This window comes from Vulpes vulpes, chromosome 16 (genome assembly GCF_048418805.1).
Source record: "Vulpes vulpes isolate BD-2025 chromosome 16, VulVul3, whole genome shotgun sequence".
Classification (NCBI taxonomy): Eukaryota; Metazoa; Chordata; class Mammalia; order Carnivora; family Canidae; genus Vulpes; species Vulpes vulpes.
Window position 1 is genome coordinate 39883183 of NC_132795.1, and position 243793 is coordinate 40126975.

General features: G+C 42.5%; 1 protein-coding gene across 1 annotated transcript; it reads left to right on the plus strand.

Moving 5' to 3' along the window:
• Positions 1–100152: 100152 nt before the first annotated feature.
• HMGA2 (high mobility group AT-hook 2) lies at positions 100153–243590 on the plus strand. Its single transcript, XM_072743104.1, has 5 exons — positions 100153–100426; positions 102954–103040; positions 113128–113178; positions 228148–228180; positions 240508–243590. Exons 1-5 carry the CDS (start codon positions 100316–100318, stop codon positions 240553–240555), a joined length of 330 nt encoding a protein of 109 aa, XP_072599205.1. The 5' UTR covers positions 100153–100315; the 3' UTR covers positions 240556–243590.
• Positions 243591–243793: the final 203 nt, after the last annotated feature.

Consider the following 243793-nt stretch of genomic DNA (forward strand, 5'->3'; position numbering starts at 1 on the left):
AGGATGGAAGGATAAGTAGGTCTGATTTCTCCTCCCCTTCAACTCAACTATCGCATGATGGTTTCATGGCTTTCTCACTCGCTCCCATTTAAAGACATTTTTATTAAATGTAGGTAATAGTCTATATTACTTAAAACATAACATAATACTATATTTCAATATAAATTAAATTTAAAATTCTTCTTCATTTCAGCCTCTGCTGTGTAAATCAAATTGATGATGGGCTAAGTTAACTGAATGTTTGGAGGAAAAGAGACTTTGTGGAAAAGCCAGTAATTTCTTGCTGTTTGCAAGCTCTGCCTAAGAATGATTAAAAATAAACACTGATGCATACTCCATCAGTATAAATGTCATAGATCCTACCAACCACTCTTGAGTCATACGGGATTCAACTTTGGTCATTTTAATTTTATAAATCTCCAAGGGGAAAAATTAAATAGTCGTTACTATCCGACAAAAACGATGATAGGAGTTCTCATTATCTGAACTCTCTGGGTTAATAGAATGCAAAACAGACTCGCTGATCTTACAGCAGAAGACCTCTGAATTCCCTCCAAACTCTAAATCTTAGGCTTCTCTGCTTTTATGTTTGTTGACAAAAGAATAAGAAAAAAAAAAAAAAAAGCCAAGATCAGCGCACATTTCTCCTTTGTGTGTGAAACACTTGCCTTAGTTTTAGCCTGGAATGCCCACTCCTGGAGACAGCTGTTGCCTCCTGTGTCACATTCTTGCCACCCTCTCTACACTTGCAGTTGAGATCGTCACTGATATAGGGTGACACACCTGGGAGCCACAGCAGTTCCCAGAACCCTGATTCTAAATACCAACCCAGCACTCTCCGAATTGCAAGGGTTTCCTTGTAAGGTGAGACACCCTCTCTCCCGGAGGTTTGTTTATTTTGCAGTGAGCAAAGGTGAGGGACTCCTTTGTGAACCATTTGCCTGGAATTTAAGCGGATAGGGTTGCTGACAGAGTGCTGAAAATTCATCACAGGGTGGATTTAGCGTTTTCTTTCTCTAAGGGTGGCGTCCCCTCCCTTCTGCCCCCGGGCCAGCCTTGCCATGGGGACTGAGAGCTGAGGATCCCTGTGACAGCTCAGCCCAGGCCCTGCTGACCGCTGTTGCCATCCGGCCAGCTCACAAGGGTTCCCTCACCACGGGTTTGTTTGGAAGGCTCGCTTCCAAAACAAAGATTAAAATGCCTTTTCTCTTTAATAGTCTCACTGAACACTGTTGCTTGTTAATGTTCAGACACTAATAGCACTGGAAAGAGTCGTTGCTTGTGTCAACTCATCAAGTAGTCTAAACAAGCCTGCTGGAGGCTGGCCAGCTCTGGCCAGTCATTGACCACAGACACGATCTGGAAGGCTATTACAACTTGTGCAAGTGCGAGGTAGCTCTGCTTCCTGTCTAGCCCACTTCCCAGGGATTGTCCCCAGAAGCGCTGGACTGGGGCTGGGGGCTGGGGGGGGAGGGTGTGCAGCTATAGACTTAAGATGTGCCTTATTTTTTTTTCTAGCCCCCAAATTGAGATGTGTGTAAAAGCTTCAGAAAAGCCAGAAATGCGAGCATTATCTGAAGTGATGCCTGGCAGCTGGAAGTTTATAATTTAGTTTTGTGGTTAGAAGGTGCTGATAGCTTTTGTCCTGCTTGTGTTTTTGATGAGTGAGCGGATGGATATGTAGGGTTCCCTTCTTTGGAGGACTGCGGTGCCTTTTCAGAGATATCGCTAGTCTTCTTTGGATTAACCACATTTAGCCCAGCCACATGCTTCCTTTCTGCAAAAAAAGAGCTTTCCGATCATTGCACATCCTCGAATAAGATGTATGCAGGGAAACAACAGCACAAAAAGATGTATGGAGAAAAATCTTCAAGTATGCCCCTCAGGCAACCGCAAAAGACAAACTTAAAAAAGCTCAAACGATTATACTGAAAAGAAAAAAATGAATTAAAAAAAAAGATTACATTGAAAAGTTTTTTTGCAGGATTGTGCTTGCTTTCTAACTCTGGTACATTCCTCAGGAGGGGAAAAAAGTGGGTGTATCTGTTACACCGCATACAAGATCCAATTCTTGTCTCATTATTTATTTGAGAACATTTCATTAATCACTCAGTCTATGCCAGGAACCATGCTAGATATCAGGGATTCAGAGATGAAACAACACGGTCCTTGGCCCCAGGGAGCACATACATTTGAAATAATGTAATTGCTCTGATGGAAGGAGGTAGAAAGCACCCAGGAGAGGATGTGGGAGAAGCAGGGGAGACTTGATTAAAGAGATTGTATTTGAATGGAAACTGAAAGGACTGTGGGGATCTTTCAGATGAAAAAACCAGGATTGGAGGGAGGGGGGCTCAGCTGCAGCCAGACTTTCAGGGGCACGGAGCAGGAGCAGGGAGGGTTACCTGGGGAAATCCAGGTTGTCTCCCGCCATCACATCATGGCAGAAGATGAGGCTGGACAGAAGAGCTGGGACCAGGTCATTCAGTGCCTTGTAAGTCGATTTTAGAGTTCACTCTTCACATAATGGCAGGCGAAGAGTGAAAAGCTCTGAACACAACAATGACATGGTCAGATTTGTTGGTGGAATAAAAAAAATCACTTCCGAAAACTGAACGCATGTACAAGGGGTCTACTCACCACCCAGCATCTAGTCACTGAGGCTGGTCAGGACAGAGAGAAAAAGATACCCGTCTCCCTGTCCATCTGTCTATCTCTGTCACGAGCCATAGTGGGTTTCAGGAGCATTCCAAATCCTATCTCCAGGCTTTTGGAGATCGTTGGGAAATGTCCAGGTGTCCCCCCATTCTGTCACTATCTAGTCTCCGTCTCACTAATCCTTTATTTTCTCTTGCTGCTTTTCCCCAACATCTTATGATGCCTTACTATTTGAGCTCAGTGATCTGAAGGCTTTTCAAAACATATTCAAACCCAGAGGAAAGTCATGATAATTAAAACAAGATGATATTGGTACAAAATTGGAAAGATACATCAATGGAAGACATAATTGATTCAGAATCAGACTCTAGTATGTATAAAGTCTTGCTACATGAGACATGAATCATCATACATCTTTCATGAAATGGTGTGATTAACACAAATGATTAATAAACAACAGAGAAAGTTTAATTTCACAAGTAATCGAAAAGGCTAATGAAAACACATATCAGATAAAATACACTGTTAGACATGAAAATTCAAAGTAATGCCCATGAGGTGTAGATGAGAAAGGCAGTCTCTTACTCAATGAAAGATATAAACTTTTCGGGAAAGCCTTTTATGCTTTGAAACCCTTTTTAAAAATATTTATACCCTTGATCTTGTGATTTCATTGATAGGAGCACATTTTAAGAAAAAACCGAAGAATTAGACGAAGATTTATGTACAAAAGCGCTCATTGCAGCACTATTTATAATATCACACATTCTAAGGAGAAGTGATTTATAAAATCAATGATACCAATAGTCACTCGCTTCCCCAGAAGTAAATATTTACTGAGCTCCTACCACAACCCAGTGATCAATTTATGTCTTGTAGTCTTCCCATGCTACAGAGAAGGAAACTGGGCTCAGAGGGGTTTGATAACCTGCCCAAGACCATGTAATTTTGGCGCCTACCCAGATCTGACGTCAAAGTCACGTTCTTTCCATTACATCTCACTCCTTCTATTTATAAATATGTATCAATTGTTTGCTTAAAAAATATCTATAAGTAGCTTCATATCTCTCTCTGTTTTCCCAAACTTCCAGAAAACTAGGGAGTTCTGCCTTTGGATTCCTGGGTCAGCGGGGAGGGGAGGGCCAGTGCCTACAGTCTGAAGAGTCAATGAATTCATCTGCCGTTTAGATCATTCACTTCCCAGGAAAAAAGACTGAGCCATAAGAATGCAATGTTCCTCCTGAGAATCTTCTGTCTCTGGCTCCTGGAGCAAATCCAGGAGAGATGAGCACTTAAGACAGTGAGGACCTCCCAGATAGGATCCGTAGTAAATATTGACTGGTCCCTTTACGTTTAGTGTTTACAGTTATTTATAGGGCTACCTCTCTAGTGGCTAGCCAGTTTCTCAGAGTTAAGGACGCACAGTACTGTCAGTGCATTGAACATAGAGAGAGTACACTGTCTAGTGGCAGAAGTAGAGGACTACAGTTATTTCTCCACAGTGAAAGTCAGTGGCTTGACTCAGTCCTGAGAAGAGGCACTGGTTGGCTTCAGTTTTTGTAAAAATGGAAAGTGGAAGTAAAAATAAACGCCCAGCCCCACAGGATCAAACGTCCATTTGCCCATAGTTGCAAATTGCCAAGAAACACATTCCAGGAACACCAAGTGTGGATGGTCAACAGAGGGGTCAGAAGATAAATAACACTGTTGGCCTCCTACTTATATCTTCTGACTTTGAAGGTATTTGGCACGCTCATTTTCATTATTATTACAGAGCAATACGTGACTATGCTATCTTTAGATTCAACCATTGGCCAGTTGCAGCTTTGGTCTTCCACATGGCAGGAAGCAATAGAAAGACCCCATAAGAAAGTCACAGAGAACTCTCTTTCCCTGCCTTCTTTCTCTTTGTCCACGCCTCTCTTTTCCTTTCTTTCCACAAGGAACAGAACCGTATTGTGTTCCTTTAAATCCAAGTTAACACTGTTTATAAGACTAACCAACATGTCAGGTATAATTAAGAAAAAAAAAAAAGTACGGTCAATTAAATGACACAGAACTGTTTTAAAACAAAATTTCCATTTTGTTCTTATTAGAGTTCACTTAAGCTTCTTTAGACCTAGATGTTTCTTTATCATCTATTGTTGGCTCGCATACGTAAGAAAGGAAAATACACAGAAACTCGGTTGGTGAAGGTAATCCTAAAGCTGCTTCACTCGGTGTTAATTCTCCTTACTAATTCTGCAATTCAGAATTTTTCTCCACACACGATATTGTTCTCTGTGCTATCAAAAATGTTGTTTTTGCAGCACAAGTGTGCTCCACCATTATCTCTGGATTTTCTTTCAAGTCACAGACACCCATTTCTGCAAATACTGGTAATTGCTTGATCTCAAGAGATCAAAGGAAGGTTTTTAGACAACAGCCAGAATTCATATTTCTCTCTCAGATTATCTTGTAACAGTTTGTTGACTAAAATATGGAAGAGTTGCAATTATCCAGTCATGCTTCCAGAATGTCAACCAAGTTCAAGGTTAGGGGAACAAAGGCAAAAACAATTATGTTAGGACTTCCACCAGGCCAACCATGATTATTTGATACCATTATTGTAAGATTTCAAAGATGTTAAGCTGTAAGTAGGTAAAGTGAGGAGGTGGGGAAGTGTATCCTAGAACCGATGATGTAAAGTTTGTCTGCAATTCCCACTGCATACAGAGCACAGGGTATAGGTTTGGGGTTAGAATCAGGGAGTTGTCATCCCATCATTACTTACTCTGAGTTTTGGTGTCTTCTCATAGTGTGCTCTCACCACGTCCTGCGGAGGCCCTGGACAGTGCTTGTAGGCTGACCCAGTGTCTTTAAAGGGTGCTGCTAAACCACTTCTGGTCTCCAGGAGCTGCATCACATAACAAGAGCCTAACTTTACATCAACATAGTTTTCATGTTCTTCCTAACATTTCTAATTTATAGCAATTAATTTTTTAAAATTTTATTGAAGCTGGATTTGCCTACTAATGAACGATTAATTTTTAAAGAAATAGATCCATCTCAAAAGGAATCGAGTTTCTTTGTTCTTCTTTCCACTCTAAAGTTTGAACACATCAGACTGTATTAGTCTTCCGTGAACCCTAGCAGGGAATCTGAGCCAGTTACCTGAAAACAGATAGGTGGGAACCTGCTTCTACCTTTCAATTGAAGTGAGGCAATTCGTATGTTGACTTCATTGGGGTTACATTGGAGGCATTGTTTATCTGGTTATTCGTACAGGAGCATGAAAGGAAATCCAAAAGGTAGTAAGTGGCAGAGTGGCAAAGTGTTTTATAAAGGACAAGCGGTCCCCAAATTGGACAGATTTGTGTAAGATGAGGAGGTAAGGGAAGGACAGAAGAAGAGGAAGGAGGAGAAGGAAACCAGAAAGTGAAAATTATCTCCAAAGAGATAAAATATTTGAACAATGGGCATTCTCATGACTTTCAAACACACATTATATTTGGAATTGGCTTTATTTTTAAAAGCCCCTTAGTGGGGCACCTGGGTGGTTCAGTTGGTTGAGCGTCTGCCTTTGGCTCTGGTCATGATCCCAGGGTTCTGGGATCGAGTTCCACATAGGGCTCCCTGCTTAGCAGAGAACCCGCTTCTCCCTCTCCCTCTCCTGCTCCCCATGCTTGTGCTCTCTCTCTGTTTCATTCTCTCTCTCTCTCTCTCTTGCTATCAAATAAATAAGTAAAATCTTAAAAAAAAAAAAAAGACCCTTAATCTTTAGGAATAAGCTACTACATTGTGTTAAAACAATAACACTCAGGTCTGCTCCATAAATCAGAATGAATTTTGGTCCAGAAGCGTATGATATCTTATTGTGGTCAACTGTTGTTTCATTTTATTACAGAAGACTTCCAAGTTCAAGACTGAGCATCTGACCAAAGCCAGGAAGCAAAAATACAAACTTGACATGCTTCACGTAAGGAACAAAAACAACAGAAACATTAGACTCCTTATGTACAGATTATATCTTAAATAATCTATAAATAGTTTTGTGAATTCATTAAATTTTCAGCTAAAAAAATATGGAAATGCATCATCGTAGTCCAAACGTGTCAAAAGGGATGTTAATTATAGCCACATTTACCTCCACTTCACTTTGTATTGACTCCACATATGTCTCATGCATTAGAACTGAACATTTTTAAATGCAGCCAAGAGTTTCAGTTTTGCATTTAACAAAATTTCAAATCCAAAACCCATGGAGACGTTACCTCTTTTTTTTTTCACCTAGATAAACACGTAGGAAACAGGTTCTTTCTTCATTCCGTCCTTTTGTTGTTAGACACTGCTAAAAATACTAAATGACATTTTCATATTTCATATTATCTCCTCATAAGATAACATGAATCATTTCATACTACCTCGTGCTTGGTAGTAGTTTCTAGTCTAGCTGTCATTTTTCTGATTAATCTTTTTTTTTTTTTTTCAAAAAGACCCTTTGGACAATTACAAATAGAAAAGAATGTAATGAAATTAGCAAGCTATCTGTATTTCAGGAATATTTTTAATTTCCTTTCTCTAAAAAAAAAAAATTTCCCTTCTCTACAGTCTTATTATACAGTAATTCTTATATGAGCTAGATGAAGCTGAGATAACAGGTGGACATTGTGTCTGCCATGAGCCAACAACAATATATGATGAGCCTATTAAACTTAGACCAGGCTTTCTGGAATCACCCTGGAAGCATCAGAAAGATCTCAGAAGAACCACCTCCATTACCAAGGGCCATTCATTCTCCTTGGCACCCTCAGGTACTGACTCATAGCTGGAAAAGAGACCTTAGGATGCTTTGGGGGATCCAGAGTGGCCCTGGAATCCAGGCTGTTGGTCCTAGGAAGAAGAGGAATATCTTCTCTGAGGATTCCCATTTCATCATTCGGTTAAGCTCCAAGATTTTTTTTTTTTAAGATTTATTTATTTTAGAGACAGAGAGAAAGAGAGAGAGACGAGAGGAGGGGCAGAAGGAGAGGGAGAGAGAATCTCAAGCAGACTCCCCACTGAGCACATAGCCAGACTCGGGGCTGGATCCCAGGACCCTGAGATCCTGATCTGAGCTGAAATCAAGAGTTGGATGCTTAGCCCACTGAGCCACCCAGGTGCCCCAAACTCCAAGGTTTTAGACAACCAAGAGATGGCCTGAGGTTATGTGTGCCCCGGGGCTCCCGAACATGTGCCATCTGTGGCTGGTCCCTGCAGAGAACCCCCACATCACAGGAGAGCTTCTCCCTCTGAGGGGAAACTGTAACTTCCCTCTCCATTTGCTGACCAGCTCCTCATTTACCAGCCTTCTCTGAAAAGCTCAAGTGTTTCACAGGCCCAGTATAATTAACCCTCCCAGATTCTTCCTCTTTTTTTCTGCCTTTGTAGTACGGAATTGCCTTAATCTTTCCTTTCCATTCCTCCCTATCTGTTGACATTTTCATCTCTTTACTTTCCTCTTTTCTGTATTATTCTTTCTATCTGGATGCCATGACAGGAAGCCTGACCAGAGGAAGGCCAAAATTAACATATGAGGACCAGATTGAAAGGCTGAGAGACAAGGAGATGGTTGGAAAACTTATAGAGAGAGAGTTTAACAGACCTTTTGGGAATAGGTGTAATCTGCAGTTTGGGATAAAAAGAACAAAAAACAAAACAAAACAAAAAACCAGAGGAAGAACATTTGAATCTCAAAGTTACTTTGGAAAATATAAGGATTAGAGGGGTGTGTGTGTGTGTGTGTGTGACCACAAACTTTATCTTTCCTAAATTCTGAGAGCAGCCAAGGGATTAGGACTAAGCAACAGGAATCCAAGCGCTTATTTTGGATCACTCAGTGTCAGCAGCAGAGATGAGCCTAACACACAAAATCTGTGAGAACCATGTTCTGTAATTTTCTTTAAAGACCAAATAACCAAAGGGAGAATGTTCAGTGGGCTCTCACATTTAATCTTCATGAAATTTTTTGTTGATGCTGTCTTCTTACAATCATCTTCACATTTTCATATGCATATGTTTTTAATCCCTTGCTGCGCTTCACCGTCTTACAAGGTAAGCACGTTATTGCTTCTTTCTTTCATAAAACCACAAACTTCCTATTTCTGCAGACGAGAAAACTGAACTGCTTTTATTTGTAATCCATTTCTGAACTCTCACTAAAGCATGAACCCCTGCATATTATCACGACCCCAACCTCCTTGCAAATTACTTCTCTTGTCTGAAGAAATAAATGAAGAGTCTTAGAAAAAAAGGATTAGCATTTTTAGAACAGTGGCATGAACATTTCATATTATAAAACTTGAAGGTAATGCCGCTCTGGACATCACTGCATACACAAAATATTCACCGTTTTTACCAAGGTTTTCCATAAATTTGGCTTCGGGGCAAATTCTTGCCTTTTTCTAGGTGAAAGGGAATGATCAAGTTAAAACCATAAAAGAATTCCATAGTTTCAGCTTTCATATCTAGAATGATTGGAGTCTGAAATAATGAGTTCCAAAATGAAGGGTGCAAATTCTCAGAAAACCAAAACCAATCTAAAAATGGAAACAAAAGAAGAGGGTCATCGAACATTACAGCAAGTCAATTCTCCAGTTTTGCAATTTGCACTCCCTTGGAACTTTCAGATTTTACATAATGTCACATCCAGCAGAAGTGAAATCATTCATCTGATAAAGAATTGTACAACGTCCAGGAATGTGTAACAGGACCGTTGACTATCTTACTAAGCTTAAGTGTCAATGTTCAAAGTTTGATCAGATCTAATAAACCCATTCACTATCTATGAAAACTTTTCTAGGAAAGAAGCTTATATAGTAAAATATGTTTTTAAAAGACCAAGCAAAACACAACTCTGATCCTGGGAATTACCATGAAAAAGCAATCCAGATATTGATATAAGGTGAGAAACATACCTGAAAAAAATGTTTTTAATTATAGTTGACATACAATATTATATTAGTTTCAGGTGTACAACATAGTGATTCCGGATTTATATATGTTACCAAGTGATCGCCACGATAAATCTAGCTACTACCTGTCACCATGCAAAGTTGTTACTATATTTTTAACTAAACTCCCTGAGCTGTACATTGCATCTATACTGGGAATTCAATAATGTTTTACTTCTTTGCTTATCAGCTTCACTTACATTAACAAACGAATAAAACACACCCTGTCCTTTTCCTCAATTAACTTTCCATTCATTCACAAATACCGTGGGCCTTGCCCTGGAATTAGATCTTTCATTCTTTAAAAAGCCTGCTTGACCTGTGAAAGTTTTCTTCGACTAATCAAGGAAACAAAACAAAATGTGAAATAAGCTCCAAAGAATTAAGGCTCTTCCCGTAGGATAAATATGGTCTCTCATCACAGACAGTTCTACAAACCCCTGGGATTGTCCAAAAAGGGAAGATTTCCAAATTTAATTTCCCTCTTAACTGACAGTTAACGAATCCTATAAAAAAAGCTAACTGGTTACCATATGAGAAAGAGAACGGGCGGGTTGGGGGAGAGAAGCATGAGATTTGGACGGAGTTAGACCTCTCTGCTAGGCATCCCTATCTAGTTCTTCTGTTTATAAGGAAGGAACAGCTGTTAATGAATATCAGACCAAGTTAGAAGCCAAAAATCTCTGTTTCTAGGGTCAAACAACTCATGGGCCTTTAAATATTAAAAAAAAAAAAAAAAGAAAAGAAAAAGAGAAACACACACACACACAAAACCAAACAAGTTGCATGATCAATGTTATGCTTTAAATAATCTACTTAAATAATCTCAGAGTTGTTTCAGATTTCATTCCTCGAAGTAAAATGAAATCCAGAAACATACGTTTTCATCAAACAACTTGATATGTTTGTAACCTATATATACACTAACAAACAATAAGCGCATATACAGATGTCTGATCTCCAATGTTTTAATATTATATGCACCTGAATCATTAAATTAGAGGAAGTGCTATAGGTCTATTTTAATAGAACATGAAATAAAATCTTTATATACTTCAAGCGGTTGGGATTACCGGTATAGAAATTGATAAATAAAAGTTTAAATCGTCTCAAATCACACTATGTCATCATTTTACAGGCTCTACATGTTTTCCTTGGAGAGTTAGGAGAGCGGACGATAAGCCCCTCTAGGAACCGTGGGCGTCCCGGTATAATAAAGACAGAGCAACCTGAGTGGGAACTGTGCTTGGCTCTTTTAACCACGCTATTTATCACAATAATGAAACTCTGTCAAAAGCAGTGGTCAGGACGATGCATTACACAGCTGAATCATAAAGCATGGTTACCACCAGCACCCAAAGACCTCAAGACTTTGGCCACCTCACAGATAGGCTTGACGTTTGTCCTGCCTTGTTAGGGACGCCTCTGCACTCTCTCAACTATGTTTACAATATTGCAATGCTCCCTTGGGGGGCCTATGGGAAGCAGCTGGGCTGCATCCAAGGGGATGGTCCCAAGCAGAAGGAGAGCCAAACCAAGAGGGACCGGAACATGCCATTAAAAGTCCTAAGAGAAGGGAACCCAGAAAGGAGACCAGGAGACCATGTGTGGGGCATCTTTTGTGGCCCCCCCGGGGGCAGGGGGACAGGCAACACAGGGAAGGAAGTCGGACTCAGAGGTGGGTTTGATCACAAACTGGAAAGAATCTCCAGGATTAAGTTAAATGAAGACATTCAGCATGTGGGAGAGACTGAACGGTTCTTTTAAACCCTGGCTGGGCTAAGGCAACTAGACAACACGAAACTCTTGCATTAGCCCTTAGATATGGTTTGCATTACCAAACTCTCTGGACACACAAAAGTCCTACAAAGTCATTGTAAAATACGTTTTACAACATATACAAAACTGTGCAGAATTACATAAACTCTGGGGGCCCCTCGGTGGCTCAGCAGTTGAGCATCTGCCTTCAGCCCAGGGTGTGATCCTGGAGTCCCAGGATGGAGTCCCACGTCGGGCTCCCTGCATAGAGCCTGCTTCTCTCTCTGCCTGTGTCTCTGCCTCTCTCTCTCTCTGTTTCTCATGAATAAATAAATAAAATCTTAAAAAAAAAAAACTCTGGATATGAACTATAACATAAAAGTCCCACTTTTTCCCAATCCCATTACTTTTCCCAGAGGCATTCAGAGTTAATTGTTCTATGAGCACCACACACATACACACACACACACACACACACACACGCACAGTCCAGGATATCACAGTCTCCTCATCATGTTAATCCAGACAGATCTGCCTCCCCCTGCTAATGGTTGCACCTGATTTTGAAATATCAAATCCTGTACTGGTTTAACCATGCCCCCCCCACCCCTCCACCCCGACCCTTCACATGTCCTTCCCTCCCCAGGTGTTCATTCACTGGGTTTCCACCGTCCTCCTTCAATCCAGCCCCATATCAAACACATGGTTCCTGTGAAGATGGAAAACACCTCCTCTTTGTGCTCAGGGCTCAGGATCGAGTGAGGGAGGCTAAGACCGAGTTGTCCTATGCATCTCCTTGCACAATGTACGATAGTTGAAAGCCACCTTTAATCCTCTCTGCTCTGGGGCAGGGTGTTCACAGGAAGGGAGGAAATAAACACATAAATAACCGGTTGGCAGCCCCGGATGGCTACCCGGTGCCTGAGCAGGATAGACTAAAAGCCACAGGAGTTCAGCAGAGGGAGCGAGAGGGCCTCACGCCCCATCCCCTTCCTGCAGCACCAGCAGGTCAGTGTCCCTGCAGCAGTGATCCCTCCTCTGTTCTTCCCAGAGGCCTCCTGTGACCCCCCGCCCTTGCCTCTTTCCCCCTCCGCTGCAGAAATGCCTTCACCCACGTCCCTGTCCCACTAGACAAGGTCACTGGGGAAGGGGTGAGAACACCCTGGAGCTGCTGTCACAAGGCCTGAGTGTGAAGCCTGCTCCTGTCGCTTTCTTTTTTTTAAGATTTTCTTTTTAAATTCATTCATGAGACACACACAGAGAGAGAGAGAGAGGCAGAGACACAGGCAGAGGGAGAAGCAGGCTCCCTGCAGGGACCCCAATGGGGACTCGATCCCAGGACCCCAGGATCACGCCCTGGGCCGAAGGCAGGTGCCAAACCACTGAGCCACCCAGGAATCCCCTCCTGTCACTTTCTAGCTGGGAGTCATTGGGTCATCCCACCTGCCTCCCCACATTTAGCTTCTTCATCGCCAACGGTTGGAGGCTGCTCACCTCGGCCACGAGCTGGGTGTGGGAATTTGATGAGATAATACGGGTGGACGTCCTTTGCTAACAGCCAGGCCTTCCCCGAGCCACAGGTCCGCAAGCATCCGTGATGCCCACACTCACATGCTTGCCAACACATCCAGGGCTCCCCTGAGTGACATGCCTGTAAGGAAACTTCAGGATTTGTTTTTGACTCCGAAGGACTGCTAAAGTTTTGAGAGGAAAGTGGGGGAGAGGCATGAGATCATGTAAAGGGGTTGGAGGGCCGTTGGTGTGTTGGGGAACAGCAAGTCATCTGATGGGCTGCAGTGTGAGGCTGACCAAGAAGGAGCAGGAGCTCACAGTGTGGAGGGGGGTGGAGGGCTCAGCTCCTGTGAAGGCCTCCAAAGGCTGGGCCAGGAGGTGTGCCTTAGGGGCCACGGGAGGCGTGGGAGCAGAGGGCTGGTGGGATCACCAATTGACAAAGGAGGCTGGTTAAGGTGAATAGGCTCCCTGGGAGACCAGGCCTCGGCCAGGGGGCAAAAGATGAGTTCCCCAGGGAGCCAGCGCCTGCCAGGGGAAACAGAGAGGGATGGAGGTGGCTCAGGGAGATTGGCTGGGAAATCACTGGCTGGATTCCTCTGGGGAGGAGGAAAGAAAGACGGATGAGAAGGTTTGATGCTGGACAGTGACCTGGGATTGGGAGAGTGAGCCCACTGAGACCCAGAGAACAAGGGGGTTGAGGGAAAGTGCACTCTGGGATGTGATGGCAATAGAAGAGAACCCAGAGAATGTGGCGGGCCATGAACCAGCCAGCAAGGCAGCAGCCTACGGGATGGGTAGCGCCCCCACTTTCCCACAAGCCTCGCTGACTCAGAAGCTGGGTAGGAGCATGCGTTTACATTCCCTGTGAGCACAAAGTGTACCCAGAAAATTAATAGTGAAAAGTGCACTCGAGAAGAATCTCAAATCTTAAAGGAACAAACAGTTTTCAGGAGCCCACTTATTAGAAACAATTGACTTGCTGATTATAATTTATTCTCAGCTGTCTCTTCTACTCATGAAAGAGTTTCCTTCAAAGGATTTGGCTTAGAAACTTTATTAGCTATGTTTCAATGACCGTATATCCTTAAAAGGAATCCAGATGCATTTCTTTACAAATAATCTTCAATTCAGAATTTTACCAGTTCAAACTCACTTTGATTTCTGATATGTTTGAATAAATAAAGCTATGCTGCAAAGCTAATCTGTTTCCTGAGGATTGGAGAAATAACTTGGGAATCCATCGTAAAGCACTGGTCTCTGGAAAAACCCAATACTTTGCAGCCAGATGTCTCCCAAAGCTCCATCACTGAGAAAAATCCTTCATTTGCATTATTCACCAAAGGAAACGAGAATTTCTCCCTGTTGTCAAAACGAATAGAAATTTTTCTATTTTATGTGGGTTTGCTCCATTTCATCTTATGATCTGCTATTACCTATACTGAAAGCAGCAACAAAATATAGTTCACCATAAAAACGAGAGTCATTTAAGTATGAATGAGAGCTTGTAATGGAAATGGATTCTCACATTGGGACACTAACTAGCATAGGGAAAAGTCAACGGCTAAGCCCCAGACTTTAACATCTACAACTTTATGTTGCCTCCCTTGTTATAACTACCGCCACCATTCAGGAAAAGTATTTTCAAGGACTCACTAGAATTTTTGTGACTTTTATAATTGATATTACATAATGAACCTTCTTGCGAAGTTACCTACATAGTTGGAAATAATCGTATAAGATCTTAATACGGTATACAGTTGGGGTGTTTATTGGACTCAAGAGCAGCAAACATGTCTGTTGAGGGTGGTGAAAGCAAACACTTTGGAAGCAATCCTTCCACATATGTAATGGAGTGTCAAGAAATTGATGGTCTTTTTGACCAGTTTATTTCTAGCAGCCACTGAGACTAATATCTAATGTCCTTCTTCTTCTTCTTCTTCTTCTTCTTCTTCTTCTTCTTCTTCTTCTTCTTCTTCTCCTTCTCCTTCTTTTTTAAGAAAAAGAAAAAAGTGTTCCCTGTAGAAATCTAGTGAGGTCTGCTGAGGATAGAGGAACATTGGCACGAAGGTGTGCTGAGTGAGTGAGAGCCATAGAGGTCTCTGTCTTTACTCCATATGCTCTGAAGTGAGATGGGATTTCAGATCATGGCCCGAGATGGCCAAGGATCTCACAAAGCTCCCGAATGAAAACTCCAAACTTTTGCATCAAAACCTCAAATGCAGGCCCAGTTCACAGAGAGGTTTGCTGGAGCTCATAAAATTCCGAATGAACCTGCCTCAAGTCCTAAACTAGGTAAGGGCAATTTCAAGCGAACTTGAGGTGAATTATGGTTTCAGACGGCAATCAAGCAAAACTCAGTTTCAGCTGTGTTTCTGTGTAAAGTAAGGGTGAGAATCAACATAAGCCAGTAACGTGTGGCCCCTCTCAACTTCTCACGAACCTCATACCAACAGAAAACATGAAACCTCCAGCCTCTCAAGGTCACAACGTTTTCGTAACAGGTGGGGCTTTTGCCTCATACAGAAGTAGACACTAGCCGCCACTCTATTTCAGGGGCAGGGGGGCTTCAGGATTCCTGAAACAAAGAAGGAAGGCACTAATGTTCTGAACGTGTTTCATATGTGCTGGCAAAGTACCTCATCCTATCCTGAAATAACACTTTGTGCTGGTAGCTTGAACAGAAACTCAGCGCGCTGGGTAGACATTAGACATTATTCCGAATCCTCTAGCTATCAGGATACATACTTAGTCTCCCATTTCATGATTAGAGAAATCAAAAGGGCCAAAATTCTGGGTTATTGATTTTCAGGCCCAGAATTATGTGCCCACATGGGTCATTTGAGCATCAAACCTGGGGAGTTCCTTGACCCTTCCCATACTTGTCCTGCCTGGGCTGTCTCTTTAAAAGATGTAGACAATAAGATTTTGTAACTTCTTTTTTTGGAAATATTTTTATTTATTTATTCATGAGAGACACAGAGAGAGAGAGGCGGAGACACAGGCAGAGGGAGAAGCAGGCTCCATGCAGGGAGCCCGAGGCGGGACTCCATCCCTGGACCCCGGGATCATGACCTGAGCCAAAGGCAGATGCTCGACCACTGAACCACCCAGGTGCGCCAAGATTTTATAACCCCTAATGCTGTTGTGAGTCCCCCACAGAAGGCGGGACAGAATTTGGGGAGAGGATTGAGGAACTGGCTCTTAGAAACAGAATTGCTTCTGGGGAGGCAAGAGGAGTCTGTGTCCTGGCACAGAAGGGAAGCAGGATTGCCAGAGCAGGGAACGTTTATTGACTTGAAGGCACGTGTGTGTGCACGCTTGTGCATGCGTGTGCTTGCGCACATGTAATGCATGTACACACGCACAGGAAAGTTAAAGAAAGGAAAGCAATCACACTGCTGTGGCAGACATAGGGAGAGACTGAACTACAAGAGCCACCGTGATTTCCCTAAGGACAGTTCAGGAATCACCTGAGATCTTGTTATGGCCAGGGAGTGTGTTGAAGGATGCCGGGATCCCATTAGACACAAGGGTTGGTCCTTCCACGCCGCAAGACACCTTTCCTTTGTTGCCATCACGACTCATATTTTTTGCTTTCTCCCTCCCTTGGTCTAAGCGGCCCGGCCAACTCCAGCAGCGCAGATACAACACACATTCCCTCCCCTGCCCATCCCACCAGTGTGTTCTTCATTAAGAGTGGGTTTGGGAGAATTTGAACAAGCACAGGTCGAAGGACTAGCTTAAAATTTGAAAGTTTAGGCTCTGAGATCTCTAGGGGACCCCATGACCTACCAGCCTTTCTGAGTTTGAAGGAGCCCGAGACAGAACAGCTCACAAGTAACGGAGGACATGGGCTGTCTGCAATCTCCCTGAAGGTGGGGAGGTGCAGATGCCATTCACAAGCTAGATTAATTCTGTCATCTCAACATATAAGCACAACTAGCGTATCTGGCTACAGAAGGAAGGTAATACATTTAACTCTTGGGGCAAGGTTCTCAGATTTGGGGGCACGCATGTGATTTTGTGGAACTTTTCAAAACAAGGATCTCTGGATTCCACCCTTGGAGTTCTGACTCATTGGGTCTGTGTTGGATCAATGGGACCCACCGCTGGGAATTCTGATGTCCGCTTTCCATAGTGAATGTGTTCCTCCAGGCATGCTCAACAGAGGTAGGTCTCCACTAGTGTCTTCATTCCATTTCTCAAGAGGAAAAACAATTCACTTACAATTCTAAAACCGAGCAAGGAAAAAGCAAGCGTGCTCTTGATCTTTTAGCTACTTTGGAAAAAGGCAATCAAACATGGCAATAAAAATAGGGAGAGAGGAAGTCAGCACCCATAATATAAATTTGTAGGGAGTTTCTCTTAATAATTACCTTTTAAACACATGATTTACTTTCATCATCATAACTGTTGATCATGACAACTTGTGAGATAGGAACTATTATAAGAGTTGAAGAAAATGAGAAGCTCAGAAAGTTTATGTGGTCAGTCCAAACTAGTAGGTGACTAGTCTTACAAAAATGTGAATAAATTAAAAAAATAATAAAATAATAAATAAATTAATTAATTAATTAAAAATGTGAATAAATTATAAGAATACAGGTAAAAATGACAAAGGGAGAAAATAAAATAACATCTTAATGGAATGCACTTGCACGTGTTTAATTTGTATGAAGAACGTCACAGTGAACAACCAGAAGGACCCTCAAGTCCTGCTTTCTTCTCGAGCCAGTCAAGAAATTTCTAAACATTAAATGGGTATTCGAAATACAGTCTTGAAGGAATAATGCTTTGCTTGGTGACTTGTTACTATTCAGTAACATCGTGTTCAAGAAAGTCTTCAGATACTAATGTCCTCCATCCCTCCCATCGCCACTGAAATCTCATTTCTTCCTTCTAGATCTTTTAATATGTCCCAACTCTAGGGTTCCCAGGGTATCCCTTAAATCACAGAAAATGATTATTAGCAATCGTGAATTTCGCTTACCAGGGTCATTAAGTTACCTTCTTTAATACTTTCAGTTAATGTAACATTTCTAATTCTGGTGGTGCTCTCCTCTGAAATACCTCAAATTCTCATATTCTTCTTTAAAACAGAAAGACAAATTTGACTTTTGGTCTAATGTTAACAACCTCATGCCACAGCATCATCAAGGCTATTAATGCTACAGGTGCAAAGCTGTCCTCTCCAAAACAACACTGTTTCAGTGATGTCTCTGAATTTTCTTACATCTCTTACTAGGAAACATATTTTTAGTTAAATTAGTGCCAAGAAAAAGAATGCCAGGATGGTGTACATGGTGTTGCTTCAACATTTCCTCTGGTTGCAGGAAAATTAAACAAGTTTCAGTATTGTACTTTATTCGTTACAAGAAAAATGGGTCTACATCTTATTATCATATTTATGTGGTTCTTCATAAACTAAAATTTCTTTGATTTCTTTCCTCCTCTTTTCCAATTCTTCACCTGTTCCCCAAATCCAGTTCACCCTACAGGTAAGATTCCCGTTTCTGAGAGAAAGTGATAATGCCAGGTAAATTTCAAATTTCACTTTTCCCCTACTTCTGTGATATACAGCACCCCCCTTCAGTGCTTAACGACTTTCCTTTTTGAACAGTTTCCTCAACAATGAAGCTTTACTTGAAACCTAAAGGATTAAGTTGTCGTGTTTCTTTTTATCGGCAAAACGCTGATTAGCCATTTTTCATCTTACAGGTACAGGGCTCCATTAAAACTGGAAATCATTACCTTCAGTAAATCGCACAGAGCGTTCTTTGATAAAATGAAAAATTAATTACAATTTCCTTTTCTTTGTTCAGTGAAACATATTTTTCTATGTTTAAGATGATATCCCTTGTTGGGTTTTGGGTTTTTGTTTTTTGGTTTTGTTTTTTTTTTTTTTTTTTGTGAAATCATTAATCATAGGTAAGACTGCTTTTCAGAGATGGGACACCTGCAGTTTACATTCTCTGATGGTCTAAGGGATGCAACAACCCTCCACAAACCTCTAAACATCACAAAGTAGGACTCGAGTCCACCTTAAGTTAGCATATTCTCCTCTGTGGGTAACGTTTGCTACTGGAAAAAAAAAAAAAAAAAAAAACCCTGACCGGTAGAATTATCAATAATCGCGTTCATAATGTTAATGAGACCCTACAGTTAAATGACGGAGACAATTAGTTCACACCATTTTGGTTTATTTCTTTAGCAGGGAGCATTGTTGAACATGTCAGTCCCGAGAAACAGAAACAACCGTGAAGAGGCTTAACATTACTAATAAAACAATCAGTATCAAAATATTTTACGGAACAATTTGTCCGTGTTCATCCACTCATCTGTCAGCTCGATGATTTGCTTATTATGTGAATTAACTCCCTAATCGCTCTGAGATCGGATTCCCTGACACCGGCTAACTGCTCCCGAGCCGGGCTCCGTCCTGCGTCTGGGGGCGAGCGGCCCACCTGAGCGCGTCTGCCGGCAGCGCGCACCTGCCGCGGGGGCGGCTCGCGGGTTAGAGCTCCGGGCCGGCCGGGCCCCACGCCGCTTCCCCGCCCCCCTCCAGCCCTCCCCTCTTCGGAACGGCGGGGTTTCGTTTCTTTGTGTTTTTTGTTGGTGGTGGTGGTGGTGGTGGTTTTTATGGGTCTGAAAATATAGATATTCGTAAATTGCATTCATTGCATGTTGCATTCATTAAATGCAAATGTCAGTCCTCAGGTTGCGCGGGTTTGGTGAGGGTCCCACGGTCCCGCGCGCGGGCGCAGCGGGGCGCGCACAGGGCTCGGCAGCTGCAGCGGGACAGTTAGGGACCCTCGGCTCCGCCCCCGACGAGCCCGGGCGCCAACGCCGCCGCCGCCGCCGCCGCCGCCGCGGGGAGGGGCTCCCCTGGGGGCACAGCCTGCGGGGACACCCTGGGGGGGGGCCCGGGAGGCCGCTTCGGGGGCAGCCCCCACCCCCAGCCCCCAGCCCCCAGCCCCCAGCCCCCGGCTGCCCGCGCTGCGCTCCCCATGCCGCGAGGTCCGGTGTCCCGCGCGGTCGGCGGGGCCCGGGGTGGGGGGTGCGGGGCCGCTGGGCCTGCACCTCCAGGTGCCCGGGGGCGGGGGCGGCTGGGGGGAGGGAAGACACTCAAAAGCCATTTTATTTTTTATTATTATTTTTTAAATTTATTTTATTTATTTATTCATGAGAAACACACACAGGGAGAGAGGCAGATACCCAGGCAGAGGGAGAAGCAGGCTCGGTGCAGGGAGCCCGATGCTGGACTCGATCCCTGGTCTCCAGGGTCACGTCCCGGCCTGAAGGCGGGTGCTCAACCGCTGAGCCCCGCAGGCATCCCATACAAAAGGCATCTTAAGCACCGGAGCAACCAGTGGATCATTCGCGACACCGAAGGAATATTAAGGAGCCGCAGCCTCCACCTGCCCCCGCGGACGTAACATTATGTATTTGTGCTCGCAGGTCAGCTTGTCAGCCTTTCCTTTATAAATTCTGCACACATACACACCCTCCCCCATCTCCCCACCCTCATCCCCAAGGCCCAGGATTCAGCCAGTGGGTTAAACAACAACACACACCCCCCTTTAAAAAATGTACAGCAGATTTCTATTTGTAGGAAAATCACAAAGGGCACACACTCCTACAAATTGGTATTTAAACCGAATCTTCTAGGAATGTGCTCCAAAGTCTGTCCATGCCCATCATTCCAGATGAATAAGCCTAGCGATTCTGGAACATGAACTTCTCCAGGACGGAGATAATTTTGGAAAGGAACAGAGTGGACCTACTGAGACCCATCCATTTACTTATCAGAAACTTTATGGCTGATCATAATTGGAGAACAAAGCAATGCAAGGAATGTCACATGCTCCTTAGATCTTGGTATCCTGTCTGGGCAAATATCCAGGGTTTGACACTACAGAGAAAGGGACAGCAGATTCCCAAGAGTAAATAGCACATGCAAAAGAACCTTTGAAAGAACATCATTCAGTTAGTGGGTGAATAAGTGAACGAGTGAGTTATTTTTCATTCAATGAATATTTGAACCAACTTCTGGTAGAAAGGGCAGGAAAGAATCAGGCAAGGAATAGAATATGAATAAATTCAGGGCTCCCACCCTCACAGATCATCCAGTCTAGTGATTGGAGACTGGAAGAAAGTTTAAACAGTGCAAGAGGTAGAAAGTGTAAATGCCTGAAGATAGGAGCTAAATAAAATCTTGGGAGTTTGGGGAGGTGGGATCCCTCCCAGCTGAAGGACTGCCTTTTATTTATTAAGCTCACTCTGGCCAGACTTCAGCTCTGTCCTGGGCTCCAGGTTAAGTGAAGGAATTTGCTAAAGGTTGTTTCCCCATAAGACAGTCCTTGATATGGGTTTAGCATGCTGCCTCTTCTAGAACCTTCTGTATGTTCCCTTCATCACTCTCTTCTTTTTTAAGTTTCTTGAACACTCATTTTTGGGGTCAATTCCTATAAATTGAGGCTGAGCTGAGGAGACACAATCAAATGGAGTTAAAAGTTATGAGTTAAGTATGTTTTACTTATTACTTCTTTCCAAAAGGGATATGGGTGGTCCATGACTAAAAACACACCATTTCAAATAAATTGGTAAAACCAAAATAGAAAACCAGAAAAGAAAAGGGCGGAAACTTGAAATAAGGCAACCCCAAGAGTTAACATGATTAGAGAGATCAAGCTTCAGATTTGGCTCTGAGCTCCTTAGCAGCCAAGGTAAAGAAAGAAAAAAAAAAAAAAGAAAAGAAAAGAAAAGAAAAAAAACCTTAACTGACATCAATCTTGCTGTTGAAAAATGCAGAGAATGCCTATTTTCAAGTGAAACTAAGTTATAAAAGACACTTACCATGTGGTCTATCCTAAAGGGCACTGAGGAATGTAACAGGTAGTGTCCTAAGAGAAATATTATAGAAGAAAAAAAAAAAAAGACAGGGATATCACAGCCCTGTTTTCTGTAATAACCTCCCATAAAAATGAAGACTTGGGTAAAGATGAGTCTTTGTAGACTAAGCTCGTATAACTCAGTGTTTGGGGGTTCACCCTTGAACACTAAGTAACATACCCACTAGGCAGTCTTCTCTATATAACACTCCTCTCAGCTGGAGCCAAATAATTTAAAATTAAGATTATTCCCTTTGGCAGGAGCCCAGAGTGTTGGTATTACTTTGGACCATAGAGTACAGATTTACGGGCTTTGGATAACAACTGCGCAAATGCTAAGTTTGTCATCCTTCTACTAAAGAGGCAGAAGCAAATCAGTGTATTCACACCAATGAAGACCACCCGAGTTTTCCTCAGAGTAGGCTGCGGGGCATCTCGAGGGTGAGCCAAAATTTTCCTTAGGAAGTTGCTTTGAATGTGCTCCAGCACTTGAACAAATGTTTAATTGAGTCCCTAGAGCTCCACACTGTTTTGGCATGGAAAATATTTCAAAGCTGGTGTTTCCTAATCACCCACAGTGGCTGGAGGAAAACATCAGTGGGACGGCCCCAGCAGCCCTGACCAAGGGACTGAACTTTCTGATGGAACTCCATGGATGAGTTCCTTGCAAAATGAAGCTGAATGAATGGAGACTAGCTCCCGTAAACAATTGGCTTAATTTTACTAAAGTGAAACCATTATTTTTGACAGCTGTTAGATACCGACAGCGACTACTTTTTTTGAGGCCACTTCTGGTTCGTGATAATAAAACAATGTCATCAGACCAGAGGAAGATATTTATCTTTCTATTTACTATGGCAGGGGAGCTTTTAAGCCAGAAGGGAGATCATCCTGTTTTATACCCCTCAAAGGGTTGTTATCTGATCTGTTAGAAGACTGTTTCTGCTTGTCTTGATTCTTATGGGGGCCATTGGAATGGAGGGGAAAAAACATCTTTTTATTGTAGTAAAATATACTGCCCATAAAATTTACTATTTAACCACGTTTAAGTGTACAGCTCTGTGGCATGAAGTAGATTCACATTGTTGAATCTCCATCCATCTCCATCCATTTCCAGAAACTCTTCATCTTCCTTCATTGAAATTCTGTTTCATTAAACACTAACTTCCCATTCTTCCTCCCCCAGCCTCTGGCAACCTCCATCCTACTTTGTGTGTCTGTGAATTTGACTATTCTAGATAGCTCACATAAGTGGAATCAAACAGCATTTGACCTGCCATGACTGACTTTTTTTTTTTTCACTTAGCATGACGTCTTCAAGGAGAATTTTTTTTTAAAGAACATTTTTAATGAATAATCCACGTGGCAACCGTACATTGTGGTGCATAACCAGCTCCTATCCACGCAACAAAGAGTTGATGGAACCTGCAAACCGTCATCATTGTTCTAGGCGGGTTTCTCCCCAGAGAGATAGGCAATGTGTCCTTGCACGCTAAGAGAGAGCAGCTATGTCTGTAACCCACTTGCTCTGTAGATAAAACATCAGACTGAGAGGCTCAGAAATACAGAAAACTGGAAAAAACTTTCACAGAAATTAATAAGAAGTATTGTTGGATTTATAATGCAACAGATTTGCTGCAGCAATTTGCTGATAGATCATTATGAGTGCAAACAGGCAAGATCCTACCAGAGGGGTTGTATGAAAGGAATAATTTGGTGAAGACTGGCACACATCAATCAGGACGGGCCATAATCAGTTCTTTTTATTTATTTTTTCATTATCAGTTCTGATAGTGTTTCAGTGGTCTGTTGTTGTGAACAAATATCTCCCAAGCCCAAAAGTTTAAAACAATCCTTTTTACTTTGCTCGCTATTTTGTGGGGCAGGAATTAGGGGATGGATCACCTGGGCAGGTCTCTCACAGGGCTTCTTACATGGTTGTGCTGAGATGTCAGGTGGGACATCCAACACGACTGGACAGATGATATTGGCTTTTGGTCGGGAGCTTAGCCACTGCATGTGTCCTCTCCAGCATAGCAGTCTTAGGGTACTCAGGCTTCTTGCATAGCAACTGGCTTAACCTGGAGCACACATTCTGGGAGAGCCAGGGGGAAGCTTCATGATTTTTTTTTTATGATTTAGCTTTGGACATAGTAGAGTATCACTCTTGCCATCCCTTATTGGTCAAAATAAAGTCCAGATTTGCGTGGAGCAGATACACACTCCACCTCTCAATGGGAAGAGTAGCAAAGGATCTGTGGCTAATTTTAAAATAACCTCCACCTATAGCAAAATATTTTCACACAATTATAATCAGTGTTAATCAGCTGTGCTGTGGCAGGATGAGCTTGTAGGACCAAATCCAAGAGGTGTCAAGAATCTAGAAAATTTTATACAGCCGTTCTGCGACTTTAATGACCTTTTCTCTGTCTTCCTCACTTAAAAAAAAAAAAAAAATGTGATGACTGTAGCTCCAGCATCCATCACGGACCCTGAGGCAGTCTTGGGAATGGAAGCCACCTAATATGAATAGCGGAACAAAAGGTAAAAATGAGTCATTGATGGCTGTGGAGCCACCAAATCTGACCTGGACAGGCTTTGCCAAAAGGAAAAAAAAAAAAAAAGGTTCTGTCTTGTGTTAGCCAGTTATTTCTGGTCTCTGGGACCTGAAAACAATCCCTAAATGCTACCCCTTTCAAATGCTCTAAGTAGCTTATAGGTTAGGAGTCTAGAGAGACTTGGGAGAAGCTAAGTTGAAGATTAGGATGGTAAAGAAATGGACATTTGCCACGTGAAATTTATCCATTTCAAGCAGCAAAATGGACTCTTAAGTATCTAAAATATTATCCAATAGTTATCGATTGAGTGTGGAAGAAAGACAAGTAAATAGTCACAACCTTGAGCAATAAATGCACAAAAAAGGGAAATATGTGTAAATTACTGTGGTTGGACAGTTAATGGGGTGATTCATTTGGGCTGACGGAATAGTGAAGTCTCAAGAGGTAGTGACGTTTGGGTTGGGTCTTGAAAGATAAGTAGGAGTTTATAAGGTGAGTAAGAAAGTGGAAGAACATTCCCAGTAGATGAAACAGCATGTGCCAAAGCCTGGAGGTGTGAAATAGGTCCGTGCTTTGTAAGCCTGAATATAGTCCAGTGTTTCTGGAAAATATTATTTTGAAGAGTTTGGATCCTTGAAGGCAGTTAAAGCCAGATTGGAATCCCAGCTCTGCTACTTGGTAGCTGGAGGGCCTTGGGCAATGGCTAGTCAACACGAGACTGGACCTCATGGTAGAGAAGGAGGGGGCTGCTGAAAGGAGAAAAGCAGATGTGGGTTTTTGAAGATCACTCTGATGGTAGCCCAGAGGATGAATGAAGGAATGTGCCAGGGAGGTCAGAGACAGGTTAGGGCACAAGAGACAGAGTGCCTCTGATGTCTCCACACTGAGACACTGATGGCTCAGCAGTGAGCAAAAGCAAAGTCTCTGCCTTTGTGGAGTTGATTTCCCTGAAAACAGATAATAAACAAAAAAGCATATCACTCTATGAGGTAAGTGCAGAAAAAGTTGAGTAGAAAGGGAAGGGGTTGACTGCTTTATATAGGCTGATTGGGAAAGGCATCCTGAAAGGAGACATTCGATGCCTATTTTTTTTTTTAAATTAAAACTTGCATTTTGAAATAAAAATTCATAACAAAAGTTTACAAAATTGTCACACAGGAGCACATCTTAAGATACCATTACATGCTTTGTTTACTTAGAAAAAGTTCCACAGGTGGAACAAAGAGTGGTCATTTATAAATGTGAGTTTCCTTTGAGAAAAAGAGAGCTTATATGAAAGGTCAGACTGCAAAACCAGAGAGGCACTGGGATGGAGCACGGACTGAGGGCCTGCCCATTGGGGCCGTGCTGCTGCTTCCTGATGTGCTAAAGGAGCAGGGACACCAGCAATTTCCAAGGACCTGTGTGCCATGGGCCTTTCATTTCAGTGAACAGTACATCATTATAACAGTACCATTTCCTGTACCTTTGATTGTAAACTTCAACAGAAAATAACTTATCATGCTTAAAAATTGTACTACAAAATGTGCTGTGGTTGCTGTTGTGACTGAGAGATGAGAAAGAACAAATACACATCCTAAAGGGGGGGCAAGCTTCGCAGATTTGAGAAGGAGCAAGATCAATTCGCCCAGAATACGGACGCTTGGGTGGCTCAGCAGCTGAGCTTCTGCCTTCGGCTCAGGGTGTGATCCCGGGGTCCTGGGATCCAGTCCCACATCGGGCTCCCTGCAGGGAGCCTGCTTCTCCCTCTGCATGTGTCCCTGCCTCTCTCTCTGTCTCTCTCTCTCTCTCACACTCTCTCTCTCTGTCTCTCGTGACTAAATAAATAAAATCTTTTAAAAAAATTTGCCCAGACTAGAGCCATAGGGGCCCAATGTGGTAAAGCTGATGGGAAACTGGGAGGTCCTGACCAACTGGAAAGGAAGTGGGAAGGAGAAGAGGAGATGGAGCTTGCCATTTTTACAAGGCTTTATGACCAGTTGGATTCCGGCCGTGAGGAGAGGGAAGGAATCTCGTGTGATTGCCAGATTTCTGGATTGGGCAAATGCATCACAGCGTTAGTGATGGAAAGAGGAAATACAGGAAGGGCACCACACAATGAAGCTGGTTTTGGACCTTTTGAGCCTGCGTGCTGATGGAAATCCCAGTAGAGATGCCTTCTAGACCTGTGTGTGTGTGTGTGTGTGTGTGTGTGTGTGTGTACACTACATGTATTACAGGAGGGAAAACACTTTACTGAGCTATTCATCTGCAGAGTTTAGTCACTCATTCATTCAACTAATATTTTTTGAGAGCCAAATCCTCTGCTAGACCTTGAGCATATAAAACAGACACATGAAGCCTTCAGGTGGGCAGACAAAAAGCACATAAACAACAGAATAACAGTAATTACCACTTGAAACAGGGTTCATAGGAAACAAATACCATGTGGAGAGAGTATAGACTGTCCCAGGAGGAGGACCCTCAGAGGTTACATTCAAGTGGAAACCTAAAGGATAAAATAAAACCTATCCTGCACCTCCTGAGGAAGAGCCTGCACAAAGACTTGACAAAGAAGCCACAGAAGGTAAAGGTGAAAGGTACCTGCAATGAATTTGGCAAAGTAGGCAGAGGCTGGGTCATACAAGTCTGGTAGGTCATGGTACAAGAGTTTGAACACTTTTTTTTTTTTTGAGTTTGAACACTTGTAAGAATAGCAGTGACAGGATACAAAGCATGTTGGTTGTTCAACAAACCATCTTGTGTATTCCCAGGCATGGGAGAGGGGGAGGCAGCAAAGGAGAGAGGACAAGGAGAAGCCAGTACACGAGGCTGTTGCAGCAATCATGGGGGAAAATATGGCTTGGCTTAGGGTAGGTCGCAGAAGATAAAATTGGGATTTTTTTTTTAGATATATTTTGAAGGTAGAATGATTAGGATTTGGTGGTAGATTAGGGGAGGAGAGTAAAGAAGACAGAATTTTTAAAATTACTAATAGGTCTCTCCCTTGCCATTTAGGTGCTTAGCGGAATTATTTATTTTGATGGGAACACTGGTTGTATTTAACTAACAGTAAGCATTCGAGATAGCTGGTCAGGGTAAAGAAGATCTTACGACCCCATGGGAGTATTTTCCTGTACACCCTTTCTGCCTTGTACAGGCATATTTTTATTTCAAGTCACGTGCCCCATACAAAGGACAGGGATATTTGCCATTAACCCAATTGCCTACTGAAGAAAAGAAAGCAACCGCCCTCCTCTCTCCCAAGTGGTCTGTCCCTAAATTTACCAAATGATAAAAGGAATCTAAAAAAAAAAAAAGTGAAAGGCATCTGACCAATTAAGGAAATGAGTATGCAGTTTAATTTCAAATATTCAAGAAACTATCATTTCATAAACCCTGTTAACACATTCCCTTTTTAATTTCAATGCCCACTGGCTACAGTACAAGGAATTTGACAATTTTGTTAAGGTATGCTGAGTGCTGCAACGCAACCGTTTTTCATTAAATAAAGACATTCTGAAACAAACACCAAGAGGATTGACTGCCTTCAGGAGCAAAGAAAGGAAATGAGCTTCAAGTTCCCTGTAAAATAAAATAATGACTAGTACATACTGCTCCCAACCAAAAGGAGAAAAGCAATTTTTTTGGTTGTTGTTGGGTAGTCAGTATTTCCATCTCCCAGAGTTTAGAGGTAGATGGGTGACAGGGAAGAGGGGATTTAGTTCAGATTTGGAATTTGAACCGTCTCTAGTCCAAATTTGAAATTTTAAAAAAAGACCTAAAGGGAGGTGCCTCTCCACTACCACAAGCCTTGTAGCCAAAAGCACCTCATCGGGCTGTAATATGCAGTAATACAAAAAATTAAACACCTTACATGCAGCTCTAAGGACACAGATTTGAACTCTGACTCAGCGACAGAGACCAGAGGGCTCTAGAAATGCCTTTAATGTTTTTTTTTTTTAAGATCTTATTCGTTTATTTGTGTGTGTGTGTGAGAGAGAGAGAGAGCACACGGTGTGGAGAGGGAGAGGGAGAAGTAGGCTCCCCACTCAGCAGGGAGCCCCACTCTGGGCTCCATCCTAGGACCCTGTGACCATGACCTGAGCTGAAGGCACCCACCTGAGCCACTCAGGCGCCCCTAGAAATGCCTGTTGAGCTTGAAGAAAACGGCAGATAATTTCTAAGCGCCCTTCTGTCATCTGTTCTGTTCTCCTCCTTCCTTTCCATGTATCCACCTTTTTGTTTTTGCTGCTCAAAGCGTCTCGGTGCACTTTTTCCTCTATTTTAAAACTGTTCTGAGCCAGTGAATTTTAGGGATGTCAAACTACCTTGCAGCCCAAGGTTCTACCTTGAATATAGAGAACCTAACATGGAACTGGCTGTCCTTTAAAGGCCCTTTCACAGCCTCTGACTGTGTGTATTTTGCTGGCCGGGGTGGGGTGCCCTCTCCAACCCTACACATACACACACACACACACCCTCTCAAATGTAACTCTCACTTCTAGGTCAACCAATGTCTTAATAAGTCCCTTTGAGCAGACGTGACCTGCAGATTTATGCGATGACCCCATCAGAAATAATCTGGGGTTGGGCAAGAAGGCCGCCCCCTCTGCAGGAGCGCCTGTCCTGCGCACTCCAGTTAATGGGCCTCGCTCTGGGCTCCGACGGAGCGCGTCCCTATCCGTGCCCGCAAGGCTGGGGCGAGAGCGCTAAGGAGCGACCCCCGGGCGCCGGGGGCCCTCAGCACCAAGGCAGGGCCCGGAGACCCCGGCCGCCCCGCCCCCGCCCCGCCCCCGCCCGGCTGCCCCGGCTGCCCCGGCTGCCCCGGCTGGGCTGCGGCGGGAGCAGGTAATCGCTTCTGTCTGCGGCGGCGGCGCGCCTAACCCTCCCTGCGGCGATCCGCAGTCCGGCTGGAGCTCGCCAGCTTCCCATTGGCTCGGGGGCCGACGCCGCGCAGTCTGGGGGGGCGGGGCCGAGGTGTGGGGGGCGGGGCCGGAGCGGGGGGGCGGGGCCGGGGCGGGGCCCCAGGCTTTGAAAACTGAAGTCGGCGGCCCCGGCGCTCCGCTGGCTCTCCCTTCCTGCGGGTCCCTGGGCTCGCGGAGTCCAGAATGGGCGGAGGCCCTCGGTGCCCCGTCGGGTGAGCCGAGCCTCGTTCCTCCCCGGGGGCCCCTTCCGGGGCACAGACGCGCCACCCGCCGTGCCTGACGCCTTAGTGCCCCAGCCCGCGCCCGCGGTTACAGACCCCCCCGCACCCGCACCCGGTGTCCGCAGCCCCCGACCTCCCACCCCCCTGGGCGCGGGCTCTCGAAGGCCCGTTCCTCAGCCCACCCGCAGCCGGCGACCCCTTATCCACGCGCCCAGCTGGGCCATCGCCGCGCTCCAGCCTCCTCCCGCCAGCTCGGCCCCGCCCCCTCCGGCAACGCGCTCGCCCCGCCCCTCCCCCTGCAGACTCAGCCCCGCCCCTCCCGCACGCGCTCGCCCCGCCCCTTCCTCCCGCAGACTCAGCCCCGCCCCCTCCCGCAACGTGCTCGCCCCGCCCCTTCCCCCCCCGCAGACTCAGCCCCGCCCCCTCCCGCACGCGCTCGCCCCGCCCCTCCCCCTGCAGACTCAGCCCCAACCCTCCCGCACGCGCTCACCCCGCCCCTTCCTCCCGCCAGCTAGGCCCCGCCCCCTCCCGCAACGCGCTCACCCCGCCCCTCCCCCTGCGGACTCAGCCCCACCCCTCCCGCACGCGCTCGCCCCGCCCCTTCCCCCCCACAGACTCAGCCCCGCCCCCTCCCGCACGCGCTCGCCCCGCCCCTTCCCCCCGCAGACTCAGCCCCGCCCCCTCCCGCACGCTCTTCCCCCTCCCCGCCCCTCATGCTCAGCCCTGCCTCCTCCCTCCGCACACTCCTCCCCGGCTCCCCCCCCCCACCCCCCCCGGCCCGCACACTGAGCCCTGCCTTCTCCCTTCCCCACACACATCCGCCCACACTCCCCGCCCCGTCACGCGTGCACCCCGGCCCCTCGCCCTCGCCCCCGCCCTCCCCCCCGCACCTCTCCCTCACCGCGTTCCGCGCTCGGCCCCAGCCCGCGCCCGCCGTCTGCCCTCGCGCCGGCGATCGTGGGAACCGGGCGGGCCCCCCGCGGCCCGTCCCCCGCGGCCCGTCCCCCGCGGCCCGTCCCCCGCGGGCGTCCATCTCCCGGCGGCCGCCCCGACTTCCAAGGCGGCCTGGCAGCCGGGGGTGCCCCCCCTCGGGGCCGCGGGAAGCTTGCGGTGGACGCGGGTTCCTGGTGCCTGACCCTCTGCTCCAGCCAATGAGTCTCCCCTGGAGCTTAAGCCATATTTCCTTCCTCCTTCCTTCCTCCAGGTCGGACACCCCTCATTGACAGGCTCTAATCCTCGGATCGGAACTCCTTCTGCCTGGAAGATTTGGCCGGCTTTTCCTTTGCTCTCGGCGTTCCTGAAAAGCCGATTCGTTCTGAGCCGCGCTGACGGCGGGCGGGGGGAGGAGGCCGCGTCCAACCTCGGGCGCCACCTGGGTGGTCCCTACCGTGAGTCCCGGACGGCTATTATTCTCCCCGACTTTATAAAGGCCGTTTTGCATAGAATGGTTAAGGAAGCTTAAGTCGTTTATCTTGGCATTGATCTTGCAGGGATATAATGACGAGTTTATATTTATTTATGAGATTTTTTGAGAGCAAGGGGTGTGTTACTCAGTTCCATGGCTCGGATCCTAGCACGGGGCCTGGCAAATAAACAGCTGTGCATTCAATTAGGTTGCATTCAACTGAACCAGCTTTTTGCGTGGAGCTTTCCAAACACCATCAGAGACACTTAAAACGTCAATATAAAGAGGAGAAAAAAGGAAGGGAGAAAGAAAGGCAGGATGGGGGCAGGGACTCGCACAATAATTTCAGATCCTTTGAAAAAAAAAAAAAAAAGTTAGGGTTAGACCTTCAAAGCTAAACCCAGGTCCTACACAACTAAGTGAAAACACAGAAGCTCTAAAACCTCATTAAATACCTCAGGTTCATTTTGTTTCCCAAGCCAACCATGCCCACCCTCCTCAGTAGGTAACATTCTCTGGCGGTGCATTGTCTTTATTGCCTTTCTGACCCACCTTCAGACTCTGCATGTAAGTGCTGAGCTGCTAGCACAAGGCTACACTAGACACAGATTGTTCAAATCTAGAAAATGGTAACAACTACTTCTTCTTCTTCTTCTTCTTCTTCTTCTTCTTCTTCTTCTTCTTCTTCTTCTCCTTCTTCTCCTTCTTCTCCTTCTTCTTCTTGTTCAAATCTAGAAAATGGTAACAACTTCTTCTTCTTCTTCTTCTTCTTCTTCTTCTTCTTCTTGTTCAAATCTAGAAAATGGTAACAACTTCTTCTTCTTCTTCTTCTTCTTCTTCTTCTTCTTCTTCTTCTTCTTCTTCTTCTTCTCCTTGTTCAAATCTAGAAAATGGTAACAACTTCTTCTTCTTCTTCTTCTTCTTCTTCTTCTTCTTCTTGTTCAAATCTAGAAAATGGTAACTTCCTCTTCTTCTTCTTCTTCTTCTTCTTCTTCTTCTTCTTCTTCTTCTTCTTCTTCTTCTTTTCTCCTTCTCCTTCTCCTTCTCCTTCTTCTTCTTGTTCAAATCTAGAAAATGGTAACAACTTCTTCTTCTTCTTCTTCTTCTTCTTCTTCTTCTTCTTCTTCTTCTTCTTCTTCTTCTTCTTCTTCTTCTTCCTCCTCCTCCTCCTCCTCCTCCTCCAAATCTAGAAAATGGTAACAACTTCTTCTTCTTCTTCTTCTTCTTCTTCTTCTTCTTCTTCTTCTTCTTCTTCTTCTTCTTCTTCTTCTTCTTCTTCCTCCTCCTCCTCCTCCTCCTACAAATCTAGAAAATGGTAACAACTTCTTCTTCTTCTTCTTCTTCTTCTTCTTCTTCTTCTTCTTCTTCTTCTTCCTCCTCCTCCTCCTCCTCCTCCTCCTCCTCTTCCTCCTCCTTCTCCTTCTACTTCTCCTTTCTCCTTCCAGTTCCTGGGCTTTTATCCCACTTAAAGAAAGTGCAAAGGGTAACATGACCAGATTAGCTTTTTACAAAAAATGATGGCAGTGTGGAGACAGTTTGCACCTAAGTGCAGAAGAACCCTCTGCTGGAGCTTTAACAAACATAATATACCCTCCTGCTAGTGTTCACAAGATTGATCAATTTTTTTCATTCAACAATAAATTTGGAGCAACCCGGGTGGCTCAGCGGTTTAGCGTCGCCTTCGGCCCAGGGCGTCATCCTGGAGACCCCGGATCGAGTCCCATGTCGGGCTCCCTGCATGGAGCCTGCTTCTCCCTCTGCCTGTGTCTCTGCCTCTCTCTCTCTCTCTCTCTCTCTCTCTGTCTCTCTCCCTCTCTCTGTGTGTGTCTCTCATGAATAAATAAATAATAATAAAATCTTAAAAATTTTTTGAGATACAGCCATTTTGAGATATATCAGTCTTTATTTTAACTGCTATACACTATTCCATTAAATGGATAGATCAGAATTTATTTATTCATCTTCCCATATGGACATGCAGAGAACCTTTTTTTCTATTAAAAAGCGATGTAGAGATGTCCATTGTACTCATGATCTCCTTGTTTGCTCATGAGAGAGTCTCTCTTACTTTTGTCCCTAGAAACAAAATTGCTGGGTTGTGGGGTTATATATCTTCACCTTTAGTAGATTTGCCGAATTGTCTTTCAAACTGGTTATAATGGTCTGTGCTCATGTAGGTGTATCAGACACCTATTTCACACACCTTCAACAAAACTTGGTATTATCAGGCTTTTCCGTGTCCCCACCCAACAACCTCTTAGACATGAAATGGAATGTCTTTTAATTTACATTTCCCTTAGTACTCATTCAGGTCGTTTAAAATTATCTAAAACAGCATTGTCCACATTGTCCAAGAGACCTTTCTGTAATGGTGGAAATGTTCTCCCTTTCATGAGCTTCTCTCCAATTTTAGTTAGTTCCCTAAACGACATCAGTTTGCCTACAAAGGAAGTGTGTTCATGTCAACCCAACAGCTTTAAAATATGACAAAAGTTTACATTATTTACAGCTTGTTGCCTATGGGCCACACCAGATTATAAGCTTGCCAATCAAGGGTACTACACGTAGCCCTGCTCTGTATTTCAACTCCATTTCCAGCCCCTCGGTCCTAGCAGGTCTCTGCTAAACATTTCGCTCATCTCTAAACATACCATGTGCCAGCTCATCTCTGAGCCTTTGTCCATGCAGCTCTCTGGGGTTGCTATGCCTTTTCTTCCCTCCCCACCAGTCATGCCTCTTTGCTTGTGTGTCTCTCCTACCAGATTGAGCTTCATGAGAACAAAAGAGGTTTTTGGTTCATTTCATTGTTGCATCCTTAATACCTATCGTAATACAAGCCGAATAGCTGTGAGGCAATACCTGTTTTTTGAATGCATGGAGGAATTAATGATTGAATAAAATGTTCTGGAAAAATAATTGGCCCAAAGCAGAAAAATCTAAAATACAGTATCATAGCTTTTAAAAAAATATCCTCTGCCTTAGTCCTGTGGGGATGCTTTAGTAAAATACCATAGACTAGCCAGGCTATAAACAACAAATATTTATTTCTGACCATTCTGGAGGCTGGAAAGTTCAAGATCAAGGCACTGGAAGATTCAGTGTTGGGTGAAAGCTCACTTCCTCATAGATGGTGCCTATTTGCTGTGTCATCACATGGTAGATGGGGCAAGGGAGCAGTCGAGGGCCTTTTAATAAGGTCCCTAATCTAATTCATGAGCGATCCACCTTCATCAACTAATCATCTCCCAAAAGTCCCTTTTCTAATGTCATCATGCTGGGCAATAGGTCTCAACATGAGTTTCAGGAGAACACAAACAGGCAAACTGTATCCCCCTCCTGTCAACCATAAACTGTAGATATTTTGAAATAGTCACTTCTTACATCGATTTGTATTCTCTTCTACTGATCTTCTCACTTCTTTTGAAGATTAGTTTTGTTCCTATTAGCATAACAAAGAAAATAATCCCTCCCCCCAACCTATCAGTTAGGAATCATTCAGTCTCCAAGAAACAAAGAAACAAAAATAAAACAAACCAAACCTAATGACCAGGCAAATATTTTTTTTCAAGTTACAAGAAGCATAAGGGAAATGGGTACTGGCACAGATTTGGGGGCATCTCTGCTAATTTCTGACTTTTCCTCAGTGTCACAAAGTGGATGCTGCTCCTGGTACATGCACATTCGATGCAGGAAAGAAGAAGGAAGAGGCAAAGGCACTGTGACCACCCTTTTAGGAGAACTGCAAAGCTGTTCCCGCAACACCTCACCACAGCAGATCTCCTATGATCTCCTGGGCCAGAATTGGGGAAATGACCACTCCTAGCTGCAAAGGAGGTGAGGATCACCTTCACAATTATGAGCCAAAGCCTGCAACCAGACACACTGCCAGCAACACCTGGCAAGTACCATTCCGTTAGTGAGGAGGAAAGGAGGGTACTGGTTACTTAACTAAGCATCTTCCATAAAACATGATCCCGACATTTAAACAGAAAACCAAATGTCTGGTCTAACCTCATGTTCTAGGTGCTCCTATTTCACCTCCCAGAAGGCATAGAGGCCTGAAGGCTTAGAAGATTCCAAGTTGTATAGGACTTAATGGATTTGACCAAGGGCTCTGTTTGCTCTTAATAGGAAGGAAAAGTAGGAGCAGGGCAGGAGTAGGGGAGGAATGAAATGGGGATAGTGGGAAAGGAGAATTTTAAAATCAGACTCCATTAGGAAGCTGCCCGTAAACTAGGGCTGCTGTTTCAGATGTCCCTATGGTGACCCACTGCTCACAGAACTGGAAATTCAGCATTTTCCCTCATAGGATAGCAGACAGTCTACCCAAGTCAGAGAGGAGGACGGCAGAGCTGCAGTGGGGGAGGAGGAACACGGGAATTAACTATCAGGGTTCACCGCTTATCCATCTCTATTTCAAGTGCTGTGGCCAGCTCCCTGAAAACAAAAGATTTGGGTCAGATCCTGGAATAAAGCGATAATTGATGTCAGCTTAATGCACTAAGTGGCAAGAAACCCATGAGAGGAAATCTGTGAACATACTAGACTACACGACGCTATACTATATCCTTTCTGTAGCTTGCCAACAGGATCATGGAGAGAAATGAAATAAGAACACTATTTCTTGATAGTTTCAACAAGATATGGAACCTTCATTGTTGCATATATGACCTATATGCCTAGCGTGAACTTCGTGTCTTTCTAACTATCCAAGTTCTAATCTTCTCTCTGGAATTTACTTGTACAACTCATTTGTTCATTTTTCTTCGAAACAAGTAACTGGGAGGAAGTTCCATTTTTAGTTAAGTTTCCAGCACCATAAGGAAACCAGCCCTTGAGAGTTAGTTTGGAAAATGATGGTGGACACTGTGCTACATGAGTAATGATTTTTAAAATGGTTACATTTGCCCCATATGAATACATTGATAATTTCTTTTTTCCCTTCCTTTTTTTTTCTTTTTTAATGCTTATTTATTTATTTTAGAGAGAAAGAGAGGGAGTTAAAGTACAAGCGGGGAGAGGGGCAGTGGGATCTCTCCTTGAGATTCCCTGCGGAGCCCAATGCAGGGCTCCATCCCACAACCCTGAGATCATGCATGACCTAAGCCAAAATCAGGAGTCAGATGCTTCATCAACTGTGCTACACAGCCGCCCCTCTCTTTACTTTCAAAAGTACTTTAAAATAAGTATATAGACACCTTTTAAAAGAACGCAACCTATTCTAGTCTCCCTATAACTGATCATCAAAATTGTCCCGCTTGCAATTAAAAATTACTAAGTACTCAAAGGAAGGATGCAAAGAAGTGGGAAAATTTGACTCCTAGTCATGAAAAAAGCAGTCAGTGGAAATAGATGATGGAATTGTGTGGCAAGGACTTTAAAACATCCTTAGAAATGTATTCAAGGAGTCAGCAAATGACAGACATAAGTGAATCGATGGGAATTATCAGCAGAGAACTGGTAACAAAAAATGGAAATTCTAGAACTGAAAACTATAATATGTGTACTGAAAAAGTCAGTAAATGGGCTTAACAGCACATTGGCATCTGGAGAACAAAAGACCAGTGAATCTGAGTACAGATCAATGGAAATTATTTAAATCCACAGAACAAAAGAGATAAAACAAAATTTTAAAAATCTAAAAATGTATTAATTTTTTATTTTAAATTGGATTATAGTTAACATATAAGAGGAAAAAACAGTTTTTAAAAATGAACAGAGCTTCAGAGCATGCTAGCAAAATATCAAGCAGCCCAATATCTGTGTTAGAGTCTCAGAAAGAAAGAGAAAGAACAGGGTAAAGAAAAGTATTTGAAGAAATAATGGCCAAAACTTTTCCAAATTTGGTTTTTCAAAGGCATAAAAACAAGCAAAAAAGTGATCCACAATCCAGGAAGCTCTGCAAACACTAAAGGAGATAAATACAAGAAAAACCACATTTCAGCACATCATTGTCAAATTGCTGAAAACCGAAGACAAAGGAAAATCTTAAAAGCAGCCAGAGGAAAGAAAATAAATCAAATTATTATACAAAAGATGGCTTATCTCTCATCAGAAACAACAGAGACAGGGACGCCTGGGTGGCTCAGGGGTTGGGCATCTGCCTTCGGCTCAGGGTGTGATTTTGGGATCCAGAATCGAGTCCTGCATCAGGGTCCCTGCATGGAGCCTGCTTCTCCCTCTGCCTGTGTCTCTGCCTCTCTCTGTCTCTCTCTCTCTCTCATGAGTAAATAAAATCATTAAAAAACAACAACAACAACAAAGACATAAATGAGTGTATCTAACTTTTATAATATTGAGGGAGGAGGAAACGAATGAGGAGGAGGAAGAAATGAGTAATGGTATGGCAGCCAAACAAAAAGAAACTTCTGGATGTGCTCAGTGAATTTGAGAGTACTCTGTAGAAGCTGCTTGGTTGCTATAGCTAATTAGAGAATATAAAGGAAGTAACAGGAATGAAGCCCTCCTCTCAAGGAGCTAATAATGTGACTGAATCAGCTGAAAAAAAAAAAAAAAGAAAGAAAGAAAGAAAGAGAAAAAGAAAAAAGAAAAAAAAGAATAAAGACAAAGAAAAAATATCTGAGAAAGAAGAGTTGGAGGTGAGCTAGAGTGGCTGAGGAAGGCTAGGAGGACCAGGTTGGGGAGATGGTAATCTACGTGGAGAATACAGTCAGATGGGGAGAGAAAGGCGCTTAGCAGAGGAAGAGCACCAGCAAAGGTGGCGGAGTGAGCGTGGTACCCTCAGGAATCTGATGAATCAGACATCGATGGAAGTGGATAGTGAAGAAGAGTGCAAAGGCCAGGGATCACGAAGCTGTATTTTCCTCCCTATCTTCCATGATTACCTGTCTGGAGCTGCAGGTAGCCTGGGATAGGGATTACATGTTGAGGCTCTCAAGTCAGACTGCCTGGATTCAAATCCTTTCTTCAACACTTATTAGCCAGCTGCTGAAACAAGTTACATCACCTTTTGCGATTTTCTCTTTCTTCACTTGTTAATGGATTGTAAAATTGTGTCACAGGGATGTAGTGAGGATTGAATGCAAAGACAGGTGTAGAGCTCTTAGAACAGTGCCCAGAATACAGTCAACATTCGGTCGTGTTTGCCATTGTTATGAAATCAAGTTCTCAATAAATATTTGTTGACTTACTAGTAGAGGGATTGGTGGTATTAGCTGAAGCAAGAGTGGTTGTACCAAACAAAAGCTAAAATACACTTAAGCACTAGACAATCAACCCACAAAAACAGAAGCCACATATGAAGTGATCTTGTCACCTCTAAGTCACCAGTCGCATTCAGATGGTGTGAAAGAGATGAGCAAAGCAACAGCATCTCACTGGGGAAGAGAGGTTGAAGACACTGATGTCAAGAGAGAAACTCTTTAAATATGGGAGACCTTAAATCTATCTCGAGTCAAGTCATGTAATTTTTAAACATCACTTGGAAAACAACTATACAAACCTAGATTTATTGCTTACAGTCACCTCTGAGCAAGAAAATAAACGCTTTTCCCTTTGCAAGTGGAGACGTTAAAATGAAAATTGGCCAATTACTATAATTGGATCCTCCAATTACTATGAAAAGTTCCTTTATTTCCTAAAGTCATGACCAATACAGACACAGAAAATTGGCCATTTGTTACTTCATTCCCTTTTGTAGGAGACGAGTATCCCCCTTGAAAGAATACTTTCTAAACTGAGGCTGCATGAGAGAATTCAAAGGACTTTTTAAAACCACCCCTCCCCCCCACCCCCCACAGTGGCAGCATCTACTCACATTCAAGTTCTGTGTTGCTGATAGTTGTTGATAGGGCTGTCTCCCAAGCGAGTGTCCTGAAGCTTATTAACAGGTGTTTCCAGCAAAGAGCTCTAGCTCATGACATCCACCACCCAAATGAGAATTTAAACCAGGGTGGAGGACTTACTCAGGTTACCATCATCTTACCGAAGGACGAGCTTGTACTTTTGAGCTCTCATATGTCCAGCCAACTGATACCCATCTACCAATTAGATTTTACCTATTTTTCAAATATATTGCATTCTACAGAGGAATTCCTCGTTGAGAGACCCCAGAATTTGTGGGACTTTCTGGAAATACCACCATTGACTTAAGATGAAAAGTAAATTAAAAAGTGAGGTTCTGAGACTTTTTAAAAAAGATTTTATTTATTTATTCATGAGAGATACAGAGAGAGAGGCAGAGACACAGGCAGAGGGAGAAGCCGGCTCCATGCAGGGAGCCCAATGTGAGACTTGATCCCAGATCTCCAGGATCATGCCCTGGGCCAAAGGCAGGCACCAAACCGCCGAGCCACCCAGGCCTCCTGGTTCTGGGACTTCATAAAGTCTGGAGTGAATAAAAAATTTGGGTTCTAACAGTTTAACTTACTTCCCTCTCATCTTATGAACGAGCATGTAAGTCATCCCAAGGTTTCAAGAACTGATCCTATTTCTACACCGTAGGTAAGTCATTGATAAGCTTTATATTGAATCATAGTTTCAACTTATTTGTGGAAATGTTTGGAGATATAATAAGTGATCAAAACCAAAATCAAATCACCAATTTCCACAAGACTTTGAAGATAGAAAAGGTGTGTTGTAGAAATGAATATACTTCTCTCCTTGCAGTCCAGTCTAGGGGCAATCTTTTTTTTTTTTTTTCCATTTTTTAAGATTTTATTTATTCATGAGAGACACACAAAGAGAGGCAGAGACACAGGCAGAGGAAGAAGCAAGTTCCCCGTGGGGCCCCAATGTGGGACTCGATCCTAGGACCCCAGGATCATGCCCTGAGCTGAAGGCCGACCCTCAACCACTGAGCCACCTAGGTGTCCCAGGCTAGGGGCAATCTATTAGCAATGTCTCTCAAGCTTCTTCCACCAGAACTATGTAAGCTATGTGGAATTTTTATCAGGTACAGGAGAAAGAAAGTGACTGATAAGCAAACCCTTGGAATAGGCATATTGACTTTGGCAGGGGCTACTGCTTTGTTAGCCCTCAAGCTACATAGATTGACCAATTTTGACCCAAAAGCATCCATGTGAGCTAGAAAAAAAATGGCTAAAACTATCCAACGAGATTCTGCTGAAACACTAGCAGAAAAATTCTAAATTATCCACCATCTCATTGAGATGAGCCAGGCTGGTCTGGGCACCATACCTGTCTCCCCATCCTTTCTTTCATCTTCTTGCCCGACCACTTAACCACTTAAGACACTTGGCCATCTGACACTTGCTATAGTGTTCCCATAGGAGCCTTTCCCAACAGTGCTGTCCCAGGAATCCCAGCACCATTCTTCCAGGAATCAGGGCACAGAACCCAGCATGAGTGAGGGGAACGTATAGTGGTACAGTCACCAGGAAACCCAAACAGGCTTCAGCCATCAACCTAACGTCGGAGATGTCAATCGTAGGCTCGACCGTGAAAGCTGGTGGGCGTGGAACTTTTATTGTGCCACAAAATGTAATGCCCTCTTGGCATCCGGACTGCCTTATCTTTGGGAGCAGGGTCACAGCCTGTGATTTAGATATGGAAACCCTCATTTATGTCTAAACTCTTCATGCTTTTTTAAATAATTGCTTGAATCTGCCTAACAGCCAGATTCCCAGAGACAAGCTGTAGTAGGGTCCCCTCTTCTCTAATGCACGTGCAGTCTTTTCTTTATTTAAGGAGCCTAATCTCTACCTTCTTACACAGGCCAGCCTCTCACTTTCCGTGCTTGTGAAAAACACAGGGTATTTGTCTTTATGTAAAATGATGTCAGGCATCTGAGCCTTTAATGGATTTTGAGCCTCCACAATCCTTGGGCGGTGTGGTGAGGGGGGCAGAAGAAGGAGGGTTGTGTGCTGTGAAATCATGTTTTGAATCCTTCAGGTAAGAATTTTAATGAGAAACAACTGTCAAAGAAGCTCATTTTCTGAATTTGTACCACAATTTTATTTTGAAAAATGAGTTTTTGCTAAAACCGGCCAGCTTTGACCAGAGTGGGGGACGGGGGGGGGGGGGGGGGGGGGCTGCTTTGAATATCTGAGCAGAACTGAAAAATAAGGGAACACTCTTAAAGAGAAAAGACATGCTCCCTCTCTAGTGAAGAAACAGGAGAACTTTCAGCCACCCCACTAGGTCAGTGTTTTCCCGGCTCTGCAGCACTCTTGTAAATTTGTAAATTTGCCACAGCTCACTTGTAAATTTGCCAGGGTGGCAGGGACACATGACTCTTGGCTGGGAGGCCTGCCAGCTATCAGAAGCCCCCAACTCTCAGGAGGGAGAAGGGGGCGGGTGCCCAGAGACCACCCTGGGTTATATTTATTGGGGGGGGGGGCGATACTTGCTGGTCCTGATAGCAACTCCCGCTAGACAGATACAGCCCACGTTGGAATGTCTTGTTGAGAATTCCATCAACTCCCCAGTATCAGACCTCGCACCTTATAAAACAAATCCTTATATTATAACAAAGGTAAGTGCAGCCTTCCCTATCTGGCCCTATATGTCACCTGATCTTTCAGGTTTGTCCATGCCTGAATCCATCTCACCAGAAACCCCTTGTTTATTCTCAGTAGGCAGAAACCCATAATTCTTACTCATTTTATCGATTTTCCCTCTGTTCACAAATCCCCCTTCATTCCTCCTCGTTCCTGGTTACCTCATTGTCCCTTGGCCTCCAAAGAATCATCTCACACCCGCAAGCCAGACAGATTAATGTCCCTATTTCCCAAGATGTGTGTTTGGTCTGACTCCAGCTGACCACTGGGATTTTGAGCCATGACCCTATCCTGAGGGAAACTCCCTCTCTTTTTATCCTAAATTTATGCATATTCCTGATCCTCAGTCTGAGCCTGAAAAAAGAGTCTAAATTCCCAAACATTTCTAAGCGGAAACTTAACACTCTCTTATCATCCACAAACCTCCCTTGAACCTTTGAACCCTGAAAGGGAGTGCGGGCCCTCTTAGAAATTTGGAATGATTTACATTGTATTATTAGGGAATTTTAAATCAATATTTCTTGACCTGGGTGATTCATGCAGTGAGTTGACTGAACTCAGGTATAGACGGGATGAACTGGCCTCCTCTACCCCATTGTCACGCCCACTGAACAGGCCACCGAGGATCTGTTATGACAGAAACTCAGCAAAGGTGGCCAAAAGATGGGCATAGGGGGTACAGAGACATCAATAAGTATTTTATCCTCTTGAGGAAAGGAGGAGAGAGAGACAGAGAAGCAGTTCTAGAAGAGCCTACTAGCCTGACTTCTATATTAGAGATGCTCTTCTAGCCCTAATGGTTTTATTTGGCTTATTTCTCTAGTTTTTGAAGAAGCAATCAGAATTATATATTTCTTGCTTATAAAAAAAAAAAAGTTGTTGGCTTCTACAGTCTTAAAGAATCCAGGATAGTTTTCAGAGAAAAAGTTATATGAACATATCATGTGTTAGTTTTATTGACATTTGTGATGCTGCAGAATCATACTCATGTCATGAAATTCACCACACTCATGACTTTTATGCAAAGAAACACCGAGAATAAACAGGTGCGGTGTGTTCATATCCGGAGAATTCACTGTCAAAATACCTGGGGTGCTCTCCCATTTCCCTTCGTTCTCCCCTTCCCTCCTGTTTTCCCTCCTTACAGTCACTGCAACCAACCCAGTCATTGTTCAAAACTATGATGGGATTCAACACAATGTTTTGATGTTGTAAATAGATGTTATGTTCTTGGTTTGGTTTTCTCATTCCGTTGGCTGGGGAACTTAGGATGCAGCAGTGAAAGCAATGCAATGACTAGAAATGCTGGTCCCAGGGGTAGAAGGCTAAGTAACAAGTCTTTAGGGGACAAGAAGAGGTGGGAACAAACTGGGTCAGGATCTTCCTTTCTGGAATCCCCTGTACTGATTGACATGAAAGATGGTGGCACATTTGCTCTACTGAGGATGAGCACAGAGCATCAGCATATGCCCGACTGTCTCCACTCGTGGGAGAGAAGAGGTATTTTTTTACAAGACTGGTGTTGACAGCAATGTTATCATTTAATGTAGATGCAGCAAACTGTCCATCAAATTTATGTCTGCATATACCTTTCCTTAAATTCAGGTACCTATTTGCCTTCCTTGCATCTATTTAATAAAGCAGACTTGTCATCTCAAAAAAAAAAAAAAAAAACCAACCCCACAGATTTTTGAAACTATACATTCAAGGGTCACGTCAGCAGGAAGAGATGAAGCATATGAAATTTTTTCTAATATACTAGACAATGGGGAAAATCAAACTGAGCAGGTTTTGAGTATTTATTTATTTATTTATTTATTTATTTATTTATTTTTAGTCTTCTTGTTTTTAAATGAATCGTCCACTTCATGGCAGGTTGTACTTTCCAAGATGGCTGCAGTGAGGCCGCCCATGACAGCTTCGCTTCTTATGACCCGAGGTTGACACTCCTCCGACAGAGAGGTACAGTGTGTGTCCACTCCTTTCCAACATGAGAGGGCCTGTGACCATGATAGAAGTGACACGGTGTGACTTCTACAGGGGATCCAGTTTCTCCCTGATTCTCTTGAAACACTGCTCTTGGAACCTGCCACTGTGCTTTGAAGAAGCCAAGGAGCCACAGAGAGCCGCATGTGGGTGTTGTAGCTGACAACCCGGCTGTGGTCCCACCTGTCAGATGACACCACTCACCAGTTGTGTACATGAAGGAGCCTTCAGATGATTCCAGCTTGCAGTAGTCATCCCCAGCATTTGAGCTATCCCAGCTTACGCTTTGTGGAGCAGTTGCTCCTTGCTGACTCCCACCCAAATTGTAGGTTTGTGAGCAAATAAAAAAGATGATTGTTGTTTTAAGCCACTAAGTCTGGGGTGTTTTCTTATGTACCAATAGATCACTCCAACCATGAACTTTCCCCTCCCATTGGGAGTTTGCTGTTGGTCCTATAAATATCACACATATAAACATCCACATACAATGAAACCATCTAAGCCAGGATCTTGAGTCCCTAAGATTTAGCCTCAGGAAAAAGTGGAAGTTCCATGTAAAATGAGTACCATGGACTAAGAAAAAAAAGTGTAAGAACAAATGCAGCTATCATTAATAAAACAGCGATGGTTGCCATTCCTGATTCACCACCCACTGCTTCTGAGTAGAGATGACCTGGGAAATGCTTCTTGACGGAGATTGTTGGTCTCAAAAAAAAAAAAAAAATCAAAAAGGAATTTCAAGAAAGACAGATGGATGGGCTAGTAGAAGGTGACATGAGTTAAATCATGGACTTGGAATGAATCTGGTCTTTGTATCACAGAATTCCAGAACCTCAAGATTATATGAGGCCAATTAGACTTGGTCTAAATCACCACTCTCGTTGAATTTCTGAGCTCCATGTGCAGTGTACTTGAAAATTTATTGTCTGGTTTCTGCATAAACATCTTTGATGCCATGGGAAGCCCCCTTAACTTCCTAAAAAAGTGGCTACTAGAGCCTTCTTGCTGCAACTTTAACTTTTTGGTTTTATTGTGAAGTTGCATCCTTTACAGGAGGTTTGGTTCTAAAGCCAACATGAGGCCACAACTACATATGGCCAAAGTCAGTCTTGAAAGTTCCTCCGGAAAGCACCTCAAAAATCATTAGCCTATGATTCCTCAGCCAGTATTCCCTCCAGTGTCAGAACTAATCACTTCGGTTGAGAACCAAAGAAAGTAGTTGGCTCAAATATAAGAGGTATGTGGATTTTTAAAATCCATGTATTTTTCAAGGCTAGGGTTACAGTCGGACTGGGGAGATGTTTATGCTCTGGTACTGAGATGGGAGATTCACACCCTGTCTCCTGCTCATTTGGGGCCACACATATGCCCATTAACTGGAATAGCTGCAGGAGCCAGCACTATTTAGATCATATTATTTCCTTTAAAAATGTGATTATTTTTACAGAGCTCATGTAATTGAACTTCTGTCCATTAAACACGTATATGGGATGATATCACTGGTGAATCATAGTTACCAAAATCTTATTTATTCATGAGAGACACACACAGAGAGAGGCAGAGACACAGGCAGAGGGAGAAATAAGTTCCTTGCAGGGAGCCCGATGTGGGACTCGATCCCAGAACCCTGGGATCACGACCTGAGCCAAAGGCAGATGTTCAACTGCCGAGCCACCCAGGTGCCCCTATAGATACCAAAATCTTAAGTCTCTTTTATAATCATGAAATATTTAAAGATGTAGCAAATACAAAGCAGAGACCCACAAACTCATGACCACCAGCAATAGATGTTAGTTTGCCTTGTTTACCTCTTCTTTATACATGCTTTTCTTTTCCTAGGTCTCCCCCAGAGAGTATTTGTGCTCCCATATAAGCACACTGTCAAATTCCTGATTCAACAATTATTTATTGAATTCCTACTGTGTTCTATTTGCGGGTCTTAGTTTTGCAATTGTGTAATGTATCAGCTCAGCCTCACATTATTCACAACTTTGCTTAGAGGGCCTTCATACACAACATTCAGTACAATGAGTGGAATAGGGTTGATGAGAAGCCCAGTGACCCACCGTTATGACAAACTTCTCGATTGGCTGAGGCTCATTTCTGTGGTCCTTTGCCTTTGCTGATGCTGTCCCTTCTGCCTAGAATGGCTTCTTACCTCCTTCCATCTGACTTATATTAATTAACCGTTTGAGTCTCGGTGGCACCTGCTCCAGGAACACCTCCCCATTATTATTTGCAAAGATAGGTGCCCCCACCTTTGCACATTTCTCTGTCGTAGCACTTGTACTCTCATAATCATTCTCCTCCTTAAGTCCTTTAGTGGCAAAATGTCCTCATATTTATCTTTATGTTCTTTACTTTTATCAGCATTCCAGAACTTAAAAAGTCCCAATTAATATTAGGTGCTCCAGAATGCTTGCTAAGTAAACATGTAGGATTAAAACAATGGAGTCAAACCTTCTTTCCTCTCTTTAGAGGAAAGCTTCCCACAATACTACTAATTGGTCGTCTCTTCTCACCATGGAGATTTGCTATCCCGAAGGACAACCCATTCCTTGTTTGAACGGTTCTAGATTTCAAAATTCTTTTGTCATATTAAGCCCCAAGGCAGTTTCCTGTACCAACACTATAAGGTCTTGTTATAAATACATTCTTTTTTTTCTGAATGTCAAGGAGTCTTTAATGGTACTCATTTGGGTAACTAAATAGTTGTTAATGAATATGTCTTACACATAGTTAGCCCGCAGAACTGAAGAAATAATTTCAATGCTCAGAATTGACGCACTTTCTGAGGCATCCCATTAAGGATTTCTACCCCGAATTCTTTCCAGAAGCTAATTGGGGCTGGGAAGACCACAGGGCACAGGTGTTCCATGTTCCATACAGCTCACATTCCTACATAAACATGCCGCTGCTTTCTTGAGCATCTCAGGCTCTTGGGTGGTCTTAGGGCTGTGTTAAAAGGGAAACAAGTTGGACTTTTCTCTCCTTGCTAATCATCCGGGGACCTGGTTAGCATACAACTACACTGTACTCTGGAATCTTTATTTCTTGAGTCCCTGAGTTCACACATGAGGAGAAACCGAAGTGCCTAAACCTGGCCCCAAAACTTGATTGAATAACCAACAACCTGTCAGGAAAATAAAACTGGGAGAAACCAGTAACTTTCCTGCCAAGTTTGATGCCTTCCTATAAACTCTTTTATATATATGTGTGTGTGTGTTATATATATAATGTTGATCGTACTGTTGTTTAGTAAATGCAAGCCATTGACACTTTCCCCTCAAAATATGGAAGCCAAATGCTTTAAGTTTAGGCTTTGTCCCAGAGTTTGCAGATTTTCCTAAATGGTGGTCAGTTGATAAAGTTTTATAAGAGAGCATTCATTATTCCCTTGGTATAGAATGTCAGTGCTTCTTGTATGCCAGAGACTGTGCTAGAAACTTCACAGGCCGTACCTAATGTAACCCTATAACTATCCTGAAAATAAAATACTATTATTCCCATTTTATGGATGAGGCACCAGAGGCTCAAAAAAAAAAATGAAGATACATACCCAGTGTTTCAGAATTACTAAAGCTTCAGAGGCCATTCACATTCATATTGTTCTGAGTTCAAAGCCTGTGTGCTTTATAAAACCAGGCCATGCTTCCCATCCTTTTCAAAATCAACTTCACTGCATCATCTTCCACTTGGAGTTTAGCTCTGTCTGTACTTCGTCCTGTGTTCCTGCATCACCCCTTTCATCTGCCTGTGGTTGGGGAACATCCTCTCAGGACCAGGTTATAACATCCTTGCTGTATCAACCTTAGCTCATTTTGTTTTAAAATACTGTCACCCTTAAGAATACCTGGGATATAGAAAGATGATGGCAAATGCATGTCTGATAGCTTCTCTTTTTTACCTCCACCTTGAGTTGCCAAGATGGGAAGTGGGGGGTGGGGTGGGAGGAGGTGATCTCTACTTAACAGTGCCCAACAGAAGTGTTTAGTAAGAAAACCAATTGCTTTAGAAATTTTGAGTCATCTGGACCGACTTTAAATTTTTGAGTCATCGAGGATAGCTTTTAGTACCGTTATGAGCATTTCATTCATATTATCTTGGCTTTTTTTTTTTTTTCATCTCCAGGCCCCATAACACATTATTTAGTCCAGGGCTCGACCAAATCTGACCCACTGCCTATTTTTGTGAATAGAGTTTTAATGGCACACCAACCAAGCCTGCTCATTTACAGATCATCTGTGGCTATTTTCACACTACAAAGCCAGAGTGAAATAATTGCAACAGAGCCTGTATGGCCCACAAAAATCTAAAAATATGTACTTTCTGACCCTTTACAGAAACACTTTGCCAACCCCTGCTTTAGGCAGAGCAAAAACAAACAAACAAACAAAAAAAACAAAAACAAAAAAACAAAAACGTATGGAGGTTTCAGTCCAGCAATGAATCTCTATGTCTAGACTAGAATGTGGAGGAATTTGGACTTGGATGGCTGGACTGCATGCAACATCTTTAAAGACACTTGCAACCATGCACTTCAAGGTTTTAAAAAATCAGTGATAGATAGATAGATAGATAGATAGATAGATAGATGGACCAAGATAGCAGATGTGGACTTGGAATACAGTGGTTATGTTAAAAATAGGCCTTTCTGTTTTGCTAATTCCTGCTATGCTGTTGCTCAACTATAGCAAACTATGTATCCAACATGTTAGTGAAATCTCGAATAATCTCTAAAGACCATTAAGGCTGAATGCATGGAAGTGAGCCATATCTGATTATATTGACATCAACAAGTACCTGAGAGAAGTCTATCTACATAATTGTACCATTTTGCTTGTCGGGGTTTATAAAATATTATTCATATCTTCAATGAAAACTCCCTCCAGTCATGGAAGCTTGTAATTATGTGAACGTTTTATTAATGTATTGATTGACCATCAACCTTACGTGACCGCCGCATAGAACAATAGAGGAAATGTGGTCTCCGTCTTGGAAGATGGTGCCACTTGGTTCTTGGACGCTCTTCCTTTGCCTCGGGAACTGTTATAGTGTTCTGCTTATTTTTTAACCTATTTCCCAGTAATTAACATGCATGTCTGAAAAAATTATGTACAATGTCAGAGTCCCAAATCCTTGGCATCTAATGCCAACTAGTTTCCTTTTTTGCATCTGTGGGAACTTTGGTTTGCATTTTAGTTAGAAAACCCATCCTTTGAAATTACAGTATTTTTAAGTCTTTATTTTAATTCCAGTTAGTTCACTGAAATTACAGTATTTTTAAGCCTCCGAAATTCCCTGCAGATCTTCATTTGGCTCACTGGTTAGTCACCTGGTCTTTTAACTTGGGCCAGACTTTCTCTGAATACAAGAAGGATGTCGAAAGTAGATGTTTACAGGCATCTGATCCCTGTATTCCTTAAAATCATCATGTGCAAATATTTTAAAAATATTATCTTGGTATATTTTCAAGCACCTAGCCTAGGAGATATAAAGACTGGATTCAATTGTTTTCTGGTTGAATTAAAAAATCAAAGTATGAGTAAAATAATAAGAAGTGTAAAAACTCCTGTAGAGTGTAGAATGATTTGCAAAGGGAGATAAATATCTAATGATTTGAAAATTGGAAAGAGACCTTACCTTGGAAGGAAAAAAAGACATGATGCCAGAGGAGAAGAGATTTCTTTTCATGTGTGGACACAGGGAACGGACTATGACCCACCAGGAGGTCGGAGCTGTGTGCACAGGACGCTCGCAGAGTGCCATTGTGAACTCACTGATAGTGTGTTTCATAATTGTTCTCAAGTTGGCCAATGTATGAATGTTTTCTCTTCTGAGTCAGTAAGGAGCAGAATTTTCAGCACCTTTCGTTACCTCATCTATGAGCATCTAATAAAATATTTTTTGTTAGGTACTTAAAAAGTATTTATTGATGAATGACTTCTCTGTTTTAATTAGCTCATCAGTTTGTTTTCTGAAAATAAAAAAAATGAATTTAGACTTACGGGCAAGAAAATTCTGGGGAGGAAATTTGTAAGTTCTAGAATTGTTTAAAAGAGTATTTATGCAATGGTTCTAGATGAATCCATTACTGTTTATTTCACAGAATAATTTGTCAATAAATCAATTCGCCCAATGACTGCTTTGCCCATTTAATGATTCATAATTTTTTTGACAAGTAATAAAGTAACAGGACTTTGTGTTTTAGTCAGTCTACTCAATATACAGCTTTCTTGGGAGAGAGATCATTTCTTGGACTTTTAACCATTCTGGTATTAAGCATGTCACCAGTCTCCAGGATTTTTAAGTGGTATGGTTTTTATCTTCCAATATATTTTCAACCCAGTCTACTCCTTTCCTACTTCTCATAATTTATAGATTTTCTTTCTCGATGAGAAAGGAAGGAATTGGATTATAAGCAATTAACTGGGATTTTTTTTTACATGGATGGCAGGAGGACTTTGTGTGCATGTGATATAATGAGAGTGTGAAGATGCAAACATGCTCATGTCCAATAGTTTTAAGCTTGGAATTCTTTTCAAGTAATTGTGTTAATAACTATAAAACAGCAAGGCTTTAGGGAAACAATAATATTGAAAAATTGGTCTTTGGGCAAATTGGTTCTTTAACAAATTAGTACTCAATGTCTTATCATTTGGCTGATTTTCCACACTGGTCTACTTCTTGTAAAATCTCTTCCTTGTCCCAAGAGAAACCCTCTTGTATGGATTGCTGACAACCATTTCATCTAGAAGCAGGTGGATTAAGTTTCTGACGTATTGTTCAGCCCGATAGCTTTAAAGTAATAGATTGTCACACCCTATATAAAGGGAAAAATCTTTTAAAGTGTCTTTTTTCCCCAAGATTTTATTCATTTTTTTTTTTTTTTTGAGAGAGAGAGAATGAGTTGGGGAGAGAGAAGGAGAGGGAGAAGCCGACTTCAGGCTGAGCAGGGAGCCTAAAGCAGGGCTTCATCCCAGAACCCTGAGATCATGACCTGAGCTGAAGGCAGATCCTTACCTGACTGAGCCACCCAAGGGCCCCTTAAAGAGTCTTTTTAGAGAACGTAAGGAATCTTTTCAGTTATTAAACATTTTAATGTGATAGCATTAATAATAAGGCTTCATTTTATTGTAAGATTTATTTATTTACCTGAGATAGAGAGAGAAAAAGCATGAGTTGGGGAGGGGAGCAGAGGGAAAGGGAGAAGAAGTCTCCCCACTGAGTGTAGAGCCCAACGTGGGGCTGGATCCCAAGACCCCCCAAGATCAGATGTGGGGCTCGATCCTAGGACCCCCAGATCGCAATCTGCACTGAAATCAAGGATCAGCTGCTTATCTGACTGAGCCACCCAGGCATCCCAAGGTTTCATTTCAATCCCTAAAAGAGCTCATAACTCCTAGTAGGAGGTAAAAAAGAGGGAACGGCGCTATGTAGAACAAGAAGGAAGAGAGAAGAAGGGTATATGTAGGGAAATGAGACAAATAGCTTAAGGCCACAGGGACAGAAGAAATATGCCCAAGGTTGTAAAATGGCACATGGCTGCTAAAGTTTGATGGTGCTTCTGTGTATGTGGGTGTTTATCCTGGTATGAGACCAAGAACATCATGTGTGTTAAAGACAGAAGGCCCACCCTCCCAAAACACTCAACCATCCTAAAATATTCAGCAGCAAATACGTGATAATAGCTAGAAGCAATTGCCAGGCTTGCTTTGTTGCCCTCACCCTACCCAGATACCTTAGCAACTGAAATGGGGATCCGAAGACTATAAGGCCAAATGTAGGTTCTGACATTCCAGCCACTGGGCCAACTCTACTTCAACAGCGTTTTCAGTGGCAACAACCAGAGGCAGGTGGCAACAGTGCACTAGAATTGACTATCTGAATAATGGAAGGTACTAGACATCATCGCCAGAACATTGATCTACATTCTTTTCTGTTAATAGGACCCTAGCATCTGTGAAGAAAAGTCTGTAGGGAGAAAAATCTCCACTATTGCTCTACCAAGTTTCCTTTTGCATCTTGTACCAGGTGTCCAGGGTTTTAAATGGAGCTTTACATTCTTTAAATATTAAAGTGTTAGCTCTCTTAGTTTAAGTATTGATACTTAGTTTAAGTATTGCAGAGCATAGATTCCTCACCAATCTGCCTTCCCAACACAAAGCAACTAACTTGAAATCCTCGGAAGTTCTTCTTGGTGGGAGTCTTTGTCTTTCCATTTCTTTTTTCTTTTACCTCCTCATGTTTTCACTGGATTGAATTCATTCTTTCTTTCCTTGAAAAAGGGGCTGCATCAGGCATAGTGGATCAGGAAAAGGTTTTTTCACCTCCACAATATAGGTAGCAATACAGACATCTGGCAGCAAGGAGGTATAGAAAAACTCTTCATTCGTTTTGTTCCCCCTTTCTTAAGGGAGCCATTGCTTCAGGTAGAGGATATCAGCTGGCATATTTCTGCAGGCATTGGGCTCTTTCAAGAACTCCATTGGTGATCAAACCAAAATATTTAAAAGAACATTCCCATAAACAAAAGCATGGTCTGCATTCACAAACCATTTTCAATAAGATCTCTTTCTAGTCAAGATTCTGACCATCTGCTTGCCATCTTATATTTTTTAATATTATTCTGTCAAATATAAGCTCTGTCAATGCAGGTAAAGAAATACTTGAAAAATCTGAACATACACAAATCAGTGGGTCCAGATGACATGAATCCTCAAGTCTGGAGGGAATTAGCTAATGCAGCTTTGCAAATAAGGGCCCGAAACAGAGCAGCTTCACAATAATATTTTACCAAACCACTCTCCTTTCAGGAAGTACACAGGTAGTAAAACATACAATCAACATCCTCTCTGGCTCTCCTGGCACGCATCGTTACCTTGGACACGTTACCATTTATAAGGCCATACACATGAGCTTACTCCAAGATACAAAAAAGTCGACATATCAACAAGAGAGCGCAAAGCACAAACAAAAATGTTTTGCAGGATGGTGTTTTTCTAAAGACGATAGAGGAAATCTGTAATGTATTCTTTACTAAGGGCAGCTTTGCAAGACCTAGAGAAGGATAAACCATCTACAAGATGGAGCTGAGGAGTTCACACAGATATCTCAGGACCGTACGCCACAATGACCCCAAGTGTGGCCTTCTTTGTTATGTGGCTATGAGATCATGACCACAGGCCTCATACGAGCCAATGCTAAGGAATCTGGCTATTTCTTCTTGGATATTACGGTAAGTTATAAACGGCTTCAGGGATCCCTGGGTGGCGCAGCGGTTTGGCGCCTGCCTTTGGCCCAGGGCGCGATCCTGGAGACCTGGGATCGAATCTCACATCGGGCTCCCGGTGCATGGAGCCTGCTTCTCCCTCTGCCTGTGTCTCTGCCTCTCTCTCTCTCTCTCTGTGTGTGTGACTATCATAAAACAAAAAACAAAAAACAAACAAAAAAACGGCTTCAAATTCTTTGACACTCCTTCCATTGAGAGACCGGGCCTATTTCCTTTGCCTTTGGTTCTGGGCTGGCTTCTAACTGCTCTGACCACCGAGTCTGGGAAGAGTAATGCTATCCTAGTTCCAGGCCTAGCCTGTCAAAGGACTCCCACCCTGGCCTCTTAGAGCGAGCCACAGGGGAGCAACTACGCTAGGAGTGTCATGTTGTGTGGAAGCCCAAGCTCCTCTTGATCCACAGACTCACGAGCTTCATAAAACCCTGGTTTCACATCCCCAATTGAAGGTGGTTTGTCATGCAAAAAGAGAAAGAACTAGAGGCTCCCTTTCTACTTCGGGGGCCCTCACTCTTGCCCTTCTATGTTTCCCTACTGCCTTCTTCCTATTTTTTCCTTAACTCTCTCTATTCCTTGCTCTTCTCTCATATCCATTTCACTAAGATCCTTAGGCACACTTTTATGATTATTTTGTTTGCAAACGAAGTGGCATTTTAGTATTATTTCTCCCCTTGTTCATTGCGTTAGAAAAGGTGAGATGGGCTTAGAACTTTGTTTCAAAAAACAAAACTTGTCAATTATTATTTTAATGTAGCTGTCCACAAATTTTTGTCAGTGGCTCAGGACTCGTAAACAACTCAATTACAAATATGAAAAATTGGAAATAACTTGAGTGCATAACAAAGTGATTTAATACTGTGTGACTAATAAAAATATGCTCTCCTGACTATGTCAGTACTCTCCCTCCCTTGTCTCTGAATATGCTCCCCTCGCTAATGCTGGTCCATTAACAAAAGTCCTGGAAGTGTGCTTCACACGTACCACATAGTTCCCACGTCAGGGCCTTTGCACGTGCTATTCTCTCTGCCTGGAAAATTTCCAAAACTCCACACAACTTGCTCTCTTTCTTATTTCAGGCCTCTGCATATGGGTGAAATCTTTCTGACTATTGTGTGTATAACATAGGACTCCTTTCATTCCTGACACTTCCTAACTCATTCACTCCACTTTATGTTTCTCCTGCATGCTTTTCACCATCTGGTATGTTGTGTATTTACTCACACGTTTGTTCACCGCCTTCCCCTACCAGATTTATCAGCTCTACCAATGCTGAGACTTGGTGTGTTTTGTTCACTCTCCCCAGCATCTTCAATACTGCTTGGCATGTATTTGTAGAATGAATCAAGGGAGCAGGCTGGGCTGCTGAGACCCAGTTAATTTCTTCTGCTGCTGAGCTACTGGTAATAAATGATCCTAAGAGAAAAGAACAGTTTATGAAATGGTGTGGCATACTTATACACATGCTTTGCAAAGATGTGCTAGTCTCAACTGGATACATAACTAGAAAAGGAGGAGATTCTCATTTTGTCAGCCAGATGTAAAATTGGAGGAAGCCTTGGTGTGCCAACACTTGTGACGGAACAGCACAGGGGTTACTAAGAGGATGGCCTGGGTTACGGATGCCACGGGACCTAGGAAAGGAAATGAGGCAGGACATGGGCTGAGCCAGGCCTGGAAGAAACGCCAACTTTCCTATCCAGTAGCTATTTCTTCCTCTGCCTTACCAACAAAATCCTGATTTCATTTGGAGGAGTCATGGGCCCAGCCAAAAATACTCACTTTCTTGAATTTCCTTGCAGTTTGGAGTCCAGGTAAAAAATGCTGGCCAATGAAATCTGAAGTGAGGGTTTCTAAAAATAAAACAAAACAAAGCAGCTTTTACTTTTCTGATATAGGTACAGCCCTGCCTTAGAAGAGTGTGAGGCCTAGTGCTACAGCAGCCGTCTTGTAGCCATGAGGCACCAGACACAAGGCAAAGGCTTTCATGTAAGTATGGTAAAAGGGAAAGACAGAAAAGAGCCTGATTCCTGAAGGGATCATACAGCTGCTGTGCTATCTTCAAACGGCTTCATCTGGATCTCTCATTATTGCAGCCAAACATGATCCTAACAGGTACTTAGGGGGCTTAAAATTTTTTTCATTCTTCATTCAACTTACCATTTTTCTATAATGAGCGTACACAATTTGTATAATTTGAAAAAGCAATATGTGTATGGATGTGTGTGTATATATATACTTGAAGGTGATTGTGAGAAAAACATTTACTCTAAACCTGAGGCAGGTATTCTGTTTTTGTTTTGTTTTGTTTTGTTTTGTTTTTTGCCCCACTGGTCCACCTACCCAAAGAAGGGAGAACAAGATCCTGAATTCCTAGACCAGCCACGCTCCTTTCTGTCACCTCGTTTTATACACAGAGACTGTGCCAAATATTTGGTCAGTAGCATGCTGGGATATCAAATCCCTTTGTCATGGTCAGCTTTGGAGAACTGGCCCCTGCGTGACGCGGACAGATTCTGTGTTTTCTAGCTAAAACAAAGAGAATTTTCTTCTTCTTGGTCTTCTTGTAGCAGAATAACATGAATTTATTTATTTATTTATTTATTTATTTATTTATTTATTTATTTATTTTAAAAAGATTTTATTTAAAATGAATTTAAAAAGGAAAAAAAAAAAAACGGATCTCCTTAAGCTTAGAGCCAAACTCAGCTACTCCAAAAGCCCCCTCCTTCCTTTTTGCTTAGGCTGAGCCTGATTGCTACTTGGCTGAAGTTGGGGTGGTCCTACCTGCAGAAACACTCTGTCTCCAAAAGATAAGTTTGGGATGATACAGTCTGCACACCTCTCCACTCCTCCCACTGAACAGTCTCTTTGTAGCATCTCAGCTCAGTTGTGAGGGTCTGATTCTTCCTGTGGACGACGGTACCTACTTATATCCCCTGGGCTCTGCTTCTTCGTTCTATTTACCTGGTTGAAATTTGAGGAGGTCCAGTTAATAATATACCTGCTTTCCCTCGTCAAATTCTGGATGAAAGGGTAAGGCAGACAAGAAGACAAATTACATTCTTACTGATGAAGCAGGTAATGGTGACTGTTTTCTGCATCGCCATCGTTGGCTTCCAGAATGAAGACAGATCTACCAACCCAATGGCAGCTGTTTTTTGGCAACCATAACTCCTCCCCCAGGAGGGGACCTGCTCCTGTCAAACCTGTGATGTGAAGAAGCAATCAGCTGTCTTCTCACAGATCGGTAGAACCTCAAAATAAAAGGAAGAGGAAAGGTTGGTCAACGCATGCCCAGCTTTTCCTTCCAAACTCATCAGTCAGACTGAGGTACCCTCCGTCCTGTTCACACTCCTCCTAGGCCGAGGTGGGTCTCCCCGGCTTACCCTGCTGCATTGCTGGACAATATCTCCCACAGGCTCAGCTCCTGCTCTGGGCAGGAAGCTCACTCCAGGGTGGCATTCTGTTGGAGTAGCAGATGCTCCAACTTTCTTTCCCAGTCTTTCCTGGACAAAGGCTTTATCTCTTCCAACTCTGCCCATTCATCTCTATACCCTTTGCATCAGTCAGGTCTCACCTAAAGATCTCACTCTAGAGAAATACTCCTTGGATTAGGAACATATGAGAAGACATGTGGTGTCCCTCCAGCCAGCTCCAACTTCTAGAATTACGGAGGAGAAAGCAGTCTTTTTTCTATAGTTTTGGAAGTAGAAACTTTATTTTCAGTTCCTAATCTGGAACACAGAGTTCCTAATCTGGTTCTACCATTTTCTTACTCTGAGACTTTGACACATGGTTTGATCTAAGATTTGTTTTATTTATCCATAAGGAGGCAGTGTTATTCGTATCATGGCTACCTTGTGGAACATTTCTTGTCGGTTTTCCCAGTACAATGCCCAACACATAGGAGGTAATCAAGAAATATTGGTTTCCAGTTGCTATCTTTAATCCAGTATAAGGAAAGTAAAGGAAGTTTCTCTCGGAGAAACTGTACAAAGGTAGCCATTTTCAATTCCATAACTTCTTCCAACTTTGGGATAAGATCCTCCTCCTCTGTCTGTAGAAATCATGCATCCTAAGTAAAAAAAAAAAAAAAAAAAAAAAAAAAGCAAGCTGTTCCTTCTTATTCCTTTCCAGAGCCTCTATGGAAGCCAAGCATAATCCAAAGGCAATAGTTCTCCCAAAGTCAACAGTCAACAGGGCTGCTGGAGAACACAGTGAAAACCCTTAGGGACGGTGATCAGTCTTCCGAGTTCCACCTGCCCACCCTCGCGTACCCTGGTAGGAAGCAGTGCAGAGGACCAGGCATCAATTCACTCTACTCTCAAGGCAAAGGAGGTGGTCTAAGCCACAACTGCTCTTTGGAAAGCTTATTTCCAGGTTGGTAATAGTTTTTTTCCACACACCGTAACTATCCTGATTCCTCACCTGTGAATGAACAGCTTGTAGGTTCCTCCGTGACTTATGTTTTGGATGCTCGGCAGCTAGTCCAGCATGGAGGGCAGTGGGCTTTAAGTGATGCTTACTAAATGAATGGATGAATGAGTGATCTAGTACCAAATATCTGATCCAAGGGGCTCTTGTATCAAAAGCATCATAGAAAATGCTGTGCTGTGATTATTTTCTGTAAGTGCATTTTATTTAAAATAACATTTTCCCTCCAACATAACGGAGGGTGAACTCTCTCTGTACAACTCTCTCTGTACAATACTTCTGTCATAGATTTTTGTTTATTCCCAGACGCCAGAGCTATCTAACCACTTCTATTTGTCATGAACAACCTAATCACAGGCCGTCTCAAGTGCTTTTGTGTCCTTAAAATAGTATTTTCTTATTGGTCTGCCTCATAATTTCAGAGACGTTTTGATTTCATTCTAATGAAGTGGCTTTAGTTTCAATGTTTGTCTTTCTCCCAAGAAGTCACAGCTCGAATCTTCTTGTGATGTGAATTCTCACCCTTTAATGTATCCGTTGCAAGTTCGGGTGCTGGTATACTATATGTGACTTCTTAAAGTAGGGCACACCTGAATTAGTTTTGGGGATAAAAGGAATACAAAGAAAATTGTGAGCACAACATCTGATATAGTTTTACTTGCAAAGCTCAAATTTTCTGAATGGGATCAAGATGGCAGGGCTTGAAATGGGGCTGAAGGGAATAAGAGAAATATGGTAAATGTCTCCATATCTGAAAGCCTAGTGAGGAAGGCCTGATACCATATTTCCTGGTGTATTCCTCCTTAAAGATTTCCACATCCATACACACACATTGGAGAAAGCAAATGGAGAATTTCCCTGGCTCTTCCCTAGGATCATTACTGTCCCATACATTCTTCTGTTATGTGATAACGGTCACTTTTGCCAGCATTCGCTGTTGAAAGCGGATTTTGCTTTGACTTAACCAAACAAGAAAAGGGACCGAATTTAAAAAGCAATGAGATTGTGCTTGCTACTGGGGGCAGCTCTGTCCTCAAAGCTCAGGCCTCTGGTCCTGCAAACACAGCTCATTCCCCCTTCGAGCTCTGCTTTGTCCTTTTACCCACATACCACATTTTTATCCAGGACCTGCTGGAGGCCAGGACTGTGTTAAGTCTGTGTGTACAGTGGTTGGGTGGGATATGAGGGGTCCTCCCCCCACTTAGCTCATAGTCTGAGGAATGGTTTGATTCAGTTAATAAGTCCCATCAGATCACAGAGCCAGTGACAGTGTCCAGGCCAGACACTAACTACCACCCAAAGCGATGCACATAGTTGGTCCTATATTTTATCCATTATTTGTCTTCCTAGAATTTCTTCCTTAGAGCCACATGGAATAAGGCTTATCTCTCTTCTGCCATAAATTTCAGGTTTTTAAAACAGCCACCTGTTCCTCCGAGGGCTATCTCTTCCAGGCTAAGGAGACCCGGCCCCTTTAGCACTGTGACGTGATTGCAGTTCCCCAAGCCTCTGCAGTACTTAGGTTCTGCTGCGAAGTCACTGGAAACCTAACCAGTAATGGTTTAAACTAAGCCGGAGTCTATTTCCCTGTCTAAAAAGACTGCGGGTGAGTGATCTAGGAGGGGCTTCCAGAACACCACGGAGCCAGGCTCCACCTGGCTTGTTGACCTTCTGGACATGGCTTCCATTTCAAGATCTGAGTGGCAGCACCAAGTGTGAAGCAGCAGGACAGGGCAAGGGGGCAGGAGGACCTGTGTGTGCATGCGCACTGTCCCTGAGGAAAGGTGCCCAGAAACTGCCACTTCTCCTTATATCTCATTGACTCAGACTTAGTTAGGTGCCTGCACCTGTAAGGAAGAGAGACTGGGGAATGCGATGATTCTGGGGAACCATATGCCTGCTAAAATTTGGAGGCACTGTTGCTTTAGAAGAAGGGGTAACAAAATCTGGGGATAGCCAGCTGTACTTAGGACATCGTCACTCTTCAAATGTTGTGGCCAAAGCTGAGCAGAACTATCACTGCTCCTTTTTTTTTTTTTTTTAATGACACACCGTAAAAATAGGGATTTGATTTCATCACACACACATTCAAGTCCTTTTGCTTTTCTTTTTTTTTTTAATAAATTTTTATTTATAATAGTCACACAGAGAGAGAGAGAGAGAGGCAGAGACATAGGCAGAGGGAGAAGCAGGCTCCATGCACCGAGAGCCCGACGTGGGACTCGATCCAGAGTCTCCAGGATCGCGCCCTGGGCCAAAGGCAGGTGCTAAACCGCTGCGCCACCCAGGGATCCCTCCTTTTGCTTTTCTAAATCAAATTTGAGCCTTCCCTCACCATTCCGATGAAAAAATCACTCCTCGCCATCACTATTTATGCATTATTGTCTCTGTAGCGTCACGTAAGGGCAGGATTGAGAAGGTATCACCTGGGTCCTGGAGATTGAGGAATCTGCAGTTCATCTTCAGGGCATCAGGGGCCTCCAGCAGAGTTTCATTATCCGAGTCTGTTTGTGGTCCATGTAAAGACAGGAGGCTGTCCTCCTTGCACACCCGGCACGGGCATTAGGGTCTTTGCCAAAACTGGATTGAAGGCTTTGAGGCCTGGTGCCCAGCTGTCCTTGGTGCCCTGTGCAGACATTTGTTTCTGACTGTTAACTCCTCAGGGTACTGCAAGGTCCCCTCTACCCTCTTCCTGGCTTGCAGAACCTACCCTCCCCAGGGCCAGGCATTTCTACCTTTACCCTTCACGCGTATCTTTTGATTTCCTGAACTCTGCATCAATCAGTCCAGGATCATACTCCTGCAGGGCCCTTGAGGAAATTAATTTTTGCTTCTTTTTGGAAGCTCGTGGTGGAAGAAAACTCTGGCATCATTCAGTTTTTGTTACTGTCCCGTCTGTGTTGTCTTGTTTTGTGTAATCTTACTTGCCCGCGTACAAAATATTTATGAATGCCGTCTCCAATAATCTGAACCATTCTCGCATCACACTGTATTGCTGACCAGTATCAGGATTGGATTCCTCTGCTCGTAATGGATACCTCACTAGAGGGAGAGCTAGTTAAGAGTTTATTTTCTCACATAAAGGAGGCCCCAAGTAGAACAATTCCAAGATGGTTTAGAGGCTCCATGAGTCATCGGCAGCACAGTGTCCCCTTGATTTTCTTCTCTGCCAACCTTACTCATGTCCGTCATCAATGACACAGTGTGGCCGCTAGAGCTCCAGCTATTACATCAATGTTCCAGGAAGGAAAAGGGGAAGGGCAAGATAAAAAAGAGCTACCCCTCCTACATGAATCAATACCCTTTAAATAGGTCTCTTAAAACTATTTGCCAGGATTCCATTTATATCTCAATGGCCAAACCTTTCTTTACCGGAGGCTAAAAAATATAGTCTTAGCTCAGCGCATTGCTGTTCCAAATAAAATCCAGATTTTATTATTAATGAAGAAGGGAAGTGAAACTAATCTAATATTGTGTGTTCACTATACTTCGATAAAATTTTTTTTAATTAAACAAAGAAAGAAGGGAAAATGGAAATGGGTAGGCAAGACAACCTCTGCCTACAGCATATTATGGCTAACTCACGTATGTGACCTCTGTCTCATACTTACAGAGTTAGATATTTGTACCCAAGCAAAGGACTGTAACCTTTATCTTATTAGAAAGTCCTCATTTCAGCCTATAAACAGCTTTTTCTTTTTTAATGGTTTTGAAAATCTCTTTAGCTCCAACATACTCCTTATTCTTCAGAGCTAAATCCTCTATAAATAAAATTTAAGAGAGCCAGCTGCTGAAAAGCTCTTTCTAACTTTATACCAGTTGGTGAAATGATGAAGAAATGGTAATAATCTATCCCCAAATACTTTTCTCTGATGCCTTCAGCTTCAAAGATTTCCATCCCTTATTCTATACTTTGACATATTTTTGAACACTTTGCTTTTTCTCTTTACAGATACTTTTCATTCCTAGAAAGATGTAGCTTTTATTTCAAAGAAAACGTTGCTAGTTCATGTTCCCTTTCTTTCATTTTCTTAAGATAAGTGGCCACGTCATCAGAGTATTACCTGCATCCATTTTAATACTGCTACGTTCACATTCCCCTTGTTCAGAAAATCTTTAAACTGCAGTAAGAATTATTTTTGCAGCATAAATTATGCCTGGTCAATAGTCAAGTCTCCCCTCCTTTTTGAGAGCTTTGGAGTCATCTTTCTAAATGTATATCTTCTTTTCAATTAGAAATCATCATCCTCTGGGTAGGAATATTTGTTGAGCAAGGTTTTTTCTTGTTTTGTTTTGTTTTCATATTCTTGGGTTTTTGTGTTTTTTTTTAGCTGAGAGTAAAATAATTGTGTCACTGATCTTCATATTTCAAAGTTCTAAAAGACATGGAAATAATGGCATTACATCAATGACAACAAAAAGAATCTTTGGAACCTTAAAAAGAGCACTAAATAGAGACAGAAACAGATCACGATTGGTAATTCCAGTCCCCCTCTCTTGAGTCCTTAATTCACAAAATATTCTTTCAGTTCCTCTTCTCCCACAATAGGAATTGATGCGCCTTTGCAACATTTTAAAATCAGTGCACTCTCTGTTGAGGGTAAAGGGGCCCAGCCTTCTCCCTGAGGGGAGGGGAAATTCTTTGCATTCCTTCCTGATGAATCAGACACACACACACACACACACACACACACACACACACACACGTCTTGGTTTCTTAGTGGCTCTTTTGTGGGATACCCTGTTCCAGGCTGAGATCCACAGGCACGAACTCTGTCACTTATTCCCAGTGTGTGTTGGGCCTCAGTTTCCTAGCCTGTTAAATAGGGATAGTGGCATCTACTGCACAGGGTTCTTAGGGTTTAATGAGATAACACGAGAAACATCTCATACAGGAGATCCTCAGTAGGATGTGATAAGGATGATGAGCTAAAAATCTGCTTCAACTTTCTGTGTTCCGAAGTCAAATATCCTTGTTTGCAATGTGCTGCTTTGTAACTATTATAAGAAATCCTGAGCTAACCTGGCACACCTGCATGCAACAGGACACACATTAGTGTGCAGTGGAAGGGCTGGAGAAAGTATTTCTTGAATGAGTTTCCTGTGCCAAACATTGTCCAGATGCTAGCACTTCTTTTTCTCACAGTAATTCCACGAGTAGGATTGCCCTCTACTTTTGAGGAACACAAGGCCCAAAGTAGGTAATTTAAAAAGCTAGCAGGTGCAAGGTTGAAAGGGGGTGTTCTCTTTGTCCATCAGGGATTCATGCCACATGGTAACAGAATTCCAAGATGGACGCCAAGATTCCCACTGCTCTGAGGTTCTGCGTTTTAAGGGATCCCCCCCTCAAGTATGGATGGAACATGTGGATAGGCTGGTGTAGCCATTCTGTTGATGGCAATTCTGTTGTTGGAGACTCTATCTTGGCAGAAGTCAGAAAGAATTGGCTGCTGACTTTGAAGAAGTAAGCTATAGTGTTGTGAGTGGGTCACCTGAGTGAGGCAGCCAAGGCAGTCTTTAGTTGCTTGAGGCAACATCTGGGAAGAAACAGGGATCTCGGTCTTACAACCTCAAGGCACTGAATTCTGTCAACAATCTGAATGAGCTCGGAAGAGGATCTTGAGCTCTAGATGAGAACCACAGCATGGCCTGTATCTTGACCTCAGCCTTGCAGCAGGAAGCAGAGAATCCAGATTTGTCACATCATCGGGACTTCTGACCTGCAGAAACTGTGGGACAACAAATGAGCATTGGTTTAAGCTGAGATTTGTGGGAATTTGTTACACAGCATGGAAAACGAATACATACTCTCTCTGTTAGATTTTGCTGGACCCAGAGTCAAGAGATAGGAGCATCAGACTCTACTTGCTGTTCTATCCACTATTAGCCCAGAGGACTGGGCCAATTCTTTTATTTTTTTTTAAGATTTTATTTATTTATTCATGAAAGACACACACACACAGAGAGAGAGAGAGAGAGAGACAGAGAGAGAGAGGCAGAGAGAGAAGTAGGTTCCCTGCGGGGAGTCCGATGTGGGACTGTGACCCACAAGACTCTGGGATCACGCTCTGATCCAAAGGCAGTCGCTCAACCGATGAGCCACCCAGGCATCCCTGAGCCAATTCATTTTTAAAGAGGAGCCAATAAAACACAATTCAAAGAGATAGATGCATCCCTGTTTATTGCAACATTATTTACAATAGCCAGCTTATAGAAACGGCCAAGGGTCCAATGATAGATGAATGGATAAAGTTGTGACATACCTTATGTCATACATATCATATGTATACATACATATATATATTATAATACGTATCATATGTATAATTTTATATATGTATACATATACACACACACACATATATATAATTCTGCCATAAAAAAGAATGAAATCTTGCCATTTACAACAACATAGATGGACCTAGGGAGTATAACGCTACACAAAATAAGTCAGTCAGAGAAAGACAAATACCATATGATCTCACTCAAATATGGAATTTAAGAAATAAAACAAACCAGCAAAAGAAAAAAAAAAAGAGGGAGAGAGAGAAAACAAAATACAGACTCTTAACTACAGAGAACAAACTGATGGTGACCAGAGGGGAGGCGGGTGGGGGAGATGACGATTAAGGAGGGAACTTATCATGATGAAAAAAGTAAAATAAAATAAAGAAGAGCCGATAATACTTGTCTTTCCTACTTGAAAGAGTGGCTATGAAGCTTATCTGAAATGGTGAACATGAGTGTCCTCTCTGTCGGATATAAAGTACTATCCAAAGGTGATTTTTGAAAGGTGGTATTCAAAGGCAATATTTAACACCGAGTCCCCTGGAGGAGAACACCCAATCCGAAGGGAGAGTGGCCATAAGTCATAGTACCCCCTGGGAAATACTCCGTATAGGGCAGATGGAAAAGGTATTTCTAGCTTTGACTATCAACATGTGGGAGCTCAGAACAGTGTCAGGCAGGAGGAGGTCAAGTTCATAAAGGAGGTCCTTCCATTCAGCAACAATCCTCTTCTGTAGGTCTCATAACTTTGCTTTCACATTATCTTCTTTAAAGTCAACAACTATCATGTCAACAAGTTCCTTCTAAAATCTATGAAAAAGATCCCACTTTTAGAGAATGAGCACTCCTTCTCTTCTCTCACCAACTTCTCGGAAACAATGGTGTCGTTAGCTCTTCCTCTGGTCTGCCCAAGCAAAGTGAAATGAAGATTATTCAATGCTCAAATGTATACTATTGAATGAGAAATGAGAGGTTGTTTCTTTTATGGTGTCATTCACATTTATTCAGTTTGACTGCATAGATGCAAATTTTGACCTCCAAGTTCTATCTTTTGCTTGTAGGTATTTTGGTTTTTTTCCTGCAGGTATTTTTGTCTTATTTCCTAGGCTTTAGCTTCTCAAAGTGTCTCAGTTGCTTTAGTGGCCTAATTGTGCAGTGGCATATTTAAAAGTCATTATTTTCATCATCTATTAAATGTAGCCCAGAACAGTTTAAAAAATTGGGTGAGGCATTTTTGCAAAAGCATTTATGGTGTGGGCTGCCAAGGAATGTGCAGCTGCAGGAGCTTCTTTGTCTAATCTCAGACTTTTACTTGAAAATGTATTAAGGGTGGATACCTGTGAAGAGGAACCAATTTGATCTCCCAAGAACTGCAAGCATTGGCGAGAGAGACTCATGCTTTGTTTGAACATGCTGAATCTATTGATCCTGGGAAGTGTTAGCACTTACAGAGTAGCCCTTTTATATTGAAATGAGCTCTCTTAGCTTGGACTGCACCTGCTATCTTGCTGGTTTTTAACATCTTCAGCAGTGGTGTCTTGGCAAATGTTTAACAACAAAATGGGGATGGGAGGGTGGGGGGGAGGGGGTCACCTGATTTGTTACATTTGCCAATTTCCTTGGTGTAAATACTCCCACCATAGCTGATTTCTGGCTATCACAGTGATCACTGAATGCAGAGTTGGGAAGAATTGGGCAGTGGCACGCCATCGTATGTTATTTTTACTATATAGAAACAATAGACAAATAATCTCAAAAGCAGAGATAATAAAAAGAAGTGAAATAATTAGAAAGTAATGACCATTGAGTGTTTGTTACCTTTGAAAAATATCTCATTTATTTAATTGTAGGTTCATGTCATTTAAATTTTAATAATGACCATGGCTAACAATCAGCTCCAGCATACCACTGAGACTAAGTCAAGAGATTGACTATGTTACTAGATGATACAATTAGCATCGTTCTGTTTCAGTTTTGGTGGAAGTACGAAGTCAAAGAATAAGGCAATTGGTTCCAAGTACCCCATGTTAAAATATGAGTTAGTAGACCACCCATGGTGGGACTTGCAAATGGGCCGAACCCAAGTTGGCCAGCATTACCTCCTTCTAGATGGGCTGGAAGAGGTGGGGAGAGAATTTCCTTGAAAAAAGTTGTTGGATTGCACTTCAATGCACACAACAAGGACTTCAAGGGGATGTCTCAGGGGAGCTTACGAGCACCCATCCCCCGAAGTTTGGAAACATAAGGACTCGTATCTGACACCCACAAAGAACAGTAAGTGTAAGGGCTGTGGTTGTGGCCACACCACTGTGTCTGATCACAGAGTAAGGAGGACTATAATAGACCAAACTTTACTTCCACTGATGGTAGGGAAAGGTGAGGGGTTTTGGAGCTCAGATGTGGACAGTGTAAAAGGAAGCCAGCTTGGGGTTGCCTTAGAGGGGATCTTACTCAATAAGCACATGATGACCTAGAGGGGTGATGTGACCCTAACAGAGGAGTAGGTGCCTTCCAAGGGGGCAGTGTTACTCAGACAACTGTCTATGTCAAGGTGAAGGCAGTCAGAGGTCCCTGGTGAAGGATAACTGAGGAGCCCACGATAGCCTTGACTGAGAGAAAGAATCAGCTTGGAGCATCTATCTTCCTGGACCAGCAATGCCTTCTCGAAGCTCTTCCTGTCCTCTTCTCTATCCCCCGATCCAACCTTACAAAGGTCAGAAACAGCAGCGAGAGGGAAGAAAGTAAGTGAGGAAAAAGGTGTAAAACCAGCAGTGCCCATGCCCAACTAAAGTCTACATAGAAAGCTTTAAATTGGATTAAAATGATTTTTACAGTACACTAGGCTAGTAGGCATAGGATTATAGACTGAGTCTTTTTAAATGCCAAAATGAAGGACTATTTGTTTATTATCCAAGAGCAGTGAAATAGCTAGATAGTATTTCATCCTGGGGAGGGATGAGGAGGGAAGGGTTCCAGAAGTCAAATTTGAAGAGCAGTGGAAGAACAAAGCTAGAAGTTTGGTTTCTCCTTATAACCCATTGATGTGCAGTCAGTCAGTCAACCAATTACAAATTTTTTTTGGAAGATTTTCTGAATACGTTCAGATCTCCAATATTCCGACCAATTGCTACTTAGAAGAATGAAGTCACATTTGTTTGATATGAGGCCTTTCTGAGGACAAATAACAATAAAAAGCTTACAGCCCCTTTGGGATTAAATTTTGAAGTACTCCACAAAGAGTTGAGAGCCAAGCTTGTCATTCTCAATTCTAATGGGTAAATCTTTGTCCCCAGAAGAGATCAGGAAAAGGCCAGCTGACTTATAAAAGTCAGAGTGGCTATAATGTACTATAGTCTCTTTAATGCTAACATACTAAGGAATTAAAAAAGGAACATTAAAATACCTAATTATTTTCAGTTACAGAACCCTAGACAACCAGCTGATTCCTTCTGGGTTGCTGAAGTTATTTTGCTGTTGTTGTTTGGAACTGAACAGAATGCACAGCCATAGAATTCTTGCTAAAAGGAATTGTCACTTATACTCACTCAATTTCATGAATGTAAATGTAATTATAGAGTGGAGGGAGTTGTTCTGGGGGATGGGCTGGGAACAAGTGTAAAAGCTCCCAGGGTCCATGAAATAGCCTCACTAGCAGAAAGAAAACTATACTTGCAACAAGGACCAAGCCCAGAAAATCCTTGCAGATTACTGGGCACTGAGGCCACACACTCTCTTCCCAGGAGGGATGTGTTACCATGGTAAAGCCTCCCCTCGGATGGACCACTTTATCGAAAGGACACAGGTCGGTAGTAACAATTGTTGCAATGACAGAAGCAAGAAGAGGGTGGTGAAAAAGTGATATAACCTCACTGTAAGGTCCCTTTCAACTCACACATATTATACTTTTTGACAGATATTCAAAATGAAATGCCCATGGGGGCTCGAAACATTGAGGAAGAACAACAAGAAGAAAAGCAGGCAGTTATGAAAACAGGCTACAGCGCAAATACTACAGTAAATAGCTACTGACACCCTGCATCAGTGTGAGGAACAGTAGGAGATTAGGACATGGGGGAGGCATGTGGTGAAGGGACGCTAGCCCAAGCTGGTGCCTGATGACTACGCCATATGAGAAAATGGATCCAGCAGCCAAAACATTCAAGCTTTGGAATGCCCTGATTTTAAAATGTTACCAACTAATTTTATTTTTGTATTATTATTTTTTAAGAGATGGAGAGAGAGTGTTGGGGAGAGGGAGATTCTCTCACAGAGAGAACCTTAAGCAGGCTCCATGCCCAGCGTAAAACCAGACGCAGGGCTCGATCTCACACGCTGAGATCATGACCTGAGCCTGAATCAAGAGTCAATGCTTCTCTGACTGACCCACCCAGGTGCCCTCATTATCAGCTATTTTAGAAGTTGAAAACACTGTGTTGACCAAGTGAAACATGGATGCTCTATGATCCGGACTATGTGATCGAAATATCTTTTTGGTGATAGTAATAGCGACGATGGTAATAATTCAGTATCATTCAGATTTTTTTAGAGGTCTTTAGTAGCGTCTGGAACTAAGTGATTCACATATATTAACCATTTTATTATTTTATTAAAGTCTTCATTTATTTATTCACGAGAGACACAGAGAAAGAGAGAGGCAGAGACACAGGCAGAGAGAGAAGCAGGCCCCATGCAGAGAGCCCGATGCGGGACTCTATCCCAGGTCTCCAGGATCAGGCCCTGGGCCAAAGGCAACGCTAAACTGCTGAGCCACCCGGGCTGCCCTATTAACCATTTTAAATCAAACTTAAATATAGTATCACATTAACAACAAGAAGGGTCGAATTTCACAGCATTCTGTTTTTGTGTTTGAAGAACAAAAATAGTGGACATGTAAATAATTCTAAACAACTGTTCTCGGTTCCTTTTATATCTTCAACTATTTGAGAAGGTACTCAGAATGGAGACTAGGTCAATTAGGGCAGGGTCTTGTCTACCCTGCTAAGGTGAATATGGAGAACTCATGAACATTTATGGGAATACTTCAGAAATCGGAACTATTTATTAACTGCCAGAGCCCTGTGCTTTTCATTGCCTCTTGCCAAACAATGCATGAGTTGTGGGAAGTATGCAGGGATATGAGAAAGATACAATCTGTAATTTCTGAGAATCTTTGTAATGCACTATTGCATTTTGTAGTCTGAAGCAAAAACTCTAAAGAACCAAGTTCACTCTTTGAGAAAAGACCTATGAAGCGGGGCCCCTGGGTGGCTCAGTCGGCTAAGCGGTTGCCTTTGGCTCAGGTCATAATCCTGGGGTCCTGAGATCAAGTCCCAGCTGGGGCTCCTTCTCCTTCTCCCAGCATCACCCCCTCCACCCCCTCCTGGCTCAGGTCATAATCCTGGGGTCCTGAGATCAAGTCCCAGCTGGGGCTCCTTCTCCTTCTCCCAGCACCACCCCCTCCACCCCCTCCATCCCCACTGCTCGCGTTCTCTCTCTCACTCTCTCAAATAAATAAATAAATAAATAAATAAATAAATAAATAAAATTGTCAAAAAAGAAAAGAAAAGACCTATGAAGGCTGTTCCACTGAAATATCAACAAATGTTCCTCCAATGGTGACTGAAGTGTCCCATTAGGTCATGTTCTCCCTAAATTTTACCCATTTTAAACTCTTTTTTTAAACCACACAAAGTAAATTCTCTCTGAAAAGGATAACGTATCAAACGCAGAACACTATAATCTGCTCTTGTTTTCTGGATTTTCCAAAATAGTGCTTAACACATTCACATAAAGTTACTGGAGGAGCATTTGGTTGAGAAAAGACTGAAGAGATGAGGAAGAGGAAGGGAAGGACAAAGGGCTAATGTATGTATTTTACTATTTTCTGTAAGGTCAGCCTTGGATTTCCTATTTTAGGAACTGAGGTCGTTATGGGTCAAAAAATTAATAGAGCCATTCTAGCATCTACACATGTGCACACATACAGTGTGGACGAGTTTATTCTGGGAGCGGAATCCCATCTCCAGCTGGACCAACAGCAGGGAAACACGGGGACCTTTGGAATGTAGATGGTAGAAAAATCAGTCCTGGGAGCATGAGGACGAATCATTCCTCTTCATCATCCTCAGCCAAGCCCGGAGCAGTCATTGCTCACCGGATGGAGACCATGCTACTGAGCAAGGCGCAGCCCACCGTGGCTGACAGCACCCCCGGCATGGATCGGATCTGGTTCCAGCACCGGGATGGTTCCTTGTCAGTCTCTGGGCCCACTGGTGTCTGGCATGGAGGTGGCATTTCAGCTCCATCTCAGGGGAAGTAGACATTGAAGATGTGTGAGCAGTAGACACAGAGGTCGTGCGACTCTTGAAGGTGGGCCTGCAGCTTCCCATTGGGCAGCTTTACCTGCAGCAGTAGGCCAAGTAGCCAAAGGCAAAAGTGTCCAGAGAAGTGGGAGCATCTCGAAAACCAAGTAGCCAAAGGCAAAGAGCCTCTGCATACCACTTCCGGGTCACGTCTACCTGGTTCCCGGTGTCAATCCGAGTAGTATGTGTCAGCACAGGGAGTAGCTGCTCCTCCAGCAGAGACATGAAGGCCAAGGTGTCTGCCCCTGGCCTGGCTGACAGATCATAAACAGCGTTGTACTTGTCTTTTCAAAGGTGGGTGATGGTCCTTTGTGGCAGGTACCACGATGACCTCTCCTCGAGCGGGCTGAAGGACAGGCATGGCTCCAGAAGGCCCCTCCAGGGCTTGGTGATCATGTGCACCTTGTGGGGCGGGGGGGAGCAGCAAATCTGGCATAGGTCAGCACAGCCAGGCCATCCAGGTCCACTGACCATAGCCCCCCGACCAGCAGAGCAGGTCCCTGGCTGCCACCCTCTAGCCTGACTTCTGTCCGAAACAAAAATAGTTTTTTTTTTTAATGAAAAGCTTTTTTTTTTTTTTTTCTTTTAACCTAGCAAACAGTATTAGCACTCTTTGAACGTGTTTTTAGGGGCACCTGGGTGGCTCAGCGGTGAGCGTCTGCCTTCAGCTCAGGGCATGACCCCGGGGTTCCGGGATCGAGTCCCACATTGGGCTCCCCACAGAGAGCCCACTTCTCCCTCTGCCGGTGTCTCTGCCTCTCTCTGTGTCTCTCATGAATAAATAAATAAAATTAAAAAAAAAAAAGAATGTGTTTTTGAGAGTACCTGAGATAACACGTATAGGCAAAATCTTGTTTTAGAAGTTTTTGTGGATTTTTCAAATAGTTTCATCATCACAGAACTGAATAATAATGGCTATCATGAAATCTTCACTAGAAGTTATTTTTTCAGTTTGGAGGCCTCGGAGATGAGCTATAAATGAGATGTCCATCTCTGGGAAGCAATATTGTTGACTTGCTACTTTGGCTGAAGAGAGGGGGCAGTTTCAGAGACATCTGCTTGGCTATTCCTGGTCCCTTTGATAACTCTGACCTCCTTAGGCCCAGAGGCCGATGGAGGGGTCAACCAGCGACAAGGTGTAGCTATTTCAGTTACACATTTGGGGGCCAGGGAAATGACCACCGGGTTTGTCCACAGTCCCAGCGGGCTCACTGGGAGCCACACACAAGCCAGGATTCCACGTATTATTTGGCACCCACGTGATCACATGTGTATAGGTCACCAAGGCAATGCTTTGAGCCTCTGGGTGTCATTGTCCCTTTTCCCTAGTAAAATGGCCATAAGTTAGGGAAGGGCGGCGGAATCATCACTGGGTTCACTTGCTGCGCGATTGCAGGGTCTTTTCCTGGGGGCTGGGCCTCTTCTTTAGCCACTGGGTTACAGGTCCAACAATTGGCTCAGGCTCAGAAACATTTTATTGGGATGAGTGGCTTCAGCCTCCTAGTTATCCATCCTTAATCTCTTTTGGTTTAATGGATTAAGTCATACCCTCCCTGGCTGTCCATCTATTTTGGCCTTAGGGACCCTGTTCTACTAACAACGTCTATAGTTCTCTGAGCATAGACCCCCTCTGTCTGCCTTCATGCCTTTGCCTCCTGTTACCACAATTAGGTCCCCCCCCCAGCGCGGGGAGGGTCTTCTCCTGCCCACTGCTACCAGGGGTGGCCTCCCCTCCACCAGCCATGGCTTACAGAGGACAGCTACCCTGAACCTAAAGATGCAGGTGCCCCTCTTAGCGGCGTATCCCTGTCGCAGGCGAATGATGCTCCTCCCTTGTTTGAGCAGAAGGACCTCTGGTGTTGATCCCCCTTCAGCACAGGTATCCGCGGCCACATGCCCATTTCGCTCAGCTTTAAAGCCTCTCGCTGTCCGTTGCGGCCACCCTGGCATCATTGCCTCACTGAGTGTTCTCAAGCGCTTTTCTAGGAGCGTCTTGGTAGTGTGCTCGCGCCGGGTCCCAGGGTCCCTGCCAGGGTAGTTAGATCCTCTGTCTGGAGAGACTGAGCGTTATCCAGCCTTCCATTCCACTGTCCTTCATCAACCACTCACCCAATCCAGGCCAGAGCCCCTTAATCTTTCCCTGCCCATTTGCCAGCTCTTTGGGGACAGGAACCTTTCTCCCCTTACTGGGCCCATTTATGGCCTTGGCTGGGTTATACCGAGACTGAATCTGAGCTGTATTGACCTCCTAGCAAGCGAGGGAAAACGCTGGGCCTTACAGGAAGAGTGGGCCCCTTGTGCAGGCTCAGTGGGTTCAAAGGAGTCTGGGAATTCATGATTCTCATGCACATCAATCCAGATGTCCTCTCCATGTGCTGGGTTTAGTCTCCCCCTGCCCCCACCCCCCTCCTTCCAGGGCCCTGGATTGGCATAACAGATCTGTCTTGTTTGGGAGCTTAACCTTTTGAGCTCTGCTACTGTTATGATTAACTCCTGTCTGTCCTTCAGCTTTCTCTGCTCTCCTTCTTGGAGATGAGAGGCTCTTCATGCTACCAAGGAGGCTGTCTCTTGGGACGCCTGGGTGGCTCAGGGGTTGAGTGCCTGCCTTGGGCCCAGGGCGTGATCCTGGAGACCTGGGATCGAGTCCCACATTGGGCTCCCTGCATAGAGCCTGCTTCTCTCTGCCTCTCTCTCTCTCTCTCTCTCTCTCTCTGTGTGTGTGTGTGTCTCATGAATAAATAAATAAGATCTTTGAAAAAATCAAGGAGGCTGTCTCTGGCTTTCATGCTTACGTTTTCAACTTCAGTCACTCTTGGTTCTTTGTCATAATTGGCTTTTTCAGTGTCAATCGAGTGTGGGTATAGCCAACCAGTCCCACCACCCTCAGAGTTACTGTTTCCCACACATTTCTCTAACTCCTACTACACTGCACCAATCAGTGATTTCTGTTCCACTGGACACCGTTATGGCAGCCCAGTCCACCACTGGCAAGGGTGGTGAACACAATTGCACTACTACCTTGTACCAGAGGATACCTGAGCACCCCCACCCCAGCGATGGAATTCAGATTGCCAGCCAAGAACTCCAAAACTCCATTCCAGCATCCGATTTCTCAACCAGTCCTGACACTAACTGACACCGGTTGGGTGCTCCTTGAGGGAGACTCAGAGATGGAGTTCAAGCTCAAGAGTTTTATTATAGGATCTCTTGGGATCACTTCCCGTAGAAGAGGAGAGATGAAGGCAGAGGGAGAAGTCAAACTGTGAGGCAGCCTCAACCAGACGGGCAATTAAATTCTATCACTGAGGGAGGCGGTGCCCAGGTATCCTCTGCGGGGCCCTCCAAAGCCGGGATGGCCCTCCGTGCTTTCTTGAGTTGAGCGGAGAGAGTTGGGTCTTTGTACGCCAACACTGACCAGTCATTGGATGCCGTGTCCCAGGAAAGGCTGACCTCTGAGGGCTCTCTGCTGGCAGCACTCCCGGCAGCTGGGAGAGGAAGTCTTTCATCCCTGGAAGGGGTTCTGGGTGGTGCATCACAGTGTCTACCACACCCCGTATTCCAGGCCATCTCAGACAGCTCTTCTTGGCTCTGTGAATCTCTCTTTGCAAAGGTGAATATTAATATTAAACATTTTCAGATGTGAGCTAGATAACACTGCAGTTCTGATTTTTACCTCCCAGGTAATGGCCATTAGGTCTCCAGCTTCATCTCCCAGAAACTTCTAGCAATCACGGTGTTGTATACTCACACTGGCCTTCTCTAAACCCACAGTTCAGGAAGAGGACAGTGTCTTTGACGACACTGGGTCCTGAGGCTGGCTACCCTTGAAGGCCTGGCTCTGAGGTCACCTCCACTGTGACATTTTCCTCTAGTCCCCTGAGTCAGGGCTATTTGCAATCTTCTTTTCTGTCCTGTAAGTGTGTCTGCTAGCATAATACTCCAGCGGGCTAAGAGCTAAACCTGGGAGCTCTACTATGTGTTTCTTCTAGAAATAGATAGGAAATGAAAGGAAATGCAGCCTCTTCCTTCCTCTCTCTCTCTCTCAGGTCACTCGCTCTGGGAAAAGCTAGTCACTATCTGTCAAAGAAGCCCAAGCAGCAAAGAACAAAGACCTCCCTCCAACAACCTTCTTGGAAACAAGTCCTCCAGCCCCTGTCAAGCCTTTAGATGACTGCATCCTAACTGTAGCGTATGAACTACTTTGAGCCAGAACCACCCAGTGAAGCTGCTGAATTTTGGAAAAACTTATCATGTAGCAATAGATAAGTAATGAAGACTAAACCTGTTTAACATTGTATAATCCAATGTCTGACCCAGGACATTCATCCACATAATATTCATTAACACAACAGCCCACACTCTTGTTAGAATGTTAAAAATCACTGTACAATGTTATCAAGTTTCTCTAAAGCTCTGTCTTAAATCTTTAGAAACAACAGTTTTCTTTTTAAATTGTTCTACAATTGATTCCTTTTTTAATTTTTAAAAGTTATTTATTTATTTTTTTAGATTTTATTTATTTATTCATGAGAGACAGAGAGAGAGAGAGAGAGAGAGGCAGAGACACAGGCAGAGGGAGAAGCAGGCTCCATGCAGGGAGCCTGATGTGGGACTCGATCCTGGGTCTCCAGCATCATGCCCTGGGCTGAAGGCAGTGCTAAACTGCTGAGCCACCCGGGCTGCGCCCTGATTCCTTTTTTTAAATTTATTTTTTAATTTTAGTTCCAGTATAGTTAACATGCAGTGCTATATTAGCCTTAGGTGTACAATATAGTGATTCAACACTTCCATACATTATTGGGTGCTCATCAGGACAGGTACACTCCTTAATCCCCATCACCTACTTCTCCCATCCCCCACCCAACTCCCCTCTGGTGTCCATCAGTTTGTTCTCTGTAGTTAAGAGTCTGTTTCTTGGTTTGTCTCTCTCTTTTTTCCCTGTGCTCATTTGCTTTGTTTCTTAAATTTCACATATCATCTACAATTAATTCTCAAAAACAAACAAACCCACTGTCATAATATTACCTCTGGATTTTTCTGAAGTCAAGATTTAACATCCTTGCTTTGCTAAATGCCACCTTCTCTTCATTGTTAAGAATAGTTTACTTCGGGGATCCCTGGGTGGCGCAGCGGTTTGGCGCCTGCCTTTGGCCCAGGGCGCGATCCTGGAGACCCGGGATCGAATCCCACATCAGGCTCCCGGTGCATGGAGCCTGCTTCTCCCTCCGCCTGTGTCTCTGCCTCTCTCTCTCTCTCTCTGTGACTATCATAAATAAATAAAAAATTAAAAAAAAAAAAAAAAAAAAGAATAGTTTACTTCACTTTCATTAACCATAGATTCGTGCATGGCTTTAAAAACACTTTGCAGTATTTATTATTGAAATGCATTTCAATGGGCCTTATTTATTTTCTGTCAGATTCAAATCATTTATTCAATATTTTATCTAAAATAAAATAATTTGAGAAATTCCTAGAAGTGAGTTTTTTCTCAAAAAAATTTGCTTAATTTATGCCAGTTTTTTAGATGCTCACTAATAATAAATCAATACTTCTAAATAAAAGATAAAATCAGTAATGCAGGCTTTGTTTTAAAGACATATAGAGATCTATGCCTCATCATATTCAAAGCACGCTGAGGTTAATTAGTATTGTCCTTGGGTGGTTTATCAGAACTTTAGGTTATCCATAATAAACTTGCTTTCAAGTTCAATGCAGTTAGTGTGGAATCTGCTTAATTATAGCTTTTTAGACATTTCAATTTCCTCTACTTAGTTTGCATGAAGACAAGCCCTTTGAAGATCAAATACTTAGCTACCTCCCTACTTTAAGGAGGCTTTGAGAGAGCAAAGATTCTTTTTTTTTTTTTTTTTTTTTAGTTAAGAGAAAGCAGACATTTTCTATCATTGTGTTAAGAGAAGAGCTGGATGGAGAAACTGGATGGGGAAACCAGGCATCTTTCTCTTTGCCTGAACCATGTGTCCTCAGTATGTCTTCATCATTTTCTCTGAAGTGAATATTTAGACCACCAGACACCCAATTTTCAAATGTAAGAACCAAACACATTCCAAAGCCAATTGCAAAGAATTTTTAGTTTCATGGCTGTTTTACATTAACCTAATCTCTGATCTTCCCAAATACTTTGAATAATTGAGAAGACCTAACTGACAGTCAAAGAGTACAATTTCTTCATAGTTGGTTAACTTTCTTGAGTTACTTTTCTTCCATTCACAATGAAAATCAGTATCAAATAATACGTATTTCTATCATTTGTGGCTTTGGGCTTTGGCATTGCACAGATTCTAAGATAATGCTGATAATAGACAGCAAGAAGTCCATATTAGACTCTTTCCAGGTATCATCTGTCTTGATCCCCAAAACAGTCCTGTGAGATGAGAGGTATTTCTAACTCTGCTCCACAGAAAGAAAACTAAGGCTCAGAGAAGTAACTTGTATCAGAGCTTATGGTGGAAAATAGATTTGTCTTGGCATCAAAATCACAAATACTATAGGAACCATTGTAACCTTGTTACAATAATTTTTATCCCTTTTAAATTAAATTATTAAAATAATCTGTCTATAGGATGTCTTTTAATTGACAGAATTGTTATATATAACACTAAAACAAAGACAGAAAGTGCAGTTTGCATAAAAGATTGACTCTCCTTTCCTGTTATACCTTTACGCACATCAGAGATATCAGTTACACAATCAACTATGATAATTAGAGAAACAACAAATGCCCCAGGGGGAGCATTTTCTAGTGATTATATCATAGATACATAATAATATCTTTATAAGCTAAGCAGGAAAACATTCTCAGAAGCATATTGTTCAGGTCAGTGATTTTACAAGAATTCCATAGGATGAATAGCCCCTCTGTCAGAATAAAAGTTGTGGAGCAAATTCCATTATAATTCTCTTTTCTCAGTCACTTGGAACTTTCTCAAAAAGTCTCTTTCCAAGTGAAACTGTCCCTGGTGGCTGCCTCCCAAATGTGATTTTTTTTTTTTTAAGTTAAAGGAAAATTTGTTTTTCCATCCAAGAAGGAAATAGTTATTCAACCACTTTTTTCAAAGGCTTTTAAGTATAAATACCTCAAAACTCAAACTTTTAAGTACTTAGAATTTTATGTAAAGTTGGGTAGCACTCAATTACTCCTTTTGCTATATCATATGAGAAATTAGATACAAAATTCATCTGGAATTTTACAAAGTTCAATGAACTGCTTACTATATTCAGATCTGGGCTAAAAACAGGACTGGTTTTATAGAGCTGCAGTTGGATTGAACTTGACTAAACATTTGAGTCGAGTCTGATTCGCAGTGTTTTATCTACATAACCAGTCATGGATTCAAGATAAAGCATCACAGGCTCCCCTGTTCAGATGTCATTAAAGGCTGTGACAAAGCAGGCAAAACTGTCCCTTCAGTATTTGTCTCTGTGCTTTTAGTGACCTACCTCTACTAAGAGATGTTTTCCTTGAGGTAAGCTCAGCAGCTGCTTAGAACCTCAGACACCAACATCTCCTGGCCACTTTAAGACTGACCGAGGAAACATCTCCACCCCACTTAGCTACCTAACCTGAGAATGCAAAGTACTAGACTTGAGCATGCAAATTAATTCCCAGTGGTTCACACAAGTGTCCTTTCAGAAAATTTTATAAGGTGAGCAGACACAGGTATTTAACTCTTTCAAAGAGCATTTCACCCACAAGTATCTGTTGAACTGGACAGTGTTAGATATTAGTCATCACAACAACAACCACAAATCATTTTTTACCATGTACAAAAGGAAGGCAAGGCAGCCAGCAAATCCATAGGCGATGGAAACTCAGCAGTGTTCCGATCACCCACGCTGTTTGTTTATGCCTGTTACCAGAGCTCTAAAACTAACCTGTACTGCTCTTTGCTGTGGCATCCTATAAGCAACAAAGATCAAATGTGATAGTAAATTATATGTTGTTTTCGATATATTGGTTGGCTGCAAATTATTTTTAAAAACACGGATTAGCAAGCTAGAAATGTTTCTCTTATGTTCAAAAATCTGAAGGCAATTGATCTTGGTTGGAATAGCATTCCTGGGTGGCAGGGACCACCTCCTTCTAAGTGATTGCCTTGTTTTGAAGCCTCTGTTCCAAGATCACTTGTTTAGAGGTGGCTGCCAAAGCTTCAGACTTTATAAGAGAACACAAAGTAGGGGTCTGCATGGACTCCTTACTTGCATTTACATTTCCATGGGCTAGAATTTACCTGGCTGCAAGGGAAGCTAAGAAATGTAAAAAAATTCCTTTATTCTGGAAAGCCATGCATCCAGCTAAGACTCAGGACTTCCCTTTTTGACGAAGAAGGGGAAAATGGATATTTTAGGTGAAGCTAACCCTTGAAGCCACACATGTGATTGGTAAATAAAATAAAATAGTAAAGTTATAGCAATTGCAAAAAAAAAAAAAAAAAAAGAAAGAAAGAAAATAAGTAAGAGAGACTTGGCAAAGACTGAGTTATTTGAATTGGATGAAGGAAGAACATAAAAATTGATGATCCTGGACTATTTCCTTTTGTATTTTACTTTCACAGGGTCTTCTTGGGGGCTTGGAGGTTAAATACCTTGAAAGTTAATATCTAGCTTAAAGATCTACACATTCCAAAAAAAAAAAAAAAGATCTGCACATTCCAAAACAAAGAGGATTCCACATTGAATCAAGAATTGTCCTGGTTGCCACTTTATGGTATGTTCATGCTTAAATATTTATGATCTTCTGGAAAGATCTTATTCCTATGAAAATATGTATAATGTCATCCTTGCTATTTAATACTTGGCTTTACTGTACATTGCTCAAATAGTTTAACAACCTAAAATTCCCATTTTTTTCACTACATTTTCTATTTAAACAAGAGAGAAAATTATTCGTGCTTAATTTAACACAGAAAATAAAGTTTATAGTATGCAAGTGATTTCTTTAGGAAATATATGATGTGTAATTTGAATCATCTTTAAAAGGCTGTGGTTAAGAGTATAGATTCCACCATTAACTCAGGATGTGATGTTGGGAAATCCAACTTGTCTTGAGTTTCAGGGTTGTGTGTTTGAAATTTGGAAGATACCTATTTCTAAGGATTTCCATGAGGATTCATAAGCTTATATGTGTATACTTGGCATACACCAAGAAGTCAATAAAATTTAAGGACGTAGTACAGAGTAATGTTGTCTATTTCAATTCAACTACTCATAATTTGATACTTATGCTCAGCTTTTTCTACCATAAGTTTCAAAGAAATTGATTGATAAAGAGATTTCAAACTGAGCTTACCTTTTTAAAAACTTCTAATATTTATGAAACATTATACGGATAATTACATATAAAAACATGTATTAATATGCTCTAGTGACAAAGTAAACAGGTGGAGGTTAGAGATAGGTGATTTTGCTGACTGAGGTCTGTCATTCACTGAACCACTAAATTATAGAGTCAACTTTTCTTTTTCTTGTAAACTTCGTCTCATTTTTTTTTTTTTTTTAGAATTCTATGTTTCTAATTTTCTCTTTGCTGCCAAGGATATTCCTTCCAGAACATTGTAAGTTAGTGCAATGAAATATATCTAAGTCTATATCTTCATCTGCATCTATGTATTTGAAAAGTCTTGCCACTCACATGGAAATTTTGTCTTTTAATAACTCATCAGTGGCCTAAGACCTACCAAAAGAGCCTTGTTCAGGATATAATGAATGCATGTACAAAGACTGCTTTAGCTTCCAATTCTAAAGCCCAAGTTGCACTGCATTTGCTATTATGGAGCAATATATTATCTTGAAATGAACTGTGGAGGCACTTTGTTTTCGGTTGTGCTAATGTGAAATTTTAGAAAATGAATATATCACAGTGAAAAACTGGAAAATGTGAAACATTGCATCATTTGTTTGCATTTCATATAAACATCAATAGTGCCATTTCCAAAGAAAATATGAAAGAATATTAATTCTGATAAAAAAAATAAGTATTGTTAATGAGCCAAGCACATGAGATATTTGTCTTACAGTTTCATTAAATAAAAAAACCCCACCAATAGAAGAATATTGTGTTACCTTTGGGCTCTATTCTGCAATGTTTTACATAGGCAAAACCTCCTCTGCTTTTCTGGGAGTGTGTTTCAATTAAGCATGATGAACATATTTCAATTAAGATTTATATTTCATATGTATTTTTACAGGTGTTAGTGGTTTGATCCACAAATATACTCGAGTCACATAGCTGTATAGAGTCCCATTCGTGTTTCTGATAGTGCATACATTTAACTCCAAACGTCTACCTAGCCAACAGTTGTAGCTGACACGTTTTTTTTGTTGTTGTTGTTGAGGTCATGTCAACATAATGCCAAACTACTATATGTTCTTGTCAAAATGCTGCCAGTTTTTCCAGTCCAAAATCTGAGTGTTGTGTAGTCTTACAAGTCATCTTTTCATGGGAATTGACATTATAAGCATCAAAGTTAACCATTTTCTGGCCTATGGCTGCAGGTAGAGCTGTTTCTGGAGATAAGCACAACGGTAAAGTCAACTCTTTTTTATATTTTTTTAGTTTTTATTTTTTGGTAAAGTCAACTCTTGTTGACTCACACTGCTGGACGATCTCAGAGACATACGTCATCCCAAACGGCACATGATGTGAAAACCACTTCAGTGGCATGCATTGTTGCAGTCATATTTGAAGGTGTATTCTAAGAATTAAATTTCAAGGTACAGTCCTATCAATCCTATTTGCCTCAGGATCTTGAGTTAGTTACTCACTGTCTCCACCCTTCGGGCTGAGGACAAAATATGCCCACAGAGCCATCTTCCTGGCATACTTCCTTTTCAAAGGACTTCATCTAAAGTCAGTATTTGAGATATCAAAAAAACATATAGGGAAGTAGATGTGGGTTTTCACTTGAAAGTATCAAATGCATTCCCTTGAGTGGGTGTGCAGAAGTGTTAACAAAACAGAGGCGTCCCCAAAGACAGAGTTGTCAGCAATCATAAAAGCGTGCGGGCCAGTCTGCTCACAGAAAAGGTTAATCTATTAGAGCCACTGGCTTATACTTGTCCCCACTCTGAGGCAGGGGTATAACAATCATAATATTAGAAGCAAGAGAAATTTATGGTCTATCAAAGGCTTTCTGATGATTCAATGAAAGCTATCATTTGATTTTAGTTTAAGACCAAAAGAGTGAAGTTGACAGTTTTCTTTTTTCAAACTGACCGCTTGACTTTTATGTATTAAAACTGCTAAACTGATTTAATCAATACAACTTTTGACTTTTCTCTGAATTGTGTCTCCTGAGAGATCAAGCCTGAGCTAATAGAGCATGGTACTTAACCCCAAGGTAATCTTTAATGAAGCCATCCACATGGCTTTTCTCCTTGCAGTCATTTCTAATTTCTTAAGTAAAACATTTGGAAGCAACTCAGTGGCATTATTTTCCTCTACTGGGTTTCTGAAATGATTGTAAACAATGATTATTACTAGTGTTTAAGGAGAGCACCTTTTACAAAACTCAACAGAAACTATTCTAGACAAAAAATTTGTGGACAAAATGGGTTTGTTTTCTCTTTGGTTTAATGACAAGTCTCAGATTAATCCTGAAGCTCAAAGTTCCATTCCCACTGGCTTAATGTTGATTTAGTTTTGCAGTGGCTTTACAGAGTTTAATCTTTGATTTTGTTTGTTTGTTTGTTTGTTTCATTGGGTTGGACCATGCCCCCTAAAAGGATATGTCCAAGGGATGCCTGAGTGGCTCAGTGTTTGAGCGTCTGCCTTTGGCTCAGGTCCTGATCCCAGATTCCTGGTATCAAGTCCCAGACTGGGCTCCCCGCAAGGAGCCTGCTTCTACCTCTGCCTGTGTCTCTGCCTCTCTGTGTTTCTCATGAATAAATAAATAAAATCTTTTAAAAAATAAATAAAAAGATATGTCCAAGTCCTAACTGCTGGTACCTATCCATGTGACTTGATCTGCAAATGGGGTCCTTGTAGATATAATTAAGTTAGGATCTCAAAATAAGACCATCCTGGATTCATGGGGGGGCCCTAAATACAATGACGATTGTCTTTATAAGAGAAAGGAGAAGAGATTTGAGACCCAGACACATGGAAGGGAAAGTCATGTGAAGATGGGTGGCAAAGATTATAGGGCCATGAGTCTACAGGCCAAGGATTGCAGCAGTCACCAGAAGATGGGAGACAGAGAACAGCTTCTCTCTCAGAGCCTCTGGAAGAATCCAGCTTTACCAACATCTTGATTTCAGCCTTCTGGCCTCCAGAAAAAATGATTTTTCCTCTGCCTTCAGAGTACAGATTTCCCTGATCACAAAAGCCAACACCAACTACCTACAGTTATAAACCTGACTCAAGAGGAACCCCTGTGTCCTGTGACAACGTAAGTCAGATGACAACGATGGCAATACCTACCATTAACTGAAGGCAGTGTGTTGTTTCCCAATCACACTATGATTCCTCTTTCCATTTCTCTTGGCATGCATAAAGTAAAATGACTTACCTCCCCTTGAGAAAATGAAGAAAGGATGGAAGAAAGGAAGGAAGGAAGGAGGAAAGAGTGGTAGGGAGAGAGGGCGCCAAGCATGAGATGAGGGAGGAAAGAGAAGGAAGACTGAGACCAAGGGAAGAAAGGAGGAAGAGAAAGAGCCCCGTTGATAGATGGAACGTGGAATCTAGTATGAAAATCAGATAGCTTGGAATATAGGGTTAAGTCAGAGCTTGTCTATCTTCTCAGCTGACTACCAGGGGAATGGGCTCAGTTGCCAAACACAAGATGGACAGCACTGGGGGGGGGGGGGGCAGACGCAAGTCCTCAGGCGTTTAACTCCCACCCCTCCTGGGGTACCAAGACATAGGTGGGCCCCCTCCAGCAGCACCTTGGGTGGAGATTTAGTGCCATGACAAAGCCCTTCCATGTACTGTTGAAATCCCCACAGCCTACATCTCTCATTGAGGAGAGCAAGAGAACCAGCCTAAGCTACAACACCAAAAGCTTCTGGCTAATCAGAAATCTTGTTTGTGGTGGTATTTATGCTCACATTTTTCTTTTATTTTTGGGTGAGGTCTTTCCTAAAATGGAAGAGAAAGCTTCTTCTTCCACACAACCCTCTCCCTTCCCTCTTAGTTTCAGAGCTCTTATGGGGAGGGGGACCCCAGGCCAGGCTATCTGGCCCCATGCCACCATGTCCTGCAATGGAACAGTCAGCAGATGAGTACAACGATGGTATTTAAGAACAAACAAAAGGAAAACATAAATCCTGTAAGCAGCAGATATGTGTAATTTACTCTAGTTTTCTGCTTCAACTTTCAAAAGAGTGCAAGATCTTAGACAACAGTGAGTCAGAAATAGGCCAGTTACAGCACTAAATCGCCCTCAGACTCACAACAAAAACACTATTTACAAACATATGGTGCAGCGTGATGAGATTAAAAGAATGGTGGGTCTAATTTGGCCTCTCCATCCACGATGAACGTCCCAGGAGTGGGGGAAACCTTGTTCCTCGTAGACCCATCATCATAAGCAGTCTCAGCAGACGTTTCAGAAACCTTGGTGTTTACTCAACAGCTAGATTTTCAGCAGTTGACTTGGGCTTCCTCCTTCATCTCTTCATTCTCTGTCCATCCCAAAATTGATGTCAGTAAAAATGTCATTTTGTGACACAAATGTTAGTGAAACTGTGTCTGCCTGAGGAAAATTAAATATTTGGCACAATGTCATTCGTTATAATGCCTCCATTCTGTAACCATATTTGCATTCCATTCTGTAGGATTCTGACAGCCTGAAACCCCTAAAACCTTGATTTGATCTCTCAAGTCACTACAAATAACTTTCCACTTTTGTCAACCATGAAGTGTGTAGATTGGCCTTCGAGACCCTCCATGGTCCAGCCCAGCCTACTTCTCTGCCTTTATTTCTCACTGCTCCCTTTCATACATCCTTCTAAATGGGATCATTTCAGTCCCACATATGCCCCATGCTTTGCCACTTCTCTCTTGGATGAGCCATTTCTTGTTGGACCTCTACTTCTCTCTCCTTGCTGTCTACTGAGTACTTTTCCATTATGTTTTAGAGGTATTTGTGCATTGGGTCTTGCTCCTAATCAACTGGAGGCTCCATAGGGAAAGACAATCCACTTTTCTTTCCCTCTCTCCCCCTTATCAATACCTAGAACAGTGCTTTGCACATGGTAGGCACTCTAGAGCTCTTTGTTGACTGCATACAGGAGCAAATAAATAACAAGTAGATTAAAAGCCAGAAGGTCAACATTAAATTATGTAAGTCATGATTTGGGAAGACATAAACAGGGAAAGATAAATTTGAATCACGTGTAAGTTAGTGTTTCATGAGAAAAATACTGTCTTCTGAATCATTCTCCTTTTTAACTCAATATTATTTTAAGATTTTATTCATTTATTCATGAGACAGAGAGAGAGAGAGAAGCAGCGACACAGGCAGAGGGAGAAGCAGGCTCCATGCAGGGATCCCGACACGGGACTTGATCCCAGGACCCAGAATCACTCCCTGGGCCAAAGGCAGGTGCTAAACTGCTGAGCCACCCAGCGATCCCTTTTTTAACTCAATATTAAGATTTAAGCTGGAAAATTCCCAGTAAACCTCTATGTATCCTATAGGTTCCAAGGGAAGTCAGATTAGTAATCAAGACTGTATTGTATTCATAAAATATAAAATATTTTATCATATCAACAGTAATATAATTTTTACACTGTCTCCTAGTAATGACAGTTTAGAGAAGTGCACATTTTAGGCTAGGACTGCACCACAAAAGAAATTCTATCCTGCAGCTAGGTGGGAAAATTCAGAGTCCATACTGTGAAGCTTCCAAACACCTCAATAGAATTTCTTCCTTGTGCTACACAATTGCTCATCCGAACATAAAAGATACTTACACATAAATATTTGATTGAATGATTTCACTGGGAAAGAAAATACTGAAAAAAGTGGAAAATAATACAGAGCCCTTAAATCAAATGATTGACTCAAAAGGAAGAGCAATTTGCGTTTCCACTGGGTGCCTGTTTGGGGGAGGAGGTGTGTGTGTGACCAACTATATGCTTTCACAGTGTGCTAAGACATGATTTTTAACTGTTGATTATCATTTGTTCATTACCAATAGACACAGGCCTTGGAGTATTAGTAGCAAAAAGGAAGAGAGATAAATTAGTACAAGACAAACAGAAGATCTCCTTTAAATAGGCACGAAGCATATCGTCCTCACCTTCCAGAGTTTCTCTCCCAGTCTCTAAACTCTGCATCAGCATGCCACTCCAAGCTTTGCAAAGGGAATGAAGGTGAAGACGATGAAATGAATGGGGAGAGGACGAACAAATGGGAAGAAAGTGGGATGAGGTAGGAGTGGGGGTCCTCAGGATTGTTTAGAATCACAAAGACATGGGCAACGGATTAAGAGCTGCTTGAGCACCAGAGACAAAGAAGGCAATTGTAAGATTTTTGTATCTTGCATGCTGTGTTACGCCTCTTATTTCTACCATAATCTAGTAAATGCCAGGTGTAAGTGCAGTACTAAGCATTTTACATATATTAGATAATTTAACCTCATGATAAATCTTTTTATTTTTAAAGGATTTTTATTTATGTATTTATGTATTTATTTATTTATTCACGAGAGAGACACACAGAGAGGCAGAGACACAGGCAGAGGGAGATGCAGGCTCCCTGCGGGGAACCTGATGCAGGACTCCATCCCAGGGCCCCCGGGATCATGACTGGAGCCAAAGGCAGACACTCAACCACTGAGCCACCCAGGCGTCCCAACATTATGATAAATGGAAATATGTTGGGTCATACAAATTAATAGTCCTTCAGGCAAGGCTTTACCCAGGGCTCAAAAACATGTATTCCTCTCCATTTTTTGCTCTACCGCCACTCTCTTGACCCCAGGCCCTAGCAGGCAGCCCCCTCCTGGCCTCAAGATGACTGTCTACAACTTGGAGCTAAGTACACATTTCCTGTTTAATTGGGGGTTGAGGGCAGGAGAAGGTGGGGGGCAGTGTAGACAAAAGGCCCAGAATTTGTTGCCCTGATTTGTGAGATTTGGTCTTGTGATCAGCCTATGAACCAATCCCAGTTCTGAGAAATGTGGACTTACTGATTTTTTTAAAGCCAATTCTAGATTACTCCTAGGCTGGTGAGAAACTGAAGCAACCATTAGAAAGGGAGCACGAAGGAAATCTTTATAACAGTGGACGCTAACGATGATAAAAAAAATGGACATAAAAATAAATAAGTGGCTCTTAAAAAAGGAAAGACTCAGAATCTAAAACATTTTTATGATTCAACTCTTGTTAAAAGTTTATATCTTCACCTATATGTGTATACATGTATGCATATGTATGCCTATGTGTACCCATGTATCTCTACTGAATTGCAAATAAGAAAAACCATCCTAGGCTAATTTTGGCAGATAGGGGCTTTTTATTTGTTTGTTTTATTTTTTAAAGGAGAGTTTGGCCAGTTCAGAGTATCTGGCATCTTAGCTTTTATCCTGAGAAGCAAGATGTGTCCCATTAAGTATTAAGAGGGAATTCCCAAAGCATGGGTAGAGGAGTCTGATGTTGTGCGGCCAAAAAAATAAATAAGTCACTTCAAATTTAAAATGTTCCTTCTCTTCCACTCAGAAATGTAACTTTTAGAAACTGTCCTGCAGCAATACTTACACACCTGCCTGAAGATGTCCTTTATCATTGTTTTGTAATAGTGGTAAATGGAGGACAATTTAATATTGTTCAATAAAGGAAAAAAAATCAAGCTGTGTTATAATCATACTATAAAAAGACAAGAATCGCTTGTGTATATTATCAAAGGAAAGATTTTTTTTACAGAGTTTGAAAACCGCTGGGCAAGGTAGTGCCACATACAGATAATCTCCGTTTGTCAGATGAAGATTGCCCCGATAAAGGCCAGCCCACCTCCACAACCACATGTGCCATTTGTCACAGTCCCATCAAGTGAGAGGGGGTTTATTGCTCCCAGCTCCTGGCCTATGTCTTATTTGCAGGTTTGTGTCTTTGTCCTCTGTTCACTGTGGGAAACCACACCATACAATTCATCCATCGACAGTCACACAATTCCCTAGTGTTGAGTATATTCACAAAGTTGTGAAACCATCACCACAATCAAGTTTTAGCAAGTGTTCATCACCTCCAAGGGGAATCTCTTACGCCTTAGTGATCATTCATACCTCTCCCCATCTTCCACAAACCACAGATCTATTCTTTTTTTTTTTTTTTTTTTTTACAGATTTCCCTATTCTGGACATTTCATTTAAACAGAATCATACAACATGGGATCCTTGGTCTGGCTTCCTTCGGGTAACATGATGTTTCCAAGGGTCATCCAAGTTGTAGCATGTGACAGGACATCATTTCTTTTTATCACCGAGTAATATTCCACATTTTGTCTATCCACTCGTCAGTTGATGGACATTTGTGCTGCTTTCAGGTTTCGGCTATTGTGAACAATGCTGCTATCCACATTCACACACAAGCTTCGGTGTGGACCTGTGTTTTCATTGGTCTCAGCAAGACATCTAGGAGTAGGATTGCTGGGTCATACCGTCACTCTACCTTTAATATTTTGAGGAATCGCTGACAGTTTTCTAAGAAAGCTGTTCCACTTTACACGCACACCAGCAATGTCTAAGTGTCCTGATTTCTCCATATCTGTGTCCAAATTTGTTTTATCTGTCTTTTTGATCATAGTCATCCCAATGAGGGTGAAGTCTTTTCCATATGTTCTTGTGTCTCAGAGAATGACCCCTTATATTAGACTTCGGCTACAGTAGTCCTGCATGATAAAAAACAATCTCGCACTTCAGTGATGACTTGAACCACAATCACCTATTTCTCCCTTATGGGTTTGCATGTTGACTCTGGCTCTGCAGGGCTTGGCTGGGCATTCATTCTGATATATGCCATGAATATTTATCCTAGGGCCGGGGAGTGCTCTTGTCATACAGGAGCTTAGAATCTCAAGCAGCAAGCAGAAATATTCTGTGACCTAAAAATGATGCTTCACTTCTGCTCTCAAGTCATTGTTCAAAAAAATTCATGTTGCCAAACCCAACTTCAGTGGAGCTGGCAAGCAAACTTGGCCTGCAGTGGCCAAGGGCACGAGTGTGTAATTTTATTAAGTATGGAAGTAGAGAGTTGGGAACAATAATGCAATCTACTTTACCGTTCAATTCCCTGTCTCCAGTGCTTAACCCCTTTCCTGATTTCTAACCCATTATGCGTTCTTACCCATGATGGGTTACATGTCGCTGTTGCTCAAAATTCCGTGTATCTCAAATCTCAGACACCCTCTTCTTCAACTCTCCCAACTTCTCCATTTGGGCAATAGCACCCAAATTCGGAATTACTAGATGATCAAATAATTAAGGATTAGAGAGACCTTCTCCCATCAAGTTTTCTTTTCTTTTTTCTTTTTCTTTCTAGTATTTCCCCCCCTCTTCTTTCTTAAAAGACAAAACCAGCAAAACCCAACTGACTTTATTCAGAGTAGCAATGAATTCCTAGCTTCCTTCATTTACAGCTGAGGTTAACCCTGTGGTGAAAATCTGCTTCAGGAAAAGTTTGGTTTATTTGTCATTTTCTTCATCATTTTGTTGTCTAGGATATGGATGTGAGACTAGAGGCAAAGGAGACCATACAGATGAAAGCCATGTGCTAAGGATTGGAGTGCAGGGTGGAAGAAGGAACATGGGACACTGATACCATCCTGGAGTTCTCCCTACCTGGCCTGGCCAGTTCAGGGATTTTTGTTATCTCACTGTGTTGCTGGCATCAGTATCTCTACATTAACTACCAAATGATTGAGAAACTTTTTAAAGTGGTAATTAAGATTCTAGAGTCTGGGGCACCTAGGTGGCTCAGTGGTTGAGTGTCTGCCTTTGGCTCAGGTCGTGATCCCAGGGTCCCTGGATCAAAGTCCCCGATCAGACTCCCTACAGGGGAGCCTGCTTCTACCTTTGCCTCTGTCTCTGCCTCTCTCTCTCTCTCTCTCTGAGTAAATAAATAAATCTTTTTTAAAAAAGATGTTCTAGCATCTTCTCTAAACATCTAATCTTCCATCTCATGATTATTCTTTGTTCCCTCAACCAACTACCCACCCTAGATCTAGTTTTTGTCTCTCTCAACCCTGTTCTGTGCCCTGGCTGGAGGCGATACTGGTGGCCTATGTCCCCCAACCTATCTCGCTGGGGAGTTTGGCATAAGGAAGCAGAGCAGGAGGAGAAAGAGGCCAAGCATTTCTCTGGCAGTAGTAACAGCTTCTTGACCTTAGCTCCTAGCATATAGCCCACGCTCCAGGACTCCAACTCTCACTAGGGTCTTTATTTTTATTATGTTTTTAATTTGGATTTATTTATTTATTCATGAGAATTGGGGGGGGGGGAGGGGAGACACAGGCAGAGGGAGAAGCAGGCTCCCTGCCAGGATCTGGATGCGGGACTCAATCCCAGGATCTCTGGATCACAACCTGAGCCAAAGGCAGATGCTCAACCACTGAGCCACCCAGGTGCCCTCACTAGGGTCTTTAATACCACTTCTTTGCTTACTCCTTTAGGCCTAGGGTGGTAAAGGTTCCCCAGTATTGCTAGTACATGGGTGCCTCAGCATGCCTTGTTTGTACTTCTGACTCTGCCCAAGCTCTCTACGTGATCCTACGGTTAAGTGTCTTCACAAAACCATCTGCGGTGAATTGTTTCCAGCTGGCATTTAACTAATGCAGTAAAAACCTCTCTTAGTATAAGCATTTCAGGTTTGCATTTCAGTATCGTTTCTCATAATCCTCCCTTTACTTGAAATTCCTTTCCTCTCATTTCTGGGTCTAGCTGTCCTTCAAGGCTCTCTCAAGCAGCAGTGCTCCCAAGTACCCCCCTTAAATCCCCACACCATGGAAATCTCTTCTTTCCTTGAACTCACTCAGCACACACTTGAGAGTGATTATCTTTTTCTGCTTTAAATTATAGTGACTTATGTACATGTAACTCTGGCCATTTTTTAGATTCTTTGAAGTCTGAACCCACACCTAGGTCTGATTTGTTTTTATTTTTCTCTTTCCTTTATGTTTCTCCCTGAACTTTACCTCCCTCCTCAAAAGTACCTGAAACAAGACTTGATACCAAATGCTTTCTCATTCATTCTTATTATGATTTGTTATTGCTTCTTATTACTGTTATAACAGGTGACAGTTACTAATATATTACAATGTATACTTTACCAAAATTATGAAAATGAAGGGGCAGACTAAAATCTCCCTTTAGCAATAATGTAGTAGCTACATTTTAAATATGCAATAATCATATACCTATGATACAAATATAATAGGGAATTTTATTTTTATTTAGAAGTTTTCAGGTGATAAACTGGATCTTTTCTCAAAACTTTTCCTGGAGACCAAAGAAAAAAAATCATGTATGGGCAAATGTTGATCTGTAACTAAGGCTACCTAACATTATGAGTTGGAGTCAGAATCCTCAGCCTATCTTGTAATCCAGTCTTTTAAAGCTCTATTCTGGCAAGTTCTGGCAATTCTTTCTGGGAGTGGGGATAGATTGAGACATCTTCAGAATGACTTCCACTTGAAGAAAGGGTTCTGGCCTAATCTGCCCTCCTGCTCCAGACATTAACCACAGTGTTCCTCTCTTTTGTCACAAAGTCTCTGCTTAAACATCTCTACTAACTGGAAATCCACTTACTATGCAATAAGATTAAACAATATGTTTTCAAATGCCCCTACGTTTAAAAAGTTTTACCTCAGATCTGATTGAAATATGCCTACCCATTATTCTCCGCTTGAAACAATAAAGAATATGTCTAAATTTACTTCATCAAAATGGCAGTTCTTTAAGATGGTGATCATAGTGCCACAAGTCTCTCTTTGGGCTAAAAACCATTTGCTTTAAATTATCTTCATTTGACATATTTGGAAATCCCACTTGGATCACATGGTTTTTTGTTTTTGTGGTGTTTTTTTTTTTTTTTTGTCAAAATCCCTCTTAAAACATGATGCCTAGAATTGTAAATAATTTTCCTGATGTACATTGACAAGGGCAAAGTATAGTGATATTATAACCTTCTCTAGGTATTTAAGAGCCACTTGTGGGGACTTTTGGGTTCTAATCTGGGATATAAGAAACTTATAAATTACCCATCTGTCCACCAGGTAAAAAACTGAACAAACTGAAAAAACAATTCTTAGATGCATAAGAGAAGTGGGAGTACAGGATATATCACTGCCTCAAAAATTGAAGAGACAAATGAATATAGAGAATCACAACTTCCCAGAGCAGAAATCACTGTGGAGCCAGTACTAGGGTAGGGAAAACTGCACTGTAATTGAAGAATTGCCAATGCAATAAGACAAGAAAAGGAAATAAAAAGTATGTGGGTTGGGGAGGAAATAATAAAACTGTTTTTGTTCACAAAGAAAATTGCAAACATTTGACCAAAAAAAAAAAAATCCTGTAACTAATAAGTGATTATAACAAGATTGTAGATACAAAGTTAATATATAAAAGTCAGTTGTTTTCCTATGCACTGTAATGAACAAATGGAATTTGAAATTAAACTCACTTTAGTATTTACATTGGCACCCCCCAATATGAAATTCTTAGGTATAAAGCTAACAAAATATGTAGAAGATCTACATAAATTCAAAGCTACAAAACTCTGATGAAGTATATCAAAGAAGAACTAAATAAATGTAGAGGTATTCCATGTTCATGAATAAGAAGACTCAATATAGTCAAGATGCCAGTTTGACATTTGGCCTAATAGATTCAGCACAATCCCTATCAAAATCCTATCAAATCCCTTGTGGATATCAATAAACTGATTTTAAAGTTCATATGAATAGGTAAAAGAACCAGAATAGTCAACTCAATTTTGAAGAAGTACAACTGACACTGCTCAACTCCAAGCTTTACTTATAATGCTATAAATCAAGACAGTGTGTTATTTACAAAAAGATTGATAAATAGATTAATCAGAGTAATGAACACAGAAATAGACCCACACAAATACAGTCAACTGATCTTCGACAAAGGAGAAAAGGAAATACAATGAAGCAAAGCCAGTATTTTCAGTAAATGGTATTAGAACAACTGGTCATCCACACACAGACGGAGAAGACTCTCAGCTGAGTCAGTCCCATTTAAAGCACTGTCCCAGAACTACATCCTAAAGATTTGCGATTATATTTCATTGACTAATTTAAAGGGAGATTGTGAAATGCAGTTTTACGGTTAGGTATATTGCTACTCAACACTGTGGGTGTTCTTTTATCAAACTAGAAGGGCAAAATGGATATGAGCTGGAACCTAGCAATATTAGGTTGCTAGCTTAAGACTAATTTTTTAGTCTTGTATGCAACCCTAGCAATTGCTTTTAAGTCACTTTTTCTACCCTGTACAGGTATATTTTTTGCCCTTTTGAAACTGATTGCATACTTCATATTCATCTTCTGAAATTGTATTATGGCTTGTTGTGATCTTTTTGAATCTTAATCTGGGCATCAATAGTTAGCTCTCCCTTCTAGCTTTAGGATATATGAACATTTAAAATTTATGCCAGGATGCTGGTAAAGAAACTACCTTTGAAGTTGATGCCAGCCCAAAAAAAATGCATAACATTCAATCCATATTTCTTTATGTTTTTCACAAGGATGTCATAAAAATTTTAATCAAATGCTGACTTATTTCTAGGTGTTCTATTTTATCGTATACATAAGTACAGATGTTTATATTTACTGCAGAATAAGAGAAAGCCATTTGAATTGCTGTTATTGAATAACATTCATCAACATAAAAATATTCATGACATATTATTTGCATGAAAATTGACTCTGGACCAGAGTGTGCAGCATGAACCTATATTAGTTCATTTAAAGTCTAGAAGGGGTTGCCTGGGTGGCTCAGTCAGTTAAGCATCCATCCGACTCTTGGTTTTGGCTCAGGTCATGATCTCATGGGTTGTGGGATGGAGCCCCATGTCAGATTCCATGCTCAGTAAGGGAGTCTGCTTGAAAATTCTCTCCTTCTGCCACTTCTCCCCACCCCCCCTCTCTAAAATGAATAAACAAATCTTAAAAAAAAAAGGTCTAGAAGGACTATTGTATTTGTGATAAGAAAAAAAGGATAACTGATAAGAAGACATAGATTCTTCTAGAAGCATTGTGAAGAATGTGTAAGACTTAAGGCTAAGAGAGCAGAGAGAAAAGACGTTGGAGTTATCCAAATGAGAACTGGAGAGAGCTCTAACCAAGGTAGTGACACTGGAGGTGGAGAGTTGACAGATTCAAGAAATATTTAGAAGGCAGAACTGGAGGCGCTTGGTGATCACTTGAAGTGGAAAGAGAAAGAGGAGTTAAGAGTGATTCCTGGCTAAGAGTGATTTCTAGCTAAGTAAATCGCTTCTTTAAGATTATTAATTAGGATAAGGCTAGTTTTAGGGAAAACAAGATGGGTCAGCTTCTATTGTTATGCAACAAAGCACCCAAAAATTATGCCTTGAGAACAAAACACGGTATTTATTTTATTCATAAATCTGCAAGTGGGGCAGGGCCCAGCAGGGATCTCTCCTCCCTGATCTATTTACCTCATTTTGGGATGGGTTGGGTGGACCTGGAATTATCTAATTATGTAACCTCTCCCCATGTCCCTCCAGTATGAGGGCTTTAGGAGTTCTAAGATACGGAGACAAAGAGGAGAATGAGAAAGATGGAGGAAGGAAGGCAGAGAGGGAGAGGGAGAGAAGAGAGAGATTGAGGAGGATGGAAAGCAATGCAAGATGATGTGTTTCCATGGCTGCCTTTGCTTCAGTATAAGCCCAAAGAGACATAGCAGGTGGGTTGGTGGTTGTGGAGACATCTCCAAACAAACTACATGAGTCATTGTGTTTTGGGAGTTGTCCATAGGATAGAAAAAAGAGGGGAGGTTTATCTGACCAGATCCCTCTTACATCAGTTCTCTATTGTTGCACAGACTTAATGACTTTCAACGTCATTAAAACACCCATTTATTAGGTTACAGTTTTGTAGGTCAAAACCCTCTCTGCTGGGGGTATCACAAGGCTGAGATCAAGGTGATCACCTGAGTTCTCCTTGGGAGGTGTTAGGCAAGATCCTACTTCCAAGCTCATTCTCTTTAGCGGAATTCAGTTCCTTGTGGTTCTACTCAAGAGGTCCCTGTTTCCTGGCAGGCTGGTAGCCTGGGGCTGCCCTCACCAAATAGAGGCTACCCACATTCCTCGCTGTGTTCAAACCAACAATGGCAAGTCAGATCCTTCTTGAGCTCGAAATCTCTAACTTCCTCTCCTAAAATCAGCTAGAGATAACGTTCTGCTTTAAAAGCACACATATGATTAGGTCAGGCTCACCTGGATAATTTATCTTCAGGTAAACTGTACTATCTAACATTATCTAACATTATGTTACCATAGGAGTAAACTCCATCATAGATTATGCACGGTGCATACACCAGGAGCACAAGAAGTCTTGAGGGAGTCATTTTTAACATTCTGCAGGCCACGCTTTGTAGTCTTAAAGCTGATTTAAAAGTTCATATTCTTCCAGTTATCCAAAGCTACTTGATAGCATACCTAGACCAAGATGACAGTATAATGTCAATGAGTGAGGGATGGAAATAAAACAATTCCATTTCTGTTCTGCTTCCACGACTTTTGTCAAAACGAATATCCTGTGAATCCTGGCACATATTAGGTACTTAATAAGTATTTGTTGAATGAACTACGGATCAGATAAAGGAGAATAAATATTTGTAAGGGTAAGTGAAAGGCTTAACATAGTAGGTAAATAAGATTTTAAATGAGCAGTTGTTTCAAAAGAGATTTTCTCCAAGTCCAATATGAATTACCTTCCTGAGTCCTAAGAGGACAATAGGTGAGATTAGTGTAAAACCAACTCATGTTTGTTGATTGACCGAATGAGTAAACAAATTCATTTTGTTTGGTGATCTTTGTTTATGGGACTAGAAAGCCTGTCTGACCCCCATCAATAAAATGTTAACTCGCAGCATATATTCTTTCTTTTTTAAAAAAATTTTATTTATTCATGAGAAATAGAGGCACAGAGACACAGGCAGAGGGAGAGGGAGAAACAGGCTCCATGTAGGGAGCCTGATGTGGGACCCGATCCCGGGTCTCCAGGATCACGCCCTGGGCTGAAGGCGGCGCTAAACCGCTGAGCCACCTGGGCTGCCGGGTGAATGAATAAATATATATTCTTTCTTGGTGATAATGTAGGGAAACTTTTTAGAGATTTTTAGAGATTGTTTTTCCTACATTTCATGAACACTAAGCATTTTTTTTTTATTTTTTAAAAATTTTTTAATTTTTCAAAGCATCTTTTAAAAGACATAATTTCTGAAATGTGAGTGTAAGCAGTACAAATGAGTCCATATCAAAACCTTAGAAATATTTTTCAAAAATATGTGTTTACCTAGCACTATTATGGGCTTCAATATACTATATACGTATATGTGTATACTATGCATTCCTTTTTTAAAAATTTTTTAAAAACTTATTTATGATAAGCACACACTGAGAGAGAGAGAGAGGCAGAGACACAGGCAGAGGGTGAAGCAGGCCCCCCTGCACCGGGAGCCCGACGTGGGATTCGATCCCGGGTCTCTAGGATCGCGCCCTGGGCCAAAGGCAGGCGCCAAACCGCTGCGCCACCCAGGGATCCCTATACTATACATTCTGTTCACTAAGTATTAGTTATAATGTTTTTCTGTGATCCCAAATTGACTTCCAAAATATCTGGTTATAATAAATCTGCTTAATTACATACAGAATACACCCACGACTAAGTCAATCTGTTCTAATCTGAGAAAATCCTTAAATTATTCTGTAATTTATGGCTACACTAAAGCACAAACACGATGTGTTAAAGTGCAGTGTGAGAACCTCAGTCTCTTCATCACAGATGCATCTTCTTTATTGTCAAAAGAATTATTCAGATATTTTAATACATGTAATGCTTGTGTAGATTACATGTAATCTCATTAAGAGTAACTTTGGGGATGCCTGGGTGGCTCAGCGGTTGGGCATCTGCCTTCAGCCCAGGGTGTGATCCTGGAGACCCGGGATCGAGTCTCACATCGGCTCCCTGCATAAGAGCCTGCTTTTCCCTCTGCCTGTGTCTCTGCCTCTCTCTCTCTGTGTGTCTCTCATGAATGAATAAATAAAATCTTAAAAAAAAAAAAAAGAGTAACTTTGTCATAGCAATAAATTAGCAAGTACCAAAAGTCTATATTATGAACTGAACTCTACCTACACGTAACTGGTGCTAAAAAGAGGTGTTAGAAATACTACCTGAAAAAAAAAAAAAAAGAAATACTACCTGTCTCCATAAATCTACATATCATTTACATATAAACAAAACACAATTAGAGAACAAGACATCAGTTGTAAAGGAGTCCAGCTCTCCTAACTCTCTAGCCAGTGGCATTTAAATAGGTTACACTGCAGCCCACAGTTAAGAGAGAGACTTTAGTGCATATATTTCACTGATCTATATTACATATACCACTAAAATAGAAAAGATACTGGCTAAGATGTGATAAGGCGGTGCCAAGAGAGCCTGAACACTAAGAGAAACACCAATTTCTAAAATACTGAAGAGGTAGGGGGGAAAAAAAGCATCTGAATACAACTTTTACATGCATGTCCTATGCAACTAAAACAGAACTTGTACCTGTGAAATTATTTATTGTATTCTTTTTAAAAAATGACCTGTGAATCCACTGAATAGATTTTACTACCCACTCATGAGCTGACCTGATCCAAACACTGAATCACGTATCACACAGATAATTAGAACCCTTGTGAACATGTAAGAGGAAAGTGTTAATTGTTCAGTTTGATCGGAGGGGCAGAAGAAAAGAAATAGCCTCACTGGGATAGAAACCACCTTGGGAAGGTTTCAAATTAGAAATAAGAGTTTCTTATTTCTAATTCATTACCCTCCAATGGATGGGTAATACATGGTGAGATAAAGAAGTAAACAATAAAACAAAAAAAGAAGTAAACAATTGAGCAACTTAAACTGAGGGGCGGGGACCCCCCCCCCCATGTGGATGTAAAAAAACCTCTTCTTCAAAATATAACCATTTAACTTAATAGGGATCCCTGGGTGGCTCAGCGGTTTAGTGCCTGCCTTTGGCCCAGGGCATGATCCTGGAGTCCCGGAATCGAGTCCCGAGTTGGCTCCCTGCATGGCGCCTGCTTCTCCCTATGCCTGTGTGTCTGCCTCTCTCTTTCATGAATAAATAAATAAATCTTTAAAACACAGACACACACACACACACACAAACAAAACAAAAAACAAGGGAGACAAGGACTCTCTCCTCCAAGACTTTCACCCAACCCAGCTTATGCCCAATCTTAAAAAAAAAAAAACAAAAAAACAAAAAAACTTAATAAACAGTATAGCACACAGTTTTTTAAAGTCTTGCATATTTTCAAAGACGAAAACACATTGCAACATCTCTCCTACAGGAAATAAACAACAACAACAACAACAACAACAAACTTGAAGAAAAAAATTAAATATAGCTTCCCGTAATTAAAATCTATAAAACTGATTTAGATTGAAATTTGATGCAACATTTGTTTTATAGCCTTGTGATAAATTCCACAGGGGTCGAACAACCTGATGGCAAAGGGACCGTGGCCTGAAAGCAAGCGGCCGCACGTTCCCTCCCACTCCCCAATATTTCGTGTGTGTGCTTTACTTACGGCCAAGGATCAATGCAAATCTCACATTTTTTTTTGGCATCGCCTTCCTGCCAGCCTCTGTGCACGTGCAAGAAATACCCGAGGGTGCAACGTACCCACCACTCTTGAACCTGGCGGGCTGGAGCCCTCGGGGATTTCTCCTCCTACATCCATCCTCAGCACTTTCTCTCGAGTCTTTGCAAAAAAGCAAGCAAACAAAAACAGAGCGAGAGGCCCGTCTCGTGTGTGTGTAAGGACCACGCGCACGGCACAGCGCGACTGGGAGCACATTTTTTTTTTTTTTTAAAGTGCAAACTCTGCAGTTAGGAGGTGTCACCGCGGTGCTTGGTACATGGAGTTTCGATCCCTTTGGTGCAGATACCGTCTCCCGGCCGGGCCCGTTAGAGCCCTCCCTGCCTCCCGCCCCCGGGCAACTGCGGGGCTCCATCCGGAGGGAGGGAGGCGCTCCCCGTGCAGCGCGGCTAAGCGTTCCCAGACCCGGGAGAAGCTCCGGGTTCCCGCGGGGCACTCAACGTGCAGGGAAGGGTCCCGGCGCTGCACGGGGCAGCTGGAAACCGATTTAAAATGGCAACGCGGACCAATCAGCGCCGCCGCGCCCGGCACACATTTACACGCGCCTCCTGCACAGGCGCGGCGCCCCCGGCTGCGCCCCGCTCCCCGCGCGGGGCTGTAAAGCAGGCGTTTGTATTCCACGGTGGTCTGTATTCGGGGGGCGGGGGACCTTTCTTCCTCGGGTGAACGTTTTCATTTTGGAATTGCTCCAAAATAATTTGGGGCGTGATGTGTGAAAACCCGAACCTCATTTTTTCGGGCGTTGTTTTTTTTCTTCCCCCCCCTTTCTTATTCAAGGATGAAAAGAGGTCCCTTTTAAAAATGCACTCCACCTTTTTTTTTTTTAATAAAAAAAAAAACAACGGACTGTGGTCATTACAGTGCTCACATAACTCAGAAACAGCCCAAGCAATAAAATTAGGACTTGGCAGAGAGGGAGTTCCTAGGGAAGAGGTTAAAGCTAGGTAAAGCGCAGGGAGAGGTGGCCACTTGGCGCAGTTTTGGGGGGCAGGGGAGCGGCGGGGTTCTCGCGGGGGGCGACCCGTCTGCCCTGCGTTGGAGCGCCAGCCCGGAGTCGGGGAGACTTTGCGTCGCCTCTAGGGTTTCCCGGGCGGCGGCGGGGGAGGGCGGGCAGGAGGGACCGGGACCAACAAACCTCACCGAAAGGAGCCGGCGCGCTCCGTGTGCATGTGTGCACATTGTTTGCACGTGTGCATGTCTGCGAAGGTGCGTGCGTAGCTGCGTGCAAGCGCGCGTGTGCTTATGCATGCGTGCGGCTGTGCGAGTGTGGACCGGAGTTGCACGGCTGGGTCGTGCGGTGTGATGAGGGCTCTCTCGCGGGCCGAGCACGGCTGGCTGCCGGGGGCCGGTTGCTACGGCTCCCCGGGACCGCGACCTCCGCCGCTCCCCGCAGTGTGGAGGAGCAGGTAAAGGCCAAGCCCCGAAACGCGGCTCCGGGGCGGCCTCCTTGCGGTGCCTTCCTGGGACCGCCGCCCAGGGGCGACCTCGGGCAGCCGGCGGGGACCGCGGGCGGCGGCGGGCCGCCCCGGGATGCCCGGCCTGTCCCTTTAACCCCGCCGCCGGGCGGGAGCACGTGAGCGGGGCTTCGGGTGGCACCCGGGCGCCGCCGCCGCCGAGCAGTTGCATTTCGAACGCTGCCTCTGGCCCGCGGCCAGGCGCCTGGGCTCGGCGGTCCGCGGGGCCTCCCTCCTCCTCCTCCTTTCCCTCCTGCGCAGCCCCCTCCCATTTTTCCGCCCACGATTAGAGGTGGGCACTCCCTCCCCTGCACGCCAACCCCGCCGCCCCCTCCCCAAGCGCGCGCGCGCGCACACACACACACACACACACACACACACACACACTCACTCACTCATCCCGCTTGCATCCTGGGGCAGGAACTCAGAAAACTTCCAGCCCGGGCAGCGCGCGCTCGGTGCAGGACGCAGGAGCGAGCAGCCGTGCCCTCCGCCCGTGCGCCGCCGCCGCCGCCGCCGCCGCCCGCTCCCGCCCCCGCCCCCGAGGACGCGCGCTGCCCCCCGCGCTCCGTCCTCCGCCGCCGCGCCAGCCGCGTCCCCATCCCCATCCCGATCCCGATCCCGATCCCGATCCCGATCCCGGCAGGACCTCCCCATCCTCCTCTTGCCTTCTGACTGCTCTACGCGCTCTTTGCTTTCTCTCTCGCTCTTTCTCTTTCTTGCTCTGCGAGCGCCGAGCGCGGGGGAAGAGGAGGAGGCATTCTCTCCCCGCCTAACATTTCAAGGGACGCGATCCCCTCCAAGTCTCTTCCACTTGCAAGCCGCTTCCGAAGTTGCTACCGGTGACCGCAACTCCGGATCCCACGCCGAGAGGGGAGCCTCCCGGCTGCAGAGCCTCCTTCGCGCGCTCGCTTCCCCCTCCTCTCGCTACCTCCACCGCCACCTCCACCTCCACCTCCGCACCCACCCGCCGCCTGCAGCAGCGCCTCCTCTCCTCTCCTCCTCCTCCTCCTCCTCCTCCTCCTCCTCCTCCTCCTCCTCCTCCTCCCCTCTTCTCTCTGGCAGCCGCTGGACGTCCGGTGTGGATGGTGGCAGCGGCGGCAGCCTGAGCAGCAGCAGCCCTCGCAGCGCGCCGGCTCTCGCCCGCCCGCCTCGCCCTCCTCCTGCAGCCCTCGCGCCCGATCTCCCGAAAGGTGCGGGGCCCGCTCGGGGCGGCGGCGGCGGCGAAGCGGAGGCAGGATGAGCGCACGCGGCGAGGGCGCCGGGCAGCCGTCCACTTCAGCGCAGGGACAACCTGCCGCCCCGGCGCCGCCGAAGAGAGGACGCGGCCGCCCCAGGAAGCAGCAGCAAGTCAGTACGCGGGCGGGCCGGCGGCGGCAGCCCGGCTCGGCTCCCCGGGCGCGGGCTGCGGAGTCCTCGGCGCCGGCGCGCGGCGGAGCCCCGGGGCGCCCGCGCGGCTCGCGGCGGGGAGGCGGGGGCGGGCGGAGCGCGTCCGGCGACTTTCGCTATTGTGCACGAGACCCGGCGGCCGGGGGCGCACGACCCGGGGCTCGCCGGGCACCTCCGGAGCGCGCGGGGTCCCGCGGGGGGTGGGAGGGAGGTGCGGGCGGTGCGGGGGTGGAGGGGGCGCGGGCCGCGCGGGGCTGGGGGCGCGGGGCCGATTCTCCCGCCAAGCGGGGCGGCCGGCGGGCTGCAGACTGGCGCGCCGCCGCCGCCGCCGCCGCCCCCTTGGCGCCCTCCCCGAGCTCCCGGTGGCCCGAGACTCGCGCCCTCGCGACAAAGACCTCGTGGGCCCGCCCGGTGCCCTTCGGGCTCTTTAAACGCGGCGCGGCGGCCGCCGCGGGGTCCCCGGGAGGGCGCTGCGGGGGGCCGGGGCCCCGGCGGGACGGGACTCGCCGGCTCGGCCGGGGGCGCGGCGGCAAGCAGCGCCCGAGAGCGAGCGCACGGTAGCGGGGTCGCTGCCTCGGCCCCCCGGGGCCCCTGAGCGGGGGACGTGCGACGGGCTTCCCCGGGGCGAGCGGCTGGGGGGCTGGGAGGGGACGATCGCGGGGCGCCCGGGACCCCGCGGAGTGCACGGTTTTGTCTGTGGATGCAGCCAGTTAAGCTGCAGCGGGCGCTTGCAGAGCTGCGCGCAGCGCCCGGGCCGCGGGTTTTGTTCGCCGCGAGTTCCAAGCCTCGGCGGGCCGGGCTGCCGCGGGACTCGTCCGCGGAGAGCATTTAAACTCCGCTTCCGCGGGCTTTAAGACTTCCCCTGCGAGCCCGAGCCTTGGAGCGCTTCCTCCACGGCAAATAGGCCGATTAGAAAATAATCCTGGAGCCCCCCCCCCTCTCCGAGCTGCCCGAGCTGCCCGAGAGCAAGGTGGAGGGGGGTTGGGGGGGATCGAGCAACGTTTGCTTGGCCAGAGCGTTTTAGAAAAACTGAAAGGGTTGTACCTTTTTTGAAATCATCAAAGGAAACAAGCCAATCTGGAGGCCCCGGAGTTTTCCCGCTCTGCCCCAGCGACACTTTAAACCGCGCTGGGAGCCAGTTTTCCACCTCCCAGGAAGGCTCTGCGCCCCCCCACCCCCCACTCCCCACCCAGACCTGTTTCCCACCCGTCCCCCCCAGCCCACACTAACTCTAAATTGTCCCCCTCCTCACCTCCAAAAAAAAAAGAAAAAAAAAAGAATGCAAAAGAAATTGCAGCGGGAGCTGGAGGTGATTGGAGGTTTTACCTTGGAGTGAACGCAGAGTTCACAAAGAAAGAAAAATGTGTCTCCGGTGTGTTTGCCCCGGATGTGCCCACTGGCGCTTGGTGGTCCCAGAGAAGCTTGCAGGGAGTCTTCCTCAGGTTCTCTAAATATGAGGATGCGAATTTTCATTGAAGACTTCCATGCGTTTTAAGTTAGTTAGTCTCATTTAATCACCGAATCCGAATGAAACGTAAATTGGTGATTCACCGCATAAATATTTAAGATCTGGAATATTAATCATCGCATTCTCTTAACCACTTGAGTATTTACTACTTGGCATAGAAGTCATTTAAAGTCTTGCTAAACCTATTGATAGTTTCAATTTCTCCTTCCCAGACACTTCCATTCTGCCTCCTTCCCCGCCCCCCTCCCCTGTTAGTTTTCTCCAATCTACCCCCTTCCAGAAGAGTTTTCTCAAAAGCAGGTTTTGGAGGAAATGCTTGTTTTTATCAAAAGGCATTTAAATGTAGGCTAGAGACCATGCCTCCAACTCCAAAAGGAAGTGGAGAACTGAAGCAATTATCTAGATAATTCAAGCAAAACCTCCCACAACAGATTTATCATAATTATTTGGAAATTTTAGGGAGAACGGAGTTATTTTGAATTGAAGATCTTGGATAATTGCTCCAATACTTCACACAATGTGTTGATCGAGTCATAATTGACTTACAATGCAGATACACAGAGATGATTAAAAACTATCTTTTCAATAGGGAAGATTGTTGAAATATTTATGATGTTAGCTTCATATTTCTGTTGTTTGAAATGCTAGTACAATGAGTAGTAGCATTCCTCTAAAGTATTTATAAGTCGCCAAATGCATAACCACTCAAATTTTATACCTTTAAAATGTGTAATTCCTTCTAGAACCTGCAGCCTTGTCAGCCTTTGTTACCTTTGTGGAGTTGAAACAAGAATCTAGTTTTCAAATGCAAACTAGAATTTCCTATTGGAATCCTTGGATTAAAAGTATAGTTATCTCCTCTTTCTGTAAACTCAGTACCATCATCATTCCATGTATGCTCTTCCTGAATGTGTTCCAACAGTTCTTTTGAGCAGCACATGCAGAAAATATAACTGTAGAGTCAGGGTCCATTTCTTTCAGACACTCTTCCACAACAGCATTTTTTCCCCCCACACTTAGGAGCCAACCGGTGAGCCCTCTCCTAAGAGACCCAGGGGAAGACCCAAAGGCAGCAAAAACAAGAGTCCCTCCAAAGCAGCTCAAAAGGTGAGATTTCTCAAGCTAAGTCGTCCCCCCCTCAACTTTCTCTATGACCACAGGAACTTCCGTCCCTGTAATTTCCCATTCTAGATCCAAACCTAAGGATTTGTCCCAACTGGGTAACCCAAGACTCATTTCCTACCTCTGCTGTGTCTGAGCGAAGTAAGATTTCTAAGCAGTTGCTAGCTTAATGAAGATGCTTCCAGTGTTGTTCTTAAACAAACAATCACCAAATAATATGAAACTCAAAACCAGGGGTGGGAGGAATGGAGACAGACGCAGTTAAGATCTGGGCCAGTTGTGAAAGAGTTAAAAGTAAGTCAAAACTATAGGATTTGCTTGATGGTGATGTTTGCAATTTCCTTCAAAAATAATAAAGATTGATTTGCTTTGTGCTGATGTACATGATTATATGTAAAACCAAATCCTTCCATAAGGTTAAGTACTTTGCCAAATGATAATTAGAAGTAAATCCAATTATGGGATGCTGGAGAAGAAAAATTTCATGAATTCTACAGATTTAAATGTGATGATAAAGTATGTTGTTTGTTTACAGTAAACATGCAATATAACATAATCTTTCAAAATGCCTTTCCATCAGGTGATACAGCAGTGCTCTAAAATGGGGTGAGAAGCTTTTTAAACAAGTATTGGATTTCGTTTATTGTGTATTTTGGGGCAGGATAGAATCCAGTCCATTATAAGTTCTCGTGGTTTTATGTATAAATTTTAAAATGCAATTTGAAGCAACTTCATGTTGCTTGTATTTGAGCTAGCAAAGAGGAAATATCTCAGGGTCAAGGCATGTTCAGAGAAGCGAAGGTGAATATAAAACTCACTTCTTTTGGCTCTATAACGTAATCCAAAGAAGTTTCTGTATTTTATTTGCAGGGCTGTATATTAGTTGAAAACAGAGGTTCAAGATTGAGCAGTGAATTTTGGTAAATTTTGTGTATACCCTTTTAGTAGGCGTGAGTACATCACGTACAGTATTTGTTAGAAAGGGTTATAAGATCATCTTTGGGGACTGATGTTTTGTGTGGTTTTCTCTGTGACTGTGGGCACTAACCATGTTAGACGTGATAGTTTTCAGTGTTGTAAACTGCCATAGCAACCAGTGATACATATAAAGTTGTTTAGGGAGTAACTATGAGTTCTTGTCTGTTCTATTTTAATAATCCTGAACAGAGCTGAAGTGAAGGAGCAGATTCCTCATGTCTTTAAATACAGCTGCTTCACACAGGGAAGATTTAATTGTGACCCACATTTAATCAATAAACTTTCAAGTAGCTCTAAGTGACCTTGTCATTTAGAGCTGACTGTATATAATCTGGTATTTCTAATATGAATATTTCCCATTTGTTACATTTTTGCCTGCTTTATGAAATTAGCTGAAGGGGGCTAATTTAACAAAGGAGGTTTTAAATGTTGCACAAGTTTGTGGGGTTTACCTAACTTAATTTTACTCTAGTGAAATGGCAAAGGAATATCTTGGTAGGTAGCTAACAGACATTGAAACTCTGATGTAACTGCTCTGAAAAAATGCATCATCACAACATCTCCCAGGAAGAAATCTGTATATCTCATCATAAATAATTTATTTAAAATTTAAGACAAAAAGAAAAGAAAAATGAATCTTATCTTTCAGATTTCACTGTATTGCATTTTTTTGAATGAGTAAATTGATGCTTCCATCACCTTCTTTCTCTTCATTTTGAAAAATTTACTACTGGCTAACAAAATCTTTATTGATAAAAGGAAAACTGAGACTTGTGTCCAATTTACTACCTAAAGCAAAATAGCAAAAAAAAAAAAAAAAAAAATTGGTCTCCTCCCAAGGAAGGTTTGATTTATTTTTAGTTGCTTTAGTAATAGGCGTTTACAAGTGATTCTACTAGGCTACTCATCTTTCTGATAATTCTTCATGTAGATATGTACATTATTACAATTTCTAAAGCAGAGATAGATTTTCTTTTTCCCACAGAAATCTTTCCCTGAGATCTTTCATTCCTCCAGACAAAATTATTTCACACAATTCTGTTATAAAAGTGCCTTCTAATAAAAATGAGTAAATATATTTGCCATAACACGACTGTTACATTTCTTCAGTTTTATAGATTACGCTTCATTTGGAGAAGATAATACTTTGCAAAATAATGAATGACATTGATGAATTGTTCATGGCATGTGTAAACTTAAGGTATTTTCACTTTCAAATCAGTATTTATTAAGTTTGCTACTACTCTATGTAAACATGATTATCAAACATATTTGTTTATCAAACATATTGTATTCTGACAAAACATGGTTGTTAGGATTTTTGAGAAGCAATCTTTTTTACGAAAGATTATATTGTTCATAACATGTAAGATCAACATACCCTGCTAGACTGACCAGAGTAGATATGAGAAGTCTCCTATGATTAATAAATTGGATATTCTCGTGCAAACTGAGACTCATCCAGATGAAAAATATAAAACAAAACTGGTAAGTATATAGGAGAACAGAGCTCTAAAATTAGAAGAGATGCAGTGGACACTGGAATCCTGATGATATTGTGTGTTTAAAATTTCTTGCTCCTTGGAGTTTCTTTGCTTACAGAGTTTGTGTTTGGACTCAGTAACTGGCCTTGGGGCATTTGAAAACAAAAATGCTTGTTGGAAAATTAGCAATGTGAAACTTGACAATGCACGCTGCATGTTGCAAGACCAAGTGGAGGACTAGTGAATTAGCAATCACTTTAATTTCAGGCCATAGTCAATATAAAATTGACTTGTGTAATATATAAAACAAACATTTATGGAAGCACAATTTGTTGTGCTTGGAACTTTTGGAGGAGAAAGGTAATGGTTCTTCAATCTGCTTATATTCCAATAATATAATCCAACAGATTCCCACGGATGACCATTATGTGGCGATTCTAATCATTGCTGAGAAACCCAATCTCTGAGTGCTCAAAATCTGTCCCTGAACCAACTTCATATTGCAATCTTAATAGAAAAAAAAAAAAACAGAAGTTACTATTTTCCTGAATAAATAATTTGTGTGTGTGTGTGCATGTGTATATGCATGTGTGCCTATGTCTTGACCTTTTAATTTATGTTTTAGATTGAGATATACCTATGACCAGTGGTCTCTCAATTTCATTTTTGTTTTGCTTTGTTTTCCTCTCATGTTTGTGCTGGTTGGAAATACTTTGTATTTTTGCATTCTGCCCGTTTAGAGAAGAGAAAGATGTAATCTCCTGGTTGTGTGGCTTTATAATCATGAGAGAATCCTGGAAGGGCTGTCACTCATACTCCACTTTATGTATAAGGTCACAAGTCCAGTTCAGCTGTAAGCCTCAAGCTAATTCTTATTCAGGTACTTTCAAGGAAAGAAAAAAAAAAAACACCTCTTTTTTTCTGAGATTGAATTAAATTTTAATAGAAGGAAATTGCATATAAAAGGATCTCAGGTGTAAGATGGCCCTACTTCATAGGGTCATAGATTTGCTTGAACTTCCTTTTGACTTTAGGTGTAATGACCAGAGCTAGAGAGCAAGGTGCAGAACAAAAATACCGTGTAGGTAAAGTATGTGTACTTCAAGTAATCTCTTCAGGTGAATATTTAATCTGCATCTTCCATTTGCTTGTACAAAAAAGGCCTGGTATTGATTGGACACTATAAAGGCAGATTTGTGCTTTTTTCTAATTGCATTCTTAGAAACGTGGTTGATTTTTTTTTCATAAATGATGACTAATGCCAAGCACAGGTATTTTATGATAAGAAAATGTAGGTTTTATTCATCATTTCAGAAATGTTAGAGCGTAGATGCTGAGTGAGGATAAGATTTTTTTTTTTTTCCAGAATATAATAGGCCCAACTGAAAGAGTAACCAGAGGCATCATTATTAGGTAAGTCAGGGAAAGATGAGCATTGCAGTTACCATACAGTTCCAGCCTATGGTTTTAGTATTATTTCCTTTGATTCCTGTGTGTTTGAATGGCAGGCAATTTCCACTGGGATTCAGGGCACTATCTGAGCATTCACATGTATCCAGACAGATGGAGTTAAGGAAAACCTAAGTGTTATCTCCATTATCTTGATCTTTTATGCTGATTTACCTGAATAATTGACTTTTCTTTTTCTTCCCCACTTCACTTTGCCACGGAGGACCAAGCCTTGAATGCGTGCATCAGTAAATTCTATCTGGTAATGCCTTTGAATCATCATAGATTATGATCCAAATATGGATGATTCAAAAGTGTTTGAATTCTTTTATGAAGTAACTTTATATCAAGGGACCCCTAGTTGGATTTTTCTGGAAGCTGTCATTCTTCTGAACTTACCATCCAGAGCTCCTCATTGCTTTGACTGACCCAGCCACACTGGCTCATTTTTATCTCAAAGTCCCAACTAATCATTCTGCAAAGGAGATAGAGCATCCCCAATTGGGATTATGTTGTGTTTCAGTTCTTTCTTTAGAATGGGTGGAGACTGAAGAGCATTTTATGTCACTTAAGTCAGACCTCTCTTGTCAGCTCACCCTCTGCAGTTTTCAGAGCTCACCTTGGAACCCCCTTGGCACAGTGAATCTCACTCTCCTAGACTCTGAAACTCTCAGTTACGAATTTTTGTTCTTCTCCTCAGGAGAAAAAGATTGAAAAGTGATGATGTTTTAGGCTCCTGCTTTGTTCTCCTCTGTTCTCTGTTGTTTTTAAGACACTGGACAGTTTTGAATGGCATCTTCTGATCGATTTAGAGAGGAATGGTGCAGTCACTTTATTTTCTCCAGGGTGACATAGGGGGCAGTTTGCTGAGAAGATAACCCCTGTGAACTCTTGTATCGGAGCTATTGTTTTTTTTCTGATTCCAAAAAAAAAGTAGAGTGATGGTTTAAAGGAGGAGAATCTTAAACTTTGAAAATAGCTCTTCCTGTCATTGGCCTTGGCTTTGGTTTAGTGTTTGTATAGGTGAAGACAGGCATGTGTAAATAATGACATGAGAGTCGACAATAAAGGGCTTCCTTGGGTAAAATGAGCATGAACTACAGTGGACGATAGGATTTGCTTATATTTCCTATTGTAAAATATGCAGTGATGGCAACCCCTTTTAAAGACTAAAAATGATTGTACTTGAAATTTGGAAATCCACAGAACTGGATTGTCAGAAAGGTAAAGAGAAATCCTCAGTACTTAGTCTAATTGCTCAGTCCAGTTGATTTTTGACTCCCATGCACATTGATTTGCACTGTTTATATATTTAAACGAACAACTGGAAGAAATAAAATGTGGCTTTCTGGACTTGGGTGGCTTGCTCCATATGCTCTGAGCTCTGCAGACCTTAGTCTACAAATGTATATGCCAAGGTACATGAAAACAAAACAAGTGACTATGCCCAAATGTTTTTATAGCCTTTTTTTTAGGTTATTATTATTATGATTATTTTTGATCTGTGTGCGGAGGCGCTGATTGATTTGGGGTGAGAGAGTTTGTGCTTTCAAGCGTTATCACAGTACATATAAAATGTGATGAGAGCATTTAAAGTAACAAAATTTAATAGCTATCCAAATTTGACCCAAAAGTCAGCATTGGATAATTCTCCTGGTTTCCATTCTCAGCAATTGTCCATGTCCTTACAGGAGGCTTAGAAATGTTTTACTTTCAACGACTCATTTGATTTTCACCCTAGAAGTTTTTCTTTTCTTTCTTTTTTTTTTTTCTTTTTTAAATTTGCCCATGGCTCTTTTATTTTATATGAAATCTTTCCCAGAAGAACAGACCCTTTATTGGCCTTGAAATCACATTGGGCCTCAGTTTCACTGCTTGTGAATGTGGGCAGTTGGCTTAATCTCACATTTTGTGAAACGGGGCAAGTAATAGCTGTCCTATATAAAATATGGAGGGAGAAAAAAAAATTAGGTTTGAGCACCTACCATGTGCTGGAGCTTTTGTCCGGCACTTTACATAAATATTAGCTCCTTCATCCTCTGATGTAGATAGATAGAATGGTCTTCATTTCACCAGTGAGAAAACTGATCCCAAGATGTAAACTGTGACATATCTAACGTTCACCTCTAGAAAACGGTGGCACCTGGGCCTGAATTCAGATCTCACTCTAAAGCTTCTGATCTTTCTACTACTATGTGCTGTCGGATATGTTGTAAAATGCATATACATTTTTACAATAAGTCCTCTTATTGTGACAGCGTAGTTTATGTTATCTCCAGGAATGTCAAATGCAGGTTAGAAGTCAGGTGTCAGGAAACCCTTTGGAGAGAAGTTCTCTACAAGCTTATAAAGAGATTGGAAATGGGTACTTCCTGCAGCCAATACCCCCAGACTTCTGGCCCCCAGAACCCACAGGGCCATGTCTTGGAGGTCAGAACACATCCAGTTTTCTTATTTGTTCAATGAAGGGTCTAGATGAATTGCTTTCTGAAGTTCCTGCCAAGCTACAGAATTCTGATGGCAAGAGGGAAATAAGACACACGTGCTGTAAACACCAGTGTTTCTCTCTTTCCTTCCTTCTTCATCCAATAAATGTGTGAGCACATCTTACGTACCAGGCCCTGATGTAAGCACTGTTTCCAAGCTTAAGAGTTCTATTTGTTAGGTGGATTTCCTTTTTCAATTAATTTTTCTTTTTAATGTGGAGTACATCTGAGAGCCTGGGGTACCAGACTTCTTAGAAAAAAAGGGGAAAAAATTACATTTCCCACTTAACATTCTTCCCAACCCTCGTGAACTTGCTTCTAAGCATATCATAAAACTACATATACAGTTCTGAATCGAAACTTTTTTTTAAAAAGAGGCAAAAATATGAAAAGCAAGGAATAAATAACACTTCTAACAAGATATGTGGTAGTTGCAAATATTCGTATAATCATGTGTCCATAGTCTGAAATTTCAGTTCTTACAAATGCACAATTCCCAGCCTCTTTCCCCCACCCCTCACCCTGCCACCCCCATAAGCTGTAAATACTTAGAACAAGTTACTGTCTCAATTTTACACGGGTTTGTAGTATAGAACGACATTCCACTCTGGTGAAGGAAAACCAAATATATAACTCCACAGTATTGTATATGTTGATGTATTAAAAACAAAACAAGCCTCTGAAATGTTTTGTTTGTCTTCTATTGAAAAATAATATTCCGAAGAGCATTAAACACAAGGGGAAAAAAAAGTTAAAGCCAGTGTTTTCCTCTGTGTAAAAACCCTGGATCTCTGCTGGTTTACAAACTAAAATCCTAACTTGTTTTGCAGCCTTTGTGAAGTTTGATCAGAATGATTAAATAATGTGGGTTTTAAAGAACAATGAAAACCTCCCAGATCGACGCCACACAGCACAGCTAATGTGTTTCTTGTAGATGTGGACTCAGAAGAGGGTTTCAGTTTACATGTCACACTGGCCTGAAGACCAAGGAGCAAGTTTGCTTTTAACAAGTCCAAGTGATAATTGTGATATTTTGCCCTTTAGTTAATGGTGCGAATTTTATTTTTGAATAGGCTTTTTGTGAGTGCGATGCTCGTTTTCAAGTCCTCTTATTTGCAGGGCTTTCTCTCCCTCTGAGAGATTTGCTTTCTCTGACTTGGAAATGCAGTGAAACCCTTTTAGAAAACAACCTCCTCTTCAGCAGATTTTAGATACGCCCAGAGCACACCTGAAACAGGACAACTGTGCGGAGAGAGCCTGGTGTGGCTCTGCTGGCCTCCAGGGTCGATAGCCTCCTCCTCTTAAACCCACCCACCATCCCTGTGCCCACTAAGGGACTTCTATCTTCCACATTTGTGTCATGTACTACTGGATAAACCGTGCAGTCTCCCCGTTGATCCCAAAGATTAAATCAGACACTGCCTCTGTATTGGGGAATTTTGTACTCCTGGAACTCCCTATGTACTAGCCAGGGGGTCTCTTGAAAACGTCATCCTAAAGGTGACAGATGGGTGTGTAGTGGAATATTTGCATTGACTGACCCTTCTTTGAGATTGGACTAACTTGAAGGAAAACCTTCCCTTGAAGACTTCCATCTTGTTGGGAGTCAAGGAACTTGTAGCCAGCACCTCCTGTAGGGTGGGCCCTTGGCTCCTCCCGGGAGGCGCTATCTCCTTTTCACACATGAAACCGGATTAAGGTTTTCAGGGACCTGCCCAGAGTCAGAGCAGGGGTTTGAATCGAAGCTTTCCAAAGTAGAGTCTGTGTTCCTGTGAAGACAACTCCCTCTTGGGGAGACAACACTCAGGAGGCGGCTTGTGGTTCCCTGGGCACCCCTGGCTTTCCTTAACCTCATGCACGCCCTTATAGCTCAAGGGAGGACAGTGCCACTAACCCCTGACAGTAAGTGATTCTTTTGTGGAGTCATTCACCGTGCCCAAAGCTGACGGTTACACTGACTTCCTAAAAGCTACCCAGTTTCCTTCTATTGGGGGACTGAGCTGAGTCAGCGACCAATTTTAGTTGACTCAAATATCTCTATAAGGTAGCGCATGTATGTAGGCTAAGGGGTGGGGGGTACTATTCTTAGGAGGGGAGGAACCCAGTCTTTAGAGGCCAACAGAACTGGGTTAAAAAAAAAAAAAAGAACTGGGTTCAAATCCCAGGTGAGCCATTTATCGCCTTTGGGTGTGCCTTTCCTCAACTATGTAAGACTCAGTCGCTCATCTGCAAAATGAGAGAAATAATAATACCTACCTTATAAGGTTGTTGTAAAGATTAAAGATTAACACATGTGCTCAAGAAATGTGACCTAACAGTATTAAAGTTATACAGATTTTTGGTGAATTCCTAGGACCCGTTGGAGAGTAATGCCAGGTCAAGGAGGTACTATTTGTGAGAAATCTTGTGGCTTATTTTGTGTCTATCTATCTATCTATCTACTATCTATCTATCTATCTATCTATCTATCTATCTATCTATCATCTATCTACCTATCATCTATTTCCATCTATTTTTATAAGACAGATTGAAGAGAGAAAGTCTACTTGGCAGTGTAGACAGTCATAACAGGTAATTTTAGTATCACTGTACCAAGTACCTATTGGCTGCTAGCTTAGGTAACAAAAGCAAAATGCAAAACAAGTTATCCTGGCTCAGGTTACTTGTATTTTTGTGTTTATGTAGCCTTGGGACGATTCTCATATATGCAAGAGCACGTACTATTCTTTACCCTGAAAAGTGTAAACATATGTTTTTATAGAAGGATGTGTGTCTTGTGTGTGTATGTGTGTTTTGGTGTATTTGGGGAGTGGAGTAAGGTCCGTAAACATAGGGAAATTACTTTATAGATTATGTTAAAATTTGATTCAAAGGGCAAAAACCAACTTTGATACCAGAGAAATCTTCTATGAAACAAAACAAACGCTCAAGGTGGTTAAAAATATATTCATGTCATGCTTGTGTTGAGTGGGAGCTTCTTGATAGTAATATACATTTTTATTAATCATTATCTTTGGCACCCCTAGTTTTCACCACAGGGACAAACATTGATGATTTCTGCTAACTTTTTTTTCCCCTCTGCTTTCAATGAACTGATTGACATGTGATGGTTTTGGGCAAGGCCTAGGAAGTTAACTATGCAGAAGTGTGCAAACGTTTGGTTTTTTGAAATAGAAGCCTGTGTATTCTTACTTACTTTTGACTTCCATTTCATTAGCAATGTGGGTAAAAGCGCTTTGTACGTTGTAAAACAGCATAACAATATTAATTTTCGTAACTTTAGTTGTGAGGTGGAAAGAAAATCATTTAAAAGACCTTCCTTTGCTAAAACTATGATTATGGGTAAGTGGGTGTATTTTTTAAAATTGTGGCTAGAACTAAAAGCAAAATGGCTTATCAAAAGGATTTTCATGCATTTCAGAGGAGAGCATTCCAGGGGAGTGTTTGAGGGTGAGAGATGGGTAGATATCTCTGTGCTTCATGTAATGAAAAACCTGGAAGGAGGATCTACTCAAACATGGAGAAGATGAGCCTTCGTGGAGAAGGGGATTGTTAAAGCAATCTCGATACCTTGTCGTAGACCAGGACACTCCCACTTGGCATGTGTCCCTTGGTGCAGCACTTAATCAATAATGTCAGGTAGGAAACAATATGACTTCCTTTTTCATTTTGCAGAAAGCAGAAGCCACTGGAGAAAAACGGCCAAGAGGCAGACCTAGGAAATGGGTGAGTAATCAGAAGTAATTCCTGGGCTCTCTCTCTCTCTCTTTCTCTCTCTCTTTCTTTTTTGTGGTGACAATTTTCTGTATTTTAAGTGAAAATTACTTTTATTTGATCAATCACATGTATTTTGGACTTCTGGTTCAATGAGTCCTTGAAAGGGTTAAGGCAAGGAATGATTTATCACCGCCCTTTTGCCATTAGGCTCCAGGAGTTTACTCACAATGCTTTTCTTTCCTGGGAGTGACTCCTCTTTCTATCTCTTATCAACATGAAAAGAGTCTCCACTCTTCCTTCAAGCAGGGATAACAATGAGATGACTTGTTCAGTGGGTTAGTGACTAAGGTTAAAGGGTATTATGAAACCTTGGAAGTTGATTACAAATGGTGATAAAACGCAGATGAAATGTGTATGAGATAACTTTGTAACATTTTCTTTCTTTTCTTCTTCTTCTTCTCCTTTTTTTTCTGTTGTTTTTGTTTTGTCTCCTTCATGGCTTTGCTTTGGACACATCTCATTTTCAAGGTGGCTTGTGTTTTCCTTTTTATACTGGCTTTTTAGGAAACCAGGTTTTAAGTTTCCAGATGTGTTTGCTCCCCTTAGTGGGTCATTCCTGCGTACTGACGTTAGCCGGAATAGTGGCTTCTTGGCTTCTACGCAAGTGCTCTTGATACCACAGGCACACACTGTGGCTCCTTGAGGCCAGAAAGCCAGTGATCACTGAAGAGCTTCGTTAATTTTTCCACTTCCAACTTTGCTCCCGTTGCTGCTACATGTACACTTATGTTCTTCTGATCTTTCTTTCCCACTGATGGAGGAGCAAAGTCTTAAAAGTGAGTAAGGCCATTTCTCGAGAAAGATAAAGGCTTCCTCTACACGAGGTATCATCCACAATGGGATCTTTGGCTCTCCTTTTCGCTCTCCCCCATTTATTCTGTATGCTTAATCTTTTTTGAAGTGTCTTTGCTACTCTGCTGGATTATATATTCCTGTTGGTATGCCATTCCTTTCTCTAGAATTCGACATCGCTTTCTATTTATACTGTGGTATTGCCTTTCATTTAATTTATTCATCTTGTATTTTTTTTTCCTCTGCTCAACATGTGTTGGGATTAAATTTCTTAGCACAAGGAAATGGAGATGATCTTTAGATTAAAAACACCTCAGCATTGCAGTGTAACCTTAAAGTAGGAGCACTTCATTCAACCTTCTGGTCAATACGTGGGTTCTCTCCAAACCTCCCCACCAGGTGGTCATCATCTGGACTGATTGAGTTCCTTAGTGTTAGGGAACTCACTACCTCTTAAGGCTGCCTGGTCTTCCTTGGAAAGCTCTGAGCATCAGAAAATCCATCTATCTGCTTTCCTGTACCTTCTGCTCACTGTCCCTCGGCCTCCTTCCTGGGAGTATTCAGAGTAATTGTTTTCACTTTTTACTCATGATAGTCTTTCAAATATTTGAAGACGATTAACACATATCATTTGTTGTCTTTTGTAGTCTGGATGTCTTCAGTCCTTTCTCTTTTTTTCTCCCGAAAGGAACATTCTTGTTATTCTCTTCTGAGGATGTTTGTTTTTTAATCTTTTGAAATATGTCACCCAGATCTGAGTATCATGTGGGCTCTGCAATTGATGGGTTTATCACCTTTCTTGTTGTACAAATGGTTCCAGTTATCTCTGAGTGATTGATCAACCACCCCAAAACTTAATACTGTTTAAAGAAAAAAAACCATTTTTATTATGCTCATGGATTCTTTGGGTCAAGAATATGGACAGAGCACAGCAGAAAGGCTTGTCCCTGCTTCTGGTTGTCTGGGGGCTTCAGTGAGGGGACTCAAGCAGCTGGAAATGATTCTAGTACTAGGAGTCTACAGTCTGTAGGCTTCTCCACTCATGGACCTGGAGCTTTTGCAAGATGGGCTGGAAGTCTGGATGCATCGGGGAGTGTCCACTGGAGTACCCCCTGCCCCTCGTGGCCTTTCCAGTTTGTGGTCTCAGGGTGGATAGTTAGCCTTCTGACATACACTCAAGGCTCCCAGAGTGTTCTGGCAAGTGAAGATAAAGCTGCTTAAGTCAAAAAGTGCCGCCTGCATTCTACGCTAGTGAACATGCTGTTGACTAAGTTGGCATTGGTATGCGTGTCAGATCCAGGTCTACCAAGGTCTAAGCATCAGAACTTTGAGAGGACAGCCTATCCCCCTGAGCTAACCATTCAGAAAGACCTGTATAAACTTTCTAAAATGCAACGTAATAGAAAATGGTAAGTTCTTTGCAGTCATGAGATTAATGTTGCTAAAATGAAATAAATCGTAAGCAAAGACAATGAGAGTAAATGGGCACAACAGCTTCCATCAAGAGAGGCCTTTCTTTGGTCCCCCAGCTTCATTGAGAGATAACTGACATATCACATTGCGTAGCCCGAGGGAATACAAACCCTTGGTTTGGTACTTATGCATTCCAAGATGATTACTGTGGCAACATTTGTTAAGCCCCCATCACCTCACATCATTACCATTTCTTTTTGTGTGTGTGGTGAGACCATTTGAGATCTCTCTTAACAAACTTTCAAGCATTACACACTGTTGTTAACTATAATAAGCATGTTGGATCCCCAGACTTTATAACTGAGAGCTTGTGTCCTTTGACCAACATTTCCTTACTTCCCCCACCCTCCACTCCTGGCAACCACCATTCCACTCTCTGTTTCTGTAAGTTTAGGGGTTTTTTAGATTCCACCTATAAGTGATATCATACAGTATTTGTTTTTCTCTGTCTAACTTATTTCCCTTAGTGTGATGCCCTCAAGTTCCGTCCAAGCCAGTGGTGGCATTTTCTTCTTTCTTGGTTGAGCAATACCATCCAATATTCTTTCTCACGGTTGAGCGATATGACACACACACAGACCACATCTTCTTAAACACTCATCTGTAGGTGGACACTAAGATTGTTTCCATGGCTTGCCTCTTAGCTGGTCTTTCTACCTTTTATCTGTTCTACCTTTAGGGTACCCTATAATGTTCACTAGTCACATCTGTAGATTATAGTCATGTCACTGCTCTTAGAAACTCTCTGTGGCTGCACAGCTAACACTGAATTAATTACACACTGCCCTAGCTCTTTAAGGTCCCCACAGTTCACACTCACCTATCTTTATGGGTTTATTTCCCACCACTCATCTTTACACAGCCCATGTTTCAGCCAAGGACCTATGTGTTGTTGTTTGTTTTTTCCTATGGTTCTTACTTGTTTAAGGGAGATATGGATTCCAGGCATTGGATCATTTTGCTGAATAAGAATCCCGTGTGAGGCATCCACCATAAGAACTTGCTTTCTGGGACTAACTGGGTCATCCTCATTGACTATCGTGATTTCTAATTTTTACTGGCTGTGAGAATGGAAAATATTGTGTAGTCAATGTTACAACTCCCTGATTTGGTCTCCAAAGAAAAGTTGTTCTACTTAGTAGAGGAAATAAAAGGAAATTGTGTATTTTTTCTAGACAGTGCGTTTCCTCTTTGCTTGTATATATTCTGTTGGGTAAGTCTGCAGCCAGTCACAGCGAGGCATTCAGTACAGTGGCATTCTTTGCTGGAAAGCCCGTGCTAAGGAAATAAATTATTGCATTTTCCATAGGAAATGGGCTTGTACTTCATCGTAAGTTCAATTCTTTCCAATGTTGTCGTTCACCGATTTCTTTGTATTAGAGATATATTTTTGAACTGACTAGATTTACTAGGTATGTGGCCTAAAAGCCAAATTTCTCCCCCTTTATTCTTCTGAGCTGTTTCATTTTTAAAGTTCTTTTCACTTTTAAAAAGATGTCTTATAAATCTTAGTGTCATGTAACAGACCTGGAAAAAAATCTCTACTGTGTAACTGTCTCATCTGATGTGACTGGAACCAGCAGTTGGTAGGTTACTCAAGAGTTGATTAACCAAAAGTACATATGTAGATGTGGGGGAGAAACTTGCATCAGTCTTGCTTTGGTGAGAGAATGGACCATCGGCTAATCCAGTGAGTATATTAACTGGATTTTGATTAAAAGCACTTACTTCTGTTGTTTCCTTTATTCTCCTTTTAAACATATTTTGGGTGGAGGAGGCTAGAGGTGTAAAGGAAGGAGAAAGAAGTGGGACCTAAACTTTCTCCTTAGAGTTTTATAGGTGGGAGCTCAAGATCTGGATTCAGATGACTTGGGTTCAAATTCTGGCCCATTGATTGAATAACTGTTGAATCTTGTGCCAATTACATTTCCAGTTTCCTCATCTCTAAAAAGATAGTAAGAGAGGCACATTTTTCACAGTTGTTAGAGACATACATTTCTCATACAGAGAAGTATCATGCATGTGGGACGCCTGGGTAGCTCAGCCTTCGGCTCAGGTTGTGATCCCTGGGTCCTGGGATGGAGTCCCGCATCGGGCTCCCTTGGGGAGTCTGCTTCTTCCTCTGCCTATGTGTGTGTCTCTCCTAAATAAATAAATAAAATCTTAAAAAAAAGAAGATCATGCATACAAAGGGCTTAATAAAAGGCACAGCCCGTGCAAACGTTCAATAAATGTTAGGTACTATGATGAATTCCACTGTACATTTTCATGTAGTTACTACCGACCGCCTAAACCCTACTTACTTATCCAGTAGTCACACACATGGAGGGAGGTCACAGTCATGCATCAAACTGCCCAAGAACCCTTGTGGTATCATGTCTTTAACGTACTTGTGCTCAATATCATCAAGTTTAAGAACTGCTGATAAATAATACTAAGGTACATTTGAAATCTATTTTCAGTTAAGGAGGAAATTTTACATAGCAGCTTATAAGCCTTTCTTCTAATTGTAGAGATTTGGTGTCATGCGTTGTCCATCAGTTTGAAAAGTATGATTCCTCGTGTGTGTCTCTAAATGCACATACAGAGATGTGCTGGTTTCTTGGAACCTCCATAGAATCCAATTAGTCAGTCCTGCTAGTTGAAACAAGGCATTTAGTATTTGCCTTTCTCAGTTTTTGCCTAGGAAGGGAGCTCATCATGTAACAGACGTAGTGATGGAAAATAGTTGGAAAAAGGTCTAGACAATGGAGTGAAGGCTCCAGAAGATGTGAACCTGGAGGACAAAAGGCTCCATCCAGGTGTTACTTAGGGAAGCACCTAGTGCTTCTGGAGGAAAAGAAGCAAAGACATAATAATAATAAAGAATAAAGCAGTGGGAACAAAGATGTTTGTCGGGGTTTTGTTTTCAGAATATCTTTATGAGAAAAGAAATTGGCAACAGAAGAAGGGAAGTATACCCCCAATATGAATTAATGGTTTGTAAAGAGAGAAAAAAAACCCCTCTGGAGATACTGAGATTGACCTAGAAACTGAACCAACGACTAGTTGCTGAAGCTTAACTTCTGATTGGTCACTAATGAAGCCCCGCTGGGTTGTTTTTTTTGGGGGGGGGGACAGGGATTGCTCATTCTCTTTATTTGGTAATGGGTTGTGTGCAGTACCCAGATTTAAAAATTTTTAAATATGCATTTCCATCTTTTTTGAGGAGGCAGTTGTCTTTTAAGAGCTTGTGATGCACAGGAAAGTGATGTAATTTCAGCTGTTGGTCAGACATGTGAGCATTCTAGATAGGCAACAAAGGCTTTTTGTTTTTTCAAGTTTGAAGAAATCTAGAAACTTAAGTGATGATATGAAGATCAAGTACAGGAAATTAAATCAGCATAAAACCTATTACGAACTAGACTGATTAAAACTCTTTGGATTTCTTCTAAAGATCCCAAGCATTAATGCATTGAGGAACCTGGAAATCTGATGTTGAAGCTCAAACATTAGGTTTTCATTTCCATTACTTTTCCCCTCCAGATGTTTGTTCCTTTTTTTTTTTTAAACTTTTAGCCATTTGTAATTTAACACTTGCTTTGTTTAAACTGAAGTAGAACTTTGATGTTTAGAAAGAAATATCCAATAATGCATATTGCAGATAATTGTAACTTTTTATGGGAGTCGGAGGGGAAGAAATGACTTTGATATAACATCAAGAACTGCTAATGGAGTGTGTGGAGGCAAAACCATTTTCCCTTAGAAACTTGTAGTAATAACATGCACTAAAAAGTGGAGGTGTTCCCCCTGAAAGCACATGGTTCTTTGATATGTGCTCCGTAATTTAAATATGCGTCTTCCAATGCATGTAATGTATTTAAAATTGGTAAGCCGTGTTTTCTGAAATGGTCTCCTTTGCCATATTTTCTGATAAAAATGGAGTGCTTTGCAAAACTCTAGTAGAATTCTGTGGGAGAAAAGTGACTTAAGCTTTATTTTCTCTTTTAATTGCTTACTGCAAAATTTGCTAAAATGACTCTTTAAAAAATGCAAGATTAAATATAAAAGTACTAAGAAATAAATCACGCTCTGAAGGCAAGAATTGGATTTGATCGTTAATACTTTGATTCAAGATGGACCTCCTTTTTTGAGTATTGAAATGCTATTCTTAATTATTCTGTTAAATGACGTCTTTCAAAAAAGAGGTTGATCACCTGCCCTCTTTTGTCCTTCGGTTCAGTTGGGCAAGGCTAACCTCCTCCATCAGATCCTGACTGTTCAGGCCCAGACAGTCATTGGCCCCCAGGTCTACCGCTCAGGTGATGCCACCACACAAAAACCATGTGGTCTTATCAAACATAATCAAGGAAGAACATATTTTTGTCCTACTTGTGATTGAGGGACAAATTAAAGACAGGAGATAGTTCAGATAAATGTCCTGTTTCTCTACACAAAATAATCAGCTCAATAAAATCCTGTCTAAGGCAGTTATCCCAATTCCACTGTAAGCAAGTGTCAGGTGTTATGGAATTCACAGAATATGAAATTATATGACAGTAAAGGTATTTAATGGGATCAAGTCCTGCATCGGGGTCTCCGCAGAGAGCCTTGCTTCTCCCTCTGCCTATGTCTCTGCCTTTCTGTGTCTCTCCTGAATAAATAAATAAAATCTTATTTAAAAAAGGGGGGGGTATTTAAGACTTTATCCATACCACCATGTATGCATATTTACCTATGCCTCCCCAAAATTGAGTGCTTACGGATGGCAGTATATATTTCTAAAATATTAGAAATTCTCACGATGTATATAAATAAAATCAATATGTTATATATGTCTCTGTGTGTGTGCATGTGTGCATACATTTTTTTACTAGTCAGCATGGGTGAAACTAGTCCACACTTCAAGAAAACATGTTTGTTCTGTTTTTAACGGTGGTATCTGCCTTCAAGATTTTTTTTTTTAATCCAGGGCTTCCTTAGTCTAAACTCTTAATATTTGACACAACTATTTAACCACTTTGGGCAGAATTTCAATTTGATGGGATTTAATCAAGCCTACTGTCTCTACTTTGGGCTGAAATAAGGACTTCTGTGTTTTGATGAGCTGAATACCTTTGGGCAGGTTGCTTGGTTTACCCCTGCTTTTTCTCCTGTTTAAGTGCATGACAGGAACATTCTATCTGTAACTAATGGCTTTCTAGCATTTAGGGTTGTAAAACACAAGAACCTTTATTGCTGCAGCCAACTCTGTTACCCAGGGACTGATTATTGAGTTTGTAGATGATCCAGCCTCCTGTCTCCTTTGCTTTATTTTTCTTGCACCCCCTGCTGCCTGCCCTTTGGCCATTTCACTACTCATTTCACTACTCATTAGCACCTCCACCAGATGGGGGGCAGGGCCAGAAAGGGGGTCAGCGCCGGTAAAAGACTTGGTTGGGAAAGAGGCAGGGAGTAATGGCAGCCATAAGGTGTTCAGATTATCTGTCGATTTGATAGATCCAGGCTACCCAAACTCCATCCTCAGGGGTAATCCAACGTAGCCACGACACTGAAATTTGCTTTGCACTCATTATTTATTCTCGTAATAAATGTGATTTTGGAAGCATGATATCTTTTTTTAGGATGTTGTGGGAAGCCAAAGTCTCTTCTTAAATATTTCCTCAGTGAGTGGCTGCAAATCAGGCCTTTGCCCCCTTTTCGGATTCAGAAGAATTGCATTAAATCTACTCTTATATTAGACTAAGGTGGTGGAATGAGGGTTCTAACATTCAGGGAGAGGGAGATTGCTCTATGATGCCCAAAGAGTCCTGCCTGTATGTGAGAAGATCAAAAAGCTAACCCGCGCCCTATGGCCAAGGGCAGCCTGTCATTACTCTGTGCTCTGTGCTGTGGTTCCAATGCATTAACCCAGAAAATGCACTTTGAGTGTCTCCTTGAACATAGTGTCCTCCAGGAGGCTAAGCATGTAAGATGAACAACACAGACATGCAAGAAATTGCTTGGACCCTCTGTTTTTGGTTTTGTTTTTGAGAAAGAGAGAGAGAGAGAGAATGTGTGCATGCCTGCATGAGTGGGCAGGAGGGGCAGAAGGAGAGGAAGACAGAGTCATAAGCAGGTTCCACACTCAGCTCAGAGCCTGATCTTACCACCCTGAGATTATGACCGAAAATCAAGAGTGATCATGAGCCAAAAATCAAGAGTGAGACACTGACTGTTTTGGACACTGTTTTGTTGACTTAACTTGTTTGGTTACTTCTCTGTTACTTGACCAAACCACTTAAACCCCAAGGCTCCAATGGCAAGATGCTTTGATTCTTTAATTTTCCATGTTTCTAAATATTTTCCTAAAATCTTCTGACAGTGTCATGGATCAAGCCCTGTGGTAGGTCCTGGGGTTGTCAAGACCAACAATATAGATGGGAGCTGCTGCTACTTACAGTCTGGGGAACGAAAGAGGAAAACCCAATGCTAGCCCTTTCGATTCCTACTCTGTGCTTTGGATGCTGTGAGGCTAAATTAAATTCTCGTTTTCAAGTATTTGGAGCTCTTCAGGATCTAACAGTCCTTCCATAGAAGAGATTATGTTGCTTTCCAAATCCTAATGTCACTCTATTTCATTATTTGAAGATATCTTTACATATCATCTCTGAATTAATGGTACCCGTGGGCCCGGGGTGACATTCTCTCCTTATCAGCACAGGAACTATCCAAGCTAATATCGAATGAACACATATTTGATTTCTCAAAATAGTGGGTCCTATTTTATCTGGTTAGTATAGGTTTAAAAAGATAGGTGCTAAATTGTCAGAAATCAGATTTCTGATTCCATGTTCTCAAGAAGGAGAGGAGAAGGAACCAGAAAGATCAGGATAATTCTATTGGGCCACCACGTCAACATACATTGCTCTAATTTTTACTCTTTGTGCTGATGATTTACGTGTATCAAGCAACTTTCAAATCACTTGGTGTCAAAGCGATTAATTGTATATTTTAATATTTCTGGATCTTGCTACTCTCTGTATTTAAAAACGAGCTCTTGAAAGTGGAAAGCATATCATATTTATCCTTTTACCCTTAGCACCTGGGACCTAGGAGGGAATTCAGCGGAGTGATTAAAAGCTCAGACTGCCTGCATTCAGGTAGCAGCTGAATCAAGGTATCAAGGCAGGTGACCCACTGTCACCAGTTTCTTGTGTGTAAAACAGGGCAGTCGTAGTTTTCATTTCACAGGAGTATTTTGTAAGAATTCAATGAGAAGCCATCAAAAACCTTTGTTCACTATGTGGTAGGCATTCAGTAGCTCACAGTTGTTGGTGTTAGTACCATGTCAGGCCCATAGCAAGACTTCATCATAAATGTCGACTGAATGGGATGATGGTATTTCTTTACTGCGTATAAACCACGGGTTTTGAATGTTTGTTTTCCAGTATGAATGTGGATTTGAATTGCATTCTTTGTCTTTTTTAATCTGACGATTCGTATTTTCAAAGAAGCTACAAAGGGATTAACAGTACAAACAAGAGGCGTCAAGGCAGTGTTTGTACTAATTTCAAATTCCAGGTTATGCCTTCCCACTGAAGAAGTGAACCGTGAGTCTATCACCGAGGCCGATACAGACGTTGAATGCCTTTCCCTATATTAATCTTTCCATTTCCTCACTCCTGGAAATAGCATTCGACTTTCCAAAATAGAATCTAGTCCCGTACCTTAAAGAATTTCTGTCCCAGCTTTGGATCATCAGAAAAACAGAAGAAAAAAAAAAAGGAGAGAAAGAAAGAAAAACAGAAGAAAGCTTTGTTGGCAAAACCTCACAGAATAATTTTCTCAGGTGGCTTCTAATTTTTTTTTTCTACATAAACAACTTTAATCGCCTGTGTCCCATGTCCTTTGCTCCTAACTTTTAGTGTTGATGTGAAAGTAAGCAAAAGAGGAAAATCAGTTAATAACTGTTTGTTTCTTTGACTTCTTTTGGAGGCATTTTGAAGCACTTCTTTCCAGGGGGCATTCTGAAGGGGCGTTTTGAAGTACCCCACAGAAAGCTGAGGGGTTTACAGCTAAGGATTCATTGGTGGGTGGGGTTGCGGGGGATCTAATACCCTGGGTTTCACATCGCTAGGGGTAAGGACCCCACAGTCGGAATAACAAAGGTAGCAATGTCGCATAACTTAGAAGTTTAAGCATTAACATTACCAATAAAGGAAGTGCAGGCCTGCCGAGTTTCCAGACAATCCAAATATTTCCAATCTTGAGGGAGCACCTTCCCCTTGAGGGAACCTGTGCGGAGGAACAGGGAATCCTAAGGTGCTAGTCGATCGTGTTCTCTAAATTACCCTTTGCCTTGCAGTCTTTTATTTTATTCACTGTTCCAAGTGATGCTAATGTCCGAGGAGACGTGTACCGGTGGGTGTCAGAAGCTGATTCTACAAGATAATTCCCTTCTTACAGGATCTCAGGGCCTACATTTTCTTTCTTGCCTTTATTCTCGTAGATGGCCCAACCTCAGTGTCCTTTAACGTCCCTAATGGAAATGGATGAAGCCTGGCTGTCAGTTGATGGCGTGGAGGGGGTGCGTGTGACCATCTCTGTGCTTCTCCCCAGCCCCTGGCCCCTGCTCCCGAGGCTGGCCTTCGTGTGCTCCTTAGGACTTGGTCGGCAATAATTGGACGGGCCATGTGCCATAATACTGCCCATCCTGGAACATTTTCATTCTCCTGTGCTCTTAGTCCATTTCAAATTTTTTGCTCAGGAGTAAATAAAGTTTGACGTTTTATCCTTTATTCCCCTTTCTTATCTTTGGACCATATATTTCCTTTATGTGTTGGGTGAAAGTGAACTCATTCCCAGCCCTAAAACGCCCCCTTTGAATTCCTTGCATAGCAATGGGATAGAGTTTAATGACGTTCTGTTTGGATTTGCCATATACAGCATGCTCATCTCCAGGCTACCAAACCAAGGCAGTGGTGCATCTTGTGGTGTTTTTTTGTTTTTGTTCTGTTTTGTTTTGTAAGTAATGCTCTTCTTCCAGGGGTAGCTGACTTTTTTGTGGACATTAAAATTTATCCACGACCCAGTCAGGCTTAAGATTTTGTGTGTTGCTTTACCTTTACCTTGATGAGCTACACAAAAGCCGTTTAAAAATCTTTAATTTTCTTTTTCTTTTTTTTAAAAATAAATTTATTTTTTTATTGGTGTTCAATTTACCAACATACAGAATAACACCCAGTGCTCATCCCGTCAAGTGCCTCCCTCAGTGCCCGTCACCCATTCACCCCCAGCCCCCGCCCTCCTCCTCTTCCACCACCCCTAGTTCGTTTCCCAGAGTTAGGAGTCTTTATGGTCTGTCTCCCTTTCTGATATTTCCCACACATTTCTTCTCCTTTCCCTTCTATTCCCTTTCACTATTATTTATATTCCCCAAGTGAATGAGAACATATAATGTTTGTCCTTCTCCGATTGACTTACTTCACTCAGCTTAATACCCTCCAGTACCATCCACATTGAAGCAAATGGTGGGTATTTGTCGTTTCTAATGGCTGAGTAATATTCCATTGTATACATAAACCACATCTTCTTTATAAAATCTTTAATTTTCAAAAAAAATCTTTAATTTTCTAAACAATAAAACGGTGACTTGGTCTAATACACAGTCTTAATCTGCTTTGCCAAATTTTTGGCACCAATCTCACTTCATATCAACTAGGACTCTTTTCAGTTGTTAACACCTATGGGAACAAAACTGCTCTGTTATCTAACTTGCATTGTCAAAACCTCCTAGGGGTTCCTAAGTATTCACAGAGAACTGATTCATGCCCTGCAGTAAGTAAGTATCACGTTGTTTCCTGCTATGATGAAGCCAGTGAGCTTTTATGTTCAGTATGTACATTATGGGATTAATAGGATGTCCAATGTACCTAGATTATGTAGTTTGAGAAACTTTGGCCATATGTAATCACAAGTATGAAGAATTCCCTTGCCATTGATTTTTTTTTTTCCTTTGGCTCAAAAGGAGTTTTCTGCCCAGGATTGTTATGACGTGATATGTATCCATTATTGATATTTTCTATTATTTTAAGTAATTATGTTACAATAAAACTTCAGTGCCCCCAAATTGAGAAGCTGATGTTCTCTCCCCTTGAGGCAAACGCGACTTCGAAAATTTAGGTGTCTTATTTTGTGGTTTTATCTTTCTCTAGAATTTTTGAGACGGAAAAAATGTTTGTATTTATTTACTCTCAATCTCAAAACTATCTTTGGTAGAAACTCTCTTTATGTATGAGGAAAAGGTGTCTAGAAAGATGTCATGAGTACCCTTGGTAGTGGTGTGCAAATTTAAACACCCTGCCTGTCACAGGAGGGTCTTATATTCAACATGTATCTCCATATATATATATATTTGGATATAAAGTCATTGCTGTCTTTTTTTTAAGTTTAGGTTTATTTATTTATTCATGAAAGACACACAGAGAGAGAGGCAGAGACATAGGCAGAGGGAGAAGCAGCCTCCTTGCAAGGTACCTGATGTGGGACTTGATCCTGGATCCTGGGATCATGCTCTGAGCCAAAGGCAGACGCTCAACCACTGAGCCACTCAGGCGCCCCGTCTTTATTTTTTTAAATATTACAAGACAAAGATTTTTAACTTAACATGAAAAATTCACACTTTTATTTTGAGAAAAAAGTTAACTTTTCACACTAACAGAACAAGATTAAAAGTAAATTTCTTAAACATTATCCAGAAAAATAACAAGATTTATGGTACATTTCTGGCCCTAACATACACAACAGGCCATAGCCATGCCTATTCAGTAGGTGCAGCTTAGGTGCTCTCCTGTTCAGGGGCAGGCTCACTGCCTGCTTCTTTTCCTTTTGCTTCTCTTAGATTTTTTGTGCTTATGTCTCCTGTGACTGTCTCCTTCTTCACTTTCATGGCTGAAGTCTTCAGTCCTTCTCGTGTGTTGTTCTTAGTGGTGACAGAAAACATCTGGTATGTCCCTCTTCAGAATAATTCTTCTTACTTGGGGCGGTGTAAAGCATACACACTTCGGGTCCGAGCAGACCCGGGTTTGAGTCTGGTAACCAGCCTTAAGCCATCATTGCCTGACTCTCAGAGTCTTCGGTGAAACACAGCTGATAATCTTTCCCTTGCAGTTTTAGCTAAAGTGCCCAGTTCCTAGTAAATGCTCAAAATATGGTATCTTGTATCATTAGTGTCAAAATCTGCGAGAATTCATGGAGTCAGCTTTTTCTTTTCCCCATGGTAACATTCCCAGGTATTTCCGACTTTTTCCTGCTTTTCTAATCTAGTAATCTTGGTTCTATACAAAACTTCAGATGGTATCGTAGATGGAATGCTAGGTTTGCAATGGAAGGTCCAGCTGACCTGTTTTCTGAGTTAATGAATTTGTAACTGTATGTCCTTGGATAAGTCACTTAACACCCGTGAGCCTGTTTGCTCATATGTAAGATGGAAATGACAAGTATCGGAAGTCCTGTGGCTTCTTCTCTGGGTTTCAGTTAGGATAACGTAAGGAAGTAGTTTATGGTCACAAAGCACCATGCAGTCATAAGGTGATAGCAGTAAATATAATCAGCAGTTAAATGTAATACTTCATAATAGGGTGAATGAAATTGTTTGTTGTTCATAGAACTTTTAAAACTTAGGTCACCATCTTTAGCCTCACCCTTGTCCTACATAGCAATTAGGAGGCATTTGCTCTTTTTTTATTTCCATTTTCATCTGCTCTTACGGTGGGAAGGCTAAAGCGGGCAACCTTCAGATGTATAATGACACAAGTTAAAGCAGTTCAGACAGTAAACAATTAAACTTGTGTGCAGAGAAAGTGAGCCAATGAGCAGTGTTGGGTAAGGTGAAGAGGGGACCGGGTGATCAAAGTGTGAATAAAGGGGTGAAGCATCCCCGGAGGAGATGCACAGGAAAGATGTCCCATGTGATGGACATTAAAGGAGAGGATTCTAGACCCATGTCACCGCCAAGTTCCAAACAGAAGAACAGCAGAAAGTTCCCAAAGGGAACTTTGGGACCTGGAGGATTGCTCACGGTGGAAGTGACCTTGGAGCTTACAGTGAGCTTGGGCCGTAGAGGACAATCCATTTCTGCAGAGATCCAATCTAAGGAGGGAGGTTATCTGGTAGACTGACCTGTGGGGAGTTGAGGATGTGGTGTTGGGGGAAACCATTAGGAACGCCAAGCACCTCAGCTGTGAGGGCACAAGCCATGAGGACCGTCCAAGAGTGTTAAAATTGAGAGGAAAGAAAGTAGAGTGGACATAGTAATATTTAAATGAATATTTATGTGTTGTTTTCTTAAAAACAAATCTATTGAATATCCAGTTAGCATTTATAGAAGAAGCTTTCCTCCATATTTGTATCATACTGATTTTAGTTTTGTGGCGTCAGTTTGGCTTGGTTTTATGTTTAATTACGGGGATGAAAGAACTCAAGTTTGGGTGGTAGAGAATGGATTTTGGTGAACCATTCCTGTTGATTATGTTACGTGTTTCTATATTCCAGTAAAATTAGCCACAGTGATCCAGCTGTCCATTTGGGATTTGTAGATGCTGCTTTCCTAGGGCCCTTTCCTCCATGGCTGTCTGTGACCTTAGCCACTGAATCATGTAATCGTTTTTGGCCTCCTAAGTCAATGATTCTGAGTGGGCAGAGTGGTAGTGTGATGTCATGTCTGGGGCATGAGCCTGTACCCTCACCACACACAGGTCCCACCCTTCCTGGTCTAGGCAGCTCAATACACAGTGCTTGGCACATAGTGAGTGCTCAATAAATTTAGTTGCTTTTCCTGTCTCTCTCTGGACCTCAAATAGGAATATCCAAATTTGAGAACACCACCATGGCATTAGGTTCCCCAATTAAAATCCATAGTGAGAGCTGAGGCAGATGTGTGGGAATGCAGTTCCAGACTCCAGTTAATCTACAAAAGATGATTACGCTGGTTTGTAGCTAGGCTTCCCATGCTCATGAATCATAATAAAATCTCTTACGGGGTTAATGACTTTTAACTTCATGCAAAATTGGTAAACGGTGTGTAATATTGTGACGTTCGAAAGTGTTCAGTATGAAAAACAGCCAATGGGGGTACATGTGTTAGAGATACTTTGCGTTCTACCAACATTGTTTGGACTTTATTGACCTCCCTTCATCCCCCGTGAAAAAAGATCAGAAGGAAGGCCTTCCACATTGTTTCCAAATTCCTAAATAGGGAAAACATCAAACTAGAAAAGAACCTTTTGATAACCTTCCACAGCCATATTTTTTTTTTAAATAAAAACGTTTGTTTCTTGCCCTTTCCCTGGTAGAGAGAAAAATTTGACTCCCTTACTTTCTTCCTCTCTTCTTTACTCCCAGCTCCAGCAAATATAGCCTCATCTTTCTTTCCAATTCCTCTAATTATAAATTCCTTTGCAGGAATTTATATGGTAAGAAGTTATACAGAACAGTCCCTCTTATGCTTTGCCCAATTTCCCCTCAGTGGTGGTATTTTGTAAAGCTGTAGTAGAAAATCTAGAGTCTCAACTAGGATATTGCGTGAACACAGTCCACCTCTCATCCTCCCCTATTCCTGTTTGTGTGTACTCGTGTGTGTGTGTGTGTGTATCAAGTTCTCTACAGTTTTACCCCCTGTGTGGATTCACGTGTGACCACCAGACGTGTTCTCTTCTAAGACTGTAGGTTACTTGAGAGCGTTCGACACATCCTGTGATGACAGACATTACACATCTTCTCTTCTAAGCACGCACAACCTTTTTGTGGCTGTAGGAAGGTGGAGAGTGGAAATCTGGCCCCTGGTTCCTGTCTGTGGCTGTGTAGTTACTCTTTGACATTCCCTCATTAGAAAGGACTGCTGGCCCAGCCAAAATCATAGGTGGGCTTGGCACACAGCTAACTATTTGCCTGGAGTAACTTATGCTTTTGTACTATGTGAAGAGGTCTGCCAATTTCAGAGGCCAGGAAGCAAAGAGTTGGCCTCGTAGGGTAACACACCTGCTTTTCCTGAGGCCACATACAACAACAGGCTGATCTGAGTACCTGTTTGTCCTCCTGGGATATATTGAAACATGTCTCCAGAGTCCTGAAGTTGTGGATAAATACTTTTCTCCCTCTAGAAATCCATTTCACACAGACTTTGAATGTCCATGAGAACAGATCTTCATTGGGGAAATGTCCTGTTAATTGTGCTTTGGCTCTCTGGCCCAGTCTCTAGAATGAACTGCAGTAGAATCCTGTTATCCTGAGACCTATAGGAATATCCACGTTTGAGAATGCCGCAATACCATTAGGTTCCCCAACTTAAAAATAAAAAATTGCCACACACACACACACACACACAAAGTTGTGCTGAGGTGCAAACACTGGCAGATGGCTAAGCTGCCTCACCAGTCGAGTATCTCAGTCATGTACTCCAGTCTGAGAAACACTGGATTTACAAATAGTTCAAGCTATAAATATTAAAATTTGAGAATGACAAAGGTCCACTGCATTCTACTAGTCACTCTTGGAATCTGAGTGTTTGATTAGATGGTCACGTTCTGAGGATGATGATGATGGTGGTGATGATGATGATGTTTGAGCATAATACCCAGTGAGCTACAAGCTGTAAATCTGATCGCCCTGGATCCTTCTGGAGAACAGGTATCACATATTTGTTACCACTGTTCTGTTGAATCCTAAATCCCAACTCTGCTTTGGCATTTAAAGCACTTCTTTTCCTCTTTGGACTAAGATTTCCCCTATTGGCACTTCAAAACTTCATGATTCACAACTAACACTCTTTATTTCTGATGGTAACAATTATTTAAACTGAAATTACTTTTTTTTTTTAAAGATTTTATTTATTTATTCATGAGAGACACAGAGAGAGAGGCAGAGACACAGGCAGAGGGAGCAACAGGCACCCTCTGGGAGGGAGCCCGATGCAGGACTTGATCCCAGGACTCCAGGATCACTGCCTTGGGCTGAAGGCAGGCACTAAACCAGTGAGCCACACAGGGATTCCTCGTAAAATTACTTTTAAATCAGCTGGAGACATTTCGAGAATCCGGGAAGCTCAGAAAAACTATATATTAAAAAAATTGTAGAAGAATATCAGGACAGGCGGCTCTGAGTTCCATGGCAAACTTCCCTTCGGCCTTACTTGATCCAAATAAATGTGGTCAAGCTGCCAGTGTGGCCGTGGACGTGGCAAATGAAAGCCTGTCCTGTCGTCTGCCACTGATGCCTTGTCCAAGCTCGGCCAAAATAGTGATTTTTTTGTAGGTTCGAAAATGTTGGCCTATTTGGGGCTTTCTGTGCCCAATAGTAACCCTGGACCCAGATGGGAGATTATGCAGTTGAATTCCCTCATATTCTGCAGGTGACAAAATGAAAGTCGAGAACACTTAGGTGTCCAGTTCAAGGTCACACAACCTCATCAGCTACAAGACCCAGGTTTCCTGACTCCTAGTCCATGGCTTTTCCACTCTTGGGAGCAGTTTCCCTGTCACCCTACCAGTCTTTCTTGGTTTTTCATTTGTGATGTTGACAGTTCTTCTGATGAACCTCTTCCTTCAGAAGCTGGAATTGCTTCCTGGGGCTGCTGTAACCAAGTACCATAAACTTGGGTGCCTTAACCCAACAGAAATTTATCCCCTAACGGTTCTGGAAACCAGAAGTCTGAAATCAAGGTGTTGGCAGGGACGTGCTCTCTCTGAAGGCTTGAGGAGAATCTGTTCCATCCCTCTTCCTTGGCTTCTGCTAGTAGTTCTTGATGTTTCTTGGCTTGCAATCACTCTAATCTCTCCCTCTGTCATCAGATGATACTCTTCCTGTGTGTCTGGATGTCTCCTCTTCTGTAAAAAGGACTCCTCCTGAGGGCCTACCCGAACGACCTCATCTTAACTCAGTTGTAGCTGCAAAGACCCTATTTCCAAATAAGGCCACATTCATAGATACAGGGGTTAGGACTTCAGCATTTGGGGGCAGGAGCGGGGAGGAGGCCCTTAATTCTCAAATCATTTTTAGAACCAGGCAGGTATTCGTAACACACAATGAGAACCCGCAGTGAATTTCATTACATGTAAAAGCATCATATCCAACATTTGTAGTTTGTTACAATAACACATTGAAAAGATTTATAGACTGTTTTGGGTGTGATTTTTGGATTAATTCCCTACTTTGAAACCATTTGTTAGGCTCTGTTTATTTAAAGGAGGGAATGAATAGACCTGAAAACACCTAATTTTAATTTTCATCTCAGACTGGAAGCCAGTACATCTGTAGGGTTTGTTTTTTGGGTTTTGTTTTGTTTTGTTTTTTGGTTTTGTTTTGTTTTGTTTAGAATCGAAAACTAGATCACAGAACACCCAGTGCTGTATTTATCATTTTGATCATCGGTTATTAGATGCTTGTTTGCATGTGCTTAAGCCTCTAGCCAAGATAAAAAAAAAGAAATTTAAAAAAAACTATTGTGGTAATAGAGTCTAGAACAAATGTTTGCTGTGTAATATTTAATGGTATGTGTACAGTTTTCAAGTTGAAACTTAAAAAGAAAGAAATCCTATCCTCAACTGCATGCATTTGCCTACACTTCACTAGTCGAATATAATTATTTGCTTTCAGAAATGGGCTTCTTGACCTCATTCTCTTTGATCAGCTTGGGAGGAAATAAATGTCCATATAACCTTAATTTGTACCTTTTTTAAAAAAATATTTTTTACCCAAGTAATGGGAATGGATGTCGTGTCTTTTATTAACTTTTATGTACGTGATTCCAAATATCCTTTTAAATTAATGTCTTTTAGCTTCAAATATACTTCTTCCCATAAGGCTAGTCCCCATTTCCTATAATCTTACAGACCTAGGAGAACAATATTTTCCCTTCTGTCGTTTTGATAATTACGTCCTCTGTGCTCAGTGGTGGCCTATTAACTAACATGAATACTGTGGGCTTGCAAAATAGCCTCAAATTTCCATATATTGGAACTGTGAGAATTTTCTGTAATGGTGCTTTAGCAATAATGATGGAGGTGCAGGCATTTCCTGAGGATTAATGACCAGCTGGGAGGAACCAGTGGCCCTTGGCTCTGCCTCCCAGCCAGCCATTAATTCCAAGGAAATGTCTTTTGCTAAGATCGTTATTGCTATTACAAGCTTAAAATGGAAAAACATAATAGGCGTATGAGTTATTTTTATGGGTTGATGCAGTTTCCAATGGTATGTACTAATTCGAAAAAATGAATGTGTATACATACAATAGTAAGTCAGATTGTTTGAATCATCCCTCAGTATTCCATATGTTTTATGACTGACTTTACAGTTCTTGACCTTTACCACTCAAAAAAACAAAAATCTGATTCAGTAATTCCTACGTTGGCCCAAGGCTTAAAAGCGTTGTACTCAATGACATAGTTGGAAACACCAGTTTCTGTTATCAACTTCAAATGATATTCAGGTTTCATGTGTGTTCTGAAGTGAAAAAAGAATTTATTTCCCATTTTTGTGATAATAACTCTTCTGTTAGGATAAAGTGCCGCAAGAATATTGTTTTTAACCCTCTCATAATTTTGCTGCGCTTCTTTGATTTTTCTCTGTCACTTACATAACAGGCAGCCTTACATTTACACTTTTACATATTAAATCCATGAAAGAGCAATACACAGCTTAGTTATTCAACATTTCAGCGGGGTGTGTTATATATATTAAATATTGCAATAATGGGGAACCCTTTGACACAAAACACACATGCGCACAAAAGTCCCAGACATGAAGCCAAAGTGTCAAAACGTTGCCCATCATGTTCCTTTGTGATTTTTAAGAGAATAGTCCTTTTGCATTTCTGCTTCCAATATTAATCACCTAGCCTGTTCTATTGTGTTTTGTTTTGTTTTTTAAGATTTTATTTATTTATTCATGAGAGACACAGAGAGAGAGGTAGAGACACAGGCAGAGGGAGAAGCAGGCTCCCTGCAGGGAACCCGATGTGGGACTCGATCCCTGGACCTGGGGATCACGCCCTGAGCTGAAGGCAGGCTGAACTCTCAACCACTGAGCCACCCAAGTGCCTCTGTTCTATTGTTTTTATCTAAATTGTTAACACAAATTATGTAGAAACAGTCTTAAAAGTCACAAAAGGGAAATCTTGACAATCCTGGAATATTGCCATCCTTGACCGTGGGGGGAAATGTAGACTTTATCACCCAGGCATGATGCCCATGGGCCCTTTTTATCTATAATACCAGTTAGTGACCCCATGTTTACCAGCGTTCAGATATAGGCCATAGTTGGTGGAGGGTTTGAAAAATTATAGGACACAGGACGCCCGGGTGGCTCAGTGGTTGAGCATCTGCCTTCGGCTCAGGTCGTGACCCTGGGGTCCTGGGATCAAGTCCCACATCGGGCTCCCTGTGAAGAGTCTGCTTCTCCCTCTGCCTGTGTCTCTGCCTCTCTCTCTCTCTCTGTCTCTCATGAATAAATAAATAAAATGTTTAAAAAAATTATAGAACACAGATCTGTACCTAAAGAAATAGGAGTCAAGCTAAGAAGTCTTACTTTTCCAGCCTCATGTTCTTGTCTCACTTCTCTCCTCCTTCATCAGATTCACTTAGAGCCTCAAACAGGTGTTCACTTGTGTGAACGTGTTTGCAGTCAGACTTTCCTGCTTTGTCTGAGGTCTTCAGGTGTCCCCCAGCCTGCCTCGGCCTTTCCCTCTCCTCGGCTTTTGACATCCACGAAGAGCTTAGATGTGCCTTTGCCTCTCAGACCTACCTACCTGTCAGCTTTCTTTCTCTGCTGTTGAAGGGGCCGGATTCTTCTAGTTCTTCTAGAGCAACTGTCGAAAAGAACTTTCTGAGACGATGGAAATGTTCTGGATTTGTGCCACCCAATATGGTAGCCGCCAGCCCCATGTGTTTACTTGAATACTTGAAGGGTGGCTAGGGTGTTTGAGGAGCTGAATATTTGGCTTTATTTCACCTTAATGAATTTGAGCTTAAATAGCTAAGTGTGGCTACTGGCTACTGTCCTGGGTAGCACAGTCATCTTTGAATCCATTGTGTCCCTGCCTTCCCTCCTCTCTGTCCTTTTTACTGTTAAGTACCTTGTGTGATTCCATTCTAATTGCTACTTGCCCCTGGAGGAGACCTTAATGGCTTTCAACTCAGAAGTTTCCATATGCTGCCTTTGGTCTCTCACCTAATACAATATGGCAAAAATCAACTAGCTCTTATACGGAAGGCTGTGCTTGGACCTGGAGCAAGTTGCAAGATGAAGAAAACATATTGCTTGTCCTCAAAGAGCTTACAGAATAGAAGGAGCCTGAGTTTTCTGTGTGCCAGTGAGCAATTTGTGGTTCAGCAATAGCCCTGAGCAAGTCCTATGTGGGATTTTTTTTATGGTTTTGAGATGGGAGGTGTTATGAAAAAATACGTGATTTTATTTCTAAAGGGGTTAACTTTCAAACCATTTTTAAATAAGGTGCTTCATATAGTATCAACCGATTACCTCTCAAAATGTCACACTAGTGCCCCATGATCAGATGTCATGTTTTTTTAGGACAGTCCCAGCGTATGCCTGTGCTCCAGTGTAACTACCAGTAGCACCCTCTTTCACTCCCCAGAGTGCCTTATTTGGGGAGGGCAAATTCTGTGATTACCCTACTTACACTTGGCCTTGTGGTCTCACACACACACCTTGTACTTCCCCTAATCTTGTTACGTTTGTGTTCTTTGGCCACTTCTAGATTATTCTTTCAGGTCATTTCTCTCTCTGGTCATTCCTCTGTTCATAAACTGCCAGTGGCTCCTCAATTAGTGACCGAATAAATTACAAATTTTCCGGGTCACATAGATAGGACTAGCTCTCTGTTTACCATTTTCCTCACACACATGTAGCCAAGCAAGTAAACTTCCCACCCCATCAACAGGACATTTTCATACCTTTGCTTTTCCCTACAGTTTCTTTCTCCCACTTTCAACTACGTAACATCTTCTTTGACCTTCCAAGTCTGGTTTTGACACCAGCTCTTTTTACGTAGTAAGTAGCTCCCAACTCCCTGAGTCAGATGCAGGCTGGCTCACCCCTGGAACATGAACACGTATTATTAGTGCCTTGCCCGCAGCATCATCCATTTTCTCTTGTCCTGGTAATTTCTCAACACTTTGTATCTTTGTTTACCAGTTTTGTAAGCTCCTTGAGAAGAGATACCTATGTGTTTTGCATTTCCTTCAAAATTGAGGACAGTGGTATACAGTAGTTGCTTAATATACGTTTGTTGAATGAAGGGAAAAAAGCATATGGTTAGGCTACATAGGTCATTCCCACAAGATGATTTCTTAAAACTACATAATTGCAGGCCAAAAAAAAGCATTTGCACAGTATTATGTCATTAATTACTGTACCCTGAAGAGTTACTGTGGCTGCTAATCTCTTGGATCCAATACTTAGAGACATAAATATAAGTGACATTAGCACTGCTACTGCGTTCAATGAGATTACAAAAAAAGAAAGTACACTTAGAAGTAGATGTTGGAAAAATACCTTCAAAGATACCAAGTGTAGAAAGTCTTGCTAGGATTATTTCAGGGACGTGGGGTCCCTGGCTGGTTCAGTTGGTAGAATGTGCAACTCTTGATCTCGGGGTTGTAAGTTCGAGCCCCGTGCTGGGTGTACAGGTTACTTAAAAATAGAAAAATAAAAAAAAATCTAAAAAAAGGATTACTTCAGGGACACAGTCTAAGATGAAGCTGCCAGGCTGGTGTTGACAACATGGTGGCACGTTCTTTCCACAATTGGAAAGGGTTGTGCCTATTTTGGAGAAATTTCCTCCAAATAAAAAACCAAAATACATGTCTGTGATTGATTTTTTTTTAAAGATCACTTAGGGAAGCAGCGCTTGCTAATTAAAATGGACAAAACAGAGTTCCTTGGGGGGCAAAACTGTTACATGAATATGTTTTTCATTTTTTAATCTTCTTTTAATTTACGTGCGTCACTGTGGAAGACTGAGTTCAGAAAAGAAACTGGTTTTCTTTTTCTAGATATTGCATTGGTGGCTTCATCTCTTTTCAGGTTAGGTCAACTTCTCTTAAATTGTTAACGACTTTATATGTTTAATTGACTTTATATGTTTAATTTCAATATCATGTATGTCTGTGGTGAACAAAATGATAAACTCTTAACAGAAATTCGGTAAAGGAATATTGCAGCTGTTTTCTAAATAGACTGCACTTTAAAATTTAATATAGCACCATATGTGTTTGCAAAAATTGATTTATGCATGAACATGTGCCTCACTCCACAGTGTGACTTTAACATTTAAAGGCTGAAAACAAAAGAACAAGCATTGGATATGTTTACTTTTTTTCTCAGAATCCTGCAACAGATCTACCAAAACACACACACACCACGCAACCTCCAACAACAGAAAATGGCTCTTTCTCTACCTACTTCTCTCCCTGCTTCCCACCGCGACAACCAACAGGCTTAAATATTTTAAGCACTTTTACATATTTTAATTAAACAGGAATTGAGGAAGAGCTCAGTGTCTCTGAAAGTATATTTAAAATACTGTTTTAGAGCAATCAATCTGCTTGGTTGTACAAAATGAAAACCAGTTGTTAGTCTCTTGTACTCCAGACATTTAAAACGTGGGAAGTGTCAGGGATTACAAGTATGCCCCCCACCCTGCTGGTCCCCCACCTAAGGGAAAACCCCAGGAAGGAGAAGAATGGGTTTAGAGTTCCAAGTGGAGATGAAGCACTCACGTTCTTTATTGTGTATGTGTGAAGTTTGGGAGGGGGAGCTGAGCTGCAGATAAAGATATGGGGCCACTGGTGGTAGTAATTGAAGCCTTGGTCGTGGATAATGATCTCGAGAGAATGTGGAAAAAGAAAAGTGATCCAGAAAGCAGAGAAGGAAGGGAATCTGGGGACCACTGCACACAAAGGAGATAAAATAGGTTGTCAGCTAACAGCGATGGCATGTGGACCAGTGGTCCTCACTGCATGCTTCTGCGGGCGTCCCAGTAGACTCAGAACCCGGTGTGATTCCTTGCCCCTCTTCATCCATGCTCAGCTCATGAGAATTGGCATGTTCCTTGTTCCTCTGTTGGCTCACGGGACTAAGCTCACCATGGAGGCACACTGTGGACATCTGTCAACCCCAAATCCTGGCAATGCTTTCAGCAACTCAGAGAAAGCAGGGGAATGAAACCAAAGAGAATCCTTTGGGGGTCAGATCATGAACTCCCATCTGTGACACATCCTTTTCCATCTGGAAAGTTAAGGTTTTTGTTGTGCAATTAGCTTTACAGAAATGAAGTCTTTCTGTGGGTTTCCCGAAACCGTTTAGCCAAAGAGGGCACAAGTGCAAGTCCTGGTGCCAGCCAATGACTGCACCTTCCTTTCTGAGGTGTGAAGTCCACATCCGTACAGAAGAGTGAAATGACCCCAGTGTGTTTGTGCAGACAGCCTTACCTTCGAGGATTATTAGGTTTCAGAGACAAAAAATAAAGCAAGACGATATCCTTCACATGGAGCAGATGATGAGAAATTGAGTTGTAATTTGGGATTCTTTAACCAGGAAAGATCTAGAATGTTTTCACCCGAATAGGATGGTAAGAGTCAGGACCAGCCAGGCTCTGTGGCCAGCTGTGTCTCTGACCTACCTGCTAGAGGACTCTGTTGTTAGGCTACAGTAGTTGCAACCTCCACATCAAGCAGTACTTGACCCTTTTTGAAGGGGCCGGTGTTTCTGGGTAAGCCAGTGACTCTGCACAGGGTTTGTCCTTGCACCCGCTTTTGGCCAAGCAGTTTTAATAACCCAAGGACAAAAAAACAAAAAAACAAAAAACAAAAACAAAAAAACCCAACCTCTATTCTGTAAAGCTAATCACAAAACAAAACTTTAACTTCTCCAGATGGAAAATGGGATACGCAAATACACTGAAGGAAAGAACATATTGTTTCCTGTGTTGTGGCTCTGCAGCCTTAGAACAGTTGTATGAATATTATGTATGTGCAGTAAACATTTATGACCATATTTAGGTCCAAGCGGCATGTGGGATTTTGCGTTAGTAGTTGCTGATGAGTACCATAAATAGGAATCCTTTATATCTGCGGTATCCATAGTAACTAAGTAGGGCCCATTTCCATTGTGCTTATTAGCTTCCAATCTGCTGGCCATTGCTTAGACTCCGTGGGCTCCAGGAATCCTAATTCATATAACACCCCGGATAGGTGGGTAAGTGCTTTTCAGAAAAGCAAACTCGAGCAAGGGATTTTAGCAGCCACGATGATAATTTTTAACTCACCTGCTAATTTAATTGAAGAGTGTTCTAAAGGCAAAATTACATATTCAGAAGCAGAATTATGATTACTAAGAAAATAATAGCATTTTTCTTGCACCTCTTTGAAATCTTCTATTATGTTATTGGCTCCATTGTTGGCTGTTTTATAGGTGGCACCCATTAACCTTACCTCTGGAAGAGATTGCTGGATTTGCTGCTAGTGTTCATAGTTTTTTTTAACACAAGGAACTATTTAGCATGCTGGAAAAATTATCTAAATTAATGACAGTAACATTAATATGGTACTATTAAACATATCCTCTTTCTTTCTAGAGGATACACTACAAATGATTCTATAGTGTTTACCTTAAACAAACATAGCAGATTTTCTTTTAGTGTGCGTGTGCAATGGTCGCTTGAACACCAGACTAAAATTGTCAGTGGCCTGTATTTTGTGAATTGCAACTAGAAATATCATGACCCATTTTTATTCACATCTGCTCTTTTGCACATTAGTGTATTTTTGTTTGATTTCACAAGGGTGAACTTTTTATATTATAGGTTTTACAGGTGGATATGAGAGCACTCTCTAATATTTAAATCTATATGCCCTAAAAATATTACAGCTGTTGTTTTAAGGTAATTATTATTATATTAAATTTAAACCTAAATTAGTCCTCAGGCTTTCTAGAGTTTTCAATTTCTTTCAGAATTAAAAAATTTTTTTTTTCCTGAGTTTTCAAATTTGAATGGAACTACATTTGGCATGTGCTAGATGGGGATTTTTTTTTCCATTTCTCTGTTACCAAGATGGGAAGACATTCGTTCTTAGTCTCCGTGTCCTTGTCTATTTGTCACTAATATGGAAGCTTTCATTGCTGGCTGAAATGATGCAGGATCAAAACTCGTGAACTCCAGGGATCACACCAACTCTACAATTCCTCTGTGTCCAAGGAGGATAGGCCTGGATAGGCCCCTCTGTTGGAGAGGAAAACAGTTTACAAATGTAGGAGAAAGAATGGAAACTGAGACTTGCCCCTGAGGAGACTTGTGTCGTCACTCACTCGCTGATGTGCATCTCGTCTGTACTACTGCTGGGTGGGTGGGCACCGTGCTAGGTACTGAGATACACTGGTAAGCAGTTCAAAGCCCCTGCTCTCACGGATCGTACATTCTAGAGAGGTATTGTGAACAACCATCTAGTGACTCAAAGGTAAAGGTGGCGATTTCCAACAGTGGTTAAGAGTCGTGAGTAAAAGCGAACCAAGCTAACGTAATGGAGAATATTGGAACAGGGGAGGCTGCCTTCGATCGGACTGTTTGGGTAGGCGTCATGGAAGAGTTGAATTTACAGTTGGGAATGACAAGAAGGAGCCAGCCTTGCAGCTGGTAGATCTGTTGGCCAGCATCTAGAGCAGATGGGAGGAGGGGGTTAGGAGAGGCGAAGGGAGCATTCGACTTTATTTTTATCCCCTGGGTTCTGAAAAACCTGACAAAGCAGAACAGCCAAGGATGTGTTCCAAGTATCAGGAGAGGCAACTAAAAGGCAAGAGTGTTCATTATATCTCTTCTTGTGATACCTGTGTGACTACGTGTAGGCCTCAAGGGGAAATGAATATTACCTCTCCCACCTTAGCCCACCTTTTATTCTTTAGTTAAGAAAGCAGCCATTAATGAAAGTAGTCGTCCTTTTTAGTATTAGACCCTCGTGTCTAATCTTAGCTAACTCAGGGGAGAAAAATCACTTAGCTGAGATGTAGCCAACGTGTATCAACACTGCTTGGCCTTGTGCCCTCTTGACCCATCTGAGTCCAGTTGTTCCTTCTGCTGCTGCTTTCTCTGTAGAAATGGAGGGCGGAGGAGGGGAGGGATGGAGGAGGAGAAATCAGTTCCAGTTTTCTGGTTTCTAAATGCTGCAGAAGAACAGAGTAGAGGAGAAAGCAGAGAATTTCTGAGGAAAGAGGTAGAAGTAGGTGCATGAGACTCCTTAGTTGTGAGTTAAGTTACTGTCTCACGTAATAACTGAAAACGCTGACGCGCTGAGGGGAGGGCCTGCCCCTGTTACCTGGTGCTCCTGAAGGTAGTTCACGGCATGGCCTGTGTGACACAGGCACTTGCCCCTTTTTCCGTGACGGGCACAAGTCTAGGCCACCGAGGCACTGAATTCTCACTTTCACTCTGTTGAGAAGAGCTTTGCTTTTGGACACAAAGGCAGCATGAAAATCTGGAGACCTTGTCAAGAAGGGGAACCCCCGGAACTTAATCTGTGCTGGGGAGAGCCAGGACCCCGCACAGTTGGAGTGGCATCTGAGCAGGAGGCGTCGGAATTGGCCAACGGGCCCTGCCTGAGTGAGTGAGCATTCTGTGTAAGCAAAGAACTAATTTCTGTGAAAGGACACAAAGGAAAGAGAAAACCCAAACCCTCTCCTCATGATACTGACAAATCAGTTGGACTGAGCACACAGGAATCCACTAAGGAGTGCTTCTGCCAAGTTCCGAATGTGTAAAAGTGGAGGATATGAGTCTGGTGGGGCACCCGGAGTTGAGGCGGGAGCCATTGGTCAGGACCGTAAGGCCGCCTCCCACAGGGAGGGGTTTTGAAGGAAGTGAGGAAAAGCTTTGAATCCGTACGTGTAAAACATGTTACCTGAGCAAGACTGAAGGCAGCCGGAGGGCAAGGATGGAGCTTCTCTGCCTGACACACTCCCTGAAGTCCTGTCACCCCGCAGCCATATTTGCCAAAGGCCTGCGCCACAGGCCTTGGGCGCCATGTTGCTAAACCGATGACTCCCACTCCTCCACCAGCCACAGCGCAGAATGCCGACGGAGGTCACAGGCGCCTGCCCACCTGTCCCTTTGTCTTCTGATGTCCTTTCCCTTTCGAGCTCCTTCTCCCTCCACCGTGGCTCACAAAACAATCTCTGCGTCCCAGAAGGAACGAGTATCCAGTAAGCTCCTGCAGCTGGCCTCGGTGAAAGGGGAGAACCTGTTGACCGCCACTGGAAATGGAAGGATCTCTTGTGACAGTCAAGTCTCAGGAGGAAACTAGTAGTTAAATGGCTAAGTTCTTTGCATCTGAAGTGTTTTTTTTTTTTTTTCACTTACGGTGCAGATAAGTGCCTGATCTTGCAGTATCATGTTTCTGACGTCTTTGTTCTGGCTTCATTTCCTTCTTTTTTTCCCCCCTAAATGCCATTTTCATTTGTTCTTAGGGTTTAGAACATGTCAAAGAGCTTCTCTGAGCAGTAGGTGGTTTTACAGGGCGCTCGGAGAATGAAAACTAAATGTCATCCTGGAAGCAGTCCACTACGAGCGGGGAGGGGTCGGATTACTTTCCAGTCTTGGCTGCATTTGAACATGAGACAGGAAAGAGAGAACTGAGGCCATGAGTCACCTCATTTGGACCCACGTCACCATTTACCTTGAATATGGAGAAAAATCGAAGCCAGAGTTTCTTTGCTGTTTTCTCCCATGGTTCTCGTCCAGCTCAGTACATCTGAAATGAAGGTTCGTGGAATGGTGATAGGACAGCAAAACCCAGCTGCTTGTTCTCCCTTCTTTTATCACAATCCTCATTAGACCCTATGGAAATGCTAGCACCAATTTTAATAAGTCATCAACTAGGTGATCAGTGGTTTTTATTGGTTACTCTTGATAGAATAATGGAATCCTGGCATTTTGACATTGAAAAGTAAATTAAGAATTTGGGCCCAAACCCCAATTATAGACACTGTAGTGTCGAAAATACTCATGTTGCCCCAAACTGCTAATACATCCTGTACAAGTGAGTCCAATAGATTATCACTGATTTCCCATATCATATATTTTAAGGGATTGGCCTCGGTAAGTTGCTATACCTCTTGGTCAAAGATACACAAACCTTTGCAAAAATTTCAGCTGATGGAATAGTTAGCTAAATTAAGTCCGGGAACTGTTTTCTAAGGATCTGACTCCCTCAACTCAATACCAGATAGACTTTGATTCATTCTTGCTCAGGGTTCCTTAGGCCAATTTACTTTGGATATACATCTTTTGAAATAGGCTTCTACCGCTGCCATCATCAAATATGTACTTAAATCAAAGCAATACCACAGAAGGAATATATATATGGTGACAGCAATGACTAGGAAATGAAGGTTGCATTTTAGGGACCCTCCCCAGCAGATGATAAAAATGATCATGGCTCTTAAAGTACCACCTGATAGGTTGATGGACCCTCGTGTCTAATCTGACATTGTGGTCCACGGTGCCCTCTTGTTATCTGTTGAGGTCATTGGGGAGAAGTCAAAGAGGGTGCTATCAATAGGGTAACTCGTCAGGGATCATAGGAAACTGCTAGTAAACTACCTTCCTTTGCACCAGCTCTTCCACACAAAGAAGGCTGGAGATTGCTGCTCTCTTTACATATTTAAGAAAGAATGGTCAAGAAGTACAATTCACATTTCAGTCTGGTATTATTTCATCAATGTAGGTAATGTACATGAGGCATCTAACCACAGCCCTGCTTAATATTCATAATCAGTACTTATTAGACACCTGCCAAATACCAGACACTGTTGTAGAGATAAACCTTCAAAGCACATTTGATTGAAATAGTTTTATATATAAAGAAACCAAGTCTAAGAAAATGTAAGTAACTTGCACAGATACACTATTAGTAATAAAACTGAGTCTGGAACCCACTCCAAAAGCCATGATTTGTCTGCGCCATGTGATCAACCCAATTAGAAATATTACAGAGACCTTACAGTGTTTCAGTCCTTCTCACCTTAGCTTTAGGATTAAAAGCACTGATTATGCTTTGTGAACGTGTAGTGCTCCATATTCCAATTATATTTAATAAATACTGAGCACTTCGCATAATAGGTTTGTGTGTAAGTAATAAAATATGGTTCTTAGCTTTAAGAACTTATAATCTAAGGGTAGATATGCATATATGTGGCACTTCTGTTTACTTTGAACTCCAACTACGTGTCATGAGTTATGCTAGGTGCATTATAAACTTTATTTTACTTTATTATTTTAATCCTGAAAAGAGCCTTAGAAGGTTGGTATTTTAGATAGTTTTGCCAAGATGTAAATCATAAAGATCTATGAGGCCTTCCTTCCTTCCTTCCAACGAGGTAAAGATGAATGGCACTTCAGCGGAGCCCTTAAGAACGAATAGGATTTTAGAAAAACTGGAAGAAAAATTCCTGGAAGACCCTTCCAGATGCATGAAAAGTAGGAAGAAATTAATGGTGGCAGGAAGGTACAGGGTGTATTCAGCTAGTGTTGGTTGGATAGTGCAAATTAGGGCCATCGCATGGGTCAGAGGTAGCCACAGACAATGAGTCTAAATAGTTAGTGCTAACAGGTCATGCAGGCCATGCATGGCATGCCTGAGATCGGGCATCCTAGGAAACGAGAAGCTACTAAGGATTTCTGAGTAAGAGAACGATCAGATTTGATTTGATTTAGAAAAAAAATGTAGGGTTAGTCAGAGGCCTCTATCATGACCAATGAATTAGGATCATTTATTACAATACTATTCTTCTTCACAACATCAGTTTTGATATAGGTACTTATAATACAGGTGATTAGTACTTTCTTTTTTTTTTTAAGATTTTATTTATTCATGAGAGACAGAGAGGCAGAGACACAGGCAGAGGGAGAAGCAGGCTCCCTGTGGGGAGCTGATGTGGGACTCGATCCTGGGACCCCAGGATCACGCCCTGGGCCGAAGGCAGATGCTAAACCACTGAGCCACCCAGGCTGCCCCTGATTAGTACTTTCTGAGATGATTTTTATACTTTCCTAATGCCAGGAGCTGGTAATCAACATATGCTTTGATTAACTTGAAAGGGAAAACATTTACCTCCTTCTGGCAATCAGGTCTAAATATTAGCCGCCTGAGAACTTTCCCTTTAATTTTATGAAATTACATTGAAATTGTGCCATTATTCCAGTGCATAAGTCTAATTGTCTCAAACGGGTATAGACATCTGGAAGATACGGAGCCCTTTTTTTTTTTTTTTTTTGCTTTCTTTACTATTTCCCCTAGTGCTGGAGAAGCCATTGTCATTCAGTGAATGATTAGTGAATGAATGAAGAATTGGATGGATAGCCCCTAGGTCAACTGTAACTCCCTCCCACTCTCAGCATCAGGGTGAGTGACCAGCTCAGGGTCACCAGCAGAAGGGCTGTGACACTGCCAAGAACCGGTTCTCTCTAGATTGCCAAATATATCAATTCCACTGTCTCCCCAGATCAGTGTGCTCCATACCCAGAAATTCTAATTCGCTAAACCCGGGCTGATGGAGGAGGTTGAACTAGATGAAGTTCTTCTAGTGTAGGAGTAGCAAACCGGACCGCAGGCCAAATCCAGCCCACTGCCTGCTTTTGGATGACCCTCTAATCCAAGAGCGGTGTACGCCTTTGTAAATGGTCGAAAAAAAATGAAAAAGAATGGTTGTATTTTGTGACATGTGAAAATTACAAGATGCAGATTTCAGCATCCATAAATAAAGTGTTTCTGGGACACAGCCATGCTTATTGGTCCACGTACTGCCTGTGGCTGCTTCAGTGGCCGTGTTGCGTAGTCGCCACAGAGACCACCTAGCCCACAAAGCCTAAAATATTTACTACCTGGCTCTTTACACAAAAAGTTTGCTGACCATTGCTTGAGTGTGTCTTTCTGGCCCTCTCAACCCATTTATATGAGTTTCTTCCTTGAGTGTGCAAATGGAAAATGAATTTAAGTTCTAGAAACAAGAAAGCCTTAGCTTTACCACAAGATGTTATTTTTTCCCCTTCTCTTGACCATCCTCTTCAATGTTCTGTATCTAGATGCTGCAAGCTAAAGACTAAGGTAGAACAAGTTTTCTCCGTGACTGTATCCTTTTCCTAAAAGGAATCCTGAAAGGACGTTTGCTCTTTAGGTTAGAGCGCTGCATTCCTTTTAGTTCACACGCAGGCTATCAGCTCCACGGAATGATGCCCGATGAGGGTCTTAGGATCTCTTAAGACTCCTTTCCAGTTTGGATTCTGCCCATGTCTCATCCAGGTAGTTTTTCCCAGAAAGGCTCAGAATAGTTCAGTAACCTTGACTGTAAACCATATATTTAACCTCTCTGATGTGTTAACATCACCCTTCCCTCCATGTGCCTTCTGTGCACTGCAGCTCTGGGTTTTGCAACGTGATCTCGCTTTCTTGGGTTGAAAGGTCTTTAGGCATATGGGATGCCAGGGTGGCTCAGTGTTTGAGCATCTGCCTTCTGCTCGGGGTGTGATCCTGGGGTTCCAGGAGCGAGTCCCACATCGGGCTCTCCACAGGGAGCCTGCTTCTCCCTCTGCCTGTGTCTCTGCCTCTCTCTCTGTGTCTCTCATGAATAAATAAATAAAATCTTTAAAAATTTTTTTTAAAAAGGTCTTTGGGCATAGCAAGAGGACCTGTCTTTTAGAGTCTGCAGCTATTCTGAAATGGCAGGGAGGGAAGAGGATGGGAAGTGAAAAGGACTCCCGGCCTCCTACCCCCCACTCGGCTCCACGTCTTTCATTCCCACCCGAGTGCAATGTGATCTGCCTTCCACCCCCTTCATCGCATGGACCGTATTCATAAGGTCACCGATGACCACCTAACTGTGAAATCCAAGGGGTGCTCCCCAGTCTTCATCCCCACGCTGTTCTGAAGTAGTGGATGCAATGGCCAAGCCTCTCTGTTTCCAGCTCTCCCTCTTTGGATCCCAGAGTGAAGCTGTTTTCCTGATGTTGCTTCTCTGCTCTGGAAGCTCCTTGTATCTGGTAGGCTCTTCTCTTTCTACCTGCCCATCACATGTTGCTCATCTCTGGGGGGAGAACGGAGGCCCTCTTGATTTTTCATTCCACATATCCCTTCTGAGTATGCCCGATGACATCTGGGCTTCCTCCCACCTTTCACTGACTGTCCTCTCCGCTCACTTGAGAGTGCTCTGGTTCACCTGGTCATCCCGAATTCCCTTCTTTCTCCGTTTTCAGCACTCACCGAGTCCTGTCATTTATTGCTCCATATGTTTTGAGTTTTCTTTTCCTCCGTTCCACTGCTGTTTCTCTGAACGGGCTCATCATCCCTCACTTGAGCTCTTTGTACCAGTCTCCTTCTAGTTTCTTGACCCCTCCTCCAGCCCACCCGCTATATTACTGGGGGTGCTGTCTTCGAGACAGAAAGCTCATCACTCTCCTGCCAGAAGTCTTCAGCGACTACCATTCACTCAAGGAACGAAGCCCTCATTTCTTATGGGGATTATAGCATGAGCTGTAGTTTCTCATTTTGCCTCCTACCATCCACCCCAGTTGTGGTTTGCACTTCATTAGTACAGAAAGACCTCCCCCCCCCCCCCCTGAAAGCTACATTGGTTATTTCCCACCTCTGCTCTGATTCTCTGATTGTCCTATCCTTTTTTTTTTTTGGTATTTATTTATTTATTTATAGCATGAGCAGGGGAGGGGCCGAGGGAGGGGGAGACAGAGAATCTCAAGCAGACTCTGTACCTGGCATGGAGCCCAACATGGGGCTTGAGCTCATGACCCTGAGATCATGACCTGAGCCAAAACCAAGATTCAGAAGCTTAACTGACTGAGCCACCAGGCTACCCCTCTGATGGTCCTCTTCTTTATCTTTGTCTCCATCTGGACAAATCTCAATGCCTCTCCCAAGCCCCAGTTCAAATATAGTATTCCTCTCCTGAAACTAATTACCATCTTGTCTTTGCCATCATGGGAGTTTGAAAACACCTTCAAGAGAGGACATTCACAGCGCGTTGTACTTGTTTGCTTGCGTGTCTAATGCACAGTGGACTACGTCTCCTCCCTCCTTGTATTTTCAGTGCACAGCACAGTGTCGATCTTATAAAGCATAGCTAAGGAATGACCATGCCCAAGCTGTGTGTCTACCTACACCGTGATCCCTCTAGATTCTGTTTCCAGGCATGTTAGAAATGAATGGTGAAACCCAACAGGGCAGCCGGCAGTGGAAGAGGTTTATTTCCTTCTCTCACTATTTTACGTATATTGAATCAAGGCTAAGTATATGTAGCTATATATAGTCAGTCACAAAATGAGGCATAGTATTTATTGATAGAACAGAATGGAAGAGGAGAGACTTCCAATGTCACTATTAGTGAGTCACATGTATTAGAGATTTCCCATAATACGAAGACAGCTTGGTAGAAAGTTAGTGTGTTGCTAGCCATATAAAGAATGTATATAAGGGTACCTGGGTGGCTTAGTTGGTTAAGTGTCTGTCTTTGACCCTTAAGTGTCTGATCATGATCAGATCATGATCCCAGGGTCCTGAGGTTGAGCCCAGCATTGGCCTCCTTGCTCCGCAGGGAGTGTGCTTCTCCCTCTCCCTTCCTACCTCTGCATGTGCTCTCACTCACTCTGTCTCTCTCTCAGATGACTAAATAAAACCTTTAAAAAAAAAGAATATATAGGTGTAATTTGAAGCATATATATATATATACACACACATATATAACCATTATCACATTAGTCTGAGTATATTTAATTACATTTATCCACAGAAAATTACTATAAATCCAATAATAAAGACATAGGACTGAAGAGTACACACATGGGGTTTACCATATAGTTCCTGCCTTGTAGAATTCAAAATCCCACACATAAAAAGAAGCCAATGTACATAACAAGATAGGGCAGTTTGAGGTAGGTCAGTTACAAAAGGCAAGTGAGCTTCCATTTTGTATCTCTCTATACCCTACTAAAGCTCTCTCTGCACACACACAGGTATTTGCTCTGCGAATGACATGACAGTGGGACAGAGCCAATTTGCAAGGATTTTTACGTTGCTTTTCCTTCCCCATATGCATTAAACTGGAGTTGGGTCTTGGTCTATGTTTAGTGACACACACTAGTTGTGAATAAGAGTAAGAATTGATACTTGATACTTTCATAGATCTCATTTATTACCTATGAAGATAAAGCACACTTTTATTTTGCAAATTTAAAATCGAAATTAATAAATATGTAATTTAAATAATCAATGCACATAAAATATGTAAGTAATAAATATGTAAATAGGAACACAATACAGTTACGTAAAGTCTGCTACTTAGTTGAAAGCTTTGTCAGTTTTGCTGAGACACATTGGGTAAAAATGTAGATAAAAGTCTTTAATGACATGGGTAAATACTCGGAATTTTTCATTTATTTATTTTAGAGAGGGAGTCAGCGAGAGAGAGCATGAGTAGGAGTGGGGCAGAGGAGGAGAGGGAAAAGCAGACTCCCCCTCTGAGCAGGTCACCTGATGCGGGGCTCCATACCAGGACCCTGCGATCATGACCTGAGCCGACAGGCTGAGCCACCCAGGTACCCCTGAGGCAACTTTGAACATCATCATTTCAGTGGGGACAAATTGCTTGCATACAACAAAGCCTATGTTTCCAGTAGGAAAGAAACCATCTGAAGATGTGGTTCCCACTAACGGTTGTTATAGAATTTTTTCTAGAAGTTGAGTGATTCCAGAGGCCTCGCAGGCTCTGTTGGGAGTGGAGTACAGGTGACCTATGAACACTTGTTCCGTGGGCCAATTCATAACTTGCATCAGGCTGCCCAGATTTACCCATGGAAATCCCTAAAGGTTTAGCAAGCTATTTCTCTTTTTAACAAAAGAGTAGATGTTCGTGGTTCTAATTCGTCTGTTTTTCTGAGTCTATACATGAAGGTTAGTTAATATGTTCACAAGTACACTTTAAACCTTTATAAGATCTTAAATGGTCATCCCCAGTGTCCTCTTCTTTTGGCTTTTTCCAATTTGGAGTTCCATCTCAGGAAAATAGAGTCACATTTTGAGGCAGGTATAGCACTTTCTATACCATGCAGATTTCACAGATCTGCATGTACTTACCCTATCTTTTCAGTTTTTTTAATTCAGCCAGAAAGTCTGTATTCCCCAGGTAACACTATTTTGTTAGTGTTTACTAGCTAATTATTATATAATTACTATATAGCTTGATACTGTGGCCGTAGGGAGTTTTATTTTGTTGTATTCCAAAATCATGCATGTGTAAAAATAAAAAGAAATGTTTATGTCTAAAGAGAGTTAATGGAACAGATAATTCTTCCAAAGTAGTGCCCTATTGAATTTTTTTAAAAAAGATCATATTTGTTCATGAGAGACAGAGAGAGAGAGAGGCAGAGACACAGGTAGAGGGAGAAGCGGGCTCCCTACAGGGAGCCCGATGTAGGACTTGATCCCAGGACCTGGGGATCATGCCCTGAGCCCAAAGGAGATGCTCAACCGCTGAGCCACCCAGGTGTCCCCAAATTGAACTTCTTTTTTTGTCTATTCTCATCTGAGAAGAGACACTGACAGTGACTCAGTACATACTTTCTTTGGTTGTCTTATTGGCAGTAATTCCAGATGTACTTCATTTACTTGAATAGCTGTGCTCTTGAATGAGTAAATGATATTATTCAGAGTTGGCCGTTTTACACACAGTAGAAGAACTCGTCACTCATAATAACCTTAGCATATTCTTTCAGAGATCATACTGTACTGCAAAGAATCCCTTATCTGAACTCTCATAGATTCAGATGGTCTTTAGTGCCAATATTTACATCAACTCTAAGTCAACTTCGTATGAGTTTGAGCTACCAATTTTCGTGTATGTTACTTTCTTTTTAAGAATTTGCCGCTTCTTTGGATTAATTTTACTGTCATCAGAGAGCAGAGTTGTCAGCTGAGAATAAGTTCATCTCTGGTGCTCCAGCTATTTTTAGAATCTTTGATTTAAAAAAAAGGGGGGGGGGTGGTTGGAGGGAAGAAACGAGCTTACATTCAGCCCTGCTGACTCTGGTCTCCATTAGCATGGGCACTAGTGAGATGATTCTCTTTTTGTTGTTGCCTCTCATTTTCAACAAAACCATTTCTTTGCAAGTTCCTTTTCTCTTAAACTTGGTGTATAAGACTGTAGCAGCTTTAAATCAGTCTGTCATATGAACACTTCCTTACAAATGATTTGCTTAGCTGTTCTGGTCTGTTATAAGTATGTGTTTAGGGCACTTTTTCAAAAATAGTAGTTCCGTATTATGCTTTTCACAGGATAGGGTCTAAGTTACTGCAAAATTAGTCAGTCATTTGTATTTAAAAGTTTTCTAGAGATTTTTTGCATTCACAGCTTACAGTGAGTACTCACTCCCAAATTGTGGCTTAAGGTATAAATCAAATACATTAAAACACTGACAGAGAATATCTTATTTGGTGGTCCTATACTTGTCTGTAAATTACTTTGCCTAAGGCAGTGTTAAATACCCCCAATTGCCTCCTAATTTTAGTATGTACCCTACACATCCGGTGTTTCTTTGAAGAAAGCCACATACTAAGTAAGAACCCAGAAAGGACTTCTAGATTGGTAGTTCTGTTTCTCTTTGTATCACATGTGAGGCAGGCAACACAGTTTCTGGCACCCCATTTTGGAAAACCTTAACATCATTTCACCACCAAAGCCTAAACCTCCTCAATCAAAGAACAAATACTTTGCCATTTATAAACCTTTGAAATTAGGATTTTAGGCAGATGTTTCCAGATAGCCTTCAATAAAGCTACATCAACACCAGTCCCTAAAGCGTGTTCCATTACATAGTGCTCCACCGGGTATGAGCACTATTTGCCACAGAAAGAAAAGAACTTCACTCTTGAGTAGGTGGGCTTGGGCAAGGGGGCCGGAGGAGGATGGCTGTGGGGGGACGGAGGGCGGGTGCATACTTGAGGGTATGAGGAGCTGGCACTCCGGGCTCCAGGTTTGCAGGGCTTATTCTTTGCAGCTCTGGCTTGTGAAGTGATTTTTGGGGGCTGCAGCCTGCGGACCATACATCACCTTCTTGGTTGGCTTTGTTGACACCTTGTCACATTCTTGTGGGCTTGAGGAATTCATTGTTTTTGTTTGAAATGATAAGAAAGAAAAGAGAAAGAAAGGAAAAAAAGAAAAAGAAAGAAAGAAAGAAAGAAAGAAAGAAAGAAAGAAAAAGAAAAGAAAGAAAGAGAAAAGGAAAGGGAAAGAAAAAAAGGAAGGGGAAAGAAAGAAAAGAAAAGAAAGAGAAGGGAAAAGAAAGATGTTCCCACTGAGACCTTGGGGAAGGCCAAGGGGGGTGATGTGGCCGTGGACCAGCGGCTGCACTTTCCAAGCAATGCAGCCTCTGAGCCGGGCACCTACTTGAGTTGCTGGGAAGCTTGGCCCTTGGGTGCTCGGGGAGCCGTTCTGCGGGGCCTGTGGAAGTCGTTTTCTGGTTGGAGAGTGTTTCTTTTTGTCGAGATGGTGCTGCGGAGAGGAGCTTTGAGAGGAGTACAGAAGAAGGGAGTTGTCCTTTGAGAAGGGAGAGACCGAGTGGCTGAAAGGAGGCTCCAGGGGGAGGTAAAGTGAGCCTGGTCACTGGGGGAATGTAAAACACACGGTGGCTTTTGATGTGAGCCCCTCTCTTCGAAGTTCGCCCTTTGCACAGCGTGCCTGTCGGGCAGGGTGCCATCTCCCTCTCCCCTTTGATGTGCAGTGCTCTCTGCCTCGCTTAGCATCTTGGCAGCCCACACAGGGGACCTGGCATCCGAGCCCCGCACTTGAAGGCAGGCGGTAAGAAGTCTCCGAATGGGAGCTCATCGAGCCACTAGTAAAAAGTTGGTGTGAGGGATACAGAGGGCATCCCCCCGAGTTCAGCAAGGCGAGTGAGCACTTCGCTTGCTTCGGTTGGGTTCGGATTAGATGGCTTCAGAATAGTTTCTCTGAAATCTCTTTGGTTAAAAACAATAATAGTTGATTAAACTCCTTTTGATGCAAGAAAAGTCACAGGCCAGATCATACACAATCCATGTCGCGGGATTGCAAACGCTCCTACTTCCTTTGTGGAAATATATATTTCTCTTTGAGAGCAGCTTAGCAGGAACATAGTCCATTCCCCCGTATTCTCTGTCATCAGCTTTTGTGCACTGGAAGGAGAAGAACCCATTCACACCCCAGCCAAGGGCTGGGTGTTGGGGAGTTTCTGCATTTTTGTGTCGTTCTGTTAACAAGGTCATGTGTAATGTCGTAAATCACTTCACCTGGAAGCGCCATTCACACATCCCCACTACAAACCTCATCTTGAACTCGAGCCACAGAAGGCTGTTTTCAAGTTTCTCAAAATTGGCTCTAGGCAGCCACGTCTCCTATAGGATGCATATGTGCAAACTGCTCCTTGGACTTGATCTACCAAGCAGCTCCTCCGCTGCAAACGAGGGGTGCTTGAAGAACTGCCGAGGTAGGTGGCCTGACGTTGAGATTCAGGAGTTGACATTGTGACAGTGCAGAGTGCAAGGGAAGGTGGCCTTGGAAATGTCTAAGAATTCAATAAGAGTGTGGTGAAAATGAGAAACTACCTTGGGAAAGCATATGCTTTCTCTTTTGTGTCGTCTGTCTTGCTCCACGGTGCTGCTGGGACTAATATTTCAGTGTCTCGGGATACGCACCCCTATCAATAGCGACCTCCCAACTTCCAGCACCTATCCAGCTTTTCAAATCGCCAAGCCCAGTTTCCCCAGTTTGTTTGCAACTCTGATGAGCCTGCCAGGTCTGCCTTGGCCATTTTCTTAGCTTGGAAGCTACTCTGGTTTCCAGAATTAAGTTTATTGACAGTGTTTCACTGCTCTCTGCTGGAGAAGCCCAAAGCTAAGCCAGGCTCCTAGGGCTCCAGCCACTTGCAAGGAACGCAGGTGAGGTGGCTCAGCTGATCGACTCCCAGCCTCTGAAATGAAACCCTGTGTTGACAGGACGCATTCACGCTTGGTTGTACACGCTAGAGACAGGTTTCTCAGAGAGGAGGCTGGTTGAGATGAAAACGGAGCACTTCCAAACTCCACGATTTTCCTCCTTCAAATGCTGTCCTCTAGAAAGCTCTCCCAGCCGCAGTGCGCAGAGGCTGGACTGTTCCCCAGGTCAGCTGCTGGCCTTCCGCTTTTGACAGCCAGATACACACTTAATTCTGTTCTACACATTGGAGACAAAGATCCCCACCCACGATAGGGAAGGAGATAAAGCCCTTTAGACCAACTTTTATATGCATTTTTCCCCTAAACTTCCTTAGTAGGTGACTGACTGGAGAAAAGAGCATTTTTAATCAGGGAAGAGCATTTTCAACTAAGCCGCGTGTGTATTAGGACAGCTTTTCTGCAACTAACTTTCCAGGCAGGAATATATATTCGTTTCCATCCTCTCTTGCATGACCTCTAAACCGTGTCTTAATTTAGATGCTCTGCTTCTCACATATCAAACAGAAGTACAAGCACAAAAGCAGCAAACACTTAAGGGGGGAGTCTTGTTTTTAATATACGTTTAGAGGATGCATAAACACACGTTGATGCACGGGCACAAGTGTGGCTAGACACTCATGTTGTATATATTTTGAGGGGGTAGGAAAACAAGATACAAGCATAAATGCATCTTCCACTGTGTTTTATGTTCCTTTCAGTCTGGCATCGTCTAACTTTTAAAAGCAACCCGGCAAATAGAAATGATAGAAAGCTAGCCTTCCGGACAGCACTGGAGTGCTCCTCTAGTCTACAGCATTCCAAGTGAATTATTGCTGTGCTGTCAAAGAAAACAAAAACATTTGGGAAGGGCTGTTTATTTTACAGTGGTTGACCAAAAGTATGCAAGTGGTTAGAAAAAAAAAAAAAACGTAGACAGCTAACGATGGGAGGTGTCCCTTGCACATTCTGAAATCCATTCACAAGCCTTTGACACTCACCTCCCGATCACTGGAGATAACAGAGGACACGAGAGCATCTTCCTCGAGGAAAAGCCTAGCACTTTCGAAACATTCCAGTTCAAAGCGAATAAATAAACCCTCCTCCCCCACCGTCTATCACTGGCATCTCCTCAATCATAGAGCCTGATGACGTGGTTGTGTGTGTGTGTGTGTGTGTGTGTGTGTGTGTGTGTTTTACAAGAAGAGCAAGAAAAACTTGGTAAAAATATTTCTTTCCGAGGCTGTGGCAAGGAGCTTTATTTCTGTGCTACGTGCCGCACCTATTGATCGCTCCTTGTGTTTGAGGATTAAGCTACAAAACTGCCACAGACGAGGTCAATCGATTCTTTCATTAAACAAATATTTCACTTTGGAACTACATGGGAAATTAGGAATCCTTAGCACAGTCCCTTCATAGGAAGATAATAAAATACAGGGACGCCCGGGTGGCTCAGTCAGTTCAGCGACTTGACTCTTGATTTCAGCTCAGGTTGTGATGTCGGGGTCCTGAGGTCGAGCCTCCGGTTGGCTTGTCCCTCTCCCTCACCGCCCCCCCCCCCCCCCGCTTGTGCTTGCTTGCTCTCTCAAATAAATAAGTAAGTAAATAAATAAATATGTAAATAGATAAATAAATAAATAGATAAATAAAATCTTTTAAGAAAGCGAATACAATACATACTCAGAGCTCAGTGACCTGCCTAAACTTGCTGCCTAGCTAGCAGCAGAGAAGAGTAAGACTTGGTGATAGGTCTCTGTTCCGGTTGCAGTGTGTGTTTTGCCTGAGAATCAGACGGAAGCTGCTCAGAACCTTCTGGAGATCTCCTGGCAATTGTGTATGAGTGTTGGAGGCTTTCTCGTTGGTGAAGAGATCCTTATTCCAGGAGCCTAGGTCTTGGAGGAGGTTCCTTTTGCTTTTTTAAAGAACTCACTGATAAAGTCAGGATCCATTTAAGCTGCCGGTGGACCCTCAGGTATATTTTTAAGGAAGGAGAATAATCCTACTTGTTGTCTATTTATCCGGGTCACGAGGTCAGAGGCGTGGAGAGCTCCTGCAGCTGCCCGTCCTCGGGTCCTCGGGTCCTCGGGGGCTGCGGGGTCGGTTCTGTGGGCCCCACGCGCTTGTCCGGTGACAGCTCGCGTTCCCGGGTGGGTCCTCCCGGGTGGGCCCCCCGTGAACCCGCATCAGATTCTGTTTCCCAGATGCGGCGCCGCCTTCCCGGTGACAGCCTCGGGTGAAGCCCGGCTCGCCGGTCCGGGCGGAAACAGGAGTCACGACAAACCACTTGCAGGATTATGAAGCCGGGCTGCTTGGCAGCAGCAGGACAGCGGGGGTTTGAGGACCGGCTCCTGCAGCGCCCTGGGGGGGAGGGGGAGGCAGAGGGAGAGACAGGGAGGGGGGAGGGGGGGAGGGGGGAGAGACAGGGAGGGGGGAGGGGGGAGGAAGGGAGAGACAGGGAGGGGGGAGGGGGGAGAGACAGGGAGGGGGGAGGGGGGAGGGACGGAGAGACAGGGAGGGAGAAGGAGGGAGGGAGAGGGGGAGAGACAGGGTGGGAGAGACAGGGAGGGAGGGGGGAGAGAGAGAGATCAGAGGGATGGCGGGAGGGAGAGACAGAAGGGGGGGGCAGGGGGAGGGGGGACAAAGGGCGGGAGAGACCAAGGGTGGGGTGGGGGGGAGAGGGAGGGAGGGAGATGGAGGGGGAGAGGAGGAGGGGGAGCACGGCTGGAGGGCAGAGCTCTGCTCGGGCTCCCTCCGTGGGCGGCTCCCTCCGTGGGCGGCTCCCTCCGTGGGCGGCTAATGAGAGCAGCCTGCCCCGCCGCCTGGGGGGTCGTGGGGGGTCGTGGGGGGCGGGGGCGCTGCCTTCCACACCTGCCTGCGCCCGGGCAGAGGCTGCGGGCGCCCTTGCCCCACGCCCCACGGGCCGCGCCGTCAGGCAGCAAGGGAACCCCAGTGGCCGCGGCGGCTGCCCCAGGCCGGGAAACTGAGGCCCGCGGAGGCCGTGGCCAAGCTGGGCTCCCCGAGGGCTCCCGTGTTTCCGGGCTCTGCCCTGCTCCGGGTCCCGCTGCGCCCGGGGCTGCCCCTGGCACCGCACGCACTGGGCGGGGCGTCGGGGAGTCGGGGGACGCACAGGGACCCACGGACAACCACGAGCGCAGCGTGGGCTCCGCGGCAGGCCGCCTCCTCCAGGGAGCCCCCGGGGCTGCGCACCCCGAGCACCGCGCCCGGCCGAGGTGCGTCCGTCCACCTGGTGCGGGGGCTGGAACCCCGGCCCGGGGGCTTCCCTGCGTCGCCCGGGCAGCCTCGGTTTGCTCGTCTGTAAAATGGGGATGGGGTGGTGAGACTTCAGCAGCAGAGCGCTCGGCGCGGGGCCGAGGAGAGCAGCAAAGATCCGGAGCCGATGGATGCATGGATCGATGGATCGGAATCTCCTGACCCCTAGGCCGAGGGTTTGTGAAAACAGGGCTGCTTTGCACAAGGAGGGGCGAGCGCCCCGGAGTTCACATCGGGTTGGTTGTAGGATTTTGTTCAGTTCTGATGTTATTGGAAAGTTTCACCAATGGCAAGCTGTCCCCCCGCCCCACCCCCCCTTCCAGGAAGAGCCCGGCTTGAATCATGAGGAAGCCGGCATGTGAGCCACGGAATCTCTGCGCCTCAGACTTCCTGAACCTATGTTTATCCCCTTTGTGAAAGCGCATCGGGAGCCTTCCTGACCCAGAGTTTAGGATGTGCACCCTTCAAGTTCCGTTCGGATGGAAAACCCTGGCCAGCAGGCTGGAGGATTATCCTAGGGTGGAAGGAAAGCAGAGGTTTGGGGGAAACACGAGGGATACGGGATCTTCCCTCTGGAGTCCCAGGGTACACGAAAGGGGCAATGAATTAGACTATTTATAATGAAAAAAAAAAAGTGCTGGGTGCAAAAGTGCTTTGCACCCAGTTCTGACACTAACCGGTCAGAGTAAAGAAGACGGGACAGCAGCAGTGGCCGCTTACTGAGTGCTTCCTGGGTGTCAGGTGTTGCACAGGTTGCTCTGTATTTGGGACCTCGCTTAATATCCACAACCACCCCCCTCGTGTTCCACCTTTTGCACTGAGAACAGTGAGGCCTCAAAAAAGTAAAAGAACTTGCCAAGCCCCTCAGCTAAGAAGCGCACCTGTGCTTGGAGCCACTGGGCTATGGCCTGCCTCCCTCGGAAGGCTGATGCTAACCTGACTTTCATGTCCTTGGCGCGTAGTTCTCCCCCCTGGAAACTGAAGGCTGGACCACATTATATTGCCGAGGTGACTTCTTTGAAAATTCTAAACGTTTCCAGAAAGAGGCACAGTTTACAATAACCAGTCCTTGCTTTCCCAATAAATCCTACTCTATTAAAATCAGGGGACCGCTTGTTTTTCTCATCTGCATGTATCAGTCAAATTGGAGAATTCGGGAAGGGGTTAAAAGCCCCTTTCAACCCCGAAAAATAATTTTGTGTAATGTTTTCATACGTGTGCTGTCCAGTGGCCCTCGGGGGAAAACTGCCACGGTTGCCAACTCGTGGCTGCCCAGTTGGTAAGACTGATCAGTATCAGCGCCCGTGGAGATCTTCCTTTTGCTGTCAAGGGCAAAATTCACACTTTACGTTGGCTCTTACGCTATTTCTTTTTTTTTTTTTTTTTAAAGATTTTATTTATTCATGAGAGACGGGTGGGGGCAGAGACACCGGCAGAGGCAGAAGCAGGCTCCATGCAGGAGCCTAATGCGAGACTCGATCCCAGGACTCCAGGATCAGGCCCTGGGCTGAAGGCAGGCCCTAAACCGCTGAGCCACACAGGGATCCCCCCCCTTACGCTATTTCTAAGGAAGGTTGTTGGGCGTGTGCGTGTGTGATCTGTATCCTCAAAGTAAGAGGTCTGCATAGTTCAGCATTATTGCTTTAACTAAGTGAAATTTCTCTTTCAAAATTTTTCATGTTTTCGTGGAATCAGGCTTCCAAATCCTCCACATTTATTAGCATCTTTAAGTTTTTATGTCAGTTAGCCTCATCTAAATTAACATGCTCTGATAGTCTGCACCTGCATGAATTTGGACAAGGTTTTAACCTCTCTGGGCCTTCGCTGCCTCAGCTCCAGAATGAGGCCCGTCAGGGGATCATTGTATTAATACACTGGGTTGTTGAGAGCATTAAATGAGTTAATTATATAAAAGGCTGCGCTTGGTGTGTAGTAAGTGCTTTGTAAGTGTTAACTCATGTCGTTAATCACCGATGCCTTTCAAACTGGAATTGTCTTACACTAGTGTCCTGTAAGTTTTAAATCTTAATAAACCGGGGATCCCTGGGTGGCTCAGTGATTAGCGCCTGCCTTTGGCCCAGGGCATGATTCTGGAGTCTCAGGATCGAGTCCTGCAGTGGGGACCCTGCGTGGGGCCTGCTTCTCCCTCTGCCTGTGTCTCTGCCTCTCTCTCTGTGTCTCTCATGAATAAATAAATAAAATCTTAAAAAAAATAAATCATAATAAACCTTCCAGCTGATTACTTTTAATTGGTAGCCAGCGACTCGCAGTTTGCTTCTTTCATTTCTCTCTGGTGTCTATAAATGACATTTGCATAGGAAGCCTTCCCTTTTTTATAAAAGAAATTTTTCCGTTCTCTTCCTTTATTCCTGTCTTTTGCTGGTGACTTGCTGTTTATTTTTTCTTGAGGATTTTATCTAGAGAAGCTTTTGATTTTAAGCTGTGACATATAATGGATCAATTTACCCTCACTGAGTAGATTTACTCTGAACTATAGATTATTTGAGGTGGAATTTGTCCTCAACTTCTCTCTTGGTGTCCAAATTTCAGAGAAACATGTTTCCATCCCTAGTTATGATAAATAGTGGGTTTTTAAATGACATCACGAGATACATATTTCTAGATACAAACGTTTGTTGTTATGTTCTTTTGGCCAGAAGAGGCTCTTCTTCCTGGGAAATGTAGCCACAGAATGCTGGGTTTGACTTTTATTAATATCCTTGTAGATTGAAAACAAAATGTTTTCCCTCCCCGTTTTTGTTCTTTTCCATTTGGCAAATCCAATGATTTGCCACATGAGCCAATGTGTGTCTCATTTGCTTATTTTCTTGTGCACTAGCAGCCCTGGTGATGTCATCTGGAATGTGTGCAATCCCTGGGAATAAATAACATGCCGGAAAATAGTTTGCTTTGAGGCGCAGGATCATTCATGCACCTTACAGCACACTCTAGATATCTCAAACCAATTTCCTTCTTAAAGATGATTTCAAGGCAGGACACCTTACCCATACTTCTTGGTTCAAATGGTAACAATCACAACAATGATATGAAAAAATTTTGTAACGTAATTTGACAGGGAAAGTTTCAAAATTATTTTAAAATTTGATTTGAGGGGCACATGGGTGGCTCAGTCGGTTGAACATCTGACTTCTGGTTTCCACTTAGGTCATGATCTCAGGGTCATGAGATGGAGCCCTGCTTGGGGATCGGGGCTCATCACCGAGTCCGCTTGTCCCTCAGAGTCCCCCTTTTCCCTCCGTGGTGCATACATTCTCTCTCTCTCTCTCTCTCTCTCTCTCTCTCATAAATACACAAATACATAAATAAAATTAAAAAATAAAAGTAAAATTTGATTTAATAGGACCAAATATCTATGCCACGGAAATGTCTTTTTTTTTTTTTTTTAAGTAAACTACTGCATAAAAAAGATCAGACTTCTGGAACTTGGCTTACGTATGTATATCTTTGGTCCTCTGTTGTCACCATTCTTTAAAAACGTTCGACTACATAAAGAGTGCACAGAATTAAGAGGTTGGGCTGCTGAGAGGAATTCAAGTTGGACTGTTCTCAAACTGCTTTCAAGCTGAGAGTTCACTTAGGTTAAAGATTCTCTAGCACCCATGGACTCGTTTCCTCTTCCTGGTGAGGAGCTTCTTTTGATCTATCATTCTTGCGAGGGATTCCTGACGTGGACCTTGACTAAAAGACAACACAGTGGTGTTTGGGGAGGGAGGCAAAAATCCACCCAGGGCTGCATACCGTTGAATTCAAGAGAAATTTCCAGACAGAGCTTCTTAATTTCCCAGCCGAGAGCCAACTGGCAGTGGTCACTTTTGCTCTCGGCCTTATCTTGAACACACTCTTGCTATTTGAAGGCACAGTCTATTGAATGTCTCATTTCCTGTTTTATTCATTACCTTCCTCCAGCACCCCTTAATAAGTAAGCAAGACTCTCTTGAACTATAGGTTGGATTATGAAATTCTTGGGATTTTTAATGACTTTGAGCTCATTTGGAAAGTAGTGTGTGTTCTCCGTGGCCCAGAATTGTAGAAGGCCAATTACCTCACTCTATTTATTTGGCAATTTAAGCGATGCCTTTTCTATAAAGAGCTCATTACACAACTGGCCCCCGTACAATCAGTGTTATTTTAGCGGGGAATTTCAAAGACGGAATTTCCGTGACTTGCTCGAAGGCCCATTTGATGAAAGCAATGAAAGTCTTATCTTCACTATTCTTTTTAAAGTTGGGCATTCCAGTGAATCATCGTATGGGAGAATATTATGAAAAATGCTTTATGCTTAGGATCTGTGAAGTCCTAAAATCTTAGAGAATGATAGATCTTAACTTTCATAATTAAAATAATTAAACAGTAAAAATCCCTTGCATTTTGATCTCTAGGTCCTTGAGAGTAAGCTCTGCAGTCTATACAGCCTGTTACAGATAAGCTTTAAAACCTAACAAAACAACTTCTGGGTTTATTATTCAAATCATGCCTTCCTTCCCTTTGATCCTAAGACGTTATGTGTCTTTTTAGATCACCCATTTAAGTTTAGTTTCCCCTTGCTCTGTCTCGCTTACAAAGAAGCACACAGACACCTTGACAAAGGCTGTAGGAAATAGCACTTTGTTTCTATGAGGTTATTAGTACCCTTTTCCATCATGGATTGGGGCACAGGATGTAGTTTGCGAGTTAGGGAGGCACAGATACTTTCTTAAAAAGAAACCTTCGAGTAAAGCTTTGTTTACACCTGTGATTCATGGATTCACTCACCAATATGTACAGCGTGCTTCCAGTGTGCTAGGCGTTTTGATCAGATTACCTCCTGTAACTCTTATAACACAGATGACTCAGGAGCCGGGGGACCAGCATCCCTTTTTAGAGATGCACTTCTTTTTTTTTTTTTTTTAAGATTTTATTTATATATTTATGAAAGACACACAGAGAGAGAGAGGCAGAGACACATGTAGAGGGAGAAGCAGGCTCCATGCAGGGAGCTCGACATGGGACTCGATCCCGGGACCCCAGGATCACGCCCTGGGCCAAAGGCAAGCGCTCAACCGCTGAGCCACCCAGGCTGCCCTAGAGATGCGCTCCTATTCAGCTCCTTTGGCTTCGACCCTGTGTCCTTTCTACCAGCAGTGAACTGCCCTCCACGTGTGTGCTAGCGAGGAGCACTACAAGCTCGACAGCATTTCTGATTATACTTTTGATGTTATTCACCCTACTCCCATCTATTCCAAAATACCAGAAGTATTAAGATCTTTTAAAAGAAATAAGAATTGGGCCCTGATTTAATCTACTAAAGTTTTCTTTATGACTTTGTCACATAACCTCTAGAGTCCAACTACATATTGAAGACTTCTTTCATTTGGATTTGATAAGACTGATCCTTGTGAGTAATACAGTAACACCATCAATTTTTTTTTCCTCATGTCCCAGCAACGAAGAAGGCTTTTTTCTATAATTCAAATGTTCTCAGTGCACTGTGAGTTGCCGGTGTCATCTGGTATTTGTTCCTTCTCTTTCCCAACAGAATGACCTTAGCACTGGATCAAGGGTGCTCAGAGATACAGTAGATGTCCAGGTCACCTGCCATAGTAAATATGTAATAAATACATATGTAGTAAATAACTATATACACACACAGGTAAAAACGAGTGAGTACTGTAAACAGTTTCCATTCCAGGAATGCGAACGGGAAACCCGGTGTATGAGACCAACAAGGTGTAGGACACTATATTCTGGTTTTGTAGAATGGTGAATGAATTGAGGTATGACTCTAAAGAGGTAGGTGGGGAGTTGCTGACAAATCTTAGTTTTGAAGTGCCTTAGGCCATAGCAAAGTACACTTATCAGGTCTGTTGTAAGGATTGTCTCATTTCTTTCTCAGAATACTCAATAAAGTAGTGCTAGTATCATCCCCATTTTACTGATGAAGAAACCAGGGCACAGATGGGTGAAGCAATTTGCTAGAGAATTCAGCAGCTAAGGAGTAAATGATAGAGCCAGACAGGGCAGGTTGGCTTCAGAGCTGTCCTACGTGACTCCCTATTTGTTTCGACACCCTTAAGCCCACGTATATGGTGGAGCATTCTGAAAGATCCTTCTGTCTTCAGCACCAAAGAATATCCAGACTGTCTCCCCACGCATTCTTACCCACTTTATTTTTTTTCTGTAATTGCCACAATTATGGATTTGCACAACAACATCACCAATTCCCAGAGTACTTCACTAGCACAGGATCTGATAAATTCCTCCGGGCTAATTATATCAGCAAAACCACTAAGCAAGGTGAGAGTTGCCCAGATCTCAAAACTCATTATACCACAAAGTTAGTGATGACTAAGTACAGGCCACTATAGCACTTAGGACACTGTACTGTCTCATTATAGTCCACTCCAGTGGGGCAGAGACCATGTTGTAAGGATCTCCATATGTCCAGCCGTTAGCACGAGGTATAATTGTTAAATGAATGAAGGACTGAATATAGTAATAGGTCTTAGTTTTGAGTCCTTTCAAAACCCCACTTAATCTTTCATTAGTAGATTCCTGGGATTTGATCAATGCAAAGAAAAGCGGGATTGGCACCTAGTATTATTATTCTAAATCATGTGTTGCTATAATGCTGCCTATGATGTAAATCTTTCTCTTTGTTTCAGTTATGTATGCATGTATTTATTTGCAGCCACATTACAGTACTGACTCAGCTAGCTTACGTGTGCCATGAAAACCAACATCCTCGACCCCCATCTCCACCCTGCCTTTCAGGTAGACCAGAACTCCCTGAAGGGCTAACTCCTTTTGGGATTAGGTGGAGATTAGGAAGACCACTTTGCTGCTTCTTCTGACACTCTCGCATGTGAACTGACCCTTCCACTCCTTCCTGCACCTCCCTTTCTGTATCTTCCCAGCCGTTGAAGCAAATTGTCTTTTCGGTGTAAAACAGAGAAACTCAGCCCCTCCAATACTGCTTTTGAGTCTAAAACCCTCATACCTTAACAGGCCGCTTAGCAGACAGGGATAAACAAGCATTGTAACTCCGGGGAGCTTCCTGGTTTCATGATCCATTTCTGCCTCATAGGGGCCGGACAATGCTAGGCTTACGAGAGACTGAGCCAGAAAACTGGCAAGTCGATTAATGTGTAGTTAACCACAGCAATAAATGAACACAAAGGAAATGCAGATGGAAGTAGGGGATAAACTTTGAGTGGTTCCATCAGTAGTGATTCATGATGTTGAACTACAGTCATATTTCCATCCATACACCCTCCCAGCTCCCTTTATGACGTTGGAACAGCATTCGGGGATAACTGTTAGGTTTGGGGTGGGTTCCGCGCCCATGGCTGTGGAAGATGGGTCTATGGATGTTAATCTACCTGGCAACTATTTTTTTTAAAGATTTTATTTATTTATTCATGAAAGACATACAGAGAGAGAGAGAGAGAGAGAGAGAGAGAGAGAGGCAGAGACACAGGCAGAGGAAGAAGCAGGCTCCATCAGGGAGCCCAATGTAGGACTCGATCCCGGGTCTCTATGATCAGGCCCTGGGCTGAAGGCAGGTGCTAAACTGCTGAGCCACCTGGGCTGCCCAGTTCTCTTCTTCTTTAAATATTTTATTTATTGATTCATGAGAGACACGCAGAGAGAGAGAGAGGCAAAGACACAGGCAGAGGGAGAAGCAGGCTCCATGCAGGGAGCCCGATGTGGGACTTGATCCCGGGACCCCAGGATCACAACCTGAGCCGAAGGCAGGTGCTCAACCACTGGGCCACCCAGGTGTCCCATTCTGGCTGGCAAATATTTTACTAAACGTATATTGCTGACAGTGGCATTGTGTGCACTGAGGGGACAGCGGTAGCTAAGAGAGTGGCTTCAGGGGATCCCTGGGTGGCTCAGCGGTTGAGCATCTGCCTTCAGCTCAGGACTTGATCCCGGGATCCTGGGATCGAGTACCACATCGGGCTGCCCTCAGGGAGCCTGCTTCTCCCTCTGTCTGTGTCTCTGCATCTCTCTGTGTCTCTCATGAATAAATAAATAAAATCTTTTAAAAAGAGAGAGAGAGAGAGAGGGGATCCCTGGGTGGCTCAGCAGTTTAGCGCCTTCCTTTGGCCCAGGGCGTGATCCTGGAGTCCCGGGATCCAGTCCCACGTCAGGCTCCCAGCATGGAGCCTGCTTCTCCCTCCTCCTGTGTCTCTGCCTCTCTCTCTCTCTATGTCTATCATAAATAAATAAATCTTTAAAAAGAGAGAGAGAGAGAGAGAGAGAGAGAGAGAGAGGCTTCAGTGTTACAAAGATCAAGATGCAAAGAGCACTCTGTGGCTTCTCCGAACCCTAGCTCCAGAATCAGAGGAGGCCGGACAGGCAGAAGGACAGACAGCAGCAGAGACATGAGCTCGGCTGCCCTTTGCTGTGGGACCCAGCGGGCCGCTTCCCCCCTGCCCGTGGGCCTCAGTTTCCTCGGTATCCGTGATCGTTTCTCAGAAGTACCAACCAAGAGCACGGATTTAAAGCACCTAATCCCACGAAGCCCCGAGTTCTACTCCAGAAACCAGTAGCGCACTGTGTGGCCCCGCCAGCTGGAGTTTAAATACATTGAAACGAAAGAAAAAAGAAAAGAAAAGAAAAGGAAAAGGAGTCCGAGCCCTTTGGCCGGCCTGCGGCCCAGTGCGGCAATCCGGGGTTTTCCGGGAACGTGCCTCCTGGGCTGGTGGCCGGTGACCGTGGGCCGAGGGCCGCCCTCTGCGCCCGGGGCCTTGGCCGGTGGACAGCAGCTGGGGCCTGGGGGAGGCACCGAGGGCGGCGTGAAAGCCTCTGGCAGGGAGGCCTCGCCACATGATTGTGATTCATACTGTACTCTTGAAATGTGGCAGGAGGGCCAGGGGAGGCTTTTCATGCCAGTGCACAGGGAGCAGAGACACTCATTTTCAAACATCACATTCTTTTTATAGTACAGGCATGCCTCATAGGGAAAATATTGAACTTGGCCTGCCAGCCCCGCAAGAGTCGTCCCAACTGTGATTTTATTGCTTGAGTCACTCCCTGAATCAGATACTGGCTGCATGGAGGAAGTCTTCTATTAAGGATGCTTTGAAATTGTGTTTTTAATTAATTAACACCAACTCCAGGCTGTTTTTTCATGGACTCCTAGCTTGGCTCCTTTTTTTTTTCTTTTTTTTCTTTTTTTCTTTTTTTCCCTTCTCTTGTCTGAAGCTTTCTCGAGACATTTCCTCAAGGTCTCCGTTGGATCATTTTTGAGTATCTTGCTGAAAGAGTCCTCTGTGGCGGCCGAACCATGCAAGGCAACTTTTGAAAGCGGAGTTCATCATCTCTGAATGAGTCTGATGCACGGAGACAGTGTAGCCAGGGAGAGGGTCTCCCTGGCATAATGCTTTTTGATCCCTTTAGCAGTCCTCAATCCATTCATCCTGTTGTTAAAACTTAAACTAGAGCTGGCCAGCTGTTGGGAAAAGTCCTCCGTTTTATTTCAACCAAATGGTGCTGCCTCCTGGGGCTGGAAGGGGGCTGACTTCAAGCACAATTATAAATGTGTAGCTCTTTCGAGCGGCGGAAACCTACAAAATGGCCTTGATTCACGGGGCCCCTTTGGCTCAAAGGCGCTGTGCTTCCCGTGTGCCATAAATCTGTATCTGCATCAAAAAGTGTAAAGGCTGCAGTGTATGGAAGTCCCTCTTCCTCTGCGAGTGTGTCTATGACAGATTTATACTGATGGCTACACTGCTCCACACTCACAGATTCCTATTATAGTCATGCCCCACTAACTCAGCCCCCATTTCCTGTAGAAGGGGAGACAAGGTCCTGCGTGAAGAAGTGGTGGAATTACAGCTCCGTCTCTAATTGCCGTTAGCACAGGAGGACCTTCGAGGGCCGCAGCGAGACCTATTCTGTTCACAGCATCTCCTGTGTCTTCACAGTCGGTGCGGTTACAGCTGAGATGCAGGGCACTTAGCCTCGCAACAGGACGGGCCGAGACAGGGCACCCCAGGATTCGCCACTGTGTGCGTACAGGCCCAACAGACACGCTCCAAAAGAACAAATCACCTCTTTTGTTATGGTTTTTCTCTTTTCAACAGCAAGGTCCCTTTTTCTTCCAGAAAGCTCGAGTTTAAAATGTTGAAAAGTGGGACGCCTGGGTGTCGTGATCCCCGGGTCCCGGGATCGAGCCCCGCATTGGGCTCCCTGCATGGAGCCTGCTTGTCCCTCTGCCTGTGTCTCTGCCTCTCTCTCTGTGAATAAATGAGTAAAACCTTTAGAAAAATAAATAGGTCAAATAAAGTTTTAAAAAGTGGAGGTAGAGGGGGAAGCGTTGAGTCCACTTGGAGGTTTTATTTGCGTTTGTAAATGGAGACAGAGCAGAGCTTGGTTTGGAAACCACCTCCTTGTACAGGATGTTCCTCTGTAGGGCACACTGTAGGGTCCCAGAGCCAGGGCTGGTCAGCACCTTCTCTGATTTGGCCTTCAGCTCTGTGGTTTTTATACGTGGCCTTACCGTCCCTAATGACAAAGAGCTAAATCAGAGCTAGGGTTCCAAGAGTTAAGCAACTAACTGACCAAAAGTTTTGGTTGAGTTTTGGGGATGAGAATTAAAAGGGGGAAGATATCAGAGTGGCTTGGGTCTCCTAAGAGGAGGAAGAGCAAGACTTAGGTCTGGCTCTCTGACTCTGTTGGGAGTCCAGCCTGCACAGGATGGCTGTTGCTTATCGTTGGGTTTGTTTTTGCTCTGAGGACCCAAGAATATCACCAGCTGAATTACAAAGCTTGTATGGTATTTTTAAATTCACCCCTTTTTATAAAGATTATAGTACTATAAAAAGCTGATACAGAGGAGGGAAAAATTTATGTTCCTCACCATTAGTGTCATGTTTTTGAATTCATAGTTCTTACTAATTTTTCTTCTCTTCCATGGCCAACATAACACAGGCATGTCATATGACTCCAGTGATTGTATTATAGCCACTGTGTGTGTGTGTGTATTTTTTTTTTTTTAATCATGCTGAGAATTCTGGTTTAAATAGAAAATCAGATTGCAGTTTGAAAAATTTCATTTGAAACTTTTGGCATCTGCTAGATTAGTGAAAGAGGATCTTGTAAATGAAAATTGTGTGTGTGCCTGCACGTGTGTGTGTGTGTGTGTGGTTTGTTTTATAGGCATTGCATATTTCTTTGATGATCTATTTTCCAAGCTCATTCTTATCTTTTAGGAGATATTTCCAGGATTTATGCATTTGGCTAGATTTCAGAGAACTCTGTAGTGGTAGAGAGGTGCACTCCATTTATAGGGAATCCTGCATCAGAGTCACTGAGAGCATTTATTTTGTCCTGTGCTTAAATTTATTTCTGCTCTGGACATTTCTTCCAAATGGATCTTTTTTTTTTTTTTTTACATTGGCATAACTAACCACTTTATTCATAAGAACTCTAATAATAAAGCTTTTTCAGTCCAGACATAGGAGGAAATTTGCAAAATGCATCAGGAAAGTATGCCAGTTGTGTTTCAAGCCATCGGGTATGTTGAGAAAGTATTGTATTCATTAGTGCTTGCAAAACTGTATATTTAATGATGCAAAAGTGAAATTGACCTCTCCCTTTTGGTGCACAGATGTATAAACTTTATGGGAGTACACCCCAAGGTAGAGACTTATTGGAGTAACTCTTAGAAAGGGCAAGGTTGGTCATAAACAGTGATGCAATAACCCCACAATTATGCATGCTCAATTATTTGGAAGGGAAGTCTGGGAGACTTAATATGGTTTTATATGGTTACATGGGCAAACAGAAGTGAGTCCCGAGAAGCACAAACCAAAGGTTCACGTTTGTTGTGTATACCCCAAATAGCATCCCTCTACAGTTTTATAATGTAAATCCACTGGTACCAGTAAAATGGCATTTAAAACAAATAATAAAACGAACAACATTTGCAAAGCAATAAAGACACCACCTTTGCAACCACTTTACTACAGTTTTGAAAATGTTAGTGAATAGCTATCCAAAGATGCAAATAAATAATATTTTATTAGATTTCAGCCCAGGAGAAAGGGGAGGAAAACCTTCAAGTAGAATTACATGATTATTACTTTGCTCCTCCCTCAACCCAGCAAACATTAAAATGGAACATAAAATAAGTCTATAACAAGATTTATGAGGAAAGGTATTACACTTAGGGGCACATTGTGCAGAAAAGTCATTAAAATTGTTTGGGCCTTGGCGGTGGTGGGGGGAGAAACTTTTTTAGAAAAATGAGAAATTCAGATGTCCCCAGTGCCTTCCTGATGACTACCTAAGGTTTAAGGTTTAAAACACCCCTGTACCTCGACGTTCCGACTCATTTTTCTATTTTGGCAGCTTCCTCTCACCAGGCAAACCTGAAGGATGCTGTCTGTCCTAGGAAAGCTGCGCTAAAAGAAGTCTAGTGGGCCTCACATTCCTCTGGCGTGCTCTAGTAGACGAGGCTGTTGAATGCTTAAAAGGACATAGGGCGTCTTATTCTTGCCATTCTTTAGTTAGGGGATTTTAGTAAATGAATATTGTGCTTGGGTACAGAAGGCACGCAAGCCAAGCCTCCCAAGGCCCAGGGTCCTTAGGCCTCGACTTCCCGTCTCTCCAAGTCCTCTCGAGTCCGCCTGGTGGATTTTCTTGCTGGTTGGTTGTAGGCGTGTTTTGATAACGGTGATAGCTCAGCATATTCTTTATGCTTTTGTTCTGGTCTGAGTTTGGTTAATACGCTCCGTTCACTACTAGATGCTCTCCCCTCTCCTTGCCCGATGCCTTTGTGTGATGCTAAGTCTCAGTTTGTTCTGTCCCTGAGTCTGAGGGGGAGTGAGTGAACGAGTGTGTGTGTGCACGCGTATTTCCTTATCTGTAAAGTTTTAACTTTGGCTTACTGTTTAACCAGGAAACTCAGCAGGACAAAGGAGAGCTAACTGAAACTCTATTCCCGTGGAGAATCTCCAGGGTTGTGCACCACTGTAAAATGGTGGTTTGGGTCCAAACTCTGTAGCTCATCTTTATCGGAGTAATTGGGTTGGGTGGTTTTTGTTTTGTTTTTTTTTTTGGGGGGGGGGGTTTGGTTTTTTCAAAAGAAATGTTTCAAGGAAGTCTTTGAAAAACATTTTCTTCAAATGTTCATTGCATCTAAGATCCCATTTTTGTCCTTTTATTTGCTCCAAAATACCGCCAGACTGCCAACAAAGGAGGGCCTGTGCTCCCAGAAATTTTCTGCATTCCTCTCTGGAGTAGGCATTTTTCTCAGCTACAAAGGCCCTTTGGCGAATTCCCTCTAATCATTGGATTTACCCTGGGCTCTGATAGGTGCCATTCATGGACTTGGTCTGCTGTTTGATGGGGCTGAGGCATTAATGGGATCTTTTCATGATAAACAAAACTGGGTAACATTACCAGAGGGGTCACAAAGCTGCTGTTGTCAGAGGTGTGGTGCTTTCTCTCTCTCTCTCTCTCTCTCTCTCTTTCCCCTTCTGGTTTTTTTTCCCCCCTCTTTCCCCTTTGGTCTTTTCCTCTCCTTTCTTTTTATGAATGTACATTTTCTGTGTGTGTGCGCGCACCATGGCCATTTCTTGGAGCACATCTTCTGACCTTTGCTGCTGCTCATAAGTCAATGGCCAATTGCAGGCCTTTCTTGGACCTCAGATGATTCTATAAACGGATCTCCAGTAGCTCCACAGCCTGCGGGGAGGTCTGTGTTTTTCTAATTGATTAAACATTGGAGGAACACTGCATGAAGAATCTGGTTTAGAGATCTTTCTCACATGCTGGCATTTAATTACTGAAAATATCTGCTGGTTGTGATGAATGAGTCCGTGGGAACAAACACTTAACATAAGAATCTGACTTCGTGGGACTGCCCTGCCTGGAACATCTTGAGCAATGTTGTCAGTGTCCGACTTCAGAGGGCAGCTTCCTTCCTGGTGGGTATTGTTTCCATAGAATCGATGAGCCATCTCCTGATCCCTGCAATAGCAAAGAAGTAAAAAGGAGGGTGTGGAGTTATCTTCGGTGACAGAGTGCTAGTTTTTGCTGAAAAGGCACCACGTTGTGAGCTAGAAAACTTGCAGTTGTGTTATCTACCTCCTTTGATGTGTCCAAGAAGATAAAGGAAAAACATTCTTATCTTCCATGGAAATCTTCCTTGGGAACAAGTAGGCTTTCAGGCATGCTAACCTGAGATAGTTTACTGATATCCAATGCATTTACTGATGATCGCCCCAGGGTGGGGGGTGTTTGGGGGCCAGGAGAAAGGACAAAAACAGATTGATGGGGGAACACAAAATGAGGAGACATGCCGATCAGTGTTTTTAAATTCAAGAGGGATGTTAGGGAGAGTGACTGCGAGGAAGGAGGGATGTTAACCATTTCTCTTAGAGAAATAGGAAAGATAAATGAGTCATCCATGGGAAAGGATAACACAATGGTTTTGCTTCTACAAGCCATTGATGTTACTTAATTCTTCATTTTAATTCTGCTGTGACGTGGTTTGCGGGGGGGGGGTTGGGGCGGCTCAGGGTGACCTTCAGTCCCTTTGGGTAACAAGCATGATGCCAGGCTGTTTTCCAGCGAAGATGTGCATAACAGTCCCCCAAAGATCCCTGTGTCAGTACATTTCTAAATACATGGGCAGTGTAGGTGAGGTGGGGGAAAAGTTCAACAGGGTAGAAAAATCATTCTGTTCGGTTAGAACAGTGTTTTATTCATTTTCCTTCAGGTTTTGTTGTTTTGATTAATGCTGTTTGTTATAATCAGTTCCTTATACTCCATTGTAAATCATGAAGCCGTGTTCAGATCTTTTCAGTGACTCTTGCCACTCTTGCAAGTGGAGCTCCCAGGTCCCAACGGAAACCTGCAGCGGCTGGTGTTTCCTGCAGAGCCTCATTCCGTCAGTCCTGAAAACGTGCTAACTAGGCATCTTTTTTTTCCCCCATTAAGAAAGCTTCATGAATTTCTAAATATCTATGTTATTCAATATTTCTGATGTTTCATACATAGTTGCTGAATATATTCGACATCCTTCAAGGGCTTCAATTTTATTTATATCTCTTACGATCCCAACAATAGCCATGTGGGTTAAGCACCAGCTAGGTCGTGCACTTGATTCCCATTATCCTGAATCCTCTTAGCAACCCCAGGAGGGTCGCGTGACAATTGTTCCCATCTTCCAGGTGGGGAAACTGGGGCCCAGGAAGGCTCTGGTATTAGAGGGTAGTGGAGCCAGACTGCAGCCACATCTGGCAAACTGCAGTGGCTGTGAACTTCCCATTTTGCTCCTTGTCCAATTATAACTAATGCTCCCAAACAGATGCAAACTTAAAGGTTTAAGTCAAATATGCAAGTGTTTCCAAATAGCCTTATATTTCATGGCTTGTAGTTTATGGCACGTTTGGGAACAAGTCCTTTTCAGTGTTGACTTATTCTCTAGTACCTGTGTTTAAGTCCTGCCACCCTCCCATAGTGGCTTCAGATCCTGCATTCCCTGCTTCAGAACTCAGTCCACCACTTCACTGGCTTTCTTGCTCATCATTGTAGGACAGGGACACTTTCAAATCTGCCTTTGGGGTCATCGCACGACACTTTCTGAATTGCAGAAGGTTTGAGTAGAGGAAGATGAAGGCTTGAGTCAAATTTTATCTTTGGGTGAGAAGAATTCTGGCCTAGGGAATTTCACGGAAATGCTCTGACCAAATTTCTGAAAGCTTATTGAAGAAAAGCCTATTCACTCCAGAATATTCTCTACATTGTAGACATTTTGCTGTGGTCTGTACCCTTTGATTGTCATGTGCTAAGGAAGAAAGTGATTATTTTCCACAATTAACGTTATTTTGATGATGAGATTTGAAGACTTTTCATCTCTGGATAGTTTCCATTTTAATTTATGAACATCCCACCACATCTTAGGAACACGGATATTTTTAGTTCCATCTTGAACTGCACTATCACATTTTCCCTGTTGACACTTTTGCCACCTATGTAATTAGTTCTTTGAAACTAGGGTTTTTCAACTTCTCATAAAGTCAGACGTTGGGGCAGCTGTGTGAGGACTTTAATAAAATAAATAAATAAATAAATAAATAAATAAATAAATAAAGCCCAAATAAATAAATAAAATTTTTTTTAAAAACCCAAATAAATAAAACAAACCCAAAGGGGACAAACTATTTGTCTCAGGCATCTGAATATTTTGTTTTCCAAAACCCTGACTTATAGGATAATTACTTCATTATTTTAGGCTATTTAGTATATGCAGTTTAGATCGCTTTGCTCAGTGCTAGTAGCAGATGAGGTCCTGTTTGCAATGTTGACAGTGAAAACGATTTGTCTGAATTCCGATCCCCTTGGAGTATCTCAGTCATTACTCTGTCTCTCTCGGAGAGAAAGGACAGTAATGATCACTTTCTCCATCCTCTAGTACAGGCTTACTGCTCTCAATTTGCATGTGATGAGACTTTGTTATGAAAGTACTAGATCTTTTAGCATTTCCCACACTGCTATTCCGAGAACTCATTTTGTTCCCACTCCCCAGGGTATGGTCAGGCTCTTCTCCCCAGGATTCCTTTCCAGGGTGTTAGCAAGCCATGTAGGATCTGTTCCTAGTTGGGAGTGCAGCTGAGTGAGTACCAGAGATCAGAGCTTATCAGACTGAAATCTTGTGCGGGATTCAGGTAGGAATCACACAAGGGGCATTAACTTTTCCTCTGAGTACCCACAGCAGGTTCACATTAGCCGCTGGTCAAGGACCAACTGAGTCAAAGGAAACTGACCAACTCTGTGAACTGTAATAAATGAACAGAACTGAGTACAGAGACCACAGTAACAATTTTATGGTTTCCTGTCCTCGAAAAGACAACTAAACAAAATTAGCCCAATTTATGCAATAGACGCTCTAGTTTTTTCTAAAGACGTACTAAATTCACCTGTTTGTGGATAAAGCCAGCTAGACGTGAACTAGCCAGAGGTATTAGGGGAGATTTGGGGGTGTGCAGGAGCCAACCCGGAGCAGATTTACATTTTCGGGAATTTTGTGAGCTGCTGGTTAAACGTAACAATTATTGAAAATTGAAGTATATAAATTTAAATAAATGATATTAAAAACAAAGATAATACGCAAAGCTCACAAGTTCCAAATTATTTTACTAAATTTTACTCTTCCTGATGCTCTTTTTTTTTTTAATCTAATGATTTTATTTATTCATGAGAGACATAGAAAGGCAGAGACACAGGCAGAGGGAGAAGCAGGCTCCCTGTGGGGAGCCCAATGTGGAACTCCATCCGCTGAGCCACCCAGGTGCCCCTCTTCCTGGTGCTCTTGAGGTTATTTATGCTTATTGTATCTATGTGGAGAAGAAAGTACGTAATGTGTGCCACTGTGCATCTCTTCCAACTCAGTGTTCCATGATGAACAGAGCTGGGTAGCCTGGAATTGTTCATGTTGGGAGCATTTATGTCACAGAAATTCGCAAATGCTACAAATAAGGCTAACCATATCATTTTGATGCTTGTCCAAACTTAAAAAACTTATCAAGAACATTTTAACAATGCAAGTTAAACTTAAGAGTGTTGTGTCTGTAGCCTTTACATTGTGAATAGCACACACAAAAATACTTGAGGAAATACCTGTTGAGTGTTCAAAAACTATTTATCCCATTCAGCAAAGAAGTCAGTCACATCACTGATGAATGAGTGAAGTTCTGACTTGTTTCACTTTGGTTTTACTCATTCACATAAACAAAAATACCAACTTGTGTTGATGTTGGCATTGCACTTAGTTTATTACATGGACATTTCTTTACTGAATGGAAAAGTAATCAAACATTGATTTATAGTCTGATTTTATGACCCTATATTTGAAAATAGAATGATAAAAACTGATAGTGAATTTTGCAAGAAAGCATTTCAAACTTGAAGTTACAGGTGTTGGGAATGCACAAATAGAGTATTGTGTATTTTATTATATTTGAGATTGTTCGATGGACATTCTTTATGTCACAAAATTTATAATAAACTTATGTAAGTGTATACATGGCACACTTTTTTTTTTCCTCCTGGAGAGCCAGGTGTTAATCATTTACCAGATAACAATGGAAGCTTTATGACCTGAATTCATAAATTCTCCACCAATTCCTGTTGAGTCCTATTTTTAGGTCCTTGTTATTCCAAGGACACCAGCAGAACTTTTCAAACAGAGTGAAAAGTCACACATACACACACACACACACACACACACACACACACACGTACACATGCCTAAGAAAGAAAAGCCACCACCACTAACCCACTTGATCTTTGAAAATCTAATAAAAAAAAAAAGAAAATCTAATCAAAGAACTTAAATCTGAAATACACAGAAGCAGATCAGGAAACTAAGTCTTTTTTATGTTAGGCACACAGAATTGTGCTTCAAGTATAATAAAAATTGATGGCATTGATTACCTTTGTTTTTTATCTTAATTCGTTTTTTTGAGAACCAGCCATGTGCCAGTCTTTGTCTGTGGCTCTACACAGAGATAAGATTTGAGTCCTCTTCTTAAAGTCAAGTTCAAATGTTTGTTCACAATATGGATCATCCCACTTTAAAGACTTTTTTTTCCATTCCAAAAAAAATAGTAAAATTAAAGGGCCAATCTCAGTGTCTTAAGGAGAATTGGTAGGAGTTTGCTAAGGCTGATGATAATCTGTTTACCATGGAATGGAAACCAACAATGCTGAACATCTGTTATGTGCTACATTCTGTACCAGGCACATTCCTCACAACTAATCTCCTAAAGAACCTTGTGAGCTGGGTTCTAATATCTCCATTTACACAAAAATGAGACCTTTTACATAACATTAAAGGTGATACTGGTAGTGAATGATGGAGATGGGAATGGAAGTCAGCTCTTTCTGATTCAAAAATCCTGTCTTTCCTAAAAAGACTCAACCCCAAGAGCCCTTAAAAAAAGACCCCAAATTTGTATTCTTTTGTCCATCATGACCATTCACACACTGAGCTTGGAGAAATGCTTTTCAGCAAGTTCCAGAACAAGACGCAGTGACTTCTGGATGCCCAGATCTGTTTCAGTAGTAGGTAGCACGCTATGAGAAAACAGCCACTCAGAAATAAGGGAGGAGGACTGGATGTTCTGGTATATTCTACATTCAGAGGAAAGTAGAACAATATTCTGATCTCGTTGGTCACCTCTGATACAACCAAATCTTTAACGTGCTCAAGCCATAGGATTTTTTTTTCAAGGCATAGATTTAATTATTAAACTCACAGTGTGGCCCTAATGGGATTCTAACTTCTTCACTCTTGTCCCAGCGTGCTTCTTACCACCACTAATCCCAAATTTTCTATCTCCATTGTGTAGAGTGAGGTGGTCGTAGAGACCGGATAGTCTGATTAGAGAGAAAGTGAAGCAAGGCGAAGTGCGATATGCAAGAAGGAAGAGAGAATACATTGCTCATAAATAAAAATATTAGTCCGAGGATATATGTATATTTCGAAGAACACAAACAAAAGAACAAGTGCCAAGATCTGAGGTGTCACAGGAAATGCCACCTCCTTTTAGTTGCTTTGTATTTTGTTGTATATTGATTTAGGACTTAGGTATTTATATATTTTCCAAAAAACACACAATTTGGAACTGGTGGCTTTGCTGGTGAAAACGCCTGAAACTTGGGACACTTCACTAAAGTAGTGGCCCCAAAACCTGCAAAGTTAAATAGACACAAGGTCAATTTACCTTAGGAATGAAGAGAAGTGTAAGTTTTTCTTCTCCTTCTTTTTTTAATTAATTGGTTTATTTTAAGTCAACAGTTTAAAGCAATATAAATTGCAATTTATTGAGAAAATTTTGGAGGAATGCCGAAGCGCACAGTAAAATGATCTAAGGAGAGAAAAATACCTTCTGGGGAAAGCTGGAAAGACCGCAGTCACAAAAGCCGGCCAAGCAGACGGAGACATCGTCTGATGGGGGCAGAGCAAGGGTCCCTGGCTTAAGGGAGCCACTGTAAAAAGCATCGAATGTAAAAGGTTTGAGGTGTCACAGTGAATATTTATTTAGGTCAAATGTTAGCAAAATGTTTCTGACAGCCCTGTCAAACACTGCATCAGTGGGCTTGGAGAGGCTGTTTGTGTTCCAAGGGCAGGATTCCTTCATCTTGAAAATGAATATGGATTAAATCACAGAATATCTGCACCCATAGCTACGTCGGGTCTTCTGGCTTCTTGGTTGGTGAGATACGGGCTTCTGTGCGTAATTAGCAGATAACAGATAACGTTCATTTTTGTCGCCGGAATGGAACAGGACTCAACGCTGACAAATTTACATTCACGATAACTGCCTAGAGCAGCTTGATTTCCTGGTGGAAACAAAAAGGAAATGTTTCATTTGGGGGAGATGGAGTTCTATTCGCCAGAAATAGTAAATAACCAAACCGAAACACATCACCAAGTGATTATCATGAATGGTAATTACAGTACATTTAATTTGGAGAGTAATTTGCAAAGCACCACCTCCTGTGATGGATAAATCATGAGTTTGGTCTTCCAGAGGACCTCAAGCTAGGGAGGTTTGGGAGATTTTTCCAAGGTCATAGAACTCATGGGTTGAGAGGCTGGGCCTAGAGTCTGGATTTACTGCTTCCTCCCAGTGCTGTCTTTTGGCTCAAGCAGTCTGCTGAGTGATCAAAGCATTGCACTCACTATATCTGCTTCTAGATTATAAACTCCTGTAACAATTGCAAGTTGCATAGCAATTCATTTTAAATTACTTCTAATATCAAGCATTGTACAATTATCAGTTAATCTCTTTCAACATATGATTGTGGCATATCCTGTTTTTCTACAGTGGAAAGCATCCAGAATCAAGATAACAGTGCAAGCCACCCCTATCCTCCAATTGCTTAGCAATTGTTCTTTAACCAATTTTTTGTTGCAATTGAAACAGGTAAAATATTACTATTTCACAAATAAAGAAAGCAGGGTGCACAAAGCATGGTTCGGGTATGCCCAACTGGTTGGTCTGATGATTCTGCATAATGCCGTTAATGGATTCAAACAATTATTCTGATATTTTGGGGATGAAATTGCCTGCTAATTTGAAGCTATCTTTTAAGCAACTTGTATATGTATAACTCTCTAGCCAAATTAGCTTTTGTGTAGGTGACTCGTGGAGTGAAACAGCATTTTGAAAAGTCAAAAACTAAAAAAAAAAAAAAAAAAAAAAAAAAAAGGTCAAAAACTAAAAAAACTTAAAAAAAAGAAAAATAAAAAACATGAAGATAACATTAAAAAAATCACTTATATCAGATTTTGAAATACATGTCTTAATGTCTTTCTCTTATAGGTCTGGCTTTCTGATCTTGAGGGATGTAGGTTCTAGTAAATTGCTTTACGCTTAAATACACATGTAGGTATATGATAGGATAATAAGGATAAATACCAAAATGGGTATTTATTATATATAATTAGTGATATTGATATATTGCCTTAAGCCAAATGAAATTGCTGTTTTTGTAAGACAAAATGATTGAATATTATTTATTTCTTAGGCCCCAGGCCCCCACCTGATTTCGTTTAGATCTTTATCAAGCTTCTTCAGCTACATTGCACTGTATTTTAAAACTGCTTGCTCTTCCAGGAAAAAAAAAAAAAAAAAACAGAGAGAGAAAGGTCTTACCACTCTTCTATTATTTTTTTCATTATTACAGTTTTCTAGGTTGAGGAATAGAAAGAAGAATAAAGAGAAAGGTAAATGAAATCCTTCATGTCAAAACCTGTCCTGTGTGTGGACACTTGGGTGTATCACACAGGCATATAAGCACTCGACTACACTTGTTCTGAAACTACCCACACAAGCCGAGCGTGTGCATGTAAATGCTTGCCTCTCTTTTGCGTACTATTTGTTGCACGTTTCTTCTTACATAAGGCATATTTTTCTTCAAAAATGCATTTTCTTTAAAAGCACATATTCTTTTTTCTGATTATTAAAGTAATATGCCCTTCTTTTAAAAATTTGCATAATTCATAAAAATACAAGAAATAAATAAAATTGTTCTCTTGATCCTACTATCCAAAGGAAGTCTGCATTAATATTTTGGTACAATTTTTTCTTATATAAAGTAAAGAATTTTTTGTTAGACTAAGTATAATACAGAGCCTGTCTTATTTAGAGAATCTGGATTATACTTCACATACAATTTGGTTTTTTTACACTTTACAGTATACTCTAAGCATTTGCCACATCATTAAGTATTCTCCTAAGTGACCAGAATACATCAGCAATAGTTCACTTAAAACAGTGAACAAGCTGCATTAAAAACCAGCCAGAGCCTCACCAAAGAGCTGATGCTATGAATACCAATCATAGCTTAGTTGCTGTTCCATATGTTAATTTACTTTGACAGAGTAAGAGTCTTTGAAGTCCTAATTCTCTTTTGCATCCAATAAACCAGTTTTTATAGTGCCTGAACTTTTCGACATCAGCCTGCAGCTAAACTCTTGTGGGGAAGTTGCCATGAGGTCACATGTAACAATGGCCAGAGGGGAGTTCCTCTGGAAGCTTGTCAGAGAGGTGGGCGGGACTGTGAGGGGTCCCTTGGGGGGGCTAGGGCAGGGGCTGGGGCACTGTCAGTGCCTCTGGTGATAGCGTCTTACAGGCCTACGGGTTTGATGCCCTTTAACTTGAGTCCTCCAAGGTTGATTCCTACAGAGTGGGTGGGTGTGCAGTAGCCCCGCGACATTCATTAATAAGCACTTATATCCATTTTTGTGTTTATTAGCGGGCTCTGTGGCTTGAGAGGGGAAAAGTTTAAACAGAAGTCTCAGTGGCATGTGGTTTTGCACCCAATCTTGAATAAGAAGGCCACTCTATTGTCTTGCCCACCAACAACACTTAGAATTTGGACTGTGAGTTGGTTCAGCTCACAGAATGCTTTTCGGCGATACTGTTTGGAGGGGTGGAAAGAGAAAAAGGTGTTGGCGAAGAGGATCGAAATGGAAGAGGTTAAAAAGAACAAATTGAGGGCTGCCTGCGTGGCTCAGTTGGTTAAGCATCTGCCTTAGGCTCAGGTCATGATCCTAGGGTCCTGGGATCGAGCTCCCTGCTCTGTGGGGAGTCTCTCTCTCTCTCTCTCTCTCTCTCTCTCTCTCAAATAAATAAAATACTTTAAAAATAATAACAAATCATGATGAACATGAAGTTCTATAGAGTACGAATTTTAAGCTTTCTCCTTCTTTGTTTAGATAGTAAGTTCTTTGAGGGCAGAAAACCATGCTGGGAAGGTATTGCTAGTTTAGATGCTGACTGTTAGAGTCTTGATAGGCTTTGCAGTGGCTCAGCATCAAAGAGAGTGTCATAAGTGCTACAAACATTAAAAACAGTGCCTTGTTAAACTGGGTTTCATTCAGAATTGCTGATCATGAACTGTGTGCCAGGACCTACATAAGGTTAGCACCTTGTTCCAGAAGCGAAGGGGGCCCAGTCCGTGTAGTGGAAGATGAGTGAAAACCAAACATGGGAACTATTAGCGTCAATAAAAAGGGGCACAGGCTTTGGTGGGGTCCCGTGCTGGGAGTCCCCTTGGCCTCCCAACATTTTGTCTGAAGTGAGGAGATCATTCACGATTAAAATGAGCATGAGGGGGAAAAGATGGAGGAATTTCAAAAGGAGGCCATGCCCCTCTGGACATGCCCATCTGGAAGGTCTGCTCTTGGGGGAGCGCTTCATAAATGACAGTGAATCGGGGATTGGGGAGCAGAAAGATGGAGTGGCCACTTAGGAGGCACACAGGCCAACATTTAGGGAAATTGGTCATTAACAGGAAATTATGGGACCAGTGCTTAATTTTTCCAGTAAGGATGTTTCTAGGTAACAATCTTGTTGTGGCTGAGTGGTTCTGGGACGTGGTAGACATGGGATTAAGCAGCTGCACTGGATAGTAATGATGTCATTGGGTTTCCAACATCATTTCCAGTTCTTCTACTGCTCCTGGGTGGTATCAACTACTACTGTGATCTGAGTCCCATTTTAGCAGCCCATTTCAGCTTCTACCGTTGCTTGCCAGTCTTTACAAATGTAGCTTGACTGCCTCTTTTCACTGAATTTCTCAATTTTTTTACTCCTTTAAATAAAACTAAACCATACCTGTCTTTGTCGGTTTGCGCTGCTATAAAACAATACTACAAACAGGGAAGCTTCGAAACCACAGAAATTTGTTTCTCATGGTTTCAGAGGCCGGAAGTTCCAAGATCAGGACAGCCTGGTGAGCTCCATCTTGTGGGTTGCAGACTTATCGTTGTGTCTTGACATGGTAGAAGGGGAAAGCAGGCTCCCTGGAGCCCCTTTGATAAAAGCACCAATCCCATTCATGACCCGATCCACCCCTGAGGCCCTGTTTCCTCTTACCGTCACTCTGGGGGCTAGGATTTCAACATATGACTTTGGGGGAGACACAGGCCAAAGTGGTATCCATAGAGCCTGCCAATTAAGCATTAAAGGAAACTAAATTCTCTCCTTGCGGAGGAAAAAAAAAGCCAAAGTGCCCCAAGAATTTGCCTGAGACTTGGGATTCCCCATGGGATTCCCCATGTCTGATTTTGAAACATGTTATGTACAAGTGGGAGCCTCTCCATGGCCTGGGCTTCCTCTTCCCGCTCAGGTTGCCGTTGGCATGAGCCTCGAGTGGGTGCCCTCAACTCGGCATATCTCACACGCACATGGCGGTTCTTTACTTTGTTCTACTGTTCTTTGCCATTTCGTACTCACCCTTTCCAACATCTCTTCCCCATCTCAGTGAAGTCTTGTTCACTTGTCTCCTCCCTATTTTTCTCCCCCCGACCCCGGGCCTTTCTTCTTTTCCTTTGTCTCTTCTCTTTATTCTTTCCATTCTTGGTGAGAGTTAAACCTGTCCCTGGTGGGTTTAGGGACCCAGAGCTACATATTCTCCAGGCTCATGCACAGCGTCTGTCTTCTAACACGGAGAACTTATCCTTACTTGATTCTGCGTCTGTCCCTGCCTTGAAGGGGCCTTCCTCTTTAGTGACCTGGCATCTAATGGGCATATTTCTGATGGTCATCATTTCAATCAGAATGTTTATTCTACTTTCCAAATAGTCAATTTACAAACAGACTTTTGAAACTTACCTCCAGTGTAGGTTGAGGACTTCCTGAAACGTGGTCAAAATATAGCAAAAGGCTTTTTGTTGCCAAACTGTAATCTTGATGTACTTTGGCCCCACCTGAATTCCACTGTAATTGCCTTTACAAATATATATCCTGCCATCATCTTAAAAAGGTTTAGTTCTGAACACATCCGCTGGCAGAGGGTGTGTTTTGCTTTCTTTTCTAGGAAACTGTAGCTTAGCAAACTATTAGACTGTCTTACTTTAATTTTTCTTGCTTTTAAACCGTTGATTAATTAAAAAAAAAAAACCAAGTAAATAGATTACCTTTGTTTGTGCATTTTACTTAACGATTACATGTTAGCAATTTAATAATTTTAATAGCAGCCAGGACATCTAAATCTTCTGCCATTTGTCTGTATGTAAACTCTGTACCTGGAAGCTGCAATACTTTGAAAAGAGCACATCAAAGTAATTGTTTTGCCTGGCGCCAGTACAAATTTCTGCTGGGACCTGTCCCATTTAATATAAATTATATTACCTGTGGAATTTAAGAGGATGTAAGGTGTAGCATGCCCTGCAGGCAGGAAATTTAAACTATGGATTGCCTTTTTGGGTTTTTTTTTTCTTTTAACTCTGGTTTGTTCCTGTAATATGGGATATTCAGCATCCCTAATTTCTGTTTAATCTTTTTAGAGGCATATTTTGAATTTTGCATTCATATATGGAAGACAAGTTCAAGAAATAGGACAGAAAGGCCTGTAATTCTCTTAAGCTAACTTGACAATGAAAAATATCTAAAGCTAGTGGTATTAAAGCTGACTTGACTATGGTTAAGGTTGGAAAGAGGTGCTATTTGAATAAGTCTACTTAGAAACAGATCAGAAAAGAGAATGGTGGAGAAAATGGGGGCCTTTAACCTAATGTAACTAAGTCATTATGCTTCAAGCCTAATGTCAGTCCTCTTTTTGCCATATATATATATATTAATATTTTATTTATTTATTTGACACAGAGAGAAAGAGAGCACACAAGCAGGGGTAGCAGCAGGCAGAGGTCAGAGGGAGAAGCAGGGGTCTCACTGAGCAGAGAGCCTGACGTGGGGCTCGATCCCAGGACCCTGGGATCATGACCTGAGCTGAAGGCAGATGCTTAACCAGCTGAGCCACCCAGGCACCCCTGTTTTGCCTATATAGACATGAATGCAGAAGTAGAACATCTGCGGGCAGGAATATGGAGACATAAACCTCATATTCATAAATCCAATGAACACAGTTTCATACCCTGCTTAAAAGAGGAAGATAGTAGACTTTCAACATGAAGGAGAAACCCAGTTATTTAAATGGAGGGATCCTCCTTCTGCACGCAGGCACACCTGCGGTGACTCAGGTCACTGATGCCCCGATGCCCTGTGGACAGCCCCTGTGGCCCAGGTGGGTCCCAGATATGAGATGGCTGCATATGTATCGCCTGGGGTGTCAGATGTGTAAACACTTTCACTAGGACCAAAAAAAAGAGGTAGACTAAAGTTAACAGTACAAAAGATGTATTGAAAAGAGTTGGAGAGGAAGGAAGGAGAGAGAGACAGAGGGAGGAAATGAGGGAAGAGGACTAAAGACCTAAGACCAAAGCAATATAAGTCAGCCTCTGTCTGGCTCCTTTCTTCGTGCTCCAGATAATTCTTACATCCAGTCGTTCTCAGGCCATGGCCTGGCCTTGAACACTCACCCGTGGGACACCACAGCTGACAAAAGGCTCCTTTCCTGTTCCCCAGCTGGAAACAGGGGCCTCTCCTCGATCTTTTAATTCGCTCATTGTCTTACCATTCTCATAATACAGGTCCTCATCACCAGGAGTGAATACTTTCTCCAAGTCTTTTTAGTTTTTTGTGCAATAATACAAATGTTCTCTAGAGAACAGATATTATAGTCATGAACAGTGGTTACCACTTATTGAAGCACTGTCTTAAGTCTCTTATTTGCTGCTTAAAAGTCTCCACATCTTGGTCAATCCTCACTTCTACAAAATCGATAGGATCATTTCAATTTTGGAGATCATTGAGCAAGACGTCATATACCTTTAGCCACGCGTGTAAACACCCGTCATTGATAATGCTACAGAAGACCTCATCACCTTCCCTTTGCTTCTACGGGCCTTTCTGTCTGCCCCCCGTTCTCTGATTTATTATGGATATCTTCAGAGAAGTACTTTGGATGTGGGATCCTGGCCACTTTTTCTAGTTTCCTCTTTGTCCCCCTCCCCTTTTTAAAATAGCTCCTTAGTAGTTCTTGGAGCATTGTCCAACTTAAACTGCAACGCACACCTCCATGGTTTTCTTTTGTTTTTTTACATACTGCCTTTTTCTTACTAAAGGCTAAGTACCTTTGTCCAAGGGTTGACTGACTTCAAGGACCCAAATTGAACTCTTTGTGTTTTTGAACTGGATTTACTAAGCCATAGCAATTAGAAGTCACCTAATATCACTCAAGAGGCCTGGTTTTTAACCTTCCCTGGATCCTAACCCCCATTCAGTTAGTTCTTTCAACCATGGAGCCCCACAGACTGCAACAGTGATCAACACCCTTGAGAATAACAGCATTAAGTAATAAGTAATGAGGAGAAGGATGGACATTTTCTAATCCTCAAAATGATGTGTATCTAGTGGAAACTCAGCTCTTTATTTCAACACAGCTCTTTAAACTCAGCTCTTTTCTCATTTCTGTTTGTATAAATCCAAACTATTTGGAATGCTTTGATGACTTATATTAGCAAGCTTAAGGCACAAGCAAGTTGAGAAGATGGCACTGTGCTCAAGGGTTGGGTCTGTGAACGAAGCAGGTTTTGTAAGAAAAACAAATATTCAAAGATTGGCATAGCAGACACCCTATCTGTATCATTTGACTTTGAAGTTAGTTTTAGGGCACCTGGGTGGCTCAGTCGGTTAAGCATCTGACTCTTGATTTGGGCTTGGGTCATAATCCCAGGGTCATGAGATCAAGCCCTTCATTTGCACTCCCTCTCCCCTCTAAAATGATGATAATAATAATAAAGTTAGTTACCAATAAGAAGATAGCTTAATAAAAAAAAAAAAAAAAAGAAGATAGCTTAATAATGGAGCTGAACTGGTTGTTGGGAGGACGAGCCTCTTGAAGACCTTAATATGCTTTCAGCCTTCCCTGGAAGCAGATGACAGGGTAGTTGGTTAGGGTCTGCATCCTCTGCTCAACAGAGCAGCTTCTCTGCAGGCACAATGCTTGGCAGAGCTCTAAGGAAAGCTGTGTGATGACAGAGATTAGGATGCAGGCAGCAGGGCTGGGTCATGTGCTCGAAGTTTGTCTATTTTTTCCTATTGCCTATGGTCGATTCCACTAACACGGCTTCTCCCCAAAGCCAAGCCTCCTAATGAGCACTTGGGCATTTGAATTTCCATCATGTCAAACAATTTCAATTCCATTTCCTTGTCCTCCTTGTGATGACGGGTTACTTCACACCGTAGCCTCCCCTCATCCCTTAGACATGAGAGCATCCATGTGGAAATAATACGGTACCATGGCGAAGGTTGAGTATTGAGTATCCACGATGTGGGATTCACTGCATTCGGTTGTATGTTTATCAACGATTCCGTGCTTGAAATTGTTTCACATGCAGGGTCTGGCAGGAACGAGACTACTGTGAATGCATCTCTGTACTAAATGCTGCACGCTGTGGGTCTGGGCATATCTGTACTTACAGATAATAGATTACATGGAACATTCCCTGATTTAGACACTGTAGGTACCTTAAAACGTATTATCTGTAACTATACTTTCTTCCCATTGGTTTTTCTGTTCATGTTCTCCGTACATCCCCAAACACACGATGGTTGCCGTCCTTACCACATTTAAGACTCTTAAGGTACATGATCAGTATTTTAAAGTTTCTTTACATTTCTGTATATTATTTTAGCGAGCAAAGCAATTAAAACCTTTTAAAATGTTAAAGTGAGCTTGATATGTTTTTTATATCATGTCACTTCTTTCTCCATAGGATACATCACTTGAAAGTGTTTCAGTACTGCAGAAATACATTAAAAATTGTGACCTTATCTGTTTCAAAGTTGAACATATGAAAGAATAAACAAATGAAGGAAAACATGTTTTCTGGGTGCAGTCTTCATGGTAGGCTCCAGCAACATAAAGACCAAAAGCTTTTAGACGTTGCTTCCCACATCTAGAGCCATTATGAAACAAATCTCCAACGTGTCTGTAGAGGGCTACGGGTGTCCACGTAGGTCCTTTTTATTGTTCTATTACTCCGAATATATCACTTGGGTTTTTGTTGTTGTTGTTGTTGTTGTTGTTGTTGTTGTTGTTGTTGTTTTTGCTGTTCCTCTTCTGCCCTTGCCATCAGTCTCTAGAGTTTACAAATGCAGTTAAGGGAACAACATGAAGTGGTATGGTTGACAGTTAGTCAACCCTTCGTGTGTGTTTGAAGATGCAGGTTAAGTTTCTGGAAAGAATCCTGGATTTGGGATCCTTTCAAGGACTTAATGTCAAGTCTTAGCTCTGTCAGTTATTAAGTAGGTAAGTTCTGTAGCCTCTCTGGGCCACAGTTTTTGTAACTGTGAAATGTAAATTGTCACAGGATGATAATGCCTAGTACATAGGGGAATATGAGAATTAAATGGGGCATGCTCTTTTTAAAAATGAGATCACTATTAAATCTACATAAATATAAAGTCAAGGAATAAGCTGCTTTGAGGATTGCAAAAGCCCCTAGAGTGGTCATTTGGCTCTTAAGTATTCCTGCTCTGAGGCAGGACCACACTTACATTCTTCCTTTCAGATTAAAACCTATATTACTTGAAAAATACCCTCAGAGAAAGAGATGCTGTAGGACTTTGCTCCACGAAGAGGGTCACACTTGACATTGTGCAAACAGAAATGTCTTCATTATTAATAATCATGATTCTCTTGCTTTCTTTTTCCCCACCAGACGTTTCTTCTATTTCTTTCTGCCATTCCTTCTGCCATTTTGTGCTGTTCCGTAGCATGCCAGTCTGTGGCAGTGCTCCTTCTCCTCCTCCTCTCTAGTCAGCTCCTTCAGCAGTTTTATCCATTTAAAACAAATTCCTCCACCTTTCATCTCCTCACCGGAGTTGGTTGTCTTGACTTCTGCACAGGAAGAAGATTTCACAGTGTTCCTTAGCCTCAGCTCGGCTCCACACAATCCTTCTGGTGAGGAAGCTTTCCTTCATGTTGCACTTGAGGGCCATTTCCTATTCTTATTTCTTCAGAACAAGTTTGAAAACAGCTGGTTGCCATCCTTTAGGCTTGTCCTTTCTAGACGTTACTTCAAAAACGTTATATCACTTTTCAGTCTCTTTTTTTTTTTTTTTGTCAGGCATGAGTTATGGAACTTCCTTTAACTTTTACTCGTCAGGCGTACTGTTCGGCCTTTTAATAAGCAGCATGGTGTAATTGAAAGAATATGGGCTTTGTAGTTAGACCTGGGTTGACATCTGGGCCATGTGACTCGCTAGCTGTTTGACCCCAGCCAGAGCACCTGACTCCTGTGAGTGAACTACAGTTTCCTCATCTGTCAGGTGGGCTTAATGGGACCCATCTCACACGGTCCTTGTCAGAACTGATGATGTGTGGGACATCCCCGGTATATAATCAGTGCTCTGATAAATGTTAGCTCCCTTCCCCTCTCCCTCTCTTAGTGCATCTCCACTACATCAGGTTGCTCTTCCCTTCTAGTTATGGAGCGTAGGATTGAACACAGTGTTAGGAATTTGCAATAATCCTGCCTACCCATTCCTGAAACCATGCTTTCCCCTTCCCCCCCATCACACTGTTCCCTCACCAGGTCCCTTTTGAGGTGCCATTGCCATGTGCGGTCTGATGTTGTGTCCTCAGGAGCTAGCTACTTCCAAGAGCCAGCTCTAAGAAGAGACCATCCTGAGGAAACAACATCAAGAGGAGTCACTTAATTGGCATTGGAGGAGGCTGGGGGAACGCTTGACCTCATTTCCACCTTGCGGGGCTTCTCAGGCTACTTCGCATCAGTGGCTCTCCCCAGTAGGGGGACATGTCACGCGTCCTTGAGATCACTTCAACACACCCAGTCACTCATTCGTAGGTTGCCACCTCGGGTCTGGATGAGGCTGGGGATTCAGTTTGCTGCCCCACGGTGCACTTTGTGGAAATCAGAAAAAGTTACCTGTTCTCACCAGCCCCAAGGCTATGCCTGGCAGGGTAGTGGGGTAGGGTAAGAGTTGGGGGGGTAGGGAGGTGGACTGAGCTTCAGGCATCCTTGCACAGGATTAAACCTTTTTGTAGAAACCACGATGTTGGCTCCAGGAGGGTTTAATTTCATAAAACTGATGCTCAAAAAGTACTTCACTGCCTTTGTCTCTCCAGTATCATCTGAGAGGAACCTTCCCCTGTTCCCCTGGCCTTCCCCTTTGCCTGTCTCCGCTCCCTCTCTACAGCCTGTAAATGACATTTCGTTCCCTGCTTCACGTGTACTCTCATCACTTATACTGGGCCTAGCGGTTTCCTTCTATGCACTTTTGAATATCTGGGTTGATTTACATTTGTGGAGTTACTCTTTACGTGTAAACTCTGTGCACTTTGGGGTTAAGCCCGACAGGTTTTCCTGAAAACTCCCAACATTCTATTAACAGATTGTTATCAGCAGCAAATTGGCAAAATCCAGATAGCTGATTTATTTCAGTGTTGCTTTCCCTCTTCACTCCTTTTCCTCTGGGGACGACTTTAGAGATGACTGTAATAAGCATCTAAGTGGCCTGCACGGAGGTTGCCAGGAGATTTGGAGAAGCCACCCACTGAGAACTTTCCCAGGAAGTGAGAGTCCCATGGTTCTGAGAGGAGTTGAATGCTGTCTTCCTTACCAGGGAAGGAAGAGCCTTTTACACTAAGGTCACAGCTGGGGACAAGTCCCACATTGAATAGTAAAGGAGTGCGGTGGACAGTTAAGTTTTCCAGAGGCAGCCAAGTGAGTCCTGGAGAACAGGTCTCCATCAGCTTGTGCTCCTATCCAGGAATTGATACTCATTCTTTTTTTTTTCTTAAGATTTTATTTATTTATTCACGAGAGACACACAGAGAGAGACAGAGACCCAGGCAGAGGGAGAAGCAAGCTCCCTGTAGGGACCCTGATGTGGGACTGGATCCTTGGACCCCAGGGTCACGCCCTGGGCCGAAGGCAAACACTTAACCACTGGGCCACCCAGGTGATCCCTTGATAGTTATTCTTAAATTCATCTCAATGGGGTAGAAGAATAATGTAATGCAAAATAAATGAATAAATGAGTAAATGAATGAATAAATAAATAAATAAATAAATAGGAATATAAATTAAGGAATGAGAAACTGGAAGATAAAACGAGAAGCAGAATTTCCAGACAGCCTGATGTGTTGACTCTGGGAGATTGTTCTGCTGGCGATGCACGGAATGCCATTATTCCGAGTGTCCATTTTGTTCAGCCCATTTCTCATGTGCCTGTTAAGCCATTACCTCCCTGGGAGCATAACAATTAAACAACTATTGAGTTAAGTAAATAGAAAAACCTAATAAATATTCATCTAACACCAGCTTGAAGCATTTCTTTGATGCTTTATAAATCACTAGCAAACATGATGGGAACCATTCCTGATCTGCTCCAGCATGTGCAGGATGCCCCGAGAAAGCTTTCCTACTTATTACTTCCTTGAGTGTATTAATATGTATGTATATTTTTACTTGGAGAGAGGTAATATCTGGAAGAGTTCTTTGGCGGGGGAAATGGTGATGAAAGATCGGGGTCTGAGGAAATCGCAGGGAGAAGGCCTGAGTAGGGCTTATGGCAGACTGGAGAGGGGGACAGGGCAGAGGGGACTGTGGGGGGGGGCGGACAGGAAGGCTGGTGGAGGATGGACCTGGGAGTTGGGGAGGATACCAGTTTGTTCCACTTATGGGGAGGCAGCCAGCAGAGGCAGTGTTGGGAGGAGAGATAGGAAAATCTGATTTTGACATGTTTGTCGTAGAGGGCAGTGAAATATCTACTTGACGTATTTTGTAGACGTTGAGAAATAGGGGGCTGAAGAGAGGGTATGAAGGTCTGGCTGGAGATGGGGACCTGGGGCTCACCTGAACATAGGTGCCTCTTGAATCCACATGGGTGCACCAAGGAAGTGAATAGAGAAGGAAGAGAAGAGCAAGGAACCCCAAGCTGAGGCTAAGGGACCCTAAGTGATAACACACCCCGGGAAGTGAGAGAAGGCAAAGAAAAAGCAAGCAGAGAGGCCACATGCCACTGAGGCCACAAGGCAGGGCATCCTGTCATCTTGTGAAAGGCCAGATCCCTGGGACTGGGCAGCTGCTGAGAAGTTCAGCAAAGAGCCTGGTATTTGTCTGATGGCTCTCAGAGAAGCGACAAACACAAACCAGGGACTGCAGAGAGCTGGGCAAAACCGGGGCTCCACGTTGGGAACACCGAGCTTTGTGAGACAGCATTCATCAAGCTGGCAGTTCCAGGTGACCCCAGATTTTCCCTATAAACAAGAGGGTAATAGCATAGGAAGTAACTGGTAAGTATAAGGTCGTGATAGTACTTGGCAGTGTCTTTAAATGTCGCTGTAGGCCTATCAGGTTAAAACAGGCAGCAGGGAGGAGGAAGGGAGTTCAGGAAAGAAGTCGCAGATGGAGTCGGTGGGAGAAACAGGAGGAGAGAGTCATGAAGGCCAGGGCTTTCCTGGAGTGTGGAGTCAGAAGTAAACAGCCTAAATTTATGGGTTTGGACTTCAACTTGTGTGTATCTCTACCTGTTTTTCAGATGTTTATCTTGACTCTCTGATAGAACTTTGGGCTTCTTGGCAAAGACAAGAACTACTTTTGCATATCTCTTAAGTGCCTAATACAGACGTTCACTCTATCCTTACGCACAGGGGTAAAGAAAGAGAGGCAAGTTTTCAGTAATTTTTAAAAATACATAATTCTCTAGAAATCTAGTCACAGAAAGCACCCAGTTTCTGATAAGTCAAAGTCAAATAATCCCTTCTCCACTCAGAGGAGGCTTTTAACTTTGCTTTTCTAAACAATTTACCCAAAGCCCTACCTCTAGAAGAGTGTCTAGCCACGTTGATAATTAGGAAGGACATCCTTCCTAATTTCAGCCACATGAAGTAATGTGCCTGGAAGATTCGAAACATGCTCCTTTCTCTTCCCTTCCTTCATTTTTGTTTCATTTTCATAAGAATACCTGTAAGTATTCGCAGATGAATTAAAGGTAGTGTGGACCGATAGGGGAAATCAGATGTCCCTTTACGTGTGTGGTAGGGACAAAGAAAGAAAGGTCAAAGAAAGGTCAGACTTGTGTAGTAAAGTGGGGTGTGCACGTGGGAAAGCTAAAAAGCAGGGACGGTGAGAGAATGGGGTGGAGGCAGCTAATTAATTCTGAACCTGGGAAATGCTTCAGTGCTTAGTCTGCAAGCTCTCCTTCAATGAATGCGGGACACCTGGAAAATTTCAACCATTTTCTTTTCAACCGATTTGTATGCAGTAATGATCTGAATAAGAAAAATGACTTTGAAAGCATCAAAGTAGTAATTTTCACCTTTTTCTAATTTAAAAACACCTGAGCACATTTTTCTCGAGCTTTTAAGCAAAGACGTAAAATTCCCCTTTTGAGGAAGATCAAGATGGCCACGTTGACAGGTATTGGGAGGCTGGAAACGAAATGGCCCATGGCATTTTGGGAGTGTGTAACTTTATAATGTTCTACACAAACGCTCCAAAGAGGGCAAGGAAGAGACTGTTGAAGAGGCACCAATGTTACCTATTTTCATTAACTATATAAGGGTTGTTCCATCCATTTCCGGGCAACAGTGCCTATTTTAAGGAGTGATGTCAGTGACACCGAAAAGCAAGAGATACCAGTGGGTTGACTAGGACTTTCAAAGCGCTTCTAGATGAGAAAACATGTGTCTGCAGAAGGGAAGTGGTCCAATTCTGATGAAGCAGCGGGATGGAAAAGAGAAGAGAGGTCTAGACAGTCTTGATTCATCTGATAGAACTTTCCCACAGAGAATGGACGTATATCAGACAAGAACATTTATCAGACCTCCCAGATGCCACAGCCACATCTCTCTGGGAACATTACACAGCATAGACTTGCTAAATCCCTAACGTTTCAGAGAGAAAGCCCTTTAAAAATAGAGACTGGCTCCCTGGGAGGGACAATGGCAAGTCTTCATTCTTCATACTGATGTATACATTAGGCATTCGGTGTGCTTATTACATGATACATAAGACAATGTCCTGAAAAAAAGAAAAAAAAAGAAAGACAGTGTCACTGAAGAAGACACAGCAGTAGCCCATGAGCTCTGGGCTTAAAGGAAAGCTAAAGTACATTAGGCAAGATAGCTCATGGCAAGATGGTAGTGGTACTCAATTTTTTTTTAATGTCTTTTTCTACTTCCACTTTTGTCTGACTTTCATAAGAACGGGTGATAGTAGAGGAGCCTCAAACATGATCACAGAAGGCAGGTACCTATCATCGGCTAATTCTAGGTGTTAGAATCAAGAGACACTTATAACCTAGGTGAAGCTTTAGTTAGCAAGGCAGGTGTTCCCAGCGCAGATCTCTGCAGGTGAAATAGCATCTCAGAAGCCGACACTAAGCATTATTATTAGCATTATTATGGCTAATCCAACTATTCTGAAAGAGTCTATGTAAATCTTCTATTTTCCCATTTCTGGAACAATAGAGAACAACGTGGAAATGTGTGACATGTCCTATTGCCATTAAGTTGATGAGAATTAAAATGTCAGGGAACCTATCAACGTCACTGAAACAAGCTCATCATGGAATCAAATAGGTGTTTATATATATATATATATATATATTTAAATGACAGTATAGCAAAAAAACTTCAAGTAGTGTTTAGACCTGTTCTGTTTGTGGCCCTATTGAATAGGATCCTGGTTTACCTCGATCCAAAAAGGATTCAAGGCCGTGTAATCTGAGGCAACCTGAGTTTTCAGTGACCAAAGATGGACGCAGAGGTCTGTGACATTGAGTGGTTTGCCACTTTTCTCGGCACAAAATTGAATTCTTGCTCCTAGACATTTGGGAGAAACATTCAATTGGTGAATAAGGTGAGCCAACACGTAGCCAATAGTCACATCCAGATGGGACCTGCTTTCTTCCTAATTTGAGCAGACATGGTAATTTCCTTTAAGAGACTAAACATATGGTGATTTGTTTTTTTGTTTTGTTCTGGGGTTTGCTTTTGTTTTCGTTTGTGAAAACAGCCAAATGAGAGATGAATCCTTGGTAAAAGTCGGAGAGGCAGCCAGCCTTTGGTATGAGGATATGCACAGGAAACCCTTGCCTCTAGATAGTAATACAGTTTCAAGAGACATCTCTAAACCTGAGCAAAATATTTCCTGGATTCCCAAATTTAGAGACTGTGAATTTGGGGAATTTGCCAATTCCTGAAAAACAAGAGTCTACTAAAATATAATAGGAAATTATAGAGAACGGGAAAAGGACAAGGAAAATGTAAAAGATTTGTTTAAGAGGTGTGTTTGAGATCCAGGTCTCCTACTGCTAACCCCTTGGACCTGGGGAAGATCTGACCATTTCTTGGGTATCACAAAATTGGAAACGAGGTGAAAGTACTCCTCCCTCCTAACTGATGTGCCCCAAAGAAGGGTAGCTTGCTCCTCTGAATGATGTGATTGGTGACTATGGTAAATCTGCCAAGTAAAAGAGCAGCACAAAATCCTATGGCTGTCCTTATAAAGAAGGTTCCTGAAGGACCAAGGGTTCTGGGTGCCTTCCCCCGTCCCAAACCAGAGTAGCTCTGTTTTTATCATTTATATAAGTTGATGTTCTCAAGACTGCATGTGTGGGAGGAAGGGGAAGCAGGAGGGTTCTTCGATGAAGGATGCTCATCACCCGCTCTGGGCTTACCTGTATGACACACAGGTCACTGTCAGGTCGCAGGCTTGGAAGGACCACGCAGGTTGGTGGTGGACTCCGCTTGCCAGCTGGGGCCTGGCCCAGTCCAGCAGAACGTGTTCGTGCTGCTGAGGACCAAGCAGCTCCCTGACTCCCTCAGCGAATCCCTTTAGCTCTTGGAGCTTCCAGTGCTCAGTGAGGAGAACCTGGCACGGTGTGCGTTCAATCCAAGTGCCATTTTGTGGCTTCAGATGGAACTCTAGAGTTTGGCTGATGAGAGATGCCAGACTTTCGTATCCCCAGGAAAGCCTTCCCCAACCTCTACCCCAGCCTGCCTTGGGAAGGTTACTACCTAGGGCTAACTTCAAAACCTCTTGCTGCAATGAACGTCTCTTTTGCCTTGGTCGACTCTGGACAGCGGAAGCTTTACCTACTTCCTACCCTCCTGTCATGCTATTAAAGCTACTTTTTAAACGACCCCACTGCAAAGCAGAGTACAAAACTGTTTTACTCTACCTCCCTCTGACTTGCTTGGAATTCCATTCTTTTTGCGGTGTCTGAGCATGATCTCGAACTTCTCCAATGCGTTGATTTCTGGGCTATAAATTGGAAACAGGGTGAGCACTCGAATTTTGTAAATGCCTTGAGGTTCCAAATCCCACATGCCCTCTCTTGCCTCAGCCTCCCCACCCCACCACCCCAAAGCCCCACACTCAACGCGTCAGAAATCCCTCTAGCTAGCAGTAACTGTGCTGAGGCTAGAGGGGGTGCTGGGTGGCTCAGAGATTTTTCCTGCCTCTGTATGTTCTCAAGATAGTGGCCTCACACATATTTTCCTACAAATATCCTATTTACCTTCCCTTTGCTTCACTCTTTTGACTCTTCCCAGCTCGTCAGAACACGCCTTCCCATTTTCTCACGTGCCCCTTCCACCATTTTGTCATACGGCTAGAGTGGCCCTGGCAATACACGTATCAGAGAAGAGAGGAACCATATGTTTTGAGGTAAAATTTAATAGAATAAAGAAAGAATGCCATTAATCTCCAGCCCTTGAAAATGCCCAGAAGCTCCCATTCAGACCCTTCTTAAAAATTTCCATTCACTGTCTTTTATTAAACCCTGGTATTCCTCAAATGTCAAATTCCAAGATGAACTTGGAAGATATTTGTTACAAACGTTTGTTTAGATCTTTTAATTAATTATAAGGAGCCCAAAAATAATTTTTTTGTCCTCTAACATTTCTATTGCGCACGTGCTACGTTGGAGGTGATCTAGGCTTTTGTCACCTGCCTGAGACTCTCACCACCAATTCTTTTTTTTTTTTTTTTTTTGGTACCTTGTATCACTCAAGGCAAAGCATCTTCCGCATTTAAAAAAATGATACCCAACTCAACTTCTGGACTGCTTCTATTCTAAGAAGGATTCGGTTGGCCTTGAGCCGGAGGAAACGTTCTAGCTTGTGAAACAGAGCTAAGGAAAACATCGGAGGGATAGCAAGGAAATTTCAGGGGTTTTTTTGAGACCCAGGGAAGGAATGTGACCAGCAGTTGAGGGGTGTGATTGGGACTGATGCTGCTCAGCCATCTGGAGGCCAGAATGCTGATTCTCTGCCCCTAGGGAGCTATTCTGCTGGGGGCTCCTGGTATTTTGTGACCACTGCTCCTGTTGGTCTCTGTCTGCTGCAGGGCTTCCTGGTGGGGCGCTTCTCCTGGCTCCTTGAACCAAATTCCACCCAAGGCTGATTAATGGGCCTTCCCCCATCAGTTTGGGAGTAAAACTGACCTCAAGTGAGAAGTCTTATAAAGTTAAATGGGGTTTCGGGGAGGGGAAGGATGCGGGTCGTGGGAGGGGGGAGGCCTTTTCAGTTGTGTGCACCGAGATGTGAATGCGTGTGTGTGTGTGTGTGTGTGTGTGTGTGTGTCCCACACACGTTCTTCCCCAGGAGAAGGAAGGAAGTGGAAAGGGGAGAAAATAGAGCTATTGACTACAGAGCCATCGGGCTGTTTTTAGAATGACTGCTTCGGTTGTGTCGGGGCACGCTTCCTCTGAGGAGGGGTGTATTGTGCATCCTCTTTCCATTAAGTCTATTTTGGGAAGGAATTACAGGATAATATGCCGCCAAGTCCCAGAGACCTTTTGTGGACCCCGCCGCTTGGGCTCACTGTACACCTGCTCAGAGCAAAGGAAACCGGACCTCTGTTCTCAGGGACCATCTGAATCTCCGGGAGGGAGGCCACTGAGTTTGGCAAAGTGTCACCGACACTTTAAAAGCAGGGCAGCCCGAGTGGCTCAGCGGTTGAGCGGTTGAGCGTCGCCCTAGGCCCAGGGCCTGATCCTGGGTTCCTGGGATAGAGGCCCGCGTTGGGCTCCCTGCATGGGGCCTGCCTCTCCCTCTGCCTCTCTCTCTCTCTCTCTCTCTCTCTGTGTGTGTGTGTGTGTGTGTGTGTGTCTCATGAATAAATAAATAAAAACCTTTAAAAGAAAAAAAAAAAGCAGTAAGTGCGACAAGAACAGCGGAGCCTCTGGCCTGTGCACAGAATCCGCTCCAGTGGTGGCAAAGCCTAGGAATTGTTTTCCAAACAGCGTGGGGCTTCCTCCTCTGGGTGAAGATTTATCTGCTTTTGGCAACTACCCGGGTTACTGTGGAACCAGAAGTTTACCACTCAATGGTTTTACAAATTATGTGTTTAACTTCTTCTCTATAGAATTAATTCCTGGGAGGCCAGAGGCCTCCCCTCGGCTTTCCAGGCCGGTTTACAAATTTGAGTTTTTGAAGTCACAGCAGCAATGTCCCCGTGTCCCCCCACCCCCCACCCGCTCCCCTCCAAGCACAACTGTGCTCTGAGGCTGCGTTTCAACCTGAAGGGTTTCAACCTGAAGGCGGTTTGCATCCTGCCTGTACATTGATTTACACATTAAACTAAAACAACATCAGTGTTTAGTAATAAAAAAAAAAAAGTAGTTTAATCATTAAACAACCACTGTTTTTTTTTCTTTCGCCCTTTAAGCCTGCATTCAGTCAGCTTGGATGCTGGTTTACAGTCTCGTTAACTGCTAAGATCACAAAGGAAGGGTTAGCAGGATCACCAGCAGCAGCAGGAAGCCCTGCAACGCCCCTATTGTCACATGGGACAGTCAGCAAGACTCTCCTTCAGCTGTCTTGCAACACGCACTCTGCTCCGAGGGAGGCATGGGGTGAGAAAAATGCAACTTTTAATTCCAGAAGCAGCCCTGTGTTGGTTCAAGGAAAGGGGGGGGAACCCCAAAAACAAAACCAAAAAAACCCCAAGTAGCCTTGCATTTAATCTCTTGTGTGGCCACATTCACCACTGTTATCTGTGAAGTGTGGCCACATTCACCACTGTTATCTGTGAAGTCAGCAGGGGTGTAGCATCGTGGGGAGGGCATGACCGCAGGAGAGAGGCCTGGACGTCCCTCTCTATCAAGGGAGGAGGACTTTTATGGCCTTCTCTCCATACAGGGGGGTTTAATCATTCGATTTAAAAGGACGACTTAACACGATTTTCAAACCAGCCTGACTTAACACAATTTTCAAACCAGCCTGAGTTCGAGCCCGGGATTGTTTTCACAAAATGGCCCTTTTCTTCCTCAGAGCGGGGTGGATGGCCCCAGGTGCCTATTCGTGGCTACACTGGTGAGACCTGCGTGTATCCCTTTGGTGGTAGGGAAACCAAGAGTGTTTTCTGAAATTTAATTCTGGGAGCCACCATCTGTTACACCAGCCTCCAAGAAAGGATGAGAACTTTCTGGAGAGGAATTGCTCCTTGCCCGCAGACTATTTGCCTTTTGATTTTCTTATTTTGCCTCTGTTGGGTGTTTGTTTGCGCTGCCCAGTGTTTCAGCCACACTGGAGGAGACCATCCTTCCCTTTGAAGTGGCCGGGTTCTAGACAAAATTGGTGATTGTTTCCGTTTTGAAGAAGACAAGGACACACGCAGTTCTTTATGTGTTGTAGAATTGCACAATTTGACAGTGACTCCTCTTCAGAGATGGAGATGTGGAAACCTAGGGAGTTCAGGAGACTTTGCCGAGGTGTCACAGCGAGTCCGTGCATCGTGCTTTCGGCCATCCAGACACCTTGACTAAGTCAGTACGAATGGTTCCTGAAGTGCCCTCACCGAGGGTAAAGAGTTGTTGTTCAGCCCTGTTTTACGTATTTATCCTCAAGACAGCTCTGAAGTCACCAGCATTCTCCCCTTCTTCAAACCCAACAATCCAGTTCTTCATTTACGGTGAGATTTCCATTTTCTAATTTTCCCACCATGTTGATGTGGTTTGTGCCCAGTAGACGTTTAGAATCTGGACTACAGTATTCCAATGGAATCCCAATTCCATTGGGAATTGGCCAAGTTTCTGTACAGGTATTTGGATATTGTGTAGACAAGTCCTACATTTCTCTGCTCTCACAACTGCTGCCCAGATAAAGACTGGGTGTTTTTTGGCCAGTTCCTTGAACCATTTCTCTCAAGAGCGAAACTACCTCATGTTTTCCATTCTTCTATTTCAGGGTCATATCACGAACACATTTGATGTTTTTAAGCAGGGTTTTGTTTTGCTAGCTGTTGTGCATTGTGACCACAAAATTAAAATAATTTTCATCTCCGAAGATGAAAGGAAACTTGCTATGGTGGAAGACCTGTTTTAACTCACCCTTGTTTTTAAAATCAAACAAACAAAAACAAAAAAACAAAAAAACCTTACCAACTTGATCTTTCCTGAAGACGTGCATATTTAAGCAGCCAGTTCACATGGTGGATGACAGAGTAAGCTCTACATCAGTTCTTCAAAAACCTTACATTAAGTACTTCAATGAATACCCATGCCCACTCCATTTTAAACTAACCCCAACTGAAAATAACTGTACTTTAAAGAAGATTGTTGGTCAACTCAATGAGGAAAAAACCCACGGTTGATTAAACTAGTTGTTTGTCCTTACCCAGATGAAAGTGCGGATTGATTATTGAACAAATTTTTCTAATGTACCAAGATGTAGGGTGGTCTAATTCTCATACACATCAAGTGCAGGGTATGATAGGGAGTAGCAGGTTGTTCTCCTATGGTGATAAGAACTAGGAGAAGGAGGCCTGGGAGGCTCAGGGGTTGAGCCTCTGCCCTCGGCTCAGGGCGTGACCCTGGGGTCCCGGGATCGAGTCCCACATCGGGCTCCCTGCATGGAGCCTGCTTCTCCCTCTGCCTGTGTCTCTGCCTCTCTCTGTATGTCTCTCATGAATAAATAAATACAATCTTTAAAAAAAAAAAAAAAGAACTGTGGAGAGAGGGAAACCATGAAAGTTGGAAATGGATGAGAGGAAAAAAGAAGGAGATGAAACACTCGAGAAAAACCAAATTAACAGGGACTGTTTTCAGAGTAAAATCTATTGTAAACCCCGGGGGAGCTGAATGCTTGTAAGAGATGCTTTCAGCAACTCCTCTGTTTCCTAAGTGTATACTGTACCTGAACAAAATGCTTCTTTCCTGTGAGCTGGACAGTAGGAAGCAATCTATCTTCGACCTTGTTTGGTTTGTAAATAACCCTGGAGAAAAGGTCTTTGAGCTTTGGAGAGCCAGGCTCCATGTGTTCTCCCTCACTCTTGGAGACGGGTTAAAGGTCATGGCCATGACCACCACCTTATTCCTTCCGCGGTTGTTTGCAGAAGGTTGAAAAATGTGCCCAGGGCCCATGCCCACCCCTCTGTGGAACTAGCCCCCCTCAGGCGGGCTGGCAGGCAAACTGAGCTTTAGTGGAAATGGAAGAAAAAGTTTGGGTGAAGTTGGCCTCTTTCAGCATGTGCTTTTTGCTTTCTCCTACTGAATTTCTAATTTCCATGAAATGTCAGTGGGCAAGGGGACACTGGCCTTCTTTCTTTGTGTCTGCTGCTTTGCAGCTCTTGGGATACTGTGCTTTGGATAATGAAGTAGGTTGTCATTTCCTCCCCCCAAATAATACATTACAAAGTGGAAAGGCAAATTTCCTGTGGAAGCTCTAAGTAGCAGGTGGTATTTCCTTAATATATTGTTTTTAAGCTTTAGGAAAATTGGGATTCTGAGCCGATAATTTAGAAAATGAAAATAACATCAATGTCCTACATTTTTCAAGAAAACAACCAAAATCTTAGTTAATCTGAAAAGAAAAAAAATCAAACTGGAATACTGTACCCGGAGAAGACACAGCGTATTTGGTTTTCAACATGTTACTTATTTAAAGTTTGTTTCAAATTTATTTTAAAGTTTAAGTTTTACATTAAACCTTTGCTGTTGACTTAATGCGTTGATACATTTAGTCCGTCGTACAAAGAGTTAAGCATGGGACTGTTCACATGGCAAATCTAAGTTGAGCTGGAGGTAAAAACATCTGTATTTTTCATTCATTTGCTCAGCAGCACTAAATTTCAAGCTTGTTTTTTGTTCAGCATCAAAGAAAAAGTTGTTTTATGGTTATTGGATTTTTTTAAACTCGCATATTTCATGAAAGGGACTCAAGTCACTGGATCTTTATATTCTTTTTAGTTACTTTACTGCCCAACAGCCCTTCTGCGTGCCATCTTGTTGAATAAGGAAAACATAATTTTATTCTTTTTCTCTTCCTTTGAAGAAAAAATTTAAGAGGTTTAAATACCATTCACATTTTGGAATTTCCTTCTTTCCTCCTCCCAAAACCATCATCTCACAACCACGTAAAGCGATCCAATGTTGAAAGACTTAAGAGATTCTCACAACTATAAATATCCTTTATGTGATTATAACTCCTCTGTTTATCCGGGGCAATAAGAACGGAGCCCGGGAGCTAACAAAGTTTATGGCTACGTGTGCGTGTGCTCGCGCACATATGTATTGATACATATCCAAAGATTTATGTGTCCAAATATTCATGGTATTTTTAGTATATGAATTGCTGATTAAGCATCTAGTCCTTTTTTCTCTAAAAATTCTGAAGTGTGTGGACCTATTAGTTGCCAGGGCCCAAATTGCCACAACCAATAGAGGACTAAAATATTTACCAAATGCAAGAAACTCCTCATGTTTAAACTATTAAATGTGGCTAATTTAAATAGCTATCCTCATTCTTTAATTGTTTTGTGGCACAACTTGGCTTCAAGATCGAGATTTTCAAGTGCAACCAATCTACATTTTCATCCTGTAAAGTATAAAGCAAGAATACTTCAATTCATTTTCATTGCCCCCCGCCCACCAAAAAAATAAAAGGGAGTAAGAGCTGGGATCAAAACTGGATAATGTAAAAGTTCAGCTTATCTTGGACTTTCTGAAAGTACTGATTTTCCAGGTGATTGAATGTTAACATCTTTGATTTTTAACTTTAAATTTTGATAATGTGATTGTATATGAAAATCTGGCTAATGTATAGGTGACATGTGTGTCTGACTACATTTATCAATGCACTGAATATAATTCTATGGGTTTCTTGATGATATTTGGTCATTAGCATAAGCATCGCTAGACTTGTCAAGTGGCAAATATCATATTCCTTCATTTTTTTCTTCCTTTTTCATTTCTTGAATGCTCACTGTATGAGAGGAACTAGGAAGCCCCCCTCCATCCTTGGCATGCAGAGGCACTGAATAAGTAAGTGTATGTAGAAGAAATGAAAAAATGAGGGAAAAATAAGTAAAAAGGGTAGTTATGAGGGTAGATTGAGTTCAACGATTCTGGGTGTAGTTCCAGGCACAGTGGTAGCTGAGACTATAGACAGAGCAATTGGGTCACAAATTATGTGGACCACAGGAACAAATGTGTTCATCCCCAGGCCAGTGGCCCCCGTCCCTCCTTGAAAAGTACTCAGAACACGAGAGTACCTTTCTTATCATTGACCACTTTCTCTGAAATTGGAAGAAACCTATGCGCTGTAGGACTCTCTGGACATTGCGACAAGGCTACTATCTGCTAGATATGTGTTCAAGTCAAAAGCTAAAGCAACCACCACTTCAAAGGGTTTTCTCTCTCCCTAAAAACAAGTATCCTAGGGCTGTCTGGGTAGCACGGTCGGTTAAGCATCCGACTCCTGGCTTCAGCTCAGGGCATGACCCTACAGTCCGAGATCAGGCCCTACATGGCTCCATGTTCAGTGTGGAGTCTGCATGGGACACTGTCTCCCACTCCTTCGCTCTCAAATAAATCTAACCCCCCCCACACACACACACACAAACATACGCACAAACACAAGTATCCTAACAACAGTCAGTGGACTTTTCCTTGCTGCTGCCATTTTGGCATTCTTGGCACATATCACAGACACCAGCTTGCCACTTTTGCTCACCAGGACTCTGTTCTACATACACTAAATTTGTTCTTGAACTGCGACAGAGCAGCATTGCTCACCACTTTGAGAATTAGGGCTAGGATACTTTGGGGGATGGGTTGCATTCATACAAATACTTTATCATCATGATACTCCTGTTCAGCATAACGTGGAGGGAAAGTGTGGCCTTTGGAGATAGACAAATGAAGGTTCGAATATCTGGTGCATCCAACATTAGCTGCCCATCAGCTGCGTGAGTAGCCTTGGGGAGCTTCAGTCTACTCCTCTGTCTTTGTAAACATGGAGATCTATAGAAAAGATTTTTGCAGAGCTCCAGAAAAGCTTGTTGCTTGTATTACTGCTGCCTTTATCAGAAGATTGCATACACCTGACCAGACATATCACACCAAGCTAGGAGGGTTTTTTTTTTTTTTTTGTCTTTCCTTCATTATGTGTCCTCTGTGCATAAGCAATGGTGCAAGTTCCCCATTCACTCATCCCGTCTAAACAATCTCTATAGAATCTGGAAAACAGATTAAATTTCTCATGAAATCTGATTTGTATTAATATTTCCTATGTTGAATGATCTGTACAGTGAATCAGAGGTGATTGATCCTAAGGGATAAAAAGATCACAAAGAAATATTCACAGAATTATACCTTGCTTCCTCAAGAGGCCTTCTGTAGGTAAGTCTGTTGTTCTGAAATGGTTCTTCACGGAAAGAACAAGTATAAAAGATGGGTGGAACCATCCACCAAATGTAGCTTTATCTTTTTTGGCATCAGCTGGCTTTCTGTAAGCAATAAGCCAAAGCGAAGAGGTTTTCTAATCACTAAGGTTTTGGTTGCCATCTCTAAGAAGATTCAGCCTGTCTCCAAGTTGCTTAAACCCACGGAGACGATGAATCTCTAACATCAGAAGAGAATGTGAAAAGTAGCGCCAGCACGGACCCATGATATCAGCAGCATAAAACTGTTCTGGGACTAGGGCCTGTGAGGAAAGCAGTTCTCAGAAGCAGCCACAGAAATCTTTTGTAAACACCTGTGTCAGCCATACCTTATCTCCTTTTGGGCCTCACTTTGCCACAGCATTGTCTCTCTTGTGGAAGTTAAGTAAGTCTCTGTCAGCCATCTGAATTCCTGAGAAGATGTTTAGATTTGGTTATGTAGTCACATGACAGTAGCCCTCAGAAATAAGGGAATTCTTACATCTACCTTAAAAAAAAAAAAAAACACCTAGAGGCTCCTGGGTGGCTCAGTCAGTTGAGCATCTGACTTTTGATTTTGGCTCAGGTCATGATATCAGGGTCCTGGGGTTGAGCCCCGACATGGGCTCTGCGCTCAGCAGGGAGTCTGCTTGAGATTCCTCCTCTCTTTCTTCCCCCTGCTTGCACATGTGCACTTTCCCTCTCTCTCTCTCAAATAAATAAATAAAAATCTTTAAAACAACAACAACGCGGCCACCTAAATAAAATATGGTGTCAGGGCCCTAAGTCACATTTAAAGGGCACATTGTTGAGGTGTTACTCCCCACAGTTTGAGTAATTGAAAATTTATACAGACTTTCAACAGTGGTACTTTCTAACATTGGTAAAATAAAGGTAGATGAATCAGTATTGCATGGATACAGTGGCATTTTTTCCTGTGTTCACTTTCCCCAGTTGTAAGCAAGCAATGGAAAAATATTATACTTGAATAATATTAGCATCTTTTTATGCTTCAGTCTCCTGGCTTTTCATGGAAAGGATACTGGAATTCATGATGTGGAACGGTTCATTGTAAGCCCTAGGCCCCTCGTGCATCGGTGCACCTGTGCTCTTACTACCTAATGTGTGGAGGCTATACTGAAGGGTGCAGGATTTGCCTTCATGAGAGACTCAGCCTCTATGCCGTATTGGGTTCTTCGTGCTTCCATTTTCTCTACAAGAGCTACTAGTTTTTGGAGCACCCTCTAATGCCATCTCTTAGTCATGAGTGGAACTGAGGGACTTTTGTTCTGGTGCACACCTTTGTTTATATGAATGAAGCTCAGCAGTTGATCATGCTCTACAAGAAGGCTGAGGGATTGGAGGGGCAAGCACTCAACTCAGGGGCCGGCATTCTTCAAACCGTTGTCTGTTTCTTCATCTTCTCCTTAAAGACCCTGAATGGGCCATTGCATTGGTAAAGGCATTAGGAGACTGACTTGGGGCATCTGGGGGGCTCAGTGGTTAAGCACCTGCCTTGGGCTCAGGGCATGACCCTGGAGTCCCAGGATCAAGTCCCACATTGGGCTCCCTGAAGGGAGCCTGCTTCTCCCTCTGCCTGTCTCTGCCTCTTTCTCTGTGTCTCTCATGAATAAATAAAATCTTTTTTTTTTTCTTTAAAAAGAAAGACCTGACCTCCTTGGTCAGTTTTTGGCAGCCAAGCAGGTACTACCCTGCAGAACCTGAAGGGATCTTGAGAGCAAGAGAAGGAAGGAGTGGATTTTCATGCCGGTGGTCAGAGCAGCGAAAGCAGGAGAGCAAGTCATAGGTTCCCGCAGTGACAGAAGGACAGCTTCTGACCCGAGTGGTCGCCAGACTGTCTTTTCTTTCCTTGGTCCTTCTTCCCATGTCACCACAGCCAGAAGTGCTGTCTCTAGTGCCTCCCAGGAGAAGGGATCATACAGAGTATGTGTGGCTTAGCAGACTGATGATACAATATTTGTTGAGTCTTTGGAGGAAAGCATCAGGAAAATTAGATTTTTGGAATAGTCAGGCTCTTTCACAATTAGCTCTGCATTCTCTTGGCTATCAAACTATAATAGGTTGGAAATGTAGCTGAATTTTAAGGATATGTTTACAACGGGAGCATTATCGGTTATTAAAACATTGGAAATGTGGCTAAGGAGGTAAACTTAGAGTGAAATGTCATCTATTAGAGGCTGCTCAACGGTTGCTGGAGAAGAGTCTGGTAGTCATTGCGGCACAAAGTAGCTACTCGAAAATTTGTTGAATACGTGAAATGTTTTTGACAGAAATATCTGCATAATTGCAGTGTGTTATACATGCTCGTTATAGCCTAAAGGCATCTGTTTGAATTGGGGTGGGTTTTTTTCCCTGTCTGTGTAACACACTTGCAGACACAACGTGAATATTTACCGCTGTTAATCTCTTAAAAAGTAGATCTCTGGACTCTTTTAACAGCCCACACGTCCTAGAGCTAGTTTGCAAGCAGCACCTAACTTTGAAGAGGGAGAATTAAATTTGCTTTTATTGAAATTCTAATTTTGTAACTTGCTGAAAGTCATTTTTGGACAGAGGTAGTTTTGGAAGAAAACAAAGAGTTTCGTTTTCGCTTGTTTGTTTTCTTTACATCTTGTGATCTGATTGGTCATCATTGATTATATTTGATAAAATATAGGCTCCTTTCAAAAGAAATCCCCGACCATAGTACATTTTAAAGCCAGACTCTCTTTCCCAGCAGCCCAGGGTGTTTTGAAGCTAGAAGAACAAGAGAAGTACTTTAAGCTGTAAAGTCTTACAGGGTTGCAGTTAAGTGCTTTGGGCGCTGCATTCTTGATGCAGCATCATATTACAGTAATATTATGAAAAAAAGCTACAGGGAATTCTCAAACATGCCTAACACATATAGAGCTTTAATGTTCACATGGCTGGATCCATTCAACAAATGGGATCTGTGGGTCAGATGCGGTTTGCAAGCCACCATTATTAAGTTGTTTTACTTTTACCATTAAGTAATAGTTCCTTGTTAATATTATGAATGCGTGTGTTCTTTGCTCTCTCTGTAAATCTTTTGTTCCATTCTTTTTTTTTTTCTTTTTAGCTTTACAAGAATGTGGGGGAGGACATCCCTAGCCACAAATCAAGAGCTTTAAATAGCCAGGCTAGAGCTGAATGAAGGAAATCAGGCTAGATAACATCTTTGTAAAATGTATGCCTATGAATTCGGCATCACACAATACAAAGGAAATTGCCATTGTCCTGTGCAAGTTAGGTGAACAAAGCACATAAAAAAATCCTGTTCTGGTTGCCATGTGTAGTCCCGTGCAACCGAAACCGGAATCTGGAAGGCCATCGAAATGGCACGGCTTCCGTGACATGTTGGCAGATGAGAGGGTGGGTTTGGAATTTATGTTGCAGAGCGTCTAGTGATCGTGCACCAGAAGGATACCTAATTCTCTGATATCGAACAATGTAAATCCCTAAACAATGAGGAATGTCGCTGCTCTTGCTATCACTCCTGGTATCACTGTTGTGAGGACGATCGTGACCACCACTCTTGCTACTGTCCCGTCACCACTGCCACCTTCCCTGGTGCTTTCACATAATGTGGATGAAGTTCAAACAGCCAGCAGCTGTGCCCTGTACTTGCGAGACGTCAGTCGTTGTTAATCAGCCCGGCAGACCAGTGAGCTATCCGCATTATACAGATCAGTAGATCGGGGTTTGCATTGCCACCAAGTCACATAGCTTGGGCGTAGTTGATCCCAGACCTGATTTCTGTGGCCTTCCTGGCTCCAGAGCTGTGTTTGTCACCACCCTCTTGGACTTCTTTTCCCTGTGTGTGACTGGAACTCTGCAGGTACCAAGATGTCCCCTCCGAACCCTTACAAACTGAACCGAGAGCTCCTTGGGGGACAATTTCCCCAAGGCCGAACGCTGCTACTGTAGTACTCCAAGGCAGCTTCCATATCCTGGAGATAGCAACTATAGTCAAAGGTAGTACCTTATAAACATCCTTCTTTTATATAAATATAAATATATATACATATTCCCTCCCTTTATATACATACATCTACGTATTGTGATCTGATTGGTCATCGTTAATTATATTTGATAAAATATAGGCTCCTTTCAAAAGAAATCCCTGTATAAATATGTATGTATATAAAGGGAGGGAGGGAGGGAGGAAGGAAAAGAAAATAAGAAAGGAAAGAAAGAAAGAGAAAGAAAAGCCAAAGAAAAAAGGAAGAAAGAAAATAAGAAAGAAAGAAAAGCCAAAGAAAGAAAGAAAGAAAAAGAGAAAATAAAGGAAAGAAAGAGAAAAGCCAAAGAAAGAAAGAAAAAGAGAAAATAAGAAAGGAAAGAGAGAGAAAAGCCAAAGAAAGAAAGAAAAAGAGAAAATAAGAAAGGAAAGAGAGAGAAAAGCCAAAGAAAGAAAGAAAAAGAAAATAAGAAAGGAAAGAAAGAGGGGATCCCTAGGTGGCTCAGCAGTTTAACGCCTGCCTTTGGCCCAGGGCGCGATCCTGGAGACCCGGGATCGAGTCCCACGTCGGGCTCCCGGCATGGAACCTGCTTCTCCCTCCTCCTGTGTCTCTGCCTCTCTCTCTCTCTCTCTCTCTCTCTCTCTCTCTCTCTCTCATAAATAAATAAATAAAACTTTAAAAAAAAAAAAAAACACCCCACCCTCCCACCACCACCGGTCCCTTCTGGGATCGGAGATACCTACCCACATCTGGCAAAAAGCCCAGACATACCAAAACGTGTATTATCTAGAGCCAGGACTTGAAGCCCACGGCATCTATAGAGAGACAAGCGCCCCTTCTCAGTAGTCACCCCCTCACAGGGTGAGGACACTCCCGGGCAGTGACCAAGTCGGGAGCAGGGTACAACAAGGAGGGCGCCCCGCACACCCGCCGGCCCTGCCCTTCCTCCCTTAGCCAGGCAGGACTCCAGTGGACTCCCAGGGAAAGCCAGGAGCCGTTCAGTCACCGTCCAGATGTGGGCAGGTGTTCGTGGCGGTGGCCTGCTACCCCTTCCTCTGCCCTCCTGTTGGACATGACCAATGAGTTACAGCTGCTTTTTAGGCCACATGGCACACTCACTCACTAGCTGTCGGAGCAGTTACACCCCTCGGTCCACGGCGAGGTGAAGGCAGATCTGGATTTAGCAGAGGAAATTCCAAACAGACCAGGGAAGCAAAAATCGCAGCCACCATCTCCGTAATAACTGTAAAACCAAAATGTGGGCATTCTACAGGGGCCTACCCCCCACCCCCACCCACTACCTCTCCTGAAACGCTTGGCAAAGACCAAAAAACAAGTTTATGGCCTCGCCCAGGACGAACAGTGCAGAGAAGACCCTCGTGCAGCTGATGTGAGTCCAGAGGGCCCTTGGAAACCACAGGCCTCAAAGCCGGGATGGTGGTAGACTGCGCAGAGCCATGCCCGTCGCTCCCCTGTAGCCATTGGCCCTCTTCCCTTGTTCATGGAAGGGGGCCTTGTCCCGAGCCCAGAGGTGAGGCTGGTGGGTGAGAGCCCAACGCGAGGGCCCTTCCGCTGCAGCACAGCCTGCCGAGGCCCAGAGGAAGAGACCGTCCACCAGGAACGGCCCTTCCCATTTTGGGGTTCCGAGGGACATGGACCCAGAACAAATCTAAGATGGCAGAGCAGGAGGATAGGAAGCATCCGAAGCCCCCGAGAGTCAACCTGTTGATGTCAGCTGCTCAGCTCACCAACCCTGGAGGTGCAGTTTTGTCCAGGCCTTTTGTTCACATCAGATAATATCTTTACCAAGTCAGTGTGTGTGGGGGTCCTGTTGCACCCAGAAGCGTACTAGAGGAATTTTCTTTGATGGGATACATCAGAATTCGTTATCTGCATTTGTAGAAATTACTCGATTTCCATCACTCTTCCCCCCCCCCCTCCCGTACACTGATGGACAGGAAGTATGGGGAGATCAAGCGGAATTTACCATGTCCTCTCATGATTTAGAAATAGATCCATGTTCCTCGCCCACTTTTGGATCTGCACGGAGGCAGCTCTCTCGGGCCAATGACAGCTTTGCTGGAAGGAAGAATTGTAGTTGTGCGAAAGTTGTCGTGCCATGATGGCTTCTCAGAGCACCACCCAAAGGACCGGCGGTCCCTGAGTTCCTGCTGAAGCTAGGAGTGTAGACAGGAGTCACAGGAGCCACAGGCAGAGGGAGAGAAGCAGGCTCCCTGCGGGGAGCCCGATGTGGGACTCAATCCCAGGACCCCGGGGTCATGACCCCAGCCAAAGGCATTCCCTCAACCGCTGAGCCACCCAGGCACCCCCAGGAGTCATCATTTCTAACCGGCACCTTTTATGAGATTTATGAAAGGTATCACTACCACTTCAAACAGAGGACTTCCTCCAGGCAATTTAGGGTTTAGAACTCAGTCAGAAACCTTTTCTGAGTATTTACCCCATGCAGAAGACAGGAAATGTGTTAGCAGCTAAGCCAGGTGGGTGGGCAATTTCCCTGTGTGTGTGAGGAATCTGAGAATTTTCCATTGTTGGTGTGGTCTGCACAGCTTCTCGGAGAGTGGAGCACGAAGTGGTCAGCGTCCGGAGCTCTGACTAGTAATTGTGCCTTAATGTAAATATATATAAATATTATACACATATATCCTGGCTTTAAATGGAGTGTTTTAAATGATTCCCTCTGTATGGCAATGTGTATTTATATATATATCATGAGTAAAAAATAAGTGTCACGGGTGGTCACATTCCAAAGAAATGAACACACTCACAAAAGCACCAGCTAGTGAATGGAGAGACCATACAGAACGAGGAATTAAAGGCAGGAGATGTACCGATTTCTTGAGTAGAAAGCCACAAGGAAAGAAGAGGGGAGGTGTCTGACCATGCACATGAGGAACCTGTATGGGAAGAACCTCTATGGCCTCTGGGTGGGAAGCAAGGCGTCTTTATTCTTCCTCACATATTGGTCACAGATAACAATCTGTCCTACGTTAGATCATAAACACCACAGATACAGGAGCTGTGACCGTGTATTTCCTATGTCATAGACACCGTGGGATTTAGAGCTAATATTTTAAGCATGATCACGTATTAGAACAGATGATGAACAAGAGGGAAAGGAACAAACCGAAGAATCCATTAGCAGTTATCTCAGAAATCTTAGCCTTCACAGTCTTCACTGCATTTTTTTCCCACAGACTTTTTGAAGGGAATACAAGAAAAGGATGGAGGGAATCTTTACATATATGTAAAGATAAGAATAGCAGGATGGGATTCCTACTTTTATAGAGATCTAGTGAGAAACAAGATGGCTATTTATATTTCTGAGACATTTTGAACTTTTTGATGAGAAAACTCTTTTCCGAGCTGTTACTATGCAATGTTCTAATACTGATTTGTCCTTTAAATATATTAGAAACATTCTTTTGAACTAAGATCTTTAAAGCTATATCACTAACATGCAGTTTTTCTTATTAGTTGTTTCTTTGTTTTGTTTTGTTTTTTTTTTTTAGGGAAATCATAGAAAACCTAGAAAGCTAGATCTTTATTATTATTATTTTTAAAAAAACATCCTGTTCTTATGAATGAGAGAAGATGGTTGCACACAGCACTGATTTTTCATAAGAAAACAGGCACAGAAGAAGCTAATGCTGTACGATGTGAGTTCAAGTGGTAGCTCTATTATATATGGACCCTGTCATATTTTTTGCAAGTCGCTTGCTGCTTTAGGACCCCGCTTCTAGTGTAAATCCAAACACTTCCTTCAGGTGGTCATGGGGAGGTCAACTAGACAGGACACGCTAAGTCACTTTGTAAAGTTTATGTTGCTGTATCATCATACGAGTGATATAAAATGAAGTCATTTGATCTAATCCTGAATTGTAATTTATAAAATGTTTTGGGGGGCACTTGGGTGGCTCCGTCAGTTAAGCTTTCAACTCTTAATTTCAGCTCAGGTCATGATCTCAGGGTCATGAGATCCAGCTCCGGGTCAGCTCCATACACTGAGTCTGCTTCTCTCTCTCTCTCTCTCTCTCTCTCAAATAAATAAATAAAATCTTTAAAACATGTAAAATGTTTGACTTGCTGGATGTGACCGACCAGGAAGTGCAGTTCAGAGAGACGTTTCTGGAATAGCATAAACAAAGACACGTATTGTTTAAACTCACAGCATATCGATCTCAGAAGTCACCCCAAGTTAGGTCGTTCAGGGGCTGCCCGAAGCTCCAGCTTGAGTTTGAAATAGAGATTTTGGAGACAAGCTAAATGAAGTGTTTGGTTTTCTGAAGAAGGAATGAGACATTTGGACTTAATGGATTCTGAAGAAAGGGACATTAATCCAGAGGAAACCTTGAGGGTAGGTCCAGGCCCAAGGTATTTTCTGGAAAGACCAGGGTGCTGCGTGTGCCCTGGAAGTGTGAGAATGTGGAAGAAAGAGAACTCCCTCCTACAACTGTTTAAAAAATTAAAGGGTATAAGCTAATGTTCGGGAATAGTTAACATTTCTCGGATTGAATATTAAACTTCCTCCAAGGAAAACAACTCAACTGCTAATGTCAGCCCTAAGCTGGTGCCAAGAAAATGCTGCTAAATTAGGGTTCTAGGAGAGCTATGACTCCGTGAAGTATCACAGCGCTCACAACCCAGAAACTCTCCCTTTGTAGTCCTTGAGAACCTAAGAGATTACAAATAAATTTACTGACTCTTTCCTTAAGGAAAGGAAATGCCTAAAATCATGATTCAGCTTTTTAAATTCAATTTCCATGTGTAACTATTATAGCTGCTGGGAACTACTCAATACTCAAATCATTTTATAAAACTGCATTTAAATGTTTTAGTCTAAGATCCAGACAGATGTTCTTAGAACCGAAGACATTTTTTTTTCAGATTGGATAAATTTGATATGTAACATTGTGTAGGTGTAAGGTGTGAGCGTCTTACTTTGATATATTTAAATATTGTATGATGATTGCTGATATAGCAACATTTATCACATTTTATAGCTATTCCATGAGTGTAGTACAGTATTAGTGTCTCTGTTCATTATACTGCATGTTGATCTCTGGCTTATTTACTACTCATTACAAGTTTGAACCCTTAAACCGTCTCTCTTACCCCTCTACCACCCCATCCCCTCGTAGCCACCATTTTACTCTGGTTTTTTTTTTCGGGTTTCACTTTTTTTAGGTTGATATATAAGTGATATTATACAGGACTAACCTTTCTCTGTCTGACTTATCTCACTTAGCCTAATGTGCTCGGGATCCATCCTGATTGTCATAAATGGAAGGAGAGCTTCCTTTCTCGCGGCTAAACAATACTCCATGGTGTATATGTATCACATTTTTTTTATCCATTCACTTGTTGATGGGCATTTGGATTGTTTCCATATTTTGACTATTGTGAATAATGCTGTAATAAACATGGGAGGTATATATATTCTATCAAAATCTTTTTTTTTTTTTCATTTCCTTTGGGTATGTACCCAGAAGTCGACTTGCTGGATCATATGATAGATGTAATTGTAATTTGGGGGGAAACCTTCATATTGTTTTCTATAGTGATTGCACCAATTTACATCCCCACCAACAGTGTACAGGGGTTGCCTTTTCACCCTGTCCTTGCCAGCACCCCTTGTCTCTTGTCTGCCTGACGACAGCCTCTACCAGGTGTGAGGAGATATCTTCCTGTGGTTTTAATCTACGTTTCCTCGATGGTTAGTGATGTTGAGCATTTCTTCATGTGTCTGTTGGCCATGTTGATGTCCTTTTTGGAGAAATGTCTACTTGGTTATTCTGCCCATTTTTAAATCAGGTTGGCTGTTGTTGTTGTTGTATATTTTACAGGCCAATACATGGTCTGTAAAAAAATTTCTCCCATTCTGTAGGTTGTCTTTTCACTCTGTTGTTTCTTTTGCTATATGGAAGCCTTTGGGTCTGATGTAGTCTCACTTATTGATTTGCTTCTTTTGTTGTTTGTGCTTTTGGCATCATATCCCAAAAATAATTGCCGAGGCCAGTATTCATGAGCTTCTTCCTTATATTCCAGGAGTTTTATGGTATCAGGTCTTATGTTTACTTCTTTGATCCATTTGAGTCAATATTTGTGAGTGGTGTGAGAAAGGGATCCAATTCCATTCATTTCGTCATTCTCCCTGGTTCTCCTGTTTTCCTAGCACCATTTGTTGGAGAGAGTATCTTTTCCCCATTGGGTATTTTTGAGTATTAATTGACCCTCTAGGGATCCCTGGGTGGCTCAGCAGTTTAGCACCTGCCTTCCACCCAGGGCGTGATCCTGGAGTCCTGGGATCGAGTCCCACATCAGGCTCAGGGAGCCTGCTTCTCCCTCTGCCTGAGTCTCTGCCTCTATGTGTCTCTCATGAATAAATAAATAAAATATAAAATAATAATAATAATTGTCCCTATATACTGGGATTTAATTATGGACTCTATTTCTGCTCCATTTGTTGATGTGTCTATTTTTGGGTGTGTGTGCCTGTATCATACTGTATTTATTACTATGGCTTTCGATCTATTACTAGATCGAAATTCGGAAGCATAATACCTCCAGCTTTGTTCTTTTTTTCTCAGGATTACTCTGGCTATTGGGATTCTTTCGTGGTTCCACACGAGTGTTAGAACTGTTTCTTCTATTTTTATGAAGAATTCCTTTTAGTATTTTGATGAGGATTGCATTGAATCTATAGTATGGCCATTTTAACTATATTAATTTTTCACATCCATGAACATGGGAGGAGTTTCCATTTGTTTGTCTTTTTCAGTTTCTTTCAGCAAAGTTTTGTAGTTTTGCTGTTACAGATCTTTCATTCCCTTGGTTAAATTTATTCCTAAGTATTTTATTGTTCTTTTTTTATTCCGTTGTGAAAGGGGTGGTTTTCTTTATTTCTTTTTCAAGTGCTTCAGCATTAATGTAAAGGAAGACAACTGATTTCTGTATGTTGATTTTATGTCCTGCCACTTTACTGAAATTGTTGACTAATTCTAACAGGTTTTTGACTGATTCTTTGGGATCTTCTATAAATAGGATCCTATCATCAGCAAATAACGAATTTTACTTCCTCCTTTCTAATTTGAGTGCCTTTAATTTGTTTGTCTTGCCTAATTGCTCTAGCTAGGACTTCCAGTACTATGTTAAATAGGAGTGATAAGAGCGGGTATCTATGCCTTGTTCCTGATCCTAGGGGAAACATTCAGTTTCTCTTGATTGAATATAATGTTAGCTGTGGGTTTGTCATATATGGTCTTGATTATGTTGAGGTATTTCCTGCTGTGCCCATTCCATTAAGGGTCTTTATCATGAAGGGAGTTGCAGTTTGTCAAGTGCTTTTCTCTCTCTAGTGAAATGATCATGTGATGTATTACATTTATTGATCTGTATATGTTGAATCATCCTTGTGATGATTCCAGGAGCAAATTCCTCTTGGTCATGATGTATATAATCCTTCTAATGTATTCTTCGATTTGCATTATTAATATTTTGTTGATAATTTTTGCATCTATATTCGTCAGGGACACTGCTCTATGATTCTCTTTTCTTGTGGTTTTCTATCTGGTTTTGGTGTAAAAGTAATGCTGGCCTTGTAGAACAAGTTTGGAAGTGTTCGTTCTCAATATTTTAGAAGAATTTGAGGAAGATTGATGTTAATTGTTCTTTAAATGTTTCATAGAATTCTCTGGAAGCAATCTGGTCCTGGAGTTTTCTTTGTTGAGAGTTTTTTGATTACTGGTTCAGTCTCTACTAGTTATTGTCTGTTCAGATTTTCTTTTTCTTCCTGATTCAGTCTTGGTGGGTAATGTGTTTCCGGAAATGTATCAACTTTGTCTAGGTTATGTAATTTGTTGGCACATAATTGTTCTTAGTCTCACAATTCTAGGTATATCTGTAGTATATCATGTGTAATGTCTTCTATTTCATTTCTAATTTTACTTATTTGAGTTTTCTCCCTTTTGCCCTTAGTCTAGCTAAAAGTTTGTCCATTTTGTTTATTTTTGAAAAGAACCAGCTTAGTTTTATTGATTTTTTTCTATTTTGTTATTTCAATTTCATTTTTTTTCCACTCTGGGAGATGCTTATTATTCCCTTCATTTGCTAACTCTGTGTTTAATTTCTTCTTCTTTTTTCCAGTTCTTTAAGGGGTAAAGCAGGTTATTTGAGAGCCTTCTAATTCCTTAATAATATGCGTTTATAGCTATAAACTTTCCTCTGAAAACCACTTTTGCTGCATCCTATAAAAATATTCAATACGTTGTGTTTTCATTTTTGTTTCAAGATAGCTCTTAATTCCTTTCTGAGTTCTTTTTTGACCCAAAGATTGTTCAGAAGTTTGTTGTTTCGTTCCCACATATTTGTAGATCATCTCACTTTCCTCTTGTTGATTTCTAGTTTCATACTATTGTGGTCAGAGAATATAGTTGGTATGATTTCAGTCTTCTTAAATTTGCTAAGGTTTGTTTTGTGGCCTAGCACATGATCTATCCTGGAGAGTGTTCCATGTGCATTTGAGAAGAATGTGTATTTTGCTGCTGTTGTGTAGTATGTTCTGTATACGTCTAGTAAGCTCATTTGTTCTAAAGCATGGTTCAATTCCAACATTTCCTTGTTGATTTTCTGTCTGGACAATCTGTCCATTGCTGATAATGGGGTACTGAAGTCTCCTACAATTATTGTAGTGAATTTTCTGTTTCTCCCTTAAGATCTGTTATTAATTGCTTAATGTATTTCAGGGTTCAGGTTTGGGAGCATAAATATTTTTATTTATTTATTTATTTTTTAATTTTATGATAGTCACAGAGAGAGAGGCAGAGAGAGATAGGCAGAGGGAGAAGCAGGCTCCATGCACCAAGAGCCCAATGTGGGATTCAATCCCGGGTCTCCAGGATCGCGCCCTGGGCCAAAGGCAGGCGCCAAACCGCTGTGCCACCCAGGGATCCCAGGAGCATAAATATTTATATTGCTATATCTTCTTGAAGTTGACCCCTTTATCATTTTATATTGGCCATCTTTGTCTCTTGTTGCCCTTTTTGGCTTTGAAGTCTGTTTTGCCAGATAAAACTGTGGCTGTGCTCACTTTTTTTTTTTTTTTTTTTTTCCATTTGCTTGGACTGTCATCCCCCAGCCTTTCATTTTGAGCCTGTGTGTTTCCTTAGAGCTAAAATGAGTCTCCTGTAGGCAGCATATAGTTGGGTCTTGGTTTATTATCCATCCAACTACTCTGGCCTTTGGATTGGTGAATTCAATCCATTTACACTTAGGGTGATTATTGATATGTAAGGATTTACTACTGCCATTTTATCTTTCACCTTCTGGTTATTTTGTCTCTCCCTTTTTCTTTCTGTTTTTGTCTACTTTTTGCTTTGTGATTACCAAGAGGTTTGCACAAAACATCTATTGGATAAAATAGTCCATTTTCTGCTAATAGAAATTTATCTTCTTTTGCCTATAAAGCGTCCATCTTTTTACTCTTCCCCTTTTATATTTTTTGAAGTCACAAATTATCTCTCTTTATGCTGTGATTTTGTTGCCAAGGTGTAGTATAGTTATTTTTCATCCTCTTTTCCTTGAACCTTTATGCTATAATTAAGAGTTTAACATACCATTCTAAAAAACCATTACAGTTTTAATTCTAACTATCACCTTATCAGAGTTTTGTAGACCTTTGCCTTTTCATCTTGAACACCTCTTTTCAAAAATTCTTTTAAGGCAGAGATCTAATGGTGAACTCTTTCAGCTTTTGTTTCTCTGGGAAAGCCTTTATTCTTCCTTCATATCTGAAGAATAACTTTACCCAGTAGAATATTCTTGGCTGGCAGCTTTTATCTTTTAATATTTTGAATAGGTCATTCCATGCTCTTCTGGCCCAAAGAGTTTCTGCTGAGAAATCTGCAGTAGTCTAATGGGAGTACCTTTGTAAGTTAATATCTTTTTTTCTCCTGACTGCTTTTAAAACTATTGCTTTATTGTTGCCTTTTGACACTTCTAATATAGCATGTCTTGGAGATGGGTTCTTGTTTTGTTTTGTTCTGCATTGAGATAGCAAGGTGTTTTATTAGCTTCGTGGACTTGTATACCCAGTTCTTTTCCCAGGTTTGGGATCTTCTCAGCTATTATTTCTTTAAATATGCTCTCTGGTTCCTACCTCTCTTCTCCTTCTGGGATACCCATTGTTCTTATGTTGGCTCTTCCAGGAGAGTCAGATAGTTCTCATAGGGTTTCTTTACTTTTTAAATCCTTGTTCTCTCTCCTCTTCCACTTGAATAATTTCTATATTTTTATCCTCGAGCTCACTAATTCTCTCTTTCATAGGATCTGCTCTATATCCAATGCATCCTAATATATTCTTCATATCATTTATTGAAGTCTTCAACTCTAGAATTTATTTTTGGTACTCTTTTAGGATTTGAAGGTCTTTGGTAAAGTACTCCTCTTTATTTCTGAGATCATTGTGTTAACTTTCTGAATTTTCTTGTATCTTGTTGAATTTCCCTATAACAGCTCTTTTAAATTCTTTATCAATTAGGTTGCAATATTCCATGTCTTGGGGCTTAGCTGCTGGGAAAATGTCAGTTTTTGTGATAATGTATTACCATGGTTTTCAATGGGGTTTGATCAAAAGTGCTTCTGCCTCTGCATATGAAGTAGGGAACACTTTTCTTATTTAGGCATAGTTTTGTTTACTTTGTGTCTTAACAGTTCAAGAGGCTGGTAGTTCAGAGCCTTCGTTTTGTTTTCCAGAAGGTGGCGCTATAGCATATGTTTTTGGTTTCCCTTACCCAGAGCTGACTCTCACTAAGGTTGGCAGCAAACATGAAAAAGGGAGGTGGGGAAAAAAAGCAAAGGATGGCAGCAGAAGAAGAGACAAGTGGTGTACTTAACTCTTAGGCTTTGGGTATGCCTACTGCCTGGAAGGGGTGTTCTCAAGTTGGAAGGGTCCCTAGTGGTCCATGAGCAGTCTTCTTGATTCCTGGGGCAGACAGCAGGAGAGCTTTCCTTCAGTTCTCTGTTTACCTTCTTCCCTTTCCTTTTCTCCCTCCCCTCTCCAAACTCAATCACTGCCATCTCTCCTCAGAGAGAGCAGGGGGTCCCTCCAGCTGTAGGGCAGGACCAAGCAGACCCTCATTCACTGCCTTCACCCTCTACTTCCTTTGTAAAAACAGTTGTGCTGGCTCACTGCTGGCCAGCCTGCACCCTCACCACTGTCTCTGCTGCCTGTGAGCTCCGCTGCCATTTCCCTCACTGCCACTTCCTCTGCAGTCCAGGGGATCTCTGTGTCTTGGTGTGCTGTGCAGGGGTACCTCCCCGCCCCCCCCCCCCTTTTTTTGCCTGTTAATGGATCTCTGAGTAGTTGTAAATCAAAGAAGAGAGAATAAAAGAATGACTCATGCCACCATAAGGTTGATGTCCCAAAGAAATTTTCTAGGTCTGATTCTAAATCCCTTTAATCAAAATAAAAGTAATTAGAACTGCTCTAAAAATATACATTATTTCTGGGGCCCTTGGGTGGCTCAGTTGGTTAAGAGTTTGCCTTTGGATCAGGCTCCCTGCTAAGCCTGCTTCTCCTTTTCTCTGCCGCTTCCCCTGCTATATTCTCTCACTCTCTCTCAAGTAAATACATATATTATAAAAATCACATTATTTCTATCATAAGCAATTGTCCCAGTACACAAGAAAAGATATAAATGTTACGTGAAAAATTAGGTATGTGTGGTTCAAGTCCAAATCGAGCTTCATATAACAGCTACCTGAAGAATCAGTCAAATGTTAAGAAGACATTATGGCTTAAATGGACTTTCAGGTATATCACCAACAAATTTAGAGTATTAGCTATTGGTCATCTTCAATAATATATAATTTAATTTCCATTATCTCATAGATGTCTATCTTCATCTAGTATAGAACATTAACTAGTCTTTCTACCTGGCTAAAGTTGACATTAACTGAAGTTTGAACTTAGTCCACAGCATCTATGCATTCATGTTTGATTTGCTGAAACTCAGCAGTATGGTGTTTCAAACATTTATTCGTTTTGCTTTGGTGCTGTTCACCACGTGTGCATATGCAAAGTGAACTAGCTATGTGAATGGTTGTATGCAGCAAAAAAAGAAATATGTAAAAAGCCTTTAAAAATAGGTAGTTTCTGTTTTTAAAACTTACAGAATAAGGAAATAGGACTGAAACAGAATAATTCTTTTTCTATGAAGTAACATTAATTTCACCATTTTCACTTAGGTAAAATTTTTGCCTACAGGTGAATTTTGTCCCAAATCTTGGAGAAGTGTAAAAATTGAGATGAAAAGTCAATTCATGAGACCATGTCTTCCTTTACCCCACCTGCACATGACTGTTCACTTCAGAATGCCTTGTATCCTCCAAAGCATGGCTATCTTCTATAAAATAAAAATGCTTTTTAAATGCTGTAACTCAGGAGCACACGGAAGTAGCATTTTTTTTTTTTAAGATTTTATTTCTTTATTCATGAGAGACACAGAGAGAGAGAGAGAATGGTAGAGACACAGGCAGAGGGAGAAGCAGGCTCCATGCAGGGAGCCTGACGTGGGACTGGATCTCGGGTCTCCAGGATCAGGCCCTGGGCTGAAGGCGGCGCTAAACCGCTGAGCCACCCGGGTTGCCCGGAAGTAGCATTTTAAAACTAACCATAGTTTTGACATTACCCCCATACTGCATCTTTTTTTGTTTTTGTTTTGTTTTTAAAGATTTTATTTATTTATTCATGAGAGACAGAGAGAGGTGAGACATAGGCAGAGGGAGGAGAAGCAGGCCCCATCCCAGGAATCCAGAATGAGGCCCTGAGCCAAAGGCAGACGCTCAACCACTGAGCCACCCAGGCGTCCCTGTTTTAACTTTTAAACTTAACTATAACTTTAAGTGAAAACAAGGAAATTTCTTTCCTATCTATCTATATATATATATATATATTTAAAGATTTTATTTATTTATTCATGAGAGACACAGAGAGAGAGAGGCAGAGACACAGGCAGAGGGAGAAGCAGGCTTGATGCAGGACTCAATCCCAGGACCCCAGGGTGATGCCCTGAGCCAAAGGCAGACACTCAACCACTGAGCCCCCCAGGTGCCCCTATATCCATACTTTTTTTGTGATAGGAAAGAAGTGATACTTTCCCTCTACATCAAGTCTTCACATTTCTTCTTACATCTCTTTTTCTTCTATCCCTACTTTCTCATTTTCCCTAACTAGAAGGGGAAAAAAAATCATGTTGTCTTTTCCTATTAGAGGGAAAATAATCATGACCATGCCTCTCTACACTTAAAATTACATTGAGCATAAGAGATTGCATTGAACATAGAAAAAAACGAATCTAAAATTACACATTGTATTCTACTATCTATTTGCTTGTTCGCCCCTCCCCCCCCCCATTAGACACTAGGCTTCTTGAGGCCAAGGAACATTTCTTATTCATTTTGCACACACGGTTCCCCTCTGATTTATAGTGTATGAAATATCAATTAGGATTTGATGAGCCAATGAATAACTTCATCAGATTATAGAAGGTTGGCTTTTGAAACTAATCAGGACACTGAAATTTTTAAAGGATCCCCTGTTGATCTTTGCCCTCCATTCTGAAGGTGTCTGAAAGGCACCAGAGGGAAGGCTAAGACTCCAAAGGATTGGCCCCAAATCTGTTTTCTGAGAACTGCTGTGGCATGCTGCCATATACACACACAGGGTAATGTTAATAAACACCAACTAGAGTTGATTGTGACTTTCTCATCCTTGAGCAGATGAAATGAACCCAGCCATAGCGAGGATACTTTGCTATAATAATCCAATAATACTTTTGAAATGATGCTTACTTTTGTCTTTTGCATTAAAGTCTGAGAGTAAAGCCAAGCGGAGTAAAAAATAAGGAACACCTCCCCTTTCCCCCCAAAACCAAGCAGAAATTCCAGAGATTTTGCCAAAACTCTCCATAGATTTATCACTTCTTAGGAGACTTTGCACAGAAAACTACAAAATCTCCTTTGCACTATAAGAGCCAGATGTTACTGTCAGATTGTAACCATCCAGGGCTACATGTGTACACACATTGCACAGTCATCTCTAACTGCACACAAGAGGCACAAGAAATAGAAGTTATGACCTGACTCCAGCTTTTTCTGAGCTGGAGGAAGATTGCCACTGGCTAGTTACCATAGGTGGTTTCTCCTTACCGAGACCTCCCATCACTAGGGGACACGATCATTCTCAGGTGAGGAAGCCATGAAAACAAGAAGGCTTCCTGCCTAAGAAAAGTGGTATATGCAATAGAGATGGGATTTGTTTAGCTATAGCTGTGTCTCATCCTCACAGTGTCCCATCAGCATTTGATCTGAAATAAATTCTTCCAACTTTAGACACACCATATTCCTATCTAATTACCCCTCCAAAAAAAACATTCTTAGGTAAATAAAGTAATTTTGGATCACTTGGTATTAGAAAATACCCTGAATTCCACTCCCCTACAGTGGTGTCAACAACTGGAAGTTGAGCATTTTACAGTAGAAGTTACATTTTTCCATTTAGAGCTCTCCTGGGCAGCCACCAAGAATTGTTACAGACAAATTGTTCTAGCCGTTCAGTTTCAGCGAAGAGATGGAGTTCAGAAGGGCTTGTGTGGATATGAGAGGTTAGCTAGATGATCACAAAAACAACCATGATGTACTAGAAGAAAAGCTGCAGAATAAATGAGAAAACTGGAACATCACACCTGGTATAAGCAAATCCCTTCTTTCACCAGAGAGTGAGGAGGACTTTGTCAAAATAAGTGTCAGGGTTAGGAGCCAGGGTGGAGTAGCATGGGAAACTGAGTGCAGGTTCTAGGTGCACAGAAAGTATAAAAATCCATAGGACTTCTGGGCTACCAAAGCCTAATGACAAACTACAAAAATTATAAGGTGAATGGTCATCTTATCCTGATTTTATTAGGCTAAACTACATGAAATTGTTGCTGTCTTCCTGGGTTTGACAAACACATATCCAAGTTCATATGGTTCAACCTAACAGTGCAAGTCCTGCTGAGTGAAAGGGAATGATGCTCTGTCTCTACCTGTCCTGGTGATACGGGTCTGATGGAAGATTTGCACCTATAGATCAGAGACCTTTACGTAACCTTCTCTGGAGCTCTGGTGTTCCTCTGAGGGGTCCCAGGGCCATCCTTGGAGGGCGGGGAATGGGTTGGAGTGGAAGTCATGTGAATGAGGCACTGCCATTCCTGTCAGAAGTGTACCATTTTGCCTAATTTGTTGTGGGATTCCACCTAACATCTGATTTGGAAAAGGAGAGGGAAAGGTTCTTATGCTTTTTAAAAAATGGTTCAAAACCTGTAGAGCATGTTCATTTTGTTAGAGGAACCCAAATATAAATCTTGACTTCTGGAATATTGGAGTTTTAAAACTGTAAATCCAGAGGATCATGAGCAAGTGTGTTGATTACATCATTTCATGAAAGGCAGGAAAGACTTTTCATTCTTAATGTTGGGAATCTCCCTCCAGTTCAGCTAATGTCATAGGCAAAAAAGTACATTCAAAACAGCACTGTGAAATTTCAGAGAGTGAAAAGCATATTTCTCAGCACATAAATGAAAATGAATCTTGGCAAATGGTTATATACAGAAAGAAAGGTCATCTTTTTGCCTTTAAACTATTTGGGACAAAGGGTAAAAAGGAGTGTTGTTCAAAACACAAATAAAGAAAAAACCCCTCCCCTAAGGATATACGCCACATGACATGAAGCTGCTGCTGGCCTTCGTGGTTCATGGCTGTGTTCGAAGTGTTTATGTAGAAACTGGACAATGGCTTGTGTAGAATCTGGGCTGTGTCTACTTATTGAATTTGTTTGGTACTTTTTATGACAAATAACCAATTAATTTAGTCCAAAAAGCAGTTGAGGTAGTTGAGCAGTAGGTCAATTTATTTAATGGAGTTTTCTCCAAATGGTAGGGATAAATTCATCAGCCAGTTCAGGCAAAATACGAAGGTGGTTGCACTCATGTGGTTACAATTGCAGTCATAAGCCCCACTTTTTCAACGAGCTGACTTAGGCATAAAGGACCCTGGGAGTCTAAAGACAAATATCTGTTCAGCAAGTGTTTTTAATATGATCCCATATTTAATTTAAAATTGTAAATAGCTGAGCTTATCTGTGAGCTGTTATTTTGGGACGTGTTAAAGTCCCCTTCGATGTAAGTCTTATTTCAAGAGAGTTTACACCGAAGGGGACTTTCATGACTTGCAAAAGAAATGAGGGTTTTAAAATTCTTTTTTAGTAAATAGCAAAGAGATCTGTCTTACTCTATACTGCTGTAGAAATGAGAAACAATCTACCTGAAGAAAAGATTGTGCTAAGGAACAGAAGTACCTCTTGATTGAACAATCGTCTTAGGATTTTAAAGCAAAGGGGACAAAACTACCTCCCAGCGACTGGCAAAAACAAAAGATATAATTAAATTAAAAATCTGCTGCTTACCTGAAACCAAAAGACCCCATCTCCACAGAGATCTGAATGAAGGGGTATTTTCTTTCAGAGGTCAACTTAAGACTCTTTACATAAGGATCATCCTTACTTTATGGCACATTGTACCTCATTTTTTAAAAAATTAAGTTAGTAAGCCCGATTCCAGCCTCATTTCATTTAGTGTTTAGCTTAGTACTAAAAATGAGCTACTAATGTCTCGGCCCTTTGTTATGAAGGATTTTCTTTCAATGCCTACCAGAAGGGTGGCTTAGCTGTCTAAGTATCCCCTTTAAATACCTAGACTCCCTGGAACCATAGATTGGATTCTCAGGAGGGCTGGGGAACCCCTTAATTATTCTGAAATAGGTGGTGCAGCAGGCCGTTTCCTACACGAGTGCCATTCTGCAAAATCTTGAAAACCAAAATACTCTGCGGACATTATACATTTGATAACTGTTTTCCTCTTTTTTGGAAAAATACTGGTTCACTGTACAATCTCAGAAATCTTGAAGCATGTTTTTCTCTTTTGTATCCCTTGCACTTTCTTAGCATGCTGTATCCTATGCTATGTACAAACTTTAACCATATTTATTTGGATAAAGATTGTATTTTGAATTTAGCGGAGTTAGTCCAATATAAGGAGGAGCCCGCAGAGAACCACACTTTGAAGTCCATGTGGTTAGAAAGGGCTTTTCTGCGTCTTTCTTTGATATGTTCTGTCAATGGGGTCTTTTTAGCTCTCACTGTCTTGTTTTAACATTGTATTAACCCAAAGCACTTGATCTTCAGAGTCCTTTGTTGTTGATGGCTGGAAAGCTTGCTTTTACCTACTGCGTTGGAGATGTTTAAATGCTACAGCTGAATGAGAGATTTGCATGACAAGCTTTCTGAAAGGTTGAACTCTCTCTTAACATAAGGAACTCAAAATTTCAGTGCTCTAAGATTTTGCATGCCAAGCCGACAAGGTCCCCAAAGTGTAGGAACTCACCATGTGCATAGACTTATTAGAAACAGAGTCCTCAGAATCACCTAAATAAGCAACTTAGAGGACTTCGCGACTTGTTCAATTGAACAGTCATCATGAAATCCATGCCTTTAAAGGGGACTTCTTACCCTCCATGGTTGGCAATGAGGGAAGACTCTCCAAGTGGGAGGGAGGGGATCAGCTGGATGGGGGGGGGGGGCTAACTCCTGTCCTCTGGCATTCACCTGTCATCGGCGGCCTCCTAAACCCGAGCTGGGCCCTGCTGAGGAAGCCATGGGCTCCTTCTGGCCGAGGTGGCAGTGGGGAGTCCTGAGAGATCCCAAAGAAGAAAGCTGGAGGTGGAAGTCAAGGCCACTCTCCTCCTGAATTGGACCTGGCTTTGAATTTGATCTTTTTTGAGCGGGAGGGGGCGGGGAATGGTGAAGGAAGAAAACAGGTTTCCTCAGAGCCTTATACAGGGGATTAAAAGAAATAGAAGACTCAGCTTGTTTTAGAATTAGAAAATGATCTTAGGGGAAGTTAATTTGATTCCCTATGCCTTAGTTTCCCTGTGGGGGAAAAAATGGAAATAATAAGGCCTGGATCCTCCTGGTCACCAAGGGGCAGCTGTTAAAATAATAGAAAGGGGGGACACCTGGGTGCCTCAGCGGTTGAGCATCTGCCTTTGGCTCAGGGCATGATCCTGGGGTCCCGGGATCGAGTCCCGCATCAAGCTCCCCGCACGGAACCTGGTTCTCCCTCTGCCTGCGTCTCTGCCTCTCTCTCTGTGTCTCTCATGAATAGATAAATAAAATCTTAAAAAAAAAAATAGAAAGGATTTTAGCTTCTGTATGGGAAATGCATGTGTAAAGTATTCACGTATTCAGGTGCAGGAAAATACACTGCCATCCACACTTGACGATTCATATGCATAGTTGTTCTAGATTCATATGCTCTTGTTCTAGAGATGTAGTGGCCAACCACGTATTTTGATGACAGGAATCCCAAGGGGCAACTGGTTTCAAGGTATCAGGCCTTAGTCCTAAGCCAGGAGATGCCTCGAGGAAGATAAGAACCTTGCAGTCAGTTTGGTGTCCCAGAAGATTTCCAGACTAGAGTTTGTTTCCTTTCCCTTTTTTATGAATGGCTGCAGTATTATGCTTCTGTCTGCATTTCCTACCAGAGCCATTCATAAAAATAAAAACAAAACAAAATAACAACAACAGAAAACTTTCTCGCACTGCCTGGAGCCCTCGGGTGCCAGAGGCCGGGGAAACTTCCTGGCAGCCGTCACCCCAAGCAGCATTGAGAGCATTCAAGGGTCTGTTTGTTTGGTGGCCTGAAAAGTATGAAGTCCTGTGTGGAAGGGCAGCTGGTGGAAGTTCTGTGACACGGACTAGGCCGGGAGCCAGGGCTGGCAGAGGTTCAGACATTGTCTTTCCCCTCATTGAAGTGTCAGGACCTAATTCATGGAAAATCGGGTGAGCTGGCAACCCTTTCAGAGGATTTCATTGAGCCCCGCAGTGTGCAGGAGTCACATGAATGCGGGATCCTCAGCCAAAAGAGGAGGGGAACTTCTGAGCAGCCGAAACCAGTCAGCCTGCAAGAATGTGTGCGGATTGGAAACGGTTTGGGAGTCAACACGGGTACAGGTGTAACCGGCAGGAAGAAACAGAAGGAAGAAAGTGGTCTGTCCTTGCAGAGGACTCTTGAGACGCATGCTCTCTCAGCACACCCCTTTGAACCCCAAGAGTTAAGAGGTCCCAATCATCCTGGGGTGAGTTCCACCTGGAGAAAGTATCCTCTTGAGATCAGGGCTTTTAGGATGTCATGTCTCCTGCGATTGAAGGTCGAGGGGGAGAACTTTTTTCTTTTAGGTGAGCCAAAGTATTTTGCCATTAAAAAAAAAATGTTTATCTTGTTCTTCTAAAAAAAAAAAGAGCTCTGATGATTTTTCATCTAACATATTTATTAGTACACCAGCAACAGGACAATCACACCATCACAGAAATTCTGAGAGGAAGGAAAACGAATGGGAGCTCTGCACCCCATGGTTTTAGTGAATTTGCCCTAACTTCTGTAATTCGGGAGAACGGTAGCGATTTTATTTTATTTTTTCACTCGTGCCACAAAAGCATGTCCCTGTCCACATCCGAGTGGCTCAGTTGTGTCTGTAAATCCTAGTGATGTGTAGATAGAAGAAGTAAGGCTTCTATTCAGACATGAGAGTGAGTACTGGGAGTAATCAATCAAAAAGCTTAGGATTCAGATGCTACTTTTACCAAGAAAGAATAACTTAAATATCTTTCAAATACTCTAATTATTGGAAAATTAATTTATCTGGGTAGAAAAAAAGCTTCCCTCAGATGTTTTACTCAAAAACAAATTCTGCTCTTCATACATAATTTAGGAGCTATAGATATAAATATAACAAATTAGTCTGCAAATGAAACCATCAGGAAAGTGAACAAACCACAGAATGGGAGAAGACATTTGCAAATCATATTCTGATGACCCTCATATCCAGAACATGTAAAGAGCTCTTACAACTCAATAATGAAAAGACAAACTTTGACGTGGGCAAGAGATTTGAGTAGTATTTCTCTATAGATGGTCTACAAATTGCCAATAAGCCCATGAAAAGATGTTCAACATCATTTGTCATTAGGGACAATCAAATCAAAACCACAGTGACATTGAACTTCACACCCAGTAGGATGTTTATAATTAAAAAGACAGGCAATAGCAAATGTTGACAAGTATGTGAAGAAATTGGGACCATCACCCATTGCTGGTGGGAATGCAAAATGGTGCAGCTGCTTTGAAAAACTGTCTGGTGGCTCCTCATGAAGTTGTTAACATAGAGTTTACCTGTATGACCCAGAAATTTCACTCCAAGCTATCTACCCAAGCAAAATGAAAACATGTCTCCATTAAAACTTACGTACGAATGTCCGTCGCATTGTTCGTGATAGCCAAATGGTGGAGACATCCCAAATGTCCATCCCCTGAAGGGTGATAAACAAAATGTGGTATGTCCATACGATGGAATGTTACTCAGTCGTAAAGAGGGATGAAGTACCGTTGGGTGCTACCACACGGATGACCCTGGAAAACATGATGCTGAGTAAAAGAAGCCAGACACAAAAGACCATATATTGTATAATTCCATTTACCTAAAGTTTCCAGAATAGGCCAGTTTGTGGAGGCAGAAAGCTGAGAGGTTGATTAGGGATGGGAGAGTTACCAGGACCGCGGGAGGGAATAGGGAGCAGTTGATAATGGGTATGGGGTATTTTTTTGAGAGGAGGTGAAAATGTTCTAAAACTGGATCTTGGGGATCCCTGGGTGGTTCAGGGATTTAACGCCTGCCTTTGGCCCAGGACGTGATCCTGGAGTCCCGGGATCGAGTCCCACGTCGGGCTCCCTGCATGGAGCCTGCTTCTCCCTCTGTCTGTGTCTCTCCTCTCTCTCTCTCTCTGTGTGTCTCTCATGAATAAATAAATAAAATCTTTTAAAAAAATAAAATAAAATAAAACTAGGTCTTGATGGTGATTGTAGAACTCTCTGAAGACGCTAAAGAAACTTTGAATTACACACCTTATGGGCGAATTTTATGGTATGTAAATTGTGTCTCAAGAAAGCTGAGTGTTTTTAAACAAAATGCTAACAAATTAGACCCTTCCACTCCTCAAGTGAATCTGATTTTCAAACCAATTTTTTATCTTTACTTTGCAGACAAGTGTCTATATCTAAAACATACATACTTAGTTATTTTTATTATGTATATTTCCTTTTAAAATATAATGGTTCCTTTTTGTTTGTTTCTTTCTCAGCCACAACAAGTCGTTCAGAAGAAGCCTGCTCAGGTAAGAGATGATCATTATGATTTTTTTCCTCCCAATTAATATTTTACTACTACTTTTTAGTAGAGTAAAAAAGATACGACCCCAAATTAAATTTTTATTTAGTATTTTTCTACTTTTGGTTATGTCAGTATCACAGTATTCTTACACATTTGTTGTGTCCTTTAGACAAAGCCAAGAATACATAGATTGTGTCACTAAAAACCCTGGGGGCGGGGCACCTGGCTGGCTCAGTCAGTACCCATGTTGGTTGTAGAGATTACTTAAAAATAAAAATCTTAAAAAAAAAAAAAACCTAGAATACCAAAGCTTGAAGTGTACAAAGCAAATATAAATACTTTGAAAAGTAAAATCTTTATTTCAGTGCCTCATATAAAACAAACATTTAGTAACTTTATCATGTTTTTTGTTAACTCTTAAACATCAAATTTTGTCCTTTCCTTTTATTGATCCATATTACACTGACTTGAAACAGGGCTTACTAGCTGAAAAATATATTGTGATTCATGACAGGAGACGTATTCTGTTCATTTCATTATTCCATAACTTTTGATAATCCCAAAGAAGGCAGAGGAACTGGGAAATTAAGTTATACCAATTTTGCAGATTGATGAATCCTCAAGTCCTCCCTCATTGGCTTGGATCACATTTTCTGAAGTCTTGGCAGCATCAAAATTAGGAACCAGTTTTACTTCTCTTATTCTTTTTTTTTTAAGATTTTATTTATTTATTCATCAGAGACACACACAGAGAGAGAGAGAGAGAGAGAGAAACAGAGACACAGGCAGATGGAAAAGCAGGCTCCAGTCAGGGAGCCCGATGTGGGACTCGATCCCGGGACTCCAGGATCACGCCCTGGGCCAAAGGAAGGCGCTAAACTGCTGAGCCACCCAGGGATCCCCTACTTCTCTATTCTTTATGCCTGATGTGCCTTGTCCTAAATGTAGTTGATAATAAAAACATAAGAATCATATTTATTGAGGAAATACATCTTGAAGGAAAAAAGTCTGAAGAATAAATTAACCATGATTGCCAAGTATGTGAGCTGATTTTAAAATATAAGAATGTCCCACTCTTCTCCCCTTCTGGGTTTAAAAAGATGCCCATGAGGGGGTTCCTGGGTGGGGCAGTCAGTTGAGCATCTGACTCTTAGTTTCCACGTGGGTAGTGATCTCAGGGTCATGGGATTGAGCCCTGTGTTGGGCTCCGCACTCAGTACAGAGTCTGCTTGAGATTCTCTCTCCCTCTGCCCCTCCCCCCCTAAAATAAATAAATAAATTGTAAAAAAGATATGCCCAGGAGATCTGAGTATTTCACGCAGAACCTGCTGAAGTAAGTTGTTCCCCAGTGTCATGGGTTACAGAGTTCTGTTCGTTGTAGTAGATCTCTTTCATATAATTTAAAATATCGATGGGATCTTTTCCCTAGAGGTCTCTACAAAGTGTACTTTCCACCCTGTTCTCTTGGGACAGTGGTGGCTTGCCTGGGGAAGACCATCCAAGTAATCCTATGTGTCTACTATGCTTTACGAATGCTGCTTGAAAGGGAATTGAAGCTTATAAACACATGCAAGCATATAGGGGAAATGTGTCTGAATAATTACATGTTGTTTTAAGTAAAATAAGAGAGTTAATGTGAAAAAAAAATTCTCACGGCTGCCCCCATTCCTATAAGCCAAGAGTGATAAGGAGTACTAAAAATAAATGTCCAGTGTTTGACTGGTTGTAGACAATATTTAAACAAAACAAAATATAAATTAAAATGATATTTTAACTAGGTGATTCCAAATGTATTTAGCCTCTCATCTTTCATCAGTAAGAACATCAAGAGAACGTAAATTTAAAAGTCAGTGCCGGGACGTCTGGGTGGCTAAGCAGTTGAGCGTCTGCCTTCAGCCCAGGGTGTGATCCTGGAGACCCAGGATCAAGTCCCACATGGGGCTCCCCGTGTGGAGCCTGCTTCTCCCCGTGCCTGTGTCTCTGCCTCTCTCTCTGTGTCTCTCATGAATAAATAAATAAAATCTTTTTAAAAAATAAATAAATAAAAATAAAAGTCAGTGGCTTTGGGTCAAATGATAGATACTGCAGTGTTCACTGTTGCATCCCTGGCTATGAACAATAGATGAATAACCTTATGTGGTCTGCTAATGACATTGACTCAGTCTCTGTTCTTGGCGTTGTAAGGGAAGATGAGGCAAACAAATTCCCAGATTGCATCTGGGAAATGTGTGATCTAGTTGAGGTTCTTTTTTTTTTTTTTTAATTTTTTTTCCTAGTTGAGGTTCTTAACCTTGACTGCATATTAGAATAACCTAGACATTATAAACATATATATAATATGTAATATATATCATCATATATATATTTATGTGGTTATTATATATATCCATATGAAATATATATATATATGTGTGTGTGTATATGTGTATTTATCACATGTTGTATATTACCCCTGAACCCTGCCCAGTAGCATGTAAGGAGCCGGCCCTTGTGAACCACTTGTAAGCATCTCTTTCAAATTGTGTGTTCGGTGATGTCAAGTAGGGTAGCTTAAAATTCACTATGGTGTGGGCCTTTAAGGCATGAAAATTGACAACTATTACAAATCAGAACCCTCTTTTTCCTGGGGAGCAAGTTTACCTACACACTACTGACCCCACCCTTCTGTGATTCTGACTATTTGGTCTGAAGACCCAAGCGTCAGTATTTTTTATGAACTCTCCTAGTGACTCTAATGTGTAGCCAGCCAGGGCTGAAGACGATACTCGGCGAACATGCATTAGAAGACATTTGAACATTTGTTGAACAAATGACCACGGACTATCAGTGTGTAAGAGGAACAGAGGGGATGCAGATGGATGAGTGGAATGCCATGTGTTACTTAAGGGCATAATTCCTGGAAGACTTTTTTTTTTAAGATTTATTTATTTATTTGAGAGAGAGAAGGAGAGAGTACACTCGAGTGTGTGAGCTGGGGAAAGGGGCAAGGGAGAGGGAGAAGCAGACCCCCCACTAAGCACGGAGCCCCACATGGGGCTGGATCCCAAGACCCTGAGATCATGACCTGAGCTGAAATCAAGAGTGGGCCGCTCAACCCACTGAGCCACCCAGGCGCCCCTGGAAGCCTTTTGATTTTGTTGTTTAGTGGCAGAGGGGACAATGGAGATGTAAATTAGCGAAAGAAAGGAAGATGTTATCAATGAAATGAGTGGCATATGCAGAAGTAGAAAGGCAGAAACAAATAAATCATAGGTGCAGATGATCCATGTGGCCGAAACTGGTTGCAGATTGGTCAGTAATACATCAAGAAAGCATAAATTTTTTTCCCAAGAGAATCAAGACTATCAGAGAAGGCACAGATGGATTGGGTTGGCCTTCACTGATCCATCTAGCTGTCTCACAGACCCTGCTCTAGATACGCCCTCCCAAGGAGAGTTTAGAGTTAAAAAAAAGAAGAAGAAGAAGAAGAACATGAGCTCATTGGGCTTCCTAATCTATATTGTCTAAGGATACAGTGATGAATTATATAAACACGGGGGCTACGTGGAAGTTCATGGAGGATAATGTAAATTTAACACTACATTCAAAAGGATCTCTTCCTTTTCCATCTGTTTATTTCAAAATACCCCCAGATGGCTTTTCCATGTGGCAGTCTGGATAAACTCAGGCTCATATCCTCTCTTCATCGACAGTACTTTGAGGGGCTACATTCAGATCCTGTTTTGAGGTGGTGAAATTTTCATACAATTAAATATTTTGCATCTAAGGAAAAGGGCGCAGCAGTGTGTAAAAAGACCTAAATTTTGCTTTTTGGCCCCATCACTGGGTGAATTAATCTCTCTGTTCCCCATTAATCCACCCATGCCCTGGGATAAGGACAACATAGCCCTTTGCTCCCAAGAAAATTTTGAGAGATTCAAAATATAAGTTCCAGGGAGTATTGCTATGGTGTGACTTATTTTTTGGATGCTGGGTTTTTCGTTTCCAGAGGTTTATACTCTCAAAAATCCTGGAATTCTCACTCGCTCAAAGCGACTATCTTTTTGACCTCCCGTGTTTTCACTGTACTTTTTAAAAATAAAGGTTGTTTTAACTAAGGAGGAAATGTTACCGTAATGGCTACATCCTCTCATTAGGACTAAAACAGTCAGAATCACTTCTCTTGTATGTGTGTCACATTTATATGGAATTACAAAGACTCTATTGTAAAATACCCTAATGTCATCACATTGTGAAAGCTCCCCAGAGCTTCAAGAATGCCACTTCTTGAAACTGGAATACAAAGCAGCAAAATTCATTCTGAGGAGACAAGTCTAGAATTATGATAAGTCTCAAAATCCCAATATATGTTTATGTATATAAATACATGTGTCCAATTGAAGAATAAAAATGTAAGGGAAGCCCTACCGCAGGGGGTTGTGTTTATGAAGGCCACCAGGTGCCATCAGCTAGAGACCTCAAGTGTGTCCCACGTCCTAATGGAAAAGTTAATGGTCTCTTAAAAATCTAGAGGGGAAAAATCAGCAATATTCACATTAATCTTTTAAATTATAAGAATAGCAAAAACGAAGCATAGTGGGGGGGGCGCTCTACTATATTTTCATTGAAAATGAAGAATCAAGCAATAAATAGAAATTAGCTAATACGTTAGTTCTTTAGCAAAGTGAAGCCCTTGACTTCTCAACCACATGGATCACATCCTTAACTCTAGTAGGAAACAGTGGTAGGATTTGTTGTCATTGTTATTTTCATAAGATAACACCACAGAAGTATCTGGTTATTATTATTGACAGAGGGAGTGTTGTTCCTCAAGTTTTTATTTTGATAGGAATAAACCCCATGCCATCTCAAACTTCTAAAAAGTTTTTGCTGGGTCGTCAGATATCTTCTCGCGTTCCCTGATTTCCTTCTTTTAAGGCCTTAAGCAGACATCAGAAGTGTCTCCTGCTCTTTAATTCGGACTTTTTTTTTCTCACCTGAGTCCTACCCAAAGGGAAAACAGGTTTTAAAAAATCCTGATAGTTCTCCTTAACTTTCAACCCAAAGTCCTCATTGTTGTGCTGCCCTGGCAAGCTCCACCTCCAGCAAGGAACACAGGTATAAACTTGCTCCTTTTCAGGTTCCCAGGGAGAGGCTTGGAAAGTTCTCTGATGCTGGAAGAGTGGAAACAACGCTTTCTGTTTGAAAGTAGAGTTTTTACTTGCGAGTAACATCTTCTGTGGGAGGTGTGTACCTGGGCAAAGAACTCTCAGTAAGCTCAGTTATCGTGGGATTTTTTCCCTTCTTAAAAAAAGAAGAAGAAGAAGAAAGGTTGAATGTTTTTACAGGGACTTCAAGGGCCGTTTTAAGGATGTTTATATTTCAGACAACCTAAACATTGTTTGAGCAAAATGAGAGATTTCATTTTGGGACAAGCAAGTTGATGGATTGCAGTCAGCATCTTGTTCTTCCAAAAGGCGTTTTTACTGGGGGCTCTGGGTCTAGACACACAAAGGAGAAAGGAGGAGGGAGTCAGAGGGGAGAGCGTTCTCAATCTAAAAGACTCTCTCGTCTTTTAAATGGTACCTCGGCCAATGCAGTAAATAGTTCCTAATAAATCAGACTTGCAAATAGTCACTCTTCTACTCACTCAGGGAACACCATGATTTATGCTGCCTAAGTCATAAAGAGTACTGATTTCTTTTTATTTTCCCACTTATGCTCCTTCAAGCTGGTAAAAACATTTTGTGGGCCAGTAAATGTTCGGTACCAACTGGCAAAACGTGAAGAATTCTATCAAAGCCCCGCCAGAGTGGCACTGTTTTGTTGTATATGCAATACTTTTTGACTTAACCCCTGACCTGTGACATTGCAGAGGTCAAGGGAAAAGGAGAGAGCACAGTAGAAGCCAACGTTTAACCCTTACAGTAAAGTGGCTCAAGGATATAATAGCATGGGGGTAGAGCAAGGAAACCTATCAAAATGATTGATCACCCTTGTAATAAAGGAATATGGGCAGGGTCAAGTAAGCTGGGTCTTGGCAGGGAATGTCTCAGAGAAATGACAAACTTCTAACAGAAGTAGAAGAACATCACTCAATTTGGGGCAATATGTAAACCTACCCAAGGCAAAATTTAGAGTTTCTGGGCTTGCCAGATTTCCTATAGGAGGTTTTTTTTTTTTTAATGCTTTTATCTCTTTATTCATAAGAGACACAGAGAGAGAGGCAGAGACATAGGCAGAGAGAGAAGCAGGCTGCATGCAGGAAACCCAGTGCGGGACTCGATCCTGGGACCCCAGGGTCACACCCCGAGCCGAAGGCAGACGCTCAACCGCTGAGCTACCCAGATGCTCCAATTGTAATTAGTTTTAGAACCTCGTCTTTCTAAAAAAAAAAAAAAAAAATCTAAATGTTTGAATAGTAACATGTTGCTTTGTCCAAGACACTTCCTTTACATTCAGAAAGTGTTTGCTAGACTCTCAAATGTATATTGAGAAATTATTTGTTGACCTACTAGTATGACTGATCTTTTCCTAATTTTATCCAAAAGCCCTAACTCAGGGTAATGAAAAATGTTCAGTGAAAAATGTTTGATTGAAATCCAGAAAATGGTCTCCTCCCTGGCAACAAACAACACATATGCAAAAACTTATACACATAGAAAAGCAAGAAAACGTCCTTTGACATAATCATTTTTTTTAAACTGCTTTGCTGGGGGTGCCTGCGTGACACAGTCGGTTAAACGTCCGACTCTTGGTTTTGGCTCAGGTCTTGATCTCAGGGTCATGGGCATGGAGCTGAGCACGGAGCCTGCTTAAGAGTCTCTCTCTCCTTCTCCCTCGGCCCCTCTCTCGCCCTCGCTAAAAAAATAATAACAATAAAATAAAAAAGCAAATAAAAATAAAAACTACTTTGCATGAAAACAAGAACACCCCTCCACAGTTTTGGAGATGTTCAAATAAATTTCCTTCTTCTTAATGCTTCCTTCATGCAAAATCCTCTTACTACATCTTTAGCTATTTTTCAACCATGAGGCTCCTTTGGTAAGCGGTTCTCTCGGTGACATAACCCTGATGGGGTTATGGGGTGCAGATGGGACAAACAAGAGTACATTTTAGAAATCAATGAAATCTTGTTTTGTTTTCTTTTTCATTTTTATTTAATGTTTCCTTTCTCAGCAGTCTATCATTGAATCATGGGTAAAGAAATAAAGATAGAATGAGTAACTAGTTAACAATGATTATTCCATGCTATATCTTACAGGGTGTCTTACTCTTTTCTGTTGTCAAAATTTTCCCATGTGTGATGAGCACTGAGGGTTATACTATCTGTTGGCAAATTGAATTTAATTTTTTTTTAATTTCCCATTTGGTTGTCACATTTTTTTCTCACTCCCTGCTGGGGGTTAAATGGGTCACAATGAAAATATATCATGAGTCCATTAATGCCACGGTTGATGTCGGTGGTCAGCGATCTCTAGGATTAACCATCTTTCCCTTAAACATTCCTCAACACTGACTTTTTTAAGTTGGTGGTGACACATGCAAGGTAGTCCCGACACTCGTATATTTCTAGACCCATTCAGCCAAAATAAAGAAAGGATGGGGTGCAAATGCCTCAAATATCCCAACTTCTTAGGGTCTCCTGGTAAAAAATACATTTCCCTGCTGGCATTTCCACCCAGAATACCTTCCACTTGCCAGATTATCTGGTTTATATATGTTCCATTTAACATATATATATATATATTTTTTTTTTAATCTGATGTAAAGTTTTCCTAGTTGGAGGAAATAATCACTTTCCATTAAGTTAAACAGCCTCAATCCATTTTAAATTAAACTATCTGACAGAGAAACAGAAAAACTCAGCTCTGTGGTCTTGCGGATCATTTAGCCACAGATGGAACTTGAAAAATCGGTTTCTGGTTGTTGCTACTGAAGCAGAGTCCATTATTTCTGCTCTGATGGGACTGGCTGGAGATACTCAGGAACGTGAAAAACTCTTGAATGTGTCATTCCGAGGCCTTAAGGAGTTGGACATATTCAGATGACAAAAAGAATTTGTCATTAAACTATAACGACTCTTTCTAGACAACCAGGTATTTGTAGGTTTATTGGCAAGATAGCTTAAATTACAAAAGTATTTTTAGCCTGCAGCGTTCCATAATAAGAGTTACAGAATTCTTTGCAATCAAGGAGAAAAAAAAATGAGGATTTATTAAAGCCGACATGGTCTTCTGTGCTTTTGCACTCTTTACTACACACAGAGAGGGGGATCCTGGGGACCCAAGTCCTAAATTTTGCAAGGAGGGTATTTCCGTTTCCTGGTTCCATTTAGAATTCACTGGCCTCCCTTCCACTGCAGACCTGCTGTTTAGTCTGCATCTGAAAATTAAACCCAGAGTTTCGGCTCTCACATTAAATACTAAACTTTCCTCCCAGCACACACCCACGCTTGAGTCTGTGTGCTAAGATCTGTGATTAGACGCTTAAGATGTTTTAAAATTCCACCAGGCATTAAAGGATAAGATTGGATATTGGGCCGTCTTCTTCCTCCTTTTGAATCAACGAGCGGAAGCATACCCAAAGGTACATGCCACATGCAGGATGGAAATAAGTGCAAACTCTATTGCTAGGTTTTAGTGGCGTGTTTTTTCAAGCTTAACCAAAGCAGTGAAAGAGTTACATTTATTAAATTCCTTTTTTTTTCTTCTCATGAACGAAAGAAAAACTAAGGCGAAATGAGCGCAATTTTCCAGGAGTCATAATAAAAATAGAGCTCTCCGGCTCTGCCCGCTTTCCTCTCCTTCTCCTCGGTTTTCTTCCCCCAAAACTTGCACGCTTCACCCCGATATAGTGCAGCCTCCGTGGTCTTTGTAAAGTAGCCGCGTGAATGGCTGGGAGCTGCTCGGTGTTCAGAGGTCGTGGTGGCTGGTGCTCATAAAAATGTCACTATGCACTTCCACTTTGAAAAGTCCTTTTTTTTTTTTTTTTTTTTTTGAAAAGTCCTTTTATCCCGTGTTCCTGCAGCCCTATTCCAGCAGTTGGCCTCCGTGACCAGACTGCTGCTGTTTGCCTTCCCACCTTGCGGCCCAGACTCTAACGAGATGTGTGTAACTCCTAGCTATGGGATTCCCATCTCCTCATTGCCTCAAAGCTGCTCTTTGGGGGGGCCAGGGGGGCCTACACGAGCTCAAAGTTCCTTTGGCCCATATGCTGCAAACGTGAAGTCATTGAAATAAATATCTCAAAGTGCAAGCTATTGTCTAGAACGGGTGGCAGTGTCTCCTAAGTCACCTAAGGGGACTGCATCTCAGGTGTCCCAACCAACTGCTCTACGGTGGAAGCAAGATTCTGGGGGAGGCCAGACCCAGCTGCTCAGCCCCTCCATCGCTTTGCAGCATAGAAGGGCCTGTGTGAGGTCTGGTGAGCTGCGACGCACAGGGCAGCTGAGGATGAGGTTTCCAAGGTCATCTTTTTTCCTGACAGGGAAGGTTTCTCTTAATTATACCCATGCTTTTGTCACAGCAACCACACACATAGCAAAAGTCAAGTCACTGAAAAGGTGACAACAGAGGTTTGCAGGGGTGAGAAGTGCCACACGCCCCACCGTCATCCGCTTGGCAGCCATGCTGACCCTTGGAGGGTGGCCAGGGGGGGCCATGCCAAGAAGAGGGAATGCTCCACTGACTAGACATTGGAGCAAACCATCACTGGGAGCATGTGAGAGCCACATCACTTCCCAGAGGTAACAGACTGCGGCCCCCACCCTCTGACAGCCTAGTTACTTAACCCAGTACTGACGGCTACTAGTAGAAGAATTTCAAGGTCAGCGGAAAGATAGATTAGTAAAACAACTATCCGTGTCGTGTTAAGAATGGTTAAGTAAAGGAAACAATATGAGGGACCATCATCTTCAGCTGAGTTGTGTCGAAGGGATTTAAATAAACCACTTACATCTCGGGAGCTTCAAGAGCTCAAATCAAGCAAAGTTTCTGGGAATGTTTTGAAAAGCCGAATGCATTCCATCTACCACAAGGCCTCTGCGAGTTCATGGCCCGAAAATTCTGTTTCCTTCTGGATTTGGAAGTACTTTGGTTTCCAGATAGTATAGAAAAAAATCGAGCTGGTAGGAATTGGAATAATTACAGCCAAATCCAGAAGGTTTTCCAGCTTTGTTAGTTTGTTCCCCGTAAGAGGAAGGCGTGAAATAGGCCTGGCGGCTTTTGTGCTGTGGTCCGTCTCAGAGCAGTGCCCTAGGTTCACACCTCGTGTCCTAACGAGAAGTGAGTCATCTGGGGACCCGTGAAGAGCGTATCTGCCGAACAGCTTAGTGACTTTCTGGAATTTAAATATTAAGTGAAAAGACAGGGTCAGGGGGCAGCTGAACCTTGGCTGGTCTCCCTTTCGTCTGCCTGTGGCTTTGATCATGCTACATCCTCCTTTGTGGCCGGGACTCCATGGAGAATCTCAGGGTCATGGCCTGTTGCCTATCAAGAGGTATAAACCTGCTGCTTAAGTATGTGGAGCCCTCAGTTTGAGGGTTGGGGGCGGAGGGGCAGTCGATGCATACGTTCCACATTTCCCACATAACCCGAAGCAGACTAAACAAAACCAGTGTGAAATCTCCTGACTTGGTGCTGCTGTGGTTCTATTTTTTAAGCTGTAATCCATTCGTTTGTATGTGTGTTGATTCCCAGGATTTACAGCTTTCTTGAGTCTTTGGGGCAAGGGAATGTTTGGAACCTTTTGCAAAGGGGTTTGCAGTAAGCAGTGGCCTGTGGTTAAGGCCCAGGGTAGAGAGGGTGAGCGAGGGCATGTGCGTGTGTGTGCACAGATGCGCGTGCATTCCTGTGCGTGTGCGAGGGCCCGTTCACGTGGGCCTTTTCCCCTCCCGTTTGCTGCTCTTACGCAAAAGCGTCACACATGGTAGCATTTAGGAGCTCCTTCACAGCTGAAGTGTTTCAAACACTAATGAATGGAAGTTTGGTCATATAACGCAGACAAGCTTGAAGGCATGCTTTACTGAATGGTGTACTGTGGTGACCTGGGAAAGGAAGAGAGGTATAAATTGTGTCAGTTAGCCACCCAGACAAAATGAAGCCATGTGGAAAATCAAATCTATTAAAGTATGAAGACTGTTATAAGCTGTTTTAAGCTGGCCATTCTTAAAGGGGGCTCAGTTGGCGGCAGGAGTAAATGTTTACCTCTTCCCCTAGATCTTTTTCACATGCCGTCTTACGAGACAGTGTGCAGCATTTGATAAAAATCATCCTCTCACCAACGACACTTTTATCAGAAATGTTTATTGTCTCCGCTTTACCACCCATGTCCTGAAAGGTACTGCACATTTGTTAAATAAGCAAAGGCAACGAGAACCGTGCGGCCCCAGGCAGCTTGCAGAAACTCCCAGCAAATTCCAGAGCCGCAAGGAATCAGAAGAAAGGAAAGAGAAGGAAGAATTAGATTTATAGGAAGAGGAGGCCCTGCAAAAACCTAGATATTAGATTTTCTCCACTTGGCCTGCCCACTGCTCGGTGTTCGGTCGAGGTGGATTTAGGATTGACATTCGGCCGTGATGCCAGACTTTGCTCATTGTCTTAAAATGTGTTTTAATAAATGCAAAAATGAGGAACTGGATTTGGAAAGGAAGCTAGCGGTCCGCTCCTGCAGCCCTTTGCCAGGCGCGTCTGTGCTCGGGCTGCCTGTGGGCCCTGGCGGCGGTGTCGTGGTCCCGCCAGGCCGGGCCCAGCTCCTGGCCCTGCTCCCTCGCGACCTGGGGGGCACTGCTTGCTGGGCCTGGCCTTTTTGATTTTTTTATTTTTTGTCCATCCAACGGGAACAATAACAAAACGGTGCCCAAAAGCATCTCGTAAGCGTCACAAAGGTGCCAGCGACTCCTGCCAGCATCCGCGGGACAGGTTCACGCGTGACGCTTAAGGAAGGATTTCCCTTTCTTGCTGCACTCGTGCGCTGGGGTTCTAACCGTGGTGGTGACCGGCGTGCTCTCAGGCCCAAAAAAAAAGAAGAAAAGAAAAAAAAAAAAAGAAATGCATTTCTTTTTTTACTCTAGTTGGTGAGTAAGCTCACATTGGCCTGACAGTCTCTGGGCTGCGAACAATTGAATTTGCTGACCAGCCGCCATGACGTCAGGCCTTAAGTCAACAGTGGCTAACAACTGCTCTGGGAAAAAACAACACCTTGATTCCTCAATTACGGTCTGAGAAGGCCTGGGAATGAGGCCTGGCCAGTCACCCGCATCCTCCCCTGGAGGCCGCAGAGCGGGCTGTGGAAGGAGGGCCCCCCTGAGCGGCCCACACGGTGTAATGGTTGTGCCCTCTGTGTGTTCCAGGAGGAGACTGAAGAGACATCCTCACAAGAGTCCGCGGAGGAGGATTAGGGGGCGCCCACGTTCGATTTCTACCTCAGCAGCAGTTGGATCTTTTGAAGGGAGAAGACACTGCAGTGACCACTTACTCTCTATTGCCATGGTCTTTCCACTTTCATCTGGGGGGGGAGGGGGGCAGGGGGGCGGGGGGGCAGGGCGGGGGGCCTGGGGGGTGGGGGAGAAATCACATAACCTTAAAAAGGACTATATTAATCACCTTTGTAATCCCTTCACAGTCCCAGGTTTAGTGAAAAACTGCTGTAAACACAGGGGACACAGTTTAACAATGCAACTTTTAATTACTGTTTTCTTTTTTCTTAACCTACTAATAGTTTGTTGACCTGATAAGCAGGAGCGGGTGGGTGAGGAAAAAGACAAGCAAAAAACCCACAGACCTCCAAGCCGGGTTCACTCAGTCACTGCACTGCACACAGGCCAGGAAGTGTCACACTCGCCCGTGACGTGGGGCATTCCCGTGGGAAAGGCGCGGTGTTCAACACTGTGTACACCTCAACCACCACCCGACCCGCTCGCCCTAGTGAAGCTTCTGTTTAGAACACCAAAGATAGGACTAGATATACTACTTCTCTCTTTTTCGTATAATCTCGTAGACACTTACTTGATTTTTTTTTTTTTTGGTTTTTGGTTTTTTGGGGGTTTTTTTTGGTTTTTGGTTTTGTTTTTGGTAATCTGTATTTCTAAATGAGACGAAATGCTGATGTATCCTTTCATCCAGCTCACACACCAGATCAGGTTATGTTCACTTGTCAGTAAAAGGGAAGGAAGCGAACAGAGATTGCCCACTCCTGTGTTTGTGGCCGTCGCACCTGTCCGCAGGAGTAAGCGATGGACTCACAGGCCCTCGTTTTCTGGAAAACACTCATCCGGGTTTAGAACCTACTTCCTCTAGAGCCAAATGCCATTTCGCAGTAAATCACACTTGTTACCTTCAAAGCATGTAAGGCGCCTAGACAAGCAAAATGATCCTCTCGGTGATTTAATGAGAGGGTACAGCAGAATAATGCATGATGAGCTCACCTGAATTAGGTGAGGGGAGCGAAATCTAAATTTCTTTTGCTATAGTTATACTACAGTTTAAAAAAAAAAAAAGCGATCTCTATTTCTCTCTGTCTCTCTGTCTCTCTCTGTCTCTCTCCTCTCTTCATTATGTATCAGTTTCCGTGAAAGACCTAAATACCACTTACCTCAAATTAAGTGTATGTATTACTTCAAGTAATACGTTTTTTTTGACATAGGATGGTTGCCTGAGGTGCTTGACTTTGGCTTCAGTTCACCGTCTCTTCATTCAAACTGCACTTTTAGCCAGAGATGCAATAATATATCCCCACTACTCAATACTACCTCTGAATGTTACAATTAATTTACAGTCTAGTACTTATTACATGCTGCTATACACAAGCAATGCAAGAAAAAGAAAACCGTAATGGGTGTAGGTGATGCTAATCATCTGCGGTTCTTTTTGTACACTTCATTACAGTTAAAGAAGCAGTCTCCTTACTGTGTTTCAGCATGGCTATGTATTTTTCTATTTTTTTTAATTAAAATTTTACAAATACTTGTTTCAGCTTCTCTGCTAGATTTCTACGTTAACTTGAATTTTTTTTTTTTTTTTTACCCAAGTCGCTCCTAGGTTCTTAAGGATAATTTTCCTCAGTCCACACTACACAGCACACAAAATTTGACTGTAATGTTTAAATCTTACCCTCCAAGTGTGTACCTCAAATGACTTGTTTAAGGCAATGGACTAATTGACTTGCAAAGACCTACCTCCAGACTTCAAAAGGAATGAACTTGTGACTTGCAGCATTCATTTTTGTCAGTGTTTGAAACTGTTCAAACTGTCCCTATCCCTAGTCCCACCTATTTTTGTAAGAGACGTTTGGTAGAAAGGAACACATTTTTACATACTTTCTGCAAAGAAATAAATAAAAGCCAACCTTCAAAGCAACTTGAAGCTTTGTAGGTGTGATGCAACAAGCTCAGCTTTTGCATGATGCAATCAACAATATGTGTCTTTAAGATTAGTTGAATATGAGAAAATGCTTGACAGATATTTTCATGTATTTTACACAAATGTGATTTTTGTAATATGTCTCAACCAGATTTATTTTAAGCGCTTCTTATGTAGTAGAGTTTTTATTGCTTTCTCTCCTAGTGAGTGTGCTGACTTTTTAACATGGTATTATCAACTGGGCCAGGAGGTAGTTTCTCATGACGGCTTGTGTCAGTATGGCTTTCAGTACTGAAGCCAAATGAAACTCAAAACCATCTCTCTTCCAACCACTTCAGGGAGGTCATTTCAGAGGCCACATACCTCTCTGAGACTGGCAGATGGCTCACTGTTGCGAATCACCAAAGGAGCTATGGAGAGAATTAAAACTCAACCTTACTGTTAACTGTGCATTAAATAAGCAAATAAACAGTGGCTCATAAAAATAAAAGTCCCATTCCATATCCTCGGTTGGGCCTTTTCGAAACCTCATTGGCCAGCTCATAAAAACTAAAGTTGCTCATGTTGGCCAAACTCGGAGCACCGAGCGATTTCCATCTCTGATGAAGTTACTCTCTTATTTCCTATACGTTGTACAATCAAAACACACTACTACCTCTTACGCCCCAGTATACCTCATTTTTCATACTGAAAAAAAAAAAAGCTTGTGGCCAATGGAACAGTAAGAACATCATAAAATTTTTATATATATAGTTTATTTTTGTGGGAGATAAATTTTATAGGACTGTTCTTTGCTGTTGTTGGTCTCAGCTAAGTAAGACTGGACATTTAACTTTTCTACCATTCTGCAAGTTAGGTATGTTTGCAGGAGAAAAGTATCAAGACGTTGAACTGCAGTTGACTTTCTCCCTGTTCCTTCGAGTGTCTTCTAACTTTATTCTTTGTTCTTCATGTAGAGTTGCTGTCTATGATTGTACTTTGAATCGCTTGCTTGTTGAAAATATTTCTTTAGTGGATTATCACTGTCTGTTCTACACAATAAACATAACAGCCTCTGTGATCCCCATGTGTTTTGATTCCTACTCTTTGTCATAACTCCATTAAATGAGTAATAAAGTTTGGTCAAAACAGGTCATGGAGCGAGACATTCGCAAGTCATTTTGTCGCACCCCCTGCATGTTGTGTGCCCACGCCTCTGCGTACACTGACATAACCGTTTTAAAGTATCGTGCTTCTTAAATCAGCTGCCCTAGATCCGCCTTCCACGGTCTGCCATTT

Excerpts from the sequence above, each read along its gene's own strand:
- HMGA2 (XM_072743104.1), top strand. The coding sequence starts at position 100,316 with ATGAGCGCACGCGGCGAGGGCGCCGGGCAGCCGTCCACTTCAGCGCAG. Across the intron at positions 100,427-102,953 it reads GCCCCAGGAAGCAGCAGCAA|GAGCCAACCGGTGAGCCCTC; the intron begins GTCAGTACGCGG and ends CCCCACACTTAG. Across the intron at positions 103,041-113,127 it reads CCTCCAAAGCAGCTCAAAAG|AAAGCAGAAGCCACTGGAGA; the intron begins GTGAGATTTCTC and ends TTCATTTTGCAG.